Genomic DNA, 288358 nt, shown 5'->3' with positions numbered 1-288358 from the left:
TGTTTCTTCCCCAGCCAGCTGACAACTCGTTCTGGAATCTTCTCATTTGTGTCTACTGGCCTCCCAAATATCTCTGCCATCTGCACCTACCCTCCATCCTCCCCATCACCACCATGGTTTAGGTTATCGCAGGCCACTTGGACCAGGACAAACTCCTCCTAACTTGTCTCTCCGACTGAGTGCTCCCTGAGAAACCTCTCGGATCAGCACCGACGGGTCTCATCCTTCTCTTAAAAGCCTTTGGGGATTTGTACCCACCTGGCACAGGTTCTCTTGGCAAACACAGCTCTGCTCCGTTTCCTGGCCACCTTCTTGGCTGCTTCCTCCCTGGTCTTCTGAACAAGATGTTGTTTTTTCAAATGTAGTTATTCATTCCTCTGGGTATTTGTGAATTTTCCTGCTTCCCTCAGTGCCCCCCAACCCTTATCCGGTGCCCCACCACCTACCACCCGCTGAGAGAGGCCAACTTCCTCTGGGCTCAACTGAAATGTTACCGCCGGAGAAGGCTTTATGTCCCCCCACCTCCCCTGGATGCTTTCATGGTGTCAGGACAATCTTAAAATTCTTTCTACATCGAGCCATAATGTTTTTAACCTTGGGCATGGTGCACGAGAGATGCTTGGTACATACTTGCCAACTTAAACCACAGGGAACAAATGATACAATCTGCAGCACATCTGACTCCGTACAGTAAAAAGGTCTGTTTATACTGGCCTTTGTTTTAGGTTGGGTTCCAATCACGCTGGTTGGTATTAGATTTCTGATTCTCATTTTTCCTAGGAGGAAGTTCGAAGGCAACATCTTTTATCCTAAGTGTTGCGTCCCTTACAGTTTCTCCTTTACTCCTGCCATCGTTTTTTGTTTTCTGCAGAAATAAAATAATTTCCATCCTCCCTGAGACCCCTGCTCTGGGATTAGCAAGGTGTTCAGTCATTTTATCGTGTAATATCTGGGTATAAAGCAGATCACATACTCTTGGCAGGTCCTGCTTTGTGAGAAAATATTTATTCCATTTAAGCGCTGGATCCCCGTTATTATTTGCTGGCTGCGTTTTAATATTGTGCTATTTCCCCCTATTGCTTTCGATGGGGAAGGAAGCGTCAAAGGTCTCGGATACTGCCACCTTGTGGTGAAGCGGCGCAACAGCCAGTTCTTTGCGGAAAGTAGGTTATTTCTAAGGGAGAGGATCTGCCTCTTGCCCAGCCCCCTGTACGCTCCAAGGAGGGGCCATATGAGGACACAGCAAGGTGGTGGCCGCTTGCAAGACAGGAAGAGGGCTGTCACCAGACGCTGACCCCGCCGGCACGCTGATCTCCGACTTCCCAGCCTCCAAAACTGTGAGCCATAAACGTCTGCCGTTGAAGCCCCTCCCTGTGTGTGGTATTTTCTTGCAGCGGCCAGAGAAGACTAACACAGTGGTGTAGTTTGATCTTCTGTGACTCGCAAACATTCAGGGAATTTAAATAACGTTTATTTGTTGTTGAAGTTAATATTATTATTTTTTATTTTTATATATTACGTATATTTTAACACTTAAGCATATTTACTGTAGTTTAAGGAAGCTCAGGCATGTCTGCTGGGAGTGGGTCTCATGAAAATCGGGTGAGGGGTGGAGTCTGAGTGGGGTGGGTGCATTCAGTGACAACAAGCGAAGACAGAGGCATTGACTAGAGGTGCTCGTGAGAGCTCTGGGAAGGCACAAGAAGTCACAGAGAGGGTTCTGTGCTCCCACAGACCTTAGAGACGGGATTTGAGTTGATTTTACAGAAATCCCTGCACACCCAGCTATTACCGGGGTTACTAATAACATCCTAAGTTACAGATTCCCAAGTAACAGGCTGGATAGACCCTCTGGAAACTTCAGGATTTTGTGTTCAGGTGAAAAAAAATCATGGAAGTGTCTTCCAGGATGTTGTTTTTATGTAGCTTTTTTTTTTTTCCTCTGTCTGAACAGGATACAGTTTATATGGTACTTTACAAAAAAAGTAATGTAAGGCATTTGTGTTCCTATTATTAAGTAGAATAATGAGAATTAATAAGAACCAGCTTGAGCCTAAGTAACTTCTGCTGCGGAAAATTCTGACATATTTGGGCAGCTCACAATGATGGGGTGGGGTGGGGGGGTATTGCATGAGGTGCTGAGGAGCTTTGTGGAGAAGTCATTCTGCTAGAAGCAGAAACAGAATGGTGGAGGAAACTGGTGGGAATCCTGGCCTTTGTAACAAAGCCCCAGGCAGTGGAGGGGAGGGCTGACTTGGAAACCAATATGGCACCCATATCTGGGCTTTGATTTCTGGCTTGACATTATTGTCTCATACCCAAGAAATCTTGAGAGAGGGTGTGAGGGAGAAATGCTGTAAGTTAAGAGTTGGGGGAATTGGGGCGCCTGGGTGGCTCAGTGGGTTAAAGCCTCTGCCTTCAGCTCAGGTCATGATCCCAGGGTCCTGGGATCGAGCCCCGTGTCGGGATCTCTGCTCGGCAGGGATCCTGCTTCCCTTCCTCTCTCTCCGCCTGCCTCTCTGCCTACTTGTGATTTCTGTCTAAGAAATAAATAAATAAAATCTTAAAAAAAAAAAAGATTTGGGAGAATTGTTTTCACTAACACTCTGAGATAACACCTAGGGAGTACTGCTTTGCTCAACTACCAGAGAAATGCAAAAGGAGGGAGAAACCTTTGCCCTCCACATCCATGCAAAATGGCCCTGAAAGGGTAGTTAAGAACAAGAATCCAGAGTTCAATAGTTGTGGCTTCACATCCATGTGCTGCCACTGGTTAGTGCATGATCCTGGGTAATTTACTTCAGCTCTTAGAGCCTAGCCTCCTCGCCAATAAAATGTGGATAATCAGAGTTTCTGGTCATCATGTTGTAAGGGTTAGTACACGACTGCAGTGCCAGGAACGTGATGAGCGAGCAATTGTGTTAGCCGCTCGGAGAGGCTCTGGCACCTGGAAGGGTGTAGGGCTTTCATGTGGATGCCTCTTGTGGAAGTTAGTGCCTAGGGTGACAAGGGAGAGTGATAGAGGAGAGGAGCCTGGTGGTGGCAAAAGTCCTGGGGAAGTGACTAGAGTCACTGGGACCAGGCAGAGGCCATTGTCATAGCGTCCTCATTCTCACGGAACCTCAGTAGCTGTAGCCATGCTGCGTGATGAGGCAGACCTTGAGGCCTCCTTACCCACAACCTTACGCCTTCTTCCTTGTTTAATAAGACTACTGTCAGGATTAAGTGAGTACGTAGGATGTTTGGGGGGTATACCAGGCACTTACTAAGTGTTCAATACAAGTTACCCATTAAAATTTTTTAAAAAGATTTTTATTTATTTGAAAGAGAGGGAGAGGAAGAGAGAGCGAGAGAGCGAGAGCACAAACAAGCTGGGGGAGCAGCAGGCAGAAGGAGAAGCTGAGCAGGGAGCCCAGTGTGGGGCTCAATCCCAGAACTTGGGATCATGACCTGAGCTGAAGACAGATGCTTCACTGACTGAGATACACAGGCATTCCTAGTTACCCATTTTTAATGACATCCATCCCCATTTTTTGGAGTGACCGTTGTAAGCCATTCCAGAGAATCCATACCTCTGGTTACTGTGATTGACTAAAAAATGAACAAGTAACTCAATTAGAGGACTTTGCTTTGAAGCATGCTGCCAAACACCTTGTGACCTCAAGTGGAGAGTTGCCTGAGAATGAAGGTAGAGCTGAAAAACAAAGGGAGGAGCTGTCTTGATCACATTATTTGAGACCTGGTTACAGCCTTACCTGAAACCCAGATCTTTTGAGCCCTATAAGGAAATCAATTTCTGTTTTTACAAACTAGTTTGAACACAGTTTGGTATTACTTGTAGTAAGGAATCTTCATTGATGAACACTATCTACTGAAGATTAAAGAGACAAATATAACACAGATTCGGACCTCAAAGAATTTAGTCTAATATTGTAACTAATATTACACTTTACAGTCTGCTGTAGATTAAAACCTTATTGAATTAATAAGCTTGTACATGCAGCCAGTTTGACTTTGAGTTATATGATGTTGAAAGAGCATAGTATAAGGAATGAACAAAGTCTCACTTTACATCTGGTTTGCTGAATATTTCCAGGCATTCGGCAGCATCAGGCTTCCTGGTTCCCTTTTGCTTGAGTGGAGCCCTGGGGTTAGCACCAGCCAATGAGTTGTGAGTAGAAGCAGTTGCAGGCGCTTGGAGCTGAAGCATTAAATTATAGGTTTGAGACCACTTAGAGCTCTTTCCATAGGGACTGACAAAGGTCCGGATGCAGACTCTTCCATCAGCCTGGGTCCCTGAGCAGTATGGGGAACACAGACCCACAACCCCACAAGTGTCATGTGGCAAGAACAGAAATAATGGTCTGTGGATCTGAACCGCTGAAATTTGGGGGTCATTTGTGGCTGCCACACAACCAGCCTCTGAAGTGATAAGACAGTCTTGAGGAAGCCTTCATCCCTTCCGATGTGCCTGCTCTGTGCCTTTCTTTTCAAGGCATACCCAACAAGTAATGAAATGATGTTATCTTTAAATTATGCTTTCTCTGTTTCAAATTGTACATCTCCTCTTTGTGATCTTCTTTGACCTACAAATTGTGAGGAAGGGTCAAAAAAAGTTCTCACCACTTTTTACATGTGAAAAAAAAAAAAAAAGGAGTTTCCTTGTTTCCAATAATGGATGAGACCCTCTTGAGCTCTGGTCACACAGGGTAGAAGGTTGGGAGAGAGAAGAGAGGGTAGGATAGAAAGAATTTTATTTGCAAGTAAATTCTAAGTGTTTCTGGTTAAAACATTCTCTCTTACTTTCCAGCAGTTCATTTTGGTAAATGCTCAGTCACTCAGCATTCACTACCACCCCTCACCCCCTTTCTCCCAAAGATGGAGTCTGGTGGGGAGAGGGACTTACGTGCCTTTGTGGCTCTGGGAAAGGAGGTCTTGGATCTGTGGGTGGAAGGTGACTTGGGTATTCTCTGGGTAGTTTGGGATGGTTTCTAAGTCACTTGCACTGGTGGCCCTGAGGTGCAACTGGTGAATGTGGGATTTGTTTTCTTTCTCTTTCTCTCACACAGGCATGCTGCACGCCCTCTCTCCTGCCTCTGGTGGGGCTGCCCACTCTTACGCTCCATGTGGCTCTGCCACTTTACCTCTTGACCTTGAAGTTCAGCTGGGGCCCTGTGGTTAACTCCTGACCTCCTTGCACGGATTGCAGAGACTTCTGGGTCCATTCCCCACCGGGGGTAGGGCAGGACCGAGGGGGTGCAGGAGTGCACACTTTGGCTATTCTCTAACTATGCGAAATCACCAGTCTAATCTGTGTGGCTGTCCCTTGTTGGGGCGTGGCCGAGACACCAGGAATGTCTTCAAACTATCTCCCCTTCAATTTTGAAATCCTGGACGTAGAAGCCAGTGGTGCACACATTTCTAATTGCTTACCTTACCTAATTCCCTTACCTCATTTTCTTTTGTCTCCTGGGTCAGAAAGAGAGCCATCTCCTCTCTGTCCGTTGGGACTCCCCCTTTTTCATATCTTAAGTACTCTCCTTACCTTCCTTCGAAAAACTCAGTGTTCACATTATCAGGTCTGGTTCTTGATATGTGAATGGACACTTAGGAAATTGATACTATATATCTCGATAAAGGATGATGTTCAAACTACTATCTTGAAAATTATGTTTTCATATTCAAACACTGAATACCTAATGTACATTCTTTATCTTTGCATTACTGTTGTAAGAGTCCTCATCCCACTTGTCCCTCTACTTCTTGGCCAAGACAAAAGGATGCCTTTGGCTGGTGGAAAAGAAGGTCATGCACAAAGAAGGAAATGCAGAGATGAAGGCATGCTAATATTAAGACTACCTCTGCCATTATTGTAATGTTTTTAAGGAAAGGGTCATATTTCACTTCTCTCTATACTTCCTCCTGGTGTCTAGCACATAGTGGGTGCACAGGTGAGCTGACCAACTTGTCCCAGTTACTTGGGACTTTTAGTTTTCACACTGAAAGTCCCATAACCAAGGAACCTCTTGTCTTTGGCAAACCAGGACAGTGGGTCACCCCTCTGTATACATTCCATTATTTATTGCTGAAGGGAACATGGTGATTTCCTTGGTATGAAATGGTTCTCCTCATCATAATCATTAATCTCAGGAGTAAGTGATACCATATTTGAATTTTCAAACATGTTTCAACTGTAACTTCTGAATTCCATAACAGTGGTTTTGCTCAGACAACACATAATTGACTCATACGGTCTCACTTCAATCAACACATGATTATCCCTCACAAAGGAAGAGTAAACAGAGCCCAGATTCTTGCATTTGCTAATTGTTTATTCCAGCCCTTCGGTCTTTGGTTGTAACAACTGCTGGATTTCAGAGGACTGGGAAAATGGTTGCCTGCAGTATAAAAGTAAAAGAAAGAAGCATCCACTCTTTTAATAAAAATCTATTATCTTGTATTGATGGTTTCAAACTGCAAGTCATTGCATCCTGTGAGAAATACAAGGACAAAGGAATGAGGGAATTTCATGAATAATTTGTAATAGTTGGACATCCTCGCCATGGCGCTTGACTCTCGTGAAGGCAGGGGCCTGGGACTCAGGCGACGGGAAATCTCCTCCTGGTTGTGCCACTGGTTGTGAGGCTATGACTCAAGTCTCTGGTCCGCTAAAGAGTAAAAGAATAGAAAACTCCTCACTAGGGCTAAGGTGTGGGGATTAATCATGTCATCCAAGATTGTGACTTATCATGGCCGTTGAGGCCTTTATGAAGGTGCCTCCCTGGGTCACCCCTGCAGTCTTTTTCCAAGGCGAGGCACACTTGTTCTTCCTCCTGCCTGCTCCATCGCCTTCCTCTGGAGCGATGCCTGGCCAGTGGCCAAATCTGTCTTATACTCTGCTGCCTTTGGACACACGCTCTACCCATCTGCGGTCAACTGGCTCCTCTCCATGTTGTCAGCCTTCACTTCCCTGGAGGACCTATGACATTTTCTTGCTGTTATCTTCTGTGACTGTAACCAGTCAGCTTGGTAATAAATATTCCTTTGCCTTGTTTTTCCTTTTGGTGTCCCTTCCAACTTAGGGACCTCACAGGAATGAGTGGGAGGCAGGATTGGAGCCTTCCTGGATATTGGCCTAAGGATCCCAGCCTTAAGCCCAATGTACCTGACTCATAGCAATTCTCTCTTTTTTAAAATTAATTTTTTACTATGTATGTAAATGTCCATGTAAGCCATTTTAAGTGTGCAACTCAATGGCATTAATTAAATTGCATTCACAATGTTATTCAATCATCACCACTAATTCAAAACTTTCTTATTCCCCCAAACACTCTACCACTATTAAACCCCCATGAGATAGTAGCTAAAAAAAAAAAAAAAAAAGAAAAAAAAGGCATTTTTTCACTGTATTCTACACTGCGTGAAATCCACTGGACTGATTAATTTTACATATCCACCTGCCCGAGTCACGGGGTGCTCAGGTTATTTGACGAAATGTGATTTCTGGGTGTGTCTGTCGGGGAGTTTCTGGATTAAATTAGCATCTGAATCCGTGGCTCCAGTAACACAAACTGGCCTCCTCAGTGTGGGTGGGTATCATCCAATCTGTTGAGGGCCTGAATAGAAGACAAATGCAGAGGTAGAAGGAATTCAGTCTTTCCTGCCTGGCTGCTTGAACTGGGACACCTATCGCCTCCTGCCATTGGTGTTCCCGGTTCTCTCTTCAGGCTTGGACCGAATGAACACTAGCTTTTCTGGGCTCTCTGCAGGTGGCAGACGGGGGTGGGGGGGGCTTCTCAGCCTCCATAATTGCATGAGCCCATTCCTTATAATCAATCGCTTTCTATGTGTACATTCTGCTGGTGTTGTTTCTCTGGAAAACGCTGACTTAATGCAACAGCTCTAGGCCCTGAGAGTCTGGGGAGGAAAGGAGGCCAGACGAGGCCTGTCTGGTCACGTTTTACCTTCTCCATCATATTTTCAGGTTCTTCATGGCAGAAACCTCTCTCTAGTTTTAGTTAACAAGAATTAAGTAAACGGGAACAAGCCACATTCCCCCTACATTTGGCTTTTATTAGAATAAGGCAAGCGCCAAGAAAATAAGTAGATATGCTAATTGTTTGCACGGCTCTTCTCACTTTATCCAAGTTTCTTCCTCACCGGCTTAATTTTAAGTGAATTCAGCACAGTGCAGAATAGATGTTTAATTCACATATTGACACGGACGGTCCTCGCAATATTGTCAGATAAACAAGTCGGTGTGAATATTCCGGAAAAGGGACGCCTCAGACCCAGATCAGCCCGCGAAAAGGTGGGAGCTGGCTGGGAGTCAGGAGGACCTGTCTGTTGTCAGCATGGAACCCTGTTTGGGGCCCAGCACCAGCTCCAGCTTCCGTTCTCCTATGACCTGGAGCAGGAGTAATAGACAATCTTACCCCTTGCGGGGTTGTCGTGAATTCGACTATGATAACACAGGTAAAATCACTTCATAAACTTTGGTCGGGAAGCACTTTCCCAAATAACACCTACATTTTCCCACTGCTGTCTGGGTCATAAAGGAATGGTACAGGGTTCACGGGACAGCTCCACTGACTAGCCTCTGACCCCCTTCTTTTATGGAAGTTGATCAAGTTTCCAAGTTTCATAAAACCCTGTGCACTATCTTGTCGTTTTTATTTCCCTCGCTAATCTGCTGAAATATTTCCCTTAACTCAAAAAGCAATGCATAAACAATGAATCTTGGAACACTGAAAAAATAAAATAAAGTAAAAAAAAAAGCAATACAGTTGTGTCATTGGTACCCATTTTTTAAAGTTTGGTGGCAAAACATAAACATCTTGTCTTCACGTATATACACCATGTGTTTTAACACTTGGGTTTTGCATGCACTGTTGATATCTGCTTCAACAGTTCAGTTCTGGAAAAAAAAAATCACTTCATAAACTTTGAAGCTATTCAAGTTTGTTGTTGTTAACAGACTGTAAAATATTTAGGTTTTCCTCCATGTACATGAATTCAGGATTCAGTGATTTCTGAACGGATACCTACACATGTATCCGTAAACCATTACGACCCATAAACTCTTTTCAACTACATCCTTTGCTAACTTCAGATCAACTTTCCTGGCAATAAGTAGTCCTACTACTATTAAATTTAAATATTGAAGAAGTATTTAATTCTTTATTCCTTTCTATTCTTTCATAAAGCAATGTAAAGGGGGGCTTGGGTTGCTCAGTCAGTTGAGCATCTGACTCTTGATTTCAGCTCAGATCATGATCTCAGGGTCATGAGATTGAGCCCAGCATAGGGCTCTGCACTAGGCAAAGAGCCTGCTTAAGCTTCTCTCTCTCTCTTCCTCTGACTCCCCCCGCCAAACATGCTCTCTCTCTCTAAAATAAAAAATAAATAAATCTTAAAAAAAAAAAAAAAAGCAATGTGCAGATGCTTCTTATCATCCTGTAATAAACTTGAAATTTTGGTACTTGTCTTCCTATGTATCTTCAAATTAGGAGGATAGCTGAAGGGAAAAAGGTAAGTTTTGGGATCAGACAGACCTGAGAGATTTCCAGCTCCACTACTGCTCTAGAAATGATCTGTTGGCGCCCCCCCCCCCCCCTGCCCAGCAACAGCCCCACCCTTCTCTTTGTCCTTTCCTGTATTGAGGGGTTGGAAGACTGAGAACTCTATTTCTGTCATTTGCCCACCAGCAGGGTTTCTGTGTGGTTTGCATTCTTCCAGTGAAATCCATGAGCATGAGACACAGAAGGAAGGGACATGGAAGCCATTTTCATTTTGCTGGTAGCAGTTTTTGTAAGTGTGAAATTCTCTACAGTGGTTTCTCAGGTTCCCCAGCAATTGTTTCCACGTTGGGGCTTTGGAAAAAGAATGACCTTGACAGTGTCTTCCTGCATTGTCCTCATCTTTGGATGGAAATCTTTATTCCCCAGCTGCAACGGCAACCTGAAAGCTAGTGACGGGTAGGTCCCTCCATTAGTCCCCCAACTTTCACTACTTGGGTCGTACAGTTTTGTATTAGGATTCACACTCTTAATCCTTTTCAGTTTAAAACGCTTAGACCGTTTTCAGTTTGTCTGACCAACCCCTAACTGATACCACTACTGACCTGCTTTGAGACCTTGGGCAAGATATTATACCAATTTGAACCTCTGTTCCCTTATCTGTGAAAAGGGCATAACCACTCATGGCACTCCTGCAAGGATAAACAAGTCAGGCATGTAAAGTTCCCAATGCAAAGTAGGGGCTCGGTAATGTTGCCATCCAGTTTCCCCCATCTCTCGTGATTCTAGAGATTTCTTTTCTTTGTTCTTTTAGTCCCAGGATCCTTTCACTTTTTCTCTTTAATTGATTAAAAATCTAGGTGCTTTGGGGTAAGCTCCTGCTCTCTGCCATTTTTTGTTTGGATTTGGTGCTGCCACCAGTCCCAGTGCTTTCCTTTCTAGCCCAGATTCATCACCTACCTGATTTCTGCCAGAATTTTTAAGATTGCTAGCTGGTGAAGATGTCCAGAGAGGGTCCATCAGCACTTTCCTCATGCACATCCCTCAAAGTCATTTTTAACTCCGTGTGATTCATTCATCTTGTTCCTAAATGTAGCAAGCAAGCTCCTGGCCAAAGAAAAAGTCTTCCAAGAAGAACGTGGTCTTTTTATAATTCCTCCTCTACTTATAGGAACCCACCTGCTGTGATGCTTGCCTTTGAATTTGAAAAGGCTGAGGAACCAGCCCTCTTGGCCTGAGGGGTGGAGTGGATGGCTCAGGTGAGAGGACCTGGTGGTCCCAGATCTGCTTCAGAGGTCTGAGAGATTTAGCCTGGGAACCACCTCTCCCGGGTCTTATTTTCCTCCCTCTTAAAATTGGTAGATCAAACCACAAAGTTTGATATTCCCAGCTCTGACATTCACTGAATGAGCAGTGGCCTTGCCTCTCCTGGGTTCCCTTCTGTGTCCAATATCATGATATCTGTTGTTTCTCCCAGATAGACATTGCTCTTCCTGTCTTTCCTCCTGTCCTCATAGGAATCCCTCTAATGCAGATGGGATGGCTCCTGCAAAGATTGTTCCCTCAATACCCAAGCCTGGATGGACAGACCCATTCTGTGGCATCTTGCTGTGTTAGCATGAAAGATTTCAATTGAATTCATTTCTATAATCATTTACTGAGTGCTGGTTATGTGCCATGTACAAGGCTCTGTGATGAGGCTGCGAAGAGTGTTCATTAGTAAGTAGAGACAGACAGGCAGTGCTATCCACACTGTCTGATGACCGGCCGTCACAAGGCCCTGACTTGCCAACACAAAGGTCCATCTAATCAGAACTCCTAACCAGTGCATGTGGATTGGCTACCGGCTCTTTCAAGGGATGAGGAAAGTGTCATGTGGTAAATGCTCTTAGTGAGGGGAGTGTAGGCGTCCCACTCATGTTCTGGGAGGAGCCATCATGGAGAGTGTCTGGGGGAAAAGAGCATGGGAGTTGAGTCTTGAAAGATGAGGGAGGGTTGGACAGTGGGAGTCCAGAGAGGAAAGGTCATGAGCAAAGGCAAGAAAGGAAGAGAGTGTGGGGTGTGAAGGCACTGCTGGTGCATGGAATTTAAGGACAGAGGCTGTGTGAGTTGAGCCTGCTGAGAAGAGACAGGCCCCAGTTGGCCAGGTCCTTAAATTAGAGGGATGTGAAATTAAGTCAGTATAGCACAGGGTGAGGAGATCTCAAGAGCAACATTGCCCCTATTGGGTGGCTAGTTCTGAGATTTACCAGTCATGTGAACTTAGGTAGTGAAAATTAAATTAGTAGACTTGAAGAAGACTTGGAAAAATGCCCGGAATATAATAAGTTCCCAGTGCATCCTGGTCTTACATTTCACTGATTCCAAGATGTACATTTTTCTTCTCTAGCAAAACCTCTCTAAACATTGGATGCAACTTATGGTGAATGGTTTTATAATCACTGTCAACCAGGCAGCGGACATCAAGAGGTTATCTTAGCCTCTGTGTATGTGAACTTGGACATAGCCGTGCATGGTGTTCTGACTTCAGCTGCACCATGTGCATTGTCCATGTGATGGGTGTTGAATTTAGTTACCATGTAAAATGTATCTAAAAGAATACACTATGATTTGGTATTGGATTGAAAAGTCATTGTATCTGCAGGAAGGGACGGAAACAGAGTGGCAGGAGCTAGGTTTTAAATTGGTGAAGCAAATATTCATTGGTGGAGTAACAATTTGATATTTAAGTGCAAAACAAGAACCAGTCGCCTTTGATAGGGCCTAAGGAAGGATACAATTGTTACTGTGTTATGTTTTGTTACCACAACGTATGTAAAAGAATAGCCTGTCAAACACCTAGCATGGCAACTAATGGCAACGGAAATTTCCAAATTCCTCAAAACAGAGGAAAAACATTTCAAAGCAATGGGATGCAGGTGTGATTATCTCATCCCATAGGACTCTGTGTCATAGTTTATGTGGCAGATAGTTTCTCTTTTTAGGGGTAAACAAGGAATGGCCCAAGTTCTAGCTGATGGCAGATTGTATTAGATGAAATACAGTGTTCTTTGTTGTTATTATTAGGGTTTTTTCTGTAGTTGGTAAGAAGCCATTCAGGATAGGGATGATGTCAGATTCCTGTCTTAAGAAAAGGACTTACTCATCAGTTCCCTGTCTGTGATATGAAGGGACTGGATTAGGTTCTCTGAGGCACCATTCTCCTCTAAGAATCTCAGTGTCTGTTAAATCCCAATGCCAGGGGTTAGGGTTGGAGCTGTCACCTTCCTGCTCCCACACAGAGCTCATGAGGCTCCTGTGTTGGACAGGATCGTGTGACTCCCTTTTTGGATGTGATCGTCGGACACCTATTACTGTTAATGGGAAGGCACTAGTTCGTTTATCCACTGGAGGACACCGCCATGGGGCAGAGAATTAGCAGATGGAGTGGTAGGCATTGATTTTTAGCTCCTTGAAAGCCAGGACAGACAGATATGGTCCCTTGGTGAAAGATGCTGGACATTTGCCTCAGTTGAAAGGGCCATTAGCAGATTAGTATCCTCCAATTAAAGCAGGAATTTGAGAATAAATGGCTTTCTTTAGGGAGGGGCCAAAAGAGGTTATGTTAACTCCATCGACCCCAGGATTTTGAGTGAGCTGAGGTCCATCTGGAGAGGAAGCTTCTTCATACCCAAGAGGTCAAGACATGGATTCCAGTCAGCGCGGATCCTGCCACATGCTACCTGACTGATCTTGGCCCAGTCTCCCAGCCCCTCTGAGAACCAGTTTCCTCATTTATTCAATGAGATCAATGACACCTGATGTACAAGGGCTGCTGTACAACAAATGTAGTTTACTCAGCAGATTGGCTGAGACATACCGGATAATCTATACATAATTCATTCCCTTCTGCTTCTCCATTTTCTGTCAAGTTTCATTTTCCTTTCCATTATTTTGCCTGGAATTAGAATGAATGTAAAAGCAAAAGGGTCCAGAATGTATTAAGACTTATGCACATCAATAATAAAAACCCAAACATTGCAATTAAACATGGGTGAGAGTCTCAAACAGCTGAATGGACAATCCGTGCATGAAGTGATGCTCCATGTCAGTGATGATGAGATACTTCTGTGTTCCAGCAGAAGGGCTAAAATTAGAAAGAGTGTCAATATCAAGTGTTGGAGAGGAAGTGGAGTCAATAGAACTCTCCGACTTTGCTGGTGGGAGTTAAAGATGGTACAAATACTCCAAAAATTTTTTTGGCAGTTTCTCATAGAGTTAAACATACATTTGCCATATGACAGCAAATCCAATTCAGAAATTATGATCACTTCTTCTTCTTTTATTGCACAATTGAAGATTCATAGAGTGATGAACTGAAATATAGTTTATGGTTATTAAAATTGATCATTACATGTTTCTGTTTTAAGAATCGTGTGTTCTATGGGATAAATTCCCAAAAGTTGGGTTGTACACAAAGGCCCTCAAAATCTGTGTCCTGCCTATGTCCCTATCCCTATCTCCCTGGTCCTCTGTGCCTGATTCTTGAACTATATGGAAATGCAGATCTCTTTCCCCCAAAGATGTTCTTTCTTATGCATATCTTTGCACACTGTGTCATCTGTCTGCAATGTGCTCCTTGACTCCGCCATCTTGGCCCCAGGCTGGTGAATTTTTCATAATTCTTCAAGACCCATATTGAAAATTGGTGGAGCCTCCCTGGATTCTCTCAGGCAGAGGTAGTTCATTCTTTTCTCCTCTGTGCTGTCATGAACCTCTGTCAAGGCACCATGCTACACCACTTGTTTAAATTTCTTTGCCAGTTGACAGGGACCCTCCAAGTTGGCGGTTGGCATCACTAGCATCTGTACAATGTCTGTCTCATAATATAAATCCTATCGTGGCAGTCCTCTGCATTAGCTTTTTCTGTGTCTTTCACAACAAAAGCTAACTCCATCCCATGGTATATGTAACCCTGTATCTGACCTCATCTCATCCTACCCTCCTTAGCTCAGCAGGCCCCCTGAGCCTTCTTCCAGCTCCTTGTATACCAAACTCTTCCTGCTGCACATGCTTCTTACATCTGGTCTACTGTGTGGAGTTGGTAGGATGCTCTGGCAAACTCTCAGCAAATAAACATTTCAAGCTTTGGGTCTCAGTCTATGTGTGTTCCCCTTAGAGTGACTTTCCTTGGTCACACAATCTGAGGACCCCCATGACTCTTGCATAGCATCCCGTGTTTTCATTTTGTAGCCCTCTGCTACATTTCTTTTATCTGCTTTACTAGTTTACTGTCTCTTCCGTGTTGTAGCCTGTAAGTTCCATGAAGGTAGTATGTGTCTCTGCTTTGGTCCCTGTGGCAGACCAAAGAGAATACAGCAAGTGCCTGGTGCAAGTCAGGAATCCCCAAGTACAGACTGACCACATGCAGTGCCCATTAGGTGAATCAGTGAATGATTAAATTGATGATTTCAATTTAAGAATGATAGTTTGATGGTATTATTTCAGCTGTTGATATTACAGGATCAGAATACTTTGTGCTCCAAGTATGATAACTTTATTATATTTTTACATTATAAAAACAATCCATGCTGTTTTGACAGGTCAAGTAAAAGAAGAAAGACATTTAGAAAGTTAATAATTTTCCCCTTTCCTTCCTACAGTCCCTTTCCTTCAGACTAACCATCGGTCACAGTTTGTGTGTGTGTGGAGGGGTATTCTTCCAGATTTTTACATGCACACATGTGTTTCTTCTTTTACGTGTGTGTGCATGTGTAAATTTACATATACTTATATATGCAGTTTTTCTTTTTTAAATGAAATATTGGATGATATTTTACACATTACTCTGTAACTTGCTTTTTCCACTTGATAATTTTTATCCACTTAATAACATACCACGGACAATTCCTCCAGTTCAACACATACACTTGCCCTTATTTTTAAGAGCTACATAATAGGGGCGCCTGGGTGGCTCAGTCGATTGAACATTTGCCTTCGGCTCAGGTCATGATCCTGGGGTCCTGGGATCAAGCCCCATGTCAGGCTCCCTGCTCAGTGGCTCAGTGGGGAGTCTGCTTTTCCCTCTCCCTCTGCCTGACATTCTGCCTACTTGTGCTCTTGACCTCCCTCTGTCAAATAAATAAATTATGTATCTATATATATCTATATATCTATATCTATATATATCTCCATATATATGTTGCTACATAATATTTCATGGCATGGATCTTCAACCAATTCCCTATAAATGAGTATTTAAGTTGTTCCCAGCGCTTTGCCATTACAAATAACCGTATGGTAAATATCCCTATGTATATTCATCCTCATACCCCAGATTCTCTCAAGATAATGCAAATGCTAGAGAGAAAGCACTTGTGTTCTTTTACTTTTTAAAAGGTTTACTTATTTGTCTTAGAGAGAGGAGGGAGGGGAAGAGGGAGAGGGAGAGCCCAAGTAGGCAGAACTCCCCACTGAGTGTAGAGCCTGACGCAGGGCTGGATCCCACTACCTGAGATCACGACCTGAGCTGAAACCAAGAGCTGGAGGCTTAACCAACTGCACCACCCAGGTGCCCTACATTTTTATTCCTAAATAGATGCTACCAGACTGTTTTCTAGAAAAGAAGTGTATACTTCTACAGCATCATAGAAGTGGGTTCATTTTCCTCTATACTAAACAAGATCGGATGTTCTCATTTTAAAAAATGGCTTCCAATCTTCTGTTATTTGCTGATGAGGCTTGAAGGGACGTCATCATTTTTCTGGAGTCCTGAGGCCTGGAAACTGGAAGACAAATTCCCTTGCCCGTCTGACGTTAGGGATGGAAAACAAGCCCAGAGAGAGTGGAGATGCCGGTTCCCTCTGTAGTATTGATTGCCCACTCAGTATTGACTCAGTACAATTTTCTGAGCATTACGTAGACTTTTCCCCTAAACAAGTGCAGTCTGGTCAGGGAGCATATGGACATTTGACAGGAAATGCTTACATGTGGATGTCCAGCGTAACGTGATGTTGTGTCAAGGGATGTTGTGGTATCAAATTTTCACTGACCTCTTCACTTAATAGCATTAAGCAGGGGGTGGGGGGGACTTGTGAGTTGCATCTGAACTGGAGAAGAACAGATGTTAGGGGAGGAATGGAGTTCTAAAAATCAAAATTGATGGAGCAAAGGATAAATTGCTCTTGTCAATGGGAATTCTCCTCCTACGGTCTTTGAAGATACCCCAGGTGTTTTTCATGCCTCAATGACCAACTATTTCTAGTTCCGTCCTTTTAAAATGGGTCTTGCATGGACTGCTTCCCTAAACTGAAAATGATGATGGCAGCACTTTTGCAAAGTGTCAGGGACTTTTGGAGAAGGCTCTAGAGAGACAAATTCTGAACTTTTGCTTTCTACAGATTTGTAATTTAGAGTAGAGCTAGCTAGCTCCTCCACAGAGGCCTGGCTGTTGTGAGCACGAGGGAGAAGGGAACTTAGGATCACTTAGAAAGCTATCTCTCATACTTAAATTTTTCTATGAGTATCATAATTTTTGCCTTACTGATTATTTTCCTCTAATCAATCATTTAAACCAATTCCTTATTAAATCTGTCCTTTTCACAAGAATGATATGTTTGGGGGCACCTGGGTGGCTCAGTGGGTTAAAGCCGCTGCCTTCGGCTCAGGTCATGATCCCAGCGTCCTGGGATCGAGCCCCGCATCGGGCTCTCTGCTCAGCGGGGAGCCTGCTTCCCCCTTCTCTCTCTGCCTGCCTCTCTGCCTACTTGTGATCTGTCCGTCAAATAAATAAATAAAATCTTAAAAAAAAAAGAATGATATGTTTGAAATTCTGTCTTTGAAGTAATGTATATAGATTTTCTGCCTTTCCTCTCCCCCAAGTGCATGGATACGATAGCTCTCATATATATAGGAAACCAAACAAGTATTCAAGAGCAAAAGAAAACTAAAGATACTTTTAGGCATGCTAAGCATAAAAGAAGTTACGTATCGTACATATTTGTGGAAAGAATACAAGAATACAAGATGATACAAAAATAAAAATGAACATGGAAGGAAGACATTTCAAGAAGAAACCATGAAGGAAGAAATTGGTGAAATATGTAAGTGACTAACCATTTAGAGTAGAATCTACCCATATATATGCACACTTTTTTGTATTGAAATAAAATGATGGAAGTAAAATTTTGGAAATGAGATGAGAATGGGGCAGTTTTTTTTTTCATTAAATTTTTTTAAAATTCCAGTGTAATTAACATGCAGTGTTATATTTGTTTCCTGTGTACAATATAGTGATTCAACACTTCCACATAACACCCAGTGCTCATCATGACAAGTCCCCTCCTTAACCCCCATCACCTATTTCTGATCCCACTGCCTTTTGGTAACCACAAGTTTCTTCTCTCTATTTAAGTCTGTTTTTTGTCTCTTTTTCCTTTGTTCATTTGTTTTCTTTCTTAAATTCCACATATAAGTGAAATCACATGGTATTTGTCTTTCTCCGACTGACTTATTTTGTTTAGCATACATAATACCCTCCAGACCCATCCATATTGTTGCAAATGGCAGGATTTCAATCTTTTTAAAAAAATTTTATTTATTTTTTTGACACAGAGAGAGAGATCACAAGTAGGCAGAGAGAGAGGGGGAAGCAGGCTCCCTGCTGATCAGAGAGCCTGATGTGGGGCTCGATCCCAGGACCCTGAGATCATGGCCCGAGCTGAAGGCAGAGGTTTTAACACACTGAGCCACCCAGGCACCCCCCTTTCATTCTTTTTTTAATGGCTGCGTAATATTCCATGTATATGTATATATAACCAGGGAATGGGGCAATTCTAATGATTTAGCACATGCCAAGTTTTTTGTCCTATAGGAAGTAGGAGTCAGATATTCAATAAATTTGGACTTTCAGAGAAATATAAAAGAATATTAAATGATTAGATCAAGATTAATAAATATGTTAATATTTAAGCATTACTAGAGATAAAAAGAAACATTGCGTGTGACAATTGATTTGAATAGTATGCTCAATATTTTGTAATGTATATGTATAATTGTCACATCACTATGTGGTAGCCCAGAAACCAATATAGTATTGTGTGTCAGTTACACTTCAACAAAAATAAATAAATAGTGTACTCAGTTCTTTGTTTTCCCTTTGCAAGTGATCTTGCTGGTCCTCCCGTCAAGAGGAGTCTCTTTCTTTAGTCCTTGAATCTGAGCTAGTTTGACCCAGAGAATGTTCTGGAAATAATACTGGGCCAGGTTTGAGCATGGGTCTTTTTTTTTTTTTTTTGAGAGAACGAGAGAGAGAGAGAGAGAGTGTGTGTGTATGCACGAGTGGAGTGGGGAGGGGCAAAGGGAAAGGGAGAGAGAGAGAGAGAATCCTAAGCAGGCTCCATGCCTTGTGTGGATCCCAACAAGGGGCTCAATCTCACGACCCTCAGATCATGACCTGAACCAAAACCAAGAGTTGGACACTTAACTGACTGAGCTACCTAGGCACCCATGAGCATAGGTCTTAAGAGGTCTTTGTGATTCCGGAACCCTGGCAGTGCCATGTGAACAAGCCAGAGCTAACCTACTGGGTGATAAGAGACCCAGTTACATTTGTTGTCACTGCCAACAGCCATCTGACATGATGTGTGTGACCAAGGAGGCCAACCTAGAGCAGTCATCTCCCTATCAACCCACCATCTGACCATGAAGTATGAGCATTCCCAGCTGAGGTTAGTAGAGCCTGACCCAAGTCAACTTCCCGGCTGACCCAGAGAGCAATAATACATATTTACACTTTTAAACTATTGAGTTTTTAACTAGTTTGTTAAATAGCAAGGCTAATGGATATACTATATGCAAAACAGTAGAAATATTCTCAAAAAAGACATAATGAACATGAATTTATGTTGACCTTGCAATACAACCCAAAAACATGTAAAGCTAAAATCAATGCAGTTATAAGAAGAATTGATTTATCCTATGCTATTCAGAGGAGATTTTAATGTATTTATTTCAGAAAACTGTAGGTTACAGAGCTACCAACTCATTGACGAAAGAGAATTTTGAAAACCTGAGAATAAGTTTGAAATTATATATATTCCTGCATCTAACAAATGGAGAATGTAGACTTTTTTTTCAAACACACAAAGGACATTTGAAAATGCTGACCACATATTAAACCATTAAGAAAGTTGTTTGTTTGGGGCACCTGGGTGGCTCAGTGGGTTAGGGCCTCTGCCTTTGGCTCAGGTCATGATCCCGGGGTCCTGGGATCGAGCCCCGCATCAGGCTCCCTGCTGAGCGGAGAGCCTGCTTCCCTTCCTCTCTCTGGCTGCGTCTCTGCCTACCTGTGATCTCTGTCTGTCAAATAAACAAATAAAATCTTTAAAAAAAAAAAAAGAAAGTTGTTTTTTTTTTTTTTTCCCTACAGTTTGGCAATTGTGGCATTGCTGCTATGAACATTGGGATACATATGGCCCGTCTTTTCAATACATCTGTATCTCTGGGGTAAATGCCCAGTAGTGCAATTGCAGGGTCTTGTGGAGCATAAGGAATAACATGAAGGACATTAGCGCTGGGCTGCTTCTCAAATACCTCATATCCGAGAGATCATATGATAAATGTTTTTCTCTGATTGACTTATTTCGCTTAGCATAATATCATCTAGTTCCATTCATGTCATTGCAAATGGCAAGATTTCAGTTTTTTGATGGCTGTATGTTATTCCAGTGTGTGTGTGTGTGTGTGTGTGTGTGTGTGTGTGTATCTCACATCTTCTTTATCCATTCATCTGTTGATGGACATCTAGGCTCTTCCATAGTTTGGCTATTGTGGACATTGCTGCTATGAACATTTGGGTGCATGTGTTTCTTCCGATCACTATGTTTGTAGCATTAAGAAAGTTTTAACAAAATCCAAAGATGTCATAAAGACCATATTACAGTCCAAAATGCAATTAAATTAGAAAATTATAAATAAAATGTAATTTGTAAAAATATACATGCAATTAAACTGAATTTAGTCTAAAAAACACTGTTCATGAAATTGCCTTAAAATAAGCCACACAAGAATTACAAGAACATTTGGCATGAAATGGTAAGACTTTGCTACATATTAGTATGTGTGAGATGCAGTTAAATAGTACTCAAGAGTAAATTTATAGATTTAATTGTGTTTATTTAAAAAGCCAGGGACATGTGAACGATATCTCAGTTAAAAGAAAAAAAAAAACCTAGAGAGAACATAAATCACAAATCACAAAGAATGAAGTCACAGTGAGAGTTAGAAGATTAACAAAAAGGCAGAATCATACGTGAGAAGTCTGCAGACATGAAAACTCTCATTACAGAGATAAGGGATATCACTATGTTTAATAAAAAGCTTATTATTGAGGGAAATGAAATAACTCTGAACTTTTATGCACCCAATAACGTGGCTTTAAATGATATAAAGCAAATAATTGGAAAAAAATGTAAGAGGTAACCAACAAATCCCCCATTATCAGTTATTTGCATTTTTTTCTGGAGGTCAAACCAATGTGGCAATGTGAGAAACAGAAATGGTATCTAAGTTTTGGAGATAAAAAGACACATTTATTTTATTTGCAATGATATGATCCCTTACAAAGAAAATGAAACCAAGTCTGCAGACAAATTATAAAAATAAATTAGATAGTTTGAAACAACAAAGAAACAATATAAATTAAGTTAAATTTCAAAAGTCAATGGTGTTCCTACATGCTAGCAAAAAGCCAGTTAGAAACTGACTAGATAAGCAGAGAAAGTCAATTATCATATGGTTTCACTTACTTGTGGAACATAAGGAATAGCATGGAGGACATTAGGAGAAGGAAGGGAAAAATGAAGGGGGGAAATCAGAGAGGGAGATGAACCATGAGAGACTGTGGACTCCGAGAAACAAACCGAGGGTTTTAGAGGAAGTAGGGTGGGAGGATGTGTTGGCCTGGTGATGGGTATTAAGGAGGGCACATATTGCATGGAGCACTGGGTGTTATACTCAAACAATGAATCTTGGAACACTACATCAAAAACTAATGATGTGCTGTATGCTGATGAACATAACATAAAAGAAAACACACACACATGGGATGCAGATACAAGGGAATACTACTCAGCCATCGAAAAGAATGAAATCTTGCCATTTGCAATAACGTGGATGGAACTGATGAGTATTATGCTAAGTGAAATAAGTCAGTCATAGAAAAACAAATACTGTATGATTTCACTCATGTGGAATTTAAGAAACAAAATAGAGGAACATAGGGGAAGGGAAGGAAAAATAAAATAAGATAAAAACAGAGAGTGATGGGCACCTGGGTTGCTCAGTGGGTTAAAGCCTCTGCCTTTAGCTCGGGTCATGATCCCGGGGTCCTGGGATCGAGCCCCGCATCAGGCTCTCTGCTCAAAAGAATGCTTTAAGCTTAAAAAAAAAAAACCCACAAAAAAACAGAGAGGGAGACAAATCATAAGAGACTCTTAACTATACAGAACAGACTGAGGGTTGCCAGAGGGGAAGTTAGTAGGGAGAAGGAATAATTGGGTGATGGGAATTAAGGAGAGCACTTGAACTAATGAGCACTGGGTATTGTATGAAACTTATCAATCATTAAATTCTACCTCTGAAACTAATAACAACAAAAAAGAAACTGACTAGAAAATAGAATATGTAATGGAACATAGAAAAAAATCAGATTTGTAATTATAGCATGAAGGTTTTAGAATAAATTAATGAATGATATGGAAATCTTTCACTGATAAAGTTATAAAATATTGTGCAAATATTATATTAACATATGTCTCTAAAGCAACTTTAATAAAAATCCCCAAGATAATTTTTATTTTTAGATTGAAATTAATATATTATATAACTCTTTGAGGAAGAAAAATATGGAATCAGAAATTGTACTCTCTCTTTGTGTAGAAAATTAGCTTTAGTTAAAGGAGAACTGTAAAAACAAACCTTTGGTCATGAAACTAATTTATTGCATTCTGGACTGTTGAATGTTCTAGTCTCTGTTGTTTTTTAATCCTAAACTAATAAGCAAAAAAATTTTTTTTGGTAAAAGATACCTAATGAGATTGAAGCAAAGATCTCAAATAAGATTAAATGTGACTAAACTCTGTTATCTTTAATAAGTTAAGGATTTCTCTGGAAAATAAACACAGTACAGAGTGTCTAAAAATCTTGGCGACATAAGGAAAATAGTACATTTGTTGAACTATTCTCAGATTGATAATTAGATTCATTGCTTTATATGTAGAGATATAAAATAGCCGGTATCAGCTGAAGGCTGATAACAAATAAATTGAACATATGATTGGAAGAATGTAATGAATATACTATTTAAAAATTAATTTATTTTGGGACACCTGAATGGCTCAGTAGGTTAGGTGTCTGATTCTTGATCTCGGCTCAGGTCTTAATCTCAGGAACATGAGTTCAAGCTCTGTTTTGGGCTCCACACTGGGTATGGATCTTACTTAAAAAAAAAAAAGAGAGAGAAATAAATAAATGTATTTCATGTTCCTTAATTTTTCAGACATGCTGTAAATGTCATAACAGGATGAAGAGACTAGAAACAAATTTACACACAAAAATGAGCACTTGATATATGATGGAGATGACAGTGGGAAGAGGACTATTTAATAAGTGTTTAAAATGTAGAGTTGTTGGAATTAGCTTGTCCGAAGGAAAAAATGGATTCCTTCTTTGCACTATTTATAGAAAACAAATTCCAGAAGGTTTGAAACTCTCAATGTATAAAAGCAAAATTTTTATAACTTGAAAAGCAGACATAGGAGAATAAGTTTTAGATTCAGTGTGGTATCTAGTAAGTGAGGGCTAGGCTCTTTTGAGATTACAAATAAAATATCTGATGATGGTGGTCTAAAGCAAGTGGTCTAAAACAAGTATTTCTTACTCATACTACAGTACAACTGGGTGTTCGTGAGAAGCCTTCCAGTGGGTGATCCAGGATATTTTTTGTCTATTGGCTCCATCATACCCATCATACCTCTGGCTTTTCTGCATCTACCTTACTGATGAAAGAAGAACGAGCATGGGGAATTACACAGGAGGTTTTAGAGGCCAGGCCTGGAAGTGAGACACCACCCTTCTACCAGCACCACACTAGCCAATGACAGAGGTGGGATATCTGGAAAAGAGAACATGAGTTCTGGTCAATGGTTAGCCAGACTGTCCCAAGGAGAGAATATTTTCTTAAATAAGATACAAAAATCTGGAATTATAAATGAAACCTTTGAGATGTTTGACTATGTCAAAAGTTAAAGTTCTTAATGGGAAAGGCAATGTCTGCAAAATTAAGATTAAGCTAAGACTGGAAGAAGCAACATATATTATAGACTTGGTAGTCAGGGTAAGTACATACACACATTCTCCTTTTTTGTTTTTGAAAATTAAAAAAATTCGAGTATAGTTGACACACAATGTTACATTAATTTCAGGTATACAACATAGTGATTCAACATCTTTATGTTATGTCATGCTCACAAGTGTAGCTGCCACCTGTCACCACACAATGCTATTACAGTATCATTGACTATAGTCCCTATGCTGTACGTCTTATGTCCATGATTTATTCATTCCAAAACTGGAAGCTTGTATCTTCTACTCTCCTTCGACCATTTTGCCCATTCCCCACCTCCTGTCCCTCTGGCAACCATCGGTTTATTCTCTGTATTTATAGGTCTAATTCTGCTTTTTTATTTGTTTATTTATTCATTTTTTAGATTCACACTTACTCATTTTCTAGATTTGCATTTGAGTGAAATCATATGGTATTTGTCTTTCTCTGACTCGTTTCCCTTAGCCTAACACTCTCTAGGTCCCCCCATGTTGTTTCATTCTTTTTTATGGCTGGCTGGATGTGTGTCTATACATATATATACATATTCCACATGTGCTTTATCCATATAAATGTGTGTGTGTAATACATGTATACATATACACACACCACGTTTCTTTATACATTCATCTACTGATGGACACTTATATTGCTTCCATATCTTGGTTATTGTAATAATGTTGCAGTAAACATAAGGATGCATGTATCTTTTTTTTTTAAAGATTTTATTTATTTATTTAACAGAGAGAGAGATCACAAGTAGGCAGAGAGGCAGGTAGAGAAAGAGGGGAAAGCAGGCTCCCTGCTGAGCAGAGAGCCTGATGCGGGGCTCAATCCCAGGACCCTGAGATCATGACCTGAGCCGAAGGCAGAGGTTTAACCCACTGAGCCACCCAGGTGCCCTGTATGTATCTTTTTGAATTAGTGTTTCTGTTTTCTTTGGATGAATATCCAGTACTGGAATTGTTGGATCATGTGATATGTCTTTTTAAAATTTTTTTTTGAGTAATTTTTTAAATTTATTTGACAGAGAGAGAGGGAGAGAGAGAGCATGTGCACATGAGTAGGGGCAGAGGGAGAGGGAGAAGCAGGCTCCCCGCTGAGCAAGGAGCAAGGAGCCTGACGTGGGACTCGATCCCAGGACCCTGGGATCACGACCTGAGCCAAAGGCAGCCGATTAACTGACTGAGCCACCCAGGCATCCCTATTTTTAATTTTTTGAGGAAGCTCCCTACCACCTTCCACAGTGACTGTACAAATTTACATTCCCACAAACAGTGCTTAAGAATTCCTTTTTCTCCACATTCTCACTAACACTTTTTACTTCTTATCTTTTTTATTTTAGCCATTCTGACAGGGGTGAAGTGATGTTTCATTGTGGTTTTGATTTGCATTTCCCTGATGATTAATGATGTTGAGCATCTTTTCATGCATCTGTTTGACATCTGGATGTCTGCTTTGGAAAAATCTCTCTCTAGGTCCTCTGCTTATTTTTTAATGATATTGTTTGTTGTTTTGATGTCAAGTGGTATGAGTTCTTTATATATTTTGGGTATTAATCCCTTATCAGATATATTTTTGTGAATATATTCTATTCAATAAGTTGTCTTTTTCTTTTGTTGCTGTTTCCTTCGCTGTGCAGAAGCTTTTTATTTTGATGATGTTCCAATAGTTTACTTTTGTTGTTTTCGTTACCTCAGGAGACGTATCTAGAAAAATGTTGCTACAACTGATGTCAGAGAAATTATTGCCTGTGCTTTCTTCTAGGAATTTTGTGTTTGCAGGTCTCAACATTTAGATCTTTAACCCTTTTTAAGTTTACATTTGTGTACACATACACACACATTCTTTGAGTCAACAATATATAGGCAACATAGTAGAAACATGTACATAATCGAATCATAGGCACTCCAGAATTTGTATTCATATATAAATATGAGACAAGATGTTCACCTTTACCAGAAAATCACAGAGATTCAAATTAAACAACAAAATAAGACACCATTTCACACCCATAAGCTTGGCAAAATTTTAAAAATTCTGAAAATACTAAGTTTTGCCCAAGGTGGGAGGAAGCAAAAAGTTTCATGTATTGCTGGTGGGATTGTAAATTGCAACCACCACCTTGGAAAACAGTTTGATAATGTCTAGAAAAACTGAGTATGTGCACATCCTAGAGAATATACTTTGCATTTCCAACTATATCCTTAATGAATGGTTCACATATAGTTACAAGGAAAGTTACATAAGGGTAGTTGTTGAAGCAAAGTTATTAATGGCACCAATCTAGAAACAATCTATTTGTCCATCAGTGGGTAAGTGGAGAAAGGAGTACATATATTCATAGTAGTTAGAATGAATAAAATAGATTTATATGTATGGATATATTTTAATAATGTTGAGTAAAATAAGGTTACAGAGGAAGTAATATAATGTATTATTTACATAAATTAGGAAAACAAACTACTTATATAAATTTATGGATTGATCTTGTCGCAGAATTATGTCTGTATAGACTGAAAGGTCCCACATGAAATTCATGATAGTGGGTACTTTGGGGGAAGAAGGATAAAGAATTAGAATAGGGAGGGTGACATAAGGGGTTTTGACTTATTTGCATATTTTTACATCTTTTTTTTTTAGAAGAGTAAAGAAACTGGAAGTAAGCCCAATATAATTTTTTAATTATGGGTGCTTATTATAATAGTCATTGTATTTTTGTGTATTTCAACATTTTAACTTGCAAAAAGAAATCCTCGCCTCACCCCCATTTACCATATGCCTCACCAGTGGTATTATTTGGTTTTAACACTGAAATCATTTGCTTGCTTAGAGAAAACAATAAATGGGGTGTGTTCATGAAACATTAATAAACCATTGTATAGTCATGTCTTAAACAGTACTCTGTTGGTAAGTCGTGACCAAAGGCCTTATCCTGACCAAAGAAGACAAGAGGAGGAAATTAAGGGATATTTTAACAAGTAAATGTGTGATATCTGAGCAAAACAAAATTCCAAATTAGCATGATAGCAGAATACATTAGACCTGAAGAGCATAAAGCCATGGCTGCAGTTTTCTTGATCTGCTAGGAAGAAAGGGCTCTGTTGGCGTTGGAGTCAAAGCGAAGTTGACTGGAAGCTCTCCACTCTGCCTCCCCAAGTACCAGGCAGACGGGGGACTTTTGGAGTATGGAAACCCTGCTGTAGCAGTCAGGGTTCAAGTATATCCAACAAACCACTTCAGTGATTTTGATTAGAAAAGGATTTGATGGGGGTGCCTGGGTGGCTCAGTCGGTTAAGCCGCTGCCTTCAGCTCAGGTCATGATCCCAGGGTTCTGGGATCAAGTCCCACATCCGGCTCCTTGCTCAGAGGGGAGCCTGCTTCTTCATCTGCCTCTGCCTGCCACTCTGCCTGCTTGTGTGTTCTCTCTTACTCTCTCTCTCTCTCTCAACAAATAAATAAATTCTTTAAAAAAAAAAAAGAAAAGAAAAGGATTTGATGCAAGGAATTACTGCTTAAAGAATTTTTGCTAGTGCTAGAGGAGCTGGCTCTGAGCTGGGTCTCCAGAATGACCCCCAGAAAAATAGTGAAGAAGTGGCCTGGTAAGGGAATAATTACATCCGGCTGGATCTGCGTGCTGGGTGTCTTAATTTGGCCTTCTGGAAAGCAGAATCTGAGATTAAACTGGTGGTTTACTTGGAAGGTTATTCCAGAAAACTAGGATGAGGGACCAGGGAGAGCAAAACAGAGAAGGGAAAGCCAGTAGTGTACATTTGTGGGTAGGTTACCACTGTGGTCACCTGGGGTACTTCTCTGGGGACCCTAAAAGGAAACAAGCAGAAAGTACTTGGTATTATCCCTCCTAAGGTGAGAAGCTGGGGCATTTACTCATGGCATGTGTTCCCTATTGGTTGAGGGTGGGCCCCCAGGATGTGAACACCTTATAACTGGTGGGTTGCATCTTTATGGGCTGAGCAAACTTCCATGACTTTGGATGAAGTGTTGAGGCAGAGAAATAGAGATATGCCATGCTGGGGGCTTGAGGTGGGATAAGGGCAGCATGCAGAGAACTGTCCACAAAAGTCATGCTAAACCCAGCTAGGCTGAGGGGATGTGGCATGGGGCACACAAAATGGCTGCTACTACTACTTTGGGATATCAGTGTCTCTTTCTCAACACTTGGTTCCAAACTCTTACTCTACCTAGATCTTCTACTGGTCTTGAGCTAGAGATTAGTAAGACACTGTTGCCACTACTGGCTCAGAGCTGTGCCATCCCCTCTAGATCAGCACCAGCAAGACGATGCCTTCCCCACTGCCTTCTCTTTCCCCCATGAACTTGGTTCTGGACTTGTGTCCTGAGTTACCTCCAGAACCTTTGTGGCAAGGGAGTCTGAGAAAGGTGATGCTCAGATTTCCAGCTGCTGGAGTACCAGAAGTGACCTTAGAAAGTTGAGACAGAGGTTGAGTCAGTTGGGCTTATCGTATCTGCTTCACATAGCTGACCTGAAGAGGCTTCCCTCCCAGTTCCCTTGCTTCATGACTTTGGTTGGGCAGCATTGTCTTTGAAGCTATCCCTGCACACCAGGCTCTTCTCCATGTCCAGCTCAATGAAAGAAGGAGAGAGCATCAACCTTCAGGGACTATACTGGCAACTTGTTCAACACGTAGTGTCCCTCAATTTGTTCTCTCAGCTCTTATCACAATAATTTAAAAAAATATTGATTTACTATCTCTGTGTTAGACCTGAGGTCTATGCAGGTAGAAGCCATGCCCCTGACTTGCTCACTCCTGTTCCTAGTGCCTAGCACACACCTGGCACTGACATGTATGCACTCAATACATATTATTTATACACATGAACAGAAAAAAATGAACACTAGGGGAGATGTTTCCCTTATCTGTATATGGACATTTCATCAACATATAAGGAATAAAACCTGTATTTAACATTGCTTTTGAAAATGAGGATAGTAAAAGAAGGGTCTGGTCTAAAGTGGCTGAATCATTTCACTGAGGGAATGTGATATTTTTGGCTCCTGCTATTAACTAAGGGCTGCTATTTTTCCAGTCCCAGGCTGGAACAGACATTAACGAGCCAGGCAGGTGGTCACAGACAGTATTTGAGAAGAAAAAGCAATGTGACAGTCTCCTACTCTGACTGGTCTGGGGAACCTAAAAAATGTTTTGTGATGCAAGAAAATATCAAGAAAGAAGGAATGCTCTTGTTTATGAGATTTTACTGAGAGAAAACATCAAAATAATTGGATTTAAAGGAAAAAAATGACCTTTGAAATTGAGAGGCTTATTTTACTAGATCCCCTCTAAGTTCTACTCCAGTTTCAATCTAGCTGACTCTGAATAGCTACAGACCTCCTTCAGTATTAGGATGGGGCCATGGTTATGTAATACTAGCTACCATTATTTGAGCTGTTTCCAGGAACTATTTTAGACATCTTCTCTTTTCTAATCCTTGGAATAGGTCTACATGGCCAGTGTCATTGATATCCTCATTTTATAAAGAAAAACACTGAGGCTTGGAAAGGTTCATGACTTGCCCAATGTCACATAGCTAGCAAGTGAGGATTTCCAATTCAGGTTAACCTGACTCCAGAGCTCATGCCCTTAGTCACCGCATAGTGGGGAGAAGAGCCCCAGACTGCAGGGCTAGCAGACCTGGGTTCAAATTTAGAGTTTTCTCTTTCTTTACTGGTTGTGTGGCTAAAAATGACTGAGCTTCAATTGCCCAGCAGTAAAATGTAGACAACATCTTTCTTGCAGACAATGAATGTAGAACACCTAGTACACAGCAGGTATTCAATCTATAGCACTGCCTCTTTGGGAAGACCACTAGGCTAGACAGTGAAAAGATAGACTGGGATCTGGGGTGAGAACTTATGAAGAAGCACTAGGGAGGGAACACCCACTTGTCTGCTGATTCTCAACAGGTAGGCTGTGAGCTTTTTACCTTTTATGTACTCTTGCCTCCCCCAAATTTGCAAGCGGTGGTCATGCATTTGGAGCGTGGGGCTAATTTCAAGGTGCTTCTTTAACCATTCATCCACTGATGGACATTTAGATTTTCCTATCTTGTTTACTATGAATAATCCTGCAATAAACATGTGAGTCAGATATCTTTTCCATATCTTGTTTTCATTTCCTTTGGATATAAACCCAGAAATGGAATTGCTGGATTATACAATAGCTTATTTGTATTTTTTGAGGAAACACCATATTGTTTTCCATAGTGGCTGCACCAACTTACATTTCCATCAACAGTGAGCAAGGTGTCCCTTTTTCCCACTCCCTTGCCAAGACTTACCTCTTGTCTTCTTGATGACAGCCATTCTAATAGGTATAATGTGATATCTCATGGTAGTTTTTATTTGCATTTTCCTGATGATAAGTGATGAGCACCTTTTCATGTGAATTGTTTTAATTCATTTTACTTTTTTTATTATTTTATTTTTATTTTAACTAAGGGCACTATAAATTCTAAAGCTCTCTCTACTAATTATTGTTACTACTAGGAAGTGAATATAAAATATGTCACATAATCATGATGATGGAATCTTGAATTCCTTCCTTCATCATTGCCCTATGAAGCCTACTTCGTAGTACCTGGCACACAGAGGGTCCTCAGAAATATATGATCAACTAATCTGAAAGGATGAAGCCAGACACTCTCATTTTACAGATGGGGGAGGGCCAGAAATTAACTTTTTCAGTCATCTTAGAACATCACTGTAATTTTTTTCTGAACTTCTCTCACATCCAGAGACCTACGAGGTCTTTGATTTTTTTTTTTTTTTAAATTTAATTGACAGAGAGAAATCAGAGCTAGGCAGAGAGGCAGACAGAGAGAGGGGGGGAAGCAGGCTCCCTGCTGAGCAGAGAGCCCGATGTGGGGCTCGATCCCAGGACCCCGAGATCATGACCTGAGCCGAAGGCAGAGGCTTAAACCACTGAGCCACCCAGGTGCCCCAGGTCTTTGATTTTTAACTGCATGCATCGAGGCTGGGAGGTGAGGAGGGTGGAGAAATGGCAGAAGTTCTTATCGTTGGCAATCCAGAGTCAGAGCAGCACATTTGTAGGCCTGGGACCTTGGTTTTATTGGTTCATCCAGGTGGAACCAGATCCAGGGCCTGCTCCACACCACCCAGATGGCCAAGAGCCTGATAGGTGGACCAGTGTGTCCATGTGTAATGTCCTCAGTGACTGGAGCGTTGGCACAACGAGTGCTCATGGAAGACTTCCGCTTGGAGAAATGTCATATGCAGAGACCAAACCACTGATCAGAAGGCTGTTTAGGAGATGTGAAATTGAACACACAGAGAGATTTATGAAGGCCACGTGCACCAGGCCATTGACTTCTCTTTTTGCTTTAGGGACATTTTTATTCATCTGTCCATTTATTTATTCATCTCATATCTTTTGACCCTGCTCTGTGCTAGGAACTGTGAATAACAGAATGAATATGTTTCTACGCCAAGGTTTCATTTACTGGGGAAGATGGACAAAGAAAGAAACAGCACGTTTGGGTCCCCTTGGTCCTAAGATGCTATTGAATTAACACATACTGTTAATCCAGTTACTCTAGTTTATGAGGACAAAAGAAACACTGTATTAAATGCACAAGTGCTTTTAAGACACATCCCAATTTTAGAAACATTTCAATATGGAAGAATTTGTGGATCTTAGAATTGGGGATACAGCATTCTTGCTGGAGCATGTGACATGTGCTAAGATGAAATTATGAACCCCAATAAGGAAGATGGGAGGGGATTCCATCCTAGGAGAGTATTCCTCATGAACACTAGGGATGATCCCACATGGTGACCATTTACATTCATGCTTGTATGACCTCTGTCTAAAGGCTCGGACTCTTATCCTGGGAGACAGTGCTGGGGAAACACAGACACTTTCCCTCCATGGCCTCTTTCTAACATCCAGAATCTAACTTCAGAAACAAGCTAGGGCATAACTTAAATGGTCACTTCAGCACGTGCTAGGCAGGCCGGGCAGCTCTCTGTAAGTATTTCAATCTCTACCTTGATACCAGCTCTGGGAGTTCGAGCAGGTCTGAGGAGGAGAAAGATGACTACCCCGGAGTTCTGCTGTGAGGTACATGCAGCACACGGTCTGTTTTAAGACCCAGTAAATGTTTCTCCCATGACCCTCTGTCATGTGCTTATCAGTGTGCTGGTTCTCTTATTAGCTCCTCCCAGTAAGCCACGAGAAATTCTTCTCACTCTGCTCTGAGTTGCTTACCACGCTTTGGAAGCAGGGTGTGGATCCCACTGAAATACCAACATGCCGAGAACCCTCTGTTCAAGTCTGGCCCATGACACTTCCCTCCTCGTCCTATCAGCCACAATGACTCATGAGGGAGAAGCAGAACTTATTTTGATGCCTCAGTGCTGAGATCGAGCCCCATAGAGCAATGATCTGAGAGAGATCCTCGTTCTCTGATGCTCTTGGGAGCACAGCAGCCGTGTTCTCTAGGAAAGGTAGAGACCAAAGAATCTTAGAATCCTAGGGGTGGAAGGGACTTCAAGGACCCTCTGTTAGATCTCCGTTCCATGAAGGAGACCAGCCAGGGAGTTGCCATGTTTGGATCTTTCTGATTTGGAGAGTTCCTTGCTCATAAAGCTTAATTGGGTCATCTGGTCAGAATCTCTCAAGGCTACATCAGTGCCAGATGGATCACATTCTTTTCAGGAGCTTGGGGTTTATTTTAGTTCATTCAGGCTCCTATAAAAAAATACCATAGACTGAGTGGCTTATAAACAACAGAAATTTATTTCTCACAGTTCTGGAGGCTGAAAGTCTAAGATAAGGTGATGGCAGGTTCAGTATCTGGTGATAGCCACTTCCTGGTTCAACAATGGCTATCTTCCACATGTGTCCTCACATGGTGAAAGTGATGAGGGAGCTCTCTGGGGGTTCCTTTTATAAGGACACTGATTCCATTCATGAGAGCCCCACCCTCATGACCTAATTACCTCCTAAAGGCTGCATCTCTTAATACTATGCCTTGGGGGACTAAGATTCCAATACAAATTTTGTGGGGGGCCCAAAGGTTCAGTCCATTGCAGGGTGCCCTTCCAAGATTACCTGGTTGTTGGCTGAATACAGTTCCTTGCAGCTATAGGACTGAGGTCCCTGCTTCCGTGCTGGCTGTCAGCCTGGGTCTGATCTCAGATCCTAGAAGCTGCCCTAATTCCCTGCCATACGACCCTCTCATGACATGGCTGCTCACTTCTTCAAGGTGGCAGGAGAACCTCTTGCTCCTGTTTGCTAAGATGGAGTCTTACATAATGAAATGTAATCATGGGAGTGACTATGCCGTCACTTTTGCTGCACTCTGTTGGCTCTACGCAAGTCACAGATTCCACCTGCACTCCAGGAGGGGGGAGTCTGCAAGGACAGGACTAACTGAGGGTCACCTTAATGTGATCATGGATACATGATCAAGGTTTTAATTTTTTTAATAGCAAAGACTCTGGAATATTGTATTTCAAAACAGAGTCTGTTGAGTAGAGCTGAGTTTCAAACATCTGAGTTAACCTATTTTAATTCCAGAAAGCCATGTGGCTATCAAGATAGAGTTCATAGATATGAGTGGAGAACAAGTAAGAGTCAAGACCGATGGGCAAGAAGAAGCTGATGACTTGATAATTTTCTCAGATAGCTTCTTGTGTTCCTGACTGTATCAGGTATCCAATGATGGATAACAAATTCCCCTAAACCACGTGACTTAAAATACCCACAAATTACTGTTGCTCATGAGTCTGTGCTTTAGCTGGATAGTTCTGGTTTCAGAGGCTTTCCCATCTGTCTGCCATCAGCTGAAGGTCATCTGGCAGCTCTGCTTCCGGACATTGGCTGGTGTTCCTTGGCCCTCCTCTACATGGTTTTCCATCCTCGAGTGGGCTAGTATGCACCTGTTCACAAAGCAGTTACAGATTTCCCAAAGGATAGCGAAGGTGTGCAGGGGTTCTTGAAGCCTAACCTTGGAACTGGGAGCCCATTGCTTTCACCACATTCCATTGGCCTAAGCACATCACAAGGCTAGCCCAGACAAAAAGGTCTGAGAAACCGAGCCCCTTCTTTTGATGGGAGGATTTGCAAAGTGACATCAGCAAGTGGACAGATACAGGGAGGAGTAAAGAACATTAGTAAATATCTGCTGTTGATAGTTGAGGTTGGCTGACTTTCAGGACACTGGGGCAGGAAGGAAAGTTTGATAATTGAAAAAAATAGTTATGAAACACCTCATTACATAATGTGTTATCACACTTTTCTTACACGTTTTTCTAAATCCCTAGGACCATTCTGGGAAGGGCAGTGAGACATAGAGGCCGGTTTCACCTGGCCAACCTGACATGATGGCCTTTACAGGAAGACTGTGATGAGGGGATTAACCTCCAGGACACAAATGCTCATCAAGGTCTGGGAGCAGGTACAGGCTGGGGCCGGAGGGGAGAGGAGAAAGGTTTTCAAGTTGTTTGCAAGTTGGGACAGCAGAGCTGGACAAGATCTAGAGATTCAAACTTGGGGTTGGAAAATAGGTAAGATGACATTTGAATAAGTTGAGGACTGAATTTTTGTAAATTCCAAGCAACCACCATATTGTTTTTCCTGTAAGGGGCTTGCAGCATTTTGCTGTGCTGGGGACACCTGCTGAGGTTCCAGTGGGATAACTTGGCAATGAGTCAGTAAGACATTTCAGTACTTTTAAAAGGTGTATTACATTCTTTTCATAGTGCCTGGCCCATAGCAACTCTCAATAAGTGATAGCTATTATGTTGTTATTACTATTTTCTGCTTAGGTACAATTCTGCATATTGGATGCTTTTGGTTTTCATCACTCTCCTCACCAAGATGCTCCGTCCCCATGAGAACTGCTGTCAGTCAGGTGAGTGGAGACTCAGCTTGAGAAAGCAGCTGGGAGGGGGTGGAATGGAGGTGGTAGAGTAAGACACAATCTGTATCCTTCCTAAAAATGGCTCTCATGGGAGAAAATTACTAATCACTGCCATTATTCTGCATCTGGTGTTAATTATTCCAGGTAAATGACACTATAAATGGAATGTTAAGTCCTTAAATTAGAGAGTTTAGGCTAGGGTGAGGGAGTTGTTAATTTTATTAGTCATTATTCAGGGCATTGAAAAGAGCAAACATTTTGATGTTAAAGGAAATCGCTAACTTTGAAGGGTTATAAGGTTGTTCTTTTGCATACCCCTGCCCTATGTTTAGAAATAGTTGTGCCCTTGCGGGTTTTTATGAGTGGTTTGCTCTAATATGAGAAGGGTAAGATAAGAGGAAGGAAGGTAAGTAACATGGATGAACACATTTACATGGACTATTGCAGTAGCCCTCCACCCATATGCTACCACTTCACTCCTGTCCAACCTAGTCTGTATATGGTAGCCAGATCGGTCCTCTTAAAATCAGATGTTGACACTTCTCATTGAAAGCAAATTTCCATTACAACGAATAAAAGCCCAATCCTTACTTAGGACTTCAGAGCCTGGTCTGCTAGTACTCCTATCTTCAAATGCTTCATTTGCCTGTCTTCTCTTGGTTTACTAAGCTTGACCCAAATTGGTCTCCTTTTAGCTTTGTTTCTGCACCTGTAATCCTCCTTCTCATACCTGCCTTCTTCATATTCTTTAGTCCTCAGTTTATATCATCTTCTTAGAGGGATTTTCCCTGTGCACCATTTTCAAAGTAGAACCTCTTTGTTATTTTGAATCTTACCCACAGTGCGTTTCCCTCTCCCAAATAGAAAGGAATGCTACAATGGGTAATTATTTTAATTGTTAAATTGTACAGTGTCTCTCTATCCCACTAGACTTTATGTTCCATTTTGGAAGAAATGATGTTTGTCTTATTATTGCCTAGCAACAGGAACCCCATAGCCAGACTGTCTGGGTTCAAATCCCAGTACTCCCCATTACTAGCTGTGCACCTGATCTTGGAGCAAGTTACACAACCTCCCGATTGCTTTAATTTCCTCATTTGTAAAGTGGAGACATAGAACCTGGCCTGACCTTTGAAAGAACCTGAATTAGCATTCATTGAAAATAATCATAATTAAAATATCATAGGAAAGAAATAAACAAGTATTTATTATAAAGTTTTTTAAATGTAGGTAAGGGATGAGTGGGTGTTCAGAAGGGAAGTCTTTTAGGTTACAAAATCCCTGAGCATAAAACAGGAGGCCTCTATGGGGAATACAAAGACAAGTGTTGAGTCATTATCCTTATCACTGGCTGACAGACACAAGTAACAGGTGCGGTACCTATTTTTAAGCATATTGAGACCTCAGTCAGGTGGCTTGATTATTTATTTTTATCTATCTATCATCTATCTATCTATCTATCTATCTAACAGAAAACATTTTTTTCATGGATTTTTATAAGCTAAATACTGTTGCAGCTGTTAAATAAATATACTTCTTGTCCTAGAGCTGTTGAGTGTGGATGTGTCGAGGAGAAACTGGTACATTTGGATGAGTGGTGCAGTGGGGGTCTGAGCCCTGTCTCGGAACACCGAGGATGGAGGGATGAACCCTGCTGAGGATGAGAACTGCCAAGGAGCTGGATTTCCAGGATGGTAGGAATCCACTGCCTCTCATTCCATGACTGGATTCCTCCAGCTGCTGGGAGTGTTGGTTGCTGAGGATGGTGTCAGTGTCCTTCTCTGGGGACCATCTATGGCCTCATCCTCATTTCCCCCCCCGCTCCCATCCCAGGGAAGCTTGCATCCAGTGATATCAATATGATGAAGGCTGGGGTCCCTCTCCTCCATTTAGGGCAACTTCGAAGGACCATCCTAATTCCAGGCTGCAGGGCAAGCAGCTCAGTGATTTGGGTCATATAATCCGACAGCCCTTAAGGTATGGGGAGTATTTGCACGAGAAGACTCTGTGAAGAGTTTATGGGAAGCCACAGTAGGACAATCACAATGTAAAGCTTTGGAGTAAGATTATGTCATCTACAGCAGAGAACCACATGCTGTTCAAAAAGCGTAATCTGACTCTTGATGACTTGAGAGAGCAAGTGACCCCTGTGGTCGGGATCTCTAAACACATAGAGCCCAGGGTTACAGGCATGGGAAGGAAAAATGCCCCCGAGGATCGCTGAGAATGATGCAATCATGCCCTTCCCTACTTCTACCCCTGCACTGCTGGCCCCCTGGATCCTAACTACTGGGACCACATACTATATAATGATTGTTGATTTATGGTGTAACCTGGAGACCGGCACTCACTTCTTAGAAGGCTTTTCCCCAAACTGGTGCTTCCTTTGTACCTTCAACATGCCATTTCATTTATCTGTTAGGATGTAAGATTCTGGGTGGGATGGCATGGGAAATGAGCAGTGGGTCCCATCGTCTTGTGTCCACTGATACCCTTCCTTTTCTGTAGAGTGGGTACCCTGGTCCATGTTGATGTTATGAAGAATTTTATGTTAGTGGATCAATTCTTTTATAAGCTCTTAGACTGTGGTGCTGTCCTACATCTGATGGGTGAGAAAAACACATAGCCAGGGAAATGGGATTCCATCTTAAGCATCAGTATTGTACTTGGCAAATAGTCAGCACTTGGTAAATGTTAACTACACTGATACTTTTAAAAATATATATATATTTTTAAAGATTTTATTTATTTATTTATTTATTTGACAGACAGAGATCACAAGGAGGTGGAGAGAGAGGGGGGGAAGCAGGCTCGTGCTGAGCAGAGAGCCCTATGTGGGGCTCAATCCCAGGACCCTGGAATCATGACCTGAGTCAAAGGCAGAGGCTTAATCCACGGAGCCATGCAGGTGCCCCATAGCTACACTGATACTTTATCCATCATAGGTAGCTGTCAAAATGGTAATTTGCCCTGAAGTAGGTAGAATTGATTGAATCTATCTATCCTCCCTGTGGGGTGGCTGTTAATAAATGTCTTTGTTGAGATCTTCAAACAGACAAAAACGGATAATTTAATGGTGAAGTCAATGGTTTAAATTTGCCCACTGTATTTCCAACATAAGAGACAGAGTGCTCCTGCATGAAGAGCAGCTCCAGATATGAACCTGTTTTCCTTTCTCTGGTCCAGAGTGTTAGAGAGGGGCTGGACTGATCAAAATGGGGATGATACAAAGATAACATTTAGTCAAGGGGACTTATGGTCACTAAATTAATTTAAATGCTTCAGGATCCACAAATTCTTATTCAGAGTCCAAGCTATTTGGCAAATATATGAATCCATTAATGAAAAACTTCCAGGATATATACAGATCTATATAGATATATACCTATCTATCTATGTCTATATCTATACATATTTTTTTTTACTTTGAACATGTTTAGAGAGTGTCTGTGAGGAACTTAACATGAAAAGAGTCAGTGACCTGAGGGGGTTGACCTACCTGGAGTCTCTGTCTGTTGTTGGAATGGCTTTTAGCTTTCATTGGTCCTGTGAAACAAACAAAAAAATTGACCATGTCTAAGAATATGGAAAGTTAGGGCAATGCTTTGTCAGTTACAAAGGAAGCATTTTGTACTTGAGAACTATGAGAAATAAATAAATCATTTGTTTTCTGTCATTTTAACAGCACCTTGCCCTCCGTTTTCTTCCCTTGAATAACCTCAACCTAATCCTATTGTTTTTGTTGCCAGAATCAGCACTAATGTTGGACTGGGCTTTTTAACCCATCCTATAAGATCAGAGGACATGAGGTTGGAAGAGAAACCACCCTCGTCTGCACTCTTAATTTTGCAGTGAAGGAAATTGAGTCCAGAACAGGTTAGCTGGTGGCCCAAATCTATGCATGAGTTGGCCAAGGGACTGGGATCTGAATAGGATGATAGTCTCATCTTGTCACGTGCTTTCTGCTGCATCAGTGCTACTGTTCCTGTTCTAGAAGAATGGAAGGAGAGACGAGCAGGGACTGAAAGGAAGAGGTGATGGTGGAAACCACCCAAAAGGTCAGGTCCTTGTTCTGGTCATACTTGCACACGACTCCCTAGTTGATGCATCAGTGCTCCATTTTGGGGGTGCAGTCAGTCACTAGGCCATCTCAGAGGGACAGTCTGTTGGCATGTCTTAATTAAGATCCCTTGACAAGAATCAAGATAATGTTATTAATAACTAGCTAATATTTTTGGAATACTGAATACGAGCCAGCTGTCTACAAACTGTACCCCTTAATCCTTCATGATAGCTTTATGAGGCGAGTGTTCTGATGATCCCATGGACGGGTAAGAAACTGAGGCACAGAAGTGACTAATTGCCCAAGGTCGCCCCAGTGAAAAATAACAGAGCTGAGATACAAGTTCTGCCCCGTTGTCCCTGGGACTTTACGGAGGTTCACATTGTCACTGGTGCCAATCAGGAACTGAAGGGACATAGGGACAGTGAGTACACCCCTGTGTCACAATGTCCCTGTGTCACAATGTCCGCCCCAGACACAACTGCCAGCATAAACATCTGCCCTAGAAACACAGTGTGGTGTTAAGGGACACTCCACCGGCCCTGCCTTCTTTTGCTTTCTATTTTTGATAACGAAAAACATGCACTTTTAAAGACAACTAAACACGCCGTGGGATAATTAATTCACTGTTAGATTTTTTTTAAAAAGCAAAAACAAAACAAAAAAGGAAACTGGAGTTTTAAGACATTACTAAGACAATTGGGGAGATTTAAATATGGATTGTGTATTAGATAACACGATTAGATCTATGTTAAATTTCTCGAGCATGTTAACTGTGCCGTGGTTATGCTCCGGATCTCAGGAGTTAGAAGAACTTTGAAGTAAAGGGCCACAATGGCTGGCCCTAATTGGAGAATCTAACTGAAGGGTATAGAGGTGTTGATCATATTCTTCTTTCAATTTATTTGTACAACAGAATATTTTTCAAAATGAAAAATGGAAAAAAAAACCCCACTTTTTATAGTTGTCACAAAAGTAAAAAAAGTTTGTTGTAGAAAATTCAGAACTCTTGTGAAGAAAAATAATTAACAGAAACATATAATCCTGTTACCTAAAGCACTGGTTTTCAAAATTCAAAACTTCTCCTCGCAGATAGAAATAGATGCTACGTGATGACCCCGTACTGCTCATGTTGTGTATTTGTGTTTGTGGGACTCAAACAAAAGTGTGACAAAATTATACCTGTTCTCCCTGTTTGCACTGCTGTCCACATTTCCACTCGATTTCCTTAAAAAATGCTTGATTTGCAAACCCGCTAGGTAGTTTAAGACACATGATCCAGGATGAACGGCTGTTAGCTGGAAAGAGTCTGGACTCCAGCTTTCCCCTCCGCAAACTTCCCCTTCTCTGTTCTTTTATCTGAGGACTTCCTGAACTTCCTAGGCTAATTTAGGACAGACACCGTTTGCCTTTCCAAATCTCCAGGGATTTTTTTGACTTCATGATGCCCGGAGGCAATGTGTCTCTGGTGGGCTTGGCTGCCCTCCAGCGAAAGAACCTTTATCAAATCTTACAGAAACTATGTCCCCTCCAGATGGCAAGCTCTTCCCTCCCCTCCCCTTCCTGCCAGCATCACCAAAACAGCACAGGGCTCATTACAGGCTGGAGGAAGCTTAGCAGGAAAAACCAGAGAAACGAGCCAGCATCATCCCCTCTTCTCTTTAGATATATTTGCCCCTATGGATCCAATTTGGTGATTTCCAAGGAACTTGGACAGTCTGAGCCCGAAAGCTGGGCCAGCATGTTTCTTGCTTCTTGATGCCCTGGTACGGCTTGAGCCATAGAGTGTCCTCGAAATATGCAGGGTCAAAAGGTGGACTAGAACAGCAAGATTCCACAGATGCTCCATGGCAAACGCGGGGAGGGTGACTAATCCCAGCTTTCTGGACACGTCTAAAGGTAGCCCAAGCGCTGAGGAGGGTGTCCTCCTCCCTTCCTCCCTTCCCTCCCCCCTTCCCCCCGTTCCTCCTTTCCCCCTCCCTCCCTCCCTTCCTTTCTTCCTTCCTATCTTCCTCTCTCTTTCTTTTCCTTCCTTCCTTCCTGTTTCTTTCTTTCTTTTTTTCTTTCTCTTTCTTTCTTTCTTTCTTTCTTTCTTTCTTTCTTTCTTTCGTTTTCTTTCTTTCTTTCTGTTTTTCCTTCTTTCTCCCTCCCTCCCTCTCTCCCACCCTCCCTCCCTTCCTTCCTTATTTCCTCTTCTCCCTCCCTCTTTCTCTTTTCCTTCCTTCCTTCCTTCCTTCCTTCCTTTTTTCCTTCCTTCCTCTCTTTCTTTTTTCTTTCTTCCTGTCTTTCTTTTAGAACATAGCTTGACTTCCTGTATTCTCTCACTGTGGCAACCATCCCATTCAATTATCATTACTCGCCTTTTCTGCTAATGTGTAGGTTTGGGGAAAGGAGGGATGCTGTGAATGGCCCCCTGCCCCATATTCTGAATACCTAACACAGATTCAAGTCATTTGTCAAATGAAAAAATGAATGGGTCTTGGATGTAGTGACACATTTTCAAGGATATATAAAGAAACACAGGCCACCAGGGAGATTTCGCAGCACCAGCTAGTAGAACAAAGGGGAGAGAAGTGCTAACTAAACGTTGCTGGCCGGGAGGTCCTCAAGCAGAGTGCTCAGGATGATCCTTTCCCTTTCCATTTGTAGGCCCCTCTGTGTTTGCTCAACAGGAACATTTTGATGGGCACAAACTTTCAGAAGTGAGCACCGGTCATGTTCCCAGCTTTCTCCATCACAACCCTGACTCTAGTCCCAAACTCTGGTCTTTACATAGACATGGCAAGAATTGGTTGATGTTGTGGAATAAACTATATTGTCGTGGTTAATTGATGCTTTAGGCAAGAGAGTGTACGTGCACGCGCGCACACACACACACACACTCAACAGAAAGACAAATGATGCATCTCTATATCTTCTTCAAGGGACTTTGAGCCCTTCCAGTTGTGGTGGCTTGAAGAGACGGGGAAATCCTCTTGGCCAAAAACAAGTATGAAACTGACAAAAATCATCAAACGGTCCACTTCAGGGCTCCGAAAACCAACCATAGACAGACAAGAAATTGAAAAGTTTATTTTTAACAGCTTTATTGAGATGTCATTTACTTATCATAAAGTTAACCTGTTTAAAGTCTTGGATGTAATAATTGGTTTTGGCACGTGGATGGAATTGTACAAGAGAAATGTTGATTTTGAAAGCCTGTACACTTGGCAAAGAGGGTGTGAGTCGGTGGCCTTCCCACCTGGAGCTGCCCCCTGGGCTCCTCCAGTTTGGGGCTGGCCTCAAACACCCACAGCTCTGCTGAAACAGGGGCCATGTGTGTTGCGACAGTGGCTGAACACCTGCCCTGTGCCGAGGGACAGCTGCAGACGTAAATGGAGGAGGAAACCGCACCATTATTTTATGAGCCACAAAGAAGGAAAACAAAACCCCGTTAATGAAACCTGACATTGATTGCATGATGCGTCTGGATTTCAGAGATGTTAAAGTGTGGATCGTGGAATGGGTGGAACTGGGTATGGAATCACGGTCCAGAACACGGAAGGGGCAGAGCAGCCTGACTCTGGGTTATCTGCAGGACAGACCAGTGGAGATGTTGCACAAGTGGTCCAAAGCTCAGAAGGCAACCTCAAGTCTGGATACAGAGTTGGTGTGTCACCTAGAGGGGGTGTTTTGAACCATAGGTGAGGCTAGGACAAGCCAGGGGAATGTGGGGAGCAGGGTCTAACACTAACCATTACTGCCACTCCCACCCCCAGCATCCTGCAAATTGGGACAACCAAAAATTTCTGTAGATGCTGCCAACTGTCCCTGAGGGGTAAATTTGCCCCTACCCCATTCTTTTTGAGAACTACTGGGGTAGAGGGAGACAAGAAGGAAGAAGAATGAGCCCCGGGGTATGCTAATGTATAAGAGAAACCTACGTAGTGGACACACAGAGACTGAGAAGGAACTTGGTGTTGATTAAAAAATGACATGCTGAGTTTGTTTGTTTTCTGTGTTTTCATTTCACCTGGCATGGGTTTTCTGGCCTTACAGTGAACAAGCGGTGCTGCATTTCAGTTGGTGGTCTGGAGCCTGACTTCCAGGTGCCACTTCCCAAGCTCGACCACCCATGGCTACATGGCCCTAACCACTGTCCAGCTGCATGGCCTTGACTACTCAGCATTGCATGGCCTTGACCACTGTCTAGTCGCATGGTCATGACCCCCCGCGGCTGCATAACCTAGACCACTGTCCAGTCGCATGGTTGTGACCACCCATGGCCACCCACGGGAAGACCATTACGATGTGATCATACAAATGAATGTACTATTAGCCATTGTAAAAATGGCTATGAAGGAAACCTACTTCTGATACCCTTGAAAATCCCCATTAATCCTCGGTTCCATGAATAACCTATATTTACATGACTTCGTGACTCTCAGGGATGACTTATTGATATGGTGCCTCTGTCAGTGAATTTCAGAGGATGCATGTCATGCGTAGGAGGGAAGGTTTGGAGATAGAGTGCCCCACTTATGAACCTTATGACCTTGGCTGAGCTCCTCAGTCTTACCTGGGATAAGCCTAAACAGGGATATAATAGCATACAATCCATATAATAGGATTGTTGAGAGGCATAGATGAGACAACTGAAGAGATGTGCTCAGACCAGAGCCAAGAATGTAGTCTGTATCCAGTAAATGCTGTGCAACTCGAAGGGTCTTAGAGCACATTGCTAAGGACTGGGGTCGGGAGTGGGTGGCAGGCAGGGGAAAACCTAGATAATAGGCATGAGATAGAACTTCTCAGCAGAGCCATTTGACCAGGCTCCTCATACAGACAGTGAATCAGGGCAGAGTGTTCGACACAAGAGAATAAGAGAACACGATGGGCTTGGAGCCAGGGAGGAGAAGCTATCAAGACGTTGCAGGCAGGCTGGGTGGAGCTATGTGCAGCAAGAGTATCAAGGTGACTTTGCAGCGGGGAGGAGACAAGGAAGGACCAGTCAGCTTGCAGAGAACCAGCAGTGAGGCCGTGAGACAACGAGGGTGGACAGCTCCAGCCAGAGGTATATGTGGGCAAGGAGTGATCCAGATTCAGTGGCTTAAGGAGATGGTGCCTATAGGGATAGGGAAAGGAGGACACATTTCAGAGAGAGCTAGTAGGTGAGAATGGGGCCTAAGGAGTTTGGAGATAAGAAGTCTGGAGAGGCACAGCATCAGCAACGATGGTGTTCAGTCAGGGTTAATGCCCGGGGCAAGGCAAGTGTAAGGGTGGGAGCTGTTACTTTGACTGATCATGGAAATCATGCAAAGGGCAAGCACACGATGATAGGAGGAGGCAGCCGGACTGGGAGCACCTGGAGGGGCCAAAAGGGCCAGCAGCCCTGGAACAGGAGAGAGGGTGAGCTCGGGGGGCTGGGTCTAGGACTGAGGCTGTTTCAGCATGGGAAGGGACCTGGAGGAAACAAAGACTCAACCAGCTTTGGGGTCAGCTCCTAGCACAATCCCACCTTATGCTCGGTGCTCAAAAAAAGCTGGCAATGGAATGAAGAAACCATAGACGGACTAGGTAACAGAGGTCTTGCTTTTCTCACTTTATAGATGATCAGATACACTTAGTGTTTTGCTCAAGGTCGCAGGGCAAGAAAGTGGCAGGGCCAAGACTCAAACTCAGGTCTCCAGGGTCCTGGCCTGGGGCTCTTTCCTTTGAGCACATTGTGGTTCCCTTAGGGTTTGTTGTCTGGCCCCTGAGTCAAAGACAACCTCCCATCCTCCTGATAGACTACGGGAAGGCAAAACAGTGCTGGGTCAAAGGGGTTCTCAGCTCTAATTCCACTTTTCCATGTACAAGGTGTGTGGTCTGGGCAAAAATGTTTTCCTCAAAATCTTGTCACGTCCTCTGTCCAATGGGAATGATTCCACCTTCATGTAGCAGGAGCTGGAAGCCAGCTGGAATGCAAACCCTGTGAGGGCAGGGACTTTGCCCACTGCTCTGTGTCCCTCACCAGCGCCTAGAACAGTGCCTGGTCCTTGCTGTAGTCAGCCTTAGTTGAGCGCCCCACACTTTAGGCGCTTGTTCCCAAATTCGACCACAAGATGGCAGCAAAGGAAAGCGGGTCCCAAGGACAAGGCCCTGGCAGTTTCAAGGGCCTCTCAGACTTCTAGGCTGCTGGTCTCCCAGATTAGGAAAGGGAGGGCTCTCACTGCTCCATGAGCTCCCCTGACCTGGGGGCCGTGCAGAGCCTAATCACTACGCTGTCTGAAGCGGGCTGGTGCTGCTCACATGTGAAAGGTCATCTTTCTGACCTTGGTCTTGTGGAGCCTTCAACGGGAGCTTGTGTTTTAACCGGTCCCACAGGGGCGTTGGGGGCAGGGACGAGATCAGACTGGGATTGTGGGCTAGATGCCCCCATGAGGAATGTCATCGCGGCTTATATGGATTGATTACGGATCTTTACACCATCATCTCATTTGGAGTCAGGTGTCACTATTATGGTCGTGTCCTTCAGGTTTCAACTCAAGTATTTGTTCCTCCATGGTGACTCCCCTCATTTAAAGTAGCCCCCGCTTTCTACCTCACTTCTTCAAGGCGCTCACCTATATCAGGTGCAATTTTGTTTTTACTTTCTAAGTTGCTGTTGTGTGTCTGTGGTTCTCAACTCACGAGGACTTTAGGAAAGAGTCAGTCATGATTCTCATGGTATTTCCAGAGGTAGAGTGGCTCCTGGCGCACGTAGAAGTGCCCAGACGAGAACCAGTGAGTGTGGCTCGTGGTCTCCAGTGTGTGGCCATCACTCGTGATCGTGACATCCTGCACTTTCCGGTGGGCGCATGGATCCCATCGTTCTCTGGGCATTCATTTGTCTCTTGTTCAGCTCCCCAGGGGTTTGCAAGCTCAGGGAGGGAAGGCCACCCCTATATAACTCAGGTCCCTGACTCTGGTTTCTTGCAGAGTGCCTGGCACATGACATGACCAAAACACATTTGGGGGCTGAATTTGGCAAGGACTTGTTAAGGCACACATGGTCAAGGTTGGGTCTGGGATGATCTTACATTTTCTCTCCTTCCTTCCTTCCTTCCTTCCCTCTTTCTATTCCTTCTTACACTTTTCTCTCCTTCCTTCCTTCCTTCCTTCCTTCCTTCCTTCCTTCCTTCCCTCTTTCTATTCCTTCCCTCCTTCCTTTCTTTTCCATTTTTTAAAACAAATTAGTATAGTTGACACACAATGTTACATTAGTTTCAGATGTACAACTTAGAGGTTTGATAAGTTTATTCATTATGTTATGCTCAGCACAAGTGTGGCTACCATCTGTCTGGTTACATCACTACTAAATATCATTGATGGTATTCCCTGTGATGTACCTTTTATTCCCATGAATTATTCATTCCATAACTGAAAGCCTGTATCTTCCACTCCCTTTCCTTTTTACACCCCTCTCCTTCCCCCCCGGCAACCATAAGTTTGTTCTCTATATTTATAAGATCTGCTTCTGCTTTTTGTTTTATTCATTCCTTTTTTTTTATTCCACTTATGAATGGAATCATACGGTATTTGTCTCTCTCAGTCTGACTTATTTTACTTAGCTTAATATGTTCTAGGTCCATCCATGTTGTCTCAAATGGCAGGATATCATCCTTTTTTATGACTGTATAATAGTCCATTGTGTATACACACCAGTTTTCCTTATCAGTGTGTCTATTTATGAACACTTGGGTTGTTTCCATATTTTGGTTATTGCAAGTAATGTTACAATGAACAAAAGCCTACCCTTCATTTTCTGTCCAGGGATGATCCCCGCACACCTGGAGAGGTTCTGGGAACCAGAAGAGGATCCATCTGCCAGTCTTCATGGGAAATTCACCTCTGGACCAGTTTGCTCTCCTTCTGGCTCAGGAGCTAAGCAGCTGGGCGTGGCTACTGGTGGCTTTCTACACAGGATCACGTTGAACTGACATACGACTCTCATGAGAGAGGGACAGCTAGTCCCTTTCTACATATGGGAAACTGAGGCTTGGAAATATTAAGTAACTGTCCCAAACATTGCCGCTTGGAAGAGGTGAAGGCAGCCTTTGAACCTGGGACTCCATTGCCTCTGAGTGCAGATGTGAGACGAGGCGAAAAAGATAAACAGAAGAATTCTGACTTCTGCTCATTCTCTCTTTCTTGGCTCCTTTTACTGTGTCTCTTCACCTTACCTCAATCCTATTATCTGCAATTTTGGTCTCCAAAGAGGATTCAGATCTTCTTGTCTCTCAAGCATTTTCATCAAGATCCCGCACTCCCTGTAATTGGTAGTTACGTGCACACTTGAAATAGCCTTCCTTCTCCCCTGCCTGCTCCCTGTCTGTCCCCTTTTTCTGTGCTGGGCAGGAGTGCTCTGCCAGCTCCCAGCCTCCTCAGGGACTGGATTCAGGTGCCCCAGGCTTTCCTGTTCCCTGCTGATCCCCTGGCCCCTCCCCTCAGGGAGCTTAACCTTGGGTGGCCCAGGCCGGCCTCCCTTCCTGCCTGTGGCTCTGCAGCTAGCGGCATTTCCTCTGCGGCTCTGGAGGTGTGCCAAGCGGACCCCATGCTGCTCTCTGCAGTCTCCCTGCCCAGCCCTCACACAACGGGTGGAGAAAAAGAAATGAAATTGCGGCCAGCCGAGAGCGAATTTAATGAGCAGGGGAAAGACTGCAGTCTGAGACTGAGCTAAATGGGGCTGTGGGATCTTAAAGCAACAAAGAAAATGAACAGCCTGAGCACAGCGAAGGGTAACAGAACCCAGAAGCCCTGGGCTGTGGCCAGGGCCCATATTGAACATGCAAGGTTGCCTCTGAAGGAGATGCTGGCCTGGGCTCTGACCGAGGACAGGGACTGGGGGCTCCAAGTCCAGGGTGGGGTGGGTTATCTACATTCCTTCCTCAGCTCCCCTGCTCTCGCGCCCAGAATGCCTCCTTGGAAGACTTTTTGGATCCATATGTCATCCATATGGTTGGAAGACTGTCACGGATGGTGTGGAACACTCTGCCTGTCTTCCCCATCCGCTAGCTCTCCCTGTTCCCAAGAGGAAAGAAGGGTCGCCATTTGGAAGAGTTCAGGATGCCCATTGGGCAATGACTGACTAGTTGCAGAGTGGCATCCATAATGCAGGAGCTTATTCTCTAGTCTTTTCTGAGACTTTCTGTCCCATTCCATGTGGCAAATTTGGTCAACTGAACCAGGACCCGCCCCTAAGCCCCTTCCAGCTTGAGATCTGGCTGTCTCTTTCTTCCATCGTTCTGCCCTACTCTGCTGGTCCCCACGTTTCCACTGTTTGGAGAAACAGGAGGCTAGGTGCTAAAGCTGCCAGCACACCCCAACTTTACCCGGAGAGCAGTCCTCTGGGGTCACTGCCGGCTGGGCCAGCGGCTAAGAAAGCAGTACTGTGACTCTCCTGCTGCTATGATGTGTGTGTGTGTGTGTGTGTGTGTGTGTGTGCATGCATGTTGACAAAGACTTTCCTTGACGACAATTTCTTAGGGCTCCTCTGAGCCCTCTTCTCAACTGGGACTCAACCTCGACCGTTGGTGTCTGTCCTGTCCTTGCTGCATCTGCACAGAGAAGGGTTAGCAAGACTCCTGCTAAGTCATCGCTCTCATCCTTGATACCTGATCGGGTTCCTCCATTCCACACTTGTGTCTATATCCTCAGCCGGCCTTTGGCAAGAACACTTTTATGTCAGCTTTGCAGAGACCCTCCTGCCCAACCTTCCCCCCCGCCAGCCCTTCACATCCCTTGGTTGTAAATCCTCACCTGTCTTGTCCTGTTTGGAGTGGAGTCCCGTCTCTCTATCTCCCTATTGCAATAGTCCTGAATAAAGCCTTCCTTACCATTTTAATACATGTCAGAATAATTTTCCTTTCATAGTGTGTGTGTGTGCGTGTGTTAAGTCTGCGTAGACAGTTTTCTCAGCTTATCCTTGGGGAGGAAGGGGAAAAGGGAAAGACAGGATTAGGGCACCTCTGGGTCCTCTGCTCTAAGAGCATCATTTTGAAATTTGAATATATTCAAATAATTCTAACAGGTCACACTGATCCGTACAGCGCAAGTTCCACAAAGGTGGGAGCTGTAGGTTTTGTTTGCCATCGCGTCCTCACTACCTAGAAGAGAATGAATACTAATTTGAAGAGAGAATAACTATATGTCCAAGGGCCAACGCCAAGGGTGGAGTGCCAGCTGGGCGGGGGGGGGGGGTCCATGGTGTTTTTGCAGGTGGGACAATACGGGGTACTGTCAGGCATGGGGTGACCTGAGCATAAATTGGACGTGGTCCTCCTTCCTGGCAGTTACAGTCTAGTGGGAGAAAGTCAACAATGAAACAAGCAATGATGCAAAGTCTGGCAATGTTGTATAGGCAAAGGACAGCAAGATTGGAAGCCCACATGGCTACAGCTAACCCAGTGTAGCAGGGTAGACGAGGAGGGTGCCCCAGAGGAATTAACTTCTAGGATAAATCCTGGACCCAGCATCAGCCGCCCAGGGAAAGGAGTAAGTACAGAGAAAGCAGGGAGTGATCCTAGCAGTTTGGAGGGAATGGAGTGGTTTGTCTTCCTGGGGCATGGAAGGAGGGTTTGAATTGAGAGATGGCTGGAGAGGGGTCTGGGACCAGGTCCGGAAGGGCTTTCTGGAGAGTTTGGGCTATATCCTCTGAGCAGGCATACCTGGATCCTATTCATTTACATGTTCTCTCCTGTGTTCATTTAGTGGTTTGCTCGTTCTTTTATTCATTCATTCATTCATTCAACAAATGAGGTTGAGGACCTCCCATGGCTAGCCACTGCATTAGCCACAGTGTTAGGAGCAAGAATGTGACATGGTCCTAGTCTCAAGGAATTCATATCTGATGTGGAACCTTGAGGTGCCATCAATTAGTTATTTGGGCTCTGCACCTCCAATGTATCCATTCCTATATGAGGTCTGGATGCTATTGGCCTTGATGTTGGCCAAGGTACTGTTTTCAGTGGTTGGATTCTCTATAAGCGATTGATTCCTTCTATTTAAGCAAGGGAGACTCAGAACATTACATTTTAAGCTATTAATATGAACTATGATCTCATCTGTAATTAGCAGATGGGGAAGTCACAGACAATTAGCAGTAAAGCGTGAGAGCATATACACCTGGGCTGAGAGGCAGTGGGATGAGTTGCAGTGCACACTGGAGAGCTGGAGAGGACAGGCCTGCTGGGCTGGTTGTCGGTGTTAACTTGGCACCACTGTCACCCTCTTCTAAGGTCTTCTCTGCATCACAGAGAAACCAGGGGCTGCACCCCAAAATTGCCTTCCCCATGCAGTTCTGGGCTATTGTTTACTAAGATGCACAGTGTTTGAGGGATTTGGGGTCTGCTCCAGGAAAATAAGTGATCACAAAGTGGTAATAGTTTGCACAGGCTTTGTATGAGCAACATGTGGATAAGTTTGCAATACTTATATAAGTTCACCTGGCCCCAAAGTCCACACGCTTAACCACTAGATGACATAGTTTTACTGGCTTCCAAGAAGGTAGGCTTAAAGTCAAACAGTTATTATGGGAGGAGAAACTAGCCTATTCACTGCAGGTTCTTAATCAGGAATAATTCTGTGTGTGTGTGTGTGTGTGTGTGTGTAGTTGTGTTGGTAAGGGAAGCAGAGGGAGGAAGGAGAAGGGGAAGGGAGGTTAGAGAACTAGTTGGATGGGTCACAGCTGAGCTGGGATTCAGGGAGGTGCTCTCAGGGCCACAGGCAAAAAGAAGCTAGAGGAATGGAAGAGAGGCACCTTCACAGACGATTTGACTAGAAGCTCATGGAGCATCCAGGTGGTGGTGCCTGGAACCACTTGGATGTCTGATTTCCCAGTTCAGGAGAGAGCTCTGGGCTTACTATCTAGGTTTGAGAATCATCAGCAGAGGTATGGATGATGTCACGGGACGTTTATGATGGATCTGGGTAGAGTGGAAGGGAAGAAGGCAGCTTAGGCTCAGGAAGTCAGACAACTGCTCTAAGAAGCTTGACTGAGGTCGGAGAGGTCAAAGTAACACCAGCAGGGGTGGGCTGTGGCTGTGAATAGCAAGGGAGACCAGTGGTCCACAGGGAGGGAGTAGTGGGCTGGGTCAAAATCTCCACCAGGGTCAAGCATCATGACTGTATTTCCAGCTTGGACCTTTCCTCTGAACTCCATTCACACAACCGGTGGACAGAGACATCTCAGCTGCTCCTGTCTGGGAGCAAACCTGTGCCCCCCCCCTCCTCTCTACCCAAACTTGATTCCTCTTTCGTCCTCTGTATCTCAGCACCCCTTCTAGTTCCCTAGGCCTCAAACCTTGGGAATCACTCTGGCCTCTTCTCCTCCATAGCTTGCATCCAATCTATCATAAATATCATGAGCTCAGTGCTAATACATCCAGATATACCCAGAATCTGACCACTTCTCACCCCCACAGCTACCAGCCTGGTGCAGGCACATTAATGGCTCACAGTTATTGTACTGGTCTCCTGACTCGTCACTCTGCTTCCACCCTTGTCCCTAAGCTGTATCACAACACGGAGGACAAACGCTACCTCAAAAGCTTAACCCCAAACATGTGGCTCCTTTGCCCCAAATCCTTCACTGGCAGCCCATCTCATTTGGAGGAACGTCCTTAGAGCTGAGGAGGCTAGATGGTATGGGCAAGTGAGGCAGTCTCTTTCTGACCCGGCTGCTGAGGGATTTGTTTCAAACCTCAGGATTTGCCCAGTTGCCTGCCTTCTTACCCATGCCTTCACCAAATACAATTGAACAATCCCAAGTACAGGTCTTCTGAACAAAAGAGATGTATTATTTTCAATCAAGACGATATTTATTTCAACGGGAACGTGGGAAGTGTCAGGGGAGATAAGTCCCCCTTTGTGAGGTCTTCTATAGACAGTGGGGATTTCCCTTGTTAAGTCCACATACTCATCAAAGACCACCCTGCAGCCCCCAAGTGCCACCAAGAGAGGGCACTTCTCTCAGAGACTGGTGCCCAAGGGAAGGTGTTCCAAAGGGTCCATAACTTGGGCAACTTCAACAGTTTCTTTTTGGGTTAGTTGGTCATTTCTGCAGAATAGCAAGCTGTCACTCAAAAGATACTGTTCGTTGTATGCTCGTTGCTTCTGGCATATAATTGAACTGCCCCTCCAGTTGTTAGTAATCTCTACCCACTGGGGATGGTGAAGGTGGCTCATGGTGGGACTTGAGGTGTTAAGGAAAGATGGGAGGTTGGCTGCTGGCCTTTGTAATAATCACCAGTTTGATAAAGTTGTGTAGGAGGGAAGGAGTTAAGACGAGTGACAAGAACTGCTTTCCAAGGAACAGCATTTCCTTATTTTTCTCATATTGCTGAAATGTTTCTTTGGATTGAGAACTAGAACCACTCTCCTGGTTATAGAGGAAGCATGAGTGTGTTGGACCAGTCCTTTGAAGTGGCAGGTGCCCTGTGTGTGTATGTGTCTTGCGGGGTGGTGCAGGGATACTCATCCTTGGACACAGGCCTTGCAGAGTTCCTCCGTGAGGGGGCTGGGTGGAGCTCTGAAGGGATATATAGGAAGGTTCAGTATGGATTGTTCTGCTAGGTTCTTTCTAAAAATCTGTGCAAAAAGAGAAACACCACCCCAATGGAATAGCTTGGGAACTTCCAGTCCTTTGGATTATAAGGAGAATTTGGTACACACCATAATGAATTGAAAATTTTATTGTACATCTAGCTGGGATCAGCATTCTTCCCCTGAAGGGAACAGTTTTTTGGAAAATACTTTAAGTACCTTGGAGCTAAGAACTTTGGAGGTGAGATAGTTGACTGGAGCTCAAACAAATGAATTAAAAATGACTTGTCAGGGCGGGCTCCTGGCCCGTACTCTGACCTCATCTCACACACACTCGCTCTCCCTAACTCTGCTTCAGTTCCAGGCCTCATATGCCCTGCCACAGGGCCCTAGAACCTGTTCCTCTATTGAGGAGTGAGGAAGGGCAGAGAAGGGAAGAGAAGGGCGAGCAAATAGGGTGATGAGGGAAGTCTGGGTGGATGGGAAGTGCACTGGGAGGGATGGTTAAAAGGCTCTTTAAGAAGGAGGATACTTAAGGGGCACCTGGGTGGCTCAGTGGGTTAAGGCCTCTGCCTTCGGCTCAGGTCATGATCCCAGGGTTCTGGGATCGAGCCCCATGTCGGGCTCTCTGCTCAGCAGGGAACCTGCTTCCTCCTCTCTCTCTGCCTGCCTCTCTTCCTACTTGTGATCTCTGCCTGTCAAAATAATTAAATAAAAATTTGAAAAAAAAAAAGAAGGAGGATACTTAATATTTCTTTTGAAGTTAATTTTTATTTCAGGAGTGTTAACCACTCCTTTGTCTTCTCTCTCTAAATTTTCAGCCTATTGTATGCATGGATGCTTTGTGCAGGTTGTGTGTGTGAGTGTATGTATGTGTGTGGGGAAGTGTATATGCATGTGAGTGTGTATGCAAGTGTATGTGCATGTGTTTAGTAAGTGTATGTGTACACAAGTGGGTGGATGTTAGTATAAGTACATATGAATGTGTGTGGAAATGTATGTGCATGCAAGTGTGTGTGTATGGAGATGTATGTGCATGTGCTGAAGTGTATGTGCATATGAGTGTACATGGGTGTGTGTGTGTGGAAGTGAGTGGGTATATGGGTGTATGGGTGTGTGAGCATATATGCATGTGAGTGTGTGTTAGGTGTATATGCATGTGTGTGTGTATGTGGAAGTGTACGTGCATGTTAGTGTGTGTGGGTGTAGAAGTGTATAGGCATGTGAGAGTGCGGGTGTGTGCAAGTGTATGTGTATATGCATGTGTGTAAGTGTGCATGCCTATAAGTGGGTGGTTGTGAATGTGTGAGTATATGTGCACATGTGTGGGAGTGTATGTGCATGTGAGTGTGTATGGGTGTGTATGGAAGTGTTATGTGTATGTACGTGTGCCTGCATGTGCATGTTTACACAAACCGAGGAGGGGCCAAGTTTCGGGTTGGGTCCCAATGGCGTGGAGCAGAGATGGACTGTGGGACAGTGGGCACCAGAAGTAGGGTTATGACGATCGTTGTGGGGGCTGGAAGTAGGGTTATGATGAGAGTTGTGGGGGCTACAGTCACCGTGGGCCTCCAGGGGACTTCGAGCCAACCTCATTTAGGCTCACGGGGTAGGGAGAACCTATAGTGACAGGGTGGCCTTATTTATAGTGAGCAAATGAGAGGAGGTCAGAGTGCTCACGTGGAGTCAAAGGACATGATACTGGGGTCTGGTTCTCTGCACTGGCTCTATTTCAACTTCTGCTTGTTGAATCTTGGCCAAACGTGTCTCCCCACTTTGGGCTTTCATTTACCTATGTGTGAAATCAAGTCTTTGGACCACGTATGATCTTTAAGCTGTTTCCAGTTTTAATGCTGTATTTTTAAGTTTTTTAAAAATTTATTTTTATTAATTTTCATGAGCCCTGGATTGCTGGAACATTGAGATAATAAAATTTCTCCCCGAGAGTTGTCATGAAGACCAACTGAAATCATTTTTGGAAATGGACTTTACAAACTGTAAAGCACTCTGAAAATGGTTCTCATTACCATTATTGTTACAATCATGTCAAGATAGGAGTCAGTGTATTACGAAAGAACCATATTTGAAATTATTTCCAAACAGAAGCTGATTGCACTTGAGTCAAGCTGTCTGTTTTTATAAAAGGAAAAGACAGGGGCATGGCGTTGACTCAGATCGCTCATCAGAATGGGGACGCGGAATGACGATATTATCTTCCTGGGGCCAGAGGGGCAGGATGGCGGCGGGAGGTGTGTGGCTGACATGCAATTAATAATTCAGATTGGCACAGGGCACTGTTCTGCAGGGAACCCTGCCCCCCGGTAACTCATCAATAAAATATTGGGTTCAGTTGTTTGGAGCCCACAGCTCATCTGAGAGCAATGTTCTCACTTGGAAATGCTGGTTGGCACAGGAAGCAGAGTGTCAGAAAAGCCTGTGGGTCTGGAATAAAAATGTCAGGGGAGGAAATGAGTCTCCAGCACCCCTTCTCTCACTGCATCCAAAAGGGCAGCCTTGAAATCTGGGTCAGCAGTGGGGACTGCGTCGCTGGGAAAATTCTGCGTTGGGGCAGGGGAACGCCACACACCCTGTCGAGCCGACCCCCTCAGTGAGGTGTCCACCTCTATCCTGGGAGTGGTCCAGACCCTCTGGCTCAGGGTGCAATCTCCAAAGGTCCAGTGAAATCCTTTGCATGCCTTCAAGGCAATCCACATTCTTTACTTTTGCTGAATTATCCATTTTTTCATGATTAAAGTCACATATTTTCCTTAAAGCAAATTTTATAAATGTGGACAAATAACCAAGACTTAAGGATAAAGGTAAAGGACAGATGCCCATTATTTCAGAAAAGCCGTCGTGTGTAATAATAGCAACAAGCTGTGCTGGGCGGGGCAGAGAGCCAGGCTGCTGGAGGAGACGCGTTGTCACGTGTCGTCCACACGGCAGCCTTGTGAGGCGTTGTGAGGCGTTGAGGACCATCGTTTATCGACACTTCAAATTCCACAGTGCTCTAAAAACTGATGTTTGTTTTATGACGAATTTGGGGGCAAAACACGCCCTGCAGTGAGTCCTATTTACAGACTCTAGTTAGGCTACTTGGTGTGAATATTCGTGTATTGTGAGAACATTTTTACTAACAGATTTAATTACTGAGCACTGCCTCAGACCCCTCTGGGGATGTTCCCTAGTACATGATATTTTAACCATGGTTCTCAAATCTAAAAACTTCAGAATTCTAAATCACAGCGGCTTCTGTGACTATCCCCATGCTGCAGGGAAGAATCTGTGGTATCCACAGTTGATGCTGCTGACCCAACACCTTATCACTGACAGGTGGGGGATTCGAACCTCAGTCTGCGCACCTGGAGGAACGGAGCTTGGAGCTCTCATCGCAGTGTGCTGGGGCCTTTTCCACATCACGCCCCACCGAGAGAATGAGAAGCTGTCTGACCTCTTGGGGGACAGGGAGGCTGATTAGGATGAGGGCAGTGGTGCTGGGCTGTCCTGCCTGCTGCTCTACCAGACTTCTGCCCTGGTCCACCTGTCCTCTCAGCCTTCAGGCTGTTGGGAGAGAGTCTGCTCACACTTTCAACTCTCATTCAATGAATATTATGTAGCTACCAAAGGGCTGGGTAGTGATGCTTCAGGGCAGAACCCTGGAACGAGAGCTCCTGGGCTTGAATGCTATTGCCCCTATTTTCCAGCTTTAAGACCTTACCAGGGAAGCTGCTCAGACCTCTGAGCCTCAGTTTCTTCATCTGTGAAATGGGGATGATAACACACTGCTAACTTCCAACCGAGAGCAGCTATGCTCACGTGGTCCCTAAGAAGAAGGGAAGCAGTAGAGTTGGTGTGGAGCATTTCTGAGCTCCCGACCATCCACCTGACTTTATGAGAGGGCAGAATGGGAGGCAATAAGTTCTCAGATCCAGCCCTTGGAGGAATGCCTTACCTCTTCTCTAAGTAGGGCTGTGCTCATCTCACAGGAAGCCGTGCATCGTTCACACAGGCTGAAAAACGTGGTTGGGGGGCAACTGGGATCAGCACCTAGAAGATGTCAAGACTGTCAAGAATACAGAGCTATTGAGAAAGCCCCTCTCTTGGGCTTGAACACATGGAAATTAAGCAGTCCCTAGTCTGTGTTTCTCTTTGTATTTCACTGTTTGGGGCACGGTTCCCTCTGCCAGAGTTTACACTTGGCATTAACAAGATCAAACCTAAAACTGTCACAAGCAGAATCCAGTGGGGGACACATGAGGTTGAAGCCCCTGGTGGGACTATTATGCCGGTTTGTTTCTGAGTTATACCAGGTTTCTAGAAATCATATGACATTTGAAGTTCTTTTAATAAATGAGATCAACAGACCAAGAAGTAGGCAAAGAGAAAACATTATCTCTAATACCAGGAAGACCGCCTTTCTTCGCCGCCCCTCTAGCCTTATACAAGACCCAAGAAGTGGCGTGCTTCTTAGTCAGTCAACCACAGGCCAGCTTCCTGGCTCTGTCTCTTACTCTTTACCCTTTATGGGAAGACTGAGTACCTACCAGTACCACAGAATGGGCTGACTCAGGGGCAGGGACTCAGTGATTTGGGGCTGTATAGGAGCAGAGGCCAGAAGCCAACCTGGTAGGGTTCTTGATGATCAAATGAAGATATTTGGCACCATCTTGCCCCATTGCTCCTCTGTTTGATAGAGTCTGGACGGAGCCACACCTTCCAGACTCAGGATGTGGTCTCCATCACCTTCATCTTTTTCATTTCAGACCCTGTCATCACTGAGCCAGGGACAGGTTCTGGGTGAAGTTTGACAGCAGCAGCCCCACCATCACCCCTAAATTGGCAGCACGACACGGGAGCTGGCCCAATGCCTCCTACCTTGGTTTCTGCCCAGTTATCTTGCTTAGAACCACATTCTGCTTCTAGTCCAGGGACTCTGTCCTAAGTCCTAGCCCAGGGTTTAGGGACAATGTCTGTGCTTAGTATACTCCCTCCTTGGGGCTGAATCCATCTCCCCACAGCCTGTCTGCTTCCTGGGACCTCTTCTGAAGATGGCCCGTTGATTCCAGAAGCTACCCTGTGCTGTGGATCAGACCAAAGCTTGATGGCCCACACGAGGTTTCATCTGTCTTTGGGGTGTCAGAGCCTGATGACCATCTCTGAGGCTGGACTCATTGCTGGGACGCTGCTGAGTCTCCAGCCAACCTGAACTCAGCTTCCCCGCCTCTTTCCTGTGAGTCCAAGTCTCAGCACGCTCTGAGATTGACTTTGTTTAAATGTCCTCAGCAGCCTGCACTGAAAAACCCTGGAGGGTTTCTCTTCATCTGAGGAGGTAATAATGAAGCCCGGTGTTTGGGAGGCTTTATATTTGACAAAGGCTTTCACTTGACACCCTCTTCTCACTTCATTGGGACCTCGAGTGTTTCTTTGATACATGTATAGTTTCTGAGACCAAAGGCCATTCCAAACATGGCTCAGTGTTCAAGCCCCCGTCCCCACCCCTGTGTTTTGGGCTTCTCTGGATACGATAGTCTCTCTTCTACTGGGCCCGGGGTGGGCGGTGCTCTTACCTGAGATACACCAGGTAGGTATTTCCTTGACAGAGTGTCCCCTGAGCTAAGTTTCTTCTAAGTGGCCAGCTGTTAAGAGTCAAGAATTTAGAGAATGGTTGGGATTTCATACTTTTCCTTCCATTACTTCAACCTTGTACTTTCTTCCAACACAGAACTTACCAGAATAGCTCAGGATTTGCAAAGGTGGACTTAGAGAAGTGTAGATTTTTATGGAACAGATAATGCGTCTCACTACATTTCGTTTTCCTTTGCATAGTAGACACAGGAAGAATCCTTTCCCTAACCTCCCCTGTAGTGAGTGGGGCCAGTGACTGAACTCCAGCCAATGACAGAGCAAGAATGTGCCACTTCTGGGGAGGGGGGGCGGCTAAGACCTTCTGAGCCACACCCCTTTCTTCCTGTCTTCTCTTCAGCTGGCTGGATGTCAAGGATCAAGCAGAGTGCTCTACGTCCCCAGGAACAGGAGGTTAAGTCCTGAAATCATGGCATGGAGGTACCCCCCTACTACCACCACACGTTCAATGTGTGATGGATGTGAATGAGAGAAATCTGTGTTTTAGCCACTAAAGTGAGAGTTTTCTTTGATAGCAAAATGTTGACTGATCAATAGAATTCTGATCCTAGTCTGGCAACTAACCATGTGACCTAGGAAAGATCCTTTAATTTTCTGAGCTCTCTTGTCTGCCGAAAGCTTTCCCGGGAGTCTTTGCGGTCAGGGGAGAAGAGCATAGGGTGTAATCTTCTCAGGAGAGGGTATAACCTGCCTGCAACTGCTTCCCCACCCATGACTTTGTCACTGTTCCTCCAACAGGTCTCATGGGCTTGATCCCACTTCTCTGCCTTTCTGAGTCTTTCTGACTCCTTCACTTTTCCCCAGGGTGCTCCTTTCCCACCATTTAAAGTGAATCTTCAACATGAAGGCCTCGAGGAAGTCTTCCTTGTGGATTCCAGCTCAATAGCCTCCCTGACCCCCAATTCTTTTTCCTTACTGTCCTACCTGATTTTCTTTATTGTCTCTACCCCTATCTGGAGGTAGATCATTATAAGAGTATGGTCTATTATCCCCACCCTGAACGCTAGCTCTATGAGGGTAAGACTTATGCCAGGATTTCTCTGGAGTTTAGGAAAACAGAGGCACATTGTAGGCGCTCAGTATATGCTGGCTGAAGGGACGTACAAAGTACTGCGGGGATTACATGAGGTCATTATGGAAAGAGTTGGGCATTGGGCCCTGCACACTGCAGGAGCTCAATAAAAGGCAGGTGTGTCAAATGTCTGATTACAAGTCCCTCTTTCACACTCAACTGTGAACCTCTCAACGTCAGGGACTGGGCTTTATTTATCTGTGCTTCCCAAAGAACCTTGTACATAAGAGGTGGTCAGTAAAGTTCTGTGATGGAAGAGAAACTCAACTCCTATCTTCAGGTTAGTGTAGCCAAAGACTAATGAAACCATCCTTGTTTTAAAAAAAATTAAACCTTTTTATTAGTATATTTATTTTATATATAAAAGAAATACAAAAAAAGAAACACAAAGAAAATGCTTTTATGGCAAATCAGACTTGTCGGTGCCTTCAGCTTGGGCTCCAGGCTCTGGCCCACTGGGTGTCAACAAAGTCCGCCGGTTGTAATGACCCTTGATAATCCCCGTGTTGTTGTTCTCGTTGAGCAGCTGCTTCTGCCTCTGCCTGTTGAGAGACTGGACAAGGCCCAGGACGACTGCGGCCAAGGAGTACTGCCCAGGCAGTCTTCTTGGGGGCAAGATGAATGGATTGGGTTGGACTCTTCCCAGCAGAAAGTACGTTTTAATTTTTCCTTCCTGTTCACTGATGCCCTTCACATAGATCTCCCCTCGGTAGTCAAAGGCAAAGCCCTGGTCCTTCAGGATGAGATAGGTCTCCTCAGGGACTTGGATCCTGCCGCTGACCCCTGTGCTGTCCATTCGACTTGCCAGGTTCACAGTTTTGCCCCAAATGTCATACTGTGGTTTCTTAGCGCCTATAACGCCAGCTACCACGGAGCCATGGCTGATGCCTGCAGGTGACCAAAGGAATGAGAGATGAGAGAAGAGGGACATCTCTGAGATGGCTGCACCCCTGCTTGGGACAGTGAGCAGTGAGGGGGTCGTCCCTGCGGATACATCGTAGGGCCCGGATCCTGCCTCAGTCACTCATTACATATATGGCCAGTGTCCATTCTTTAGCCTATGTGGACTTCACTTTTCCCATCTACAATGTAGAAGATGAATTGAGATTATAGAAGCAAGGCCTTAGCATGGTGCCTGACAACCAAGGAGGACTCAAGAAGAAACTGTTACGGGGCACCTGGGTGGCTCAGTGGGTTAAGCCTCTGCCTTTGGCTCAGGTCATGATCTCAGGGTCTTGGGATAAAGCCCCATAATGGGCTCTCTGCTCTGCAGGGAGCTGGCTTCCCCCTCTCTCTCTGCCTGCCTCTCTGCTGATCTCTTTCTCTCTGTCAAGTAAATAAATCTTTAAAAAATAAAAAGAAGAAACTGTTATTATTCTCACATGGACAATGACTTATTTCAGCTGCTGGGACAGACAGAGCACTGGACCATGAGTCAGGATGTTGGGTGTCCTCCAGCCCCTGCTACTACAGAGCTCTGAGAGCTTGGGTAGGCATTTTCCTTCTCTGTCTGCTTTCAGGTCCTGAGATTCATTCCCTTGGTTCATGGCAAAAGCCTCCCAACTGGCTTCCCCATCCCCTGTCTTGTCTTCCTGCAGACCGTCCTCCATACCACTGCTGAAGGCCATCTGACCAAGCTCCAGCCCACTTGAACACCTGCCATGGCTCCTTTGGCCTATAGGATGATGCCCACCCATGCACCTTGGAATCACAGCCAAGGGCCTCTTGAATCTGGCTCTTGCCTGCTTTGTCAGCCTCCTTCACTACCACTCTCCCCTTCCCCTTCACCTCCTCACCCTTCACCTTGCCTTGTACCCACCCCAAAGTGCTGGATTTGCCCTCACCTACCAGCCCTCATGCACCTCTGTGCCTTTGTCCCTGCTGATCTCCTGGCTTGGCCTGTCATATCTGCCCAATCCCATGGTTAATTTGGCAAATGTCTTTGAAGACAGTTTCAATGACTCCTCTTTTATGCAACATGGGCTTCTTCTAGGAATGATAGCATTTCACTAATCATGTTGGTGGGCATGTCTGTCTCCTTCTAGTAGACTTAGAATTTCTCATGTATTCTACCAAACTGACTAGACACCTGCTCGGGACCAACACTATTCCAGGCATGGGGGATATGGTGGAAAGGAAAAGAGACATAGCCCCAGCCCTCATGGAGCTTCCCTTCTACTGGGGAGAGACAGAAACAAACAAACAAAAAAGTAATTTATCAATGAATCATAAATGCTGTAAAGAAAAACCAGTTGGGTTAGGGGGAGAGAGGAGAGGGGACATTCTGGGAGAGGGTAGTGAGGAAAAGCCTTTCTGAGTGGACATCTGAAGACAGTGACAGGACTAGCCATGCAGATATCTGGGTTAGATCATTCCAGGCAGAGGGAAGAGCAAACCCCTCCCTGCCCTACACAAAATCAGATAGAAGTGACTAAGAAATTGGGGACACAGACCTTTTGGACCACATGGGAACTACAGTGACGGAGATCTCTCTATGATTTGCAGACCACCTAACAGGCATTACCCCGTCTGATTCTGCGTTACTACTGTGAGGTGGGGGTAAATAATATCATGCCCAGCTTTCACACTAGAAAACTGACATTCAGAGGGTTCGAATGGCTTGCCCAATGTCGTAGAACCAGCCTCAGTGGTCCCCAAATACAAACTGAGATGCCCAGGGAAGCTATGAAAATGATCTTCTAACCCCTGAACGATGCCAGAACTCTGAATTTCACACCAAGGGTCAGCCCTGACCCCAGCGACATCTCCTGCTTTGTTCAAGGTTGATGTTCTGCTTTTTCAGTCCTCGTTCAAGTGTGTAGTCAATGATTTCAGAAAGGACACATAGGGTCGATGGAACATGTGGGAACAAGCCCCGAGCATCCCAGCCATAGATCCGAAACATAAAACAGAACTTCTTTTTATTTTGGTGAACAAAGGTGCGTGGCATTTGCTAGCTCTGACAAGTCAGATGTTGGCATTTCTTGACCCTTGTTTCTTGAAAGCTACTCAGGGAAAGCTAAGTCAGTCGGATGGTATGCTGGCCAGAGGACATCTAAAATCTGAACACTACAGCAAAGGCTGTGTTAGCCTGGAGCCTGGCAGGCAGAATGTCATTGATCTGTCCCGATGTCTTGGAGCCCCTTCCCGAGTGGCCATTTGGCTGTGTGATCATAAGCTATTACTCTCCTTCTCCGGGCCTGAACTGACCCACTATGAAATGAGGATGTGGACTAGAGCTGGGGTGTTTACACTGTGCTGGAGGAGGCCTTCTAGAATCAGCAGGGATGTTGAAGACATTGATGAGTTATACACATCATAAAGGGTCACTAGTCACATTGCTATGATTTCCATTGCACTGTTGCATTACTCCTGGATGTCTCTAAGCTCAAGGAAGTGTGAGCTGTGTGACCCAGGGAAGAGCTAAAAGGTTTTCTGTCTGTCCCTGAGCAATACAGCATCTGACAAACTTAGGAGTCAAATCCTGCTTTTGTTTCAGGGCATTATCCAGAAGGACTGGAGAGCAGCACACTGACCAACAGCAGCAGATGACATGAAGTCATAACGAAAGGACAGATGACTCATCTCTCTCCCTCAGCAGGGCCTTGTGTGGGTAGGGTACTGCACAAGTAACTTGCAGGAAAGGTAACTTGTAGTGTTTGCTGTGTGTTTCTGTACACAGGCCACCATTGTTCCCTGGCTTCTGGCATCCTGAGTGACAAGAAGGCCGGACTGGCCTGAGCTGATGCTGTCCCTGTCCTTGGCAGGGTCACACCGAGCCTGCTGCATTTTGCAGGAGAAAGCTACCCACGGCCCAGGGCATGGGAGGTTCCAATGGAGCCAGGCCAGCCAGCTTTACGGGACCCCACTCACCACACCTCCAGCGGCTACTCACCAATCCGGAGTTCGAAATTGTTGAAGGAATGCTTGTTGATCTCCTGTATGCTTTCAGTCAGGGCGAGGGAGAAGTCGGCCAGGGCGCACAAATGCCCCCACTTGTCTTCACATTGCTGGAGCAGAGGGGAGGGAGGAATTCATTCACTGTGGCGAACATGAACCTTTCTGCAGCAGGGGCCTGTCCTATGTCCTAACCCACCTGTGTGCCCCTGAGATGGAGATAACCAGGTATGTGAGCCTCTGTACACTCGAGTCGGCAGCATCCCCGAAACGCAGAATGACGGGAGATTTGCTGAAGCGAATGTAATATGCCTGGCTCTTCATATTCCTTGCCCCACACCTACACTTGTTGGGTTGACGTGCCATGCATTCCTGAGTACACTTATAGGGTGTGTGTGTGTGTGTGTGTGTGTGTGTGTGTTTAAGTGTTAGGAAATCTGTATATTTCCTTTGAAGCACTCACACCATCTGTTTAAGGGATGTTTCATATAGACCTTTGCTCACAGAACTCCTGAGGGAAGAGCAGAGTAAGCCTCAGGGCCTCTCTGAACCTCAATCTCCTCATCTATAAAATGGGGATTTGCACACATGCCCTGACTGCCTCCCAGGGATTGCATGAGATTGCGTATTTGAAAGCACTTTGTGCTCCTCCAGAGCAGAGCCTAGCAGAGCAGAGCAGAGCAGAGCAAAGCAGATCGACTCATTTCAGTGGTGGGCCAGGTAGTAAATATTTTAGACTTTGTCACGGTTGCTCAATGCCGCCATGTGAGCTTGAAAGGAGCCAAAGATAAACTATGTATATATGGGTATGGCTGTGTTTCAATAAAGTTTTATTGACAAAAATAAATGGTGGGTCAGATCTGGCATGCAGGCTGTACTTTGTGGACCCTGCTATAAAGCTCCACACATGTGCATCCAGTGACTAGTGTGAGTGTCTTCCCAGGTAAGTGCTCATGGAATGCTTCTAGGTTTTTAGTTGGAAAGCAAGTGAAGGAAGGATGAGAAGAAGAAATGAGGATTCCTTCTTCCTAGTAACGTAGACTCCTATCCATGTAGGCTTTTGCGTGGGAGCATTACATAGTCTCAGGTCTCATCTACTAGCGCTGGAAGGTAGATGTTAGTGTTCCTACTTGACGCTGGTGCCCGGCCCACAGTCAGCCCTCAACAGAGTGGGAGATACTATTAATATTCTTACATACCATAAGAATAAGAAAATAGGCTGGCATCAGGGGTTTGGTAATATCCACGACTAACTCATACTCAGGGTGATTTCGTGGCCCTGATTTTGTTCATCAAGTCAACAACAAGGTTCAGAATGGAGCCTAGAGGTTTCTCAGTCGTAAAGAAGCATTGTTTCATCTAGTAGACCCCACTGCCCGTGGGAGCAAATGTACGTCACACAACTAGAATATCCCGTTCATCAGAGTCTCTCCCCACCAGCCCTCCTGCAGCCTGGTGACAGTGGCCTCACTGCCTTCACCGGCATGACCACAGTGAGGCATCTGCCATGCAGTGTGGCTGAGAGTAAGGAGTTTCTTTACCTGTTTTTCGGGGGACAGGCCTGACACGGCCATGTAGGTGCTGCCAATGGTCTTAATCTTTTCAATGTCTTGGAACCGGTCTTCGCCAAGCAGCTAAAATAGATCCAGGCAATGATGTTAGTCCTGGTGTTTATTCTTCCAGAAGACGCGGGTGCTTTCCTGAAACAGGCCCCCGGCTCACAATGAGGACTACCTGTGCCTGGTTTAGCATCCTTGAGACAGCTACTTTTCTCTCTGAGAAGCATGCCTTAAGGCAGTCAACATATGTTTACTGAGCACCTGCTAAGTGCCAGGCGTCACAATGGGTGTGCCCAGATACTTTTTAAGGAGTATATCTGTTTCAATGAATCTTTAAAATATATGGTTATTTTATTGGTTCAAAAAAGAAATCACAAATGTTCCCCGATCCACCAACAAATCTTTTTGGCTGTACCTTCAACATGTATTTGGAATCTTAACACTTGCTGTCAGCATCCTGGTCTGAGCCATTGTTGGCTTATACCTGGTTGTTGTACGACCATGACCTACCTGCTCCCTCCCTCACCCCCACACTCCCACGCCAGCAGCCAGAGTGATCCCACTCCATAGCAAGTCAGATCATGTCCCCAGTCCATGCAAAACCCTCCTGTGGCTTCCCATTCTACTCTCCCCAACAGATGTCCATGTCCTAATCCTTGGAACCCGAGGATATGTTACCTTCCATGGCAGAAAAGACTTTGTAGATGTGATGAAGTTAATGATTCTGAGATAAGGAGATTCCCTAGATTAGCTGGGTGTGCCCCCAAGTAATCATGAGCATCCTTATAAGCGAAAGGAGGAGGCAGGAAAGTTAGAGAAAGCAATGTGGGGGCAGAAGCAGAAGTCAGAGGTGTGACTGCCGGCTCTACAGATGGAGGAAGGAGCCACAAGGCAAGGAACGCAGGTGGCCTTTAGAAGCTGCAATGACATGGATTCTCCCTTGAGCCTCCAGAAGGAACACAGCCCTGCTGACACTTTGATTTAACCTGTGAGATCCATTTTGGACTTCTGACCTCTAAACTGCAACATAATACATTTCTGTTGTTTCAAGTCACTAAATTGGTGGTGATTTGTTACAGCAATGGTAGTGACTAATACAGCAACTATCCATTGAGCTTCTGCGATATCTCATGAATAAGATGGGAGGTTCCAGCCATCCATCAGAGGGCTGACAGCCCAGGCAGGGGTGGGGACCACATGTTAAAGAAATAATTGCACAAAATGTGCCCCAGTTCAATTCTAGTAAAGTGCATGATGGAAATATACCGGGTGTAGGAACGGGGAGAATGGAGCATTTTGATAACATCTGGAGGCCTTGCTGAGCAAATGATCTCTAGCTTCACTTTTAAGAGTGAGGAAGGAAGGGTCGTTTAGTGTGTGTGCATGGTTTTGTATGCTGGGAAACAAGCATGGAAAGGATTGGAAGGAGCATCGGGACAGAGGGGACAAGACAAATGATGGCTGGAGGTTGGGGAAAATGCACAGTAGGTTCAAAGAAGCAAGAAGAGGGCTGTGGTTATTTTTCCCATCTTAAGAAAAGTCCTTGTGGACACCACATTTCTTTTGCTATAAAAATACTCAAAGAGTTGTCTCTCCTCACTGCCTCCAACTTCTTCCCTGTTCTTTTCTAAATCCACTCTAGACTGGCATCCCGAGTCCCCACTTGACAGTGACATTGCTCTTGTCCGGACTTGTGACACTTTTCCCATTGATTGACCACTGGCCTCACCCTGCTTGGCCCACTGGCAGGATCTGACAATGGACAGTGACATCTTTCCCAAACACATGGTTTCTGTCCACTCATGGGTTTTCTTCCATGTCACTGGCAATTCCTCAGTCCCCTTTGCTAGTTCCTTCTTTTTTTTTTATTTTTTATTTTTTTTTTAAAGATTTTATTTATTTATTTGACAGAGAGAGATCACAGTAGACAGAGAGGCAGGCAGAGAGAGAGAGAAGGAAGCGGGCTCCCTGCCGAGCAGAGTGCCCGATGCGGGACTCGATCCCAGGACCCTGAGACCATGACCTGAGCCGAAGGCAGCGGCTTAACCCACTGAGCCACCCAGGCGCCCTGCTAGTTCCTTCTTATCTTCCTTAACTCATGGTGTCGGTGGTCCCAAAGCTCAGGCCTCATACCTCTTCTCTTTTTCATTTTAACTCACCTGGGGTGCCTGGGTGGCTCAGTCAGTTAAGCGGCCAATTCTTGATTTCTGCTCAGGTCACGATCTAAGAGTCATGGGATTGAGCCCTGTGTCCTGCTCCATGTTCAGTGGGGAGTCTGATTAAGATTCTCTCTCTCCCTCTCCCTCTATTCCTCCCTTTATTCCATAAATTAAAAAAAAAAAAACTTAAAAAAATGACTTACTCCCTTGTGATCTCTTTGCTGAAGATTTCTAAATGTATGTGTTTTCCCTTGACCATCAGACTCTTTCTGCACAAAGTTGCTCAGTGACATCCCCGTCACAGGCCTCAGAGGCATCACTAGCCTGCCATTCCCAAAACTATACCCTTGGTCCTCTCTACCCACCTGCCATCTTGAGTAACGGTGTCTCCACTTTTCTGACTGTTCTGGATAAAAACATCATAACTGTAAGGGCCTACTGCCAGAGGGAGCCATTTTGTGTTTATGCAGTGAACTTAGATTGACCCTGCCCCTCCCAGAGGAACTTACTTGCAAAGCCCAGATACAAGGGCGGGTCAGGCCAGGTGGAGACATCCAATCAGTGGGGCACGCGTATATCTAGTAGGGTAAATTGAAATTCAATTGGCCACCTGTGTGTGACCTAGCATGACTGTGCAGTTTTCTCTGTGTTTTGCAGTCTCATTGGCCACCTGTGTATAGCCAGGCTCAACCACCTCTATAAAAGTTAGTCTGTGAGGCTGGGAGGGGTCACCTCTTTGTAAGAGATGGCCCTGGCCGGTTAGTTTGATTCTCGATGCTTGGCACGAAATAAAGCTTTGCTTGATCTTCGCTTTGTATCAGTCTTATTCCTTTGATTATGGACCCAACAATAACCCACATCCAATCCTTCAGGAAATCCTTAGCTCACCTTCAAAGATATCCAGATTCTGACTGTTTCTCACTATCTGCCCCATGCAGGTCACACATCCATGAAGCAGCCCTGGGTGGAGGATGTAGGTTCAAAACTCAAACCTCCCTGGCTCCCAGGGCTAAGCTCTAACCTCCGATTCCCCTATGTTGGTAGGGATTTAGATACAACTTTTGGTTTTCTCTGTCTCCCTTTAAGCCTATAATATGCTCAGGGGCTCATGCCACAGGTGGGTCAGACAAAGAAGATGAGATGGGTTTTCTACACACGACTTGCTACAGGCGTCCTCTCAAAATTAATCTGGAGCTAAGAAAATGAGAAAAATTCCAGCCGGAGAGAAATTCTTCTGGGAAACAAGGAAAACACTGGCAGGTGCTTTTGTGATTTGGTTTGGGGGGTGTGTGTGTGTATGTGTGTGTGTGCATGTGTATAGCCTGATTCACAGCTGAGGCATGCTTTGTGTATTATTTTTGTTTCTTGAGTGAACGTGAAGCCACTGTTCTGCTCTGGTGAAGGTTCCGCCAACTGCACCCAGGAAGGGAAGTGGCTGGAGCAGCCTGCACGTCCTTAGCCTGGGATCACATCTGACATTCACCCTTGCACACGACCAAGCAGGTTTGGTCTCTTAGCAGCCCTGTGGCTGTTCAAATATTAGCTTGGGGATCTTGGCATATCTTCGGTTGTCCCTCTCCCTCCCTCTGCCTCCTTATAATTGCCTTTCCCCAGCTTCCTACAGGGAAGGGGGACTCTTCTTTCCTCTTCTTTTGGAATGACTTGGCCATGGGCCAATTTCAGGCTCAGACAAAGCTGCCTCCTCCTCAGAAGTCAATCAGAAGGCAGCAAGAGGCTTCATTATCTCAACAAATGTCCCTGCAGCAAATGTATCTGCCATATAGCTAAAAGCATCTGGGGACATAACATGGTTCCTAATCAACCCCCTTATTAATTCACTCATCTGCATGGAGCACTGAGATGTGGGAGCAGGGGCCATGGGGCAAGGAGGCCCAGCATGGGGTTATTTCAAACCCAGTCTTGGAGCATGCAGTCCATGCAATGTTCTGCTTTCCTCTGAGACAAGAAAGAGTGTCACATGCTCTCAGATTCCTGTGGTACTTTTATCAGCAAGAAGAGCAACGTCATTACTAAAGTCAGCGTCGGGGCATCTGGCTGGAGCTTAGCCAGGGCAGAATGCGGAGAAGTAAGACGGCCAAGAGCAAGAAGAGGGCAGTACTGATGCTGAGGATGGTCTCTCTTGACACAAAGGAAGAAGGCATGTCTGGGTACCCCAAGGACCCATGTGGGGAATGTTTCTGCTGACCGCGTGCTCTTCCCTCTTCCTCCTCTGCCCCTTCCCTTCTACTTCTTCCCCTTTCCTCCCCTTCTTTCCTTTTAAAAAATGTTTTAATTTAAAATTCAATTAGTTAACATATACTGTGTTATAATTAGTTAACATATACTGCATTAACATATACTGTGATTCATTAATTGCATATAACACCCAGTACTCATTATATCACATGCCCTCCTTCATGCCCCTCACCCAGTTACCCAATCCTCCCACTCCCCTCCCCTCCAACAACCCTGTTTGTTTCCTAGAGTTAAGAGTCTCTATGGTTTGTCCCCCTCTCTGATTTCGTCTTATTTTATTTTTTCTTCCCTTCCTTTATGTTCATCTGTTTTGTTTTTTAAATTCCACATATGAGTGAAGTCATACGGTATTTATTGTTCTCTGACATACTTTACTTAGTGTTATGCTAAGTTTCATCTATATCCTTGCAAATGGCAAGAGTCCATCCTTTTTGATGGCTAAGTAATATCCCATTGTGTATGTGTATATATGGATATACACATATGTATATGTATATAGGTGTGTATATATATATATGTATACATATCCATATCCATATATATATAGGTGTGTGTGTGTGTGTGTGTGTGTGTGTGTGTGTATATATATATATATTTTTTTTTTTCATCAGTCAATGGACACTTGGATTCTTTCCATAGTTTGGCTATTGTGGTGGACATTGTTACTATAAACATTGGGGTGCAGGTGCCCCTTTGAATAACTATGCTTGTATCTTTTGGACAAATACCTATTAGTGTAATTGCTATGTCGTAGGGCAGATCTGTTTTTAGCTTTTTGTGGAAACTCCATATTGTCTTCCAGAATTGCTGCACCGGTTTGCATTCCCACTAGCAGTGTAAGAGGGTTCCCCTTTCTCCACATCCTCCCTAACAACTTCTTTTCGATTCTCCCTCTCATCTCTGCCCTCTTCTCTTCTCTCACTTCCCTCCAGTTCCTCCCCTTCTCCTCCTCCTGGTCTAAAACCCAGCTCCAGGACCAATCTTCCCTCTCCTAGCCAATCCAACTTCCCTCTGCAAAAACCCACCTCTGCCACTAAGGGTGCTGTCTTATTTTTGTAAGACACCAGGTGTCTACAAATTGGGGCACAGAGAGGAAAATTTAGTTCGTATTTATTTATTATAATTTAAAAACATGCTCTTGAGTACTTTTGGGGGATGAAGGGCTATAGAGTTTAAAATAAAACAGCCTCATGGCTCAATCTTCAGCCATTTTTTTAAAAAAATGCAGCTATATTGTTATTAGTTTTTATTTAAAGATATGTTTTGGATTACACTAGTTTATCTTCACCTTGCTAATTTCTAGCTTGTTTATGTCCCCTATTAATTAACTGATTGATTGATTGATTGATTTATCCCTTTAGCAAATACTTAGTAAGTATCTGTTATGAACATCTTCTATGTTCTAGGCACAGTGCTAGTCCATGAGGACTTAACAGGTTACATTAGAGTATAATTTCTATCTTTAGGAGTGTATGGCCTGGCACAAAGAGATGGAATAAAGGTACTATTATCATGGAATCACCCTCCACTCTCCACAATGCAAGGCGTTCTGTATGAGTACACTTAACCGCTGACTTCCCGAGTAAAGGTGATTCAGTCTTCTTGTTCCTCACCAGACTGTGAGGCTAGGGAAACAAGGAGTGACCATGTCTTATTTATCTTGATCCCCACTTCCATCCCTAGAACAACTAAAATGATCACTGTTGCCTTTTTGACTACAGAACTAGAACCATAAATGCCAGTTAATGGTTAAAAACCAAAACAGTATGGTGGACCTGGGTTCAAATGTTGGCAGCACTACTTAGTGGTGGCAAAAGCCTGGGATCTCTTTGTGTCCCAGAGCCTCAGTGTTGCTTCTTTATAAAACGAAAGCTAATAATTCCTACCATGTGGGTTTTGTTGACGGATAAGTAACAACTGAATGCTATATATTGAAATTGTTTTGCATTTGTGGCAACACATGGTAAACACCTATACTAATAAGGTGGGTCTCTTTCCCAGAACTTAGTGGCTAGTGCGGGCTGCAGATCTGTACACTGAAGGGTTTCAGGCTCCATGATGGAAAGTTTCAGAGTATAAGTTTTTCATGGAAATAGGAGTGACAACATTTATGTGGCTAGAAAGGAGATTAGAAGAGGTGTCAGCATTAGAGAAGATATTTGAAAGGAGTGTTCAGTATTAGGTTTTCTGCTGGCCATGATATTGAGGGAGACAGGACAGAGTATGGTAAGGATGGCATAATTTGGAGTAGAAAGAGCAGAGTGTGGAATAGCCAGGTGGGCATAATGGCTTGTAAGCAGCTGGATGGTGGGTAGGGGGCCAGCTGGCATGCAGTGGGAAGAAAGGCCAGAGAGCGTACAGGGATAGCAAGCGCAAAGCCTCAGGTGACCTTATGAGGAGTTGACAAATGGAGCCACTGACAGGCTTTAGGTTTAAGGGATGTGAAAAGATAGTCATGTTTTTGGTGATGGCTGAGGTAAGGTGCAGGCAGGGGCAGCTAGGGAATGCTGCAGTCATCCAGGGGAGAAGTAAGATGGCCAAGAGCAAGAAGAGGGCAGTACTGATGCTGATGAAGGGGTGGACCTTCCTCCATCAAGACGGAACCCACAGAATTCAGTAGCTAAATGGAACATGGGGATCAAGGGAGAGGACATTGAATGATGTAACAAATGCTCTTGGTGCTCCATCCACATCTCCAGTATGGGGTCATTCTCAAGAATGCCATGAGGTCTGGCTGCTGACAATGCACTGCTGCACCCTTTTTTGGAGAACTGCCTTGAGCCATTGAGAACCCCCTCGCTGGGAATGCCTGGGAAGTGAGGCAACTTTCTCCACTAAGGGGCAACCGACAACCAATGGCTGACAAACATAGGTGTACACTTGGCCCCCTTGCCTCAGTGTGAAACAACCCTGTGGTGTCACTTATGCTGCAGAGCTCCCCAGGGATCAGGCTAGGAGGCTAGACCTCCGTCAGATCCCATCTTTGCATGGACTCTTCCTTAGCATTTTCTCGATGAATCACTTCCCTTCTCAGGCCTGGGCAAATGGATAGACAATGGTGCCCTACTTGAAGCTAGAAGATGGGGGTGGCAGAGGATCACTCCTGCCAAATCTGTTCATGTAAATACAGTGCAGTATAAGTATATCCCCCTATGTCATGTGTTCTTTACACTCATGGAGCCTAAAAGGAGAAAGCACTATCTGGAACATGTGCATACTTGTATTTTGGTCTTTGACCAAATGTGAATTGATGGTTTTAACTCTGGCACTTTGAGGAGATGGAGAAATGTCCCCATCAGTCCCAAGTCTCTGTGATGCCAGTGTCTGCGTAGCAGTGGCCTCCAATCAAGTGCTGGTTTTGCCATTTGATGGTGGTTTGCCATTAGGTTGGATTGCCCTGCCTCGCTGAGACTTCTGATCTCGACCCCCCAGATGGAAAAACAATGGTGTTTATCTCACATGATACTTAAATTAGATAATACATGTTTGTGTTCACACTACAGCCTGTGGTTCTGTGAGTACAAGCTATTGCCACAGCGAACGTGATGCTAGGACAACAGTGATGCCCACTGGGGACTGTAGGTTTCTGAGGCTTTGATTTACCTCATCGAAGTCAGCAATGATTTCATTCAGCAGGCGCAGACACTCCACTCCTTGGTTATTCATTTCAGTCTGAGAGTAAAAGTCTGCAAACCCCGGGATGGAGGCAAACATCACCCCGACGGCATCATAGGATTGAGAGTACAGCTCCTGCATGGGGAGACACACAGAGGGAGCCAGAAACGGTCATCAGAGGTGAGGTTCTGTGGTGATGCTCCCCCATGAGCATGTGCACTTGCACCCATGTATAGGTGTCCATGGAGAGGACAGAGAATGAGGCTCTGACACCATCATGTCAATACTGTAGCCACATGTCCTGGGGCCATTGACAATTCATGGTCTCCAGCCTTGGCTGGGCCCCGCGTTCTGACTGCAGATTCTTTGTCCTTGGTCAGTTTCCTTCTCTGTTCTCCTAGCAATGAGTTCAAACCCTCACCATTGTCCCTAACTTCACTCCCCACTCAATTCCTTTCAAGAAATGATCTCATCTCTTACCTCTGTGGCAAAAACTAGGGCTCTTGGTGGTGACCCAGCTCTGTTCCAATACTCATACTTGTGTCTATGTTCATATTTATTTTCATTCCTTCTGCTTTCGTTGCAGACAGTGCATTTTCCTTCTGCTGAAGGTCAGCGTTCCTACCGGATGTCTTGGCAGTTCCTGCTTCTAACTTCTTCAGCGACTTCCTCCTGCTGTGATCTTTTTCTTTATTCCTTCTCTTCCCCCACCTCTTTCTCCTCCACACCCCTCCCCCCTTCAAATGTCCCCTATATGACATTTAGGGGACATCTGTGCAAACTTCCCAAGCGAGTTTCCTCCATTGCCTCTCCCCACCCTGGCCGTGTTCACTCACACGTCACGCTGAGATGAAGTGACTCTGGAGTGGGTTAAACTGCCAGCCAAAGTGGAAAAAAAAATCACTACACGGGTATCGTTTCATGTCTTCTGGGACACCTGTGCAGGCCAGTGTGGTCATCCCTCGCAAGACCACGAGTCTCTTGACTTTCCTTGTTTCAGTGATGCCACGTTTGTGTTCCTTATGTTGGGCTCCTTCAGAGATGCCTTTTGGGGCTTACCTTCCATCTGAAATGTTGATGATGGCTGTGGTTCTGTCCTTGACCCACAGCCAGGGCCAGAGTTCACACACTTACCCGGGCCATCTCGTGTGCTCTTAACCTTTCTCCAACATTCAGGCGGGACAGCCTCTGAACTCCTGTCTTCAAGTCAGCTCCCATTCTTGGGCTTCCAGCTGCTGGGCCCCAAGCTGGGTTGTCTTCGTACTCCTCAAGCTATAAATGCCACACCCAAACGCATCTCCTCTCTGCCTAAACCTGCCCCCTCATGCTCTCAGTGGGTGGCACCAGTGTCTCTGAGTCATCAAGGTTAGAGATGCTTAGAGATGCTTTGACACCTTCTTCCCCATCATGTCCAGATTCAATAAATGGCCATCTTCTGCTGGCTTTCTTTTTGTCTCAGATATTTTTTCTGCCCCTCCTGCCCAATGGCTACCCATCTTCCTCCCCACACTGGGTTCCCTGCCTTGTCTTGTCCCATCCCAAAGCGTGTTTCCCATGGTGGCCGCAGTGCTCTTTTAAAGACAGAATATCGACCATGCCTCTCCCATTCTTAAAACCTGCCAGTGGCCCACAGCTACCCTCAGGATGAAGCTCAAACACCATGCCCTAGCCTCCACCTTTCTCTTCAGCCTCATTGCCTGTGATTCCCTGCATTGGACCTCGTGTTCCAGAAACAGCGAAGCATTGTACTCCTGTGTATTCACCGTAGTAGATGCTGCAGGTTTCTTGACTGACAGCTTCTCTCCCCCAAGTCCTGCTGTGGGCTCTTGCGTAGCTTTGCATGGAGATTTTCTCTGACCACTAGAGGGCACTCTGCCCCCGTGAACAGCGGGCTCACCGCTCCAGGAATTTAATGTCCCTGGGCAGGTGCTCTCAGCCCGTGACTGATGGCAATTGCCTTATGGTCTCAGCTCCTTCACTCCTTGGGCCAGGCAGCTGTGAGGTATGCTTTTGACTTGTCCTGAATTCCCAGTGGGATTGAGCTCCAGTCCCCCACAGAGGTAACTAGTCTGGTAGCGCCTCATTTAGCCCTTCTCTTGCTTCTCACTGTCCTGCCTGCCTGGGCTTCCTGGAACCACCTCCAAGTGAAATACTTTCACTCAAATCCTTGTCTCAGGGTCTGCTTTTGGAAGTGAGCACGCGTGCGCGTACACACACACACACACACACACACACCCCTCACACTTGAATGCTTTGATTCCGACCATCTGTCTCTTCATTTAGTGTGAATTCTATGAGGCAAAGACCCCATGCCATTCATCCTAGTGCACTCTAATCACCCAGTTCATATTTTCTGGAGGCCTGCGCTATCATGCGTGCTGTCTCTTGCATCTGGTGCAAGGAAAATGCTCTAACCTGTTGAAATTAATGCCTCCCTGGTCTTTGCAGAAAACAATAAAGTTAACCAAGTGCTCTCATATGAATTCAATGATTTAATCCTTGCAATGATCCTGTGAAATAGGCACTGATTCTTATTGCCACTTTACGGATAAGGAAAATGTGTGTGTGTGTGTGTGTGTGTGAGAGAGAGAGAGAGAGAGAGAGAGAGAGAGAGAGAGAGAGATTGAGGAGTTAAACTGTTGTTTTGTTCTAGATCATACCATTAGCAGTGGAAGAGTTAGGGTTGGAAGACCTCAAGGACCCTCCCCACTCTGCACACTTGGGCTCTTCTCCTCTGGCTTTCATGCCCTTGGTCTGAGAAAGATGGTGTCCCTGATTCAAGATCAATCAGTCTTGGGCTTCATGCGTGGATGAATCTGAGTGAATACTTTCACGAGTCCTTGTCCAAAAGAGCACAGGCTGGTGGTGACTGGCTGCACTGAGTTGGGCTGGGAAGGGTGTGAGGAGAGCAGATTGTGGCCAAGGAGCTGAGCCATGGCACCTGGCTTTCTAAGGGGTGTCCATTCACCTTGGCCTTGAGCAAAGGAGTGATACCCCAGAAGGAGAGATACCCCAGAAGGAGACTTACTCTCTGTTGTATCTGACTCCTCCAACTGGCTGTGATTTGGAACACAAAAAATCCATTTGTTACATATCGTGTTAATTTGTTCAGGCTACCATCACAAAGTGCCACAGACTGGGTGGCTTAAACCCAGAAATTGATTCTCTCACTGTTCTAGATGCTACAAAGTCTAAGATCAAGGGTCAGCAGGGCTGTTTTTTCCTGCAGGCTCTCTCCTTAACTTGGAGATGCCGTCTTCTTCCCATGTCCTCACATGGTCTCCCCTCTGCCTGTGTGTCCTAATCTTCTTTTACAAAGACACAGTCAGGGCGGATTAGGGCCCTGCCCTAATGGCCTCATTGGAACATAATCACCTCTTTAAAAATCCTATCTCTAAATACAGTTGCATTCAGAGGTACTGGGGGTTAGGACTTCGACATATGAATCGTGGGAGACACAGTTCAGCCCATAACACTCATTATTTCTATTTTCTGTTTAAAACAGAGAGAAAATAGAAAACCCTACCAGCGCCTTCTGAAATCCAGTCCATAATGACCCAGTGGGCCAGCTTGCCTCCCACTTCTGCCTGGTGATCTATAAATGCCACTGTGATATAAAGGCGGGTCTCCAGGGGTTTCTCATCAATCATTTATCTGCCTGAGTGTTCTCACAAATCCTAGCTTCTCCCAGCCTCTTCTTGGTTTTTCTTCTCAGCTTCTGCTGACAATCAGAATGTTCCGATTGCTTATATAACACAAATAATGCTAATAATGTCAGCTACATCTATGGGGAGCTTCCTGTGTGACAAGCCTTACACAGAAGGCTGCACACACATCACCGTGTTGAGTGCTCACAATCCCAGGACTTAGATATAGTTAAGATCCTGGTGTACTTGAAGGGAAACTGAGGCACATAGCCGTAGGTCATTTACCCAAGACCCGCGGTTAAGAGACAGAGGTGGAATTCACCCCCTGCCCAGGCAGTCTGACTCCAGAGCGATGCTGCCACTGCTGCTATTAATGTTAATAAGTAGACACCAGGACCCCAACCACCACCAACAATAACAACCACCACCCCAATAACAATATTAATAATCAGGGTAATGCCTAGGAATAAATATCACTGGGGCTGGAAGCTGGATCTGGTAAGTCCTTCTGAATGGATGGTTGATTTGACATGCGGTGTTGGGATTCCCAGAGCATAAACTTCAAGACCTAGGACCTGAGTTCAGATCTTGACTTTGTTGTATCCTATTGGAGTGGGGTGGGAGGAGGCTCAGTCCTCTCTGTCCGATGCTAACTGGTGAAGAAAGTGGCTATAAGGAACCAAATCTAGGGCAGTGGACTTTCAAGTGCACCAGGTGGCCTTTCTATACTGAACCCAACTTGCACTGGGCTGCATTGAGCACTTCATGTGTTCTCCCCTGATTGAATTCTCACATTGACTCAGCAAGGTCTGTATTATTTCCTATGAATCAGATGTGGAACTCAGAGAGGCTGGGTAAGCTGCCCTAGGTCACACAGCTAGTTAATAACAGAGATGGAATTTGTGTGCACACAAAGGAGGTGAGGGGTTGGGGGGGGCATGGAAGAGTGCCAGCCACCTGCCTACACCTTTAAAGACAATCCCATTGTTCAACACTCCCCAGTCAACCACTTTGAGAATGCCATCTGTTTCTTGCTATTTTGGGCTCAAAGAACATCAGAGCACTGTAAACTGGGGAGGGATTGATGAATATAGAAAAGCTATTATTGTTCTATCGTCTTCTGGTCTGGGCTTCATAGAGGATTTTGAGCGTATGCACAGTCCCTGTTCTGCCCAGATATCAGGATGAAGACTCAGTCGGTTCTTGGCTCAGGGCACCTAGGCCTGCCTGGTTCCAGGTCCTCGGTTTCTTATACTGAGTTAAGCCACCTCGCTGCTGGGGAGGAACAATGTCTGAGGCCAGTTGACTTTATTAGTAGCCTCAGGTTTCTGTGAGAACATCACTGCCTTGGAGAGACCCTCCAGTGTCAACCCCACCTCCTTCACCTACTCTGTTTTCTTACTCAGCTTATTCTGTCTGCCAAGGACTAATCACTACTGGGCACTATCCTGTATAGTTTTTCACGTTCATGTCTATCTGTCCCTGAAAATGCATGCTCCATATAGGCAAGGAATTTTCTTTTTCTTTGTTCACTGTTTGATCCCCAGGATCTAGAACAACACCTGGTACATGGTTTCCCTGAATAAATACATGCTGAGTGAATGAGTGACTGAGTGTATGAGACAGTGGGTGGGGGATTGGGATTGCAAAGGAACAAAAAGATAATCATGGCTCACCTTTATCAAAAACAATAGCAACAACTCAGTGTGCTCCTAAAATGGGCCAAGCACCATTTAGATGCTTTATGCATAATTACTCATGGAAACATTGTAGCAATTGGACCAAGTTGCAAAAGACTGTTACTTTGTAGGTGAGGAAAGTGAGGTCCAGAGGGATTCATCCCTTGCTCAGTTCCAGAGGTAGTGGGAAGAGGAGATGGGATTGAATCGAGGGCATCAGGCTTTTGAGAACACCACACTGCCTTTCTATACTGAACCCACTGCACCAGGCTGTGCTGGGCCCTTAATATGTTCTTTCTCAATTGAGTTCTCACACTAACATCAGCAAGATTCTCACACTGAAGTCATGAGGAATTATTTCCTCACGAATCTGATGAAGAAAAAAATGGATTCAGAGAGGTTGGGTAAGCTACCATAGGTCACACAGCTGGTGAGTGACAGAGACGGAATGTGTGCTGTACGCACTTTGCCGCACCCAGGACACCTGCCCTCATTAGTGTCCATTCTGCAGGTCGTCAAAAAGCTATAAAGAACAAGTGGGCTTCCTGGAATTCAGCAATAACCTACTCAACACTGATGACCCAGCCCAGGGGGCCTCATCTGTGAGAAATTCCCTGTCCTGGGTTGGTGAGCACTAATCTAAGCCAAAAGTCCAGCAGACTAGCAGAAGCTGCCAGAACCTTTGTGGGGGTACTTAGCCAGGACCAACCGGACAGTGTGTCCCAGGGGGCAAGGCTCTGTCCACCACCCTGTGTTCAGATGATTTGAGTCAGTGTTTGTCACTGCTGCCCCTTCTCTCTCGCTCATGCCCTAACAGCAACGTGGGACAAAACGTGAGACTTAGCTCTGCAGTTGCACAGACGTGGGTGTGAATTCAAGCTCAGTACTCACCACCTCTGTGTTCTCACTTCTCAGATCCTCACTTTCTTCTACAAAATGGGGATTATCATTCTTACCCCTGAGCAGTGCTATGGCTGCAAACTCACAATGTCCAGACCCCAGCCTTGCAGAAGTTCATATCGTAGCTCCAATTTGTAGCAAAAAGAGGAGCTAAGGAGGCCTCTCACAAGAACAAAACAGGATGTCGGGAGTTCCCGCAGGTTACAGCATTCCTGTCTCTGCCTGTGTCACTCCTTCTCATGTTACTCTGTCTGTCTGTCTGTCTGTCTCTCTCTCTCACACACATACACATGTACACACTGGTCTTGCCAACCCCCAGAGGCATGGTAGGGGCAGTGCAGCACAGAGGCAAGGAATCCTCGTGGCTGGATTTGACTCACAACATCGCTTACGTACAGGAAGGCACATCACAGCCCTCTCTGGGGGTCTGAGTCCTCGTCAATAATATAGGGTGATGAACTCTCCTCTTAAGACTGTAGCTAGAACGAAAGATCATTTACTTCAACGGCCTATCTCAGTACCTGGCATGCAGCAGGTGTTCTGTAAATGGTTATTTATAGGGTGAGCATTCTCTAGGCCATGTCAAAACTTTGTGGTTAAGCCTGGTCAACTGTGAACTATTTAAGTATTTAAAACCTCAAATACGAATCTCAGACCTGTGCCCCTGAAATAATACATTATATGTTAACAAAAAAATAAAACCTCAAATAAGCATGGCAAGACATTGGAATTGAACATGTCTTCTATGATTAAGGCTGAACCTGTCATTTATTTTGCTCAGTGGAGGTTCGGCCTGAACCACAGCTGGTGACCTCAGCATCTCTGGGCGGTTTCTTTCCTTTCAGGATAAAGCCAGTATATTCTTGCTCTTCCCCCCTGGTCCCAGATATTGCATTGTTTGGGTGTTTTAATCGAAAAGCAGCTTTCTTTTCATTTCTCTTCCAGCTTTTCCTCCGAGGCCTCCAGGGTTTCACCTGCTCCTTCTGGTGGTCATGGTGAGTGCACAGCAATAGTCTCTTTGCTTTCTTTGATTCGTCAAGAAGTTCTTGCAACAAAGCCCTGATCTTAGGGAGCCTTGAGCAAAGCAGGCCTGAAGCTAATTCCAGAGAACTCCATCTGTCGAGGAGGGTGGGTGGTGCTTGGTTGTGCATCCAGGAGACCTCCAGTGTCCCGGTGCATCAAGATTGTTCAAGCAGCAGCTTATTCATCACCTTTACTTCTCTTCCACTGATCTTGCTGTGGTGGCTTGGGTAGGAAATGGACCCTGGGGGGAGGGGCTCTCTCCTAGTTCTACCCTCAGGCAAGGTTCACAAACCCAAATGTCTTCAGCGGATCAGCAGGTAACGCCAATGGTAACATCTTACCCACAGAGCAAGAAGACACTGGAGAGCCGACTCCATGGAAACACATAAAGACGTGCATAAATGTATGTGAAGCTCAAATTTCAATCCATTCTCATGATGGAGCCTGCATGAAGTCCATCTTACGGATGAGGTACCCGAGGCTGGAGAGACCCTGCGTAGACTTCACGGTGCTGGGCAGTCTGGGTGGCCTGGCACTCTGGGGTAGCCTGGTCTCCGTTCTCGGGTGCTCATGCAAGGGCAGTGGGATTCTCCCAGAACTCCGGACCAGTGTGTCCAACTGCACCCCTCCCACCACCACTGTTCTTTCCAGCTAGACAAGCCTGGGCTCACCTCATTGTCTCGGTCTTTCTCCAGGAAGTGGCGGGCCACGTGGCTGGGTAGAATGTTCCGGAGCATGTTCTCATTGTGTTCCCTCAGCTCCTTCATCTCATTGATCTCCTCTTTGGCCTGTACTCGCCAAAGGAAGTCAAGGCGGGCTGTGTACTCCAGCTGCCGTGTGTGAGAGAGAAAGAGAAGGAACGGGTGAGCTCCTGTGGTATAGGCTCAGGCACACAGGGTAGGAGGGGGGAGAATGCCTCTGTGGAACCCTTCACCAACAAAACAGAGCCTGAGCTGAACATGCTGGGGGCATTTTGCCCGACGCCAAGAGAATGGAGGGTGATTTGACTCCATGGGGCTGTGGACCTTCCTGTCCTACCATTAAGACGTCTATAATTTTGTGATTGTGTGACTCTCTGGGGATGACTGTGTCGTCTCGTAGATTATAGGTGTGTTGAGTTCAGGAGTCCTTTCACCTGTTCAATGATCTCCTTACCATGGAGCACCATGGCAGGCACAAGGGAGGTGCTCTGTCAGTATGTGTGGACTCCACAAGTAAATTCCGATAATAAAGCCGGCCAACACGTAGATGGTGGTTGCTATGTACCAGCAACATTTATTGTCTATTCGAAACAATAAACATCCATTCATTTCCTTCATCACACAACAACCCTGATAGGGAGGTATCATTCTCAACCCTTATCTTATAGATGAGAAAATCAAAGCAAGTAGCGTTGAGTGACTTGACCAAAATTGCACACTAGTGAGTGGGGAAGCCAGGGCAGGAACGAACTCCAGAGTCTGAGCTCTTCATCACGAGGCAAGAAGAAGAAGTGAATGAGAGGATCACGGATTCTAAGTTGAGAGACAGATGTGGCTTAGGGTCCCGGGCCCACATTCAAACGTTGTAACCCAGACTCGTGACTTCATCACAGATTCTTTATCTCTACAACTGGGATGAACACCCATGAGCACATGGGACTGGAAGGAGAATTATTTAGGGGGTTACAGAGAAGGCACGTGGCTCACAGTAGGTCCTCAATGCACATTATTAGCTTCCCCATGTCTTAGTTTACCTGCACTGGAGAACAGACAGCTTCCTTTTAAAGGATCTCCTAAACCATATTTACCACAGTTTGGGGATACCATTATTTCCAACTCTTTTTTTTTTTAAAAGAATTTATTCATTTAGGGGCGCCTGGGTGGCTCAGTGGGTTAAAGCCTCTGTCTTCGGCTCAGATCATGATCCCAGGGTCCTGGGATCGAGCCCTCCATCAGGCTCTCTGCTCAGCAGGGAGCCTGCTTCCTCCTCTCTCTCTCTGCCTGCCTCTCTGCCTACTTGTGATCTCTGTCTGACTTGTGATCTGTCTGTGAAATAAATAGATAAAATCTTAAAAAATATTTTATTCATTTATTTGTCAGAGACAGAGAGAGAGAGAGAGAGCACAAGCAGAGGGAGGGGCAGAGAGAGAAGCAGGCTCCCCGCTGAGCAAGGAGCCTGATGCGGGGCTTAATCTCAGGACTCTGGGATCATGACCTGAACCTAAGGCAGACTCTTAACTGACTGAACCACCCAGGCGTCCCTATTTCCAAGTCTTTTTAACTGATGAAATGGACAATATGTTGCGCGGCCAAACACATGATGAGATGCCCTGAATTCAAGGGTTTAAAACACTCAGTTAGTTTCTTTCCTTTGTCTTACATGAAACTCTCAGTGGGTGGTGAAAATATGGAAAGGCAGAGGCACAAGATTACCCCTTCAGTGGAATCTGTAATAGCAAAAGCTGGAAACAACCCAGGTGTTCATTTTGTTGGCTGAAGAAACTATTATGTATGGCTACAAGGAAGAAAAAAAAAGGAAAACTGTTTATACTTTGATGAACTAGTCTCCGAGGTAGAGAAAAGCATGTAGAATATTCCACCTTTGATCTATAAAAGGATTGTCTATGTCATGGATGGAACTGGAGGGGATTATGCTAAGTAACAGAAGTCAGTCAGAGAAAGACAAATACCATATAATTTCAGTCATATGTGGAGTTTAAGAAACAAGACAGGTGAAAGTATGGGAAGAGAAGGAAAAATAAAATAAGATGAAAATATATAGAGAGGCAAACTTTAAGAGATGCTAGACTATAGGAAATAAACTGAGGGTTGCTGGAGGGAAGGTGGGTCAAGGGGATGAGGTAACTGGGGGATGGGCATGAAGAATGATGTAATGAGCACTGGGTGTTATATACAACTAATGTATCTCTAAATTCTACCCCCGAAACTAATAATACACTATATGTTAATGAAATTGAATTTAAATAAATAGTTAAAAAATAGAAAAGGGGGCATCGACTTCTCTCTCTGTCCACATGTATATATTTTCTTTATTTATTGAAAAATAGAAGAATAAAAGGTCAAACCAAAAACTCATCACCGAAGAGATGAGGAAGGGAGGGAATAGAGTGGAGAAATAGGGATAGAATTTAAAATTTTAAAATTAAATCTTGGGGGTGCCTGGGTGGCTCAGTGGGTTAAGCCTCTGCCTTCAGCTCAGGTCATGATCTCAGGGTCCTGGGATCGAGCCCCACATCGGGCTCTCTGCTCAGCGGGGAGCCTGCTTCCCCCTCTCTCTCTGCCTGCCTCTCTGCTTACTTGTGATCTCTCTCTCTATCAAATAAATAAATTTAAAAAAATCTTTAAAAAATTAAATCTTGTTTTATAAACTTGGCTGTTGAATTGTGGAAACATTTTACGTAAGTATAAAACTAAACAGATGTTTAAAAAAAACTCGGTAAAAAAAAAAACCAAACAGACAGAAGACCAACAAATGAATCTATGCATATAACCACACCAAGGGGAGATATTCCAAATGTCTTTAACACAATAATTGGATGACCCATTTGTAGGAGGAAATATTCTGAGGATAAAAAGAACTCAGAAAGAATCTCAAAACCATTTACAGCAATTGTATTGTTGGTGGTAGTATCTATCATTACTCTTAGACTCCTGGATGTGAATTTCAGGATAGAGCAAATAGGTAATTGTATTGGTGTCACTGAGACCTGGTATTTCTGGGAAGGGAAAAAGGAGATGCGTATCTAAAATTGATGGGTCTAAGCCAAAAGTCAATAAGTACCACTACGAACTCATGGTATGTACATATTTCCTACCTTGGCCACTGACAAAAAAGCCTAGAAATAATGAAAATCTAGTAGTAGCAGACACTCCCAGTGTCTAGATTGTGGTTTCAAAACATCAGTTCTTACAAAAATGACCTCACACTCTTCCAGAAATGGCCGAAGTTTAAGGCAGGAAACGTATGAGCCCGGACCACTTTTTCACATCAGAAAGTAAAAACATCCCCAGAGATGATGGGGGTTGTGTGAACAGGCTCCCATGTGTCAAAGATGTGACAAATCAAGCTTTAATAAGGATAGTGATTGCAATGGATTGAAACACAGGGACTATGGCAGCATGCATCAGTTCACAATGACACTTAAGACACACAACCGCATTGATCATCTCTGGATGGTGCTTGGGGACAGACTGACTGGGAAACTTACAGGGAAAGCAGTTACAGGAAAAGAATTAAGCATTTAGCCATCAGGGAGATTCAAATCAAAACCACATTGAGATACCACCTTACACCAGTTAGAATGGCCAAAATTAGCAAGACAGGAAACAACGTGTGTTGGAGAGGATGTGGAGAAAGGGGAACCCTCTTACACTGTTGGTGGGAATGCAAACTGGTGCAGCCACTTTGGAGAACAGTGTGGAGATTCCTCAGGAAATTAAAAACAGATATTCCCTATGACCCTGCAATTGCACTGCTGGGTATCTACCCCAAAGATACAGATGTAGTGAAAAGAAGGGCCATCTGTACCCCAATGTTTATAGCAGCAATGGCCACAGTCGCCAAACTGTGGAAAGAACCAAGATGCCCTTCAACGGATGAATGGATAAGGAAGATGTGGTCCATATACACTATGGAGTATTATGCCTCCATCAGAAAGGACGAATACCCAACTTTTGTAGCAACATGGACAGGACTGGAAGAGATTATGCTGAGTGAAATAAGTCAAACAGAGAAAGTCAAGTATCATATGGTTTCACTTATTGGTGGAGCATAACAAATAATATAGAGGACAAGGGTAGATGGAGAGGAGAAGGGAGTTGAGGGAAATTGGAAGGGGAGGTGAACCATGAGAGACTATGGACTCTGAAAAACAACCTGAGGGTTTTGAAGGGGCGGGGTGGGAGGGTGGGGGAACCAGGTGGTGGGTATTAGGGAGGGTACAGATTGCATGGAGCACTGGGTGTGGTGAAAAAACAATGAATACTGTTACGCTGAAAAGAAATAAAAAATTTAATTAAAAAAAAAAAGAATTAAGCATTTATCCTGCCTTTGCCTTATGAGCTGTACCTGGAGGAGTAAGCTCTTCTTCAAACTGTATTCTGGCTAATGACTTATGGACTATGGATAGAATTGAGCTATTACCACCTATAAAATTAACGAATAGAGGCTATTCTTATCAATAGCTAGCTGCTAATAGAAAAAAAAAAGATAAGCAGATATTACATGGCTGTTAAAAGTAACTCACAAAACCAGCCAACAACGTATTTTTTTTTTTTCACCAAGTTTCTAAACCTAACTACCAATACAGGAAAAACAATGGGCAGAGGAATCTGTTAAAAGCCCCGAGAGATGCAATCAACAAAGTCTAAACTGGGAAGCATTATAGAAGTCGGACGACTCTCACAGAATGTTGCCAGAAAGAAAAGATGGAGAGTAATCTTATAAATTAACAGACTTAAGAATATCAGCCAATGGCAATACATGGATTTTATTTATATATTTGTGACCCAAATCACATAAACAAACTTAAAAATATAATTATGAGCCAATTAAGAAACTGAAACAGTGCCTAGAGGCTTGACAATGTTAAAGAGACACTATTTTCTTTTTAAAAGTGTCTAATAGCATTGTGATTAGGTTAAAATTCTCTATCTTGATTGGATGCATACTGAAGCATTTGCAGATGAAATGACAGGACATCTGGAATTTGCTTCAAAATAATTGGGAAGGAGTGATGAGCAAAATGAATAGGGAGGTAGGTGAGAAAAGACACAAGAGTGAATGATTGTTGAAGTTATGAGACTACTATGCACTTCATAAACTTTTATATATGTTTGAGATTTTCCATAAGATCAAAAATGATTAGAGGCAGTGGGTTGCTGAAGAGAATGCTGGTCTTGCCCATTTTGCTGTGTGAACTTGGGAAAGTCATTCCACTTCTTGTGTTTTGGTTGCCCTTCTAAAAAAAATAAGGGTAATAGTCTCCATGATGTCTAGTTCAAGAGGTACAGGTTATTATATGGATCTATTACATGGACCAAATTACATGATGCATGCAAAAAAATCCTGAAATGTCTAAATTATAGATTTATAAGGTACTACTGCAACGTAAGGCAGCAGGGGATAAGATCAGATCAAGGCTGTGCGTTAGCTTTTTTCCTTCCAGATTCAAGAGCATTGAATTTTAATTTGTCAAGTTTCAGGACAGTATTTTCTTATTCAAATGAAATGTTTTGTTATCTTCCTTAAAAGTACATGCTTGGTTGAAGTAGGAGATCATTTTTTATGTGTTTTCTATTGAGAACCTTTCATCGGGTTGAATTCAGCTCGGAAACACAGGTAGGGAAATCTGGAGTCCTGCAGTCGATTTCAGCCAGGATTTTCCAGCTACAAGTTAAGAATGCACTTTGCATGTCAGCCAGGCAATGGCTGGTCACTGCATTGAAGGCGTGTCCATACGGAGACTCTAATTTGAGGACAGCTCTGACTCTTGCCAAAACAAATCTCATGCAGGCAGGCATCGTCTATTATTTAATCTCTGGGGGAGGAAAGTAGGCCCTTCCAGTTTGCAAAAGATCCAGTGTACTGTGCACCTACTATGTGCACGGTGCTTGGCATACAAAGATGATTGCTCTCAGCTCAGTGGTGAAGGGAGAAGAATGAAAGACAGAGGAACGTGTTAAGGAAAGAGCATTTCAGCACAGTGGTTAGAGCAGGCGTGGAAGGCACACAGAAGCTTTGAAAGTGAAAATCTTCACATTTGCTCAAGAACCGGCAATGGATTTGGAAGTGTAATCTCTTTCTTGATTTTCACCAGACTATTAGGGAACTGGCTCTATGAGAAGGGTACCAAGGGAACCAACACATGTTGTTCAGAAGTTCGTGCCAGGCTCTCAGCACAGAGTGAGAGTTAACACTGGCCCAGCTCTTGCCCTGGGCCAGGCCCTGTTCTCAGCACTTCCTCTGCTGAAGCTCATCCAGTCACATGACTCAACAAGGTGGGTATTTTGTTATTCCAATTTCACAGGTGAAGAAATGGGGTCGTCACACTAAGGCAAAGTCAACTGCCCAAGGGCTCACAAGCAGAGACTGGCTCTGAACTCAGGACATTCTGACGCCAAGCTATGACTTAACCCCTGCGTTACACGTACTTGACCTCATGTAGCCATTCTCCAACTCCTCGTAGAGAACTTGTATCCTTCTCATTTTGTAGGTAAAGATGGGGCAGCTCTGGGGGCTTGAGTTTCTCAATATCACCCATCCTTCCAGTGACATTGCTGAGACTCAAATTTAAGACCATTTGGTTCCAAGGGCACCTGGGTGGCTTAGTCGGTTAAGCATCTGACTCTTGATTTCACCTCAGGTCATGATCTCAGGGTCATGAGATCGAGCCCTACGTCAGGCTCCATGCTGGATGTAGAGCCTGCTTGAAATTCTCTCTCTCCCTCTCCCTGCACCATGCTCCCCATTCCCTCTCTTAGTCTCTTGCTAAGTAAGTAAAGAAATAAATAAATATAAAAAGAATGAGAAGAAAAAGAATATTTGGTTCCAGTGCTTGGGTGTTTCCTTCTACACTATGTAGTCTTGGTGTCTCTCTTTATCTGACCCAGAAGTAAGAGGAGACCTCATTAATCTCTGTCCCCATGTGCAGAGGTGGCTTCCTCTCCTATAAACAGAGCCCCTGAAGTGAAGCCCACTCCTCAGGGTTGCCAGTGAACCAGGTGAGGTGGCAGGCACCTGACTGCTCTCTCTCTCCAATGTTTAGAACTTTCACCTGCCTTGGGGGAGGAGGAAGGGATGGCATAGCACTTCCACATGTGTACAAGATGAAATTTCCCAAGTGTTCAGTTACATAACTTCCTCTGTCCCTCTGGAGATATCTCATTACACACGCTCCCACCGGGCTGCTGCTGTGTACCAGGCATCCATGGGCATTATCCAACCTTTAAAAAAAAATGAGGGCCCCTGAGTCACAAAAAGAGAAACTGGTGGAAGCAGGGAGCAGACCCCAGAAGTAGACAGACTTGGTTCAGAGAACCAGGAGCCTGACACAGAAGTGATGCAAGTGAGGCAGAAAGGCCCCTCTCATAAAGAGAGGCAGGGGCACATGGTGGGGAGAGAATAGACCTAGAAGCTTTGGATTCCTGTTTTTACCTGGTGTTTCTTGTTGGCTTTATGACCTCGGTGACTTGGGACCAGATGCATAAAAATACTTTCCCCGTTTATCTCAGAGACCTGTTTTCAAAGTAAAGCATTCATACCTTATGATTTTTGAAAACCTATTCTATGTGCAAGCACTGGGATTAGTATATTACAATTATGTTCTCATCCAATCTTATAAGGACCCTATGACCTAAGACTGTTACTAGCATACCCGTTTTATAGGCAAGAAAATTGAGACTCCGAAAGTTAAGTGAATTGCTGAAGGTCACATAGCCACTAAGTGGCAGAGTTGGGTTGTGAGTACTTCTCCCCCACTACAAAGCCAATTAACCTGTAACTGCTACCATTATGGGATGTGATTATGTAATTTTAGAGCCTTTTGAAAGTTAAAAAGAAGAAGGGGACATATCAGATGTCACTTAAGTACTTGGATCCTCCCTATGCACAAATATACCCTTACTTTACAAATAATCTTAGGTTGTCTCTTTCCCAGGACAAATGGAGCACAGAACAAATTAAATCAGAATGTTAAAAGGGTATTGGGGAAGGGACATTGCCAGGGCACAAAATAATTCCTTAAGCGGACAGAGGAGAAAGGAACATCCTTCCTTCCTATTGTGGAATGAGCTCTCTCACTCTGAACTTGCTCTCAGTTATCTTGGGGGGTTGCTCATTCATAAGTTTCAAACCTGGGGGATGGGGGGGGAATGTTTTTCTGTAGGATCGCCTTGTCTGATTTCATCTTCATAGCCTTCTTATGGATTGCTGTTTGCATGTCAGACTAAGGGGTTTTCCTCTGTAACCAGAAGCCATTAAGACATGGAAGATATGACCCCAGCTCTAACAGAGAGCTAGAAATACCTAAATACAGGAATTCTGGAAATGGCTAGTATTTGACTTTGCCTTATTATTTTGCCATGAATTCAGCTCAAATTTAAAACCAAATCAAAGTCACACTGCAAGATTGAGTGCCTGGGACCATTGTGTTGGTACGTGAACTTGTTTCTTTCTCTAGTCTAGAGAAGTGGAAAGGGTGGAGAAAAATCTGGGTTTGAATCAGGTTGTCCCCCACGACTAGATGAGTAGCGTGACTTTCTTCATCTGCAAAACAGACTGCGAAGAATTACCAATCCGGGTTGTTGGGAGGATGATACCAGATAATAGAGGCACAGAGCTAGAACTTGATACACACTAACACTTCCCCCTCGTCAAGTCTTTTCTTTATACTTGTCTTTCTCCCCCTTGGCTACATGTTGCCATCCTCCTTGTTACACATAACTTCGTATGCATTTCTAGGTTCTTGGGGATTGGGGCTGTTTCAGGGTTTCTCAGGGTTGATTACCTCCCTGTTTCCATGGTGATTTCTCAGCGCTATGTTTCTATTTCTGCTCTAGCTGAGTCTTCTGTTTTGTGTTTCTCCTCTTCTGGTTACTTTTTTTGAAGTGGATGTAGACCAAAGAAAGATGGACCGGGATCCAGGGCAGGGCAGGGAAGCTGGCAGGGGCTGGTTCCACCAGGGAGAGAAAATCTCCCCGGCTGATGAACACCACAGCAGTCATGGTCTGAGTCTGCATGGATATGCCCTACTGACCACAGCAGGTAAGCCACCTGGGGCGAAGTCTGGTATTGCGCTCCCATGCGGAATAAATTCTTGCCCCAATGACTCTTAAAGTCCTTGGACAGTCTGAACCCCACATAGCAGGTCTTCTGGGAGACTAGAACCTTTGAGGTCAGGGATGGGGTTTTAGATGGAGCCTGCCACAGTGCCCAACCCAGATGCTGGCAGAGTTGTGGTTCATAGGGAGTTGGCACTGAGATGCTTTAGGCCCTTTATCTGCTTGGACAAGTAAGGAATGACACACTTCCTATACTTTCATAAGGCAGTGTGCAAAACGGTGTACATGATAATCTCAGACAATTCTCCAAAACGGACGCATCCAGGCGTTACTGTCCTATTTCACACCGGAGGAAGACGTCTAAGTTCAGGGAGACGAGCGACTTGCTTAAGGCCACAAATGGAGCGTCAGAGGCTAGACTAGGACCCTGGCTCTGCTGATTATCACACCTGCATGATTCCCTAGCCCAGCACACAACTTCTCCAGGAATGACTCCATGCAGGCAATAATGGAAATAGGAGAGATCCCGGTTTGCCTCAGGCAGAAATGGTAAGTTTTTATTTGTTTGTTTGTTTTTCATAACAATGATCTCTTTGAAAGAGATATACCTGAAAGGCATTAAAACATCCTGGCTTGCCAAATCATCTTCTCCAGTTTAGCTTTTTTAAGGTGGTCTTTACTAGGAACCAATTCACTAAGAATCACCACTTCCTGCAAGCAGCTGATGGGTCATTCACTGCAAGGAAGAGCAGAGGACTCATAGGTCGGTTCCAGGGCAATGGGAAATGCCAGGTAGCAGAGGGGAGTTTGAGCAAAATGTTGGATTACCTGCTGTCCATGGTAGAACACAGCAAGGAGGAACATGGCCATCAGCAGCAGTGATGCCTCCTTGGTCCCCAGGAAATCTCTGTTGGAAGAAGAAAGGAAAGGTGACAAGAAGAAAGGCAAGGTTACAACCATCGAGGGACCCCAATGAGACTCATTAGCAGACCAGGTTCAGAAAGAAGCTGGGTAAACAGAAAGGAGGGACTATTTCTTGAGCACCCACTAGGCGATAGGGGCTGCTGTCCAAAGGTTTCCACCTAGGCTAATTCAGAAATCAGTTGATTCTCCAGGGTATGAGGTCACTTTTGTCACACCTGGTGGACGAATCTAGAGTCTAACATCTCAACAATGCACTCACATCGATAAAAATGTTTTCCCTTTGCAGAACACTTCCAGACTTCAAAGAGCTTTGAAACTTTCTCATCACAAAAATCCACATGAAGACCAGGATGCCTCCTTTTTCTTTAGATGTCATTCTATTTCAGAGATAGGTACATGGTGCTGACGGTGTGGCTATGTCTGTTTCAGCTGCTTTCACTTAGGTTCTTAAATTGATTCAATGATTTGGACACTATTTTAATTCTTTCTAGGTTTAAAATTTTTATATTAATTCTATGAGTCAGGCACTGTTATAATCCCCATTTTATTTCTTGTATCTTTTAATAAGACCTTTGTTCCCTGTGCGTCATCTCCTCCTGGACTGACACCCCTCAACCCCTACCAAATGCTCCATTCATAGTCCTTGTTGGGGCACATGCTGAGGGGTCAATGGTCTGGCGTGTCCTGGGCTCTCCCCGAGATCAAGCGGGAAGGCAGCTGAAGATGGGTAAGCCTATACTTAAACACTGATATGACTTTCAGTCATCCAAGGAATTCAGAAGTTCCAGGGAGACCCTTGTTCGGTTCTGAACGTTTTCTTTCTTTCATTTCAGCGCAGCACAAAGCCTTTCTCAGGACAAGCTAAGCCAGGAGGCAAAGGGTTTGGAAGAAGCAACATTGGACTTTGAATATGGACACGAGCAATCTGTGGAAATCAACAGTCCTCTTGACAGGCTTCTAGGGACTAATGAAGAAAACTCAGAATAAAATGTTTTAGACAAATTATCTGTAGGGACATTGGGACTTGCTTTCCATTACCTCCTGTTCTTCCCCCACCTTTTCTCCATCTTGGGAGATGCCGCCATCACCCACTCACCCTGATGCTTGAGTCAAATACAAAACAAACCTAGGAGTCAGCCCTCGCCACCCCAATATGTAAATCCTGTCTGCTCTCCCACCCAAATATATCCCCTGTCCCTCCACTCTCTCCATCTCTACCTCTAACACCTGAGGGCAGCCACCACGGCTTTCTGTAGCCCCCCACATTGCCCTCCAACATCTATTTCCGACATGCTTTCCGGAATATTCTGTGTCACTAAAACCAGATCACATCACTCTCTGTTTTACTGCCTCCCAACCAAAAGCACACATATACTCACTAGTGACTTATTAACTCTGATGAGGCTTAAAGACACAAGGTGCCATCAAAGAGGAAATGCAGCGAGTAGGTGGGGAGGATAGAGTGGACGCTGACATGGTCACACCCAGGTGGTCTCGAACCTTCCCTTTTCTCTCCTCACTGGAGGTGAGCAGAAGCACTGGGCTCAGGAAATGGGGGCACAAACCCTGCTGCCAAGACAGGCATCTCATCTAGCTTTATGTCGAAGACCCTCCCAGCTGATCCAGAGTGGACCCAGTCCAGATCTGCAGGTAGAACAAGAACTCAGGAACAGAAATGTGCTTTCTCTTGGGGAGCTCTTGCGCATACGGGAACCCAAGGGGACCAGGATGTCTATGGGCTGGCACAAGATTCCAATTTGTGAATTCCTAGTTCCATCTGCTTTTCCTTGGAGATAAGATGCTAATAATAGATGATACTCATTATTGGGTCTGTCGTCTACAGCCCCAGCAAAGCACATAATTACTGAGCACTACAGCATGCCAGGCACATGCTGGGATATAGAAAATGAAGAAGGCACATTGTCTTTGTCCACAAAACAGTCCAGGAAAAGAGAGAACCAAACAGATAGATAAGTTCATTACACAATACACTCCATTGTAAAAATACATCCTTGTTGCCATGGGAATACATGGGAAGAGAAAGTAACCCAGGATGGATGTTCCGGGAACATAGGAGCTGAGTCTTCGAAGACGGTAGACTTCAGGAGGAAAGGATAGGATGGGCTCTGTAGGTATGCGGCATGTATCTTACTTAGCTAGCTGGTTGAAACCTGCGGGTGCTTGCTCTTGCTCCTGGTGGGGATGCTTGAAACAAAGCCCTCCTCACACAGCTTCATGTGAATGGGAGACATCCTGCATTTAACTCCTCCTGAGTGTGCCCTCCCGGAATGCTTGCTCTCCCAGGCACTTTTGACATCCTTCTCTTTGTGATGTAGAAGACTTTTGGAAGGCCAGCAATGTGTCGCTTGCAACACACTTTCAAGGGAAAACACCCATACCTCTGGAAAGCAGGGCTGACCAAAAGTAAAGAGCTGGCTAGATCAGAAGAAAAAGGATGAGAAAATTACTGTGAATGGTTTCCTAGTCTTTAAACTCTATTTCACCTGGAAATATTATAGCTGGAGTCAAGATTGCAAAGTATGCATGGAAAGTCAGCCAGGCCAAGGAACATCCAAAAAGAACTGTGATTTGAGTTTAGAAGGAATTTCTTTTTTCTTGGTAGCTTCTGTGATTCTTTGAAGATCTTCCAAGAGAATCAAATGACCAAAATGTGAATGAAGTTCTAACACTTTGCTTGATATTGGGTGGCACAGATGTAAAACCAGGGGCATTTTGAATTAATTTATTTATAGTAATAAAATCATGGAATTAATACAACCATCTCCCTATGCTAATAGAAAGGCACATAATTAAGTAAAAACACATGTAGAATGATGCTGATTCTTGAGGGCTGTAACAGTCTTTAGAGAGCATCTTATCTGATGTCTCATAAAAATTAATGTTTAATTTGAGCGTTACTCATTACAGAAGTATTTATGTTAATTGTGGTAAATTTGGAAGCTAATACAAATTCACAAATAAGAAAATAAAAATTGTCCTTATGCCTACCACCCAGAGAAAACAATTATTAATATTTTGGAGCCAACTAGGGACGCCTGGGTGGTGCAGTCAGCTGAGGGTCCGACTCTGGATTTTGGCTCAGGTCATGATCTCAGGATCCTGTGATCCAGCCTCGCATTAGGTTCTGGACAAAGAGGGAGTCTGCTTGAGGATTTCCCTCAGTCTCCCTGTGTCCCTCCCCTATGTTGTCCTCTCATCCTATTTCTCTCTCTCTAAAATAAATAAATAAATCTTTAAAAAAAATATTTTGGGGCCTGCTAAATGTCCCTTCCTTTTCCTCCACGCAAAAATATGTTTATACATTTAGGACTGTATGGTTCATATTATTTTTGAAACCTACTTCTGTACTTAGTACATATTATGAAAATAATTCCATGTAATTAAATATTTTACAATGCAAGTTGGGTGGGTCCATTCTATTCCATACTATACGTATAGTAGATAATGTAATACTCCTTGCATGGCTTCTATTTTGTACATTTAAAATCAAGGACCAGGGAGAAGCTACTTGCCCCAGTTCACACAGCTGATTCCTATCAGAGCCAGGATGCGGTTTCACATCTTAAGCACCAAGTTCAGAGCTCTGGTCATTTGTGCATCTGATGCCAAGTTCTTAGTTTAGCTATTACTCCCATTTCCCCTTTTGAATCTCAAAATGAGCCAGCCAGTTTGAATGATGCTTTATTCTGTCCCCACGCTAATGACTACATTTGCTAAGTGTTGATCATATGCCGTGTCTGTAATAACACTATGTATAGGTGATGGTCTTTGGAGCTGCAGGAGGAAAGACTGGAGGAGTCATGGGGCCAGACTGGGAGACATGTGGAGTCCTTAAGAAGCAGACTGAATTTTAGCTTCTTAGAGGTGATAAAGAGCCCCTTAAGGGATTTTTTAAAGATTTGTTTATTTTTAGAGAAAAAGAGAGAATGAATGGGGGTGGGGTGTGGGAGGGAGAGGCAGAGGAAGAGACAGAATCCCAAGCAGACTCCTAGCTGAGTTCAGAGACTGATGCAGGGCTTGATCTCACGACCCTGAGATCATGATCTGAGACAAAATCAAGAGTTGGAAGCTCAACCGACCAAGTAACCCAAGTGTCTTGGAGCCCCTTCTGGGTTTTAAGAAGGATAATGAATTGACCAGATGTTTCTGATGGTTTTGAGAGGGATGCGTCAAGAGTGGAGGCTGGGAGATCAGTTAGGTGACAGCAGCCCAGAGATGAGAATGAGGATCTTTCTAGGACAGCAGCATTATGGCATGGAGGATGCATGTGGGATAATAATTGTTAGTATCAATCAAGTGCTTGCTCTGTTCCAGGCCTTATGCTAACTTTCCATGATCACATTTTATCTCTTGGATACTCCTACAACATAGGACGGGTTGTTACTCTCCCTTGACATATAAGAAAAGCCGTGCTCAGAGGGATTGTCACTTTTTATGAATTCCCTTGGGATCACACAGCTGGCCAATGGCAGTGCTGGGGTTTGAACCTAAGTGCCTTAACTCCTAAACCTGTACTCAGACCTGTTGTGATAGAGCACTTCCTTACAAGGCATACTGAGATAGATGAGTCTCCAGGGATTGATAAGATACTGGGGGAGAGGGTGCCCCTCCTGTTTTGGACTCAGAGTCATCTGCTGAGGTAGGGAGTTGTCATGGAAGGCCTCCTGAACAGAGTGGGAGATGCTGGTCTGAAGTATTTGGGACCATCTGGCTGGAGATGCAGCCAGGCCACCCGTGGAAGGTTCTTCACACTCTGCATTACAGGTGTACCTAACCCCCAGGTACAACCAGCAGAGTGCCGCTGAACCAAGGTGAGCTCCTGAAGTGTTGGCTAACCCCTGACTGCACGAGCAGGCTCTGGCTGCCAATGGGACGCGCAGTGGCCGCTGATCTGCTGATCTGTAACTCAGTGAACGAGAAGGTTGAAAGAGCTCTTCTGATCCTTATTAGTTTAGTTCCATGGATAGCAAAGTGTGAGTCAATAGAAGACTCGCCAATAACTGACCTTGAATCAGGAAGAAGCTGAGAAAAATACTCTGACCTCGCGGCAGTGAGCTTGGGATTGGATTCACGTTCACAGCCCTACTTACAATTTCACTACAAGCTCTTCCCGAAGGCCTTGGAACAGAATTCAGAACTAATAAACCTCTCTCCTAAGAAGGGGGGAGGGGCTAGGAATGCACCGCTACGGATCTCCTGCTGTGTACCAGGCACATCAGAGCCTCACGTGGCCCCGGGATAGAGGACAGTTATTTCATTTCACTGACAGGCAAACTGAGGGCCAGAGCTGGTTGGTTTAATTTTATTCTTACCACAAATGCGGCTTATTTTGTTCCTACATCACTTCCCCCTCTGTTTGGCCATGGCCACACCTACTGCCACTATCTATTTTACCTAATTTGAAATGGTTTTGACTTTCTTTGAACCCTGGGCATATCGTGAGAGATTCTTCAGCTTGACTTAGAAGAAGTGTGTGCCGTAGCGACAAGGGTGGACTTCGAAGCCAGGACAACCCCGTTTGACCCCAGATCTGTTCGTTACTAGCCATGGGCACCAGGGAAGCTGTTTAGCCTTTCCGAGCCCATGTTCTTCGGATGGTTATTATGAGGATCAAGCAAGGTCATGTACATAAAGTGTCTGACACATAAAAAAAAATTAGCATCTAGAATTTACAAAGAACCCTCACAAATCCAGTAAGAAAAAGGCAAGGAGCCTAACAGAACAGCAGCCAAAGCATAGGACCTGACAGTTCACTTAAAAGTAAATCCAAATGGTTAATAAACAAACAAAAATGCACAAACTTGCTCATGATCAAGGAAGTACTGATGGGAAAAATGAGACAAAATCCATACCCAAGAGTTTGACAAGAATTTTAAAAGTCTAACAAGGGTGGGGGTGGGAACAAGGAGCCACAAGACCATTGCTTGTAAGAGGAGAATTGTGAGAAAGACAATGAGGTGACCAGATGGCTCTGATGGCTTTGAGAGGGGTGCATCCAGAGTGGAGAGCAGTTTGGCAATACTGTACAAAGTGGGAATTAGAAACACCTCACAATCCAGCGAGTGTGCTTTTAGAGATAAGTTCCAGGAGACGTTTTCGATAATGGTCACTGAAGCATTTTTTAAGTATGGAAAACTACTAACAGCCTGAATATCTATTAATAGGTCAAATGATAAATATATTTTGATACATTCATATTATGTAATTGGAACATATTACCGCTGCTGATTGTGAAAGCAGTCTGCAGAATTACATCTGTAGCCATCAAACTAGATGCATCAAAGAAATGCAGTACTGCACGACACCAAAACAATTTTATAAGCAATTTATAATATAGACATCACTAAATGTATATTAAAAAACATGGATGGAAAGGATATACAGTAAGTGCATTAGAAGTTGGCTGTTAGGAGGAGGGAATAATGTTGGGGACGAGAGACCATCTGAATATCATAGCAAAATAGCATAGCAAAATATCTGAAATACTTTACCCTTTTAAAATGCAGAAGTAAGGGCACCTGGGTGGCATAGTTAGTTAAACCTCTGACTCTTGATTTTGGCTCAGGTTGTGATCCCAGGGTGATGGGATAGAGCCCCGCATTGGGCTCAATGCTCAGCACGGAATCTGCTGGAGATTCTTTCTCTCCCTCTGCCCCTCCCACTCTTGTGCTCTTTCTCTCTCTAAAATAAATAAATAAATCTTCAAAAAATCTTTAAGTCTTTAAAAAATGAAGAAGTAAATATGACTCATTATTAACGTTATTCCCAGGGTTTGGTTCATAGATGTTGATATAATTATTATCCAGCACCTTTTCTGAGGCTTTTTGGACAATCTTTGCCTCATATTTTTCTCATTTGGTGGGCCCCTTGCTATGGTCTCAGTTAGCGCTAAGCTTCCTACACCTGAGGCCACTGCCTATGCCACTGCTGGCTCAGGTGAAGCTCCGTGTTGCAGGAGTGGGGTCTGGCTTCCCCATGGGGCTGTGTGAGGGACCATGGGCTGTCACCAGGAAGGTCATCTGGAGACTGAGCTGTGACTCAAGAGAGACAGGAAAGGGATAGATCCAGGAAAGAAATTTCTCTCCCTTTCTGTGTCTGAGCCACCTTTCCTTACTTCACTGCCCATCCAGAGACATTTCAACTGAGTGGTTCCTTTCTTTTTCTTTTTCTTTCTTTTTTATTTTTAAAGACTTTATTTATTTATTTGAGAAAGTGAAAGAGCACAAGCAGGGGGAATTGCAGGCAGAGGCAGAAGGAGAAGCAGGCTCCCTGCTGAGCAGGGAGCCCCATGTGGGACTTGATCCCAGGACCCCAGGATCATGACCTGAGCTGAAGACAGACGCTTCACTAACTGAGCTACCCAGGTATCCCTGAGTGGCTGCTTTCAATCTTCTCATGACCCATGTGGCCACAAAATACCATGTCAGCTTATGCTTGTCTCCAGACCTCTTCTCCCTCTCTTTCACTGCGCTGGAGTTGTGCTGGCCCCTCCGCCTTATTTCCAGTTCTGTTGCGAGAAATCTAGGGTGAGACATTATTTTTTGTACTTTTCTGTATTTCACAAATAATCCAGGGCAAGGAGCATAGTAAGCGTTCAATGCTACTATTAATATTGTCAAAGCCAAATTATAATCAGACCTCATGCATCTCAGAGCTGTTAAATTGGAAGGAATCATAAATTATTAGGTTTGGAGGAAGGAGACTGGAGCTACTCTTTAGTTACTACTCAGTCCTAACTTTACAACTGAAAACAAGGGATTTTGCCTAGACTTGTAAGCCAGAGAGCTCCTGAGCTGAGAAATAGAAGTCAATATCCAATGGTCCTCAAGTTTTGGTGATGCCACCTCAATCATCTTCCCCAAGGCTCCATTTCCAACTGGGAGTTGAGCCCTTTTCGAGCATGTGATGGTGAGGACTTACTCTCCACTGTGATTCAGGTTGTCGTAGCGCAGAAAGAGGCCCGCATAGATGGTCTCGGTCAGCAGAGCGTAGATGGCGATCATAATGAGCAGCACAGCCAGCTTCAGGACAGAGTTCAGGCGGAGGAAAACTGCACAAGTCACCATGGCAAGCACCCCGGTGAAGACGAAGTACTGGAAACAGAGAGAGGGGAGGTGGTCAGAATCCAACAGAGTGTGGGAGGGCCAGTCCCCTCAGCACAGATGCCAGTGGGTCTCCTGACGCAGATGGCAGCTGAGCACCTCCATTTGGAGACCTCAGGCTGCCTCAAGTTCAACAGGCCTCCAGTAGAACTCACGGCTTCCTTACCACCTCCTGAGGCTCTGTTCCCTGGCCTTTGGGGACCATTTATGCCAGTCCTAAGCCAAAGAACCCTCGGTCTTTTCTTTGCTGCCTTTCTCTTCCCCACACTCCACAGCCAGGCCACCCCACGTCTGCAGCCTCCACTTCCTTCAGGGAGCTCACACCCAGGCAGCCCTCCTCCCCCGAGCATTTTCTGCTCTGGTTCCCGAACAGTTTCTGGCAGCTCTGTCCGCTGGCAGCCCGCAACCCCCACTGAACACACATTGTCTTTTTCTCTCCAGAATTTCTAAAACACAGACCTCATCATGCCTCGCCTCAGCTTGAAGGACTTTCATGGCCCACCAGTCCCTCAAACTCGAGTGGGAAGCTCCCAAGGCCAGCACAGATCAGATTTCCCTTCATTTTCTAAACCCAACGTATGCTTCAGCCTCCCTATCTACCTGCACCTCCCATGGCTGTTTCCCAGCTCTCCTGGGCGTCCAAGCTCTGCATCTCATGGTTCAGAGTCATCCATGTGACTAAGCCTCCATTCTCTGACGAGCATCTTCTCCTCTGAGAAGCCTTAGTGCTCATTTCCAGGTGCCCTGGAAGCTGGCTTTTTCCTCCATAGCACCACCCACATCCAGAATAAGATTCATCTCCTTGTATAAGAAGTAGCTGTTCAAAAGGCCAGTCTGGTGCCATTCAAGCTGGAAATCTGGCACAGGCCCCGCAGCTCAGTCTTCCCAGCCATAGTTCAGCCCTTTGTAGGATGGTGCCCAGCCTCTTATCCTGCCCACTGTAGCATTATGAATGGCAGGTTTGGATTCTGACTCTCCAGTGGGAAAAAAGATAAAAGTCACATTATTAAGACCCACGTGGTTCTCTTGTAATTTTCAAAATAACTGGCCAAGATGGGAATCATAATTCCCACTTTACCGGTGAAGAGACTGAGGCTCACAGAGATCACGTGAATTGTTCCAATTCTCACAACTGGAAAATGGCACCTAGGACCCTTGGAAGCAATCTGTCCATGTACGTGTGACTGCAGTGGGCACATTGAGCTTGATAATCCCTAAAATCCACTCTAGCCCTCTTATGCGTGGCTCTTTGTAGCAATTGGATGTCTCCTTTCCCCTATTACAGTAAGAGTTTCTGGATGGGCAGAAGAGACCATAAGAACTTCTAGACATCTCCAAGTGACTATGGAAGACACGTTTATTGAGTTCCTAAGTCAAACTGACTCATTAATATACATTTTCAACAGCGATATCAACAAATGTGAATAGCACCTTGATGAGACCCCACTGAGCATGAACAAGACTTTATTGTGCATGTCGTAGACTTGGAAATGAATAAGGCTGTGTCCCTATCCCTAAAGACCCCTGTGTCTGGGACACCCTTCACTTTTATCTTTCTTTCTTAGTAAATCCAATCGTGTCCATGTCTGAAATGGATGATGAGCTTTCTTCAACTCTCCTTTAAGATCTTCCCTTGGCAAGATTTTCAGGTGACTCATCTTGATACCCTGAAGCCATCATTTTAACAGATATAGGAGAGTTGGGTAGACCTGAAGCATCTTGTTTCATTGTTACCTGCATCATAATGAAGGGTTGTGCATGGTTTTGTCAATGCAAATTACAAATTGTGTATTAAATTAAAGCTGTCAAAATGATTATGCTCTTGAGCAAAAGTTAATGAAGGCACAACAGTTAAGTTTAAGAAGTGTGATAAGGACTTACTATGTGGCTGTTGCAATCAAGGCATGTTGCTAGGCACTGGGAATTCCAAGGTGAGAGATGGCCTGGACCACATCCAGCGGTCTAAGATGTAAAGCCAATATGAAGAGACCAACACCAATGTGCTGGATGTTCTCTGCCAGCAATATGAACCTTATGGTGATGCTGTAAACCACAGGAAATCAGCAGCATAAGGACCCTGGGTAGATAACACCAGGAGCTTTTCCTCTGTCTCTTCTCTAGCTTGAATGAATAGTGGGAGTGGGACCAGGGAATGGAGAGGAACAGGAAGCAACTGAAGTATTATAACTTTGAAAAACCTCTCTTTCAGCTGCATCTGGACCCATAAATTGAATGTTTCCTACAACTTGGGAGGATGCTGGGCCCAACACAATGACTAAATTTCTTTCAAACAACCAATAGTCTCTGTGTTCTTTTAAGTTATCCAAGGAACTCAGATGCCCCACAGCTTCTAGAGTGCCCCCTGAATGGGTCCTAGGCATTAGAGTTTCACAGGTATGGCAGGGCAGAGATAGGAGGCAAAGCCACGTTGCAAAAACTTTTGTATGTGCTGCTGAGAAGTGTGCACTTTATTCTGCAAGGAGCCACAGGTGGGTTTCAAGTTTGTAATGGATTCAACAGGTCAGTGGTCTAGGAATGAACTGGGGGGTAGATAAGTACAGGAGGGATTATTAAGTCGTGGAGAAAAAGTGAAGATTTAATGACAAGTTTGGGGACAAACCCAATGGATGGGGCAAGAAACATGTGTAACTTTACATGAAGGTGGGGAGAGGGAGGAGTCGGAGCTGGTGGTAAGCATTCCAGCAGGGATTAATCTATTAACTAAGAGAAAAAACCAACTACAGAATGAGGGTGGGGAAAAGGAATGCATTCAGCTTTAGGGTTCTCAAGCTTCAGGAATGGAGGATGATCCAGAAAAGACAACTGAGGGCAACCACAAGTGTGAGGCTGAGGCTCGGAAGAGAGATGGGTCCGGAGACATGTTTGACATGGTTCACCTGACCCCACAGTGTGGAGATTGTCCAAGAAGAACATGAAAAGTAAAGACAGAAGATACAGAGACTAATGTGTAGAGTCTCTCATGTTTGAGGGGCTGTGGGAGAAAAGAAATAAGAACATTCATTAGGGATTATTGAGGGTACGAGAGGACAATGAGGAGACAAGTGTGAAAAAATAGGAAGCCCCCCCCCAAAATAAAAATCTCCATAGACAAAGATTTTCAGAGGAGCATTTCAAAGGCAATGCATAGAAAATGTTTTCAAAATAACTTAATGCCAAAAAGCAGGATATAAAATTTTATAGGCACTATAATCACAACAATGCAAAGTATGGACATATAGAACATGGCTTTGGTGTGGATAATTTCCATCTGTAAAGTCCTTTAATCTGATCATAACACCAAATACCAAATGAGGCAGGGACAAATGTACTGTTCTGCCATGAGTCCCTCTATTCCTGAGAAGTCTGCATCCCGTATCATCATGGGGTTCTCTATGTCTTCCTAGGTTTTAAATGATGAAACATAGTCCCACCAGGGTATGTATGAGAAATGGTAGGGACTGGTCAGTTTCTAGCAATTTTTAATAGAGAACACAGACATTTTAAGGGGATAAGAGACCTAATCATGATATGGCAGTTTTGACCAGGAAAATAAAAGATTGACTGCCCCAGTGAGTGCCAGCGCCTTGGTGCCCAAGTTAGGAAAAAAGAGGTGAGAGGCATTTCAGTAGTGAGGTTGACATGTGGGTAGGAGAAGAGGGACAGACACTGAGGATGTGTAGGTGGGAGGCAGCCCAGGTCCTCACACTAGATGAACACCCGGTAACGTGAGGGGATCAATGGGAATGGCAATGCCTGCGCATTGGGGTAAGTTGGTGGGAGGTGGAAGTAGTGATCACAACCAAACATTTGCTGGGCATGAATTCTGTGCAAGGTACTTTATGAGTGGCTTCCTATGCCTCCACTTACTTCACTCTTGAAATGATCCAAGGACAGGTACTATTCTTACAGTCATTTTACAGAAGAGGGAAGCATATAGAACACATTTCTCCTTCTGAATAATTGAGATTTTCTTCTGTCAGGTAATACATTGACTTGGGAAATGACAAATAAAGCAAAATCTTCTAAGTCTGTACTGAAAAAAAGTTGGACTCCCATGCCATGGCAAAGGATTCAGAGGATAGCTGGGGATTGTGTTTGCATGAAAAAAGTATTTTGCCCAAATTCTACAATTGTTGAATGAGGACCTACTGGGGATCAAGAACTGTGCCAGGCTGGAAGGCACTGTTCTAAGGTCAGGACACTGTCACAAAGTATCATAAATGATCTTGGCAATAGGTACACATTCTCCTCCTGGAAGAGGAGGAAGCAGAAGGATATTACACCATGGTAACATGAAGAAGGACTTGAACTCAGCCCCACACAAGTCATGCATGCTGGGCTGTCAGCCCCCCTTTGGTTGCTGCCAGATCCCATGGCATTATAAATTCACAGAAGAAAGAGGAAAGACGACTGACAATTTTCAGAAGTCACGGTTCTTCAAGGAAAGAATGCAAACTTTCTGATTCACACAGAACCTGGTTTTCGATGATAACTCTTGGTTCCATCAGCGCAGTGAAGTACATATGGACCAAAGACAGAGGCTTCTCTGCTTCATCCTGAGCCTCCCCTTTCCACACAGTCCAGGAGTGACAGTGTCGGGACCCGAGGGTGACCACGGGTGCAGGTGAGATGAATAACCTGACATTCCTCGCTCTTTACTGGATTGTGTGAGGCAGGGGAGAGGGGCATTTTGTTTAGGCTGGATGCTCTGCTATAATCTGACTATGCTTTGTCTTCTTCTAGATCCTCGTTTTGATGACTGGCCTCTTCCCCCCCCCCCCCCATACTAGAGGAAGAATGGTGAATGTTCTCTTGGTTATTATAGTTGTTAGCTTACATCTGTCGAAATTGCATTTAAAGTCCACAAGTAGATGTGGGTGTTTATATCTGACTTGGGTTGAGGGGAGATAAACTATTCTAGATATTTCCTAGAAGCAACTACATTCACAGTTGACACTCTAACCTCATAATCCTTCCTGGAAAGACATACCTGTATTAATGATGTGTACAAATAATGACTATGCCAGGAAAGCTGTGAAGCAAAACATAATAAAAAAAACACCTACACAGTATCTATATCTTATGGAAAGGCGTTACAATACAATATTTTTAAAAGTAGGATCATGCTTATCTTGGTGGTGCTTATTAGACGATTCAACACAGACACTTGCAAGATTATGTCCTTGTCTTGGCTGTGCTTCTTTGATGACTGAACTCAGATCTTTGTAAATCATCATCAGAGTCCATTTTTGAAAAACATCAAAGATGCAGTCTGTGTTTGATTCCTGAACAGCGATGTCCAGCCAGATCATGCATCTCAGTGACTTTCAAAAATTAAATGTTCTTCCAGAGGACGGCAATTTGACATTGTGAAACATGTATCTAAGAAGTATACGCTGTCAGCTAAGAATGAGCAGCAGAGAGGAACATGGTGACACTGTGGGAATTAAGTGTGTGCCCTTCAAGGCCACTCCCTCAGCATGGGCAACAAGTACAGGGTCTTGAAGGATCTGGCTCCCTGAGAATGATGCAATGCAAGGTGGTCACCATCTCAGAAACAATTGGTGAGGCCAGAAGAGTGAGATTATGAAAGGGAAACACGGTACGAAAATATGGCCTGTTCAAGTGTTTAGTCTGGACACATGATCATGTAGATAATCTCATGTTTGGAGCAGAGATTCGTGTGCATTTAAGAAATTTGTAACGTCCCTATCTTCCTTAAATTCAGATCTCTACTTGGGCAGGCACTATTTTTCCCTAGTTGCCGAAGGCTTTAAGAAAGAAACTAACATTTAATGAATGTTTTATTGATGTCATCTCTCTTTGTCATCCCAACAATCTTATGAGATAGGTATTATTAATAATTCCATTATAAGGGTGAGTGGGTGGCTCAGTTAAGCAACTGACTCTTAATCTCAACTTAGATCTTGATCTCAAGGTCATGAGTTGAAGCCCCACATTAGGCTCCACAAAACAAAACAAAACAAAACAACAATAACAACAAATAATCCCATTATATAGCTGAAAAAACCAAGGCTCAGAGAAGTTAAGTGACTTGTTCAAGGCTTCAAAGCAAGTAAATGGCAGAAGAAGAGTCCTCCTCCCTCACTCGAGGTCACCACGCAACCTCTATCACCCACACTTATTCTGTTTCCCATGTTCTGCTAATGTCCTTAAAGACTTGAAACCTAAGCTTCGGCATGATGGAGTCTGTTGGTTTTTAGATCACCCTTTGCCTGCATAGCTTTTGGGCTCTTTGTGGGGAAAGGCAATTCCAAAAACTGATTATCATTTGGAAAAAAACACATCAATATTCTTGATATATTTAGCCATAACATCTAATTGGTTCTGTGCAGAAACAAAATGAGCTCCTATAACAGCCCTCTGTTCAACTGGAAAAAATTCTGAATTTCCTGCAAAGCCATTTGATACTCCTTCTTCATTTGAATGTTTTGGTGGGGCTATTGCTGCGGGAACACGGGAAAACCTAATTTTATCCTGAATAGCAGCTGGGGATTTCTGACCACCCTCAATAAAGTTTCCTCCAAAACCACTTGGGGTTCAGACTCCCACCTGAGGAATTCACCAGAGAACTGAAGGCACTAGTTTTTATCGTCACTTTTGGGGTTTAAAAAATATGCCTATTTCCTTGATCACATATTCTCTTTTCTTTTAATTGTTTTTCTTCTTCTTTCTGCCTCCTTCTTGCTTTTTCTCCACCTTGTCTTCCTCTTTCCATACCGCCCACCTTTCTTCTCTCATCTTCATCACGAAAGCTAATATTTAATGAGCAAAAACACAGATAATGACACCCTTATGGGAGATCAGCTTTCAGGGACACTTCAAAACATTAGCAACCTCTAACTGCTCCTGCAAATACAGTTGACTATTTATTCAAACGTGCCAGCACATTTATAGGGACTCGCATAATAAAGGGGCTCAGCTCTAAAATGAAGGTCTTCCTACTGAGCCTGCTGAGAACCCCTCGCAAGTGTTTGAGATAATGACACTCTGGGTTTGTGCATGTGCTCTGCACTCGTTTTTGCAAACCCATGTCTCTTCCCTCCCCTAGACGATTTCTCACATCAAAGTTGGAATGCGGCCTTCTTCACTGTCATTTACTGTATCTTCATCCACTTTGAGTAATAGGCAAGCTCCAGTTCAAGACTAAATTATACCTGATACCATATATTAAAACAGCCTCTTATGCTTACATCACATCATCCATGTTTATATGATATGTTTATGTCACAGGCTTCGGACTGAGTCCTCTTTCTCATGGGGTGAGGTAGAGAGGTCAGGTACACAGATGAGGAAGCCACAGCTCAGAGAGATGAAGGGATTTGGGGTCACGCATGTGTGAGTGCTGGGAGGCATTGTGTGTGAATTAAGTCTTTTACAAGGTCTGAATATCTAATTCCTTCTCGTTTGGCGGACAAATCTCTAGGTGGGGAGGCACGTATATCAAGATGGGAACTGGTCCGTCAAATCAGGCCGTCGGTGGTAGATGGTGATGGAAAGAGTTCAGATTCCTATCAATTTGGCCAGTGGGATTCCTGCTTCTGGGGGGATTGCCAAAAGTTGGCGAACTCTGTAAAGGGTCAGCTAGTAAATATTTTGGCTCCGTGGGCCCCACACCATCTCTTGCAGCTACTCAACTCTGCCAACTGTACTATCAGAGTAGCCACAGACAGGGCACCTGGGGGGTTCAGTCAGTTGAGCGGCCAGTTCTTGATTTCGGCTCAGGTCATGATCTTGGGGTCCTGGGGTTGAGCTCCCATTATGCTCCATGCTCAGTGTGGAATCTACTTGAGGACTCTTTTTCCCTCTCCTTCTGCTCCTCCCCATGCTCGTGTGTGCTCTCTTTCTCTCTCTCTAATTAAAAAAATAAATCTTCACCCCAAAAAAGTAGCTATAGACAATTGGTACTAAGTGGGTGTGGCTAAGCTCCAATAAAACTTTACTTACAAAACAGGTGGCAGGCAGAATTTGGCTGGAGGTCACAGTTTGCTCACCCTTGAGCAAGATGATCCTTTGGTTGTGGGAGGAAAGTATTGAAACTCTTATTTAATTTACCTCATCTGCAAACATTTCTATGTTTTGAATATGTTCCACAATGTACACAATATACTAGCACAGTGATAGAGGAATGTAACTTAGAGATAAATGTGTATCAGTGGTGCAGGCTCAAAACCTTCTTATAGGAAATCATAAATACATCATGGCTGACGTTTAATGAGAAGCTACTTTGTGCTAGATGCTACTCTGGACACTTTACATGGATTACTGCATTTAATCCTCATAACTACCCTTGAGGAAGGTACTACTTTCCTTCTTGTTTTATAGATAAGGAAACTGAGGCACAGAGATGATGTTATGTGATCAAAAAGCCACTTTCTTAGGACTGGCAAACCCATGAACGCTGTGGTCCTGAGTTTGGGAGTTTAGATTTGGGGTCAAGTATATGTACTGTTCTAGAGTGATGTGGAAGTCCAGATGAATAGCTCATGAACACCAACTCCATGTCAGATGATACGTTGGAGCTACACATCAGCAAACTCATCTAGGTATGCACCATGACAATATGATATTCCCTAACTCCACAAAAGCCATGAGAAGAAGATATTATTTCTCCTACTTTATAGATAAGGAAGCTCAGGTTCAGGGAGAAGAAGAGCTGACTCAAGATTCCATTGCTAGCAGGTAAAGGGGCTCAGCCGGGATTGAAATCCAGCTTTACCTAGCTCTCCATAGTTGATGGATGGCCAGCTCACTGCATCTGGGGACACTCCTCATGCCCTCCAACCTGAGACATTCTCAGGGAGCTGGTGTCCCACAGAGTCCACAAAGTCTATGCTCTCTCAGTTGAGGTCCCCCAACAAGAGCTAGTTCCATCTTGCCCTGGACTTCCTTAAGAAAAGCTTAGTTCCTCCCTAGGAATGGAGGACCGAGCCTGGATGCAGAAGCACAAGATCAAGAACAAGCCAGATAGGGTTTGAATTGCAGTTCCAAGTCTTGACCACTGAATTAAGAAGAGAAGGACAGAAAGAAAGAAGGAAGGAAAAAAGTGAGGGAGGATGGCAGGCAGGCAGGAGTGGTGCGGAGTGGCACTGAGCAAGTTACTCTCTGGGCCTCTGTTGCATTATCTAGGGAATGGAGATGACAACCGTCTGGAGTATTGAATGATGCCATGTGTACCAAATAGGTGCTCTACACCTTATACAGGGCAGGAGGCCTTCTCTCCTTTTCAGAACATTTCTCACACTGATTCTGGGGCCTAGGTGAGACAACACAGAGCCTTTTCCTCACCCAGGCGGTGGAGGAGTCTTAGAGAACAAGGGTCTACCTGGGTCCCTGGGGTGTGAGGTTGGCTGGGGTCTGCTGGGACAACCCAGCTGTCCTCTCTCCTGACCCCGAATTTCTGCCCCTGAATGTAAAGTTCTGGGCTATCGCTAACACAGCCTAAGACGGTCCTTTGCCCAGTACCATAGGCCCAGGGCAAACCTCTGGTTCTGTGGCCAAGGGAGGGTGAGACTTACATAATGATGGTGGGTCTCTGCTGAGACACCTCCTGACCCTGTGGTGCTGTTTTTTGTTTTACATTTGGTTGTGGTTTTCTGTGTTTGTGACTTTTTAGCCTTTTTCTTTCTATTTCTCCCACTCCTTTCCTCTTTTCCTCCCTTCCCTCCTTCCTTCCTTCTCTTCCTCCTTCCCTCTTTCCTTCTCTCTTCACCCTTCCTTTCCTTCCTCCTCCCCTTCCTCCCTCCTTCCCCCTCTTCCTTCCTCCCTTCCTCCCTTCCGTCTTTCCTTCTCCTCTCCCTCCCCTTCCCTTCCTTCTTTCCTCCTTCCCCCCTACCTCTCTTCCTCCCTTCCCTCCTTCTTGAATGCAGCAAAAGCCATTTGAGCCATAACTCTGCCCTCGACTGGGAACAACAGCACATGCTGCTCTAGGGTTTAGAGATGAGAAGGGGAAATGAATGGGGGAGAGGGAAGGGGAAGAGGAATGTGGACAGAGGTACAGGTGAAGAAGGAAGAAAGGAAGAGGAAGAAGAAGGGAGAATCAGGAAAGGCTGGAGGTAAGGGCAGGAAAAAGGCAGGGGAGAGAGGGAAAGGCAGAGAAGGGGAAGGAGGAAGAGGAGGAACAGGAGGAGGAGGAGACAGAAGAAGAAAGCAGGCCTCTGGAACGCTTTCTGAAACCCTTTGGGCAGTTGTGCTTGTGTGGAGCCGGCGGAGGTACCTAGCCCAAGCCTTGCCAAGGGGAGCTCGAGAATAAATACCTCTGGGTAGGAGCAGATATCTGTAAACACAGCTGAGGAATTGAAAGTCAGGTTCTTCAAGGGTATCGACTTGTCAAAATCACACCACAGCTGCGGATTAAAAAAAAAGAAGAAGAAGAAGAAGAACAACGACAACAACAAAAAACAAAACAAAACAAAACACAGGAACAACAAAGTCAGTGTGAGTGCTGGGAACAAAGCAGTGTGCCTTCACTGCCGAGCCTAGGCAGAAGCCTGGGCAGACCAGGCCCTAAAGGGGGCTTCATTCCAGAATGGAGGGGCCAGCTGGGATCTCCTCTTCCATTTTAAAGAAGGTACTGGCTCAGAAAAAGCTTTTGTAAGCCAGCCTGGAAGCCAGGATAAGACAGCTCTGCTTGCCCCGTCACATAGGGCCAATGGAGAGTGCCTGCGGGGCTCTGAAGAGAGCCAGATGGCAGGAGAAAAGGTCTAGGGTATGCTTGCAACCTGTCTCTTATCAACAGCTGGGAGGATTCCAGGGATCTGAGGGGGGCACGTTCTGCAGAAAGACTCTTAGCATGGGACAGGGGGTGGGAGGACATTCCCTAGGCCAGAAACTGCTGCAGACTTTGCGGTGCTCAGGAAAGAGGAGCTACCATTGGCTGAATGCCTCCTCTGTGCCAGACACTTTGGACAGAAAAGCCTCACAACCACCTTGTGATGTAGCTATTATTTTTATCCCCATTTTACAATAAAAATATATGAAACTCTGAGAAGTAAAGTAACTTGTCTAGGATCACCTAGCTGGTAAGCGGTACAGCTGAGATTTGATGGCAGGTCTATCTGACTCCAAAGCCTCTGAACTTCCTGCCGGACCTCCGTGGCATGGATGGCCCAGATGTAACTTTGACCTCGAGTCACTGAATTTATTTCCAAATCCTGCACCCCAGAAATACCTGATTTGTCAAGACTTGAGATCCTGGCTACGCCTCCGTAGGCCATGATCAATGTTCCTAAGCACTTCCATTTCAATTGCAATAATCTATAAAATATTCATTAGGTGGAGACTTAAGTTAGGTTAGGATTTTCCTTTTTCTTTATCCTATAGAATCCTTTCCTACAAGGCCAACCACAGAGTTTGGGCAACATAGCTCTAAGTAATTACTGGGCCATTCTGGACAACAAATTTCAGGCAGTATAAGCCTCTGACTCACAGGCTGACAACTGACAAGCTGACAAGTTTGAGTCCCTAAACACGTGGAGACCCTCCCTCAGGCCCCAAGGGCACACTGATGGGTTCAACCACAAGACGGATGCCTCCATTAGCCTCTCTCAACATGCCAAGTTCAAAACCTGGAAGGAGACAGATCACTCTTAGAATCTAGAGTAACTAAGCCATGGACAACACAGACTGTTTGTATGTACACAGAAAATGCTGTCACTATCATGTTAACATTTTAGAGAGAAAATGAAATCATTAAAACATGGATCACCAATTAAAAACAATGATAAATATGGCAGCTGGAGAGTCATCTGAGTTCAATGTGTCACATCCAATGTGAACTCTTAGAAAGTCATAGGCAAGATCTCAAGCTTCCTGAAGCGCATTTCCCTTACCCATTGCATGGGAACCGTAATACCTACCTGTAGCACATAGTAGGTGTTCAAGAAATGATGGTTCTTTTATTTCCACCCCCCTACCCCCACTTCCAGAGATAAAATTTAGCATTTGAGGATGAGCATGAGTCGTGGAGTCAGACAGACCTTATTAGCAAGTTATTTCATGTCTCTGAGCCTCAGTTTCCTTCGCCATAAAGTGGGGATAAGGAGACTTACCTCACGGGGTTTATGTGAGGATTTAATAAGAAAAACACGTACAGCTTCTCCTTCAGTGCATGGCACATAGCAGGTAGATACTTAAAGGGAACTCTGATTCACGATTATAGTTGGTTGGCCACTGACAATACAGAAACTTCAGGACGTTTACGCTCCCTTGGAGCAGATAATCTCCCCCACTGGGAAGAGACAATTTGCCACCAGTAAAATGCACAGCTCTGACAGTAGCTGCATTTCTGTTCTCTGTCCCTAAGCTTAGGGCTGCACCAGGCACTTGAAGGTAAGTGGTACCAAGAAAGGCAATGCAAGAAGCTACAGGCTCCATAAACCCTTCATTCTTGCCTGCGCATGAGAAGCCAGAGGGTTGGTGGGTTTGGAATGCTTACGATATTCAAGATGGCGCCCAGGAAGTTAATCAAGATGGATGCAAAGATGATGACGTTCCGGGCCAAATAGGTCTCATTAATCCAACAGCAAGTTTTCCGGAGGATGAGGGGCAAACACTTATAATCCTCTGCCGTGGTGATGAGGACGAGAGCCGAGTGCAGCATAATCAGGATGGAAAACTGGATGGCCATTGGCATCACCCTGCAGGGAAACCCAGAATGTTGGGTCACATGGCATCATTCATGACTGCCCTTCCCCACCCCTGGAACCCAATAATTCTCTAAAGCTCTGTTTGTTCAAGAAAAATCAGCAGGAGACCTTTTCTTAATTATATCCATCCCTAGAATATTTTATCAAGAAACTTTGAAATGACCATCAAATTTCACTTTATTTATTGTTCCTGTCCACCCCCCCCCTTTTTTTGGCTTCCTATATCATTATCTTTCTCACTAGGCAACTGCTGCGAAGGCAACATACCACTGGAATTTTATCTCAATATCCCCACTGTGGGAGGGACCCACATGCCCTTTCTCCTTTGAGGGGGCTTTTATGAAACACTTTACCTCTTGGTCTACTCTGATGCCAAGATCTGAATTTGGCACCTGTTTCAAATCGCTCAGTTTGGTTAGTGATTATCAAGATTTGCAGGGAATATACCATGTGCCATTTGAGATGGGTAAAGGGGCAATTTGAGTTGTAGGTAAGGAGAACTCATCCTTGCCCAAGGCTTCAACATCTCTCCCAAGTACACATCTTGAGCTTCAAGGTCTCACCAAAGCTCTGTCCCATGGTAGCCCCTGTCTATGAACATTTCTGTTGGGTGTCAGGTTGTTTCCAGCAACTTGGTGATCTCAAAGCCCATCTCTGGAGGCATCTTTGACTGCTTCCTCTCCTTACCAACCAACCTCTCAGCAGGCATACTTCTCCTTGGGAATTCATCCCTCATTCTCTGTTCTCTGTTCAGCCATTTGTGTCTCACTTCTCTACCTTTCTTTCACCAGCCAACTGTTGCACATTGAAGGGTACCTGTGGCTCCTCCATCTCTATGGTGAAGTCCATCCATTTGGCTTCAGCATCTTCCAGTGGTCGATGCTCAATCAACATACACTTATGAATGAACGATTGGAGAATATGCTATGATCTATAAAAGGGTTTGAGCAACCATCATTTAGAAGACAGGAAAAGGAATCAAGGGAGGCTTCACAAAAGAGGTACCATTTGGGTCAGGACTTGGAGGTTGAAGAGAGTGTTTTAGGGAAGGAAAAAGCGAGGAGCAGGAGAGTGAGAGTGAGCCGCAAGTTTAGAACTTCCACTAACCCAGGCGGCAAGGCTGTGGGGCTGGAGAGTGCGGGGCTCTCATACATGCTGTGTAGAAAGTTCTGCATGGAGGCAATACACAGATATCCCAAATGCTTTTTTCAGGAAGGACACGGTCGTATCTGTGTATCTGAAGGACAACCGTGGTAGGAGGTGAAGGATGGAGTGAAGAGAAGAGAAAGAGTTTGGCAGAGGTTTAGATAGTTGGGGCCCAAGTTACCAAGGGAAGGACATAAGGTAGCAGCACGGATAACTGGGAGGTTCAGGGAAAGACACAGCATTATTCTTAGTAAATGTTTTCTGTATGTGTGTGGAGGTGTGTGGCAGAGTGACATCATTAAGGGTGACATTCATGTTTTTACCATCTGAACTGGTAAATGCAGGAAGAGAAGCTGGACCATAGAGTATAAGGATGATGAATTTGATTTGGGACCAGTTGAATTTCTGGTGCTTGTGGATCATCCATCTAGAGACATGCAGAGAGCTAGGCAGTTGGAGGGATGGTTGTGGAGTGTTCTGGGTCTGGAGTGAACAGGTGCTGGTTGAAGATCTGAGAAGGGAGGAGCTTGCCCAAGGAGGTTAAGAAGTAAGGGCACCACAGATGAAACTACAGAAGTTGATGGGCTGGAAGGAGAGAAAGCAGCAAAAGGGATTTAGGAAATGTAGTCCAATGAGCAGGAGAGAAGGAGTGCATGGCATCAGGACAGCCAGGAGGTAAGACATTTGCAAGGGTGGGGCTGGGTAACTAAGACTGGCAAATCCCTTTGCATGTTCACGCATCAGAAAGGCTGGAAATTCACTCTCTCCACAGTCCCAGCTTTTATTGTTGAAGGTTTTATATTTCCTTTTAAAAAAAAAAATGCTTGCACAGTTTTGGTTTTATAGATCACCTTGACAGGAAGTCTCTGTAGGAGTTCTAGATAAGAACAGAAGGTCTGTGCAGCAGTGGGTTCCCAGAGGGCTCTGGGCAGATAGGAAACTTCCCCCCAGACAGGCTGGAAAGACACTCTTGGAACAGCACACCATTATTGTGGGGCACCCAGGGGAGGCAAATGAAGGAGGATCGCTTTTGTCAGACAGTCCCTGGAGAAAAGGGGCCAATTTCTAGGCTTATGCCTCTCAATACTGTGAGGCAGCCCCCAGGAATACGAATGCTTTCAAAGTGTGAGGCAGAAGCAAAGCTGGCAAAGAAGATGTTGAGAGTCACTCAGCAGGAGCCTCAGACTCTTCTGTGGCCCCCCACTGCCAGCCACATAGTCTGCGGACCTCCATGGACCTCCATGGTGATGTGCAGGGCCACAGGGGCTGCTCTGGGCTCCCCCTCTAGCTGCTCTGCCCTCCACGGGCAACACTCAGGCATGTGCCCTGTGCTTCTCCTTCTGTGCTCTCTCCTGGGGTAATGTCTCGTTCATCCTTCAAGGCTATTTTTCCCTGGGTTCTCCCATGACATCTGCTATAGAGCTGAGCACACAGACAATGCTCAATATATGCTCATTGACTTATACTTTTTGTGGGGAAAGAAGATGTTCCTCCTCCCCTCACCAGCCTTCATAGGGAAAGAGATTCTTAGTCGCCCTCCAGCCCCTCCTGCCTCCAGGAGGAGTCTGCCACCTATCTGGAATGTCCAGGGGACCTGGTTCTTCCTGGAAGGCAGGGCCAGTGTTAAAGCTCAATGTTTATGTGAAGTTCAGCTGCTGGCCCTCCTGTCCTGTAGATCCACTAAGATGGTTGGGAAGCCAGAGCCAGGACCTTCTCTGTAAGAAGACTGGCCATCCTCTCATGAGTGACGAAGCTCAGGTGTCCCCAGGAAGTACCAACAGGCAACTGCCCAGATTTTCTTCATTCCTTTGGCACTGGGGGTGAGGGGTCTTTCTCAGTATTGCAGCAGCGAGACCCACACTGGCGTGGGAAGCGGAGTAGGGGACACAATCAGAGATCCAGGAGATTCAGAATGGACACCATTCTGAAAACTTATGGTATTTACCATAAGTTTTGCACAGGCAAAGCAAGCATTTGCTTGGCAATTTACCAAACTGACCCTTTGTTGCCCATTTTAGCTATTGTGCTTCTGGGTCAACTTCTAGTGGGGTGTTTTTGTATGCTGGAGGGCTGTGTGTGGGACTAGCACCCAGAACCACCTTTGCTCCTAACACCATTTTAAGTGATGAGCACTTATTTCTGGGTTTACTGAAAAAGGAAAGGGAGAAGCTATGGGCTGAGGGCTTGTGTTTCCTCAAATTTGGATATTGAATTGTAATGCACAATGTGGTGGTATTTGGAGGTGGGGCATTGGGGAGGCAATGAGGTCAGGAGGGTGGAGCCCTCATGAATGGGGCCAGTACCCTCATTAGAGAGGTCTCCGCCACCCCCAAGAGCTCCCTGGCCCTGTCCTCCATATGAGGACACATGTAAAAGCTGGGCAGAGACGGTTCTCACTGGACACTGAATGTGCCAGTGCCTCGATCTTGGACTTCCAGCCTCCAGAACTGTGAGAAGCACGTGAGCTGTTTGTAAGTCTGCAGTCTGTAGTATTTTCTAACAGCAGCCTGAAGGAGCTAAGGCAGGAGGTAAAAGGCGGGCATGTGGGTCAGTGAGTGGCAAGAGCGAACAAAACCCTAGGTGTGTAAACCCATAGCTCCAAAACTTAACCAGTGGTACAGCCTTGGGCAAGGTAACTAACTCTTCTGAGTTGATTATTTTTAATCTGCAAAACCAGAATCGTTAAGCCCACCTTTTAAGAAGGCTCTGAGGTTAAAATAATAAGGCAGTATGCTTAGCACGTAAGATGAACTCAAAGAAACATTAATTCTCTATTCACAGTGGAATCCAGAAAACCAAATGCATTTCCAAAATTGATGGGAAGAGTATTAATTACAAGATGCAAGGTGCTGGCACTGCCTATAAAATTCCTCTAAGAATCTCTGCAGCAGCTCCTCCACGCTCATCTCCTTCTGCACACATAAACATTGTAGCAACCAATTATAGTTTTTTAATCTAATTATAGAGATACTCAAGCATCCAGGGATTCCGAATTTGCTTTGCATTGTTGGTGTCCATAAGAGGCAAGGAAACCTCTCATTTCTGAAAATGAGTCTGAAAGAAATGACAAGGGATTTGCAAACAGCTCTCTCCAAATCATTTCTAGACATTAAGTTCTAATTGCTCTCCACAGCCCGTCTTTAAATCAGAGTCTGGGTTGGTATCACGACTGGGTGTTTGCTGGGGAAGTGGGTTATCAATGGGGATTAGTGAACAGCCTCTTGCAGCTTGGGGTGCAATAGGAAACAGAAAGTCGGCTCATACCCAAAGATGACATTTATACCACCTTTCAGAATCTGCAAAGAGCCCGAGTCCAACATCTGAGCCCCATAGCAACCCTGAGAGGTAGGTATTCTTAGCCACTTCAACAGATGAAAATACTACGGCTCAGGAAAGGGAAGGGAACCAGAATCTATCAAAATGGATATGGTTCTTTTAATTCTTATAGCAACGTTGGGAAATGGGCATTATTATTCCCATTTTACAGATGAGAAAATCAAGGCTACAGAGAGGTCAAGTATGTACATACAATTAGTGAGATGCATAGAAAGTAATAAGACCCAGGGCCCCTTTCTTCTTTTTTTTTTCCTAGCCTCACTCTCTTGCTTGCATATTTTCTCTTTCCCCTTCTTTCCTTCCTTCTTCCGCACCTTCCTCTCTGTCCTCTATCCCCTCATCACCGTGCTTGCAGACTGAGCTATATGTGTTCTATAATCACAAAAGATATTTTCTGTTCTTTCCTCAGTTTACCCCTCTGGGAGAGGAACATCTGCGTGCACGAGGAAATTAGAGCAAAGAGCAGAGCAAGCACTCTCTGTGCCAAGGTCCATTACACTTTGCTTTGGGGGCTGGGAGTCAGCTGTGGTCATATGAGCAGAGCCTGCCTCATCTGCTAAAAATTCCGTGACGGAAGAAATGCCAGTGAAAGGCACCTGCCATCTGTTTAGTCGCAAAGAATCAATCAGACACAAAATGAGTTGGAGAGGAAACAAGCACACATTAATGAAAGCTTGTGCGGTATCTGGGGCAAAGTGGCACCTCAGTCCCCACAACATGTGGCCTATCTGGTCAGAGATCAGCTTGGGATGTTTTCTTCATTGCCCGTTTTTTCTCTTCAATTGTGCAAGTGAGTTTGGGGTTCTGGCTGGTATTTCAGCCCACCAGCTGCAGCCGGGGGAGCCGGGTCTCTTCCCCTGAAGCCAGGAATCAAGCAGCAGGGCTGGCTCACCTTCCCTGTTCAAGGCCTTTGGGAGGGGAGTCTTCCCAGGCTGTGAGGAGTGCCACACTCCCTTCCTCTTTGGCACAGTGACCTTTTCTATCCCAGGGCTAGTCTAGACCCTCAGCTCGGCCTGGGCTCCTCTCTGTTTCCCATTCCCCATAACCCAGTCCGTCTCCGCCTTAACTATCTAGCAAATTCTTCCTCACTGGTCCACGCCCCACCACCTCCATGGCCACCACCACTATCTTGTCCCTACCAGTTCTCACCCCAGAGTTTTGCACCTGCCTTCTACTGGTCTTCCCAACTATAGGCCCTTCCACCTTTCCATTTTCTATGTTAGTATGATCCTTTAAACACAAAATCAACCCCATCACTGCTTCAGTCAAAAGTTTCGATAATATCTTGCCAACCAGTCATAATTCCTCAGCAAGGCTTACAAAACCCTCACCTCCAGACACTCACTTTCCAGTCTCCCCGCCCCCTCCATGTTACCCGTCTCCTGTGACCTGACAAGTCCTTCAGGAGGGGGTTAAGATGTCACTGTCATCTCCTCTGGGAAGACTGCCTTGATCTGTTTTCCTCGCCTCACTCCTACACACCCTCTTCCACCATATACTTGCCCGATCTTCAGAGTCTTTGTACCATATTCTAGCTGTTCAGCTAATTGCCTTTCCCCCAGTTATACTGTGAGCTTTATGATGTTAGGGATCAGGACTGTGTACCTCCAGTGTCCAGCACAAAGAGTCACATAAAGGACATCTGTTGGGAATCCAGGAGTCAGGAGGGAGCATGCACCAGATGGGGCCCTTCTTGGCCCCTAACTCTCAATTGGCAGGAGTCAAGAGGGGAGTCCAGGAAGTTTGGGTGAATCTGACAAGACCCTGCCATCACTCACAGCTCAACACCCTGAGACCATCCCTGAGACCCGAGGGCCCAAATAGTTCTTGGGGAGTCAGGATACTCAGCCTCTTATGGCACTCCCTGGTACCTTTCCTGATTCATTCATTCATTGCAATAGCAAATACAGATCTGCGTGCATGGTATATACGTTATCTATATGCAGAGTACAGGTATATCTACATATATATCTCTATAAGGCATACAAGTAGCTACATAGATGGCATCCACATCTAGACATACACATATATTTTGATTATTTCTTTGACTCCTACCACTAGATTATAAGATCCATGAGAGCACTTTTTTTTTTTTTTTGTCTTTTTTGTTCACTGATAGATTCCCAGCATCTAACACAGGTCTGATTCATAATAGGCATTCAATTTAGCAGAGGTACACAGTCTTTCCTCCTCTCTCTCACTGAAGACTTTAAATTGTAAAATGAAGCATAAACACAGGAAACCACACCAAAGTATAGCTTAATTAGCTATTACAACATGCCTGTCTTTGTAATGACTACTGAGTTCACAAAACAGAACTTTGTTGGGCCCTCTGAAAGCCCACCCCCAGGCTCCATTACAACCCTCTCACCTACTCCTTTCCTTTATAGTTTTATCATCTATATTTAGACACTATAACTTAGTTGGGCCCATTTTTAATATTAAATTTGTTTTATCTTTTAACTCTTTCAAAAAATCTGCAGGTTCTCTCTTTATCCCTTTATTTTCTTCACAATGTCTTTATTGAAGAATATGTGCCCTTGACCTATAGCATTTCCCCCTGCCTGGATTTTACTTTTGCAGACTCATTCAACATCCTTTATCCTCCATGATTCCTACAGATTGGAAGCTGGATTCAAAGGGCTGAGCCAACTTAGGTTTAATCCTTTTGGTAAGACTATAGACATGTTCTGTTCTTCTCCCATCAGGAGACATGGCTGTCTCTCCTTTTGTGTTAATAATGTCCTCTGATGCTCAATTCCTAGATCCATTAACTCATTGGGATGTTGGAAAATGCCAATATTTTACTTACACAGTTTCTTTAAAAAATATTAGGATGAATAATTTTATGATGTTTCACTCACCTACTATTTGGTGAGATCATGGTACACTTCATGCAGGAAGGAGAGAAAACATCTTCCTACCTACCTACCTTCCTTCCTTCCTTCTTTTCTTTTTTACTTGTTTCCAAGATAACCCATCAATTCTCTATCATCCATTCAACTTTTAAAAATGTCATTATAAACTCATAAAGTTAAAAATATTTTCTGGGTTTTCATTGAATGTTTTAACAATTACCCATACTGAAGCTCAAGTTATTCCATCTTGGTACAATGGGAACTTCTTCAGTGTGGCTTCCGAGTCCTTTAGACATGGCGAACCAACTTGATAGCTTCCTTATTTTCTAGTAGGACAAGATATTCCAGGCTCGTCTTGCATATTTCCTGTCCCAGCCCTGGAATCATACATATCTCCAAAAATTTTTTTACATAAAAACTGGAATATTATTTCAACAGCACAGTCTAGCCCTCTGTTAGGCTCATAGATACTGGGTTGGACATTCTTGATAGGATTTTCTGTATTCATATCTTCAATCCAGGATACCACTTTCAATTTTAGTTGTCATATCTCCTTAGGCTCTACTCACTGTGATGGATTTCTTAGACTTCCTTTGCTTTGAATGACCTTGACAGTTGTGAGGAGTACTGACCAGGTGTATTGTAGAATGTTTTTCAGCTGGAATTTGTCTTTTTCTTTCTCTATGATTAAGTTATGGGTTTTTGAGAGGAAGACCACAGAGGTTATGTGCCACTCTCATTCAACATGACTTATCACTGTTGTGTTAATGTTCATCAGCTGACTGGGAGCGTTTGTCTTGTTTCTCCAGGCTTTCCCTCCGTCCATACTATACTCTTCAGAAGGAAGTTCCGTTCAGCATAGCCACACGACCCCACAGGAATGGGGAGTTAAATTCTACCATTGAGGACAGAGTACCTACATAAATTATTTGGGATTTTTCTGAATAGGAGATTTCTCTATTCTTAATTAATTTATTCATTCAATGTTTATTTCTATCCACCAACAGATATTTATTTTATATCTTATATTTTGGGTTATGGCCCAATTCTATTTGATTTATCTTCTTACTCAAGGTGTTCCATCTCTGGTTCCTGGGAGCTCTTTCAGTTAACTCCTGTGTCCCTTTGACATTCTCCCACCATTGTGTGTTTGTGTGTGTGTGTGTGTGTGTGTGTGTGTGTGTGTATGTGTGCATATTTTAATATTTCCTATTTTCTGGCCCTCATTGTTAATAGGTATGTGGTGGTATAGTGTCATTATTTTAATTTGCATTTCTGTGGTGGAAAATGAGATTGAGCATCTTCTTATATGCTCTTTTGATATTTGTGTATCTACTTCAGAGAAGTGTCTGTTCAGATCTTTTGCCTATTTTTAATATTGGGTTGTTTGTTTTGTTATTGTTGAGTTTTAAGAGTTCTTTGTGTATCTTGGATACAAGTTCTTTATCAGATACGTGAGTTAAAAATGTTTCTTCTAATCTGTGACTTGAGCTTTCATTCTCTGAACAGTGTTTTTCGCACAGCAGAAATTTTAATTTTAATTAAGTCCAACTTTTCAATTTTTTCTTTCATGGGTCATGATTTTGGCATTATATCTAAAAACTCACAACCAAATGCAAGATCATAGATTTCTCCTATGTTCTCTTCTAGAAATTTTATAATTTTGAATTTAGGTATACAAACTATTTCCAGTGATTTTTGTGAAAAAATGTAAGATTTGTGTATAGATATTTTTTGGTTTTCGTATGGACATCCAATTTTTCTAGTGCCATTTGTTGAAAAAATATCTTTTCTCCATTGAATTGACTCTGTGCCTTGTCACAAACCAGTTCATTATTATGTATATTAGTGAGTCTATTTCTGGGCTCGCTCTTCTGTTGAACTATATTCTATTCTTTCTTCAATATCACATGCTCTTGATTAATATAGCTTTATATTATCTTAAAATTAAGTAGTGTGAATACTCTAGGGTTTTTTTTTTTTTTGGTATTTTATTGGTTATGCTACAGCCTTTGTGTTCTCATAGAAACTTCAGGATCAGTTTGTTGATATCTACAAACTAGCTTGCTGGGATTTTGAATGATACTGAATTGAATCTATAGATGAAGTTGGGAGGAACTGACATCTTAGTAATATCAAGTCTTTCAATCCATGAACATAGAATTTATTTACATCTTATTTTTACGTATTCCACTGTTTTTTTTTTTTTTTTTAGTTTTATGTATACAGATCCTGTACATATGTTGTTAGATCTATACCTAAGTATTTAATTTTTGGTGATTTAAAAATAGTTAACTTTAAATGCTAATTTTTAATTGGTAGTATATGAAAAAGCAATTGACTTTTTTTCACTTTTTTAAAAGATTTTATTTATTTGAGATGGAGAGAAAGAGAGAGGGAGCGCAAGCAGGGGGAGGCAGAGGGAGAAGCAGACTGCAGGCTCAGTTCCGAGTCCAATGCAAGGCTCAATCCCAAGACCTTGAGATCCTGATCTGAGCAGAAATCGAGTTGGATGTTTAACCAACTGAGCTACTCAGGTGCCCCTGTTAAAGCACCTACAATATTTCAGACAAATATTTTTTTGAAAAATGAATGCTCAACAAAATTGTAGTTATTGCTTCTACATATATTTATAAGCAGAAGGAAATGAAAATATGAATATGTTAAGAGTGATAGTTCACATAAGTATTAAAGATATAAATTTTGATCTCTATACTTTTCTTGCTAACTTCTCTGTAATGGGCATTACTAATTTTTTTTTTTTTTTTTTTGGTATCAACATGGGTGAGACTGGAGGAGATTATGCTGAGTGAAATAAGTCAAGTAGAGAGAGTCAATTATCATATGGTTTCACTTACTTGTGGAGCATAAGGAAGAACATGGAGGACATTGGGAGAAGCAATTGACTTTTGTATATTGACTTTGTATACTGTGAGCTTGCTACACTTGCTCATTAGTTTTAGGAGTTTTTGGATTTTCTACATAGACAGTCATGTCATTTGCAGATACACCTAGTTTTATTTCTTCCTTTCCCATATGTATACTTTTTTTTCCTTTTTGATGTCTTATTTTACTAGCAAGGATGTGTAACATGATGTTCAGTAATTGTAGTGAGATAATACATTCTTATCTTGTTTCTGATATTCAGGGGAAATGTTCTTGTCTATCCACCACTAAGGATGATGCCAGCATTGGGTTCTTTGTAGATTGTGTTTATCAAGTTAAGGAAATTCTCTTCTATTCCTGGTTTTCTGAGAGTTTATACTTTAAATGGGCATTGGATTTTATCAAATACTTTTTCTGTGTCAATTGATGTGATTATATGGTTTTTCTTCTTTAACTTGTTAATGGGGGGGATTACCCTGTTTGATTTTCAATTGTTGAATAAGTCTTAACTATCTGGAATATATTCTGTTTGGTTACAGTGTATAATTATTTTCATACATTATTGGATTTGATTTGCTAATATTTTATTGAGATTTTTTGTGTCTCTGTTTATGAAAGATATTGGTCTGTAGTTGTCCTTTAAGTAGTTTTTTCTTTAAGTAGTAATTTTCTTTTCCTTAAAGATTGACTTTATTCAGTCTTTACTGAATTTTGGTATTAGGGTAATTCTGACCTCATTAAAATGAGTTAGGAACCGTTCATTCCACTTCTAATTTCTGGAAGAGGTTGTGTAGAATTGGTATTAATTTTTTCTCTAAATCTTTGGTAGAATTCACCAGTGAAACCATATAGATCTAGTATTTTATTTTTTTAGTCAGTTTTTAAATCACTGACTCCATTTCTTAATCGATATAGAGCTCTTCATGTTAACCTTTTCTTCTTGTGTAGATCTGGGTAGTTTGTGTCTTATTCAACAACTTAGTCTATTTCATCTCATTCGTTAAGTTTATGGGCATATATTCTTTTTTTATCGTTTTAATGTCTGTGAGATCAGTAGTTCTTTCACTTGTGATATTGGTAATTTGTGTATGTGTCACTCTCTCTGCTTCTCTCTTCTGTTTACTTGGCCAGGGATTATTGATTTTATTGATCTTTTCAAAGAACTTGATTTCAGTTTTATTGATTTTTCTATTATTTTCCTGTTTCTAAATTCATTGATTTCTGCCCTAATTTATACGATTTCTTATCCTCTACTTGTTTTGGGTTTAGATTCCTTTTCTTTCTCTGGTTTCCGAAGGTAGAACTTAGATTATTGATTTTTCTCTTGTAATATATACATTGATTACTGTAAATTTCCCTCTAAACACTGCTTTTATTGCATCTTACACATTTTGATACATTGTATTTTTATTTTCACTTAAGTGAAAATATTTTGAAATTTCTCTTGAGATTTCTTTGTTGGCCCATGTGTTATTTAATCTTCATGTATTTTGACACTCTCTTCATAGGTAGATACAAGAAATAACATACATATTGTTATGTCTTCTTTGAGAATTGAGTTTTTTTTTTTGTCATGATGTAATGTCCTCTTCACCGCTGATAATTTTCCTTGTTCTGAGTCTACTCTGATGGAAATTAGTATGATTACTACAGCTTTCTTTTGATTAGTGTTAGCAGAGCATATCTTTCTCCATCCCTTTACTTTAAACACATTTGAGTTTTTATGTTTAAAGTAGATTCGTAAATGCTTTGATCTGTTTTTTTCCCCACTTATTTTTTTTTTCTTTGCATTTAGTTTGAGAATTTCTTGACCTATATTCAAGCTTCCTGATTCTTTCTTTGGCCTTGTTGAGTCTACTAATGAACTCATTCATTATTTCCGTTGCAGTGTTTTTATTTCTAGCATTTACTTTTGATTCTTTCTTAGAGTTTCTCTCTACTTCTATTGCCCATCTGTTCTTGCATAGTGTCTAATTTTTCCATTAGAATACTTAATATATTGTGCTTGCTTCAGCAGCACATATACTAAAATTGGAACGATACAGAGAAGATTAGCACGGCCTCTGTGCAAGGATGATGGGCAAATTTGTGAAGAACACTTAATACACTAAAAATAGTCATTTTAAATTCTGTTTCTGATCATTTCAGCATCTTTGTTATCCCTGAGTCTGATTCTAATGATTGCTTTGTCTCTTATTTCCTTTAGGCATACTTTGTAATTTTTTGTTGAAAACCAGTCACATTATATCAGGTTCAAGAAACTGAGGCAAATTAATCTTTACTGTAAGGATTTAAGTAAATCTCCCTTGGAGTTGGGCTACATTTAGTGTTTTCAGTAGCTATATAAGTACAAGTGACTTTAAATTCCTCATGTTCTGGTTTTTGTCTCCCCTCTTGAACTGGGCTCCCATGAGAACTCCTCCTCAGAAAGAGTCTGTATCTAGCAGTTCTTTCAGCTATAGTCCACCATTACTTTTCTGGATTCTTGTCAGTGCTGTGGGAAGGTGTGGGGAAGGGAGCTCTGCCTTTTACTCTTCTTTTTGATTAAAAAAAATTCTTTTTACCTTCTATTCCTCTTAAGGCATTATTTGCTGTGTTTATGTGCTCTATATTCCCTCTTCTTAGGTCTTCATTTCTGAAATGTATCTTTATTCTCATTTTTATTTCCTTCCTGAGCTTTCTTGTTGAATTTCTGTTTTTCTACTTCTGGTTTAGGTTGTTATATCATGTCTTGAACCACATGAAGTGCTTCAATTCTTTTGAGGTAGTGGGTTATAGATTTGATACATGTTATAGACCTGTCTTTTGGAATGTTTTCATCAACTGTAAGGAAATCGACCTAACTTCCCCCGCTTCCATTTTTCTGATAATAATTTGGTATCGTATTGCCACCAATATGATTTGTTGCTCATTTTTGTGTCAGATTAATTTTACTGAACTTCTAGAAATGGGTGCGGCTTAGGAGAGTTTATTTTTCACCTCTATGGAGCTCTCTCTTTAGTTGCTTTCATGTGGTGTTCAAAAGCGTGATGGCTACATTCTCTTTCCACTTTTACAACGACCCTGGTATTTCTTCTTCACTATAGTCTTTACTGTGAGTCCTCTTGATTTCCCTCACACAGATCCTTCCAAGGTGCTGTCCTGGGAGGGAGATGGGGTGGTTGTTCTGGTGGATTCCCAGCATGTGGCCGTTCCAGCCTTTCAGGACTTCCTGTGGGTCTTTGCACTCACTGGATGCTGGATTAGGCAAACCCCTCCCCTTTCCATCTGCTTCCTCAATTTGCCCTGTGGTACTTCCCAGTGATTATCTATTGGCTATACTGGGGCTTTTTTGTTCACAGACATGACAGATGCCTACTTGCTTGTTTCTGTTTCCACCCACATGGATGCTGATGTCACACAATCCTGGGGCTGTTGAGAGACTGTCACTACCCACTTCCATTTGGGAACTTATGGGGCTATCATCTCATCTGTTTTTGTTGTAAATACAGTCCATGAAGTGTTTGGTTTTGCTATCTAGCTGTTTAGATATGTGGGAGTTTTGAGAGGTTCTGAAATGCACCACCTTAGGTCACCGTCTCCATGGAGTCCCTTTCTCTTTCCTAGTATCCTTGCTAATCCAGAGAATGTCAAGCATGGTCATTCTCAGAGTGTTACTTAGCTTGAACACCTTTCATCATTGCAGATACTGAGCCTGTGTTAGCTCACTCCTTCTTCATCTGTGGTGTCCACCATATCATATCCTCACACAAACGCTTTACTCTAGACTCTCCCAAGTGTCCACTACTCTACAAACACAAGGTTTCGCACACCCCTGTGCCTTTGCCAGGGCTGATTTATAAACTGGGAATGCCTTTCCACTTACTCTTCCTATCTCATCCTGCTTAGCTCCAAATACTACCTTTTCTGCAAACTCTTCTTTAATCCATCTGGTCAAAAGGAACTTCTGATTTTGCTACAGAGTTGGTAGGTAGTTAAAAGCACAGACTCTGTCTCGGGGTTCAATTCCCAGCTCAGCCATTATAGAGATATGTGACCTTGGATAAGTCCTCATCTACAAAATGGGAATCAGAGTGTTCTCTCACAGGAAGAGCATAAAGCTTGGCCCATGGACAACCCAGAACTAAGTTCAAATGCTGGTCTGGCACTGACGGCCCGTTCAATATAAGTCTGTGTCTGATAGAATGTCAAGAGCCCAGACTCCGGAGGGAGACTTCCTGGGTTTGAATGTAGGTTGTAACTTTTCAATGGTAAGACCTGTTACAAATCATTTCATGACTCTAGGTCTCAATGCTCTCCTCTTTAAATGAGGGCATTAGTAGTACCTACCTCATAGGGTTGCCATGAGGATTTAATGAGTTACTGCATGGAAAGTATTTGGAACAGTTTCTGGCCACATATAGGTTTTTGTGCTATTATTAAAGGGCCAATTTTGCTGGCCCAGGAAGCTTTGGTGCTGTATCTATGAACAACAAAGAGGTGATTAATGGAGACACAAGACTGCGGTGGCAGAGGCTCTAATACTTACTTGCTGCATTCAAAGGTGCAGTGTCAAATAAGAGTGGGGCCTATTTTGATTTTGGTTGTTGTTTTTATTAAGATCATGAAAAAGACTCATTGCAGAGCAATGAGATGATGCAGAGTAAGACAACCAGGATAGACACTGATATTATCAAATGATTTGGTGTGGATCCTGGGTCCCCTTATTTTAAATTCTGATCCCTTGGGAAAGTCAGCTGGCTGGCTCCAGGTGAGGGACCATCAACTCACAAAGACATTTCACCTGAAAACTTAGTCCTTTCATATTTACCTTGAAGAAGGAAGCAAACTTTGTATCGCTGTGATAAATAGAAGAACGATAAACGCACAGACCAAGTTTGACTTGAAGACTTCATCCCTCATTTGAGAATACTGTAATTAAAAAAAGAAGAAGAAGAAGAAGAAAGAGAATAAATTACTTCACAGCAAAGCTGCACTTCTGGAAGAGTTGAGTTTTCCCAGTGTTTGGAGTTGAGGGAAAGCAACAAGAAGAAACAAAGCATTAAAATATCTTTTTTTTTTTTTTAAAGGAGGAATCTGTATCTTAATTAACCCTTTGCAGAGCATTATCTCCATCCCTCCCTCCAACCTTCCAGTGAGAGCCCAGGACTGAATCTAGTTGTCTTCCCAGCAAAAAGGAAAGGGAGGGGACTCTGTGCAAGCTTCTCCAGCTCTCCTCCCTCTGAACTAGCATCACTTAAACAAAACAGAAGAGCACACGGCCATATAGGTCACAAATCAAATTCACATGGACTTTCTTCATGAGTAAACTTAAGTCATTGAAGGGTCTTGCTCTATTTCTTGTTAGGTGGGGGATACAGGGAAAGGTTTCCCTGGAGTCTCCCTGCCTCCTTTTTAATGAAAACTATTAAAAAATAAGATCACAGAATCTTAGAAGAGAGAGCAGCCTAAGAGAATTCCAGTGAGTGCAAAGCCCTTTCATTTCACACAGAGAAACCCAACTGATCGTCCAACGTGTTCCATGCCCTTTTCTTGTCTGCTCCAGGCAACCCTGGGTAATGGTACTAACTTTATTTTGATTATCCAGTGAGCTCAGTGATTTCACTCTCGAGCCTTAAAAACTTCTGGAAGGTCAACACTGAATAGGCACTTGCCTTAGTCCCGTCTAATTTCCTGAAACCATGTGGGAGTCACTAAATGAAGAAGAGTCCAATTCCTTCAGAAGGAAGAAAGGATTTTTAAAACTGAAGAAGACCTTAATATCAGCCTTCCTCAAGCCCCTCGTTTTCCCTCAATGCCCCAGAGGCCAAACCACTTGCCATAGATCACTCAGCATGCAGACCATTTTTAGGGCAGGGGAGCAGAAAGCTAAGCCTGGCTTTGGAACTTTGTATTCCCTGACTTGAAATTCACAGTTACTTTATAAAGGAAACAAGTAAATGGAACTCTGGCAACACTGCAGGCTTGTCCCCAGTACTGTGAGAAGGTTTGGGTCATGTCAATGAAATACTAAAATCAGTCCAATTTGTTGTTGGTGTGGTAGTCACAATCAACAGTTACATGATTTTTATTCTCTTGCCTACTTCTTGGTGTGGTCTGGGTTTTAGACTGCATGGACTCTTCAGTGTCCTGGCTGAGATGTGGGGGAATGGCCATGTCCCGTGGCCAGCGAGCTCCACAGTGGGGAGCATAACATTGTTCAGAGAGTACACTTTCATTGCTGCTTCAGGGCAATGCTTTTTCTGTTCCTCAGGACTGAGGGTCTGTCTGCTTGCTGACCACCTGCTCAGTATCTGGAGGGGAAACTGGACTGCTCCCCTGAAACATCACGATAAGCCACCCCCATTCCCGATAAAACTACAGAAAACCCGTATTACCAAGAGCACTACCTAAGGACAGGGCACAATCAGAGAGAGGCATATACATACCAGCTTAGAAATCAGCATGTTAGCCACAAAGCAGTTAAGTCAAGGAAAGATACATGCCTGAATTTCTTTTAACGACTAATTGTACAAAATCTAATGATTCTTTGTTAGCTGACTGATGAATGTCAAACGAGCTTGGTTATATAGATTTGGTTATGAGATTTTTAAAACAACGATAATTTTTAGTTTGTCGAATCCCTGTCTTCCTCATTTTCTGCATCTTTATCTTCCCCACTACGGCAAGCTATCATGGTAGCTTGGAGTTGTATTGGAAGGTGACCTTCAGAAATCCTTTCCATGACATTCCTGACGTCTATTCAAACACCTGCTGATTATCATCAGATGCCTTTCTCTGCTTTGTTGAGGCAAGTGGGTTTCTTTCTGCTGGGTGGGGGCAGCAATCCTAGGGGGATCATTGCCCTTGACTTGGATACTCCTGGTGTCTGAGAACTCACCCCTTTGCAAAGGGTTCCTTTCCATGTTGGGTCCATTTTTACTGTGAGGAAGTCTTTCCTGTAGATCAAAAGCCTGAGTCTCTGCCTCCTTTCCTTCCCTGAATGCTTCTCAGTGATGACCTTAAAAATGTCACATAGTCACTACTCGTCCAGCCTAAAGTTGCACATGGCTTTAGGTTTTTCACTTGCCTCCATTGGCAGGCTGGAAAGACTTCTGGCTCCAGATTGTCCACTCTGTCAGTGGCTCGCTGTGACTGAAGCCAGTTTCTTTGAACTTCCCTTTTCTGATCTGTCATATGGGGGCATGAATACAATTCATAGGTTCCCAATGCTATTATCTTATTTGTGCTAGGATTGAATAATAAATTCTATTATTCATGCCTGAACTCCAGTGCCAACACTGTCACAAGGAAGAGCCTTATAATATTGGGAAGCTGATGTCAATCGAATATAAAATACTGGGTTTCAGAACAGAGTGCATTGTTACTTTGGAAGCACAAAGGAGAAGAGAACTATGGAAAGAACATTCCTAATTGGCTCGGGATGATAGGGTACTGACATTGGGTGGTGATTCATTTCACTTCCTCTTGACTTGTGAAGGTCTGAACACTCGGGCTCGCAGCTATAATAAGTTACATGTACGTTCTCTTCTGCCATTGTTAGAGCTCTCTCCTGCTCACCTCATGTCTGTTCTGTCCTCACTTGGCCTCACTTATCCTTTTAAGTCTTAGTGGTGAGCAAAATGAACTAACCTAGAGCTAGACTACCTGGATTTGAACCTTAGCTCCAACACCTATTATCTATGGAACGAGTCCTGGACAAGTTGACTAAGCATTGTATGCCACAGTTTGCTCACCAAGAAAATAAGGATAATGATAGGAACTATCTCATTATGGTTGCTGGGAGAATGAAAGAGTTAATATACGTAAAATGCCGGGGCAGGTTCTTAGGGCATAGGGCAACCTCATACAGGTGTTTCCTGTAATCAATTAATTATACTTAGTGTATTTCTATGCTTGTTACTTTTCCAAAGCCTGCTTTTCAACCTCAGTGTTGCCTTCTAGAATGCTGTCTTCCATTGCTCTGTGCAAAATGGTACCTTGTACTCAGTAGGGTCCCCTAGAGTGTGGCTGACTATTTGGTCCATCATGTTAGAAAGGATTCTTTCAATGTGTGTGTGGGTTTTGTTTGTTTGTTTGTTTGTTTTGTTTGGTCTTAGGAAAAGACCCTGCCTTTATTCCTTCCCCTGCCTCCTAAAAGATCTTCCACCAGCAGGTGGAATTCTCCAGTTCTCCAGAGACCTTTAGGAAAGGTGTCATTGGAAATGACTACTGGGCCTTTATAATTCACTGACCCTTGGTCTTCAAGAGAATATATATATATATACACACACACACACACACACACACACACACACACGTACATATATATACACATATATGTACATATATGAATATATATACATATATATGAATATATGTACATATATATGTGCATGTATATGTGTGTGTGTGTGTGTGTGTGTGTATATATATATATATATTTTTTTTTTTTTCAGATGAGAAAAACTTGAGAATCAGATATGGAGAAAGAGTTTGCCAAGGTCAGTTAGGGGATTGGTGACCAAGTTCAGATAATAAGCTACACCTCTTAGCTCTCAATGGTGTGTTCACTCTGTTGGACCACTGTCTGAGAGCAAAAAAAGCCTGGAGCCAGTACCTGAGCCAACTATACTGGGATTAATGCCAATTAAAAGAGTATGCCACTTGGAACAAGTTACAAGTGCTTTCTTTGAGATCTTAGATTAGAGTTTGATTATTATTATTTTTTTAATCCATAGGGCTCTGGTTGACTCAGGAAATGGTCAAAATCTTGTAATGTATTTGAATAATAATAACTAATGCCTGGTGTAAGGTAAGCACCATGCCATGCGCTTTACGTGAACAATCTCTTTTAATTAATACAACAATGCTTTGAGGAAGATTATGTTTATCATATCCCCATTTTGCAGATAATGAAACCGAGGATTAGCGTAATTGAGTAACTCAACTAGAACTTCACAGATTATAAGTAGGAAATCCAGAGTTTAAGCCCTGGAGTGTCATGTGTCATTGGCTGTACTATCTGCTGCTATGTTGATGTTTTCAAGGCATGGTTATCTTCTTCATAGGGTGCTGTATAACATGTTTTGCTATATTTCAGTGATGTGGCTCATGATACAAAGAAAGGGAATGTGTTAAAAATTTGAGTTTATGTAAATCATGGTTAGAATGAGAGTAAATCATGATCTGGGCCAAGCATGGCCCTTAGAAACACCCTATGGATGAGTTTAACAAACTGACACTTCTGAATTTTCATGACTGATGGATGGATCACCAGCACAAAGCAATACAAAGGAAAGAGCCCTTTTCTCAAGGCCTGCAAGCGTGAACCACTAGCAGGGAAGAAAGGAAAAGGCACAGTGGGCTTTATTTAAGAGTAACAGAATAAGAACCACAACCTCCAAGTGATTAAAACGTTGTTTTAAAAATAAAACTTTCCTACTTGTTTGACCAGGTTGAGACATGGGGTCCCTTCCAAGGAATTGGGGGCAGGAAGAACATGTGTTTCATTTTGTACATGTCTGGGGGTGTTGCCCTGCCTTCTCTTGAAAGGCATCTTCAGAAATGACATCAGAGCCACGAGGCTTTGGGGTTCCTAGATCTGTCACAAGGAAGCATGCCACCCGAGTTTGGTCACACAGGACAAGGTTATTCTAGAATCTTCATCCAAGAAGTTGTGACCAAGGAAGCTAGCTTTCAGAGGTGATGAACAGAGCTTCCAATATTCTGTTTCTCTGTCTGAGTCAGGCCTGGAAAACCTTCCTATATGTGTGGGAGGAAAATTACCCTTTTCTCCTAGATTGGCCACTTCAACCATGAGCTAAAGAGTACTGATGAAATTCTTGCATCTCTGTAAGATGTAAAGAATAGTTCTAACCAAAGCAGTAACCTCGTTAATTGTCCAAACTACAGCCATTGTGTCTTTTCACTCAATTGTGTATGTGAGATCACACAATTTTATAAAAGGGGTGGATTGTATTTGTCACCTTGGTCCAATGCTTACTCATGCCAATTTTACTCAGTAAAATCCCTCAGAAAGGAGCTATTAACTCCTGCCTGAAGATTTCCAGTGATGGGGGAAATCAGTCCCTCAATTGAGAACCCATTCCATCTTCGGATAAATCTAATTGGGAAAAAGATCGCTTTCTAGTACATGTCTCATTAGAATAAATTAATATGTTTGTTAAGTTAAAGAAGAATCTCAGCCGGGATGATCTGCTCATTTTGCATGAGTGAATGAAGGAATTTAACTTCTGTTGTTAAGCTCATGCATTAGGTAGCATGACAATGGCTAGAGCACCCTTAATTGATCATTTGAGGAAAAGGCACAATTGCAATAAAAGAGGGAAGGACTCATTTTCAATAATTTCATTTTTTTTGAAATTGATTATTTTCCCTATCTTGGTGTCTAGTGTCTAACCAAATCAGTAATAAGTCTATGAGTGACAGATGTATCTGAGGAACGTCTCACAGTCATACTTCTTCCCAAGTAACCCGACCTTTGAACAAAAGTAAATTTCCACATCTTTAGTAAACTCATAAGGTATCATGTGAACACATATCTAAGATGGACAGCTTCAGAAGACGGAGGCCGGGAGGATGCTTTACCAGGCATGACAAAAGTTCCTTAAGGACAATACAATATCAATAATGTGTTATGATATTAATGTTATGGTCTTCCTATGTAAGGAGGTTGACTGACATATGAGCATTCCAAGCAGGACTTTACAAAGCTTCCCACCCAAATCTTCTAGCTCACCCTTTCTCAAATCTCTCATCCTTGGGAGGACACTCTTCTTTTCTTTACTGACCCAGTTCCCCAAGCCACAATAAGCCCAAAGGAGTGGTAACTACTCCTGTGTTCCTTGCCTAGAAGCCACTGGTTGTAGGTGTTGGTGAGGTCTACACATGAGACATTAAGATTGCGCTAAGGACTGAGCCAATATCCTTTGGGTTGAAATCATCATAATTCTACCATTCTACACGGCACTTACAGATGAAACTGTTACTTTTGACTGTGAAAATACTGGCTTTGTGGGACTAAAGTTAGCTAATTGGTCTCATAAAAAGAGACAAGTGAAATGACCCTTGATATCATTTGATTGCCTAGAGGGTGTTAGAAATAACAGTAATTTTACAGGGTAATATCACAAATATAAAGGAGCCTCACAAAGCTACTGTTTGAATAAGGGATGGATTCTCTTGCTAAGCTTCTTTGAAATCTCTTCTTCCCACCTGAAGGAGGTGGCCTAAACAGTGTCGCAGTTTTGGGCCTTACAAGAATAAAACTCAAAAGCAACCCATGACCACAACAGAATAATTCTTTTAAAACACTACAACAAAAACTTACAGTGTACTATATGCTGGCTATTATGCTAAGCATAATAATAAAAAAAGTAAAAAAACAAAAATAATTTTAAATATAAGATCATGAAAATGATCAGGAAGGGTCTGATTTGGAAAAACAAGAAAAAAAGACCTGAGACTACTTGGTTCAGGCTCCAGATTCCTATATCTCTGCACCTAAATAAGAAATGGAAATAACAAATTCTGCACACATTCCAGAAAAAAAAATGCATGCATGTTTCTTCATTCCCTAATTCCAGAGTCCAACACCTGAATCCATTAGAAAATGTATTCATCTGGCTAGCTTTCTTGGCTTTGCCACAAGTCCTCCTTAATGATGTCATTCCACTTGTCATTACTGCAACAGGAGTGGGTGGGAAAAAAAGAAAGAGAAATGTCGAAGTTTATGATGCATTTTTCCAGAACTTGTTCAAGCTCCTACTGAAATTGATTTCTTTATGAAGTCTAGAGGAAAACTGAGAGAAATTCTGGACGCAGATAAGAACCACCTGTACTCAGCCAAAGGATTCTCTAAAGGCTCCCTTGTGTAACAAGTCCTTGTTTTTATGTGGTTGGTGACAGAAAAAAGAGTAACGTCAAATGAATGTTTTGAAAGGACTCAGCAACAGACTTGGTTCATTGCAAGTACTGTCTATGACAAGTATTATTATTTTTACCTAAAAAGTGGGCAAGAGCTGATGGCTGACTTGGGTGTGAAGAGGAAGCTCACACACGTCTGTCTGATGTGCCTCTGGCCTTTGAGGTGGCTCTTGTCCGGTTTGCCTGTTCTCTCAAACCAACTGGCTCACCTAGCTCTGTCCTCGACAACTCACACCACCAAGCTTACTGTCTTGTTACACAACTCAGGGGTAACTCGAGATCTCAGTGTGCCCACCCCCACAGCCCTAAGACAGAGTCTCATGTGCCTGTTTAGTCACTTACTTGGTTTTCACAGGCACATGGACAGTGAGAGTGATGGGATTCTCCTTGTCGTATCTGGGTGCTGCCAGGAACATGTGACAGATTGTGTGTGCATGTACATGTATATGTGTGTACCTGTTTCTCTGTGTGTAATGTATGCATGTGTACCTGTCTGCATGCACCCACAAGTGTGTACATGTATGCACATGTGCCTATGCATGCACAAAGGTGTGTGCATGTATGTACCATACCAGTTTATGCATGTACACATGTGTGTATGTGCATGTGTCTGCAAACCTGCAGCGTGCACATTTGTGCATGTGTGTACATGTACGCACACACATGTCTGTGCATATGTGTGCCCATGCATGCATGCATTGTACATGTTTCAGTGTGCATGTATGTGCACATATATACATGAGTGTCCATGTGTGCATATGTACATGCCTGTGCATGGGTATGTGTACATTTATGCATGTATACATACCTCTGCTTTTGCATGGGCACACTCACGTAGGCACTGCATGTGTTTGTGCACGTGCATGTGTCTACACGCATGCCTGTGTATATGTGCATGTGCATGGATGTGTGTGTCCATGTGTGCATGTCTGTGCACGGGTGTGTATACATGTGTGCATGTGTATGTGTCTGTGCACGTGCATGCGTCTACACACATGCAACATATACATGTCTGTGTATGTGCGTGTATACATGTGTGCATGTGTATGTGTCTGTGCACGTGCATGTGTCTACATACATGCAATATGTACATGTCTGTGTATGTGCGTGAGTGTGTGTGGGGTTGAGAGAAACAAAGGTTGAGAGAAAATTTCGTGGTTTAATTTTGCTTTTTTCCCTGCCTCCAAGGTATTTGCCACACTCATAGCTATATCATCCCTCTGGCACACTCCATCAGCCTCATCCTCAACACAATTCCAAACTATATGAAAAGCAGACACCTTGAAAATAATAAGCTCTTGCAAAGTGTGGTAGAAAAAAATCCAAGTTTTGGGTAAAAGAGTTAGATTTGAATCCCTGCTCTGCTATCTTCTATATGTTTGAGCCTTGAGAAAGTTACTCCAACCCTCTGAGCCTCCCTTGTTTATCAAACAATAATACCTACATGAAATGACTGCTGTAAAAATTAAATGAGGTATCAAATATAAAATGCTTATGGTAGGGCCTGATAGAGTAGCAAGTGATCAACAAATGTCAGTGTCTTTGCAACGCTGTTGACTTGAGGCACTCCATGTGAGTTATCTGCCTTTCATCTGCACAGCAGCCTTGTGGGGATGGGAAGTTCAATGACTTGCCTGAGATCACAAGCTGGAATGTAAGTTTGAAGGGAGTGGAAGCCACGTCTTTCTGTCTTCTGACAGCACCTGCCCTATGTATGTCTGAAGCAGTCAGTGTGCAGCAAATGCTCTGCGCTGGGCTGGAGGGACTTCCCAGGGATCATGAGCATGGACAAAAGGACAGTTATTGCAGGAGCATAAAGACACCTACCTGTGAAATCTAAAATCCTAAGCTGGCTTGGTCTCCTAGGAAGAAAGGCATGGCCTTTGGGGATGATCAAACACCAAATGTCCTTAAAGAGAGCCAATCTTTCTCATCTTATTTGGAAGATGGTGATAATAGAGAATTTGGAATAATAAAATCATTTAGAGAAAAGACAACTGAATGACTCTTACATATATACATACATCCCAGGGGGCCACAGTGGCTGCTGCTTCTGCTCTGACTGGGAGGCAGGGCCAGGAAGGCCTCCTGCAGTGGGCTGTCGGAGTGTACTTGGCTAGTATGCACCATAACGTTCTTATGTGATTACGTATTTGCGAAGGCTGTGACCCTGGTATACAAGCCACAGGAACACTGTTTCTTCCCACCATTTTTAATGAAGTCATTTCTTTATGGGAGCTCTATACGTCTGAGATTTATGTTAAGTGAGGGTTTAGCCTGGCCCAGATGTGGACAGACGTAGGATCAATCACATGTAAGGGAAAAGAATAATTATTGCCTTTATTCAAATATCTATTCCGTGAGTATTATGTCAACTGAATTTCACAAAAACCCAGTGAAGGGGCAGGTATTATGATCATTATCCTCTCAGTGAGATCACCTTGTTCTGTGTCACTCAGTAGTTGGTAGGAACTGGATTCAAGTATGTCTGCCCAGTAATCAAGTGTATGTTCTTTCTCTGTTTTTTAACAAAGATTGGGCACTTTTGAGATCAAGGAGATGCATGAATGTCCACCTGCATGATGGAAGGCTCTCAACGTGTCAGCACCCACTCACGACCCATAAATTCATTAACCATTCTTTGCACCCACTTTTATTTCTAAAGTGGGATTTGAACCAAGGTCAGCTTGACTCTAGAATCTGAGCTCCTAGGAACACTGTGAGCCTTATGGAGACATTCCCTGAGGCCATATTGGCATCCAGTGTGGATCTAGGACCTTCTGATATGATCTGATCTCTGACGGTGTTTGTCAAGTAACAACCCCAAATCCTAATGTACAGCCAAGGACAGAGAATGTTGGCTACCAACTTGGGACAAAGGAATCCTAGAATCCTAGCTCCCCCTGGAACATCAGAATATTGGGGACAGAGTGATGGGTGGGTACCTGTATTTTTAACAAGATCCCCAAGTGTCATTCTACTTGAAAAAATATCAGTCTGGGACAAAGAGGCTTTTTATCCTTAAAATTTTCACAATCACATAAGGAGGCTTTTTCTCAACAGAAAACATTTTGAAATTTAGCTAAAGGATGCCAGCATTGAAAAAAAGAGAAGGAAATCTGGTCATCATTGATATGGTTTGATTTCAGTACTTAGCCTCTTAAAATGCTCACATCAAAAGCATAAATTCCCACAAACCAGTTCTGAAGTATATATTAAACATAGCCCAATCTTCCTCGTGATGAGGAAGTTGACCCGTTTGGAAATGGCGATACTGTTTTCAAAAACTCAGCTTATCAAAGTCCATCCAAGTATGTGTCCCTATGTTATTGAACTCTCTTCAGGAACTACAGGTATTGGGCTGGTTTATTTGACCTGGAAACATCCATAAGTAATTGTCATTAATTGCCTTTGCCCTCCTAAGCTTCACAAATAATAAATATATGAAAAGTCTTGTTCTAAAAGAGAAATGAGGATCAGAGGCTGATAAACACCCCTTTCCTGTAAGTGTTGTGGGATCAAGTCTCTCCCTATATACATAAGGAATACTCACACACCAATAACACTGAGGTAAGTACCACAATGAAGGACGACAATTAAGACAAATGTGCAAACCACAAAAGGAGAAACAGAAAGACCAAAACATAAAAACATCTACAGATACACTTTCAACCTCAAGAACAATTAAAAAAAAAAATGAAAAGGAGACGCTGTTTCTTATCCAAGTGGCCAATTTAAAAGTATAGGCACAATTGTGAGAGCAATTTTGGAACGCACATCAAGTATTTTTAAATGTACATTCTCTTGTAGCCATTTTTAGGATATTATTCCTAAGGAAAGAATTAAGCATGGGTGTATGATTTAACTAAGACAATAGTTACTGCAATGCAGTTTATAATTTACAACAGTGAAAAACTGAGAAAAAAAGCCCCAAATGGTTAAAACATGCAACGAAGTAGTATGTAGTTACAATTTATTTTGTAACTGCATATTTAATAATATGGGAAAAAGCTCAAGCAAAGAGTGCTTAACACTGTATCACAAATCATTATGTACAAAATGGTCCCATTCTAATTAAAAAATTGGACAGATAAGCATAAAGAATTACAAGCATGAAGGTGTAGGGAGACAGATGCCAAAATGTTCACAGTGGTTATCCTGGCTTGTAAAGTCGCAGGATATGTCACTTTCTTCTTTTTGTCTTATGTGACGGGCATAAACTTTTTAGTGAAAATGCATTCATTTTTCTGGTAAGAAAAAGTCACATGTAAGAAAAGGGAAAAAAATCCAATATGATTGTCAGTATTGACAAATATACCATGTTTCTACATCCCTTTTACCATAATTCTAATTTTTTATTTGTCCCTGAGATCTGTAAGCTGTCTCAGGAAGTATTTAGCTTGAGGCTAAAGAAGGACAGAGGATTTTTCTGTGAAATTTGGGAGGACCTGGAGGAGACCTTTAATGACTGGATTATATCCCCCCACCCCACCCAGAGGTCTGCTCAGAAAGTCCTCATGGGGATGCTGGGAACTAGAGATGTTAAGAACCATGAATTCTAATCTGGTTAAGGACCAAGCCCGGGCTCATGTTTCCTGTTATCCACACCAGTGAAGTTTGAAAGTGAAGGGAGGTACGACTAATAATCACATTGAAAGAATCAATGTCTTGGGGCACCCGGGTGGCTCAGTCATGTCTGCCTTCACTCAGGTTATGATCCCAGGGTCCTGGGATGGAGCTCTATGTCTGGCTCCCTGCTCAGTGGGGAGCGTCTCCCTCTGCCTCTGTCCCTTCTCCCCTGCTTGGGCTCTCTCAAATAAACAAAATCTTAAAAAAAAAAAAAAAGAAAAGAAGTGTCTTGGAAAAACCAGGACATATGGTCACCATGGTCATGGGGAATTCAGGGACACATGGCATCGATTGCTGAAAGATGCCAGGGGCTGTTAGACTCTCCACAGATGCAGAAACAGAAGACCAGAGAGGGGAGAGAGGGAGGAGGACCAGAGAGGGACACGAACACATGCTGCACAATTTTGGTGATGCCACGAGTCATGAACACGCTGCTTAACTCAAACGATTCCTCTATGTGTGTACATGTGTGATAGTGCAAGTGTGTGAGAAAGTGTGAGTGTGCAAGTGTGTGAGTGTGCAAGCGTGTGTGCGTGTGAGTGCGTGTGTACCACCATGAAATGACATGGAAGGACGTGAGCAGAACTTCACAGTCTTCTCTCCTGAAGCTCCACTGCTAAGAGTCATATCAACACTGACTCATGCCTTTTGGCTCTTAGAGTTCTAAAAATATCCTGAGACCAGCTTACCCATAGTCAAGACAGTCTCCTCTAAACTGCTCCTTAGCCTGTGTCTTCATTCATTTAACAGGTATTTGTGCAACACCACGAGGTAATAAAGGTCCTATTTCACAGAACACTGTTTGTAGAGGTGCCCATTTTTATAAGCGAATGTGATCAGGAAATGTCTGAATGACATCTTGAAGACGTTTTATGTTCTCTAACTCACTACAAAGGTGGAGAGGGAAAAAAAAAATCCCTTGTTCACACATCTTCTTATTGTTCAAACAGAATGAAGCCTTTTCTTCCCCACAAAATTCCAATGGTAAAAATCAATGTTTCCCTTTCCTGTTTTCCCTTCAGAAAACATGTTTTTAGGGTGCAAACTTGCTCCGAAGAAGCATGGTAGGGCAGTGGGAGGAAAGAGCTCTTTGGAGTCACAGACGCTGTATGTATTACAACAATCCTATGATGCACAATCCCCCCCCCCTCCCCTCCCACTTTTAAGCATCTCTGAAACCAGGATGCATCTTATTCTCCATGGAGTGGTAAAGCCTTGAGTTCTTTCAGAGACGTTTGTGATTGCTTCTGCTGGTCAGCAGGGGGCAGTATCAACCCGGACCACTTCACATTCAATTCCCTGCCTTTTTTAAAGACCACATTCAGTGTGTGAAATCAGGCGGCAAAGCTATGTGGATTCCATTTTGGAGCTTAAACTCTTGGAGAGCATTTTATTTTTTTTTTCCTAACCAGTCCCAGGGGATGGGTGTGAGGGTGGGATTTTTTTCTGTCCATCCTTACCTCCAGGGTAAGCCCAGCTTACTGGGAGGAGTTCCTTCCAGACTCCCCATACTGGGTTTTTCTTTCTTAGTGCTCCATAGAAAATGGGGCATTTCACGGATGATGATACCTTAGAGTCAACAAAATACGGCAGCCAGATTTTGAGGATCTATGACCTCTATTTAACCTCTAGACGCTAGTTTTCTTTTTTGTTAGCAGGATAGTAATGTTTCTCTGAGGATGCCGTAAACTGATACACATAAACACCAGGCACAGTGTAGACGAACATTATTCTCCAGTTCTAGAACTTTATGGCCTTGAAGACACCTGGCCCCTGCCTCCCATCCCATCCAAAGTTCAAAGAGGAGTGAATGAGGATAGCACAGGATGGCCTGGGAGAGAACAAGCCCCAGGGCTCTCAGCGGAGGCAGTGTGGTGAACAGACCAGGCAGCAGCTGGGGGCTCCCAGAAGGTTCAGATCGAAGTCCCTCTACTGACCGGTGGAGTTTGGGTGGGCCACGAATCATTTCTCTGTGTCTCCACTTCCTCAAGTGTAAGGTGAGGCTCCTAAGAACACTTACTTCACGATGTCATTGTAAGTGAATTTGTGCTAACAGCTTAGAAGAGTGCTTGGTATTTGGTAAACACCTAATGGTTATTACTTATTATACATTCTCTGCTTGACAGCAGTGCAGCCCCTAGAGAGACTTTCAGAATGAGATTCAATGAGGAGTGTCTCTGTGACAGGAGGGGAGAGAACGTTTTCTGATGTGCCCCACTGTCCTTACTGGGGGGAACCCATGAAAGGCAGAGACAGCACTGGATAGCGCAAGGCTGGACAGTCAGTGGGCAAATCCCCACATGTCATTTCAGGATGCTACCTTTGCTTCTTCTGGAAGAACCTCTCCTGGACCTAGAAATCAAACTCAGACACACTATGGCTCCTCCTGCCCCCACATCCACTCCTGCTCCAACACCAGGTCCCCCAGATGAGATGCAGTTGCTATTGAATAAAACACATTAAAATTATCTACAGTCTGCAGGGTCAGGTCATTAGTGAAGCAAGTACTTCTTTAGCAAGAATGAACAAAAGGGTTTTGTACAGCTCTGGACCCAGGTATTTACCCAGGCTGACTGAGGATTCTCTGCTAGACCACCCAGCTCTTCCTAACTCCTTCAATGTGGGAACCGGGATATAAACTGCATTTAATTTGGACTTCAAGCCCCTTAAATATATTACTAATAAGAAAAGCCTACTTTTTATTTGGGGAGAGGGTATTGAGTGAGACAAAATGTTTCTTCTTTTTGTTAGTACACAGATACAATCCATTTCAAATTGTGAACTAGAGGGAAAGATATTAATTTTGAAGTTTGCAACCTTTAGTTAGTTAATAACAGAAACTCACTGGGAATGGTGTATGTGCACAGAAGTGTGAATTCTCCAAATCGAGGAAAGCAGAATGTCCCAGGAAGCTGAGCAAAGTAACAAAAAAATTGCTCACTGGAGCTTTGCAGAGTATTGAATCAAACTCCTAAAATTGGCTTGCAAATTCCCTGCGGTTTTTGCCTGAGGCTCCTGCAGAGGCCAGGCACCTCCTGTGCTCAGTCAAGGAAGGTCTGTCAGCTTCCATCAGTGCAGAGAAGCAGCCCAGTTAAGCAGGGACAGTGCCTGCCTCCCCACAACCCTTTACGGTTTAGAGCTAGGGTCGGGGAGATGCATGGGAAAAGATTATTATCAGTATGGTGATGGCTGCCATTTTTGAACACTTTTAACCTAATCAAGGCGTTGCCTGGAGCCTCTCATAATAGCCCAAGTAGGAGGCACATCCTTGATCCTCATTGTGCATTGAGGAACTCGTGCTCAGAGAGGCTACCTCACTTACTGAAGGTCACATGGCAAGGAAGTGGTGGAGATGAAATTCCAACCCAATGCTGAACCTACCACCCATCGCCTTTCCACTATGCCTACATCAGGGGGCCTCTGAGCCAGCAGACAACTAGGAAAATGGGAGAAGGGTTATCTGTAATCTAAGAAAGGCAGTCCTTATCACTAATGCTTGTGTCCGGTTATTGGGTATTCTCATACATTATGTGACAAGGGTTACAACTGACATGAGTTCTCCTAAAAGCAAAAGCAAGTGAGTGCTAATGTCCCTTAGGGTTAAAAGTCTCAAAGTCGAGGAAACTCCTCTGTTCTTTTAGTTATCTTCTCCATAAAAAGCAAAGCTGAGGCCCTCTTTCTCTAACCAGCATCACCGTTCATGGTCTTCAGTCTACTCATGATTTGCAGAGAGAAAAAGAAAAGACAGTACCGAACCAAAGCAAACCAATGACAAACACACCACCACCAGGAGCCCAGCCCCTGGGCTCTCTCTCTGGTCCCACGAACATTTATGACAAGTAACTTCAGAAAAAGAGCCACTATGGAGACCCAGCTCTACCTTGTGCTCCAGGCTGGAGTCTTTAAACATCAGTGAGAATGGCTTGATATGCTCTCTTCTCAATTTATCGCCACTCCGCAAGTCGATGGTATGTTCTATTCTCTTGTTAATTTCCTCAGGCCCAGACTGGACATGCAAAGCTTGTGCAAGATGGTTTGGAAGTAGATTTATTGAATTTCTTGTTAGGGCAGCCAGAGTCTAGGGGGAAAGCACATGCAAACACGATAAACCTGCTAGTCCCCTTTGGATTAAAAAGAAATGCAATGTTTTTAGATCAGGTTGCATTGCAAACAGTAATAGCACTCCATGCATGCAGTTGTATTCAGTGAAACCTACAAAAGTTGATCAATCAGCATTCGCTTCAGAGAAACACAAAAGATCACATTAGGAGGGACACTTGCCTTTCCTCTAGGTAGGCGCACTGAATTCCTTTGGTTCAGGTATTTAAAGAGTTGCTGGCTTGGAGATGTTAACCAAGATCCTTTCTCTAACCAGGCACATGGCTGGTATGAGAGAAAGAGAACCACCAGAAATAACAGAAATTAAAATAGCTAGAAAGCCCACAGAAAGGATCATCTCTCACTGAGCAGAGTCCACACTTTCATGTGGTCTTTCCTTTAATGGTGGTGGAGAGACTGGGAGACCCAGGGCTTGCATTTTTTTAAATTTTTGGCATTCCTCGTGGACAAAGAGCCAAACGTGCCAGGATCTCCTCCTTAAATTAGAAGATTGTTAGATTTTGCACAGATATGTTTTTTCCTCCATCGATCATTATATATCTATATATTGATATAGATATATGTGCTTCATTCCTTTTAGGCAAAAAAATGCAAGCAGCGGCAGCCTCTCACCATTTCCCAGGGGTTAAACAGCAGGAGGTGGGGAAAGGCGTGGCCATCCTGGTTGGTCACAGGGACGCAGCAACAGCACTGGCTTGTGAAGATCCACCAGGTGTGACATGGAGGTCTCTGTCTCCTGCTGTTTCAGCTGCAGGTAATAACACCAACTGGCTGGACTGAGCCAAATGCGATGCTTGCTCACAGCTCCAATTTAAGACAACTGCTTTGACAAACTAGTGGGAGTCGGAGCCGAAGGGATATGGGGACCGGGATGCTGATCTCCTCCTCCAGGAGATTTCCTGGGGGAAAAGTCTAGGATAAGGTGCATTTGTAGAGTCAGGAAGCAAAAACTCCCTTCCTCTCTGTACACGCTCACCTCATCTGCTTTTCTTTGTAGCCTCCCACCCTGGTCACACTTAGCCCACAGACTAGACTGGGATCAGGTGACAGAGGCATTAAATGACAGCCTGTTGGAGCTGACAGAGCACCTGGGATGCCCTCTTGCCCGAACCCTTCATGTATCCTTGAGCCTCAGAGACATGTGCTCAAGAGTCATCAGCTTGTCTACAGTTGGGTCAGATCCTCTGACTCCAGAGCCAGTAGTCAGGGGCTTTGAGCTCATAGAGAACTTCTAGCCCATTCCATAAGGGTTCTTCCTCTGGCACTGTTAGACTCTTCATTTTAACTTTCATGTGGATATTTAAGGTAACCTGAATTCAAGGTCTCTAAGAAATTCCATAGTAGGGCTTCATCACCAGTAGAATTTACTGAAACCCATTCTCCAGCCCCAGGATAAAGGATGGAGTTGCATGTGCCAACACAAGAAAGTAAGGTACATGCTTGTAGGACACTGAAGCAGTTAATCTCAGCTCTGAATACCAAGGAGGCTATTGCAGAGAAAAAGATAGATGTTAGAGGGAGGAATGGCAGGATGAGAGGTGAGGAGGAGAGCTGGAGTAGGAGAAGGAAGCAGGGACCAATGTTCCAGAAAATTGAACAGCAGGAACCATGCAGGGCCAGAGGGCTTGAGACCCTGGGACTAAATGCTGTTACAACAGCATCTCGGAAGGCAAAGGCATCTGCACTGTCAGCCACACTGTGCACCCCCACTGGTTTCTTGGGCAGAAATTCTTCCCACATAGTTTGGAAAATGACAAGATTTAGTTCTCCATCTTGGAGAGGAGGAGGGAAAATGCCCATGCTGCTGTTGTCTGGGGAGGCACTTTTACCCTCTGGCTTTGAGATGCCAAGATGCTCCCCACCCACCCCCCCAGCTGGTCCAACAACTGGATGTGGAATTCGCTAAATATTGGCTTAGTACCTTCATCATTGGGTATTTCTTTCTCTCCCTCTCATTTTTATTTTCCTCACTTTTCCTTCCTGGAACAAAACTGATCCGAACTACTCTCCCCGTCCCTTAGGCCTTCACTGGCTCTTGAACCTCTGTGTTTCACAGAGAAGGGGAATTTCAAAATGCTTTGGGGACTGATTTATATAAATTACAACAGCAGCCACCAGTGCCATGGCATCTCTCTGATGTGACCACCACTTCATAAAATAAAGGACTTTTTTTTTTTTCAACAAGAATGCTATACTCTTGGAAAAAAAGAACAGTCCTTTACATTGGATGCATTTAAACTAATGGATAACTCTGTGCATTTTTTTCTTATGTTGATCGGGACTGGTGAACATGTCACGAGAGATCAACTCTGGTCTATAAGCAGTCCTTTCAAAAACCAGAAATACATGTTGCTCCCTGGTTGCCTGTATCATTGGCCACTTCTGAAGGCAGAGACCAGTTGAGTCACCTGTCAGAGCTTTCCAACCCCCCACAAAATTCTACCAGCTTTGTGCCTCCTTCAAATAAAAGAGAAGTCTGGAAGCACCTCTCTCTTTTTCATCATGGCTCCCAGATTATAGTTCAGAGCTGGGAATGAGCCCTTGTATCAACATGTCTCTGGTGCTGTGCTGGAGGATTCTTTTCTTCTCCAGACAATTATTTTTATTCTTTGCAGTTATACCCCTAGAATTTCTTCGCAGCAGTCAGTGTTCAGTGGACCCTTTCCTGATTGTTCACTTTGTCAATGACATAGGACCATCATACCTGCTGTTTGACCAGCAATTTCTCTGGTACCCACCTCACAGCTTCAGGGTGTATAGGCTCGCGGGAAGACCAGCATTAACTCAAGAAATCAAGCAAACTGGAATTAGGGAAGGAAACCATCTGCTTTCACTCAACCCCTCATGCACCACTATAAAGCATGACTGGCTTTGGAGGTGACTGTGGTTTGAGATGATCTGGTATACCTCTCCTCCTCCATTAGTGATGACCACTAAGATTTGACCAAGTGGGATATGGTTGCCAACACCAAAAATCCATATGCTGATACTTCATGGGGATTCATTTGTAATAGTACTGGGGAAATGAGTAATGGGTCTCATTTGCAGATTTAGAGTCATTATGGAACCAGTTGTTTTTAATAGAATATGCCTTTTTCTCTTTTTGAGATTGACAGCTGCAGTGGGAGCAAGATTCGGATCATATTAAAAAATAGCATAAGCTTTCAAACAGGATTCCAACTGCAATTGACCTCCTAAATGTCGAGATTGTTCTTTTATGTAAACAACTTAAGCAGTTGGCTAGGAATAGGAAAACAAACGGATGAAATGGAAGGAAATGGAAAATGCCTGAGAATAACACACATACACACACACACGAATACATATATCTGAATATATGTTTCAACGTATAACTGAAATACATATTATGCTTATATACAATCCTAAGTGTGTAGTATGCTCATTTATTTACCTTAGCTGCTATTTCCAGATATTTGGGAGGTCCACTTGGAGCAACAATGTTGGGAAACATCAAAGGTTGCTACTGGTCTGGCTTCTCATATCTGAGCCACTTCACAAAAAGGCACTGCAGCCCTGAGATTTATCCTAGCTGAGATCCATGCTCTCCTAGTACATTTCAATGACTTCTTTACTCATAGGTACTTAGGACAGATCAAAGCCCAGATAAGAACCAGAGCCCCTTCTCCCAAGTTTCTGAACATAGGGTCTGCCTGAGAATCTGGGTGTTCGGGTGAAAATCAGCATCACAAATCCCAGGTGTGTTTTTGTAAACTGCATCAGAATGGCAGGGGGTCGGGAGGACAAGCCATAGATCCTCTTAAACTCACAGTCGTTTTGGCCCATGACTTTTCTTTGGGAATTGTCTTATATGACATACAGAGTGAAAATCTATTTTTTTCTACTGTCCTCTCATTTCATGGATGGCCACAAACTTTGGTATTCCTTCATCAGGTTGTGGCAGCAAATACATCCTTCCCAGTAAGATTTCTGGCTGAGGTGTATGCTCCAGAAACATCAAGTTGAGTCAGAAATATTGCAGCTCTTATGGATCACATACTCCAATTGCAAAACGCCCTCTAAAGCATCCTTGGAGATACTGCAAATCCAATGATGTAGTTGTGATATAGTTGTAATGTTGGCATCTGGGGAGGTCATCACTAATTCTCCTAGTTAACTCCTGTCCAAAAAACTTGTTTAAAGAACAAGTTTTTTGAAAGAAGGAATGAAGGAATGAAGGGATGCTTCTTTACAAAATGGTTCTGTGGACCAATCTGTTTAGGAAATATGGATCCATTATGGTTCATTGCCATTGTAGCCACTAAGGACATGTTTTGTTGAGAGACTCACAATACGCGTTACTGAACTGAAGGTAATGATAAGTTCTGTGGAAATGAGATTTTAAAACTTTGCATTTTTCAAACTTAGAACACAAAATGCTTTTTGGCTCGAATCACCTCTGCATGTTCCATGAAATACCATTTGGGAAACATTGGTCTGAAGTTCTTCCCTGTTTTTGTTCACAACATCACCTGGGGTCCTGCCTCTGATTACTGAGTAAGATTCTATTAACTTCTTTCCACATGTCTGCCTTCTAGTGTATAGAATCAGACCTAATGCAAATGACATGTGACCTTGTGTTGAAGCCTAGACACCTGCCATAAGATGACCTACTAAACAATTACTTAGCCCATTCTAGTTTATGCCTTTGAACATGGAGCATCTAAGTTGCATGCCCTACCACTGTTTTAAAAACCAATCAGACATCACCTTCTCCAGAAAACCTGCTTGAGCCTGTACTTATTCTCAGCACAGTGGTCACTGTGGTGTATGGGGGTTGCCTAACTCTGTATTTATCTGTTCCTCTAGGCTATGATCCCCTTGAGAGTCAGGCACTGTGTTTTATCTATAACTGAATCTCGAGCATCTGGAACAGTTGGTAGGTTCTTAATAAGTATGTGTGGAGTGAATGCATGCCTACATGCATGAATGAGTGGTATAAGGTTGAGAGACTATATAGAGCATTAATAAGGGCATTGTTTCCAAACTCTTGCTACCAAAAGTTCTGTTATTTTTTTCTTATTCTCTCCCAAGTGGACCCCAATTGGGAAAGATTCTGTTTAGCAAACTGTACTTATTAAATGAAATGTGGTTTCTTTTTCTACCATTCTATCAAATGCCTAGTATTTGATGAGCAGGAGGTAAAAGTCATTAGGACATGGTTGAATATAATTCCAGCCAAGAGCAAGATCATTGAAATGCAGCCTTATGATGCTTGTCAACATGAGGGTTTTTGTTTGTTTGTTTGTTTATTTTAAGATTTTATCTATTCATTTGGCAGAGGCAGAAAGGCAGGCAGAGAGAGAGGAAGGGAAGCAGGCTCCCCGCTGAGCAGAGAGCCCAACTCGGGGCTCCATTCTAGGACCCTGGGATCATGACCTGAGCCAAAGGCAGAGGCTTTAATCCACTGAGCCACCCAGGCGCCCCTCAACATGAGGTTTTATCCAGGTTTTTGGAATTCAGAGAATGCACCACCCCCTTACTATCTCGCAGTGCTGGCCACTGAGGCACCAGAGGTCACCAATGACGAAGACCAAAGCCTGGATTCACGTAAGCTGGAGTGTTTGCCACAGGACAGCCTGAAGTGAGGTTGAAGTCATCATTGAGAGTGCCTCTGGGAGGTGGACATGGCAGTCCTGAGACTGGGCTGCAGGCGCTTGTGACTGAGGCCCTGCAGTATGGGCCAGTTTGTTGCTGATCTGGGAAAGACCCAGAAAAAATGCCAAGTCCAGCAGGCTCTGCGCCTTCCCCTCTTGTGCTGAGAGGCTTTATCTTTTCCCAAGACCTTACTTGCTTCCAGGCTCAGGCTGGAGCCTGCACTCAGAAGCAAGTAGGGCCGAGACTTCCTCAGCCAACTCCTGCTTCACCCCTGCATTGCCTCCCTGGCAGCATCTCCCTGTGCCTGCCCTTGAGGTCTCTCCAGCTGTATGTCAAACTTGCCGCCTGTGCAGTTTGAGTTGTGCAAAAGGCAAAGGTTTCTGCCTCACTCGGTTCCAACCCCACTGCCTGGGTCCTACAACCAGCCAAACGTGAGAAGAAATGGCCAGGGACAAACACTAAGCCTGAATAAGAGCACCCAGCTGCACGTATTAGGGCTATTTTTTTTTCTGTGTTTATTAAAACCCTGACCCCAACCCCAGAAGAGAAAGCACCTGCCTTTTCAAAAAAGAAAGTTTTTTTTTTTTTTTTTTTTCCTCTAAGCTCACTTCTTAGGAAAGTTTGAGGTGATCTAATCCAGAATGATTTGCATTCAGGGCTTCGGGGGAAATGTTTGTTGTGTTTGAAAGAGACACAACTTTTTCCCCTTCAATCTAGGGATAGTGGAACAGAGGTTTCCCTGGAATGTGGTACTTATTGTTTTCCTGGTAAGGAGGCTCTAAGTGGCATCTTGGTAAGTACTGAGTTGGAGGACCCTTGGGAAAATATCCCTATGGGGCTTCCTGGAACCCACTGCTAACACTTCTTCCTTCTTAGAGGAACATTAGTGTTAGCAAACTGGGAATAGGAAATAAGTATTATAAATGTGAGTTGCTGATAAATGACTCATGTTTGGTGTTTTAAGAAGTCTATCTGTCTTAGATTTTGTTCAGACTTTTCTCTGAACCATCCTCCCTAAATGAGGTTATGCAGTGTTAGTCAAGATTGTTGTAACTTTTCCCATCTGTACTGAGAGAAAATGAAAAATCACATTCAGATTACATGCCCGGCAGTGCTTTGGTTAGGGATAACACTTAACTTCTCTTTTATATTTGGGATATTTATATCACTATAATCTGTCCTCCAAACAAAGCCAACTAATGGCCAATGAGATATTCTTGCAGGAGAGGTCTATGTAGTATCGTTATGGGGAAAGAGTTCAGTAATTTTTCATAGATTCCTAGCTTCTGCTTGAAGAACTGAAATAACAAAGGGGCAGAATTCTGTTTGCTGAAATAATAGTCCAGAAGTTTCCAGTCAGGCTGTGCTGAATTCCAGCAACCGTGTGGAACTTGGTTCCTAAACCTCAATCATGAGCACGCAGATGTGGGTCTGGAGCCCAGACGATCTGGACAATCATTCCTTTCCAGGTTTGGGCTGAACTGAAAGCTTGCGAATATTGTCTGGATCATACATTTGATGAGGAACTAACATTGTATGAAATTCTTTCATTGGCCTTTGTCACTTTGTGTCTTGAAATCTATAATTAAGAGACTTAAACAATGATGTGGGAGGTCCCCCTACTTCTGGTAGATCCCACAAGAAGAATTTTCTAGCTACTTATATGAAGCCCGCAGCCTCACTCTTGACCTGTCAATGAATATTGATAAACCAGATCATTAAGACAGTTTCTTCATTTGGGGGTTTAGGTCTTAGACATGCTAAGCTCTCTTCCCAGTATGCTTTGTCTGACACTTAATGCTTTGATTCTTGCCTCAGTTTATCTTACCAGAGGCTCATGGTCTTGGACACTTACTGGTTTTGGTTCTCTTTGGATGAGGTGTGGGCAAATGGTCAGCTGTGGCTGAACTTCCAGACCAACCACAAATCCAGCTGACGGGGCAGAGCTTTCAGGGTAAGAGTGCTCAGGGTCCACAGAGGGAATCACAGGCATCCCAGATTTTGTCCCTAGACCTCAGAGCCAGGTTGACCGAGGACAAGCGATGTCTGACTCAGATTCTGTCCTGCCTGAGAAGCTTGTCTGGCTCTCTTCAGTTGATCCTCTATTAAGCTAATTCAGGATTTCTTACTCTGATAATATCCTTTGAGTTTCTCAGATAGATGCTCATCTCAGGTTGGGAATGTGACTGTGTTTGAGTCACTGAACTTGGGCCATTTTCAATCAAAAAGGTCTCTAAACTTATGTAGAACTGGCTCAAAGAGAACTTGGCACAACCGTTCAGATGGGGTCACTTTGAAGCCACATGATTTGAGGCAAGCTGCCAATTGAAGTTTAACTTTTAAAATATCACATCTGTTGTGATGTGTGGATTATATACATAAACCCCAGCACTGACCTTATCTCAAGGTCAAGCTGGAATGAGTGAGAGGGATGGGGTAAGTCGAGAGAGAGAGGCAGGATTCTTGCTCAGGACATGACTCATGAGTTGGGGAGACTCTGACACATTAATGGTTTGTGTATAGGGCCACAGGGCAGGTGTGGTTCAAAGGACTTGTAGCGCTGTAACAACTGGACCAAAATGTCAACTAGGTTGCGTCTGGAGAGGTAACTGCTACGCACTGACCAAATGACCTTCGGGGTTAGCAAGATGGATACGTAAAGCTCAGGAAATGAATCAACAAACATATCAGGACCTAAGTTACTCTGTGTGTGTGTGTGTGTGTGTGTGTGTGTGTGTGTGTGTGTATGTGTGTACATTTAAGATGTAAATTTTTCAGAACTGTCAATGCCACAGGGGAAAATGAAAGTGTGTGTGGGTTGGGGCAGGTTTGTGTGGGGGAGTGTGTATGTGTGTGTTCTTATAAATTTGAAGAGAATGGAAATATAAGCATTACCAAAATGTTTATCTTTAGTAAGGTTCTGAAGTAACTCTTTTCATGTAGGAATAGGAAATAAGTATTATAAATGCGAGTTGCTGATAAATGACTCATGCTTGGTGTTTTAAAAAGTCTATCTGTCTTAGTTTTTTTTCAGACTCCTTTCTGCAAAGGATTAAGTCTGGTTATTGATGTTTTCCTTAATTTGGCTCCAATGGTGCTACCATTACTGACCTTCAAGAACCCAGCCTCTCTTACTTCTCATCAGGTATGGCAGGACAGAACCCAGAAAAGCAGCTACTCAGGTCATGCTATGTCTTTGAGACTTCCTCTTAAATTCTCTGCCATACACTTTCTTGCTGGAATTGTCTCATTAATTTAGCTTTTCTGGCCCATTATTATTGCCAGTGTTTGTTTTTGAGTTTATCACTCTGAGATATGGAGTCCTGAGTGGATGTTACTCATTTAATGTCTGCAAAGCCCTTATGTGTCATGGTGGGAGATCCTTTTGGGGAATAAAAGTGTCACAGAGTAGGAAAAATGCAATGGTACCTCCTAGAGGTTCCTCATGTGGAATTCACAACAGTAGTTTGGGACCTTGGGATGTAAGAAAACCTTTTAAAAAGTTCCATCAATACCCAAGAATGTACAAGGCAGGGCAATACCTTTATGACCCTAAGTGAAGTAAAAATAAGCACAAGCTTGAATAGCCAAGATGAGCCTGTCAAGGCCACCAGCAATGTCAAGTGTCTGCTCTGGGCTGGAATGAAATAGCTGGAGAATAGTAACCCTCGTCTTCCTGTGCAGAGCTGCAGCCATGGTGGTGGGCTATGTCACACGCTACCCCACTGCTGTAAAAAGTGGGCGTGCACACTCATTCACGTCAAACACAGCTTTGTGTGGTAAAGAAGAACCTTCATACATACATATGCCTTGCACTGGGTAAAAATAATAAGTATCCTTGGTGGCGAAAAGAGGAAAAAATCCAATGTAGTTCAATGAAGAAATTTTACATTGAAGAATCTTATCCCAGTCATTGGTCAAATTAGTGCCAAGGTTAATGTAACTGAGATCCTGGTTCAAGGATATAAAGGAGTCAGGGGGAAAATATCCAGATTTTTGTTCTTTCTTTCAGTACGTATCTCCATATATTTAAAATATCGTACATTAACCTTCTCCTATTTAAGATACCTTGCGTTCATTGTTTCTAGTTCCTCAGGTCACAGTTTTGTGACTCCGTGAACAATGAGTCAGTCCCTGGTGAAAGTCAAGTCTGGCCAGTTTGTTTAGAAAAGTTTCATCCAGGTATTAAGCATTGGGGAAGCACAGGGTGTGTGTTGTATACTAACCAACACACATTTGCAGGCCTGCAATCTTGCGGGAGCCACAAGCTCACCTCTACCTTTCTCTCTCCCACCTTAGGCGAGCTCTGGAACTTCAGAGGAAAGAAGGATGATTAGTCAAAGTAAATGGATTAAATTGCCTACTTAATTCACTCAACACTCCCCGAAGGCTTCAAATCCACTTGCCTGTCTGAAGAGAGTGAAAAACCAGACCCCTCTAATGACTCTCCCTGGCTCAGCTCAGCGGCTATCTTCTGAGTCAGGGCTAAGGAGAGCCTGGGGAGATTCGTTGTCAGAAAAAGCTATGTTACGGGAAGAGTGCAGATGCACTGCGGGGAAATGGACAAAGCCCTCCATGTTCTCTGCCCAAAAAGCCTGCAGATGTCCCGTCCAGGGAACATCAAGACTTAATCTGATGTTAAAATGGTTAAAAATAAATTGCAGATGGGGAAAAATGTGCCTGTGATTTCCTGCATACAACACTGAATATGGACAATTAGATATTTGGCAGGTTATCACAGAAGCAGTAAGGTCTGAGAACACACCTTCTTTCTCTTTAAAACCAATACCCAATATTTCAGGCATCTTGAACGGGAATTTCAGATCAGAGTTACTGGGGTGGGGGCCGGGAGGAAGAAGCAGGTGCTTCTTCTTGAGCAGCAGAAACCCAGGCTGAGATGGTGGCCTTGCCATCCCTCTCCTCCTGGGGCCTTGCTCCCTCACCCTTGGCCTATCTCCTACTTATCTGTGGATCTCAGCTTCAGAGTCTCTTCTTTAGGAAGACCTTCCCCAATTACCCTGGTTCATTTTTCTGTCCTTTTCTAATGCCGTCCTGCTATAAAGATAGCAAGATCACACTGAGCTGTGGACCAGGTGGTGATCCCAGTAACCATGAGGTCTTTGAAAGTCTGCATCTCCTTCCTCATTTCTTTCCCTAACCCCCAGCTCAGTGCCTGGTACCTGGCCTTTACTCAATGAGCAGCTGAATAAAGCATGACTGAATGAGTGAACAAATGAACGTCTTGTTGGGGAGTGACTTGGCTTCATCAGGTGAATGACAGAGGTAAAATGAGATGGAATTTAGAGAGTTCTTCTCGTGGACATCGGTTTGCACAAAAAAGGCACTGCCCAGGACAAGGGGAGATGGAGAGGAGAAGGGAGTTGAGGGAAATTGGAAGGGGAGGTGAACCATGAGAGACTATGGACTCTGAAAAACAACCTGAGGGTTTTGAAGCGGTGGGGGGGGGGTGGGAGGTCGGAGGAACCAGGTGGTGGGTATTAGGGAGGGCATGGATTGCATGGAGCACTGGGTGTGGTGAAAAAATAATCAATACTGTTATGCTGAAAAGAAAAAAAAAAAAGGCACTGCCCATTGAGAGCAGAAACCTAAGTGAAGAAACCAAACCCCAGGGATCCCTACTACTCAACAGAACACAATGACCTTGTTGAAAGCGGGATGCTGAAGGAAGAGGAAGTGTGAAGATGTTTGTAATGATGTTTAGCTTGTATAACCAAAACTCAACTGTCTGGAGTGCTGCGAGAGGGAGTAGATTGCATTGTCTAGTTAGGTAAGATTTTACCTCAAATACCTTTTCAATTTTTTGCTTTAACTTATTGATGAGTTTGATATTGATGTTTTAAGACAGTTCATTGGATGATAATTATGCTAAACTATTCTCCTATATTAGGGTAACCTTAAACAGTAGGAGTCCTCATTACTTCCTGGTGAATTATGTGTTTCTTTGGAGGGTGGGATTCTGAAATGTGGGTAACTTACTGGTACAGCCATGGACTCCCAGCATGCGCTGGGGACTGAGAAATGGAATGGACCAATGCCAGTGCTGAAAGGAAGTGAAGGGATCCTTCAGGCGGACCTGCTCTGGCGTAGTTGAGAACACTGGGAACTGGAGGTGAGAAGTGACTGTCCAAGACCTTAAGGCAGTCAGTGGAACAATTAGGGCTCCAACTTCATTCTCTGGAGTTTCCATTCAGGCCCTTCCCACTCTCATTTGGACAAATTTTGGGTCCTGCAGAGATCTGTCCCAGGATCATGAGACTTACAACCTACAAGACTAATCAGTTTAGTATGAGGAAACTGTGATCCTCAGCATCAGGTCAACATGAGGGTTTTGATCATCAGGGAAACCAGATGAGAATTCTTTCTTTTCTCCCTATGGACACAGAGAGCAGGATCTAAGAAAAGTCCCAGCTGGGATCGATGAAGTCACAATAACCCACTATGGTTTTTTGTTCTGCTTCCTGCCTAGCCAGCTTCACTTCACTCACAAGACATCTCCTTGTCTCCTGGGCTTAACACTCCCCATTGCAAGTGGGACTACAACAAATGGTGGGTTGTCATTTTATCATGAGGCAGACATGGCAGGCTGCCCAGCTTAGGCTTTGCCATGCAAATAGCGATCACATCAGGACACTCATGGGATGAGATGCTACCTAGGACATGAGGACAAGCTGGAGGAAAATCTGGTCATTTCCTGGAGTTTTCACAGAAAATTCCTAAATTTCAGTGGCTACCCATCTTGAGAGGGTGCGCACTTGCGTGTACATGCGTACGCACGTGCGCGCGCGCGCACACACACACACACACACAGAGTTTTGAGACTGACTGACCCAGAAACAAAGTAGAAGGCAGACACCCAGCATCTATCCTCAGGCCACAGAGGGGAGGCAGTTTGCCCTGAAATCAGACATAACTGGGTTTTAATTGCAGCTCTGCTATTACTGGTTACATGTCCTCTAGGGAATTAATTAATCTCTATGAATCACAATTTCCTCATTTGTAAAACAGGCATAGAACACTTACCCTGTAAGTTTGGTACGGAAATTAAATGGAAAGGATAAGAACAACATTCCCAACATGGTACCCGACCCCAGACTCTTGATCTCTGTTAGCGTTAGCGATGCTGTGGATATTTAGCTATACCTCCAGCAATGAAGAGCATTCACGTTCTGCTTTGTCGTGTGGAATACCGAAATGCTACCTAGGATTTCAGTCTTCACAGAGCTGGCACTATTTTCATGGTAACAATGATGATCAAAGTCCGTCTATAGTGTAGAAATGACTAATATAGACAATGAAGTAGAAATGTGTACTTTTCTCCGGGTGGTTCTTCTAAAAAGCCTTGAGGAGTAATAACAAAGCGTCAGGATTGGGATGCCCATCCAGGATGGGTGAATGTGAAAGGGACGGATGGACAGGGCTGAGGATTTCAAAATATCTGAGGACAGACCCCATCACTGAGAGGGGGCTTGCTTCTGAAAGAGCAGGTGCACCTCCCCTGGCCTATCTCTTGTCATAAAAATCAAGTTAAAATTATTAAGGACCTCACACAATACTTTGTACAGTGACATGAAAGCTTCACCCTTTGGTATCCGTTTGTAAATTGTAAGTCTAAGATTCAGTCTCTCCCTGATAAGTCCATTGTTGCCCCCAGAATCCATTCTCCAGAAGGCAGCTGAAGTGATCTCCTGAAAATCTAAATCTGATCATGTCCCTGCCCTGCTTAAAAACTTTCTATCATTTCCCTGGGGATAAAATCTAAAACCAGCAGCCTTTTAGCACTCTGCTCCCGTCTCCTTTAACTTCATCTCATACCCTTTTCTTCCCTGCTTGTGAGGTTCTAGCCATGTGGACCTTATTGCTTTTTCTAACACACCAAACTTTTCCCTACCTCAGGGTCTTTGCACTAGACGTTTTCTCTGTCTGCAAAGCTCTTTTTCTGGTTATTTACATCTATAGTCCTCTCAGCACTCAAACAGAATCTTCAGAGACTCCATAATCCTTCTGCAGTAATTCTGTCCACCTCCTATTCATAGATCTCTACTTCCTTTGTAGAACGTATATGTTTTAGTTCATTGTCTGCATTCCCCATTCTCTCAAAAGGCAGTTTATAGCAGCAATGGCCACGGTCGCCAAACTGTGGAAAGAACCAAGATGCCCTTCAACGGATGAATGGATAAGGAAGATGTGGTCCATATACACTATGGAGTATTATGCCTCCATCAGAAAGGACGAATACCCAACTTTTGTGGCAACATGGACGGGACTGGAAGAGATTATGCTGAGTGAAATAAGTCAAGCAGAGAGAGTCAAGTATCATATGGTTTCACTTATTTGTGGAGCATAACAAATAACATGGAGGACATAGGGAGATGGAGAGGAGAAGGGAGTTGAGGGAAATTGGAAGGGGAGGTGAACCATGAGAGACTATGGACTCTGAAAAACAACCTGAGGGTTTCGAAGGGGCGGGGGGTGGGAGGTTGGGGGAACCAGGTGGTGGGGATTAGGGAGGGCACGGATTGCATGGAGCACTGGGTGTGGTGCAAAAACAATGAATACTGTTATGCTGAAAAGAAATAAAACATTAAAAAAAAAAGGCAAACTCCTGGAAGATAGGGAGCAAGTAAGTCTGCTTACTACTGGATCCCCAGGATCTAGAACACAGAGTGCTTATTAAATAACCAAATGAATAAGAGCTCAAGCCCACAAAAAGATTTTTAGATACAACATGCAACCAACAGGGAAATGTGACCTTTAATCTAAGGACCGTTTTCCTAGGTCTTCAATTCACATCTCATGTTTTGTCTTTACTCCGAGAGAGTCAATGACCATGCTGGTGACTCACACAATAATCTCACCTTAAAGTTTCTGGACGCCCTCCCCTAAATGTCAATATTTTAATTCTTGGTCTATTTCAATGACCTACTTCTGCTATTACAATCTCAACTTTCAATAGTCCACCTGGGATTTAAACTTCTTGCCTTTCCATTTTCTAACTTTCATTCCACCCGTAGGCTCAGAGCATAGGAAGCCTCATTGGTAACTGAGATTTGGGTTCAGGAAGCCGAGACACCAAACCGATGAGCAGATCACCTGTGCCATGTCAAGAGTTAGGGATGCAAAGCGTAAATGCTCAGCATGTCCAAGCACAACCTGGATACCAGAAACCAGAGAACTGAACCAGCAAGTTTAACCCAAATGGATACAGATATAGGGGCAGGGAAGGTGCAGGACGTCAAAATCAAGAGATTATCTAGATTCATAAAGGGTCCAGAGGGAATTCTTAGTGACTTCTCTTGCTGTTCCAAACTGCTGATAGACTCCTGAAATGGGCATTGGGATGGTGAGAGAGATTGCATTGGAGTTATTCTTGGAAATCCAGAACTCTATGGATTTTCGTGATAATCTGGCTTCTTACTTCTCATCAAATCTGTCTCCTACCAGTGATCTTTTTCAATCTAATTCCAATTTGTAATTTTTAGTCTTCATCTTACTGGGTCTCCTGGTTATAGTTGACATCATTGATCACCCCTTCCTTCTCAGAATGATCTGTTCTCTAGGCTTCCATGACATCACATTACCTAATTCTCTCCTGATCATTCGGATTGTTTCCTGTCTGTTTCCATCATGGGATCCTTACTCTCTTTCACCTCCCATCTGGTGCCTCCGAGTATCTGCTCAGTGCCTTCTTATTGGTTTATGTTATATATTCCCTACAGTGATCTGTGCCATTCTCATACTTTCAATGATCATGCAAATCCTGATGACTACCAGATTGCTCTCTTGTGCTGTTCCTTTATGCCAGAGCTTTAAAAGTGTGTGTCCAGTAGCCTTCTGGAGATCTTTCTCTGACCCGTCCCAGGCACCTCAATCTCCACATGTCCCAAACTGACTTCCTAGTGTTTCCCTCCCAGTCTCCTACCATTCCAGTAGGGCCTATTTTAAAGGACAGGTCTATCATTATTGACCCAGTCACTGAAGCAAGAAACCTGGAGGTCAAACTTGACTGGTTCCTCTCCCTTGCCACCTGCTGCTATCATTTCATTCATTAATTCATTCAACAAACTTCAATCAAGCCCTTCTATTTAGCAGGTAGTGTTCTAACCACCCGCTAAACAGTGGGTAAGTGAAATACGTAATTTCTGTCTGCATCATGCATAAAAACCACTGTCTGACTTCATCTCTAAAGTGTCTTTTTCCTCTGTATCCCCTTCTATTTTATTCCTAGCAGTACTTGGCATATAATAGATGCTCAATTAATCTTTATCAAATGAATGACTGAATACATGCTAATGTAACTATCTGAACATCTGTTGTCTGCACAGCACAGATTAGGGCTCAGCATACTGAAGTCATTAACACCATTTCTAAGCACACATTACGAATTAATAGACATCAAAACATCTGGCCAATTTAGCTGGAAACCACCCGCCCCCAGTGAAGCATTAGTGTGTTTTATCTGTGTTATGTAAACACTCAGATGGTCTGGGCTGTCTGTGGAAGTGACTGGGGGTCTAGCAGAGTATGGGTTCAGCCAAACCACTGCTGATCTCTTCCAGATGCACGTCTTATCTCTGAATCACACACCCAATTCACTGACTTCTAGAGCTAAGCCTAAGTACAAACTCTGAGAGCTTGTGGGCATTTCCATTGATTCAGTCATTTCCACTTGGTACTTTGTGAATATCAATACAATTCACTGGCTTGTAGGTCTGATGGCATCAAAATGAATTGATATTATGCACACTGAATATGGCACAGATGGGTTATATCCAGGCAGAACTCAGGCATCACAAGAAATGCATGGTATGGTTAAACACCGAGTTAATAACCTTTGACTGATAATGACATGTCATCCCAACTATTTCATGACACCAGCAAATATCTTTAGAAAATCCTCAAAGATAATATTTCCACTCTTCCTATCCAATTTTGCCAGATGGCTCAATCATGAAATAAAACCAAGCATCTTTACCTTTTTCTTTTTGGTGCTCAAAAATTAGTGGCGAGGTTAGGTACAACTGAGATGAGAAAAATTAGGAGCTTTCCTAATTTCTGCAATCAGCTTAAATAGGAATTTTTTTCAAATGGAAAGAGCAAAAAGGAAAAATAGAAACACTAAAACCAAGAATTTGCAGTTACTGAGGTATCCGGTATGAGGCACACATCTCCTCTCAATAACCAGCATTCAGGCTTGAGCTACAACAAGCAGAGGGAGCAGGGAGGACACTGTTGGCTGGTCATGCATCCACTGCCGCAAGTGCACAAGACCGGTACATCAAACTGTACCACGCATACCAATCAAAGGATGGAAAGAAGTAGACACTGAACTTAGTGATGACTTGCATGGACATATAATTTGGGGGCAAATTAAACACTCACAAAAGACAAGTGAAGACCTAAAGGTAAGACTCTTACAAGGCATGTGGGCTTAGCTGGACCTACACCCTTCCCCACTGGAATCTGATTCATGGATTGTTCATAGCTTCTTCACACAGAACTGGAAAGAAACAGGTTAACTTGGTTTTGGGGCACCCCACATCCATCTTTCAAATGCAGAAGAAAGAGGGAAAGCTTTCTACCATTTTAACTTGCTCCATTTTAAATGCTTTTAAGCAGATAGGTTTGTCTTATCTGCAAGTTGATGAGAAAAATGTAGGTCCATGGATGAGGACAATTAACCCATTTATGCCCTCATAAAGCTGCGGACACTCTTTACACTGCTTTCAGCTTTTGCTTGGCTCAGGAGACTGTCAGAGATTATTTGACAGTCTTATATATTGGCTTCTGTTTCTTTAAAAAGGTGTGGTGGAGTTACACCATGAATTTGCATGAATTTGACTATCTGTACTTAGCGTAAAGGACTAAAAGTAAACTCTTAGGTGAGCAGGTGATTTTGCCCCTGCTCTGGACAAGCACGCTGGAGACAAGAGCATCTCTGAATCCCTCTGGTTTTCTCCCTGATCAACCTCACCTCTCCAGCGCATCTTGGAGTCTGAGCATCTCACTGGATTTAGTGTGATTTTGGGATTTGGAAAAAAAAATTTAAATAATTTGATTATTGATGATTTATACCTATGTATTGACTCTGTAGCCCTATCCTTCATTTAAGATGCAAATCCACACTAAATAGGAATAGAACTATGTTTGTGGGGGCTTTGAAATTGCTGGGTCCTTCTAAAGCGCTTACACTCACCCTTGATCTCACTTGGTGATGCTTTTATATTCCCAGATCAACAGTGCCCTCCTGATTTTAAATTTCAGAGGGTAACTCAGAACTCCTGGCCTGCCAGCTCCCTAAGAAATGGTTCTCATGGACTTGGTCTTCTACTTTTGTTCCTTATTTAATCATGTCAGGTTCTCCAACATGAGAATTTTGTGGGGCGGGGGTGGGGCGGAGATTATAATCCACCTTCACATGATGTTTATTTTCAGCTAGATTTAAGAGAGAGAGAGAGGGAATAGAAAGAAGGGGGGGTGCTGAGAACCCTTTGATATTTCTTGCATTTCCTGAGAATGCATACATAGGTTAATTCTGTCCTGAAGAGAGATGTTTAATCATTTGCAATTACGGTGCTCAGCAGAGAAAAGGTTAAAGATGGATCGGTTTTCTCTGAGGCCTCTGGGCTGGGGGTGCACTGGAGCATGCATTCTTGGCTAACCAGAAGAAGGAAGCCGGGACTTACGTTCTGTTTCCCCACTATGTTATCAAAGGGCAGTTCGGGGCTCCAGGATCCTTCTGTGAATGTCGCCCCACTGTTTCTCCTGTCTGAGGAGCTCACCGATTCCTTGACAATGTCTTCCGGCAATGACAGCAGACTCTCCTCAGGCTGCTTAATCAAGTAGGTTTCTATATTATGCTTTCTCAAGAATTCGTTTCTCTCTTTACCATGACCCTCTTCCACATTATAGTCACCGTTGAGGCAGTCCAGCGTGGCTTTGGAAATGTGAATCCTCCTGTGTGCACAAAGCATAGGTCATTATACATTCCCGAGGTGGCCTGCAAAGGCCATTGCTGTTTGTCATCCTGTGCAAAACCAACAGCAGGGCTACACATGGGTACTGTGAAGACAATACTGTCAAGGACAATATGCACTCCCCTGAAAAAGCAGACAGAATGAAAGAAAACAGAAGTACAGATGTAAATCAATGAGCAGCACATCACTGACTTCACCCCGAGGGACACTGCAGCCTCTGATAAAATCCAGCCTTGCTGGGCCATACCGAAGCACCTCTTTGGGCTTTTCCTGTGACTCTCTGCCTGATCCCAGCAACCTTCAAGAATTGGTGATTTTTCGGTGTTGTTGATTGGATTGCAAAAACAAGCTCCATAAATGTTTCTGAACCCAAACGCAATTATTGTACAAGTCACCATGCAATCATAGCAGTTCTCTTAGCATTTCAGGACTTTTCTCATCATTTTCATTTTCATATATTTGTGCCTGGATTCTTCAACTTTTCTATAATCTTCTTAAAAACAAAGGCAGATCTTACGAGTTCAGGTTTTATGCAAGGAGGGTCCTTTGGGAAAATTATTCTAAGATGTAATTTCTTCTAGAAGATATATATGGCAAAGAGAAGGGAACAGAGCTGTGAACACAGGTAGGCAGGTGGCTGCCTAAGCTCACTCACAGGGTAAGTGACTCATTCCTGCATCATCATTGCATCACAGCTCATGATCCAAGTTTTCTCATTGTTGTTTTTGTTTTAGCAAAACAATAGATGACATCAAGAGCCTTAAGGATCAGACTTGAATTGTGGAAACTTCACATGGTAAATCCTTTGGGGAAGAGTTTTTCTGTCCTCTTAACTGTCTAACTCAATCAGACTATTTATTGTGCTGTATTGTGGTCTGGGTAGATTAGTATGATGATGATGAGCATGGGCTGTTTAGCCAGATTGCTTGGATTGAAATCCTACCATTACCACTTGCTAGCTGAGAGATCTTAGGCAAGCTACTTAAACTTTCAGTAAGACTGTTTTCTCACCATAAATGTGGGAAAATAAAAGTACCTATCTCTTAGGATCATTGTATTCCAAAGTTGATTTGTGTAAAGTAGTCAAGATTATGTTAGTGTGCATGGTACACTGAACATACTATAAAAGAACATGCTTAAATGATTAGGAATATTCACAGAAATGCCACTGTGATATTACTGTTGTCTATTCCATGCCTCCTCAAGGCTTATAGGATACAGCCCGAGCCCTGGAGAAGGCCTCTCTACTCTGGGCTCTACCACTTCAAAGCTCATTCTCTGATGCTCTTCCCTTCCTATAAACTATGTTTTCTCCAGCTAATCAAGTAATTGGCATTTCTTTAACGTCAAGGTACAATTTCATGCCTATTAAACTCAGAACAAGCCATGCTCTCTGCCTAGAATGCTCACCCCACATTTTCTACAGGACATTCTCCGACTCCCCAATTCAGCTCAAAGTCATTTCCCTTAGGCTGAGTTTATTGCTCCTCTGAATGAATGGATGGATGAATAAGGGAGATGCTTCATATTTTGCTTGGCTTTTGTAATCATAGAGGAAGTATATCCAAGGAAACAATAAAATTTTTTAAAAGGAGCATTTCCAAATGCATTTTACTTTTTAGTACTATCTCTATCTCCCTATTACCCTTTTTACCCATCCTGCTAAGCTCCTGCTTACAGAGAATAACTCACTGCAAAGGACACAGAAAAAATTTGTAAAATGCATTTTTGTAAAAAATGCATTTCTGGCCATTTAACATGCATTCTCTATGTTTTCAAAACAAGTATCATCATACATAGTCATTGATTTCAAAGGCAAGGCAAGATATTAAAAATAAAGACATGCGAAACATGTTTTGAGCTTCCTTGAGACATGTGAGAAATGTGTGTAAGTGCAAATTATTCTGTGATGAATTTTGTTAACACCTGGGAACTCAGTCATGTTAACCTAAGGAAGTAGAAAAGTCATTGACCTTCATGAAATGGATGCTCCAGTCTTCTTTCTCAGATCAAGTTTAGAGCTGGGGGCTAGAAAGTTGTCTTTTTCTCCCAGGCAAAACAATACTCTTGGAAGGGTTTTCTTAAGTCCGATGGCTGATTTTCTCTTAAAGTAATTAAGTTAAATACCAATCTCATTTGATATTTTATCTGGATTCTACATTTTATTATTCTGCTGTCAGTGCTCAGGGAGACTAATATTTGCATATACTAAATCAATATTATGTTTTCCGCAGTGGAAGACATCCTCACTTTTATTTATTGCTGATTGTTCTGCTGAAGTTCTAATCAATATACACTTAAATGTTTTGATAGGAACCGGGCTTCAGATGTTCATTTTCATCTTTACTAGTGCCTTGAGCTTGGGAGTGAAGCATGTGCAGTTGACAGTGTGGTAATTACATTTCCCCCTAAAGAAATGAATCCGTCCTCAGACAATATTCTTATATATGGAATGTCAGGTCAACATCTTCTGGTAATTTCAAATGCCAGTATATAATAATAACTGTTATGATAGGAAATAGGATGTAACAATTGGGTGACACTTATTTTGCATAAATGTTATTTTTTAGCCAAAGGTATTACTAGATAGTTTGGTTCTGTGGATCATCTCATATAATTTCCATTCTTCCCAACAACTCTCAGGGATAGGCATTTCTTCACCTCCTTTTGCAGATGGTGAGATTGACCCAGAGATAATGAGTAAATAACTGGCCTGGGGTTCTATCAGTGGCAGATGATGGTACAGGATTGAGACAAGGACTTGCATTTTCAGAGTCTTCTCAAGACCCTACAGCTGTATCATATGGCCACCATGACAGCCACGACCGTAGTGACTATGTCCTGTGCACAGGACAAGGGACTTTATATGCATTATCTCACTTAACAAAAGCTCGGGAACAGTGGTCCTCAAAGTGTGGTACCAAGGCCAACAGCATCAATATCACCTGCGACCTTATAAGGAAGGCCTATTCTGAGATCCTCTCCAGACATATGGATCAGAAACCCTGAGGGTGAGGCCCAATTACCTATGGTTTCACAAGCCCTCGGGTGATTCAGATGCATGCCAAAATTTGAGAATCTCTGATTGTTTGGGGACACGTGGCTAGGGAAAGGATTTTCATCTAATTCTGCATGACCTCAGGGTCGAGGTACTAACCTTGCATATGCCATAGTGGCATAGTGGTCAGTACCTCTCTCTTCTGTTCTAGGCATCGTGCTAGCCCCAGGAACACAGTGAGGTCCCGGAGAGTCAAAATAGGAAGATAGCCATGAGCAAGCTGGATACATTAGAGAGTATAGTGAATTAACAGCGATGCACAGTGAGGCACTTACAAGCTGTTTTTTTTTTGGGGGGGGGTCAATTTTTTTTAATTAAAGTTTTTATTTATTTTCAGCGTAACAGTATTCATTGTTTTTTCACCACACCCAGTGCTCCATGCAATCTGTGCCCTCCCTAATACCCACCACCTGGTTCCCCCAACCTCCCACCCCCCGCCCCTTCAAAGCCCTCAGGTTGTTTTTCAGAGTCCATAGTCTCTCATGGTTCACCTCCCCTTCCAATTTCCCTCAACTCCCTTCTCCTCTCCATCTACCCTTGTCCTCTATATTATTTGTTATGCTCCACAAGTAAGTGAAACCATATGATACTTGACTCTCTCTGTTTGACTTATTTCACTCAGCATAATCTCTTCCAGTCCCGTCCATGTTGCTACAAAAGTTGGGTATTCGTCCTTTCTGATGCAAGCTGTTTTTATGTGACATCTTTAATTTCTTTGAGCTTCAGGTTCCTTACGAACATAAGGAAGCTAAGACGGGTACACCTGCTTCAGTGCTCTTTGCTTTACTGCACTTTGCAGATATTCCATCTTTTCCAGTTGAAGGTCTGGGGTGACCCTCCATTGAAACAATTCATCAGCCTCATTTCTCCAACAGCATCTCCTCAAGTCAGGTCTCTGTGTCACATTTTGGTAATTCTCGCGATATTTCAATCAGTTTCGTCGTGACTGGATTTGTGATGCTGATCTGTGATCACTGATTAGGACTTGCTGAAAGCTCTGATGATGGTTTACATTTTTTAGCAATAAAATATTTTAAAACTAAGGAATGTACTTTTTTTTTAAAGACATAATGGTACTGCACACTAAGAGACTATAGTAGAGTGCAAACATAGCTTTGATAGGCACTAGAAAACCAAAATATTCATTTGACTCATTTTATTCAATATTAGCTTTATTGTGGTGGCCTGGAACTGAACCCACAATATCTCTAAGGTATGTCTGTATTTACTATGTGGAGTGTCATTAGATCAAATGATGTAACATATTGATGGTAGTTAGCTGACTTGTGAGTGTGTGGCAGGTACCCAATACAGGTTTGGAATTGGGAGCTAATTCTTACTGAAAGGGAAAGTAAACTGGGTTTATTCCTACATGCCTTGATGGACAGGAAGAGGAAGTAGACATTTGAAAAGTAAATAAAACCCAGCTATTTCAGGGTGCCTGGGTGGCTCAGTGGGTTAAAGCCTCTGCCTTCGGCTCAGGTCATGATCTCAGGGTCCTGGGATCGAGCCCCACATCAGGCTCTCTGCTCAGCAGGGAGCCTGCTTCCCCCTCTCTCTCTGCCTGCCTCTCTGCCTACTTGTGATCTCTCTCCCTCTGTCAAATAAATACATAAAATCTTTAAAAAAAAACCCAGCTATTTTAAACCATGGAGAATTTGGAGACGTGTCTTGGCTTACTGCATTTCTGCACAGAGGCACGTCCTAGGCCTCAGCAGACCTAAGTAATGTACATAAGACTGAATACTTTGTAAGTACTATCTTCTTGGAAGCCAAGTTTTTGAGGTCAGTAGCATTCTCAGCTCAATTTTACAGTGAAGAAACCAGGCAAGGGATTCAGAAACTTACCCTAGCCTCTATCACTGGTAAGTAGTAATTCCACCATTCAAATACCTCATCAGATTTAAACTCAGTCATTCTTGTATTCCTTGGTGTGGTGGAGGACATTAAGTACACTGGCCTCCAGAAGTCAAAGCATTATGTCACACACCCTCAAAGCTGTGTTCTTAGGTTTGCAAAGGGAATTTACTGAGCATATGGCAACTCTTCATGCAACAACACATTTAAGACAGAGAACATAGGTGGATTAGGTGTCTGGTTTGTTGGAATATAACAGGCAGTTATTTGTAGGAAAATCCAGAGAATGTAAGGACTTAAGAAACCCAGTGGTGACATGTTAGGCTTATCTTATTCTAAGTCTGCATGGCAAGGCGTGGTGACCATTAAAGACAGTGACGCCTCCTTTAAAAGGATGGCAGTGTGCCTGCGGACATCACTGCATGGTTTACAAAGTGCTTCACACCCACTGCCCAACATAGCCTCAGACAAAATCTCTGAGGTGGACTGTGCCCATTTGGCAGATGGGAAAAACCCTCATGCAGAAGGGGCATAAAATCACAAGGTATGATATCATTATTACCACCTCTCTTTTTGTAGTGAGGAAAGTGAGACTCAGAGAAGTTAAGTATTGACCTCAGGTCATACAGACATCACAACAAAACCCAAGTCTGTGCTAAAATCACATGCAAGGTGCTAAACATGCTTTACATGACTTGCTAAGGTAATAGAGCTTAGTATGGGGCAGAGTGGAAATCCTAGTTTCTCTGATACCACCTTCTACAGTTTATTTCCCAGGATACAATGTTACCTGATATTAAATATAATTAGCAAGGAATGACAGCAGACTCCAGAGAACTCTGTGACTCCATAGGTAGGGTTGGGGATGAGGCATGGGGAAAGGAATATGCATACATGCTCTGTCTGTCTTAGCTTTCTGTCTGCCCCTTGGTCTGTCTATCTACCTATATCATCTATCTACCTTCTATTATTTATCATCTGTTATAGAGAGAGTATATGCAAGAACTCAGTACAACTTACTGGTTCACATGTACCCAAAATCTTATTAGGCCCAGTCTGCATAAGCAGAATCTCACTACAACTTTTAAGGGTTCAGTGAACCCTTCCAGGCCACTGGTACCACTAGAGAGTCTATACTGATTGGTCTTGCCAGCCAAATTCAGAGAGCTGAGTTTTCAAGGTAGGTAAGGTCATACAGAAGGTCAGGAGGTCTCAACCCTGACTGCCCATGAGAATTGCTTTAAGAAGTTATGGACTCTGCATAGATTCTGCTTTATATGAACTGGCACAGGTCTGGACACCATTGGCTTCAAAACATTCCTCTGCTGATTCCAATAGAGGTCAAGTCTGGAAACCAATGTTTTGCAGGGCTGGGTTCTGAATACCTGCCTGCTGTCCCACCATCCTCACTGCCTGTGATGAATTTCACCAGACTTTTGAGGCCAATATTTGTATGATGTTTTAATGTCCTGTATCCTCCCAAACAACTGCTTCTATAGACAGATGCCTCTGAATCCTGCACACAGGAAACCAACCATCACAAAGTGAGCAAATGACAAGGGTTAAACTAGAAGAGGGCTTTGCTTTGACTTACCCGGGGATTCCTCCAGATTCAAGTTTGTTCGCGATGTCCACATCCCAGGACCAGACATCAAACTGCCACTTCCGCAGGCCCAGCACTCCACACAGAACTGAGCCTGAGTGGATTCCAATCCGCATGTCCACATCATGCTTCGTCCTTGACCTCACATACCTGTTGACACAGGAGAATGGAGACACATGCATAAGGCGAGAGTGGGTACTCTTGGCTTTGGTAGCGGTCCCATTCTTCCCAACTCCATAAGTTCAACTCCATCCTGTTTATATGCAACCTCTTCCATGAAGCCTTCTTAGATTTTTCTGGTAATGGGAAAAAAATTTCTTACTCTCCTGAACTCCCCTACTCTTCTATTTGAAATTTTAAGTGCTCTTATCACCCTTCTCCCCAATCCTGCTCATGCTATACAACCTGTCTCAGAGAATGGCATCATTTCTCTCCCCACTAGCGCATAAACCTGGGATCTACTATAGATTCAGCCCTCCATGGTATATACCATTTCCAAGCCAAGTATCTTCATTTTCACTCTGTTTCCTTCTCTCTCCACCAACACTCCAGTTCTGCAGGCCTCAGTCCAGAGTCCCTGCCCTAATCTGAACTTCTTCCAGCTCATGCTCTGCCAATTTATCATAAACACAAATGTGACATAGTTACTCCATCACTCCCTCATTGAAGACTCCTTGCTGACCTCCTACCCGGAGGGCAGTGGACTTGTGGAACAGAGTGCTCGTGTTCCAGGGCTGAATGGGTTCATCCTTGGCATGAAGGAAGAAAATGTTAGACCCTCCCTTTATAGCTCTTTAAAAACCTTTACCTAAATTTGATATATGGGTTCCTCAAATTGACTTCACAGGGTCCATGCCAGATTGTAAGCGGGGAGGAAGTCTCTCGAGGAAAGAAAGGACTTCTACTGTTGGAAGGTTTCTGCAGGCACCCACAACATTTCTTCACTTTCAAGGCAGTTCAAACAATTTTAGTTTGAGTTAAATGATGTCATTTTCATAGAAAGAAATTCAAATGGTAGAATATAATATGGTCAACCCTTGAAACCACACCTGGAACCTCACGCCTTGCCATTAGCTGGGCTTAAAAACATGACCTCCATGCCCTGCCCACCTCCAGCCTTTATTTGAGAGACTAAATGAGTGAATGATTCCATGTACAAAATGGAATCTTTGTCTTCAGTGCTCCTCACAAGTGGGAAGATAACACAAAGTTAGTTAAATAAGGAAGTAAAACTGTAGTGGGTTGAAAATATAAAAATATTGAAATAGACCAGACACTAGGAAGGCAGTCATGAGAGGGTGTTTTTGGCTAAACAAAGAGTTCTTGTCCCTGGTGAAGATTCCATTTTCTGGGCCAATGTTTTAACTTTAACTTTTACATTAAAATTACATAGTATCCTTCATTCTCCAGTGAAGCTGATGGTAGAAGGCATGTGGAAAACCTGAACAAGTCAAGAGGAAGGACAGCCTCCAGCAGTTGAAAGGAGCACTTCAGCTCTGACACAGTCACCCAGTGAGTGTGTGGGGGGAAGGTTGTTGGGAGAGGTCATCTGCGATGTTGGCCGGCTGGGTCAAGTACTACAATACCAAGCACGTGACAGGATTGCACTTTTCTGTATATTTCATGTGGTTTTTTTTTTTTTTTTTTTTTTTTTTTTTGGCCAACAAAATGTGAACAGAAGTGACATGAGTAATTTGCTTCTGGGCAGAAACTTTAAGAGCCTGAGCAATCACACACTCTCCTTTTTCCCCTTCCTTCTATGTTAATTGTCACTCAAGGACACTTGGGAGGAAACTTCAAAACTGGGGTTCTTGAATGAGGATGATGTCTAGTGGTACATTGCCATTCCCCCCAACCCTACCACAGGGACAGAAAATGTGAGTGAAAAATAAATCTTTGCTGTTTTAAGCCACTGAGATTTGGGGGGATGTTTGTTACTTTAGCAGAACCAGGACCATGCTGACTGGTACAATCATCAGTCCCAATCTACCTTCTTCCCATTGCCCCTACAGTGTAGGGCTTAATGTGGACTCTAGCACCAAACTACCTGAATTTTTATCTTGTTCTGCCACTGCCTAGCTGTAAGACCTTGGGCAAATTACTTAGCTTCCATCCATAAAATGGGAATAATAATAGCACTGTTAGGATTCAGTGATTGGATGAATGTAGAGTTGAGAAAGTGTCTGGCACAGGCAAAGGATGACTTGGTTGCTCATCACATATAAGGGAACTGCAGCCCAGAAGCAAAATGAAATAAAACTCGTCACATAGCTGGTAAGTGGGATTCTAGGACCAAAGTGGGGCTGTTGAGTCTTTACCCCCTCACCTCCGTTTCAACATAGGTACCGTCTATGGCATGTGATTCTGGGCAAATGGCTTGGTCTGACCCCGAGTTTCAAGAGCTATAAAATAAAACTCTAGCAGATTGCTTCATTCACGGAGAGTTTGTGAGCCCCAAAGGAGGTAATGGATGTTAAAATGCTCTGCCAACTAATTGTGAGGGACTATTGAACAGCACACTGTGCTCCTGCCATTAGGTAATTAACATGATACAGGGAATGCATTGGAACCTCTTAATGAAAAGGCATTTAGATTTTTTTAAATTTTCTTCTACAAGACAAACATCATAATAAGACAAAATTTCCTTATTGCACTTTTTTCCCCCCTTTCTTTTTGTTATGTCTGGGATTTGATCTAAATGAAAGGTAGGAATAAACAATGTAAAGTAATGAATAATCTGCAGGTACCACTCCTCCTTGGAAAGATGACCCCGTGGTTGCACCGAACTACAAACACACACCATGTGTTTCAAGATCAGCTCTTGAGGGGAGGACCTGTGAATGTCCTTGAAGCTAAAATGAAGGAATTTTGCTCTGCCTTACAAGTCTTGTTCATTTCTGCCAACGCAGAGCCCCAGGGATGCTTTGCTGTGCCTCATCAGCCACAAATAAAGAGAATATGGCTAGAGATCCTTGCATTGTACCCTCTCTCTCCTCCTCACAAACTCTGAGTCTCTGGAAGGCAGGGGTACTTACTATCTTTGATTTCCACTTTCCCAGACTGTAGCACAGCGCTGAGCACATAGGTATAGCCAGTGCTCAAAGGTATTTACTGAATTAATGGACAAGGCTCAAAGGCTTTTTTGCTCTATGGCTCCATGTTGTCCCAGGATGCTTCTGAGAATCCCAGGAAACCACAGGGGTATCTTTGAACCTGCCGCATCTTTCCCCTTCAAATAAGGCAGCTTTGCTCTCATCTGTTTCTCATGGCAGGGTTCCAGCTAAGATTTTTTTAAAGTAAAGAATGCCTTAATTATTATTAGTTTTTGCAGCTGTACGTCAAGCTGGGGACCAAAAACACAACAGTCAACCTGCAAAATAATTGAAGGTGTCATTTTTTTTTTTTCCATTAGCACCATTAAAGAGGAGAGTGCTTGGTATATGGTAAAACATGAAAACCCCAGGAATTTGTCTTTTGATTTCAATGCTTCAAACGGTTCTTTTTTAGCCAATTAATCAATCTGTAGAAGGTGCTGGAGGAATGAAAGGAAGCATAATCTAGTAGCCATCACTGATCTGTTAATCAGAGTCTCTCTATGTTAAATGAATGGATGAATAAAAAGACCAACTTCAGGGGCACCTAGGTGGTTCAGTCAGTTAAGCGTCTGACTCTTGATTTCAGTTCAGATCATGATCTCAGGGTCGTGAGATCGAGCCCCACGTGGGGCTCTCCCCTGAGTGTGGAGCCTGCTTAAGATTCTCTCTCACCTTCTCCCTCTGCCCAAACCCCCTCCACACACACACCCTGTGCTGTCTCTCTCTCTCTTAGAAAAAAAAAAAAAGCAAGAGAGAGAGAGAGAGAGAGAGAGAGACCAGCTTCAGCACTGGAGCAGTTGGTACTGTAGGAGGAAGGATACACAATTCCTCCACTTTGGGGCAGAAACCAGAGTTCCAGTGTTGGCTCTATCCCTTACTATCTGTGGGAGCTAGAACAAACACATATATTAATTCCTCCGTCTCCTCTGCCAGTGGGAATGATATCAGCTCCTCAATGCAAATCACTCTCAAAACCACCGAAGTGCAGAGTGTGCATTGAAGCAGGCCAAGATGTGAAGTTAGGCTTCTCCACTTGCTGACAGTGGCCCTTGGACTGGGTGCATGAGGCCCTAAGTCCTACTCTCTCAGGTACAATGGGAAAGAGAACTGGTCCCTTGCAGAACTGTTAGGATGCTTTATAAACTCATATATACAAAGCACTTAACCTGGTATATACAATCATGCAAAAATAATAACAAGTACTAATTTTTGTCAGTAATAACAAATTTTAACTACACATGTTGCATCGGATAGAAAATTATAAACTGATCACACAAACTTTTCCTGCTTAAACTGTGCCTACATTCTCTCTATTTACAACAAAACCCATTTCATATACCAGGTAGGCAGTTCCTAGGCATACATTGGCTCCAAAAGGACAAACCAATTTATAATTTAATAAAAACTTGGGTCTTCCTTAGCTACCTGGAAGAAACAGTGCCCTTGAACATTCTGGAAAAAAGGAGAGGAGACAGAGTTAGTTATGGAATCATCTACGATCACTGTGTCATGCCTTATCTTTAAAATAACCCTGCATATTATTACCACCTACACCTTTCCCAAATGAAGAAATGGAGTCTCAAATATTTCCTTTCTTTAGGCCACACAGCTACAGGTGAAACAGCTGGAATTTCACCCCAGATGTGTGAGCCTAATCCCAACAAGCCATATTCAGAGGTATATGGACCACTGGGGGCTGATTTGGTTCCACTCTATAGGTCCACGACGGTCTCTACCAATTAATTCCAAAGGCATCAGAATTCTTAAAATGTTCAAAAGCCACCATGGCTTATCCTAGCCTAGAAGTTCAGTTTCACAAAGTCCTTCCTTTTGGTGGCCACAGTGATTCTGAGAGGTAGATAACCATAAGGATTATAAGTTTCCATTTTACAGATGTGGGAATTGAGGCTCCAAGAGAATTCAGGTGAGTCTATTACCTTTTCTTTTCTTTTTTTTAAGATTTTATTTATTTATATGAGAGAGAGTGAGAGAGACAGAGAGAGAGCATGAGAGGGGGCAGGAGCAGAGGGAGAAGCAGACTCCCGCTGAGCAGGGAGCCCAATGCAAGGCTCCATCCCAGGACTCCGGGATCATGACCTGAGCTGAAGGCAGATGCTTAACAGACTGAGCCACTCAGGCACACATTCTATTACTTTTTCTGTGTCAGGCCTTTTATGTTCATGATCTCATTGCATCCTCAGAACTATCCAATGCCACTTGAGTTCATTCACTTGTTCATTCATTCAATAAGCATCTCTTGAAGACCTCTGCAGATATAAGCAGTGAACCAAATGTACAAGTCAGGAAGTCAGTGTCCATATTCACAGAGCTCCATGAGGAGGGTTTACTACACTACACAGTTAAGAAAGCATGAGCAAGAGAGAGGCTAAGTCATCCAGCCAAGGTCATTAAGTCATGGCCCCCATTGGTCCTCACTGTGCCAGGCTCCAAGCTGAGGGCTCTCCAGACACTTACTTGGCTGGGGCCTGCACTCCCTTTAGCATTAGACAGCTGTGTTCTGTGGAAAATAATGTAAAGACACAATGTTGCATTCCTGGTCCAAAACAGTGTGGACCTAGTGAGAGGAGCAATCTGCCCATCCATTTTCCATAACAGAGCTTTACACTCTTCTCTTTTTTTTGGTAAAATAGATTTTTAAAAAAACCGAGGTTGCCCAGATATGTGTGTGTGTGTGTGTGTGTGTGTGTGTGTGTGAGTGGTCCATAAAGCATACTTCTTTAAACTCATACTGTCTTCTTGTGCCATTGAATATTAATGTAAACCATGATTCTTCACGGTTTTCTATTCTCCTATTTTGTAGTATGCCAAAACTTATCTAAATATTTTTGTGCATTTGCACCTTTAGATAGTACAGTGAACTGGCTTAAGGTCTTTCCCTGCCACTGACAAGCTGTATGTCACTGCTCAGAATTTACTTATCCCGTCAAAGCTTCAGGTTCCTTCTCTGAAGAGTGGGATAAGTAATAGTAGTACCCTCACAGGGTTTAGGTGAGATGAATCAGAAACTTTAGTCTAATGGCTGACACAGGGTGAGCCTTCACTTAAAAATAGCTTTATCAACTATTATTACTAGATAGATTCAATTTTCATCATTATAAATAATGTTGCAAAAAAAAAATCCTGTCTAGGGACTGAGGACCACTCTGACTGCTGTATCTTTAAGAGGAGAGGGGACTTTATGGATCTTATTGTGAATGGCATTTCAGAACAACATAAGAAAGGGGGGTCTTCTGGGGACAGGATGAGACAAACAGTGATTTCTGGGGGAGGGAAAAAGGAGGAAAGAAGGAAGGAAAGAAATAAGAAGGGAAGGAGGAAGAGAGAGAGGGAGCAAGGGAAGGAGGGAGGGAGGGAAGGAGGGAGGACATTGAGGAGTGAAGAAACAGAGCAAAAAAGAAGTACAAAAAAGAGAGAGAGAAAGAGCAGGAGACACCAAGAGGGGGCTTGGGCATTCTTGCCTCAAATGAAGGCAGCAGAATCTCCTGTTTCATTCCTTGTCCTGCTGTGTTGCTAGGTTGCTTGGCAGGGCAAGGATTGAGATCTTTGCTCCAATTAACCGTCGGGGACCAGCCTGTCACTGCTTGGCATTCTGGTGTCATTCCATGACTTTTTTACAACTGCACCGAAAAGACCAGGCCTGCAATTTTCATTAAGATTCACCAAGGACGCCTTTTGAGATCATTAATAAAGATCCTGCCTGTAACGGCCCACCTTAACTCCTCTCAGCTATCAAACCTCCCCAGAATAGACCCAAGGCATGTGAAGAGGAGCCACCTGCAGCCACTTCTCAATCTATTTAATGGAACTATTATCTAAGCCGATTTTAATTAATTTAATTTTATGAACAGACATGCATGAGATGGTATTAAATACTACATTAGAAATAAAGTTACACTCAATCACTTTTTTTTTTTTTGCCATTCGTCTAGTTTACATCATGTTTCTAAAATCAAGTATTTTGGGGGTACCTGGGTGGCTCAGTGGGTTAAAGCCTCTGCCTTCGCCTCAGGTCGTGATCCCAGGGTCCTGGGATTGAGCCCTGAATTGGGCTTTCTGCTCAGCAGGGAGCCTGCTTCCCTCCCCCTCTCTCTCTCTCTGCCTGCCTCTCTGCCTACCTGTGATCTCTGTCTGTCAAATAAATAAATGAAATCTTTTAAAAAATAAAATCAAGTATTTTTGATGGAATGGATTTACTATGAGGCTTACTTAAAGCTTATTATCTTGTTACTCTCAGATGTTTACTGACTTTTTTGTCGCTCTCAATATTGGTTCTGCTAATTTTTCAGGGATGTATGGAGAATCTTCTCAGCTGTGTGTTGAGCCTTCGGCTATTGACGGCAGACTTGGGGCCATCAGAAGCAAAAAAACAATCGTAGAAACCTGGTGCTGAGAGGCAGGGCACCATGACTGTTGAGGCAAATGGCTTTGGATTCAGACGGCTCCCGATGGGTGTTCCTTGTTCTGCCACGGAGTAGTTGTGTCCTCTTGCGCAATTAGACTAACTCTGTAAGCTCCAGGTTCCTCCTTGGTAAAGGAGAGGCCAACTTTCAGAGCTTCAGTTAGTCAGGATGAACCCAGGAAGCTGTGCTTGTTGCTAACGGCTGGCGTGGACTATCCTGGACTATTCTGATTAGTAGGTACTTTGGCCACACTTGTTCCATATTTTGCTTACCACCCCTGCCTACCTCTTAGAATGGCTGTGAGGACTTAATGAGAGGATACACGTAAATCCTTGTCTCAGTGCTTGGCAAGTAGCATAGCAGGCGTTCAGGAAACGCTAGCTATTATCATTATTTTACTGGAATGAAATAGAAACCATGAAAAAGGAACAAGCTTCTATGACTTAACTGAGCCCAATATCCCAGTGTCCAAACTCAGCCCTAAGTATGAGATTCTTAGGGCTGATGAACCATGAGAGACTATAGACTCTGAAAAACAATCTGAGGGTTTTGAAGGGGCGGGGGGGGGGTGGGAGGTTGGGGGACCCAGGTGGTGGGTATTATGGAGGGCATGTATTGCATGGAGCACTGGGTGTGGTGCATAAACAATGAATTCTGTTACGCCGCAAAGAAATTAATGAAAAAAAAAGTATGAGATTCTATTAAATACTTGTATGGTCATCATGTACCTGCCATCTATTTGAATTTTCAAAAAAGTACTCTGAAGTTTGGATCTTATGATCCCCATTTAAAGAAGAGGCCACATAGGCTCGAAGAAATGATGTCACACTTGTCTCTAGCGGCACACCTAAGAACAAGAAGCAGAAACCAGGTGAGATCTGCTGACTGCAGGCCAGGGGCTCCCTCCATGCACACCTTTTGCACATTCCCCAGAAGTCATCGTTCAGGGTACACAGCCATGTCAGCAAGATCTAGCAATGAACTCTCTCTTCAGTAAAATGGAATCCTGCCCAAAATTCTTAGAACATCGTCAACTGATATATAAGATCACCGTACCGACAAATGTTTTCTTTAACTTTAATGTCCATGTATTGTTTCTTTTTTTTTTTTAAAGATTTTGTTTATTCATTTGACAGACAGAGATCACAAGTAGGCAGAGAGGCAGGCAGAGAGAGAGGAAGGGAAGCAGGCTTCCTGCTGAGCAGAGAGCCCAACATAGGGCTCGATCCCAGGACCCTGAGATCATGACCTGAGTCGAAGGCAGAGGCTTTAACCCACTGAGCCACCCAGGCACCCCCCATGTATTGTTTCTTAAAGAGGCTCCCAGGCTCTCGGGTTGGAGGGAATATTATCACCTTCCCTCTTCTGCTCCACAGCTCCTGCTATATTCAGGGCCTGATTTCTCTTCCCTGAATTGCTACAAAAATATCTTCCAACCAGCTCTCTTCCTTCAGCATCAGCCTCCTCTCCTCTAGAGTCAACTGGAGAGAGAGTTAGTTATGTTCACAGTTACCTTCTTCATGCCCCAGCTGGGAAATGACACCTCCCTACTTTAAGTCTTAGTGGGTCCCCATGGCCCGAGGGATAAAGCCACAGTTGTCTCACAAGGTCATCATCGAACTGTGCGTTAACCCCACTGTCTGAATTTAGAATTGTGATCACAAAGACCTGCTTGAAATGGTTAATATACACACACTTGCACAAATATACACATGTGTACACACATGCCTACACATGGGTAAGCACACACGCATGCACACACACACACTCATGCACTCACGGCCACGTTCCACACATCTGTGCATACACACGCCACACATACACATATACACATAATTACCACATTTATATACATGCACACATGCATACGCATTTATACACACACACAGCTTCTGCCATCCTTAACAGCAAGGATGTCATATTCTTTATGCATCTGTTTCCAGGAAAACACCTCTGTTTCTCAGGCAAAAAGACTACTGTAGAGATACCTCTGAAGACAAAATGCAGGGAAACTACTTCTGTCACGCTTATTCTTCTGTCTGCCTTGACTCTTGCTCACTTGTGAATCCTGCTGGTGCTCTAAGTGGTGGCAGGTGACCTCGGGGTCAGCTTGGCACCTGTCCTCACCTGTCTACGATTGCAGGAGGACCTCCATCTAATGTTCAGACTCATTTGTGACTGAGGCACAGGGTCCTATTGAGTGCTGACTTGACATTTGTGCCAAAATTGTAAATCCCACCCAACGAAGAAACCGCTGGAGCTCCTGAGATCTAGAGACCCCCAATCCAGATGCCATCTCACCAACAAAACACTAGCCCCTCACTGCCAGTCTGCACTCTGGGCACCAGTGTAGGACCCTAACTCTTTGAGGAAATGCCAAAAAAAAAGAACAAGGAGAGACCCTGACAAAGTGGGGATAATGCCTCAAATAGGGACCCATCTCTGATCACAAATATTCAGGACAGCCATCCAGTCTGGGCATACCCGTCAAGAAATGGCTTATTTTCATTATGTGACAACACACATAGTGTCATGTTATGTATGGTTCCAGACTTCATGGCTTCTCTTAAGTTTCCCAGTTGGAACAAGTGTCTTTGGGCCTGAAGAAGAAAATCACGTCTTGTGTAAGTGATGGTTAAGACTGTGATAAAGCTATGTGAATGGGATTCTTTTCCGCACGCATTCAGGTAGAAATACTCTTTGCCAATCCTTCCGCAGGCTGCAACACTTGACTGTAAGGGTGGGAGCTCTAGAGTCTGAGCCCATTGTAACTGAAGTTGCCTCGCTCCAGAGTTCTTATGTATTCCTCTGCATCGTGTTTTGTTGTTAACTGGAAGAATTAATGCTGGACCTCCAGTCACCTACGTTATAATTAAGGAGTGTTTGAGTATTAATAGACTCTGATTCATGCAGTTAAAAAATATCCTACTGAACTGTCTTATTCTCAGAGAATAAAAGCAGCCCTTAAGCAACGGATGAGAAAAAGTCCTTGAGTCATTTCAACCTAACCACGTCTCACCTCTCACTGACCTACTCTAGAACTTGAGACAGGAGCCCTTTAATTAGATAAAATGGTCAGGAGGAATAAGGTACCCTCTGGAGAGTTAAATGAAAATGTCCTAAGCATCTTAAGCATTTTGATAATCATTGTTCTTTTCTTCTGCAATATCATCTCTGCAGCATTTCTTCTAAGCCCAAGATACAAACTCCTATGGAAAGTCTGTGGATGAACGGATAAAGAAGATGTGGTGTCTATATACACACATATATATATAATGGAATATTAACCAGCTTTAAAAAAGAAGGAAATCCTTGTACACACACACACACACACACACACACACACACAATGGAATATTAATTAGCTTTTAAAATAAGGAAATCCCACCATTTGCTTCAACAAAGATGATCCTGGAGTGCATTATGCTAAATGACAGAAGCCAGACAAAGAAAGACAAATACTGTGTATGTGAAATCTAAGAAAACCCAAAACCAAAACCCAAAAAGTCACATTCATAGAAACAAAATAGAAGGGTGGTTGCCAGGGTTAGGCGGAGCAGGGGAAATAAGGTGATATTGGTTGAAGGGTACAAACTTTTCATTATAAGTAAGTTCTGAATCTGATGTATAGAATGGTGATTATAGTTAATAATGCTATGCTTAAAATTTGCCAGAAGAGTAGATCTTAAATGCTCTCTCCAAAAAAAGAGAAAAAGATTGCTATGTGAGGCAATGGATGTGTTAATTGACTATATAATTTTTCTACAATGTATCCATATATCGAATCATCATACTGCACTTTAAATACATACTTTTTTTGTCAATTATATTGCCATAAAAATAAAAAATATTAAAAAGAAAGCCTGTGACAAGTTTTGCTACTTAAACTTGATTTTGATGTGGTTGATCAAAAATCACAGATTTTCAGAACTGGCAGAGACTTCAGAGCTGGCCCAATTTCATCATTTTACAGACAGCAAATCCAAGTCATCTCCCTAATGGACACCCACGGGCAAGAGAAAGACGCTCTGTGACCTGTTTATCACTGTACTTTCAGGGACTAGTATGGCAGCATCTAACACTTGGTAGAGCTCCGCAGATTTTTTTGTTATTGTTGATCTACATACCAATTGGTTGGTAGAATGAAGTTCACACACCTAATTAGCTGTAGAAGGTAAATAAGACAGCAAGCTTTCTGGGTGTCAGGCCCATTGTCTCCCTTGAAGCTAGTTAACATATTACAATTCATCCCAGTTTTTAAGGCAAGACTCACAAGTGTCCAAATTAACAGCTAAGAAGTGTCTGCAGTCTTTTCCATATACCTAGAGGGAACTCTGGGTTGGAATTTATGGGCTCCTTTCTCCACAATTCTTAGAAGTGAGAACTTCTGCATTTCTGTCAGAAAGGAGGCATGTCCTATCTCTTTCTCCACCTCTCTACTTGGTCTCAGGGATAGTGATGGTGGGGTTTTCATCATATCCCTCATAGCAAAGCACAATGCCATCTTGACTGGGCCCTGGTGATGTGTTGGTTCCAGAGGTGAGACCCTGAGGGTCTGCCAGGGTAGCATGTCTACCCACCAGGAACGTGACATCTGGCTAAGTCTTGACATGACCAGTATCACATCAATGAAACGAAAGAGCTTCCATCCTTTCCTTAATTAGGGGACTACACAGTCTTTCCTGATGTCAACAGACCTCTGCCCCAAACTCAAATGAAGTCAGGGATCTGTCAGCAAGTTGAAGGAATCAGGCACACTGTGTTGGTCATGGCTACAATTGTTTACATTCCCCCCTGCCCACTCCAGGATTGGTTTTGGAAGCCATCAGGTGATCTGAGCCTTCAGTGGAGGATGTGTGTGGGGTGTACAAGTTGCTCTCCTGCTGGTCTCTAAACCACACTGACACAGCCAAGGATCACAAACATACCTATTAGACCACACAACCAAGGCTGAGTTCCTTGGAAGGTTTTTCCGGCCTCTTAATGGCAGTATTCTTCCCTTATAAGATGAAGGCATAAGCCACAGAGAAGATTTCTGCCCATGTACCCTCTTTACTGTTTTTGCTGTGGTCAGGGAAGGTTGCAGTGCCTGGAGGCTTGATTTGGAGCTTCCTATCTGGATCCTCAAGGGGAGCTCTGACACCACTGAGCTTCTGTCCTAAAGCCACAAGCAGTCTAATTCCAAAATCCTTGACCTCTTGATTAAGCTTCTATTTGCTGGATACACTGACCAAAGCCAAAGGCACTTGTCACGCACTCATGAAACCAACCCTGGTGGTGGCCCTATGATGATTTCCTGTTGGCCTCAGGCTAAAACACAACCCTTACCATGGCTGAGAAGGCCTGTGAGCCCTGCCTGCTCCCAGCCTGCAATCCATCTGTCACCACCTTTTCCTCCCCAGGCTCTACCATCCTGACCCCCCACATGTCCAGCCACACTCTCCACTCCCCCAGGATCTAAGGTTTGCTCACCTTTTATAAAACAGCTGAGAGCCTTCTCCAGCACCCTGGCCCAAAGGAGCTGTTCTTCCTCTATCTCCCACTGCACATCCTGGGCTGGATTTGTCTTAGAACTTACTGTACCATACTGAGTTTTCTCTCACTGCACTGCACTCCCTGAAGGCAATCACCACAGTCAACTTGGTCCTTGCTGTATCCCCACAAGGACACTGGTAATACAAATATGCTGGACAAAGGAAGGTATACCAGGAACGTAATGAAGCTGGCAGGTTCATTGGTTCATATGGGAGAGTTAATGGGCATGCAGTTTTTGTGCCCTAAGTCAAACAAACAAACACATCATCCACCTCAAAAGACAGATTGGGTGGTGTGTCTTCACGCACACTGAAGGCATGGGTATTATGGAGGAGAAGCCAGGTTACCTGATGGTTTTGATCATGCTGAGGCCCATTTCAACGCAGCAGTGGGCGTGGTCCTGGCGGGGCTCAGGAAGCCCTGAAACACAGTAGTAACAGTCCCCCAGGATTTTAATGCGAAGGCAGTGATGCTCCTGGAAGGAACAGGGTGGAGAGGAGAGGACTGAGTCAGCAGACAGGTAAGTGCTTCTGAAAGGCTTGGGAAGGCAGGCAGTGGGGTCAGGCAGCCTCCACCCTGGGCGTGGGGGAACACCTACCTTTGAAATACACTTCTATCATCTTCCTAAGAGATTGGGGGGGTACCCTCCATAAGAGTTTGAAGGGCTCAGAGGTAGAATGGAGTCACAGAAAAACACTGGAGTTTGAGTTCAACAAATACAGGGTTGTATCCCAGCTCTGCCACCTACTAGCCTTCTGATGAACACCCATCGGGTGGGCAGGCCTGGCCAAGAGTGGGCATTTAAAACACATGTTCAGTGTTCCTCTGTGAATCCTGCTCATTAGTGTCTTTTTTTCACAGAACAGATCTCTGAATTAATAGTTTTTAGCAGTCTTAGCTCAAGAAAAAGCAATTAGAAGTACAAATAACCCAGGGATACCTTCTATTTCAACTCTGTTTTAGGCCCTTTCCCAACTCGGGTACTGACACCTTAAGAAGAGGGTCTGACTCTGTCTCACATATCATTTTATTCATGTGTGAGTTCATATGTTTGTTCATTTAAAAAAAATGTCAATAGGGAACTATGATTAAATCAAGCATTGTTCCTGACACAAAATTATTAATAATAACCCCTCTGATGCACCCTATATTAAACAGCATTAACCCTCACAACAACCCTATCAAGTAGGTACAATTTTTATCCTTGTTAAGGTAAAGGTAGTACCTTCAGTACCTCATAGTTATGGAGGATGGCACAGATGTTTGACAGATTCACAGTCTTGAGGATATGATTCTTACTGAGTTTCAAAGAGCAACAAGCACCAGGGAAATGGTGCATTTTCACGCTGGGTGGGAAGAAGTTGGATGATGCAGGTTTTCAAGGAAAGAGACCTTCAGGCAGCATAATGTAGGGACTAAGAGCACTGGCTAAAGAGTCACACTGCACTGGATTAAATCCTACATCCCTACAGCTAACTTAACTTTTGAGCCTCAGTTGCCTCATCGGTAAAATGGTAAAAGAATGGGACCTTGTCTTTGACTGTGAGGATGGTAAGATGAGGTGTGTGGAGGCTTACTATGGGGTCCAGCAGACAGGGTACTACATCAGTGTTGCCCGTCTCTGTGATGAGGAGTGGGACTCTTGACCCAGTTTTCTCACATTTGTCTGTGATCGTGGGCAGATGACTTTCCCTTTTGGCTTCCTTGGTTACATGGATGGAACCGAACGACCTCTGAGATGCATCCCAGATCTGAAGTCCTAAAAGCTTCCAGGGTTTGTGAGTGCAAGGCTCTCCTTGGGGGAGCAGGATCCAAGGACAGAGGAGAGGAGGCACGCACAGAGACACAAGCAGCACAGTGGACACCTTGTCCTACCAACCTATATAGCACCATGCTGGTTTCCTGATCGGATCAGGGGATTCAGTCATTGTGTTTGGGTAACAAATGAATGAAATCATCCTCACAATACAAAACACAAATATCAAACAGAGAAAAGAGAAAGAGAACTGGCACAAGTGCTTTCCCGCCTGGATCAGATTGGCAGGATGTTGCCAACCTTCCCAAATGGGCTCAGATGCAGTCTTCAGAACTCTGATGGCATGCACAGCTGTCCCAAGGTTATTTTGGGGAGCTTGTGGTTCCTGTCTTTTGGCTGCTTTGTTGCAGCTAATTTTGCAAGAGACCTTCTGATGGGGGGTCTGATCAATAAGGGAAGCTCCAGACCTTCAGCTCTGTCTCCTAAGACCCCTAGTATATGGCTGGAACAGTGCCAGAGAGTACTTGGCCTACAGTTCCTGGCATTTTCCAGATCTGTGGCATCTATGGGGCAGTTATAAAAACAAAGCAAAACAAGAAGGCCCAAGGGACTGCTATAAAGTTCAATTTTGTATTTTGCCAAAGAGAAGTATGAAAAATCCATCAACAAACAAACAAAAACCCCAAGTACCATCCACTATCCCCATGACTTTATGAAAAAAAGGGCATTTTTTTAAAGAAAGGGTATTTTTAACACCAAAAAAAAGTAAAAAAGACATTCTTAGAAGAACGTTTTTTGAACTAAATAAAATTATCATAAAAACTCAGTACATTGCAGATAAGTATGTGTATATTTTATCTCAGAGCCACAAATTGAACTTCCTGATATTTGATTATGAAAGAGCAACTGAGAACCAATGATAAAATAAGTCAGATTGAGATTTTGCTGAGAACACTGAGGCTGAGAGGCTCAGCAGGTGCATTCAGTCAACCATACTCTTTGGGGGCAGAAACTGCTCTGAGTGACTCAGGCTAATGGTAGTCTGGAGCACTGAGGGCTGGCACTGGAGAGGGAGGAGGGGAAGGGTAGAGAGGAAATGCTTTAGTCTAAGAATCCAACATCTGGATTCTGGTCATATTTACCAGCTGTTTGACCTTAGCTGAATCACTGACATCACTGAGATGTGAGTTTCAATTGCCCATCTAGGAAATGTGTCAAAGTAACCCACCATGTTCTTAATACATAATAAAGTAAACATGACCATCAGTTAGCAATGGTAGCGATGACCACAGACACCTGGAAACAGCCACCCCAATGTTCAGTGATCTTTCTTCTTTTGAGTCTTGTCATAATAGCCCTGAACAAGGAGGATAGGTGGGATTTACACCTGTCTTTATATATGAAGATTTTCATAGGAGGGATAGGAAATAATGTGAAAAATTTCCTGTGCTACAGATAAGCTGGCTAAAAGTAATGACATGGCAAGATTTTATTCTTTTTTGTGGCTCAGTTATATATATATATCTTCTTTATCCATTCATCAGTTGATGGATACTTAGGCTGTTTCCATAATTTGGCTGTTGTAAGTAATGCCGCTATAAACATTGAGATACATGTATCCTTTTGAATTAGTATTTTTGTATTTTTAGAATAAATACCCAATAGCACTTTTGCTGGATTGTGGGGTAATTATATTTTTAACTTTTTGAGGAAACTCCATACTGTTTTCTAGAGTGGCTGTGCCAGTCTGCATTCCTACCAACAGTGCATGAGGGTTCCCCTTTCTCCACATGCTCACCATCATCTGTTGTTACTTGTGTTGTTGATTTTAGCCATTCATACAAGTGTGAGATGATATCTCATTGTAGTTTTGACTTGCATTTTCCTGATGATGAGTGATGTTTAGCATTTTTTCATGTGTCTGTTGGCCATCTGCATGTCTCCTTTGGAATAATGTCTATTCACATCTTCTGCCCATTTTTTAGTTGGATTATTTGTTTTTTTGAGTGTTGAGTTTTGTAAGTCCTTTATATATTTTGGATACTAATCCTTTAACAAATATTTATTTACAAATATCTCCTTCCATTCTATAGGTTATCTTATGGTTTTGTTGATTTTTCCTCTGTTGTGCAGAAGGCTTTTCTTTTGATAACTGTTGAATGGATAAAGAAGAGGTGGCATGTGCATGCGCACGCACACACACACACACACACACACAGAGGAATATTACACAGAGGAATGAAATCTTGCCACTTGCACAACATGGATGGAACTAGAGAGTGTAATTCTAAGCAAAATAAGTCAGTCAGAGATAGACAAATACCATATTACTTCATTCATGTGGAATTTAAGAAGCAAAACAAATAAGCAAAGGGGAAAAAGAGAGAGGAGAGAAACCAAGAAACAGACTCTTGATTGTAGAGAACAAACTGATGGTTACCAGAGCGGGGGAGGAGGGTGGGGATGGTGATGAAATAGGTGATGTGGATTAAGGAATGCACTTGGGATGAGCACTGGGTGATGTATGGAGTTGCAGAATCACTGTATTGTATACCTGAAATTAATATAACACTGTATGTTAACTAACTGGAATTTAAATAAAAACTTAAAAAAAAAGCATTATGGATTACATGTGATATTCATCAACTCTTAATCAGTGATTTTCCATGAAAACAGATTTAAGAGCATTTTGGAAAAGAAAAGAAGTAATATTTATTGAGCATCTACTATGTGCCAGGAGATGTGTTAACTGCATTCCATTTATCTTGGTGAGTCTTCATGAGCACACTTTGAGTCATGTGCCATTTCACAGATGGCTTAAGTAAGCGAAGGTCACAAAGCAAGTAAGGGACAGAGCTGGAACTTGCACCCGTGTCTGTCTACCTTTGCCGAACTCCACGCTCTTTCTCCAGGAAACTGAAGACATGATGACAGAGTCCAGAATGGTTGCTCTCCTGACAGAACTGTGTTTTGGGCACAAATGGTGTAAAATGGTTTATCATCCTTCTGGAGGAGACACACATAATAGGGTGAATGTGTCTGTGCCCAGGGTCCACTTTTCTTATAAACAAAGGTGAGGCTGGCAGCCTCTGAAAAACTTTGAGCTCAACATAAATGGGGGTTTGTGTGTGTGTGTGTGTGTGTGTGTGTGTGTGTATAAAAATATATACACATGAAAGACCTGTCTGATCCGTCAAGTTCTGTCAATTTGCAGGCACGTTTTTCTGATCAGTTCCTATGAGCTGTCAGATGACTTGACAGTAATATCCAAGCAACTTCTTTTTACCAGAAACTGCTTCAGGAAGTTTATATTAAGGAAGCAGGTTGCTTTGAAAAAAGATACTGAAAAAGAAAAATAAAGTAGGGTGAGGGTCTTCTTGCAAATTTTATTGAGTGAGTCTTAATATAATCCTTTTCTTCCCATCTCAATGGCTGTGATATAGTATAACAATTTTGGAAGTTTATGAAATCATGTTGATCATAGATGATAATGAAATAATAAGAGCACCAAATTATCAAAGACGGTTATATTGTTGAGGAGGGACAGGATTACAGGGGTGTACACTTTCTGCATTTTCTATACTTTTGATGTTTGAATTTTACATAATGAGTAATTATGGCTTTAGTAATCAGAAAAAAGTCAATAAAAAGTGAAAGGCTGTGGGACGCCAGTTGAGCATCTGCCTTCTGCTCAGGTCATGATTCCATGACCAGTCTGGGACCTGGCTTCTTGCTCAGCAGGGAGCCTGCTTCTCCCTCTGCCCCTCCCCCACTTTTGCTCTTTCTTGATCTCTCTCTGACAAATAAATAAAATAAAATCTTTAAAAAAAAGAAAGATTCTCAGAACAAAAACATGTATTTTTTAAAAAGCTGTGTTAGAAACCATAACAATTTTATGAGTCTATTTAATTGTAATTACACAAGTGACAGGAATATATTGTCCTAGTAGATAAATCCCCCTGGGCAGTCCCTCCTCCTCAGACACAAGGCCGCCTGGAAGCCTGGCTCCCTTCCCCACCTCAGAGGCTGCTTTGCATCCAAATGTACCTTACGTGTTTATATATATGTACTATTTTTCATATGCTGCAGTCATATTCTAAACATCTATATTACATATGTTATATAACATAAACATATAAACATATTATATGCTTATGGATCTGAGACATGCTTTTTTCAGGCAAAACAGGTCTTGAATTTCTATGTCAGTACAAAAATGGCTAGCTCATTCTTTTTAATCTGTTTATTCACTTTCCATAGTGCTGGATTTATTCCTTCCTGCAATAATTTAGGTTGCTTCCAGTTTGTCAGCAATGTAAAATAAGGTTTAAGATGCAATCATGTCAACTGTGTAACAGTAAATATGTTCTTTGTTTTACAGTTTTAAAGCCTTCATAATAGTATGCAAATTCTTCATTCCTAATTCCAATGGGGGAGGGGTAGGCAGAGATTATTTAAAAAAAAAAAAAGATCAAAGACAGAAAGCTACAAAATTTGCCAAGGGCACTATCAAGGGTCAAAAAACAAAAACAGGGGCGCCTGGGCGGTTCAGTCGGTTAAGCATCTGCCTTAGGCTCAGGTCATGATCCTGGGGTACTGGGATTGAATCCCATATCGGTCCACTTGCTCAGCGGGGAATCTGCGTCTCTCTCTCTCTCTCTCTCTCCCCCTTCCCCCACTCATGCTCACGCTCTCTCTCTCAAGTAAACAAATAAAATCTTAAAAAAAGAAAAAGAAAACAAACAAACAAAAGCTCTATTCTGAGCAGCCTGAACCACAAGGGCTCTCAGGAGTTCAATCAAACTAAAAGGAATTTTTAGAGGAAGCTTTGAAGTTTCCTGCATTTCAATAATGCAGTAGAGAAACAGGTACAGTGTGTGAAATTCACATGCAAGATGAATTCTCTCTGATATGCAACGTAAACAAAATCTACAGCGAAAAATCATGGTGAGGCAGAGAGAGAATCTTTATAAAGCCACAGAATTTTGATGCTAAAAAAATGCAAAAAGGGCCCGCTCTAAAACCCTTTTATACAGAAGCAGAGTTTAACCCTGTTGGTTAAGTGGTCCACCGCTGGGGGCAAACAACCCTGAAAGTAGGTTTTCTCATTCCCAGGTGAGTGGAATTGTTCTCCTTGGTAGCGTTTGTCAAACTCGTCCAGGGAGGTCCCTGAGAGCAGTAGATACTGATGCACCCGGGGTGGGGGTCAGAGCTACGGAGCACTAACGGGTGCTGAGTACTTATTTGGAGACATACTCTAGGTTAAGAGACATTTCATGTGTTTTGTTTTGTCTTTTTTTCCCACTCATTTATCTCTGTTGCAATTCTGATAGAAAACACAGACACATAGAGAGATTTGCACAGGTACAACATTCAAGTCCAGCCCACACCTGAAGTCCCATGAGTCTAACTCTTCAAGCACCCGCAAGGGTAGCAACACATCTGCCAATGTCTTCTGTTCTGTCTCCTGAAATGCCTGTGGCATTGCTGGGGGTCACGAGGGAGCACTTGTGGGACTTGTGGGTGTCCCAATCAGTTAACTGTCTGCCCTTTGCACAGGTCAGGATCCCAGAGTCCTGGGATCGAGCCCTGAGTTAGGCTCCCTGATCAGCGGGGAGCCTGCTTCTTCCTCTCACTCTCCTCCTGTGCTCTTGATCTCTCTCAAATGAATGAATAAAATCTTAAAAAAAAAAAAAAATCAAACACCTGACCCAGTTGTCCAGAATCACAGATATACCCACCTACCAGTGGTTCTAGGAAGATTACTTCTTTGAGCCTCAGTCACTCATTCTGTAAAATGGGAACAATAAGTTCCATAGGTCTGTTGTGAGAACTGAATTGGGGTTCCAGGGCAAAGACCCATAACAGTAAGTAACATACACCAGGCAGTTGATGAACATTTAATAGTCTTATCAAATTAATAATAATTTTACTTCATCATGGATCTGTACTTAATTTTTTTTTCTCCAAAAAGTTTATCTTAAAATTTCAGTAAGACTCATCCCGAAGATGGATGATAGCTTCTTGCACCCCCTGGGGACCAACAGGCTGTGTACCCTGTCTCCCTCCTCCCCCCACACCATGTGTAAGGTGACCAGGGAGAAAGCTCGGTTACAGGGGTTACCAGACAAAGTTCACATCCCTTAAAAGTTGCACCATGCCCTCCAAATGTACTTCTGCTTCCTCTCCAAGCTCCTTTCTCACTACAGTTTCCTTGCACTTGATGTTCTAGTAATCTTTAGCTTCTTTTTTTTTTTTTTTTAAGATTTTATTTATTTATTTGAGAGAGAGAGAGCGCAGGTGCATGTGCAAAGGCAGGGAGAGAAGGAGAAGCAGACTCCCAGCTAAGCAGAGAGCCTGATGTAAGGCTCCATCCCAGGACCCTGAGATCATGACCTGAGCCGAAGGCAGAAAGTTAACTGACTGAGCCACCCAGGAGCCCCAATCTTTAGCTTCTTAGAGCTCTTCAAACAAGCAGCATGTTCTTGAATGTTCACAATTTCCTATGTGTACACCACAGCTCAGCCTAGAAGGTATTTCTGTTTGTTCTCTTTGGTCTAATCTGATAGCAGGAAAGCTTCTGCTCTTCCTCAAGACCCAGCCTGCACACAGCTACCAAATCACCACTATGCTCCGCCCGCACCCCCACCACCCAAGCACTGGCTGCTCCTTCCTTCCTCCCCCAGGACGTCTGCACCTGTTATTGCCCGAACACACTGCCGTGCATTTCCTATGGATCTGCTCTCCCTTTATTAGATGTGAGGTTCCTGAGGTCCGGGATGGGTTTTGTCTTGCCAGAGTCTTGCACGGTACCTAGCAATAAATGTTAGTTGAACAACCTGGGTTAGATTTTACTTAGCAACCCTGTCCCGGGGTCAGTGGAGTTTATCATGACACTAAAAATTGACCCTGATCACATGTGTTGGTTCTCACTGGAGAACCATTTTTGCTCATCTTAGGTCTTTGAGCAGAAATAGTCAGAACCATAATATGAAGTAGAATAACTATTGTAACTGGCACCAAGCCCCCAGAGGTAAAACAGTAAAAGAAATGGGATACGTTCTTCCCCACCTTCAAATTCCCAGTCCTTCGGGTAAACCCAACCCTTCTCCTTGGGAGGGGGCGGGGGGGGCAGTAAGGAGGGGGCTTGGTTTTCCCCTCCTCCTCTGCCAGTTCAAGCCTCTTATTTACAGCTGTCCAGTAGCTACAGGTTACAAGGCAAGTTCCTTGGCAAGTCCTTGGCCATCTCCCTAACCTCATCTCCATCCCTCCCTACCTTTACCTGCTCCTCTCGCAAAGCTGAATCTCTTCTGGTTTTCCCACACATACAAGGTAGCATCTTGATCTTCTCTCTACCTTGGTATAAAATGACCTTCCCTGCTAGGGGTGCCTGGGTGGTACAGTTGGTTAAGCATCCAATTCTTGGTTTCAGCTCAGGTTGTGATATCATGGTTCTGGGATCGAGCCCTATGTCAGGCTCTGCACTTAGCCTGGAGTCTGCTTGAGATTCTCTCCCTCTGCTCCTCCTGCTCATGCTCTCAAATAAATAAAGAGATCTTTAAAAAAATGACTGTCCCTGTCTTCTTCACTTTGCTAATTGGTGTATAATTTATAAATAATAAATTTTTTATAAGTAATAAATATTTATAATTTATAAATAATAAGCTGGTGATTTTGATGAAATGTACAGTCCTGCTCACTTGTGGAGAGCTACATCACTCCCCAACTCACTGCACCCATGGTTCTGTGCAATCAATCCGCTCCATCTACCTCCAACGCACGGCCACCATTTGTCTCTTTTTTGCCCTTATAATTTTGCCTTTTCTAGAATGTCTTATAAATGAAATAATAAAGTATCTAGGCTTTTTGGTCTGTCTTCTTTCACCTGGCATATTGCTTTGGAGAGTCCCTGATATTGCTGTGTGTCTCAGTGGTTTACTCCTTTTTGTTGCTGAATACTATTCCATTGTATCGTTTTCCCATTTTTGAGACTCAGTCTAAGAATCACTTTATTTGGAAAGTCTTCTTTGATGCAAGGATTATTGCAGAGTTTACCTTCCTACAACATCCCAGACTTAACCCTCATCATAAACAAAACACATTGTGTATTGATCATTTATTGATGTGTCTCTGGCTAGACTTAATTCCAGGAAGGACAAAGTGTGTTTTTGTTATTCCCACACTCACGACACATAGCACAGTGCACAAAACCGAGCAGGTACTCAGATGCAAATCTGAATGGCTCTCCTTGGAGGCAGGCAGCCTTAAATTCAGACATTTGGATGCTCTGAAAAATGAACTCCCACTTGATGTGGTTGCACGGGATTCTCTCGAGAGCCCAGTGAAGTTGGCACTGATAGAAACACACTTTAAAGAAGAAAATTAAGGCATGCCTGTTTGGACCTAAAGCCCACTCTGAAACACAGCGTGACAATGATGTTCTTCTGCAACCTGCATGCTTTAGGACTAGGAATCTGTGTTTTGAGAGCAAATGTCCATCTCCTTTAGCCTGTTCTCTCGAGCCAGCTGAAAAATAAAGATAGTGTCCTATCGGCTAAAAACAAAGCTGTTAGGTTAGGCCAAACAAAATGGTGGTCCAGTGGATTACTGGCTCTTAAGCACAGGCTAATTCGTTTCAGATGGCTGGAGTTGGCTGGGAAGCTGCAGGCAGCCATCACTGCCCGAACCAAACTGAGGCTGCAGCTGGGTGGCACCTGGCCACACGAAGGGGGATGTGATGGGGGGAGGGGCCAGAAAACAGATAAAAAAGGCTTTGGCTTAACTGTCACTCAACCAGCTATCACTCAATTGGGAAAATTAACCTGACAAACCTCCCATCCGAGATCTGTAAATAACTAACATTGCTCCCTAGAAGGTGCGGGGCTTGGGGGTCCATGCCAGGGAAAAGGAAGCAGGACAGGAGATATTGGTGAGGAGCCTGAGTTCTCCTCTCCCTAATTTCACATGCAGTCCCTCACTCCCACAAAAGACTAGAAGGGAATTAAATTCAACTCACATGAGCCAGGCGATCAAATCTGGCAAAGAGCTCGTTGAGCATCCGGACCAGCTCCTGGGCAGACAAGGTCGTGGAGAGGTTGGTAAATCCTTTAACATCTGCAAAAAGAATACTAGACAACAGGGGAGGGGTGGGGTGGGGAGAGAGCATATTAGTATTTTGCTCCATCCTGGAAGACATCAACACCATCCAAATAACTCAACCGTGGTCTGAGATTCTAGCTCTCCCTGCCATGAGAGTCAGGAGGAACGTGTCAGTATTTAACAAACATCTCAGCAGACAGAGTCCACCCAGGGGTTCAGGAAGGACAAAGGGGCAAAGGAAAGCCTTTCTTCCTGTGCAGGACCATGGAGTGTGGGCAATGCAAACAACGCCAAAGGGAATTTGTCACTATGAACAGATCAGTTTGTTGTGGAAAGCAAAATGAAGCTTTATGAATTTCCTATTTTCACAATGAACAACAATGCAGATGACGTGAACACAGTTTGAAATTAAACAGGGGAACAAAGAATTAAAAAAAAAAACTCATTCTCTCCAGCAAATGACATACCTAAAATTGCAAGCAAATAGAAGGTGGCATTTTTCAAAAGTTATGGGACTAGGGAGCAGAGCTGAGAGACCTCAGGCAGAATAGTTCATGGCCTAAAACTCTCACATTGACTAAGGATTTAAGAGAGGTCAGGTCATAGCTCTGCATATGTTTGGCATAAGGGAAGGGGGTAGTGCTTGAAAGCCTTCTGAAAGCAAAGCACCGTATGAGCACTGCTTTAGTTCGTCCACCCAGTGAGTATGTGAGGATGCCACTCCACCATGAAGATGAGCAAACTGGGGCTCAGAGAGGCAAGGAGACTTGCCTAATAGTCCCCACATAGCACATGGCAGAGTTGGGGTTGTCCACTTAAACTGTAGGGCAGTGCTCCATCCCACCTCACTGCACCAGCTCAGGGACCCAGGCAATAGTAGAGGCCCCTCTGTGTGGAGCAAAAGGAAGCCTCGTGCCCTGTTGGTATGAATGCAAACTGGTGTAGCCATTGTGGAAAACAGTAAGGAGTCCTCAAAAAATTAAATGATCCAGTAATTTCACAACTTGGTATTTACCCAAAGAACAGGAAAACATTAATTTGAAAAAACATAGACCCTTATGTTTATTGCAGTATAATTTACAATAGCCAAATTATAGAAGCAGCCCAAGTGTCCATCATTGGATGATTGGATAAAGAAGATGTGGTGTATATATGCAATAGGACATTATTCAGCCCTTAAAAAGAGTAAAATCTTGCCATTCGCAATGACATGGTTGGAGCTGGAAAGTATAATGCTAAGTGAAATTTGTCAGTTAGAGAAAGACCAATACCATATGATCTCACTCATACGTTGAATTTAAGAAACAAACGAAAAATGAGCAAAGGGGAAAAAGGGAGAAAGACAAACCAAGAAACAGACTCTTAACCTTAGAGAACAAACTGGTGGTCACCAGAGGGCAGGTGGGTGGGGGATGGGTGAAATAGGTGAAGGGGATTAAGAGCACATTTACTGTGATGAGCGCTGAGTCATGTATAGAATTGTTGAATCACTATATTGTATGCCCGAAACTAATATAACACTGTGTGTTAACTATATTGGAATTAAAATTAAAAAAAAGAAGAACATAAAAAGCAGCAGAAGCACTTTTCATGTTGTATCATCTTTGAAGTTAGGATACCATCTTAGCATGTGTAAATTTTTTGTTTTTATTTTTCTTAGTGTTGCATAAAATAATGGTTGAGTCTTACAATCAATGTAACTTAGATTTAATGCGATAGGTTAATTAGCCAGAAGACATTGTAGATTGTATGTTGACTTACACTGGTTACCAACCTCAGTATTCGGTGGTTCTTAAATTTATCTCCATTACAAACTCTTTTAAGAATCTGATAGAGGCTATGAATTCTCTCTCTTGAAAATGCACAAGTATTCACAATTTTACACTTCATTTCAAGGAATTTGCACCTTCCCTGAAACCCATTTATGGACTGATTAGAAATCCTTCAGCCCTGATTAAAAAAAAAATGATGACGACAACTATTGCTTGAATTAATTATGTAATGCCTCCATTATTTAAGCAAATATTTGCACATCTACCATGTGTCTAGCTACACATTGCACTAGGAAGTTTGATTAAATGATTAAAAAAGATACAGTGTGTGTCCTCAAGATGCTCACAGTGTAGGGACTGAGGTTGGCCAGACAAGGAGAAAGACAGAAACAACACAGGAGACGAATACAGCAGCCCCCTCCTTATCCAGGAATGGTGGGGTAGGGGAGGAAGATCCATTCTAACACTCCCAGGGGATTCCTGAACCTGCAGATAGTACTGAACTCTATAGAGACTGTTTTTCCCCCTTCATACATGCATATGACAGAGTTTAATTTCTAAGTTAGGCACAGCAAGAGATTAACAACAATAGTAATTAAATAGAACAAAATTTGTATTTTGTAAATAGAACAAAAATTGTAGCAATATACTGTAAAAAAAGTTATGTGACTGTGGTCTCTCTCTGAAAACATCTGTACCCACTGTTCTTGTGTTGAGAGATGATAAAATGCCCACGTAATCAGATGAAGCGAGAGGGGAATGACGGAAGGACACAGGCACTGCCCTCTAGTGTGAGGCTACTGTTTACTTTCCGACATTGAGTCAGAGGAGGGTCATCTATCTGCTTCTGGACTGCCGTGAACTGTGGGAAACTGAAACCATGGATAACAGGGGGACCATTGTACTCTGATAGAAGGACACACTGGGGGATGACCAGTCACAGAGGATCAAGAGTTTCCTGATGCAGCAAAGTCTCAGCTGAGTTTTGAAGGACCTATGTGACCAGATAGATGGGAAAGTGAGTAGAATGGGAGGTCTGAGCAGAGCAATGGGCACCTGTTAGGGTCTGGGAGAAGTGGGGCAAATGTACCGCAGATCTGCAAGAATTCAAGGGTAGCTGGTCAGAGGGTAACACTGAGTAACAGGGTAGAGAAAAGAAGAAGGGAGAGAAAGAGTGTGTGTTAGAGATGTGAGGCAGGTGTTGGAAATGAGCGGGTAAGCCAGGTTCAAGAATACAGACTTTGTCCTGAAAGTGATGGAAAGCCAGTGAAGGGGTGTAAGCATGGACCCGATGCCTTTAGATTTCTAGTGTATACAATTTCCCCTGGGCAAGTCACTCCATGGTCACAGTCCTGTACAGGGTTCCGATGGCACAACATCTGCCCAGTACATAGGACCAAATGCATAAGATTTGAGTCCAGACAGCTAAGAGTTCAGAGCCCAGCTCACCACTTATGAATACCAGGACTTCGGGTAACTTTCTGAACTTCTCTAAGCCTTTGATTTGTGAGCCAGAGATAATTCTAGTACCTGCCTTGTTTGTGGATAACAAGTGCTTATTAGCACAGTTCCTGGCACAGTAGGTTCTCCGTAAGTGTGTTAGCTCTTTTTATTATTTCACAAAAATGTACTGGAATTGAATGATTGCATTTGAGAGATAATGAGAGAAGAGAGGTATCAGAGGAGAAAGTATGACCAGTAATTAGATCTTCTGTTACCTGCGGCTGAAAGGATTCCTGACTGTTGACACAAGTGGGAATAAGAGGAGCAGCAGTATTTACAGAGTATCTCCTGTGCATTGTCCTAAGTCCAGAAGGGGTAGCTTGTTGGTTCCTCATAGCAATCCCTGAGGTAGGACCTACTGTGACCATCTCCATTTTACAGATAAGGACACTGGGACCTGAGTAACTTGCCCACGGACACGAAAAGCTAGGATTTGAACCAGGCAGCCTGGCTTTGGAATCTGTACCCTTTATCACTCTGGTATGCTACGTTTGAAGTAAGGATGGTCTTTGTCATGGCAGGTGGAAGTAGAAGGGCCCATAGATCATATAGTCCGACTCACTCAATAGATCCATTCATCCAAAACTATTAATATCTACCTGTCTATTCTAAGAACAGTTCTTTCATTCATTCAATGGCTAATTAATGGAATGCCTACTTGGGCCAAGTGGTAGAATGACAGTGGTGAGCAGATAGAACCATCACAGCCCTTACGGGGCATGCAACTTACCGAAAGTAGAAATGGATTTGCAGAGACCAAAGGTCAAAAAAGTTTCAGATATGCTCAGTGATCCAATATCATCAAATTTCTTGTGGTCTCTTGAACACACGGTACTTCATGCAATGGTGTCCGAACAAGTGGTGAGCTCCAGGTCAGATCTCTTGACTCTAGGTATGTACTTGGAACTTCCCATAGTAATCATCTTAGAGTGTTTTCATTTTAGCATGTATTGAAGATGCCATGTTAATTTTCAAATCTAATTTGCTTATATAAGTTGTTTCTTTGGCTAAAAATAAGTGTTATTACCTAATAGTCCCTCTGCAAATAAAGAGACTTCAAGAAAGCTTTAGCGCAGTTCTAAAGAATCGTTAGGAACATGGGTTCTGGGTAGACACTTCTTAACTGTGTGCCCTTGGGAAGTTTATTTAACCTCTCTGAGCTTCCATTTTCTTAGTAATAAAGAAGAGATCACTGAAGCGACTCTGCATCATTACCTACAAGTGGATAACTTCTAAATCATAACATAGTTCTCGATAAGTGGAGGGTATATAACTCTTTGGGGAAATTTCTGGGAATCAGAGAGTGTTTAATAGATTGCTATGTAGACAGGTGTCTCTAGCCAACAGGTTCTCTGGGCCCATTCAGTTGCATTATGCTTGTACATGAAACTCTGCTCTACATGGCCAATGTGGGGGTCTCACATGTGGACAGGGTTTCTGGAAAGAACAGCCAGCCCAGAAAGCAGGTAGAAGTAAGCCTCTAAAATTGAGTAAGCCTCTAAAATTGAGGGTTTTCTGATCCCTGATGAAGGTTCTACTGTCTACTCTAACTGTCTACTCTATCACTGAGAGAGGTAAAGACAAATCTGCCTCCTGAGTAGATCCAAAAAATGTGCACCAGCAAATGTGCCAATGTACATGGTGTGGACTGGGCAAGAGGAAGGGGAAGGGAGCTTTGGGAGGGACGCTAACATCCCCCAAATCCATGTCCCCCATCACTAGGAAAGACCACTGAGCTGGGGACTCTGTCCTCCTCTCATGGATAGGGCCATGCAGTCATGGTCTTATCAATGGAATCTGAACAGAAGTGACCCATGTCATCTCTGGGCCAAGGTGGTGAAGAAGCAGGTGTGCCTTTTCTACACTTTTTCCTCCAGGAGCTGAATGCCAAAAACTCTGAGGCTCAGGCAAGGGCATGGATATAAAACTCAGAGACTTTTGTCCCCGAGTCACTGGCCAACCAGGAGCATCAGCAGTGAGCCGTTGTGTGAAAAGAATGTTATTGAATTTAAATCAATGGAATTGAAAAGTGATTTGTTATAGCAGACAGTATTACCCTGAATAATGTAAGTGCCTTAAATATACGGGATAAAATAAATAAGAGAAATAAATAAGAGAAATAAATAGAATGGGGCTGGGGTGGGAGGGACCAAAGGCCCAAAAGGCTTCCAGTGAAACATCAAGTGGCCAAGTGGGTCTCCAGAGAGAATCTAGGGAAGTCTCAGATGCACAGAGCTGAAATCAACATGAGAATCCAAATTGTTTATTGCAAACAGTGCAGTTTTTGGATTAAGAATATGAGGCCCCAAAAGATGAAATGACGCAGCCAAAGTCTAGCAGCAGATGTGGCTCAGAGAATGTGTTCTGGAATGAGAAACCTAACCCACTGGCTTCCAGTCCCCCGGGTCAGGAAGGGCCCCGTACATGCCTCACCATACCCTGTACCGATACATGTATATATATACATACATGTATATATATACACAACAGGAGGCCAAGAATTGTAGGAATTGTAACTGAGAGTCAGATGCTTATAGCAGACCGTTTTTTAGGGAAGGGTCACCAAACAACAAACAATAAAAGCAACAGAGAAGAAAGAATGAACTAGGGGGGTTGTCCTGAAGAGACAGACACAGGATTGGAAATAATTGAAAATATGTTCCCTCCTAAGGCAGTTGTGCTCTGGAGGCTAGCGAACAGGGCAGAGCAGCCGGTCTGGTTCTCATTTCTGGTCTTATTTTAGCAACTAACAGCCTTGCAGTGGGCTGGAGGGGCTCCACTGCCCCTCCCAGAGGTCAACTTCCCAAAATCAGAGGGAGCTGTGGGCATCCTGCTGCCATCCACCACCCCCTGCCCACCACCTCTGTGATGGCTAGAGAGGCCCAATGTGGCAGCAGTTATCTGCAGACTCTTCTCCTGCTAGGAACGGCTTCTTTGACGCAGGGTGAGGTCGCTGAGAAATGCAGGGCAGCAAACCTAATTCTAATTTAGTTCAGTGTGCACTTCTGCAAGAGGGTCTGTCTCAAGATTAAGAACTCTGTTTAATGGTTTAAAACAAATGGGTGAGGTGGGGAAGAGAGAAGTCACTTCAGTTGTTCTTGACTAAGGGAAGCACTGAAAATGGATTGATGCATAAAGAAAGCCAAACATGTCATTTATTGAACTTAAGGCTCCTAAGTGTGTTGGTGTGGGTGTATAGTCTTTTTTTTTTTTTTGGGTGTATAGTCTTATTTGTTTTTTTTCCTTTATTTTCTTTATTAAGGGTAATTATTCCTCCCCTACCATCGCTTTCTTTATGGTGACAGGCACTTTCATAATATTCTTTTCATATATACATATATATATATATATATACACATATACATATATACATATATATGTACATATATATAATGATAGTCATTAATATCAGATAATAATAATCATATATACAGAATTAATGTTATATGTTATATAGAGATACAGATATAGACAGATAGATCTCACTTTCAGCCTTCACTTGTACTAATCCCTTGGTTTAGGATTCCTTTTCTTTTATATTTTTCACTAAGCTGACTCAATTTTCAATAAGGTAAATAAGAATCATCTCTTTTAGGAAGGTTTCCCTTATTTTCTCACCCTGACCCCCTTCCTCACTCTAGGTCTTCTTCTTTTTATGATCTATTTGTACCCTTTGCTTACTTTACCAGAGGTGGAGATGAACCACGAGAGACTGCGGACTCTGAGAAACAAACTGAGGGTTTTGGAGGGGAGGGAGTTGGGGGGATGGGTGAGCCTGGTGGTGGATATTAAGGAGGGCATGTATTGCGTGGAGCACTGGGTGTGGTACATAAACAATGAGTCTTGGAACACTGCATCAAAAACTAATGATGTATTTTATGGTGATTAATCTAACACAATAAAAAAATAAATAAAAATAGAATCCCACGCTGTATTATAATTACAGATACTTCCTATTGTCTACAACTGGTCTTAATGAGTTCCCATTATCAATGGGACCAATTCGTGGATCTGGGGAGTATCTTTTATGGGAGTGGCTATTTGACAAAAAGGCTACTTTACAAACCCAGGCATCTTAACCAGCGTAGCTCTATTTTTGGACAAAACTCTGATAATGACCTCTACGGATACTCCTGCTGGGTTAGAACCATGCTTTCTGCTGGACTTCCTTTCAAATGAGTGTCCCAGCATGCCAGCTGAATGCCCAGAGAGGCTGGTAAGAAGGAAAAGTTGTTCTTCCCTCTGACCAAAGTCAGGAAGAAAGGAACCAAGAAGGTACATTGGTCAGTTTTAGAACTGTTTAACATATAAATTTTCCCCCTACGTTTGGGAATTTTCACCCTATAATATTTAGTGGAAGGGAGATATAATTCTACTGTACAAGCTGAAATGTCAGATATCTGTTTTCCAGGCACTTTTAAAAAAATGTTCTTAGTTTATTAATCCTCTCATGAAAAATCTGCACTTCTGGTGAGTGACTGGGCTAAGCCAATCAGCCACATCTGCCCCAGGCTTCAACTTACAGTGCAAAGAGGCAGGGGGAGCAGGGGGTTGGGGCAGGGCAGAGGCAGCCACATCCAGGTCCTGGGGGACTGCAGGAGGAATCCAAGAGGTGACAACTGTGGTGGGGAAGGCTACAGAGTTGGTGGCACAAGCAGTGGATTCTGCAGAAACAGTGAAGGCATGATCCTCACTGGCCTAGGGTTCTGCTGTGATTCTGGCCCATCTGCTGTGCCCGCCTCCCCATCCTTCCCCAATTATTCTGTGAGCCACTACTCAGCCTTTCTATAGACTTTTTCTTTTTTTTTTTAAATTTTATTTTATTTTTTCAGTGTTCCAAGATTCATTATTTATGCAGCACGCCCAGTGCTCCACACAATACAGGCTTCTTTTAAATCAACCAGGGTTAGCTTGTTTTACTTATAATTAGGAGACATGTCTGAAGCCACCTACAATATTCCAATGCTCTACTGTATGCTTACCCCTATTCTGTGCTTCGTATATATCTTCACTCCTATCATCTGCACCAACCCCTGCAAGGTGGTTAATAAAATGCCATTTTACAGGGAAGGGTCCGGAGATTCAGCTATGTATATTGTCCAAGGTCACACACAAGGAAGAAGTAGAATTGGAATTTTAAATCTGGTCTGCCTGATCAAGGAACCCCCACCTCTGATTTTTTAGTACATACCATATTTTCCAGGGCAGTTCTGGGCAGAGAGGGCAATGATGGATGAATGGGTAGAAGGGTGGGTGGGTGCAAGGATGGGTGGATGGATGGATGAGTGGGTGGATAGATAATTCATTGGATGGGTTGCTGGATGGATGGATGAGTGGGTGGGCAGATGGTTAGATGGGTGGATGACTGGGTGGGTGGGTATTTGGGTGGATGGGTAGGTGGATGGTTGGATGGGTGGGTAGGTGGGTAGTTGGGTGCAAGCATGGATAGATGAATGGGTGAGTAGGTTGGGTGGATGGGTGGATGGGGGGGTGGGTAGTTGGGTCGATGGGTAGATGGATGGATGGATGGTTGGGCAAAAATATGTTTACAAAATAAAAATCAGCTGTAATCAAAAAAAAATCAGCTGTAATCATTTTTATATTGGTTTGAAGAAAGTTGTAAGGGATATAAGGAGAAGAGCTATGTGATCACTCCTGAGGTCCCAGATCACATCTGGGAATTATTTTTTTCAATCATAATGTAAAAGGTTTTTGTTTTTCCACTTGAAATATAAAGGCAAGGCAAGCCAATATAATTACATTTCCCTGACATTCTCCTTGAGCCTTAATTTGGAAAGGTATTCTGTGATGAATAATCACTGGTTAATGAATTAATCAACCAAATGTAGAAAGGCTTTGACATTCAGGCAGACAGAAGTCATGACAGTCAGATGGGAGCATCCAGAAGCACACCCAGATCACACACGGAGTTGGGGAGAGGGTGCCGTGGTTCCTACCTGACGTTCTCATAACGGTGGATGTAGATCCGATGGAACTGGTGCTGCAAGTGCTCATCTTCAACATTGGTCATGTCATTGATCATTTCCAGGACGACAAAGCGGGGAAGCACAGACAGCACAAGCCGTTCCTGGAACAAAGCAATGCAGAGGGACAGGCTTGTTAAGGCTGACCAGCAAGTCTGAGATGGGGGGGTGTGCGCCACATAGAAGTCTTGGGGCTCTTGGCCGACTTTCTTGAGGAATTGCTAACTTCATGCCATTCTTTTTTTTTTTTTTTAAGATTTTATTTATTTATTTGACAGAGAGAGAGAGATATCACAAGTAGGCAGAGGTGGGGGGAAGCAGGCTCCCCGTTGAGTAGGGAGCCCAACACGGGGCTCAATCTCAGGACCCTGAGATCATGACCTGAGCTGAAGGCAGAGGTTTAACCCACTGAGCCACCCAGGCGCCCCACTTCATGCCATTCTTGAACACAACCAATATCTACCAAGTGTGTGTTATGTACTGGGCACCATGTAGGATGTTGGGTAGATAGTGGTGATCCAAATGGATGGCGGCCCTACTATGGGGAGCTTACATGCTAACAGGGATACAAGCATTCAGTAATACCCACTCAAATGTACCCATACACATTCACAAAATGTGACAAGTGCCAGACAAGAACAGGTCATGATCAGAGCATGACATGATTCAAACCAGGATAGAAAGGACCTTTGGGATGGACTGATGCTTACTCTGATAGCAGAAAGCTTAGAATGAGCCAGCTCTGTATAGTGCAAGAAGGAGAGAGTACAGGGAGAGGAGGAAATCGTTTATCACCTTATTCTCTGATGGGACTTTTGGGGGGGTAGTTAGGAAGGCCCTGGTTTTGGGGGGTGGTAATCAGGGTTTGGACCCTGTCTCCATCATGAACAATCACAGCATTAGGTGAGCTTGGTCATCTCTGTGCCTTAGTTTCCTAATTTGGCAAATACAAATAAAATCGTCTGCTCCCCAGGGTTGCTGTGAACATTCTATGAAATAAAACCTGTGATGGGCCTGGTGTGAACTCCCACCCTCCTCTCTGCTCTCCTTGAATCTGCTCCCATGCAAAAGGCTTTATCAGTGAAGTGCCCCAGGAGCTTCATATGATGAGGCGTCTCCTCTCCTGAAAGCTGCCTCATTGTGAGACTGAGAAACGTGGTTCTTGAAAATGACCCTGCATCACGTCCATTTTGTCCTCATTAGCACTATTTGCCAGTTTCCCTGGTATCCATGGCCCTGCTCGTGCATTGTTGCTGGATGGGAGTAGGTGCTAATCACAGCTTTGCGGGGAACTCAGTGCCTGAAAATAGTAGGTGCTCAATAAATGCTTCTTAAACAAACAATGGACAAAGAGATGGCAGCGATTGTGCCCAGCGCATGACTGGATTCCCTACTGTGGCCAGCAGAGTCTGTGCAGATGAAAGATGGTGAGGGATTCAGGAGATTATCTTATGCTGATGCTTGTCCTGGGAGAGGAAAAGGCAGGCATCCCATGTAGGCAGCACTTCTGGGCTTACAAACAGCAGTGACTCTTAACGGCTTTGGGAAGAACACACCGCTCCCCTAGACTCTTGCGAATGGAGAGACATCTCACTGACCTGTCTCTACGGCAGGCAAAGTGAAGGTGTAAGCCCTGGTAAGAGACCTACTCTGGGGTTATAGACAGTGTCTTCTTTTTACTGACTGCTCACACTGTAGCACACCAAATGCTTTGTACCCACTGTTTGATCAAAACCTCGTATTAATTGTAGGAGGCAGTAAGTTACAATGTTCATCCCATTTTACATATTAGGATCCTGAGATCCAAAGAGTGCATGTGAAATCCAGCAGTCCAAAGTCATGCACTTGGCAAATGCTTGGTGAAAACTCACACCATGCCTGTGGTCCCCCTCCCACTCCTCCACTGGAACTTGGATCATAATTCAGCCATTTATTCATTCAGTTACCATGTTAAGAGGAAGATGCCATGTGACAGGTGCAGTGCTGGGTGTGGAGAATCAGTAGGAAACCAAAAACCAACACGGCACTTGCCTCTGGAGAGCCAGTGTTCTAGAGCTAATAAACAGACCCTGGAAGAGTGGTGAAGAGGAGTTGGTGGCTGCTTTAGCTGAACAGTCAGTGAAGGACCCTATGTGGTGACTGGAGTGGGGATCTGAAGGGCAGGAGAAGCAGTCCTGTAGAACACTAGAGAGGGTGCCACAGCCACAGGGGGACGGACACAGCAAGTACTGAGGTTATGGGATACAGTCTCTTTGGAAATTCACTCATTCATTCACTCCACACATGTTTACTGAGATTCTGCTGTAGACCAATCTGTTAGCTGCTATGAATACAGGACTGAACAAAGAGATGTGATCCTGAATTCCCTGGGGGGTTACAGGCTCTGTCTCAGAGATGACAGGCTCAAGAAGTCCCTCACTAGCAGTGTGGACAGAGAACCCAGTGACTTGGGGCAGACTGTTCCATAAGCCACAGATAAGGTCCTAGGAGCCTTGCAAGAACCACAAAGGTAAAGGAAGAAAGGCTGGGCTTCTGCTCAGGCTATCTTCAAGACTCAGAGCCAGGCACAGAGCAAGTGAGGAGAACTCGGATCTGCAGAGCCTAAATATTTGGTGGCAAGTCTCAGGAAGAAGGCATATGCTCACCCCTGGTCCAGAGGCTGGCCACCTGAGTGTTCTAAAACAGGCAGTTTTTCAGATAAGCCATGTGTTCCTCCAATTGTCCTGGACCTGCCCCTGGGATGCCTTCTCCAATTGCTCTGCTGAAGTGACACTTCCATGAAGTACCCCTTAATCCTTTGCCATACTGACCTACTGGTTTCTGCCCTGATGGTAACCTCCACCAACCTCTGATCCAGTTCCCGTACTGCTTGAATGCAGGAACAGTTCTCTTGGATGACCTCCACTTACCAATGCTCTGGATAACCTGACTCAGTGCGTCCAGTCCCTCCCTCACACCTGTCAGCTGGGCACTTATGGGGCTGAAAGTCCCCAGCTCATAAGGAGCTTTCTAAATGCCCACAGCTTCTATTCCGCACCAGCCCCATGCTGGCCAGGAGCCCGTGGGCTTGCTCCCAAATGCAATTATGTCGGTTTATTTGTGAGTGCCCTCACTCTAATTAGATATTAAAATTTTTAAACAAGTAGGAATGAGTGTTGCTGTTTATATGAAAATTGAATCGAATGCTTTGGGAAAGCTTGGTAATGCTGACTAACCAAAACATCACCACTGAATTAAGATGTGGATGAGGTGGCCATGAACATTTGTGGGAAAAATGATAAAAATTCCAAAGTCACTCTGATAATGTTGCAAGTACTTTTAAATTCCTGCTCCATTTTTAAGGAACTAGAAGTCTTGGCTGGTGCACAATTAGCTATGGTCTCAATAAGAAACAATACATCAAAGCTAAAAATAAATGCCCTGGCCTTATTTTAAAAGACCAGATAATACATTTACTATTTCATGTTTAAGTCATAAATAAAATGTTCAAGTATAATTTTTCAGTAGTTCCCCATTTTCACCTGCTCATCCAATGAATCAAGCAACCGCGTAACCTGATAACTTCCACTGTAGGGGTTTTACAATTCTTGTTTGGATGGCTGTCACCCTCCCTAGACTGTGAAACCTTGAGAGCTAAAGCGGCGTCCTGTCCACCTCCAGAACCCAACACAGGCTTAGGAAGGAAGGGGTGGCCATATTTATTTGGATTTCTCTGGTGGCAGATTGATACCCAACTCAACATAGCTTCAGAAAACTCAGACTTTGTCCTAAGGATACTGCAGTGTCTCATTGAAGCTAAGGGCAAAACTGAGGCTGAGTCTTGGGAACAAAAGGAACTTGCCCTTGAACTTGGATTTCTCCTTCTGCAAGTTAGCAAGAAGGCTCTCCCACTTCTCCTTTACTGAAAGCTCTTATGCCTTTTATCTTTGTATGCCTTGTATCTTATGCCCTCTTTCTTTGGCTATTTTGAGGAGGTTCTTGCTCAGTTCAAGACTCACCATGTGTGCATAAGGAGTCTAGTTGGGTCAAACATCCAGTCTTGCCTAAGGCTCATGGTCAGGTGCAGGGGCACAATAAAGAGTGTGGTCATCACCGAAGTGACTATTCAGAGTGGGGGGCGGGTGGGTACAGAGGGGAGAGAGTAAGTCTTAACCAAATGGGGACATGTCAGAAAACAAAGATGCGCAAAACAGTAGCCAGTGCACGTTTGTGGAAGGAACAGATGAGTAAAAGATAAGTCGCTGTCCCTAAAAGGGGTCCAGCTTTGACCACCGGGGTGGAGAGCAGGGAACCTACAGAGAAGTTCAGTAAGCAGAAGCAGCTGTGCAGGCTGACAGTCACGTGAATTGCCCCAGAGGTAGGCTCTGGCTTTGAACCTTAACTCGGCCCGTCCTTAACTCTGTGACTTGGGGGACCACATCATTTAGCTTCTCTGTAGCATCAGTTTCTCCATCTGTAACCTGGAGCTGATCATAACTACATGTCTTTGACAGGGCTGAAGGATGAAGGGAGTTCGTATTGGTAAAAGAATTAGATGGTGTCTAGCATGCTGTAACCACATCCCAAATGTTGATGAAATTCCCTGGCAAGCATGCTCTATTTTAAGCATTGTTTTAGAACTCGAATTGTACATGGGTGCAAGTGTTTTAGCTTTTAAAGTAAGAATGTTACACAGGAAGTATGGGGAGGATGAACAGGCAGAATATAAAAAGGCCATCATGCTGCATAGTGAAAAGCTTCAGTCACACTTGTAAAAATGAAAATTCTTCCATTTTTATTACCAAAATCTTGACTGGCAGTTGAGTTTGTATCTGAAAGGGAATTATGGAACTGTCATCCGGAACTGTTAGTGTTTCTGAAAGCTAAGCATGACCCCAACCATGCAAAAGGTGTTGTTGAACTGGCTCCTACAAGCATAGTCCATACATGCTCCTCAGGCTTATTCAGAATAGTAAGGGGGCTGACAGTCCGGATAATGTCCGTGTCTACTTGGTGGGGGTCTAAGACCACCAGGAACTTTAGTTCTGCCCAGAAATGCTAAGACCAAAAGTTTTGGAGTCAGGCAAGCTTGAGTTAAGTCCTGACTGAGCTCAACACCTAGTGACCATGATAACCTATATGACCCCGTTGTGGCTCCGTTTCTTCATCTATAAGATGGGAGCAATACTGTCTGCCTCCCAGGATTGTGGTTCACCCTCAGGCCCTTTTCATAGATGCTGGCATACAGTAGATGCCTATTAAATAGCAGTTGTCATCAGGGATGCTTTAATTCATTCTGGTGGCTGGTTCACAGATGATAGTTTGTATTACTCTATGGTCTATAGTCTACAATATGGAACAGAACTTAAAGGATGAGTAATAAAATTCAGATTTCAGGGAACTTTTTCTTCCTTTTCTCTCTTAGAGGAGTTAAGATTTTCCCAGTTCCCTTCATTTAGTAGTTGCCAGACAAAGCTCTTTCTTCATTCTTTGATTTGTTTAAGCATTGCTGAATGCCTACTGTATACTGGGAGACCCCAACATACAAGGCCAACCTTCACAGACTCTGCCTTCACAGACCAGGGCTCAGATCCTGTAACTCAGCTATATGTCCCTAGCAAGTGACTTAACTTCTCCAAACCTATTATTCTCATGTGCAAAATGATAACAGTAGCTCCCTTCTGGGGTTATCCTCAGGACCTAGTGAGATACATTTGATCAACATGCTTAGCATCCATGCTATGCCCTGGGAGTGGGGGGAGGAAGTGGGGAGTGGTCCGTGCTAGGTACAGGCAATAATGGGGTCCTGGTCTGTGGAGAATTTAAAACACTAAAACTTGCTTTGCTTTTTACTATTATCACCATTCACTGACTATTTGAAACAATGCAGTGACAAAATACTCCTCTCCACTCCCAGGATAATGTTAATCAAATAAAAAGGAAGGCACTTTTTTGCCTGGTAATAAAACAACAAACCAAAGGCAATATGACACTCGGGCGCGATGCCGAGTTCTCCTGAAAGGAATTTAGTCGAATGTGAGGGATAAAGAGCACATTTGCTGTATGCAGAAGACATTAGGTGCCCAATCTGCTGCCAAGCATCCCCTCTTGAAAAATACTTCTTTTAAGCACTTCTTATGGCTTGAGGATTTCAGTCCTTTTAGAGAGTGCCGAAAGGTTCTTTCACATAAGGTTTGTCACTTTTCTCCGACACAGAAAAGTATTGCGCCATTTTCAATAAAGAGACATTGATATATCGGTCAGAAATCACAATTGGAAGATCTGAATTTGAGTCTTTTTCTGGCACACGTTTACTCACTGTCTGATCTTGGACCAGCTCCTTCATCTCTCTGAATCTGTTTTCTGAGGTGCAAAGGCAGTATTGAACTTCGTTCTGCCTACTTTGCGGAGGGGCTTTATTGAGGGTGAGACATTCCGGGTGGATATTATCATGTCTTAAAAAATAAGGGTTCCCCAGTTAGAGTTAGAGAAGATCATTCAGACAACAAGCAAAGACGAAGGGGATGGATAGCAGATGGCAAGTTTGTGGGTGAGTTCACCACGGTTGAAGGTTCTCTGTGTGAAGGACTGGTCAGAACTGAGACTTGAGAATTCCCCTGAAAGTAGTTTGGAATGGTCCTTGTATCCTAAGGCAAGGAATTTAGTCTTCAGCTAATAGGGAAATAGGGAGCCAGCAATTTTTTAAGTCAGGGAGGAGAAGGGAGGTGACATCATTATTTATGTGACTCTAGAGAACAGATTGCAAGGCTAGAGGACAGACAGAGAATATGTGACATAGTTGTTGCCATGTCTCCAGCAAGAAGAGCAGATCTGAATGTGGGCCAGTGCAGCAGGCAAAGAGAAGGGTTAGACTGGAGAGACAAAGGGAAGGTACTGTGATTGTATATGGGCTGGAAAATTAAATTCCCCAAGGGATGAAACAGTACAAAACAGAGGGAAAATGGTGTGTATATATGTATATAAACATATATATGCAAAGATAAATATATATACAAATTATATACTAAATTATAAATATATGTAAACATAGAGAGAGACAGATACAGATATAGATTGGTCAACTGATTGAAAGACAGATACCCTACTTTTACAGTAGCCTAAGAACCCAAAGTGTTCCATCTTCTCTATTTCACTGTGATCATTTCAGTGATGCCCAGCAATGTTGGTGGACCTACTGAACAACACAGAGCACTGGAGTTATACAGTCTCTGTACACTGCAGTGGAAATGAAGATGCAGTGCTAGCAGGGACTGCTTACCTGCCGCCAGGGCTCAAGGAAGAGTGTGGACAATTTCCTTAGTACGAATCCCTCAAAATCTTAACTACTCCAGAGCAGCACCCTGACTGTCTGTTACATAGCATGCACCAAAAGGAATTTGCTTGACAAAGGGCCGCTTCTGGTTTTCAAAACTCCTCATTTGGGGCTTGGCAAGGGAGAGCATGGTAAAGAAAGGGCTGTGTATCTTTCTCTAATCCGAGAAAGACTAGGCTCAGAGCTCTCTGCCTCTTCCTTCAGCATCTGCTGATCCCCAGTTCCCAAAACACTCAGCATACTGAGTAGCTCCCACTGCTCTGCTGAAGAACTGGCATCCACGGGATGGGAGAACCTGGATTTTGAGGTGGAGGGACTTCTGTACAGCTTGTCCTTCTTCTACTAGTTGTGTGATTAACACAGCTGCATCTCTCTCTCTCTCTTTTTTTTAAAAGATTTTATTTATTTATTTGACAGAGAGAGAGATCAAAAGTAGGCAGAGAGAGGAAGGGAAGCAGGCTCCCTGCTGAGCAGAGAGCCCAATGCAATGCGGGGCTCAATTCCAGGACCCTGAGATCAAGGACCTGAGCTGAAGGCAGAGGCTTCAGCTGAGCCACCCAGGCACCCCTGCATCTCTTGATATTGGGGTGATAACACCCATCTTGGGGAGTGTTGAATGAATGAGATAAACTGTATAATACCTAATACATAGAGGGACTCCATGAAAGCCACTTCAGTTTTTCCTTCCAGAGTTGCTGAACATGTAAGTCTGAATTCCACCTGGATAGTGCATATTATGGTATACAGTAGGATCTCAGTAAATGCTTACTATATATCTCTTGTTTGTTGCTGTGCTAACAGATGGCCATTGTCATGCTAATTATTCCATACTAGTAATAAGCTACTGGTCACAGAGTCAGCTATGTCCTTTGCATTCAATACTCCCATTTAGGTTGTTTAGAATTAAAAGTGTTGGTCTCAGTGAGAGGGCACTTCTTACAACTGAGTTAAGTGGATAAAATAGAGACTGGTCATGATATTCATGCACATCCTCAGAGAAACCCATGTTAACCTGTACTAAAGAAATTCCAGCTCTGTCTTTTTCCATTTCTACCTTCCTATGGTCATAAATCTGAAAAGGGGTTCCTTTTAATATTATTCATCCATTTATTTAAGTAATCAGTTGTTATTTATTTTTCAAGGTCTTTCTTACTCAAAATGACACAATTTAATGAAAAAATGTTGCTACTCTCACTGAACTTCAGACAAGTACATAAAGATAGTAGGATCGTCAATACAATAATGGATGGAAGTGCAGTGGCAGTGTGAATCCCATTAAGGACATCTTGACACAGTCAGGGAAGTCTTCCCGGAAGAGGTGGTACTTGAGCTGAGTTTTGGTTCCGAGTGGAGGAAACTGTAAGAGCGAAGCCATGATGAGGTAAAAGTTGATATATTTATAGCACTTTAAAGAGTTTGATGTGGAGAAGATAAGGGTCTGGTCTTAAAGGCACTTCTGTGCTAGGCTAAGAAACAGTAACTTCATCTTGAAAGCTAACGGGAGCCCATGAAGGATCTTTTTCTTATTTGTATTGAAGTGTAATTCACATAGAGGAACACGTTCATATCCTAGATGGACAGCTGTATGAGTTTTCACAAACTGAACACACTTGCATAAACAGAGCCCAGACTTGGAAGCAGAACATGACATCACCCCAAAAGCCCTTTGTGTCCCCAACAAGTCACTACTCCTTCCAGAATTAGGGAGCACATTAACAGAGGTAATGCCTAAGGAAGAGCGCAATCATATCCCCAAAGTATAATTCTGTCCACCACTACCGCCACCACCAACACCAACTCTTATTGATTACTACCATGTGTCATTCTCTGTAGACGAATCATCTCCTTTTGTCCTCATGGCAGCTCATAAAGATGATACTTCTAGTATCCCTGCTTTAGAGTTGGAGAAACTGAGGCACACAGAGACTAGAGAACTGTGCCAAAGGCACAGAACACGTACATGGCAGCACCTGGATGCAAATCCGGGTGTCTCGATCCATTTGTAAGTGAGTTCTATTCACCAGGATTATGGATTATGCATTATGGAGCCTGACTTGGGGTTCATTCTTTCCTTGGGTGCAGTGGACCACCTGGGGCTCCCTCTTCTGTCACAAGCTTTTCCACATCTTTGTATAATCTATTGTGGAATATCACCCGCTACTCACTTATGCATCTGATGAACTGGTATGTGGCAAGCAGGTGCTAAGGAAGGAGTGGGTGGTGAGCTCTTGCTTTGCACTTAATTGGGCAAAACAAGAGATGCCCTTCTCTTCTGCCTTCTCTGTGCTTGTGGTCTATTTGGCTGGGAGAGTGAAAAGGGCTCCAATAAAATATTAACAGCATTACAGTTAACATCAGCACGGGCACCACCCAGTTTTTGCATGTTCCAAAGAGATGCCAGGATAACAGATGTGAAAGATGAAATGCTTTGAACTATTGGAGTCAGAACTCCCAGTGCCATAGACCAGTTTTTCCTGTTCTTGAGCTTCGTATAACGGAATCACATAGTATGTTCCCTTATGTGTCTGGTTTCTATCACTCTACATCTAGGAAGACTGCGTCACTTGTGGGTCTCATGTTTCTTGACTTTCTGGCAGCCACTGAAGTGAGGTGTCCACTACTACTTCTTGAGACACTTTTTGGTTCTGGTCTGTGAATCTGCTCTTTTGATTTTTTGTTGTTGTTGGCATGGTTTTCATTTTATTATTATTATTATTTTACCTTTTAAACATCTTTGCTGATTGTTTCACGTCTATTTACCCCTTTAAATGTTGGGGAACTCCAGAGTTCAGTACTGCAGCTTCTTCCTTTCTTTATTTACACTACCTTCCTGGATTAACTCTTCTAGAACATGGCTTTCTACATCGTATATAAGTTAACGCACTCCATAGACTGTATTTCAACCCTAACCTCTCTGCTGGACTCTAAGCTCTATAGTTGGGTGCCCACTTGACAGCTCCATTGGGACGAACAACAGTAATCTACATTCACATGTCCCAGATACATGCTTTGGCCATTTCCCATTTCTCAATCCAATAAATACCATCCTTTAGCCACATGAAACTTTCTGCTCCTTTACGAACTTGTTCCCATCTTAAGGTCTTTGCATTAGGTATTCCTTCTTCTTGGAATGTTCTTCCCCCAGTTTCTTGCTGGTTTGCCTTTTCCAACAGGTCTCAGTTCATCTGACCCTTAGTCTGGAGGAGCATTCCAGGTTCTTGTAACCTAGTCAGTTCCCATAGTCATAGGATTCATCACGATGAATAATTTCATGGTTATTCCTTTCTTCATTTGCTCACTGCTTATCTCCTCTCATCTCCCCATAAGTCCATGAGAACAAGTATCTTAGTGGTATCCCGAGAACCTGGAGCGGTGTCTGGGACATAGGGGGCACTCGATAAATGCCAGCTGACTTACTTCATGAATGACTCACACCACATCTTTCAGAGATACTCAGGCTGGGGAATGGTGATGGATTGGAGGAGGACAAGAGGGAAACAGACAGGTGAGTTTAGAACAAATGAGAAGACAGTCCTTAGTGAGAGACCATAAAAGGTTGGTGCCTTCATGACAGTCCTCTCAAGAGTGTCTGGGATCCCTGAGAATAAACATTTGAGAGCAGTTGATCCTCATGTAATTGTGTATTAATGGGCATATTCAATTGCCTAGAACATTCCCTTCTTCAACATTTTAGGAGAGCAGAAATTTCAGTGTATATAGGTCAATAGAGGTCTCTTATGGTTTTTCATCATGTGCTTTGCTAAACTTTATGTTCCTTCTGTCAATAGGTCTGGGATCAATTTGCCACACACACACACACACACACACTGAATGATCAAAACTTAAGACTTTGATTCCTTTGGCTTTTCAGGACAAAACAACTTGCAAGTTTTATAACAATGAAACCAGAAATAAGGCAACATTAAAAATAAAACTTAAAAAGTCCAAAACATCTATTTTGGGATGCTTTCCCAAGCCTGAAAATTGACATTTCTTAAATACATCAATGGAACCAAAACACTTTGATACTGTCTCAGGGTCCATTCATATTATTAAACCTGTTTTGTCGTCAGAGGTGAACACGCTATGTTCATTTAAAATGAAAAATGTTTCCTCTGGGGGGCATTTAGGAAACCACAGGAATGAGGCCCCATATTTACCAGCCTGGCTCTTCATGCTGCCTGGGAGAAGAAAGAGATTTTGCTATGATGTAACACAGATGAGGTTTGAGTTCATTTTCTAGCTGAGTGATCTTGCTTGAGTGTCAGTTTCTTTATCTGGGAAATAGGAAAGATATAGACCCCTCCACGGTCCTCTGAAGGTCTCACGTGGAAGAGACACTAGAGTAGCTGATGGACGGTGGGGGTTCAACCAAGGCTGAGGCCAGCTCTGTCTCTTTTCCTTCCCCCACATTCCTTCCCTTCTACGCTTTAGTCTTCCAAAACGGACCAGAAAAAAAAAAAGTTTTTCATTAGATACGTAAACATCTAATACTAGCTATTATATCTAATATAAATAATATAATATTAGACCATCCACATTCAACACGTGCCTTTTTAGATAAGCTGCAATGATCTACAACATTTTCTCACTTTCGATAAGCCCTATAAGTGGGGAGAAAAATGAGGGATATGGTTTTTGTCCAGTATTCTGCAGAGCTTCTGTGCAGGAGAATCATGGTCAGTCCAAACTTACTAAACATGGCAGATTGTGTGCATAATAATTACCCTCAGGTAGGACCCTCTCACGTTGATTCTTGGCATGGTTGCGCCACTTGTTTTGACCAATGGGAAGAAGCGGAGGTGAGCAATGTGTTTGTTCACTGGGGCTTGTATTACCTCTTGCAATGCTTGGAACCCTGAGACCACCATGTGAGTGTCCCTGCACTCCCTACTGAAGGATGAGAGGCCACATGATAGAGAATTGGATGCCTTGGTCTCTGGTCTGCCACATGGCTGGATGTGTGAGGGAGGCTGACCTAGATCACCTGAGAGCCATCAGTCCCATGAGGTGACTGGAGACACTCACCAAAGCCCAGAAGGACTCCCTAGCCAACCCACAGAACCGGAAGCTAAATAATGGTGATTATTTTAAGCCATTACATGTTGAGATCATTATAAAGCAAAAGATAACTAATACTCCAAGTTAACAGAGATGAAGGAAAAGGAGTTTGATTAGGATGACTAATGACTAAGAAAGGGACTGACATCTGAGCACCTCTGTGTGGCAGTTTTCACACAATTTATTTCATTTGATCTTTACAGCTAACCCACAGAGCAAAGCCTATATTGGAGCCAAGAAAAGCAAGACAGATATTATATATTGTCCAAGGACATACAACAAAGTAGGGATTATTACCCTGTTTTATAGATGAGTTTACTGGCTCAGAAGTGAAAACATTTGCCCAAGAAACTAATTGTAAATAGCAGAACTGGACTAAAAAAATTAAGTTTGGCACAAGAGCCAGGGTTCTTTTGAATACTCTTGATGAGGTAGGTACAGCACAAGCTTCCAAAGCTGCCCCTCTGTCTGTAAATGAAGCTAACACCCTGTCCACCAAAGCACCATTCATGTGACTGCTTCTTTGTCCTTCAGTGGGCTGTCCCCCTCCCCTGCTTCCTGTGCTTTGGAGTCAAGAGTGGTAGCCACCATCTCAGAGAGGGGACGGATGGTCTGATCCCAGGATGCTTCTCCATGGGGTCCCGGATCCTGAGGCATCAGAATTATGTACAAGCCATAGGCTCCAGTGAGAGAGACTAAATTTAGAGTCTGCTGGAATGGACATACAAGGAGTGTGGTGGGCATGGTGGGAGTGGTGACCTAGCCCTCCACGCTCTTCCCGCCACATGCAAATAGTGCAGCATCTTAAAAATTGGACTTTGTGACACATTTGTGAGACTTCAATCAATGTAGTAGATCCTACACAGCGTTGAAAATGAAATAAATAAAAATAGAAAACATCAGAATGATTTCCTGGGAATTTTCTCTGTATTAAATGTGACTTCATGGGCATTTTCTGTTTTAAGTATATGCTACTAGATCCTCAAGTAAAATGAACTTCTTACTAGCAGTTTCTGTCCAAAGAATGAGTAGGCCCTGAGTATCCCCTTTCTGAATTAAAGGGCCTGGAAAGTTAATTCCTGCATTTCCCCAAATCCTGCAGCTCTGGAGAGGATCTGGATTTTGCCAATTAGATGCAAGATCTAGAACACAGAGGTGAGACAGAGGCTGTTTTTCAGCTGCTTCTGCTTTTTGTCACTGGCAATCATGGTCATGGAGATATTGGAATTTTCGATAACATCATTCTAGTGTCTAGTCACAAGATCTGTGCTGGTCCAGAAGGCGGCCACCATCTGTGTTTTGCCAGGGCAGACCCAGAAGGTGGTGTGGCTCTGGAGCTAACAGCTGTGGCAGGGGTGGTTTCCCGACCTCTGCTCTTCACCACAACTGGGAAACTGGTCCACCAGGTGAGAGACCTACCAGGTCTAGGAGAGGAACATGTCCTGAGAGAGGATTTAACCCTCCTCCAAGGCCGATGGATATGAAAAGTCCTCATGTGTGACCACAGCAGGAGGTGCAACAGGAAGGCGCTTTATAATGTCATCAATACGCAGCAATCTTTTCTAAAATTCTTCAGGCCAGGAGAAATTACATACACCCTGCAAATCCTCCTGACTACATTTTTGCAAATGTCATACCACATATCTCTCCTGTTTCATTACATATCCCCTAAACATGCATATTTGGCACTGTTTAACTATTAATTTGATTTCCTTTGATAAACTTCAATTTTATTTCCTCGGAGTGTGTTCTTGGGAGCTGAATTGGACTCTGGTCCCAGAGAACACACAGCCTGTGGGGAATCCAAGATGTGGGATTTGTGATGACTCAACTCAATAAGCTCTGTCATGGAAACAAGAAGGGCACACTTTGGACCCTGAATCATGACATGGGGGAGGGGAAAGCGGGGACCTGTGGTGCCTGTTCCTCAGTCACACCACATTCATTTCAAGTAAGCCTCACCATAGTCAGTGAGATACATTGGAAACTGGAGTACATCAAGGTACATTTTCTATGGAAGTTTACAGAAAAGGAAAAGTTTAACAGAAAAGGAAATTGAGTTACATCAAGGTACATTTTCTATGGAAGTTTACACAGCTACTGAGGTTCAAAGTTGGGATTCAAACCCAGGTGTGTCTGACTGCACCATCCACACAGCAATGAAGTTGTCCATAAATACTGTAGGGATTTTCCCAGAAATAAATTTCTGGTTGAAATTCCAGCAAAGGAAAAATCAAAAGTCACAGATAGACTTGCGTTTGGAGCACTCTCTGCTATATTTCTCTTGATTCTGATAAGTTCCTGACCAACCATGGTCAGGTCTGATAAATTCCATGACCAATCATTTTGACCAACCATCAAAATCTGTTATCACAGCATCCTCATTGGTGATGAGGAGCAATGTTACAAAAGCTACCAAGTATTGCTCCAATTTTCTAAACAGACACCTCTTTTGGACAACTGCAGATCTTGGTGTGGAAAAGACTTCCACATTGTAAATTTTTTTCCCCTGTAACTATTTGACAGACCTGGCAGAACATAGTATTCATGCCTGGAACAGTAAACCACTTGGGTGTTTACGAGGGAAAGGCTTAGGTCCTAAAAGTATAGTGGGGGGAGAGGATATTCCACCCACTCCATGGGGTCAAGGACAGTGGCCCAATCCAGGTTTGTGGGTCATTAGACTTAAATACTTTGGAGGGATCCTCTTCAAGAAAAATATTGCAAGGGGTCCTGGGTGGCTTAATCCATTAGGTGTCTGCCTTTGGCTCAGGTCATGTTCCCATGGCCCTGGGATCCACTATCCAATATAGCAGAGAGTGCTCCAAACGCAAGTCTATCTGTGACTTCCATTAGAATCCCTGCTCAGAGGGGAGACTTCTTCTCCCTCTGCCATTCCCCCTGCTTGTTCTCTCTCACTCTCTCTCTCTCAAATAAATAAATAATTAAATACATACATACATACAGTCTTTAAAAAAAATCACAAAAAATCAGTACATGCAGGCTAGGGCCTTTTAGAGGGCCTTGGAAGGACCTTTTAAGTGAAAGGTCCTGAAGCTTAAATTTCATTAAGAGGGAACCCATGGAATGGGAGAAGCAAATGACAGTACAGACAAAGGGCTGATATCCACGATCTATAAAGAACTCCCCAAAATCAACACTCAAAAACAGATAATCACGTCAAAAAATGGACAGAAAACATGAACACTTCTCCAAAGAAGACATACAAATAGCTAACAGACACATTAAAAAATGTTCATCATCATTAACCATCAGGGAGATTCAAATCAAAACCACATTGAGATACCACCTTATACCTGTTAGAATGGCCAGAATTAATAAGACAGTAAACAATAAGTTTTGGAGAGGATGCGGAGAAAGGGGAACCCTCTTACACTGTTGGTGAGAATGCAAGTTGGTGCAGCTACTTTGGAAAACAGTGTGGAGACGCCTTAAGAAATTAAAAATAGAGCTAACCTATGACCCTGCAATTGCACTACTGGGTATTTACCCCAAAGATACAGATGTAGTGAAAAGAAGGGCCATCTGTATCCCAATGTTCATAGCAGCAATGGCCACAATCACCAAACTGCGGAAAGAGCCAAAATGCCCTTCAACAGACGAATGGGTAAAGAAGATATGGTCCATATATGCAATGGAATATTATGTCTCCATCAGAAAGGATGAATACCCAACTTTTGTATCAACATGGAGGGGCTGGAGGAGATTATGCTAAGTGAAATAAGTCAAGCAGAGAGAGTCAATTACCATACAGTTTCACTTACTTGTGGAGCATAAGGAATAACATGGAGGACATTAGGAAAAGGAAAGGAAAAGTGAATTAGGGGAAATCGGAGGGGGAGATGAAGAATGAGAGACTGTGGACACTGAGAAACAAACTGAAGGTTTTGGAGGGGAGAGGGGTGGGCGGTTAGGTGGGCCTGGTGATGTGTATTAAGGAGGGCACGTATTGCATGGAGCACTGGGTATGGCGCCTAAACAATGAATCTTGGAATACTGAAAAAATAAAATTAAATTAAAAAAATAAACAATGAATCTTGGAACACTGAAAAAATAAAATTAAATTAAAAAAAAGCATAAATGTCATCATAGCAAGCAAACAATCTTTCATGTTGAATAACCAAATTTCTATTATTATAAATGTTGAAAGGTGCCTACACCTTGGAGCACCACCCTGCCCATCCTGTGGCTGCATGAGGACAGATACAACCAATAATTATTGCCCACTGCAAGTGATATGCAAGTGATATGCAGCTGAGACACTTGCCTATAACTATGCCACAGTTCATGCTTCCTAGGCTATGCAAACACTGTTTCCAACACAGTGAATTCTTTTTTTCTTCTTTTCCCAGAAAACGGTCTTTCATCCCATAAACATCTTTTGAAGTTTGGGAGATATGATGTAGAACAAGACTAATAAGTTACCAAATTACATCATAATTGGGAGACCTACAATAACCAAGTGAGCATATATATTCACAATGTAATTTCAGATAATTTTAAGTTCCACAGAGAAAATAAACCTGGGTGATGTGAGAGGATAGACCTGATCTGGGTAGCATGGAGAGAGTCCACATCACTCAGGGAAGGCAACCTACCTAAGGATTTATTTGTACCAAAGCCCGAATGATGGGACTCCAACACAGAGAGTTCTTGGTTTCTAATTCAATTGTTATGTTTCTGGGATCTATTTAATTATTAATTTACAACAGTTTTACACTCATCCATGGACATTTTTTTAAACATTGCCTTTATGATCTATCTTGATATTGAACAGAGCTTTTCACATTTATCCAGAACATCATATATGTGATCGTAATTGGAGTAACTCTAATTGAGAGGTTAAAAGATTAGTTAAAACTTAAAGAAGGAGCTTCTTTTTTTTTTTTTAAAGATTTCATTTATTTATTTGACAGAGAGATCACAAGTAGGTAGAGAGGCAGGCAGAGAGAGAGAGAGAGAGGAGGAACAGGCTTCCTTTTGAGCAGAGAGCCCGATGTGGGACTCGATCCCAGGACCCTGAGATCATGACCTGAGCCGAAGGCAGAGGCTTAACCCACTGAGCCACCCAGGCACCCAAGAAGGAGCTTCTTGCATGCAGCCTTATCAAGAGATTGTATATCCTCCTCAAAGACAACATTTAAAAAATGAAGAACTAGTCACTTACATCTGAAATGTGGTTTTAGTTAAAAACTTATCTTCATGTGTACTAGCTCAGTTAAGGTTCACAAGAATCCAGTGAGGTAGGAATTATTTTTTAGGGATTTATTTGAGAGAGAGAGGGAGAGAGAGAGAGAATACATAGGTGAGGGGCAGAGGGACAGGGACAGGGAGACAACCAGACTCCCTGCTGAGCGTGGAACCAGGCACAGGCTCCATCCCAGGGCGCCAAGATCATGATCTGAGCCAAAATCAAGAGTTGGCCGCTGAACAGACTGAATCACCCAGGAACCCCAGGTATGAATTGTTAAAAGGATTTTACAGGTGAAGAAATGAAGGCTCAGAGAAGTAATCAACTTGAGGCAACCTATGTATTAATGCAGGATCCAAACTGCATTTCCCGCTTCTGTTGCATCTCAGAAAGCATGGCTGTCGATGCCTGAGCTCCAAAAAAGAAACTAAGTCAAAGGCTGGAGGCCACAGCAGGGGCAGTGTGGCTGGTGGGCCCTCAGCTGCTACCTCCACAAACTGCCTGGAGAAATTAGAATTTCTGGAGAATTAGAATTAGAATTACAAATTCAGATCAGGTGTGGGCATGTGGTCTCTCTGACCCCCTCCTCCAAGCCTATAAAACAAACTGGCTGTTGAGCTGAGTTTTTACTTTTACCCCCGTGTTTAATTATGAGCTTATGCCAATTTGCTGCTCATGGAAGAAAAAAAAAAAACAATTAAACCTTCCTCATTTATATTTCAAAAAACAGAAATTACCATCATCAGTAAGGTTGCATTACATGAAACTCTCACTCATTAGCTCCCTTGAACTCAGGGCAAACATAAGCTACCCTTTCATCATAAAGTGTAATTCGATTGCCTGCCTTTGATTTCCCCATCTTTTCACACTGCCAGCATTTCAGTGTGTCTCTCCCTCTACTTACTTAAAATCAGTTCAGCCTGGGGTAGTCCAAAGATTTCATTTTCTGTACAATGTATTACTTTATAATTAAAACAAATGCTTCAAAAGAGTAACCAATACAGTGACAACCCCTCTGCTGACAACAGATCTTATCTGACATTTAGACTGTAGGTCAAGCTCTGTCCATGATTCATCTCATTTCAACCTCACAACAACTCATGAGGCATCCACACAGTAAGACACATTTCCTACTGAGGCTTAGAAAAGTCTAGTAGTTGTCCCAAGGGCATGGAGCAAGTAAGTGGCAGTCCCCGGGTACAAATCCAGGCATCTTGATTTATTAGTGAGTGAGTTCTATCCACCAGGCTCTGTGTGGGTGCAATGGACCACATGGGGCTGACTCCTGTCACAGCTTTTCCACCTGTTATTATAATCTATTGTGGAATATCATCTGCTATTCATTCACACATGCGCTGAGCAAAGCAAGGGATGACCTTCACTTCTGCCCTCACTGTGCTTGCAGTCTACGTGACTCAAGAGACTGAAAATGACTGCAATGAAATATTAATGGCATTACGACAAAAGTTGGTACAGGGCACTACCTGCCTCTTGTGTGTTTCAAAGAGAGATCCGAATAATAGATGTAAAAAATGAAATTCTTTGAGCTGTTGGAGAGTCAAGAGGTGTAAGATGAAGTATTTACATTCCAGTGATTAATAGAAGAGATGGCTTCCACTGAGTTAAATTGTAGACTCTTGGACAATGGGAAAAAGAGGAACCGATGGAGAAGAAAACTGAGCAGGAACACCCTCTGTTATAAACGAAATCCTCTGAAGGTTTTACCATCAAAGTGATTAAGGAGGAAAAGGAAATTACTCCTCAATATTTATCAATAGTACTCATATTTGGGGAAGGGGCTTCATGGGAAATGCTCCTTAATTCAGTCATTATTAATTCGGTCATTATTTGGTACAGTGTCTCTAAGAGTTTAATGCCAGGTTAAAAATTAGGGGGGGAAAAAGTCTTCCATTGATCAAGCAACTTGGATTCTAGTGAAGAGATATAAGGCGTGCCACATATAACTAAAAGCTGGAAGTGCCAAGCTTACCAAACTCTAGATAATTAGGAGAAATTCTATCTAAAAAATCTCATTTTATTCCTGGCATCTAACTCAGGGTTTGGTCTATATTCCCTAATGCACTAACCTGAATAGGGATAATACACATGTTACCATTAGGAGAGCTCTGAGCAAGGCTCTCAGAAAGAGCCAATTAATGTGGAATTTTAATTGGATTTTGATGATTTAGCTGAGTCCTAAATAAGGAAGTCAACCAAACGTACTGAATGACCCCTGGATCAATCTGTGGTTAAAGCCCGTTAGGAATCAAACTCAGTAGATCAAAGCTGTTCTGGGAGGAAGACCACACTCCTTGGAAGATGACCTTCTGAGGTCATTATCAGTTTGTTGCACATGGTGGTCAGGTAGGTATGAAGCTGGAGCCTTTAGAATAGTTGGGAGGACCCAGGATGCTTTTGCTGTGAGAAAAGCAAAGGGAATTTGCTGAAAACCCAATACTATCCTTGGCCTGGCCAGGCTCTCCCATTGGCAGCAAAAGTCTTCATGGAGCTTTCATTGGAAACTGGCAGCTCCACAGTTTACGAGGTCTCCTTCTCTAAGTAGAAGGTGGACTCACTGTGTTGTTCAAGAAGGGTCACCTACATATGTAAAGAGCATCATAATACAGCACTCAACACACAGTAAATGCTATATAAGGATTAGTTGTTGTTAATTCTATCCAGGTAATATTTAAGGTGAAGAGAGAGGGTAAGAAGTGGACTGGATTCTAAAGGCAATGGAAATGGACACGGGATTCCTAATCATCACAAAATTAAATGGCTTAACAGCAGCAATTTATTCTCTCACAGTTCTGGAGGTCAGAAGTCTGGCATCAAGGTGTAGGCAGGTTAGTTCCTTCCAGGAGCTCTCAGGGAGAGACTCATACCACTCTCCTAGCTTCTGCTGGCTACCAGCGGTCCTTGGAGTTCCTTGGCTTGTGCATCTCTCCAATCTCAAGTCCAAATAGAGTCCTAGATCTGTCAATCCCAGTCTCCACCTCCTTCTGTACTTGGTGCTTGCCCCAGGGGTCTCTCCTCTCTGTGTCTCTTCTTGCCTTGAGACCAGAGTTCTCAGCCTGTCTCAACTTTGTAAGCTCTGCCCTCTAATCAAGGGTGATTTCAATATTTTTAAAAGATCAATTTGGATTGTTTTGATTTTTTAAAAATAAATTTTTTAAAATGTCATTGCATTACAGTAGAACTCCACTTGACCAATTGATGGAGGCTTCCAACATGCTAAATGGTCATAGCTATCTGGCCCCTGGCCATCCACCACCCATGTCTTCCCCCCCAGTTATGTCCTGTCTCTATGAATAGGCAGTAGTGTTTGTTCCCAAATCTGTTTATATGAGTCGTACTTGCCATTGCTATCACCAAATAAAATATAGTGCAAACAACAAAATATAAGCATGAAAAGAAAGCAAGTGTTTGTTTCTATGAAAAATAAAGGGAACACTTTGTAAATACTTAGTTTCTTTCCAAAATATTGCTCTCAAACTAGGTATGGGCAAGACATTTGCAATTAGAAACAAATGCAATTCTAGAATGGTTCTGTACTCAGACTGCTCTGAAATATTCTTAAATTATTTGTCCCCTTTTATGGTCAATCCATTTTGGCTGCAGTTTATGCAAAATAGAGCATGCAGAATTCCCATCAATGGACCTCTACTCAAATCCAGCTGAAATAAGTTATTCTAGGCAGAATCATTTTTTAAAAACACTTATTTTATTTTTCCCCTGCTCTATTCTCCTACTGCTTTTGAGATGTACCTTCAACTATACCCAGGCAACAGAGCATGCTCTCCCTTTCAGCATTTTATAGCTGGGCTGTATTGGGTTTCCAATTCCATTTTCTTTAGTCAAAATTCCCTGAACAGGTTTAAGAGATAAAAGGGGCTCATTTGGCTCGCTGGCTGCTCCTCAGCTTCTCGGGGCTGGGATCAAAGGTATTAAGGGCAGTGATGGTGATTGATTCCTTCCATCTGAAGTGCCTTTGGAAATGTTAATTGTATGCAGATGAGTGCAGGGTGATGGCCTCTCTTTGAAGAGGGAGATTATTTAAAATCTGTGCTGCCTAGGGATGGCAAATATGAATAAGAACACAAACTGCAAGAAGAAAAGCTACAGTTACTAGAATCAGAGTGTGTTCTGCTATGAAGTTCAGCATATGACTCAGGTGGTCCAATAGTTCAAGGACCAACTGTGACATCCAACTTTCACCCATATGCTTGATTTTCTCACAGAAACCTTGTGATAGATGGATTATTATTTTTGATAGATGAAAGATCCAAAATTCAGAGAGTTTAACCGATACACCCAAGGTCACCCAAATATGGAGCTGGAACTAGCAATCAAATCCAAGTTTGTTCTACAGAGCTCACACTCTTTCCACCACGACAAAAAATGCAAATAATGTACTGGAAAGATCACAAAGAACAAGGGAGCCAGATGGAATGCAAGAGTTGGTGTTCCACCCACAGGGGGTAAACACAGACCCTTGAGTGAAGTCAGCTCTTCCAGGAGGGTCAAAGCCATTAACACTAGGTGTCTATTCACTGCTCAGCATCTTCCTGGCACTTCAAGGGAATCATGGTGCTAATCAAGACACTAGGCAAAGTGTAAAAAAAAAAAAAAAAGATGCTAACTAAAAATCTCTGAATGCCGGTCATAGCTCATGACTGGAAAGAGCAGAGGGAGCTTCCTAGAGGGGACATCTGAGCGTCCACTTCCGAGAGGGGGTGTCAGTGAGATTTTCATAGACAGAGACCTAACATTTGTAGAGTTCTTCGCAGTTGAAATAACACTTTTCAAGCATTATGTCTTTGTCTCTCAGAACACCCCCATGGGTTGGGGCAGGAATTATCGTTTCTAATTGAGAGAGGGGAAAGCTCATACACAAAGTGGTTCAACAACTTGCTCAGTCACATCATGGAAATGGGAGGAGCATCAAGGACAGCCCTGTCCAGTGGAAACATCATGTGAGCCACATTTCAAAATCCCTAGTGCACACATTTTAAAAAGTGGAAAGGAACAGATGAAACTCACATCAATAGTGTATTCTATTTAATCAAACATAACCCAAATATTATTTTGATGTGTAATCGATATGTAACCAATAGTTAAAAGCTATTAAGGAGACAGTTTGTATTCCTTTTGTTTTTGGTATTTTCTTCAAACTCTGGTGTGCATTTTATGCTCATAGCATGTCTCAGTTTAGATGAAGTATATTTTAGGTGCTCAATAGCCGCATGTGGCTGGTGGTTAACATATTGTGCAGGGCAGTTTTCTGTTTTTCTCCTTGTCTTTCTAGCTCTACTAAACTGTCTCGCATGTGCAGAGAGTGAGGGAGAGCAGCAGGGCATCGGATGCAAAGGGAGCAACAGGGTCCCAGCAAGACGCAACTGGTACCTCAAAAAGGGTAAGAGAAGAGATGTTAATAAAGAGTTAAGGAATCCAACAGTGGATGGTAAAACATCTGAAGGCTAGAAAGAGTCAATCTACAAATACTCATGGAACCCAACAAATCCTGTAGCTGGAGGAGAGGGGGTCTGAGAGAAGCTGTGGTCCTTGGTAGAGAAATGCAGCCATTGTCATCCCATAGTTTGGCCAGTATGATGGGGAGATAACACCATTGACCTCGTTGCCCTTCCATCTTCTAGTCTTCATTCTATACTTCCCATTGGTCAAACCCAATCAGAAGCTAGAAGGTAATGATCTTGTTGATACATTCATAAATGTTAGCCTGGGGGCACTGAGAAAGCAGAGAAGGGTAGAGGCCAGATGTGGAGGGTGAGCAGGGGATATCCAGCAAAAAAATCCAGCACAGAAATGTGGGGCATGTGTGCTGGTCTGGGTGGAGTTTAAGAATGGAGTTAGTAAGTAAAACAATTGAAAATCAGGCTGGGTCAGGTAGTGGATGGGCTATGATGTTGGATAAATGAGATTGGATTGTATTCTGTGGGTAGTAGCAATCCATGGTTGGCTTTACTGTGCAGTCTTATGTAATCAAAATGGGGGAAAAGGGGTGCCTAGGTGGCTTAGCCAGTAAAACATCTGCCCTCAGCCTGGGTCTTTATCCGAGGTAATGAGATGGAACCCTGCGTAGGGCTCCCTATTCAGCAGGAAGTCTGCTTTTCCCTCTTCCCCTCCCTCTTGCTTGTGTGCTCCTTCTCTCTCTCTCAAATAAATAAAATCTTTTTTAAAAAAGGGGGCACTAAGATGATGATCCTGACAAACGTTACACTGGAGTAGAGTTCTGAGATGTGAATTAGTCATGTGTCTCACTGCTTAGAAGGACCAGCTGAGAAATAGACACTGGAGGTATACAGAAATCGTAATAGATACTGGTCTTACTGGCAAAGGGAGGGGGACCATGGCTGCAAAGTGAGTGAACATGGGGTTCTATGCCTTCTTTCTGTACTGGCTACAGTTCTCTGGCCAGAGAGAAAGCAGCTGGGCCACTGGGGTTCACTGACTTGGTGGGCTAACTGTAGGGAGGAGAATAGCCTGCAGGGGTGGGCTTCCTGCTAGAGACAAGGACCCACATTGTCACCCCACAAAGGGACATTACACAGGATTCCTGCTCTCTGCAAGATGGGCAGGGACAAGAATAGATGGAGAGAAAACTGTGGGTCATGCTTCATTCATTTCCATGAAGTGTCTTATGGTTGCAGTATCTTTGATTTTATAGATCATAAAGAAAATGCAAAGACAACTTCTTTCTCAAGAGGAACCTCAGGGTGGAGTGACTGTAGGTGGCTAGACAAGTTCACATCAGTTGGAAACTGGTTAGCACCCATTAGAAAGCTAACCAGTGTTAGAGGACTTAAACAGGGTTAGAAAAAGAAATACAGGGACAGTTAGTACATATATGGTGGAGACAGCATCAACATGAATTGGTGCCACAGTTGATGTGGAAGGATCAGGTCAAACAACTGTGTCATGTCAGAAGTACATTCTGGTGGGGGGGATGAGAGGATCCTGAACAGGCTGAGCCAGTGGCACCATGGGGACATGCAGATGACGCTGCCCAGCAGGATACTGATGATGAGCATGTGGAGCTTGGAAAAGATGATGTTAGGATATTGACATGGAACAATCTGGAAGTGATGGTTGAAGTCATGATAAATCACCACAAGAGAGACAAGAGACAAAATGGTGATTCAATGGTTATTTATTTATTTATTTATTTTTATTTTTTATTTTTTAAAAGATTTTATTTATTTGACAGAGAGAGAGAGAGAGATCACAAGCAGGCAGAGAGGCAGGCAGAGAGAGAGGAAAGGAAGTAGGCTCCCTGCCAAGCAGAGAGCCCGATGAGGGGCTCGATCCCAGGACCCGGAGATCATGACCTAAGCCAAAGAGGCTTTAGCCCACTGAGCCACCCAGGCAGCCCTCAATGGTTATTTAAATAAAATTAAAATTTAAGAATCAATTGCTCAATCACACTAATCACACTGTACATGTTGCACAGTGGTCTTATGTGGCTGGTGGTTTCTGAATGACACAGCTCTAAAATTTTCCTGTCATTACAGGAACTGGACAACAGAGTTGCAGAGCATTATATATTGGGGGAAGGTGGGTGACTGGAATAACATTTCACTTTTTTATCCCCCAAATACCTGAGGGAAATGAAAGTGAAACCATGAAAAAAAAAATGAAATGATGCATGGAGTTAGAGATAGAGATACAGAAACTTGCAGGAGTCAGACAATTAAGAAGGTGCCTCAAAGTGAGATTTACTTTCTAAAATTTGAGGCACAATTCTGTTGAGGCTGAAGTCATTTATGTGAAAGAATTATGGAAGGAGAAGCTGGATGAGATCCAGAAGATGGAGTTGTTAACTTTAAAAGAGAGGTTGGACTCCTGGTTTTGGAGGATGAAGACTCTGGAAAACATAACACAAGAGGAGAGGATTTCCCAGGTCTATTTATTCACAAGCATTTTTTCATGAAAGACTACTGGGAAATGACAATGATAACACTTATGATTATGTTCATTGTCTCTGCTTTTCTTCCCAGCTTGAGCGTCTCCCATTCTGGATCCAGAGTTATTGTGAAGCACACAAATGGAGTGTATCTTCAATCTCCAATGAGTTTACAGTGTAGAAGGTAAAAATAAAGCAAGAGCATAGCAGAATGTAGAAAGAGATTAATGCCAGAAAGAAATATATGTGCGTGTGTGTGCACACACACACACACACACTCTCTCTCTCTCTCTCTCTCTCTCAATGGAGGTCACATTGGGGAGAACAGAGAGGGTCTTTGCAGAGGAGGTGACAATTGAACTGAACATTTAAGAATAGATGAAGTTTAGGGGTGAAAGGAATGTTGGACCAGGTAGGGAGAAGGGCAGAAGCAAAGCCATGAATGTAAAAATTTAATAAGAATGTTTAGGAGACCAAGAATATTACAGTATATGCTGGGAAACAGTTACAATGAAATACATTAATAACAGATAAGGAGCATAGCTGATGGTACATAGGTAGTCTTGAATGCAAGAGATGGAAAACAGTGGAAAAATGGCTTGATGATGGGAGATTTAAGAGGTTTTTTTTGGAAAATAATAAGAAGACAGCAAAATTGGAGCAGAAAATCCAAATATTTTGAGATTCTGCCATTTTCAGGTCAACCTTAGATGAATGAATGAATGAATGAATGAACAAATGAACAAATGACCAGGGGCTGCCTTACTTAGTTACCTGTAACTTTAAAAACAATTCTCTAGATTCTGTAGGATACAAATATGAATCAAACTAACTCAGAACTCAGTGAAAACTAAACTTTCTCAGCCAAACTGTTGTCCTAACAATTAGTTTACACCAATGTTGTCTAACGAAGATGTCTAAGTTAAACAGAATTGCTTTAAAACAGCTAAAACATCTGCTGCATTTAATGATACTCTTCCTGCTGCTGCAACATATGGCACCATCAGAAACTTTATTCCAGTGCTCCCAGAGCTTCTGAGACACCTCGAAATTCCATGATTACCATAAGCAGGTTTCGGTAATTCTCAAACTAATAGAAAAACAATTAATTTATTTTAATATTTTAAATAAACATGGCCATTAGATCATTTGAGAGGAGAAGCGGGATTACAGTAACTACAATAATTAGAATTCAGCTCCCCAAAGATAGATGTTCTAAGATTCAGCTTCTAGATGGAAAATTCCCCTAATAGGTCTGTGTAAGATATGTGCTCAGGTTGTGCCAGTATATCCTGAATTGGATAAGAGTCCTCCTCCCACCATTCTTCATGGGGGTCACAAGGAGCACAAGTCCCTTTCCTTTTATATAGGAGAATTATTGCAATATAACCCTCATGTAGGTAGATGTAAGGCCAGGAGCTGAAGTTTGAATTCAATATAAATGAGTTAAATAGACATTAATCGAAAGATCTTATATTCCAGCTATTGTGCTGGATAAATGCCAAGAGAATCAGATGAATTGGACAAAGAAAATGCCTTTAAGCAGTCTGTGCTGGCCGTGGAGGACAGAGAGACACTCAGGCTAGTAAACGTCATAAAGCATGACAAGCTCTATAACAGAGTTAACTTTAAGGCATTCTGGAAGCAGGAGCAATGGATTTCCATACAACTTGGAAAGATGAAAAGCAAGCCTCGTGGAGGAAGGGATGCTGGTGCAGAATTTTCAGGGCGAAGACATTAGGAAGAAGGTGGACTTTCCAGACCAAGAAAACCCCAGAGCACAGAGCTATTGAACAGCAGTTCAGGGAGCTGATGGTCATATGGTATTGCAAGAGTGGAGAGGGAGTGGAGAAGAATCTGGGGGGAGACAATGGGGAAGTGAAGGTGGAGGGCCTGTTGGGTCATGTGTGGAGGTTTAGATTTTATCTGGGAGGAAATGTGGGCACTGAAGGGTTTTCTTGCAGGCAAGAGTGACATTAATGTCATTATCATCACAGCATCCTCTTTCATATAGCTTGAATACATCATCTGCCTTGGGCTAAGAAGTGTTCATCTTTATCCCTCACTACAGCCTTGGAGGAAGGCAGAATCATCATGCTTACCTTACAACCACAAAGTCAAGGTCTCCTGAGGGAGTAGTTTACCTACATTACCACAGCCAGGAAGCACAGAAAATAGGATTGGAATCCAGATCTTCCAGACTCTGAAGGTTTGACTCTTAACACCTATCCTATACTGCCTCTGAACCAGACCAGGATTTTGGAAAGAACAGACTGGAGGGAGAGAAGCTGGAAACCAAGAGACCAGCTAGGTGTTTAGTATGTGCTATGCTGGTAACAACTGGGAATAAAACCATATGTATAAGCAACAGAATATACGTTCTTCTCTAGTGCACATGGAACATTCTCCAGAATAGACCATATCCTGGGTCATAAATCAGGTCTCAACCGGTATCAAAAGATTGAGATCATTCCCTGCATATTTACAGACCACAATGCTATGCAGCTAGAACTCAATCACAAGAGGAAATTTGGAAAGAACGCAAATATATGGAGACTAAACAGCATCCTTCTAAATAATGAATGGGTCAACCAGGAAATTAAAGAAGAGTTGAAAAAATTCATGGAAACAAATGATAATGAAAACACAATGGTTCAAAATCTGTGGGACACAAAAAAGGCAGTCCTGAGAGGAAAATATATAGCAGTACAAGCCTTTCTCAAGAAACAAGAAAGGTCTCAAATACACAACCTAACCCTACACCTAAAGGAGCTGGAGAGAGAACAACAAAGAAAGCCTAAACCCAGCAGGAGAAGAGAAATCATAAAGATCAGAGCAGAAATCAATGAAATAGAAACTAAAAAAAAACAATAGAACAAATCAACAAAACTAGGAGCTGGTTCTTTGAAAGAATTAATAAGATTGACAACCCCCTGGCCAGACTTATCAAAAAGAAAAGAGAAAGGATGCAAATAAATAAAATCACGAATGAAAGAGGAAAGATCACAACCAACACCAAAGAAATACAAACAATTATAAGAACATACTACGAGCAACACTACGCCAACAAATTTGACAACCTGGAAGAAATGGATACATTTCTAGAGACATATAAACTACCACAACTGAACCAGGAAGAAATAGAAAACCTGAACAGACCCATAACCAGTAAGGAGATTGAAACAGTCATCAAAAATCTCCAAACAAACAAAAGTCCAGGACCAGACGGCTTCCCAGGGGAATTCTACCAAACATTTAAAGAAGAATTAATTCCTATTCTCCTGAAACTGTTCCAAAAAAATAGAAATGGAAGGAAAACTTCCAAACTCATTTTATGAGGCCAGCATCACCTTGATCCCAAAATCAGACAAGGATCCCACCAAAAAAGAGAATTACAGACCAATATCCTTGATGAACACAGATGCGAAAATTCTCACCAAAATACTGGCCAATAGGACCCAACAGTACATTAAAAGGATTATTCACCACAACCAAGTGGGATTTATTCCAGGGCTGCAAGGTTGGTTCAACATCCGCAAATCCATCAATGTGATACAATACATTAATAAAAGAAAGAGTAAGAACCATATGATACTCTCAATAGATGCTGAAAAAGCATTTGACAAAGTGCAGCATCCCTTCCTGATTAAAACTCTTCAAAGTGGAGGGATAGAAGGCACATACCTCAATATTATCAAAGCCATCTATGAAAAACCCACCGCAAATATCATTTGCAATGGAGAAAAACTGAAAGCTTTTCCGCTAAGGTCAGGAACACGGCAAGGATGTCCGTTATCACCACTGCTGTTCAACATAGTACTAGAAGTCCTAGCCTCAGCAATCAGACAACAAAAAGAAATTAAAGGCATCCAAATTGACAAAGAAGTCAAACTATCACTCTTTGCAGATGATATGATACTATATGTGGAAAACCCAAAAGGCTCCACTCCAAAACTGCTAGAACTTGTACAGGAATTCAGTAAAGTGTCAGGATAGAAAGTCAATGCACAGAAATCAGTTGCATTTCTTTACACTAACAACAAGACAGAAGAAAGAGAAATTGAGGAGTCAGTCCCATTTACAATTGCACCCAAAACCATAAGATACCTAGGAATAAATCTAACCAAAGAGGCAAAGGATCTATACTCAGAAAACTATAAAGTCCTCATGAAAGAAATTGAGGAAGACACAAAGAAATGGAAAAATATTCCATGCTCATGGATTGGAAGAACAAATATTGTGAAAATGTCTATGCTACCTAAAGCGATCTACACATTTAATGCAATCCCTATCAAAATCCCATCCATTTTTTTTAAAGAAATAGAACAAATAATCCTAAAATTTATATGGAACCAGAAAAGACCTCGAATAGCCAAAGGAATACTGAAAAAGAAAGCCAAAGTAGGTAGCATCACAATTCCAGACTTCAAGCTCTATTACAAAGCTGTCATCATCAAGACAGTATTGTACTGGCACAAAAAAAGACATATAGATCAATGGAACAGAATAGAGAGCCCAGAAATAGACTCTCAACTCTATGGTCAACTAATCTTCGACAAAGCAGGAAGGAATGTCCAATGGAAAAAAAGACAGCCTCTTCAACAAATGGTGCTGGGAAAATTGGACAGCCACATGCAGAAAAATGAAATTGGACTATTTCCTTACACCACACACGAAAATAGATTCAAAATGGATGAAGGACCTCAATGTGAGAAAGGAATCCATCAAAATCCTTGAGGAGAATGCAGGCAGCAACCTCTCTGACCTCAACCGCAGCAACTTCTTCCTAAGAACATCGCCAAAGGCAACAGAAGCAAGGGCAAAAATGAACTATTGGGATTTCATCAAGATCAAAAGCTTTTGCACAGCAAAGGAAACAGTCAACAAAACCAAAAGACAACTGACAGAATGGGAGAAGATATTTGCAAACGACATATCAGATAAAGGGCTAGTATCCAAAATCTATAAAGAGCTTAGCAAACTCAACCACCCAAAGAACAAATAATCCAATCAAGAAATGGGCAGAGGACATGAACAGACATTTATGCAAAGAAGACATCCAGATGGCCAACAGACACATGAAAAAATGCTCCACATCACTCGGCATCAGGGGAATACAAATCAAAACCCCAATGAGATACCACCTCACACCAGTCAGAATGGCTAAAATTAACAAGTCAAGAAATGACAGATGCTGGCATGGATGCGGAGAGAGGGGAACCCTCCTTCACTGCTGGTGGGAATGCAAGCTGGTGCAACCACTCTGGAAAACAGTGTGGCGGTTCCTCAAAAAACTGAAAATAGAGCTACCCTATGACCCAGCAATTGCACTACTGGGTATATATCCTAAAGATACAAACGTGGAGCTCCGAAGGGGCATGTGCATCCGAATGTTTATAGCAGCAATGTCCACAATAGCCAAACTGTGGAAAGAACCTAGATGTCTATCAACAGATGAAAGGATAAAGAAGAAGTGGTATATATATACAATGGAATACTATGCAGCCTTCAAAAGAAATGAAATCTCGCCATTTGCAACGACATGGATGGAACTAGGGGGTATCATGCTTAGTGAAATAAGTCAATCGGAGAAAGACAACTATCATATGATCTCTTTGATATGAGGAAGTGGAGATGCAATGTGGGGGGGTTGGGGGGGTTAGGAAAAGAAAAAATGAAAGAAGATGGGATTGGGAGGGAGACAAACCATAAAAGACTCAATCTCAAAAAACAGACTGAGGTTTGCTGGGGGGAGAGGAGTCGGGAAAGGGTGGTGGGGATATGGACATTGGGGAGGGTATGTGCTATGATGAGTGCTGTGAAATGTGTAAACCTGGCGATTCACAGACCTGTACCCCTGGGGATAAAAATACATTATATGTTTATTAAAAAAAAAAGAAGTAGCTTCTGGAGGGCAAGTTAAAAACAACAACAACAACAACAAAACAACAACAAAAAAACCCATATATATAGGCAATGCCCTTGCCTCCCTAAAAGAAAGAGCCAATATGTGCTCAATCTCTTGATGTCTATCTAAATGAAACATGTCAACATTCGGACCGATTCAGTAGTTTCTGCCTGGCATTGTGCCAGGGGCTGTGGGAGGGAAAGATGTTGAGAGCCACCTTCAAGTGTAGTTTGAAGAAACCTGCCTGCTTGCTCTCGATAGTAGACCCACACATGCAACCTCAAGTTATCCCAGGAAAACGCCTCTTTCCTGGATCTCAAACATCTCATCATGCTTTCAGACCTGCTAAGCAAGAGGGCTCATGTGCCATTTAGCCTCTAGCTACTGCTTGGCAAATTTCTTTGGAAAAATTATTGGTAACCACTACTAAATATTGACCATCTCAGTAATTTTTTAAAAGATCTTTTATTTGTTAATTTGACAGGCAGAGATCACGAGAGAGGGGGGGAAACAGGCTCCCCGCCGAGCAGAAAGCCCGATGTGGGGCTTGATCCCAGGACCCTGGGACCATGACCCGAGCCGAAGGCAGAGGCTTTAACCCACTGAGCCACCCAGGCACCCTGGCAATCTCAGTAATTTTATAATCATTTACTCCATGCTGCTTTTCAGGCATTTCTGGTAGTCTATATAGAGGAATGAGCCACGGGTCTCTCTTAAGGGGTCAGTTACCCTAACAGAGTAACAGGCATGCAATGATTGAGGTCCAGTGCCCTATGGCAGAAAGGAGATGGGCAATAGATTTTCTTCATTTTGGTATCCCCAGCAGTGAGCTATGTCAGTGCATATTAACACTCAATAAATATATACTGAATGGAAAAATGAGTGCAGTGGTATGCCACTGAAGAATGAACATAACTTTGCTAGGGGGCATCGATAACACATATTTTCCCATGTTGCTATCCTTCATTATTTCATATATATCATACCATTAGTGTGTTTGCTAATTCTTTCTTCCCTTTCTTCCAATAGTTAAAGTTCTACTCATCCTCCAGGCCTACTCCAGAGTGCAGACTGAGACTGACTTATCTCTGTAACCCCGCCATGAATGGATGAATGGAACGATGAGCAAATAGAGGAATGATGGGAGAAGTCATCATGGGAGTGCTCATAACTGTCCCAACAAACTCTGTTCTCCCTTCTTTTGGGATGTTTGTGTAGTAGACACTTACGTGTCAATCTTCACTGCTTCTCTGCTGAGCTAAATCCTACTCACACGTCAACTGAGGCATCATTTCTTTTAGGTAGGCTCCCATCAGACTGCTTCTAAGGTTTGACCCATGCATTATTGCCAGAGGCATCTGTGTAACCATCCCTTTCCATACCTGGTAAACTCTGGAAGACCAGGAACTAACTGCTAGTCACTGTTAAGTTCCCAGTGTCCAGCAAAGTTCATGGCACATAAGAGGTCCTCAAATAAATTAATTCACGATTAAATAAAATTAGTCATGTAAGTATTTCCTTTGCATCCTAACATGAGATAAAGCCAGCTCTTGAAAAAGCCCACAAAACTTGAATGTTTCTGTGAAATAAGACCTCTTGATTCTGTATTTTATAAATACAAAAAAAAAATGCAGTTTAGTCTCCTCTGGGAAAATTTCTCAAGGAAAAAGGATCTGCTGTCCCTTAGGCCCTTACAGTGTCTCCTTTGCATGGTACAGAATTTCTAAAAGTTATGGTATTATAATTAGCTCTTATAAGAGGTAAGTGGGGGTGGATTTGTTAATAACATATGATATTTTAACAGATATGGAACCTAATGTTGAGCTCTGGCTGCTGGAAACCAAAGGCAAACCACCATCCTGATTTCCCTCCAAATGAGTAACTTTCACTTGGGGTTTCAAGTAAGACAAGCCAATCTCTAATGTGTTCTCATGGGAGTCCTCCCAGGATTGAGCTCTGTTGGATGACTCATAGAAATCATTCTGCACAATCATGCTGATAGAAACTCTCCATTGAGCTACAAGAGCACTGCACACAGTACTTCTCATTAAGGTGTCTCTTCAGGAAGGGTATTATTATTCCCATGCTACAGATGGAGAAACTGAAGCCCAGAACATGCTTGAGCTCACTAAGACAGTAACTAATTTAGCAAAGATGTCAAATCCTGAGCAGTCCATTGGAAAGCCTTCTCTGCCTATCTACCACTGAGGAAGTTCTCAGAGACAACGGAGACCTGAAGCAAAGACCACATGTCAATGGAGAGGAACTTTAGCTTTGAATGATACAGAGCCAACTATCTTACCTACTGCCTCTGGGAGCAGGGGCTGGTCAATATACCAGAAATACATTATTATAATGGTGAGCACAAGGTTATAACAACCTATAGCTTATTTTGCTGAATATTTAGAACAAAGAATATTCCACCAAAAGACAGTCTTCTCTTTTAATGAGGTTGACTTATAAACTTTTTAAAAGATTTTATTATTGAGAGAGGGAGAGAGAGAGGAGGGGAAGCACAGAGGGAGAGGGAGAGAGAAACCCTCAAGTGGACTCTGTGCTGAGCATGGAGCCCAATGCTGGGCTTGATCTCTCTACCCTGAGCTCATAACCTGAGCTGACGCCGAAGAGTTGGTCACTCAACCAACTGGGTCACTGAAGCACCCCTGACTTTTAATCTTGTATTGATTTATGCACATTATCTCACTTGAGGGAAACACAAAACTGTAAAGAAAGATCTTGCCGCATGTATGGATGAAGAACCAGGACAGAGAGCTAACTGGCTTTGGTGACCCAACCAGGAGGTAAGATGGGTGTGGAGGAACTCTAGTCATTGTTCCCTACATTGAGCTGCCACTTGTTCTCCCCTCTGATATTCTTTCCTTATTCCTTCCATCAACTTAAAGAAATTAAGCTTATAAAGGATGGAGGAAGGTCTCTCTATCATGTGGAATGACTACATCACAGTGACTCCAAGACATTCAACTTGAAGGACGGGATGAAGAAAAGTCTTATGGGTATGATACAGCAATCATTTTCAGGACCTCCAGTGTTTCATAAACACTAAATAAAAGCCTAAGCTTCCCAGACATGTCACCCACAACTGTCATTCTCTTTGCATTAGGGCATCAAGAACAGTCAAATAAATTATTAATACAGCAGTATTCTCTGAATCGGCACATGTCCCATGGAAAGAATGACGTGCCGGTCTGGCAACTGCTCTGTTTTGCAGAGGAACACAACATTTCGTCCTGGGAGATACTCATGTTGATTGCACAAGGTGATTTCAAGTTATTTTCCTAAATGATTTTACAGGATTATTCAGGACAACTATAATAAATCTATTTTAGTGTAGCATAATTGTTGTAGACATTAAATTTGAAATTTCCTAGCTCTGATTCCTGTGAAGTCCATGTAGGATCTGGAAATTCAATAGTTTCCTCTGTGTCCCTGGCAATGACATATGGCAGTGGGACTTGAGTTTCAGCCAGTTGCACCTACCTCTCTGCCTCATTCATGATCACACAGATCTTGCTTCACTCACTTCAAAGATCCATGTTTTACTGATGATTTGATCAAATTAAGATGAAGATAATGTGGTACTTTTTGGTAAATTCTCAAACTATTATTGTATGAAGCTTAATATAACAAGTGATTATCCAGGGGTACCTGGGTGGCTCAGTTGTTAAGCATCTGCCTTCAGCTCAGGTCATGATCCCAGGGTCCTAGGATCGAGTCCCACATTGGGCTTGCTGCTCACTAGGAAGCCTGCTGCTCCCTCTTCCACCCTGTCTTGCTTGTGTTCCCTCTCTTGCTGTCTCTTTCTCTGTCAAATAAATGAGTCAAATGAATGAATAAAATCTTTAAAAATAAGGGGTATCCATTTTTAAGAGAGCCTTGGATGATAGAAATAATATATCTGTTGAACATAGAATTCCCAAGAGCATATACATTTAGGAGATTATATGTTGATGCCATAACCAATTTTCCATATATTCCTATTATTCTTTTTTGAAAACTGCCTTCAGAGGCAAAGATAAGCATGAATTTTGAATATCATATGAATAATTTTCATGGGGCAAATCTTTATTTATTTATTTCTGAAAGCTGATTTCATTTTGGGGAAACATATAATTTGGGGCCAAGGCTATTTTTAAAATTCTTACAACATCTTATGTTGTAACATCTTATGTCCAAGAAACTTCATTTAAGTCTCTTCAAACTGAAAACCCATGACCTTTGATCCAACCCAAATTGTTTTCCCTACTGCATCCCCTGTCCTAGGATTGGTATCATGTTCCACAATTTTTTTTATGTTCTATAATCTCTTCTGAAAATCAGGATGATATATTAGGAACTACACATGTACAAGATTCTTCCATAAACTTACTATAATCTGGTATGTAATGAAAATATTTATTTCAAGTAACTGTTCACAGTTTCAAAAAAGAAGGGTCAAAAATGAGACTGTTAACGGCTTTTAGGAACCATGGCCTTGTTCAGAAACACAGATGTCAGTCAAAGTGTCAGAAAAGCACTTGATGACAAATCATTTTATTTATTGTAAACAACATTTAATTGAATGTGGCAAACAAGACCAGCCTGCTTTGAGCTATAAGTTTAACATAGCTATTTTAGACTCTGGAATCCATGACACAAACTTGAAGAAAACACTTGAAGTCAGGATGTGTTTGGGGAGGAGAAACGCTCCATGTAACTCAGACATTAGGCCTTTCCAATTGGTACCTGTCTTTGGTTTTCCGTCTCCAGACGTAGCCTGGCCTCCACACACCTCCGCGTCTCCAGGAAGGCTTGGCGCTGGGCCCGGTCTGACAGGTAACTGATGAAGATTCCAGCTGTGTTCATACACATGAATAACACTGCCTGGGCCACAACCTAAAACACATTTGCAAACATAGGCTGGTCAGATGATTAAAGCAAGAGCTGTTTGGAGACGAAAAGGGAAACATAAAGAAAGATTTCCAAAGTAAATCTTAAGATAATAATCCAAACATTTAGTACTAGGTTAAAAGAACCATTTGGGTCTTGGGTGAAATCTCGTCCCCTCAGAGAGGCCTCCCTTGACCTTCCCAACCAATTTCAAGCTTCTCCTACTGCAAGTGTGGATTTGAGCTTGAATCGGAAACTTGAGGTTAGATAGGAGCACTTCTCTCTTTCTCACTCTGCCTCCCGTTTCCCCCTTCATTAGCTGAAGTTTTTAGCCTCCTGGATGGTTAGAGAAGCAGGTCAGAAGAAGGGAAAGGGACTCATAAGAAATAGCTAATAGTACTACTATTATATCTAGTAGCCCTTAAAGCTTTTTTACCAATGATATAAAGGTAAACATACTAGCAATGAACACAAAGAAAGTCTTAGAGAAATAGAAACCATGCACACAATATGGAAATTCTAGAAGTGGAAAACACAGCACTGAAAATTAAAACAGTCACTGGAGGATAGTAATAGCATAATGTAGATGACAGAAGAAAAAATCCAATAAACTTAAAGATAAATCAATAAACCAAGAATAACCTTGAAAGCAGCCAGAGAAAATGTTACAGACAGAGGACATGTTCTCCAGTTATGATAATGATTTTCATGGTAAATAAAAAAGAAAGACATTTCTAAAACACACTGAAATGAGGGGCATCTGGATGGTTCAGTCGGTTGAGCATCTGACTCTTGATTTCAGCTTAGGTCATGATCTCGGGGTTGTGAGACTGAGTACCACATCAGGCTCACACTCAGTGTGGAGTCTGCTTGAGATTCTCTCTTTCCCTTTCCCTTTGCCCCTCATCCTGCTCATACTTTCTAAGTAAATAATAAGCTTAAAAATAATAAAATGCACTGTAAAGAAAAGTTTGCAAGTCAAAACAAAATAAAGCTTGTTTTGGTGTGTAAATTCTATATGAAAGGGAACTGAAGGAAAAAAAATTACTGGTGAAAAATAAGGTCACTATATAATGATAAGAGCTTTAATTCACCAGAAAGATCTAAAAATTATGAACTTGAGCACATTTTAGCAACATAGCTCAGAATACACAGTGCAAAGTGTGACATTAAGTCTGTGGCATTATTTACGAGTCTATCATCACAGTGATCTATTTTTTACACAATGTTCAGCAGTTAATAGATCAAACAGATTTTAAAAATCAGCAAAGACAGAGATAATTTCAATAGCTCATACAACTAACAAACTTGAAATGGAACACAGTAGCCAGCAACTAGATGGTACAAATTCTTTGAAGGCACACATTGAATATTTATAAATAGGATTTTATGATAAAACCTGAAGGTAGCCTCAGCAAATTTCAAAGAACTAGTGTCATATAACTATAGTCAATTACTACAGGAGAAACAATTTACAAAGAAATTTAAAAAGATAACTAAGACAACATCATATGTTTGGAAATTAAAAATATTTCTAAATAACTCATGGATCTAAGAATATATTAAAATGGAAAATATGAATAGTTAAAGAATAATATGAAAATACTACGGAACAAACTTTAGTAGTCCTTACAGAGGAATGTATAGTAATAAATGCTTTATTTTTTTTTAAAAAAAGGCTGAAAATCAAAGTGCTAGCCATTCAACTTAAGGATTTAGCAAAAAACAAAAAAAACAAAAGGCAGAATAGATCCAAAGTATGAAAAAGGAAAAAATAATAAACAGGAGCAAAGTAAATAAAAAACAAATACACAAGAAAGACAAATATATCAATAAAGTCAAAAGTTCATTTTTTGAAAAGACTAAAAAAGGATAACAATTCTTATAAGCTTAATTTAAAAGAAAGAGAGAGAGAGAGAGAGAGAGAGAGAGAAGGTCCAAATAGGCAAGATTAAGAATAGGAAATGGGACAAAGATATTGCAGAAATTAATAGGTAATAAGAATATGTTATGAAGTTTAAAGCTATAAAAAATCTGAGATGGAATTGTACTTCTCAAAATACATCTTTACCAGAACTGACTCAAGGAAAAGGAGAAAAAGTCAATAAATAGAACCATAATTAAAAATATTTTCAAAAGGAAATCAATGGGCCCAGATGCATTCATTGGAGCACTTTATAAATAATTGTGGAAGAAAGAATTTAAATATTTCACGTCTCTTCCAGAGAACAGAAAATTGCAAACTCAGTTTATAAGGCTGACATAACCTTGATACCAAAACCAATATGGCTGGTGGGTAAAGGTGAGTAACTGGTAGATCTCATTCATGAGCAGGGAGAGAAATGCCTACACATGATATTAGCAAATCAAATCCATCAACGTATAGAAAAAATAATTCAAGTTGACAAGAGGGAATTTCCCCTAGAAATTCAATAATGGTTTAACATTACCAACTCAACTAATGTAATTCACATTTATAGCTTTAGAAAAACATATAGTCATTCCACTGACATGAAACAGCATTGATGAAATCCAGTATATTTTCATTAAAGAAACCTCCTGAGATTAAAAATAAACTTTTTAAATCATTATGTAGAATATGTACAGAAACAAAACAAAAGATACATAAAGCAAACATCCTGCTCAATGGAAAAATGTCAAGAGCATTTGCTTAAAGATCAGAATAGCCGTTACCATCAAATGTATTCAACACCATTCTTGAATTCTAGCCATCTCAATAGGACAAACACAAAAACAAAATAAAAGTGATAAAGTTTGGAAAGGAAGAAATATACTTTCATTATTTGCAGATGATTATCCATGTGGAATATCCAGAAAATCTCCACAGAAAAATGACTAAAATTAATAATAATTTAGCAAAGATGCTGGATATAAAATGTCAATCGCATTTCTGTGCACCCATAACAAACAGAAAGAAATGAATTTAGTGAAGAAAATAATGGAATTTAATTTAAAATAAATAAGACCTAGGTAGATGGAAGGTTATATACCATGTTATGGATGGGGAAGAATTGTTATAGTAAAGTTCTCAAATCTCAGTAGGTATTTTTACCCCCTGTAGGATTTAGATGATTCTAAAATTTATATGGAAGATCAAAGGGTCAAAAATACACAAGATATTTTTAAAGAACAAAATAGAAAGAGTTGCGGTACCAGATACTGAGACTTATTATAATTTTTTAGCAATCAAAGCATCATGGTATTGATGTAGGTATCCAAAAATTGCCCAGTGGATGTCAATAGAGAACCCAGAAACACAAAGGCACAAAGTTGGGCACCACAGGTCTAAGGAGAAAAGAGGGATTTTTCAACAAAGGGTGTCAGGACAGTTTGTTACCCATTTAGAAAATAAAGTAAAGTAACCCGCTGCCTAATACCACCCATGGAAACACACTGCAGATGGATTAAAGTCTTCCCTATAAAAGGCAAAAATATTAAATTTTGTAAGACAGTCTAGAGGATAATTTTTATTACCTTGATGGATATTTTACAATAAACCACAGGAGCACCTGGATGGCTCAGTCAGTTAAAGGTCTGCCTTTGGCTCAGGTCATGATCTTGGGGTCCTGGGATCAAGCCCCAAGTTGGGTTCCCTGCTCAGCAGGAACTATGCTTCTCCCTCTCCCACTCCCCCCCACTCAGGCACTCTCTCAATCTCTCCCTTTCTCTCTCTTAAATAACTAAAAATCTTTAAAAAATAAAAAATAAAATAAAACACAAAGAATACAAACCAGAAAGAATAGATGTGAATATTTGATTAAATTAAAATGAAGTCTATAGATTAAAAAAAAACCACAAATAAAGCAGAAGGAGAAGAATTACACATAAACTAAGAAAAGATATTTGTGATGCTTATAACCAGCAAAGAATTAATTTTAGCTTATATGAACTTGTGCACATGTATAAAAAAAATAAACAATCCTATAGAAAACAAGGACAAAAGATAAGCAGATATTTCAAAGACAAGAAAAGACCAATATGAAACTGAGTGCAAAAATCTAGAAACTGTAAGGTAAAGCTCACACCCATTCCACACCTACAAGGTTGGCTGTAAAAAGAAAAAAAAAGTACAGTGGAGCATCACCAAATTGGCAAGGATGCCAGTGGGAATGTGAAATGACACAACTACTTTGACTTTACATATTACTGTTTAATTTGCACCACACCAGAACTTCACTTTTTCACTCTACAGACACCTTTGTATGTGTGGCCTGGAGACACATCCAGAAATGTCCAGAATAGCATTCTTCATAAGGGCTTGAAACTGGAAATAATCTGGATGTCCACCAATAGTGGAATGGGTACATATTCTGTGATGAACTAAAACAATGAAATACTACTCAGCATTGAAAATACATAAACTATCACTGCATGCATCCAAATGGATAAGTACAGAAAATAATAATATTTTAAAAAGCATAATCCAGTGACATAGAGTTAAAATCAATAAAACCAGACAATATATTGTTTATGGACACATGAGATAGCATCTGATGGCATTTTTTCCTAACCCATCAAATTGTCAATGATCAAAAATTTTGGTGACACACTCCTCTGGCTAGGTTGTGTGGTAAAGTCATTTCATGCCTAGTTGTTGAAGATATGAATTTTGCAATGCTTATCGAAGTTGACAATATTCATGCTTATCAGCCCAGTGATTCCACTTTAATGCGCTTATAAATACAACCACCAGGTGCAAGCACCAAAGGATAACACAGCATCGTTTGCATGTAATTAGAAAGAAACTAAATGCCCAAGAACAGAAGATTTAAATTATAAGGCCATACAACTGAATCATATGAAGATAAAATCAAGTTTATTTTCTGCATGGGTACTGAACATTCTAGTACATACTGCTGGGTGAAGAGAAAGATCGAAGGTCTAACATTTGTTCTCATTTTTATATGCACGGACTCCTTCAGTAGGGCAGTGGATAATTCTGGAGACAGAAACTGAAGTCTGGTTTATAATATCTACCTTTCATATATATTTTTTTAATTAAATTTTTTATTTATTTTCAGCGTAACAGTATTCATTGTTTTTTCACCACACCCAGTGCTCCATGCAATCTGTGCCCTCCCCAATACCCACCACCTGGCTCCCCCAACCTCCCACCCCCCCCCGCCCCTTCAAAACTCTCAGGTTGTTTTTCAGAGTCCATAGTCTCTCATGGTTCACCTCCCCTTCCAATTTCCAACTCCCTTCTCCTCTCCATCTACCCTTGTCCTCTATATTATTTGTTATGCTCCACAAATAAGTGAAACCATATGATACTTGGCTCTCTCTACCTTTCATATTTTGAATATGTGCAAGTAGTACCTATCTCAGTGCATGGATTTTTAAAATTTGATAAATGGGTGTGGTGCAAAAACAATGAATACTGTTACGCTGAAAAGAAATAAAAAATTTAAAAAAATTTATTGCTAAAAAGGAAAAAAAGTGCAAACTCCTCATCATGACAATAAAGCCGGCTTGATCATCTTCAAGGTTGTTTCATACCATTTCTCCCCTTACTCATTTTGTTCCAACAAACCTGGTTTAGTTTCTGTTCTTCCAGTAAGCCTGTCCCACCTCTGGGCCATTGTTAATATTGTTCCCTTTGCCTGAGACACACTTCCCCATATTTCTTGCCTTGCTGATTCCTCTTCCTTTGTTCTTAATTTTATTAGAGTTTTTTTTTTTTTTTTCAAAGAGATGCTCCCTGATCACTATATCAAGGTAGGAGTTCCCTTCTATTCTTCGTTCCTGCACACTGTGCACTTATCACAGATTGTAATTGTGTATTTATTTGCTTGGTTGGTTGTTTGACGCCTGTCATGTTGGATTATTAGTTCTAATAATGCAAGAATGGTGCTTGTTTTAGACATTGATTGACACCTAGTACCTAGCAGAGTGGATGTGCTTAGCACAATACCTGTTAAGTGCTCAGCAACCACTAAGTACAAGGTATTTGCTGAATGGATAAACAGCTTTCTTATGTACCACTAATCATCATTTACAAGTTATGATGAAACAATGTTCTTATTCACAATAGCAATGATAATGGAAAACATCAAAGAATATCCTTGATAACAATAATAGCAAATGTGTGAGAGCTGGGTGGGTGGGTGGGGACTAAATTATGCAGTGCTACAGAGGATAAAGGAGGGAGGCATCTCTGGTAAAGGGATGTTAACTATTATTAACTATGTAAATAGTATCCAAATAACTTCATAACTGCAATATTTTACCGCCAAGTGGAAGCCAATGTAGCTGGTTGAGAACCTGATTCTTGGGTTTGATTCACATAATGATCTCAGGGTCATGAGATCAAGCGCCAAATCAGGCTTGAGCTCAGAGGGGAGTCTGCTTGAGATTTTCTTTCTCCCACTCCCTCTGCTCCATGCTCCTGTGCCCTCTCTGCCTATGAAATGAATAAATAAATCATTTTAAAAAACAATACATGAGTTAGAATACTAAAAACATTTTCACAAAAGGGATTTAGTAGTGGAGAGCATGGGGGCTTGCCCAGCCAAAAGGTAATACAAAGCATCGTGCTTTGGTAAGTAAAATTCTGTGACAGTGGAGAAAATCTCAACTAAAAAATTAATAGAATAAAATGGAGTACACCACCCAGAAACAGACAAGAGAGAGGATGAGTTTTTATTATGATACATATAGCTCAACAATTCAGTGGGAAAAATAGTTGTCAGTAAAGGGATTTGTGGACTATTGGTCAACTACTAGAGAAAAAAGATGGCTGGTCGCCTCATGCTATGTATGCATACAGATGTCATTGGGTTAGAGTTACATGTGGAAAATGAGCCACTAAGCACAAAAGCATGACCCAAATCTCAAATTAAAGATAACTAAATTTTTAAATTAAAACAACCTGATTATTATCAATGAAGTAGAAAGCAAATTGGCAACATTTTGCAAAGTTTTACTCATTTCTTTTGACCCTCTGACCCAACTTTTGGTTGTCTATTTAAGGAAATAATCTGGTCTAGGACCAGAAACTTCTGTTAAGGAATTTTCACTGCAGCTTTCTTATGAGAAGAAAAAGAAAATTGCATATTTTTATCAGTAGGGAAATGGCTGAATGCATTAGAGGTATGCATCCACAAAAGAACATAAAATCACAGGAAAATATTAAATGGCATGAGACAATATGTATGATACTTTAAGTAAAGTGTAATTTTACTCTAATCCAAAACTTTTAAGATTAAATTTAAATTAAGTTTAATCTTAAAAGTTTTCAATTTAAAGCTGTATTAAAACACAAACCTATAAATCCAGTGTAATCCTCATGCTTAAAATGAAAGGAAATATATATGTGTACACATGTATAAAAGGAAATGCATGTATATGTTTGCGTGTGTATGCTCATGCTTATGTGTAAATGTGTCTGTATATCTGTGTGCACTGAATGAGGACAAACTCACTTGTGAAGATCTAACAAAATGGCGCCAGGGAAATAAAAGTGGAGGAGAGACAATGGTGCAGAGGTGCTGGAGAACAGAGCCCAGAAGCACACACTCTTATACAGACTTGATTCTTAGTCAGTAACTGACTTCCCAAAAATCTTTACTGCTGCATTTTAGCATCAGCTAAGTGCTCCCCCCCAACCCTACATTGTTCAGCTATCGTTCCTTTTTGTAACTAAATTTTATGAAGGAAATACTATTCCACTGTGGCAACTGCAGATCTGTGGCTCCTTGGGGGAGCGGCAGGTATTGTGATGACTCTTTTGGATTGGTCATATTCTGTAATCATCCAAACTACCCAATTCTGCCTAGGTCCCCGTGAGACCCCTCTGTAACCCAACTCTGCCCTGGAGCTGACATGCTCAGTGTGAGATGCATAAGAAGCACTTGTTGACCAATGCTCTATTTTTCTACATTTATAGATCTGTAAACTGCCATAGATAAGACTTCCAAACCCCTCAGTCCTATTAATTAATGTAACCCTACAAAATTATTTATGGAGCAAGTTCTACATCAGGTATAGTTTCATAAACTGGCAGTGTGCAAAGCAGATAAAGACCTGGTCTCCCTTTAGTGGTGGGAGACAGACAATCGACAAAGACACCAAAGAATATTTAATAAGTGGTGATGTGTGTGATAAATGCTATGATGAGAAATATAGCAGCATAAGCAGGATAGAAAGTGATGATGAGGGGTGGGACTACTCATTTATGGGGAGTTCAGAGATGTCCTCTCTGATACGAAGACCTTTGAGCAAAAACCTGAAAGAAGTGAGTTCATGAGTCATGAGGACATTTGGGAAGAACATTCCAGGTAGAGGGAATAGAAAGTGTAGAGGCTCTGCAGCAGGAGAAAGAAGACACACACTCCGCCCAGCATGAAGCCCACTGAGGTTGCAGCAGAGAGGGGTGCATGAGGATGGAGACAAGTTTAGGAGGTGAGCTCTGAAGGGAACAAAGGGTCAGACCTGGTAGGGATGCAGGTATGTCCCTCGTTTTAAGAGTTCATGTTATGCCACTTTGCTTTTACGAAAGACCTACATTAGCACCTGTTTTTTTCACCTGAAAGAAATATAAAGAGGATTTTTCCTTTAACATAAGTAAAAATAGTGTCCAGTATGGGTATGTTATGGAAGCCACAGGCACCCTGAGCAGGGAGATTGGCAACGTCCATCTCCTTCCCAGATACCACACAGCATCAGCGGCATTTGCCAGAGCTCTGTGTCTGGGAGCACCTGTCCTTTATCTCAACTTACTGTGTGCATCCGTTAGCCACACATGCCCTAAGTAGATCAGAAAAGCCTAAGAGGTGATTTTTGGATCTGAGAATGCTCAAAAAATTTTCCATATAAGTCATTGTGAATTGCTTCTTGGCTGTACACCATTTTCAGCCTATGAGAAGTTTCACAGGAGCACCCTACTTTTAGAAAGCAGGGGAAACTGCATTGTCTTTTCTCTCTGTGAGACAAGAAGGCGCTGGAGAGTTCTGAGATCTGGGTACTCGGATGGATAACCCATCTCCCATGTTGTGAAAGTCATACTGGTTGCTGGAAACAGAAGAGACTGCAGGAAGGGCAAGGCCAGAGTCAAGGAGACAAGTTAGAGGCCTCTTACAAAAGTCCCATTGGAGTGAGAGTTTGGCTCAGGGTGGCAATCATGAAAGTATTGTGATAAGGCTGGACCATGAATATGTTCTTCAATGGAAGAGACAGCCCAGTTTACAGATTTGTTTTGTATGGAATATCAGAAAAAGAATGGAGACCAAATGACCTCCAGACATGCCATCACTGTGACTGCACAGGAGAGGCACCTGGGGTCTTACAAAGATGCTGGTCCTGCAGACCTGTTCATCCAGAACAAGACGAGTTCCTCCCCACCTCCCCCTACAAACTCCCCCATCCCCTGGCTTGGAAGGGTTCTCTGTGGACCTTGGGTGCCTCCTTCCACCCCGGGATGGTGACCATGTGTGGACACTGCTGTTTGAGGCCAGGGGCCTCAGAGTTGGAAGGGCTCCCAAAGTTGGCTACATCATTTGATACAGGATTCCCATTTTGTTACTGAAGAAAGATCTATGGCTAATCATTGCCAAGTAGCCAGATTGGAGATGGGGAAAGAGGACCTGGTCCCTGGGGGCCTCACAATCATAAAGATTTCTGGTACCACAGGAGGAAGCACTGCGTTTTGTCTGTGGCTTACTATGTACAGGAAACATCACCATGGTCTGCAGCCCAGGCAGCTGATGCCTAGAGGAGGCCTGCTTTATAAAGAACAGGGGAAAGAGCAGTGTCTAGGTGGCTCAGTTGATTAAGCACATGCCTTGGGCTCAGGTAATAATCCAAGGGTCCTGGGATCAAGCCCCTCATAGGGCTCCCTCCTCAGCAAGGAGCCTGCTTCTCCCTCTCCCTCTGCCTGCAGCTCCCCTTGCTTATGCTCCCCCTCTCTCTCTCAAATAAATAAATAAAATCTTAAAAAAAAAGAACAGGGAAAAACCCTCCTTCCACTTGTTTCTGGGTCTCCAGAAGCATCCACTCAAGTGTCAAGTGCTGTTGTATTTGGAAAGATCAGTTCTGGAAAAGTGATTCTGTCCCTGGAGATAGTTTTATTTCTAAAATTTAGGAAAAAAATGAAGGAGAGATGTGTCATCGTCCTTTAAGGATTGATTTGTATTTGGATCATTTCCAATATTTTAATGGAAACCAGAAATTTAAAAGGTGTTACCCTGTAGCTTAATTTATACGAAATGCTGAAAACTAATATTTAAAGGATTTCCACCTTGATTTGTCCTTTGCATTAATGGTGCATCATAAATTTTGGAGGATATGGAGGCTGAAATTGGGAATCGACCTAATAGCAAGTATAACTTACTTTTTTGAGTTCATATTAAGCACAGTGTATCTTACAAAGTAATTTTCATATATGCTCTTCCATAATCTCAATGGGGAAGGAAGTACTGTTATGTCCAGTGAGGAGGCTGAAGTTCAGAAAGGTTAAGGAACTTGTCTAAGGTTAAACAGCCCTCCTGGAGGTAGGGCAGGGAACTGAATGCAGGAAGTCTGACTTTGCAGGATCCAAGCAAGGGTTGGCTAGGACCTGAAGGAGACCTTGGATATTCAAAACAAATGGAGCCCTTTCAGGAGACTAGGGTAGAATTTAGCAACAAATACTGCACCACAAATGAGGCAGGTTGTATGTTTTGCCACATAGTGGGCACAAGTGAATGATGCAGGTAGAGGCCTGGTATCTGCAGGTGAGTGAGCCTGGCTGACGAGGGTCTGGCTTCCTTCTCTAGTTGATACCTACCATTTAGTGAACACCTAGTATACGCGAGGAATCATCCTAAGCACCTGGCAGGTTTTCATTCATGTGTGAGCCAGGTGTCTGCCTTCTTAGCTCTTTTCCTGACAAAGATATTCTTAGCCACCAGTTACTTCTGTCCATAAATCTTAAATCCAGGGCTCTGAGAGTAACTTGCCCAAAGGCAAACAGCTTAGGAGATTTAGGAGCTGTGAGCAGCCCCAGGGTCTTTAACTACCAACGCCTGTGCTCTCGGCAAGCTGTGTGTGTTTTTACAAGTCTTTCTTACAATTGGAGAAGTGCCCCGGTGTTTGGGCCTCTCTGCTTTAGGACTGGGGCCTGTCCTCACAGGCATTGAAGGTTGCACCCTGGACAGAAGGAGAGGCTACAGAGTGGGAAGCATGAACACAGGGGCCAATGATGAAAATAATACTTCAGAATCCCCAGGGGCATTCAGGTTTGATGGAAGGGGTCCTGACAAGTGAGTGAAGCAGCTATCCACCAGAGGCTTTTGCACCTGCCTGTACTGGAGCTTCTGCAGCCAGAGACTTGGGTTTGCAGCCCTTATCTTCACCACTTACTAGACGTATGATATTGGGAAAGTCACCTTTTGCCTTTTTGAGCCTCAAGCTTCTCATCTGAATAATGGGAATAAAACTGCCTCATAGAAGTAATGTGTATGTATACATATCTGTATCTATCTATCTATCTATCTATCTATCTATATGAAAGCACCTAACAGATAGCAGACATGCAATAAATGTTCTCTATATATTAAATATGAGGCCATCTTTTTTTTCCAAATATTGTTCTATGGTGTAACACAATTTTTTTTTTTCTGAATAAATGATGTCTTACAGATTTTCTTCCTCCAGGTTAAGAAACACCACAGAGGACCACAAAATATTAAAATCTTTTGTAGTTATGCTACTTTATGAAGAATGTTTATTTCTCCTTATTTACTCTCAGAGAAGACAGTGGAGGTGGGGTTTAGGAAACTAACTCCGGAGTCAGAGTGGGCCTTAAATCACCACGTACCCCCAGGGTGACCAATGCAAACTGTTCCCCTCACTAAGGGCCAGATACTAAATAGCTCAGTTTGCTCTCCTGTGTAGAGCTCAGCAGTTCAGCCCAGTGGTTAAGGATCTTGGCTCCCAGTAATGCCACTTCCTTGTTGTATGATCTTGACCCAGTTAGTTAATTTCTCTGGCCCTCCAGTTTCCTCACCTATAAAATAGGAATACTTTCCTAGAAATATCTTTGGACAATTGATGACAAGCAAGTAACAAAGGGCCTCTAGCACAGTAATTACTCAGTGAGTATTGACTGTGTTTGTGGTGGTGGTCATTACTCCTTTGTTGTCTTTTATGTCACAGTGGTGACTCAGTGAGGGTCTGAAGGAGTAGGCAAACAGGTCTTTGTTTCAGAAAGATCACCCATGACGAGGCATGTGGAATGCATGCATCCAGGTTAAACTCCATCTGTGAGGCTTTGGTGAAGAATGGCACGGAGGAAGGATTAGCTGAGTTCCCAGCAGTGGCTGAGCAAATGGGAGAGACAGTACCACCAACATCTTCTGCCAGGGTCGTGGGCTCTCCTACAGCTGCTAGCCCATGACCACGCTTCCTGCCTGTCCTTTATAAATAGTACACACTGAACTGGAAAAATAAATCATGAGGGGAACGGAATGAAGTTTGAAAAAAAGAAGTAACAGAGCCATCAGGTAGTAAACTTAAGTGAACATCTAGGAAAAAGATTTAAAAAATGAGTCCTTCTGAACTCAGATGGCAAACCGTAAGAAGTCGCACAGACTGATGAAAAACTTACCTGTAAAAACCTGACTTCCACAACTGGTGTCCTGAGAAATGACAACGTAATGAGGGGACAATGCAGTCTTTTCAGAAAACCACAAAACAGGATTTTGAAGAAAAAAAAAGTAAAACAATAAAAGAACAGAGATAGAAGACTTTTCTCACGTTGTTAAACTGTGACCTAAGGATGAAGTTAAAATTGAAAAGGCTAACCACAGGATGGACTGGAAGTAAGGAAAAATAAGTGGTTGAACCCCTTAAAACTGGACAAAGCACAAAATGATGGAAGTTAATTATTTCTTAAATAGGAGAAACATACCAGGTGGCAGCCCAAATTTTAAAGATAAATCATGCTAATAATGCAAAGCAGGTAAGATATTAACATGTTACAATGTCTACTCCACTGTCTTCAAAGAGATGAACAAAACAAGTAGCCCTAATTGTTCCAAGAGTGTTTTGCAGGCTGACGTCACTTTGCCACTTAAAATCTCCTGTCCACCTCTTATTAAGGGGATTTTAGGAGAACTTCTGTTTCCATGCCCCTATTGTGTACCAGACACTGTCCTTTGGCCTTCAAAAGTGCCATTTTATAGACAATTCAGTAGCAATCCTACTTGGTCTTATTAGCCCCATTTTACAGAAATCTGAGGCTCAGAGAAGTTAAGTAATTACTTGTGGTCACAGAGATTGGAAGGGGTACCAGGGTAGCCAACTGTCCTGGCTTGCCTGGGACACAGAACCTAATTTTCAAATATGGAGAGTCCTGGGAAAAGCAGGAGGAGTTTTCATCCATGTTCTTCTTCACAGTGCACAAACTACAGGCCAAACAAATCAGTCCAGTACCTGTTTTTGTAGTGCCGGTGAGCTAAGAGAGCTTTTCACCTTTTTTAAAGAAATAATGAAAGAAGGGCACCTGGGTGGCTCAGTGGGTTAAAGCCTCTGCCTTTGGCTCAGGTCATGATCCCAGGGTCCTGGGATTGAGCCCCGCATCAGGCTCTCTGCTTCACAGGGAGCCTGCTTCTTCCCCTCCCCTCTCTCTGTCTACTTGTGATCTCTGTCTGTCAAATAAATAAAATATTTTTAAAAAATGAAGTAATGAAAGAAGAAGGAGGGGAAGGATAAGGAGGTGGAGAGAGAGGAGGATTTCATTGTGTGGTTCACAAAACCTGAATTATTTAACCATTTATTGTCTGGTCCTTTTTTTTTAAAAGATTATATTTATTTACTTATTAGAGATAGAGACAGAGTGCACACAAGCAGGGGAGGGGCAGAGGGAGAGGAGGAGAATCTCAAACAGATGGCCTACTGAGTGCAGAGGCCAACATAGGGCTTGATCCCAGGACCCCAAGCTCATGACTGGAGTTGAAGTCAAGAGTCAAACACTAAACCGACTGAGCCACTCAGGTGCCCCTATTGTTTGATCCTTTGCAGAAAATTTTTGCTGAGCCCTGCCTCCCCCATCATTCTGGGGTAATTTCAGGGAAAGGTGAGTCCTTTTGGTCTTCATGGTTGTCTCAGGGTAACAGCTTATGTGTGTGAGTACATGTGCATGTGCGAGTGTGGGAGGTAGAAGGTGAAGGTGGGATGGGTCTTGGGTGACATTGGCTCACCAACCTGTCAGTGGTCGAAAACATAAAAAATGGGGAATTTACTAGAGTACATGTTTTCTGGTTTCTAGACCAGTCTTCTCCGTGAAGTAGAAGGGAATCTACAGAGGGTGTTTCCACATTGTCACAATTCCTGGTGGCGTACTGAGCAAATCACTTCCTTTGCAAGTGGTGGCCAATGTTGCAAAAAAGGAAAGGTGCTTCAGAAGATACAAATCACCATAACCAATTTTCTCACAACCCTGTTTAGATCTCCATGAGAAATGTCAGAACTCATGTTTTCTGAAATACCTGTGATAATTCCCCAGAAAGACATGGGGGAGTGCCAAAGCCGGATGACAACACTCCCATGGAGGCATTTTTTTTTTCAAAGAGAAGATTTTCATTTTTGATGAAACTGATCTTTCAAAATCATTCATGACTCTTGTTTGCAACAAGCATCGAACACTTTCTGATTACCAGACCAAAGAAGGGAAGAGAAAGGTATCCTATCTAACACAGATAAAGGCCAAGATGAGAAGTCCTATCTGGCAAACAGTAGGTGCATGATAGTGAGTGAATGTACAAACAGTAGAAAACATGAAATATTTCATGCGGAAATATCTCTATTGAATTGATGGCCTGGTTAACTCTTTCCTCCAAAAAAGAATGAGTATTACTGAATTAACTTCTCATAAATAGTAATGACTCATGGAGAAAATCATAGGCCCATGTCTATGCTGCATCAGGATCACATTCATACAAAACCAACAAGTACCAGACCTCCCAGCTTCCCCACACTATTATGAAGGTGAAGAAGGCAGGTCCTAACCTGAGAACAGTGGGTCTCAAATGGGAGATTTTGTGCAGTTGGAGGTTTTCAGCGATGTCTGGAGATATTTTAGAATGTCCCATCTGGAGGGGACACTACTGGTATTTGGTGATGGGGGCTAGCGGTGCTGCTAAACATCTTAACTCTATACAGCACAGCCTCCCTGCCCTAACCCTATTCAACAATAAACAGTGCTGAGGGGAAGAAACCCTTCCTGGGAGTCCTGCAGTCACCAGTACACAGTAGGTGCTCAGTAAATTACTGCTGTATAAGTGGGAGGTGCACAGCTTCATTTTCAAAACCTGCTTTGCTCACAAAACACAGGGATTCTCTTTCAAGTATCTCCACATTTGTAACCTTGTTATGTGGATTTCTTTTCTTTGTGTAGCTAATCTTGAGCTATCTACTGACTGGAGCACTGGGGGGTATAAAAATAACAGATAATATCCTTGCCCACAAGGAGCTCAGGCCTGGCAGGGAAGAGAGAGGATGAGATGTGTGATTCTCACACAGGGTGTCAGGTGTCAGGACAAAGACACGCCAAAGGCAACTGACGGCTGTCATGACAACACCTGACATCATTAATTAATAAACAGTATTGAGCACCAGCTATGGCATAGGCAATGCTTTCAACACTGTGTCTGTAACAACTCATTTAATTCACACAGTAATCCAATGAAGTGGGTGCTATGATTATTATTAGGTGACCTTATAATAATTATTCAAATAAGACATTTTGACAGTGAAGGGAATCATTCAATGATCCTGGGATCAGAGGCATGAACCTCAACCACTCTAGGAAAACAGGGATGCATGGCTTCCTGATCCCCACTTACAGATGGGGAAACTTAGTCAAGGGCAATTTAAGGAGCTCACTTCCACTTACCCCTCTGTAAATGGGAGGGCCAGGCTTGGAATCCAGCCAGTCAGCCTTCAGAGCCTGCTCTTTTAAGCACTAACAACATTATGCTGTAAAGACGGTGCATAATAGTGGAGTCTAATAGAGAGTAGGAGACCCAGGAAGGCTCTCTGGAGGAGGCGGCCTTTAAGCTGAAGCTTGAATAATGCATAGGAGTTGGATAAGTCAAGAACGCAGAAAGGGGTATTGAAACAGCAGTATGTGGAAGGGCCTAGTGGCAAGAATAAGCAGGGATCATTTAGGAAGCTGAAAAGTGCCCAGAATTGCTGGAGGGTAGGGCTATAAGCTTCGAGTAGCTGGATATGGGGAGTGGGAACAGTGGAGGCATCTGCTACTGAAGGGCTTCATGCAACAGGGCCATTATACATTAAGGCTTCATCTTAGAGGTGCCTGGGTGTTGCAGTCAGTTAAGCAACTGACTCTTGGTTTCAGCTCAGGTCATGATCTCAGGGTCGTGCAATCAAGAGTTGCATCAGGCTCTGCGCTCAGTGCGCGTCTGCTTAAGATTCTCCCTCCATCTCTCCTGCTGTTCCTGCTCTCTCTCAAATAAATAAATAAATTTTCATCTTAATCCTCCAAAGTAGAACTTTTACCATTTTATACAAATAAGGAAATAGGCTTAGCCCCGCTTCTACCCCAAAGCCTACATATGGCAGGAGAGCTGGGCGTATGTCTGATGTCAAAATCCATTCCATGTCACTACATCTACTCCTTTGACTGCAGAACACTTGGCCCTCTGAATTTTAGGAGTCTGCAGCACTTCCTCGAGCATCCCAGCTAGAGATGGCATCATCGAGGAACTGTTAAGGGCATCACTGCTAATGGTTTTCATGACAGGAGGAAATGTTTCTTCTAGGGGCCTAGGCACAATGCCCACTTAGCTGGCATTTTATAAGGAAAACCAAGAGCCAGATCTGGAAAAGTTTTGTCCAATGTGCATGGAGCACTGGAGCAAGGTTCTCTATTTGACCCTGAGTTCCACAAGGTGAGACATTAGAACAGTGGAATTTTCACATAGGTGCATCTAGTTTGTGTGTATTTGTTACAAGTTGTGGGTGAAAAAGAGGGAGGAAGGGAGAGAGAAGGAAGAGAAGAAAAGGGGACAGAAATTAAAGGATAAAGCACTCTAAATGGCTTGCAAATGTTGTTCTCTCATGAGCACTTATGACCTGGCATGAGGTGATGAGTCTCTACAGTCTGTTTCAGGCCTGTGGACTCCAGCAGCATGCCCACCTGACTGGACTGGGTGTGTACGAGGCTTACAGTTCCTTCTTTTTCACACAGCATGGTCCCAAAACACCTACAGCTTCACTTGGAGCTTGCTTATACCAGGGGAGAACCTGGCTGTGTTGGGTTCTGGAAATGAAACACACATTTACTAACTCTTCTGGCATTGCAGGGATTTTATTTTACAGCAGGATTTCTGACTAAGTTGTTAGCCTTCAAACCTCACCCCAGCGTAAGCTGTGACTCCAGCATGGGGTAGGCTCCACACAAGTAGCAACGGGGCCAATTACAACACGGTACAGAGAAATGGAGGCGTTAACCAAAGAAGCAGCTGCAGGAAAAGCCAAGATCTTGATTCACACAACCCCTGGCAGAGTAGTTGGTGATGGCAGGGGCATCATAAGTGTTTTTAGAATAAAGAAATGAATTCATGACCCATGCACTGCTGCCAGTCATAAGAGAACCAGGAGTACTTTCTGGAAAGGTTCCTCATGCATGGGCATTTGCCACACTGCATAGGAAATGAAGTCTATAAATATTCCCTGGCAGGCGATCAGCTATGGTTTGAAGACCCACGTGGACACTGATTTTCTTCTCTTCCCTCCTCACCCAGGGCCTGTCAGGCAGCACATCAAAAGTGCTTTGTGGATGTGGCTGGAAGGAGGCAAAAGTCCTGCTTGGCTGAGACTGAGGTGATCCCCACCCCCTCCCAGTCAGGTCACTGAGGAAATGCCACATCCTCCCTCTCTTTGTTCATGACACCCAGGGCAGGGAAGAGCTGGGAATTCTGCTTCAGCTGCTCTCAAGTGTTTATTCTTCCCAGGCGAGCTGTACAAATCTAGAAATGGAGGGGACAGTGTGAGCCTAGAGTAGTTTTGTTAGAGCTTTGGGGATAAATGTGTTGGGGAGAACCCGGCTCGATGGGTCTCACGTCAGACCAATGGACCTCCTTTATGGCAGAGAGGTATGAGACGGGACAGGGCATAAGGCTGCAGGGCCCAGTGACTGCAACATTTAACCACTCCCAGAAGCGGATCCCATGAGAGAATGAGGGAGTTCCCTGGTGCCATCTTGTAGTCAACACCCTCCAAGGATGGGATGTCACTCTCTAGGATCCAATGGCCATTTTCCATCAAAGGCCACATATGGTGCTGTGCTTCAGTAGGAAGGACGCATGAGTCTGGGAAAAAAAGGGGTTTCCAGCTTTAGTTGCCATCACTCCTGGTCATGGACCTGGGGAGCCAGTGATTACAGAGTCTGAATCTTGGGTTCTATAACTTTGGAGTTCCAGCTTTCCCTAGGCTGAGCATGTCTGCCAGGTGAGGCAGCAAGAGTCCCACTGAATTATAACATATGGCATGTTGGGTTCCTCATGCCAAGTGGCCATTAGACAGGAAGAGTCACCATCCAGGTAGGAGTTACGCCCTGGCCTGAGAAAGGCATGGTTAGAATATGCATGATGCCACCAGGTAAATGACCAATACCAGCAGAGGTACTAGCTGAGGGAGAGGAGAATCTAGAACAAAGCAGAGAAGAGGGAGATAATGTACATCAGTAGGGGTTCCTAGACCACCTAAAGCAGTACGGACTACAATTTAACCCATTAGCTGCCTTCCTTTAGCTTTCTCCAAGAAAGGCCCCCCAGGATCACAGAAGAGCTCTCAGAACTTCAGTGATGAATTAAGTCCTAGAGGCACAAGGGGTGGATGGTGGTGGGACCAGATCCCCCTCGGGAATGGAGGATGCATCTTTCCATGGTAACTGTGGGCAGACAGCCCTCAGCTGACCACTGCCCTGGCAGATCAACTAGCCGAAGAGGACCTTCTCACCAAGGTCATGCCCAGGACTGATCACCTGGAAGGACACCTGGAGTACACTTATAATTCCAACTCTGAGATCTCAGAAGGACCATTCCAGCCTCAGAACTCCCCACTGCAGCGACAGGTCTCCCTGGAAATTCCATCACAGCTCACCTTGTCCATTTGCCTACTTCTGCCTCCACATCTTCTCGGTCCATGGGTGCTCATCCCAAAACCATCCCCTAATAAACTTCTTACCCATTAACCTCTTTCCCAGAGTCTGCTTCTTGGAGGATCGAACCTGTAACAGCCAGAAAGTGTAAATTGCCCTTTCTAATGTTGTCAGCCTCTAGTATTTGTGGAATGGGTGATTAACTAATGAATACAATTAGTTTGTACCATCCAGACCATCAGATGGATGATGATGATGATGATGACTATCTAGTAGGTAGTTTCCCCTTTTTTCATTCCTTTTATAAATATTTCCTGAGTCCCAAGTAGGATCTAGGCACTGCTCTAGATTCCAGTGACAAATAAGATAACTAATGTACCTTCCCTGTGAGGCATCCTGTGGAGACCTTAATTTAGATCAAGTGGTGCAGAGAAAGCCTCTCTGGAGATGAAATATTTCCATGAAACTTGAGGAATGAGGAAGAGTCAGTCAAGGAAAGAGCCAGGGAATACCTATTGCGGACACAGTGATGAGGAAGAGGGGGACCTTATTTAAGGTCTAATCTTATTTCCTCTGATGCTCTTGGGTTGACCCACTCTTAGATCATGGTGAAAACCACCAGACTTCCACAAAAAAGGATCTTTCTACCTATAGGTCTCTGCCCCAAGACCCCCTTTCCCTGCAATGATTTCACAAATCAGAATTACCTTTCCTTCCTTAGACATTTCCCCCATTTCTCCTTCTCACTACACAGCAGATGGTGGTGTCAAGAAGGTGGTGGTAGCAGTTCCTAAGGAAGTTGGTGGTGTGAGCATGAGGATGTGTTGTGTAATGTGATGGTTACTATGGCAATTTTTATTGGGTAATTGGGTTTGAAGAAACATTTTGATTCATCATTAGTTACTGAGCTAAAAACAGCATCTTACCAAGAGCTTGTTTTCTCTTAAAATGCATCTGTTTTGGAGGGTTAATAAAGTACAGTTACACGTACCAAAAATCAGAGCATTTTTCCCAAGTCGTCCATATCTCGATCTGGACTTCTCAAAAGAAGGCCAAATTACCTTCTGCTTTACTTTACCCTCCCCCCAAAGTATTTATTGTTACAAATGAACATCACATTGACCAAAGAAAGTAGAAAGAAAATAGTTTATTATGTCCAAATTGAGTAGCCTAATTCATAAGGAAAGTGACTTTACAATCTTCACAATGTTTCTCAACTGTCTTATTTTATGGAGTTGGGGGACAAAGAAGTCTTGCAGAATTCCTTTTCTCTGAGGAGTACAGACCAGAGAATGGTTTAAAAAGGATTATCTGAGGGCAACCATTCCTCGACATCTGCAGGAGGGAATAAACACGAGTGAATATATGTATCAACAAGGCTTTCGTTTGTCCTTGTTTTGTCAAGTGAACTCATTTAATGTCTGAATCAAATAAAATGTTCTTCCAAAATTTAACACATGGTGGTTATGAGTAAGTGCCACGTGGTTTGGCCAATATGGATGAGGTATAGACCTCGTGACACAGTAGGAAATACAAGTATCAGGGAAGCCAGGAATGTACAATGTCTTATGTCTTCAGCCCATGGTGACGACTAGCTCCCACCATGCTGTGTGCCATTTTCTCATAAACATGCTTATTTTAACTTTGAAACCTCATTCTGCCACTGAACGCAGCAAAGCCGATTTTACTGATTTAAAGAAGTGGGATCGTTCCAGGATTGTTACAGAAGACAAGGATTTCCCATTTGGAAATGCCCCGTTGTGGCACCTGCTACACTTACCTGGCAGAGCACAGGTCTGCTTCTGGGATTTGAATCCCAGCTCAGCCTCTTACTAGTTGTGGGAAGGGGAGGCATTTATCGAACCTCTCTAAGCCTCAGACTACTCACCTTAAAAGGGGATAACTGTACCTACTTCACAGGTTGTTGTGACTGAAAGAGGTAATTACACAGAGCACTTGACATAGGAGGGTTCCGCTCCCATTAGCTGCTCCTACCTATAGCGATTTCTTTCCCCTTCTCATCAAGCCCATAAGTTCCTCTAATGAGGGATTATGTGCCATGCCTAATTCTTTTGGACTTCATAGCTATCGTGACAATGTCACTCATTTGGCAAACTGGGATGCTCTGGAGAGTGAGAGAAGACAGGCATCTATCTGGAGTGTCCTGGGCACGTTATGATGTGCGGTCATCCTACCCATGGCACACACCGCTGGATGAGGCGGAGGCCAAGTATATAAATCCTCAGACTATATTCCTGGGCAGCTGCTGAATGAAGAGCAGTCACTTCAGTTGATAGAATACATCCAAGGAATCTCTGGGTGTGTGCCAATAAACAACATAGACTAGATCTCTCCCTCATGATATGGGGACATAGACAATAAACAAAAATGTACAAAATGACAGCACTTCCTGCTCTTTGGCAAAAAAATGCTATGGAGAGAATTAAAGGTGATGAAGGGGAGAAAGAAATGACCCCTTATTTTATATAAGGTACTTCTGATAGGTTGTATTTGAACAAAGACTCAAAAAGGTAAGCAAACCACCCAGCTATCCAAAGGAATAATGTCAAGTGTATCTTCCACGATCAAGAATATTCACAGTAATGCCTTGATACACAGAAAAGGTAAAAATAAAGGATGATAGGTAAGATCAAAGTTACCCAGTGCTGTAGAGACTAAAAACTCATTTCAGATATGCCTAATGTCTTCTCTATAATTTTGGCTATCGGATCTCTAACAATTCATCATCTGTATCTTTATCCAGATATTGCCAAAACAAAACAACAGGTGAATTCATTAATTCTCTCCCAGTTGCTTGGTGCTTTATAAACACTATGTCCAGAAGTTAGCATGGAGAAGACAACCACTTTTCAGGTGAGAAATCTGTAGCTCACAGAGGTGAAAAACTTTCCGTGCACTCAGTTAGGGACCTGGGACTGGTTCTGAAATGCCAATCCGAGTCGTTTGTTTTCCAATGTCTGGCCTCCTTTATCAAGACTCTGCTTCTGGGGCACCTGGGTGGCTCAGTGGGTTAAAGCCTCTGCCTTCGGCTCAGGCCATGATCCCAGGGTCCTGGGATGGAGCTCTGCATTGGGCTCTCTGCTCAGCGGGGAGCCTGCTTCTCCCTCTCTCTCTGCCTGCCTCTCTGTCTACTTGTGATCTCTGTCTGTCAAATGAATAAATAAAATCTTTAAAAAAAAAAGACTCTGCTTCTAATACTAACACATAGATGAGAAGCCTGTGGCCATGAGAGAATGACAGCAGCTATCAAGACGCAGTTTTTGCGGGAAATCTGTCCCTTCATTCACCCTTCCCAAGTGCTCCTACGTGCCAGGAACCCTTCTAGACTCCAGGGATTCACTGATGGAAAATGGATACAATTTTCTATCTGTGTGTCTGCCTTGCTGACAGAGGTAAACAATAAAACTCAGTAAATTGTTTGGGGGCAGTAGAAGGTAAAAAGTGATTTTAAAGAAAAAGGTGGGACAATGTAACAGGGAGAGAGAGGTAGGGTTGGGGACATGGCGTGAGAGGGAGATTACTCATGAGAAGCTCCGGAGCAGATGCTGAGACAAAGGTGGCTTTCCTTCCAGAAGTTGGAGAAGGAGAGGAGAGATCATGGAGCAATCTGGGTGAAGGACCCCCCGGGCAGGAGGAACACCAGTGGTAGGGCCAGGAAGGTGCGTTCAGAGAAATTCTAACAGGTGAGGTTGGAGCAGAGTGAACAAAGGAGAGAGGGGGAGGAGACAGGGCAGAAGATGGAGGGACACCAGTGTGACCCAGCGTGAAATGGGGATTCATGCTAGGTTGGGAGCAGAAGAGGGGTGCCTTGATGACATACTCGGTTCAGAGGTTATCCTCCAAAAAGCTCTTGGCCCATATGCTGGAACTGGCAGAGTACAAAATGGCATGTTGCTGCCTCTTGAACTCCTCCTAAAACTTCTTTAGGTCCAGGAGTTGCTGCCCCGCCCCCATCCAGAATACTGGATAAAGGACACCTGCTTTGATCTGAAGGGGCCCTCAGTGGCCTTGAACATCCCTTGCCACTTGGAATGCCAATGATTCTAAAGGGAAAGCAGGTAAAAATCCAAGCCGGATGAGCAGAGGCATTCAGATTAGAATTCCTTGCTCCCACCCAGAATCCTTCAGTGGATAATTGTCTTGGCTTTTGAATTTAAGTACAAAAAATATGTTTGCATAACCACTCTTTATGATCTAGGAGGCGAAATGCCTGGAAACCAGGGAGCAGCAAGTGCTGGTTTCAAGGAAGAGACACCTCCAGTCCTGGTGTCTGTGAGGGGTCGGCCACCAGGGGTCGCTGCTCTCACCTCTACCCACCAAGTGGATGCGATCCCACTGCTCAGGCGGGCATGGCGCTGGAGCCTATTGGCAGTCACAGCCCGTGACCAGTTAATTCCCTTTGCCCGTCAGAGTTTTAGAAATGGCATCAGAGAAGTATGACATGCAAGAGGAAAAAAAAAAAAAACAGTAGGAAGTGAATTAAAAGATGAACAACCAAGGATTGTAGTCTGCCCAGGGTTTGGATATTAAGAAATATTTCAGGCCTGAGCTTCCTCGACCAATAGGCATCGGGGCTAGAAACTGGCCTTATATGACCAAGTTATTATACCATCGGGTACATTAACTATCAGAAAACGTTATTTATTATTTTTTTATTATGTTAAGATAGTCACCTTACAGTACATCATTAGTTTTTGATGTAGTGTTCCATGATTCATTGTTTGCGTATAACACCCAGTGATCCATGCAATCCAGGCCCTCCTAATACCCATCACTGGGTTAACCCATCCCCCACTCCTCCCTTCTAAAACGCTCAGTTTGTTTCTTGGAGTCCGCGGTCTCTTCGTGGTTCATCGAAATCTCCAATTTCCCCCAATTCACTTTTCCTTTCCTTCTCCTAATGTCCTCCCTGTTATTCCTTATGTTCCACAAATAAGTGAAACCATATAATAATTGACTTTCTCTGCTTGACTTATTTCACTCAGCATAATCTCCTCCAGTAAGTATCAGAAAACTTTAAAATATAAATTGTATTACAAATGCCAAGTATATATTTTTGGTAGGAGTACTCTGAGTGGATCACTTGGAGTAAGTGTTGGTTCAAGTGAAAGAAGTGGGCTTCAAAATACATGTTCTCCTTCAATATTTAATCAAAATAGTGACTCAGTGCTAGTTTCAATACTATCTCCTTTAGCTATTATTATGTTTTAAAGGTCAAAGAGAACACTCAAAGATAGAGAAGTGGTTTTCTCTTTCTTTTTCTTTTGGTAAAATACACCACCTTGGAGCAGTGATGTTTACATTACACATATTCTTCCAGCTTTCAAAGGATTTGGAAATATCTATTAGAAATATCAAAGGCAGGGGCACATGGGTGGCTCAGTTGGTCGAGTGTCCGACTCTTGATTTCAGCTCAGGTCATGATCTCAGGATCCTGAGATCAGGCTTCACGCTCAGTTGGTTTGAGATTCTCCCTCTCCCTTTGTCCCTCTCAACTGCTCATGTGCTCTGTCCCCACCCCACCCCTCAAATAAATGAATAAATCTTTTTAAAAAATCACAGGCTTGCATTTTCATAAATCAGGCTATTTGTAAGGGCTTTGACCTGATCCTACTCCAAACCTTTTCAGTTAGGTCACAATATTCTCCCCAGTAGCTGTTTCTCCATTCGTAATCACTGTGGAGCACCAGCTCTGTGCAAGGCATTGTTCTAGCAGCTGTAGATTTGGCAGTTAATCAGAGAATCAAGGTCTCTGCCCTCATGGTTTACCCTGCAGCCTGCATAATTAACAGATGATACTTACAGGCTTCATGCTGTTACAAGATGTTACCCGCATCACCTCTGTGAAAGTTCACACCTCCCTTATGAGATATATACCATAACTAGTCCCATTCTGCAGATGAAGGCACTGAGGCTTATGGAGGTTGAGTAACTTGCTGGCTCAGAAGCTAATCCAAATGCAAGCACTCGGGCTCCAGAGAGTGTGTTCTCACTCACTTGGCCAAAACACTGTCTTCTATTTGAAACAAAATACTTGAGAGTATGTTTCCTGAAGATTAAGATCTAGTGAAGGGCAGAAATGTGGGCATCTCATCTTCTCACAGTGGAGGTCTAATTTAATCACCACATCTCTTGAGGTTATCTCCATATACTACCCTCGAATTTCATTTGTTTTTTTTTTTTTTTAAGATTTCATTTATTTACTTATTTGAAACAGAGAGAGAGAGAGAGAGAAACAGAAGGACACAAGTGGGGAGGAGCATCAGAGGGAGAGGGAGTGGGAGAAGCAGGCTCCCAGCTGAGCAGGGAGACCAACACAGGGATTGGTCCACACCCCGAGGATAATGACCTGAGCTGAATGCAGACACTTAACCAAATGAACAACCCAGGCGCCCCCTAATCTTGAATTTCAAATTCACCCACCACCTCCATGATGAAATCTTCCTTAGTCAGAATTAATGACACTTGCTTTCTAGCTTAAAATACTCTGGAAATGTTAGGGACTCTTGTGAGGATGATGAAAAGGGAATAGAAAGGGGACAGAGGCAGTGATGAAACCAATGGTAATGCTGATAGTCATAAAAATGATAATGTGTGCTATCTTAGGCAGCACTGACCTTTTGCAATACACAATTATGGCAGCTGCCTAGATCATATCTATAGAAAACATTATTTTCCATAAGTAGGGTTGTCACATAAGGCGAAGAGCTCCTTTGGATGAGACAGAGTTCACATCATTGGGGTATTCAAGCAGAATTGGGATTAAAAATTTGTAAGAAATTTATAGATTAAATAGGTTAATATGTTCTTTACTCCTCCCAGACCCTTTTCCAAAATCGAGAAGATAAATGAACAGTGGCATGACTCAAAAATCCTCCTCAGTAGTCCATCTATCTATCTGACCCAATCTTAGTGTCAATTTCCTCTTCATGAAGTCCTTTGAATGTATTTGATTAAGCCACCCATAAAGAGATCCATCATAAGAAAAAAGCAATAAGGTAAGAGTAATTGTGTTTTATCAAATTGTTGTTTGCCTCTTTAATGATACCAAATATTTAAAGATTGTGGAAGCCACAAGTATTTTTACCAGAACATAGACTATTAAAAGAAAAGCATCACCGTGGCATCACAATTTTGTGTAGGATCACTGGAGTTACAATTTGGCAGATTCAGTAGGTCATCATCTCCTGGTAGGATTCCTGTTATCTTCCGGTGCTAAAAATATTTTAAACTACAAACTTTAGCCTCAACTAAGGTTTAAGCCATAGAGAAATGAGCCAGAAGTCCAACGGAAGCACTAATCCCAACCCGGGTCCAAACCAGCATCATTTCACCTTCTTGGATGGTTGAAATCCATTGTTAGACATCCTCTAGAGAAACCAGAAGTACCAGCCCCGGCCATTCCCATTCATTTATTCATATATATATATATATATATATATATATATATATACTTTTTAGAAAATCTTTTTTACTTTCATTGTTGATAAATGGTATTGGTGAATTTCTTTTTTTTTTAATTCTTAAATACATATTTATCAAACATGGGATGTTGAGAATATTCTGGTGGACAAGCAAACCTGACTCATTCCCATTTTCATCACAGTTACTATCTGGTAGGAAAGACAGACTTGGAGAGAGACTCTCTCTCTCTCACACACACACACACACACACACACAGAGAAAGAGAGAGACAGAGAGAGAGAGAGTGGGAGGTGTTTTCTAAGAAAATATGAGGGAATTTGAAAACTTTATTAAGTGGTGACCTAAGAGAGGGCAGAGGAAGCTTCCCTGAGAAAGGCTCTCTGAGCTGAGAAAGAGGGAAGAGCACCGCAGGCAAAGGAGGAACAGAAACTCAGACAGCTCAAAGGCAGCAAAAGACAGGGGTCTTTCAAGGAATTGAATGAAGGTCATGTGACTTAAAGAAGGACAAGGGGAAGAATGGCAGATCTACGGGTGGGTCACTGAGGGAATTCTGCCTTTGTTTTAAGAGCAATGGAAGCTACTGACATTTACTGAAGGATTCTAAGCCATCATCATATGGACTGGAAAATGTTGAAAGCAGAGGCAGGAAGGCTGTTGTGATTCAGATGAGGAACAGTGTCTCCTGCACCAAAGTGGAAGGAACATAGACAAAATGCATGGCCTTGAGGGTATTCCAGAGGCAAACTTGTCAAGAACTTGCAGTAGACTGGCCATAGGGACTGACAGAGAGAGAAGTGCTGGGGTGCCTTTGGGCTTTCTGGCTCAGGCAGCAGCAAGGATGGACACCAGACCCCTACCTTCCCTGAGGTGGAGATCCACAAAGAGGACAAGGACAGGAGAGATGCTAGATGTAAATACCCAGCACTCCTTTATGAGACTGAGGTTTCTGGGACTTCTCTCCTTTTTGGAGTCCAATTATTCTACATCTAACCAATTATTTATAACATTGAGCCACAGAGTCATAAGCTTCAAACTAGAAGGGATCTCAAATATCGTTTAGCTCAACCCCTTTCCCTTTGCCCTAAACCCCTGAAGATGGGCAGCTGGCCTCTGCAGGGCACCTCCAGTGATGACTTTTTAATCTCACAAGGCCTTGTGCAATTTCAAAGAGCTATAAATAGGAAAACATTGGTGTCTTCCCTTAGGAAATAGTCCCTTGTGTCTCCTACAGCCATAATTATTGCCTGCCATTTACTCAACTCCTATAAATTATATATCAGATGACACAACATGGGATCTGCGTCTTTCCATTCCCCAAATCTGAACTACAGAGCAAAAAAAAAAAAAATCACAAAATTAAAATGGGTCTCTTGTCTTAGACGATCAGATCATCAAGTGTAAGAGTTGCAATGTTATCTTGAAGAGCAGACATTAATTTATTGGCTGATATACCATGAATATATCTCGTAGCCAGTATTGATTTGGATGCTGTAATGGAGAACAAAGACAACAGTGGATTAAACACACTTGGAGTCCATTTCATGTCACATAAAAAAATACCTAAGGATGAGTAGTCTACGGGTGGCATAATGACCTCAGAGCATTGGTAGTGTCCTAGGATTCTGATTTCTTTGTGGTCCACAATCCTACTCTGTGGCTTGCATCCTCAACAGCTCCTCATGATCCAAGATGGCTGGTGAAGGTGCCATCATATCTGTTCACCAGGCAGTAAGATGGCTAAAGGAGGTGGGGTGGGCAAAAAAAAAGCAGTCCTCCCAGATGAATCAGGCATCTTTTCAAAACTTTCCAAAATCCTCCAATAATGAGTACCTCTATTTTATTGGCTACCCTTAGGTACAAAGGAGGTATGTCTGTGTGCATGCATACACACTACACGTATACATACACACACTCCCGCCAACTTCCCCCCATATATAAATGCACATTATATACATTACCTCCCAAGATAAAAATGTGGCTCTACATACAGGGAAGAAAGGACAATGCATATTGCAACCACCCAGCAGTCTCTAAACAGCACTATGCAGAAACCTGCCCCAGATAGAAAGATAATATCCTCAAATGGCTTATCATTTTAAAGCATGTGAAACAATATAAGGTAACTCAAAATCACACGGGTAACTAGGTCTAGATTACTCTCCAGAAGATATTTAGTTTTGCTAGAAGGGACTTGGGTAAAAAGGGCTTGGTCTGCATATTTTAATAAATTGTGTAATGATCCTCTGCTTTTCCTTCTGGTGTAGCCACTAATCCAGTCTTGAAGACAAATGGTGAACTGTGAAGTCATCAAAACTTTAAGTTCTTCTGTCTTAGTTTCCTCTCTAAAAGTTAGTTCTACTTTGGGCACATAAGGTGTGCACAGAAGACCAGGTAAGGAAGTGTACCATTTCTCATATCTTTATAGTTTCAGGGTATGAAACCCATTGCAGGTGCTTGTAGAGACCATGCTGGAGGCAACCAGGTATCAATTGATAAAGTTTTCTTTCTTGCCTTCTTGCCCTGAAAATACAAATGGTTTGAGGATAGGAAATGGATCTTATTTGAAATTGTAGTCTTCAAGTTCAGCACATGGCAGACAGCTGAATGAAAGAAACACACTCTATTACATGTGAGTATACATTTACTTCAATGGCAGCACGTTTACTTCAATGTGCAGAGGTGTGGTGGTGGGAGTCAGCAGGAACCCATGTATGGTTAGAAACAAACAAACTTGAAGCTGAATCCTCACTTGGCCACACACATTCTGAATGACTTCAGTGAAATTAACCTCTGAACTTCAATTTCTTCAATCGAAGTGGAGGTTACAATTCTACTACAGTGCAGGGATACCCTTAGGAGTGGATAGGTTGTGTGTGAAACCATATAATGGCTCTGCCTTTTGAAACATCTAAGTTAAGTTCTCAAAAGTCAGAGGCCTGGAAGAGGTCTTCTAAAGGACTGGTCCTCAGATGGTGTTGGGGGGCAATCTTGGTGGTGCCTTACCTGGTGGGACAGAACAATGCAGGAAGGAGACAGAAAGAATGGAACTCCCTCCCCAACAATGCCATGGCTCTTCCCTTATTTTCATGTTTTATTGCTTAGTCTAGTTTGAAAAAGGGATTCCAGCTATTCTAAAATTCTTTTTTGTCCTAATTGTTGGAGGTAACTTGATGTTTACTATTTTTCCTACTAATTTTATTGATAATCGATTCATTCTGCTGTCATTTAATGGTTGTTTAATATTGGAATAGGTTCACAGTTTGAATCCTGTCTGTGTGCATGAAAAAGTAGTTTATTAACTAGGTTTTAAAATGGTCTTCTCAGCCTTTTTTTACTTTCAAATTACCTTGAACCAAGGTCTTTTTGCAGGATATCAAATGAGCATTTGTTTCCCCCTTCCATAAAATTAGGAAGGACTTTCCATAAAAGAAGTGTGAGTATGGTTATCTGTAGGGAGACACAGCAGCAACAAGGGGAAGATGGCTTCTCTTCTTTATAACAATGCTCTAAATACACGGCAATAGGGTGATCTCTAATGACTGGTGGTTTTGTTCACGAAAGGAACATAGGAGTAGCAGTGGGTAGCCTGAAAGTTAGTGGACACCCCCTCATCTTGGGTGCAGTTTTGCTCCCAATTATTGCTCCTAGTTTTTGCAATGATCATTACTGATGGAAGTAGCAGGGCCTTCCCATTTCACCCACCATTCAGGCAGCTAACCTGCAGCTGCTGTCCTGTGATGGGCAGAGCTCCACACCAACCCCAGAGCAAGACAGTCTGCTGCCTGTGACTACAGCAAGCAAACCCGTCTGTGTTACAGAAGTAATACTACTACTACCCAGTGCTTGGGGACTATTGTTTCTCTGTTCATGACCTTTCATATTCTCCAGCTCCCCTCATATGGAAAAACACTGAAATTCTTGACAAGAGGAATCTCATTCTCATCTTGTTACTGATGAAGTGAATAATGGGACAGCAAGATTAAGTGAATTCCTCCGGGCCCCAGTGTCTATTTCCTGGGGTCTACAGACAAAGAAGAGGAAGCCACAAAAGCCAGACCCTCCAGTTTGTGGATACTCGGGCTGCTAAGTGCCCAGTTCAATTGCTTCTGGATAATACCAACATAAAATGGCTTGTTGATCACAGCGGACATTCCCATTTTGCAAAAGCCAGATAGGCAATTCTGACAAGCACCACAAAGTCACTAATTAAATATTCAAAAGAAACAATTGTCTGTCAATTAAATATCTCCATCACTATTCCCTTTGAAACAAATCGAATTGCTAAATGACATGCAATTTTACAACTCATGGTGTCAATGTAATTAAACCATGAGGAGAAATTAAATATTAAATACCACCTAATAAGTAATTCTCTCAATGTGCTAAATCATTATTCATCATAGTCCTCTTCCTTCTCAGAGGTCACAGACCTCGGCAAGCTATGTTTTCTATAAGAATTGCCATTATCTGGTCTTGGGAGCCAAACAAACCAGAAAAGCGTACAAATCCCCACATTCGCATTTACTGTAACTTGCGGGAATAAAAATTTTACAGTTGTGAGGAACCTCAAAAATCATTTCATGGTGACAAACTTAGAGCTGTGAGGAATTCATTCTGAGGCCGAGACAGGTGGAGTGGTCTGCACAAAGTTTCACCACCACACCACGCCAAAAACACACAGTTTTACATTGGATGTAAAATCTGAGGTCAGTCTTTTGACCATGGTTACATCAATCAATACAATGTGTGGTCCCCTGGGTCCATGCAGCAAGAACATTGTTATAAGCATTGCTACCATTTGGAATACAAATTTCGTTTTTCCTCTTCTTTATTACTTTTAACTCCTTGCCTTTGAAACTAGCAGTGCTAATTGAGATAAAGTAGCCTTAATAGACCATCAAATCCAGGGGTAGCTTTGAAATGAGACAGATGTGGCTGAGAATCCCCTATTAGCTCTATGAGCAAAAGGGAAATGATGTAATACTCTGAGCTCATCATCTTTCGCGACGAGAAGGGAAGCAGCCATACTCATGCTAAGGCAATGGTTCAGGCACTTATTTGGGAAGCCTCTGCTGTGAGCTTGCCTTGGAATGTGCCAATGTCTAGCCCAGGAATATACACGAGGATGGAACCCATCCTCAGAGAGCACATGTTTTAGTAGTAGAAACAAATAAAGACGCCATAGTTCCAATTTTACCCACCAACTCCCATTCCCCTTTCGGGTCTTTATCAGGAATAATTTCCCAAGTCAGAAACCAGGGCCAGGAGAGGCTGAGCCAAGCTAGATGCGTAAGATTCACTATGTCACAGGTTTGGCTCCTGACAGCAAGTGTGTCTTTAAACTGTACCATGGATGCCTTCCTAGCCTCATCCTAGTCATAGCCTGGCACCAAACATGTCACCTGGCTTAAAAGTACTTAACTCAGTTTGAAATGAGTCACATGCTTAGGTCATTATTTGATGGATGGCTGGCTTTCACTCTAGATTAGAACCCATTTAGCAGGACCATGTGTTCTTGTCCTCACCACTCTACCCCACTGCTTGCATCCCCCCACCCCACACACAGTGGTACTCCATACATATCTGTCAGAGGAGGGACTAAATAGAAGTAAGAACTGATAAATGATGGGAGGGGGTGTAAAGAGAATGAGGAGAGCCCAGACCCAGTGACCTAAGCCCACCAGTGGAGTGTCAGGGAAACCATTGCAGAAAAGATGGGGTCTGTGCCAAATTCCAAAGTGTTTCTCCCCAAACTAGATCTACACACTGGCAGCATACAGCAAGAACCTGGGCACTCACTGGAAATGCATACTCTTGGGACCCCCTCCCTAATTCCAAAGGATGTACCAAGACCTCCAGGTGATTTCTATGCATACTGAAATTTGCAAGCATTGGTCTGCCTTACACAGGTGTTTAGAAAGGTAAAGCCCAGGAAAGGACCCCTCGGGGCAGAGGACTCCACGGAAAAGGTGGTCAGTTTTAAAAATTAAGTTGCAATAAAAAATAAAATGTATTGTGTAATTCTATGAACCAGCCCAGATCTAACTATTCTAAATATTCCAAATATTCCCCATCTCCTTTATCTCCTCAACAAGCTTCTGGGCTAGTGTTATTATAATTCCTACTTACAGCTGAAGAAAGTGAGGTGCAGAAAGATTAAGCGTCTTAAGTTACCAATGGCAATCAACCCTCATCTTACCCTGGGCTCACACTCAAGTTGTCTCCTGTGATTTGGGTGGGTCTGGCTCATGGCAGCCTTCAATACATGTACTTCCCCCATTGAAAGAGTCATGCCAAATTCCATAGCATCTGTCCACCCCTTCTCCCTTAAATACCTCATCTGAGCTCCGATTCTCAAACAAACAAGCACACGTAATTCTCTGATGAAACAAATGACATTTGTTTTTAAGCTGGCACATGTCTTGGAGGAGGGCCACAGGGGAAGTTTCCTCAGCTGGTGACCCCTGGGTAAGTACTGGCAGACAGGAAAGGGACAAGATGACAGAGGAGCTTCCCCAGAGAGCAGACACAGGGGTAAGCCTGCACAAGGTGTCAGGAAACTGGGGATGGGTTCAACTGTGGAACTTACCCTCAGGCACGAGGGGTGAGACTACTTGAGTTTGTTAGGCCTACTCTCTGGTGGGTGGAGGGGTAGCTTGGAGGAGCACAGGGAATGACATATATGGGTGATCATGGGGGCTTCCCTGGAACAACGAGGAGGAGGAGGATGGAGAGCTGTAGACAGATCCCAGTAATGGAAGACAGTACCATTAGGAATTCACACAGGAGTTGGGTGGGAGTCTGATGATTTTCGATTTGTTGAGATTGAGCTGCCTGTGAGACCCTTAACTGGAGGTTCCCAGAAGGTCACTAGATGGCCTGGTCTTAAAGTTAGCTGCGAAAACTGGGCTAGAGATACAGGCTTAGGAGTAAGCAGCACCTAGATCCATGGTCAGTAATGGAGGGAGGGAGGGATTGTGCAGGGGAATTCGTGGAGTGAGGTGATGAGGAGATACATGGAATGGAAATTTAAGGAGCCCCAACACCGACGAAGAGAATTGAAATCTGAGAAGGAAGAGAACATAAACCACACTAGATTGTGTCATAGAGACACAACCATGACTCAGGTACAACCTCTGCCTTAGAGAAGATCATGGCCCAGCTGGTGACCAATGACAGTAGCACATGGCAGGACAGATGGGCAGGGAAAGGGTGATGGGGTCAGAAGAGTCAGAATACCTAACTTGGTCTGGGGTCCTGGGAACCCTTCATGACCCTGAAGTTTCTCTTTGCTACTTACAAAACTCTTTTAGGCATAAAGATACTTGTGGCTGGGCACCTGGGTGGCTCAGTGGGTTAAAGCGTCTGCCTTCATCTCAGGTCATGATCCCAGGGTCCTGGGATCAAGCCCCGCGTTGGGCTCTCTGCTCAGTGGGGAGCCTGCTTCCCTTCCTCTCTCTCTGCCTGCCTCTCTGCCTACTTGTGGTCTCTGTCCGTCAAATAAATAAATAAAAATCTTAAAAAAAAAAAAAAAAGATACTTGTGACTGAAGAAGCCAAGGCCATTTGGCCAAAGTCGCTGGAAAAAAATCATGGTAAAAATAGGATGAGAATTTGTTTTAAGGAAATGTACTTACAAGTTTTTAAAAATATCTCTAACTGTCCATTGGCAGAGCTCAGAGTTGGTCTCTGGCTGAAATGGTGTGGCAGAACCCCAAGGACTGCTTATGATGCCATTATTCGCTTGGTAAAAGGCAAGACCTGTATCTGTCTCTTAAATAGAGAAGGAGGGGGACTATGTTCATTGGAAACTCACCGTTGGGGCCATGAACACATCTTCCAATGTGCTTCCCACCACCAATAGGTGAGGAAAGTTCACCCAAATAATGAGGGGAGTTTGACTTTGAACTTAAAAGAAAACAAGCTTGCTGTTCTTGATTTTGACTTTGTTTCTTGAACTAATTGACAGTATAAAGAGGAATCAAGTGGGATAATGCCAAAAATGGAAGAATTAACTCATAACCTTTTTGGGAACTTCAAGAAGACTGCTTTTTTTTTTAAGATTTTATTTATTCATTTGACAGACAGAGATCACAAGTAGGCAGAGAGGCAGACAGAGAGAGAGAAAGGGAAGCAGGCTCCCTGCTGAGCAGAAAGCCCGATTCGATTCGGGGCTCAATCCCAGGACCCTGGGATCATGACCTGAGCTGAAGGCAGTGGCTTTAACCCACTAAGCCACCCAGGCGCCCTGAGAAGACTGTTTTAACTGCATTGGGTTCCAGTATCTAAAATCAGTCTTGATCTAAGCAATGATCTATATACCATGCTCAGAAAAGTTAACCAGTTTTGTAAAATTCTCTCCCCTTAAAATGAGGCAGATCTGCCCCGCTGGTGTAGAGTGTCAGAAATGAGGTCTGAAAGTGGGAGAGCCTCTTGCCCATAGCTGTACCAGTATGAAGCCAGGTGAACATTGACTAGAGACCAGAAGTCAGGCCAAAGGAGCCATCTGGGGTGTGCTCAAGAACACTTGAGCAAGGTGTTGATGTTGGGATTCAGAGCCAAGGTACTGAAGAACCAAGAAGGAAGTGAATGAGGTGAACCTTGTGTTAGGACTCTTATTTTTTGAGATGGGCCTGACCCATTTAAAATTTTCACGAATGGACAGCACTTAATGGATATTCTAGGTGTCTAACTCCCCCAACTCTTTCTCCTTTTTCTTTCTTTTTTGACTTAAATGATCTAGATGATCACTTGGGATTTTCCTTCATGTTGTCTACTATAACTTTTTAAACACACATGTAACAAAAACTCAGTTAGGGGCTTCCAGCGTAAAGCACTTCAGAAGGAGGTAACTTTTTGATGGGTTTTCTTGTTTCTCACTGACCTCCTCTTCTGAGTTCTGTCTTACTTTTTAGAGAAACTAATTTCTCTTCTCTCAGTGATTACTCATTCCCTGCTGATAACTCTGTGATTCAGGGGGTGGGCAGGGGAAAGGAGGGAGTCATGTAGCATTCATTCATTCCATTCGTTTAAAAGTACTGTGCTCAGAACTGTTTCATGGGCCAAGTGCTCTGCTACATGCTAGGAACACAGAGGTAAGACACTGCCCTTGACCTCAAGGGGCTCCCAGGGAATGTTATGACATTGCTCTGACAGGGGACAAAGGCAGGGTGTACAATGTACGAAGGAGAGGTTATTGATCTTTGCCTAAGCACCTGGTCTGCCTACCTGTGGGTGGTGATAAGTTTCCTGGAGCTCCCAAGTTTTTAGCTGGGGTCGCTGTAAACACAGACCAACTGGGCATGCCCAGAGCTGCAGACGAGCCTGACCCTTGCCAGCATGAAGCAGACACTCCCTCCTGCCACATCGTCCAGTCCAGGCTTGGGATGTATTCAGTTTGTGGTAAGAAACTACTTAAATAATCGATCCTTTAGCCCTTTCTTGGGTCCCCGTAAACTCTCTTCACTAAGATGGAACATCCATACCCATCCACAACCCATCTAGACTCTGACCTTTCCTTTCACACAACTCCTAAAAGAAACTCACCACACCTTTGATTTTCATGCTTTAGAGGTCTTCAGGAAAAAAAAAAAAGCCAGAGACTTGTATCTATATAAAATATTTACAGAATGCAGTGTTCTAGATGTGTATTTTCTAAAAGATTTATTTTTTTATTTGAGATAGGTAAAGAGAAAGAGAGAGAGCAGGGGAGAGGAAAAAGGAGAATCTTTCAGGCAGACTCTCCATTGAGCAATGAGCCTGAGGCAGGACTTGATCTCACCACCCATGAGATCATGACCTGAGCTGAAACCAAGAGCTGGATGATTAACTGGCTGAGCCACCCAGATGTCCCTCCAGATGTGTTTTAAGAACCAAGTACAAACCTCCCTACCTCTGCACCCAGAGTCACAAACTCCCTCCCAAATTCCATTCAAGTATTACCCTCATTATAGCAACAGCCTTGACTGTCCAGAACACAGCTATGTCCCAGAACCTAGAACCCAACGGGAAGTCTACAAATATTTGTTGAACAACTTACCTATTCAATCCTCATTCTCCCCTTCTTCCTATGCAATCCTGAGTTTTTGAGATGCAGTAAAATCTCATCTATTTTTGCCACCCTCTCTTACCCGTGGAGTGGCTATGTGTCAGTATTCTGGTTCCAGAAATGTAAGCAGATGTTATTGGGCAGGGATCCCAGAAGAGCTCCTAAAAGGGCAACCTATTCAGCTGGCAAATGTTCGTTGACCATCTTAACCTTCTGCCTTTGCCCTCTCCTTTTTCCTGCCTGCAAAGAGGCCATGATGGCTTGGAGAAGAACACCCAGTGGCTTTCAACTTACCTTAAGGAAAAGTCCTTCTGGTATGGAATCTACTTTAGGCCATCCCAGATGGGTTGTTGTACAAATTTCCTTTGAAGAATCCCCATGACAGGGAGGTCATCACTTCAAAAAGCAGCCCCCCCTCCCCAGGCAGGTCTGTTTGTTATAAAATCTTGGCTTTAGATGAACCCAAATCTCTCACACTATAGTGACCATCAGTTGATCTTTATTCTGTCCCAGGGGAGACACATAAAATAATGAGTCTCTCTTCACTGTGAGAGCACCCCAGATAGCTGAGAACACCCACCCTACCTCTTCTACATCCTATATCCCTAGGCTTCTGATGGTTCTTCCTTTTTACTTGGTCTTGTTCTGTAAATTGTTTATGCTGCGTCTCATCTTCCCATGTTCTAAGTCAGAGAAATACATATATTTTGATTATGCACCCCGTAATCCTCGGTCATCCCTGTTTTATAAGCAATCGTGCGTATTCAGCACATAATCGTAAAAAGAAAAAAAAAAAAGAAGATTTTGAAGTGGTTTCCTCCAGTCAGCTGGAAAGCTAGCTGACACAGGATAAGATGTGTTGTTTACCCAAGGAAACGGTGACAGTTCTTGTTTCATGTGAAAATTTCATACCGGTAAACACTCTACATCGAGAGGGCAGCTTTTAAAATTTCCCCCTAAAAAACCCCATAAATGTGATTTGATTTCCCATCTAGCTCATGTCCCTCACCATGTAGAATTTTATCATTTCCTGATTTGGGGGAATTTTGTGGCTCAAAGACATTATGGCATAGGGGTGCTTGGGTGGCTCAGTGGGTTAAGCCTCTGCGTTCAGCTCAGGTCATGATCTCAGGGTCCTGGGATCGAGCCCTGCATTGGGCTCTCTGCTCAGCAGGGAGCCTGGTTCCCCCTCTCTCTCTGCCTACTGCTCTGCCTACTTGTGATTTCTCTCTCTGTCAAATAAGTAAATAAAATCTTTAAAAAAAGATTATGGCATAAAAGGCAGGACGATGTGGGACAGAAGGGGAAGAAACTCCCAGGAGGCAAGGAACGTGTAAGATATTGCACCTATGAAAATACATGATCTTTCGGTTGAAATTCAAATATCAAATCACAGATATCCAAGAAACAAGGACTGGCAGGTTTATCTGACAATGCACTGAGTTATAACCCCAGTTCATTGGTTGGGGAGGTGGTCTCACGGTTGCATTTACAGATAGCATAGCTTTTATTCCTACCAGCCTGTGGCCTGGCCTCCCTCGGAATGTCTGGCACCTCAGTGGTTAATTAATCTACCTTGCTCTTTCTGTACCCTGCAGGGCTGACGGTGACATCTTGCAGTGAGAAGAGCTGGCTTCCAAGAGCTGCTTAACTGACCTGACTCCTTAAAATAGGCTTTCATAAACAAAACGCACATGATATAATTTGAGTGTGTAAGTCCAATTACATTTCCTGGGAAAGCATAGGGCCGATGGTCGGGGTGTCCACTGCTCTGCTGTGGCTGGCTGGGTGAGGTGGCATTCCTACACTCAGGCCCTGAGAAAAGCCAGGCACGAAATTACGTCCAGGAGCCATCCTCTTGCTTAACAAGGTTCAAACCTATGTAGAGATCTGCCGACCTTCAGTTTCTGTTACCTTGATTTCCAGCCCAGAGTAAACAAAGAACACGCTTCAAAATCCATACGTCAGGTGAACTAATAAGTTGTCCAACTGAAGATTCTGGACCTGCTGGTTTCTCGAAGGGTTACTATTGTGCCCACTTGTGGGGAAGAGGAAAGGTTTGAGAGGAATATTGCAAGTGTCTCTTATGTTCTGAAAATAAACCCATGTAGGATCAACTAAAAGAGATACACTTGTGAAATGAATAAATTAGCATCCCAAGAAATATTTAGACAACAGTGAAATGTCACGGCAGCATGATTGTAGTAGTATCCTCTGATTACACGTTACCAGCAGCACTGAACGTGGGATAAGCTTTTTCTTTTCAGTCTTTCCTTTTTATACTTGGTTTCACTTATTTTTGATGAGCTCTTACAATGCCATCAATCATCAAGGTGTAAATATGACTAATGCATTTGGCCTACTTAGCATGACATTGCAGCAGCTGCACCAGAAGGAAAAGTCCTCCCAGCCTTCCCGGTTATGATCTAATTATGCTCTGACCCACTGATACCAGTCAGGTGACATTACCGGATATGAAGGAAAACAAACTCATCATTCAATCTTGCAGCGCACACAACTTACAGTCATTTTACAACTGTCTCTAAATACAGAGGCACCAAGCCTATTTGCAACTCTAGGGCCAAGGTGTACAGGACAGGGCTGAAGGGATTTAACTGGTCACTCCATCAGTCATTAAAAATATCCTTTGCAAAGTCTACATCTCAATCACCAAAAAAGGGGGGGGGAGGAAGAGATTGAAGGAGGAAAGGAAGGGTTGGGGGAGGGAGGACTAGAACCAAAAAGGACAGTCTCTGGGCGTTTTTCACAAGAAAGAAAAAGTAATATTTCCATTTCCTTGCATTCAGAGGAAACTCTTGGGAATGGTGACAGTCAAATCTCATTTTGAAACACATTTTCTGAGATATGCCGGGGACACTGCAATTAGTTTTTTAAGCCTATATGAATTTGCTGAAGGAAAATGTACAGAAACAGATGTATTTGGAGTTTTTAAAAAATGCACACCATAACTAGCAAGGTGCATTAAATAGAAGCCTAGTTACACTCATTTAATGGATATTTTGTGTTTTGAAGTAAGCACTTACCTTGATACTAACCACCAAATTGGGGTGATTTAAATTATGTGCCATTTGGTGTATGTGCATTAAGTAGTCCTACAATTCCTTTGATTTGATTTGAGTTAGCATATTTAGACAAAGAACACAGAATATACACTTATGTTTAAATTTTACAAATGAGGGGAGAGATATTGATGATTCTATTATACTGACTCTATGTTTACTGTGAAGCCAATCCTTCATGTAAATAATCAGAAATACATTCTTTATATGTTTTAAAGATTTATTTATTTTGAGGGAGAGAGTGAGAGCATGTGCGTGAACACCCAGTGGGAGAGGCAGAGGGAGAAGGAGAGAGAGAGAGAGAATCTCAAGCAGACTGCCCCCCGCTGAATAAGGAGCCACTGTGGGGCTAGAGCTCACAACCTTGAGACCATGACCTGAGCGGAGATCAACAGTCGGGCACTCAACCAACGGAGCTACCCAGGCTCCCCTAAATTAGCAGGAATGCATTCGAAAGCATGTACAAAGGCCGCATCTCACCTGACCCCCACCAGCTCGTATCATTAACCACTATATTACCCAGTACAAAATGAATTTTCTCCCAAAGGATTTTTTAAAGGCCAAATTAAGCTAAAAGTCCCTCATTATTAGTTAAATTTAATGATCATGATTTAATTAGTACTTTTTCTGGCTCTAGCCTCTATTGTTTGGTGGGACTTGTGTAAGACAGTAAAGAAAATGCTGCATGGAAATTCAGATCTGACAACATGACCTTGAGCACTACCTAACCTGGATTTGCATACCTGGCTGTTTTTGCTTCTAGAGTTATCTTGGAGAAATCACCTTTACTCTGACACTTCTGCTTATCAGCCTCACCAAGAGGTACAGAAGACTAATTAGCCACAAGCTTTAACATTTCAGAATCCCCAAGGGGAAATATAATGCAGCTATCTTTCTGGTTCAATATTGCTGCCTCTCAGTTTTCCAATAACTAAATGATCTTCACCATTTTATCACTAATGAGCTGAAGAATGAGAACAAGATGAGTTTCAAATGTTAGGTAGTTCACATTACCATCACCGGCAATTAAGATAGAGTAAAATGCAAATTACAGCGACAGTTTTTAGGATTTACCTGAGCCACGAAAGAACCCAGCAAATAAGAACTTAGTATTAATTTTATCCGTACATATTCCCTGATTTTGTAATCAGGTTTTAGATGGATAAAGTGAACTGGCAGGATAAACAATTTAAGAGGTGGAGAAAAAAATCCGTGTCATCTCTGGACAAAGGCACTGCTATTGGCCACCTGAATGACGTCCACGAAGCAGATTTAACTTGAGGTAGATGAAGCATCCTGAGGAAGGAATGGCTGCAGCCCTCTTGTTACCTATAACTGAGCTTTGTCAGCATGGATAGGAAAGTAACACTTTGAACTGAGCTCTGAACCTTCTGAAAGTTCCTCATATCTCCAATGCCACTTGGGACCTAGAACATACATGGGTGATCCTATATATCTACCACAGATAATACCCCTTAGTTTGGGTGGGAAGTCTATGAATTAAGTCTAACGGTTCATTGAATGGAGAAAACATAAGCTATCTCTGTGCTGATGGCGAGGAACCTCCTGGGTGGCCCTTTTCCAGTAGTATCTTGTGTCCACAGTGGAAAGCACATGATGATTTAAATGAACACAAGGCCCTGTCTCTTCACATAGGGCATCTGCAGAGATTTGCAGCTTGGTTGTTACCCTGTCAAATCACGGATGTAGTTTCCACCAGGAGGAAAAGAGCAGAAAGAGATTCTCATAGCTTGGGTTAGGCAAGGGAAGGCAAGGGAAGGCAATCATTGACTCATTTGTTACTTTTGAAAATGGCATTTTCAGTAAGTGAAACAGTTGCTGAGGTGTGTTCACTTTACACTCTGATGTAGCTTCTTGCTTCTTGAAAATGCTAAGTTAAATGTGAGCCATTCTCTGATGGGAGTCAAGATAAATGTGGAGAAAGATGATATTCCAGTGTCAACGGCCTTCCCTTGACAAGTTTGTATCCCGCTGAGCAAGATGATGAGCTAGCCACAAAAAGCCTATGCCTAGAAATTCAGACATTTTTCTCTCATGGTTTCCCTTTGGCTTTTCTCATTAAATGTTCACTCGTGTGCTATACTGGGTATTGCCCTCCTGAGTAGTGAAACAGGTACTCCTTAGTCTTGAGTCAATTCAAATGTGGGTTTGGAAAGAAACACTCAGAAGGTTTCTTAAAAATGAATGACTTTGGAGCTAGGATTTGAATCGTGTTCTCACCACTTGTTGGGCTCACCGTCTTTGGGATATCTCTTTAAAGTTCCCAGGAATTTGTTCTTTCTTCTATGAAATGAAAATGAAGGATACCATCTGTTTGACATCATTAGATGTGATAATGTATGTAAAGGCCCTTAGTTACATGTAAAGCATTGGGCCAGTGTGAAGGATTATCATTGTGTCTTGGTTTTGACAAAGGCGTTTATATATAAAATACTGCTTAATGCACATATAAATCACATGTGATTGTGCCCATATAAAGCTTTTACCAGCGCAATGTGAGGGGGCTTGGATATTTTATAAGATTACCTTTGCATTGGACAGTCTTGTTCATTCAGTGTGTGTGTGTGCTGAGTGCCTGCTGGCTGTCTGGCATTTTTCTAGGCGCTGAGGATAAATTGGTAAACACATAGATGTCTATGCCCTTACGTGGTGTTTATGTTCCTGTGGGGATGGGGGTGGGAGAAAAACAGAGCAAATAAAAGCAAATGAGATAGTTTCAGATAGTGAACGTGCTCAGGAGAAAACAGAACAGGCCAAGCACTAGGGAGCGGCATGTAAACGGAGTCCAGAATAATGAGAATGTCTCAGTCATGGAAAGACCTGGGAAAAATCATTTTAAGTGGCAAGCACAAAGGCTAAGTAGTGGGGAAAGAGCTCAGGATCTCTGAAAGTGGAGAAAGGTACTGTGTATTTGAAGCTTGAGAAGAAGAGAAGGAAACATAATTAGAGAAGGAGCACCTTGTTTGTAAGGGGACCAGGTGACCCTGGTAAAGAGTTAGGGTGTTAATCTAATTGCTGTAAGTGGTCATTAGCAGGGCATGCCTTGTATGTTCCCAAACAGGGAAAACTAAAAGGTACTTATTCAAAAATCAGAGATGTTTTAAAAAGCAATTAATTCTTCACGTCACCCACCTGCAAGATCTAAGGAAGAAGTTTGGACCTCTAGAGGGCGCCAAAGGAAAACATTTTGTAGCTTAACCCACAAAGGTCTTTTCAGCACCTGAAGCGAGAGAAGAGCGCTCAGGCTGTTGGCCAGGAGTCTGGTAAAAGCTGACTCCACTGGGAAACCGCAGTTCATCTACAATTTCTACCCATAGAGTCAAATGAGCTTGGTTTGCATGTACCTGGACCTTGGTTTTCAAGTGAAGGACTGTTTATCACGGGATGGGAGTGGGAAGACATTTTGGGGTTATTTTTAATCTTCTCCCATCTGGTAGTATTTGAGTAGAGCATAAAACAAATATGAAGCCAAAATTTACTTTCTGGATTCATTTGGCAAGCAAAGCGTCTCTATACTTAGAACCTTGAAAATATTCATCATTTGCCACTTGGGATGTTGTTATTCTAAATACTATCCCAAACTTACTTGATGAGGTCTCTGTGATGTGTGCTAAGGAAGGTTACCACATGGAAAGCGGTGGGTAATGACCAATGGGATTTTCTGCAAATGAGCAGATACCTATCCTATATCATGAAAACAACTCATAGTGGAAAAAATAAAGGGAAAGAAGGAGGAGAAGGAAAAAGAGGTGGATGAGATGCGGAAGGAGAGTCTGATGATGCGGAGATCCATAAAGAAGAAAATGCAAAAAGAGGGCTTGGAAGAAATTGAGACTTTCAAAGGCTAGCGGGGTTCAGAGCCACGTGTGAAGACTGAGAAACACAGTTCTGAAGACATATTTTACACAATCACAAATTGAGACTTTATCAGATGGAGGTACTAAAGGTTCACGGTAATTTCAAGAAAGCATTCATTACCATCTTATTAAGGCCAAGTTCGACTGGTCAGCCCTTACTCACAGAGGCTCTCATCTCCCCATTTCATGCTTGATGATCACAGCCATGTACTTTATAATACTCTGCTCTACCCAGGGAGACTTCAAAAAGCACTGTAAAAGCAGCCAACCAGATACATAACCTGAGCAAATGGATACAGAGCCATCAGAGAAGAGTGAGAATCCCAAATCCACTAGAAGCCCAGGAGGTCGATGATGGGTAAAGGGCTCTATAGGTGCCAGCGTTCCAGAAACCACGAGCAAATTTCAGAGGTGTTGTACCTGGTTATTCAATGATGTCTTCAAACCCGAACACAAGGAAGAGGAGTTTTTAAGCTTCCAATAGAGCAAAGTGGCTGAGGCTGAGCCTGGAGCAGGAACATGCAAAGCAGGCCCCCATCCAAGCACCTGTGTCAGCCTCCTGTGTGGAAACACTTCAGCTGACATGTTTCTCTCGTTTTTATGGAGAAACCCCCAAATTTAATCTCCTGCTACCTATCAGACATTTGGCAAACAAAGTGTCAGACCATTAATTATCTATTGATTTAAGAATTTCAACAATAATGTCATCCTCCCTCTTCTCCTTCACAGACAATGGGAACTCTGTTCCCAGAAACACATCCCTATTTAACGGGAAAGACAGGAAGACAGGAAGAAAAGAGATTGGAGGTCAGGTTCGACTTAAATATTTCAGACCATCTATATCAAAATGCCCTTTATCAATTAAGCAAAACTTGCATTCTTTGCCAAAGACACTTCCCTCCCACCCTACCAGCCCCAGATGAGGCTGATCTATGCAAAGCACTGGGTTCAGATCCTATAATAAGAGAAGATATCCTCTTAGGACCCCAAGGCAGTAAAGAATTCCCAAATAAAATGCGTATCTTGGAACTGTCTGAAGGACTGGATGATATAACATAGGTAGGGTCCCCACCAGCAATTGCTATGTGTTCAACAAATGCTATTGCCTTCCAGAACTGAGGGTTTGTGGCACAGAGATACACAGAAACCCAACTCTGAATCCCAGAGTCCCTTACAGCTTCCTGCTGTGACTCTTGTGAGTAAAAGCTGTTAAGGAATGGGTCACATTCTAAATCAGGATGCTTCTCCTCCTCTCTAGAGACTACAGACCCTGGGGGACGTGTGCACAGCAGAAAGAAGGCTGTTTCTTAGCTGATTGTCAGAGAAGAATTACTCACAGAAGCAGAAGAGAAGGGCAGGGCTGGAAGAAACTTTAGAGGTCATTTAGTTCCAACTCTAAGATGAGCGAAATACCTTCCCACCAACACCGAGGACCTCCCAAGGAGGAGGCGCTGTGCCAGGCTAGGAGAGGGGCCTCTCGGAAAGGTACTTCTAAATAACCCCGGGGAGTGGGCAGGGGAGGGGGGAGAGCAAGGCAGGCAGGAGTTACCTGGTTGATGGAAATGACAGCTAGCCGAGGGATGACCACCTGCAGGACCACCTGCAGCAGAGAGGTACCCAGGCCGGCCAGGATGGCCCAGGTGAGCGGCAGCGGCAGCATGCTGTAGGTGGCGAACAGTGTGAAGAGAACGTAACCAATGCCATCACCCAGAAGCCCGTAGCCAAGGCCTGCTGCCAAGATCTGGGTGGTCATGGCCACCCAAGTGACCACGCCACTGTACTGCAGGTACGTGTGCGAGGTGGTGTCCTTCCTGACCACCACCAGGGCGCAGATCACCACCTCGATGCCAGTGAAGAAGCCCAGGAGGATGCCCTTGAGAGGGTCCATCGGGGCCGAAGCCAGGCTCAGGTGGAGGACCAACAAGGTGAGTTTGGTCAGCACGTCCAGCACATTCATCACCACCTCGGATTTGCGCCTCTGGCCCAGGAAATAGCGCTGGTAGAGGCGCTCCAGATCCCGGGACTTGAAGGAGTTGCGCAGGGTGGGGAAAATGACCCCTCGGAAGCTGTAGCCCCCGTTGAGGAAGAAATCCGAGTTGCTTGGGGCACAGTCGAGGTGCAGGAAGCCCAGATCACCCCCGCCCCCGCTGCCGCTGCCGCTGCCGCTCCCGCTGCGTTCCGGGAAGACTTTGGTGCCACCGGTACTGTGAGCTCTCTCCCCGGGGCCCAGCGAGTAGAGGGGCAGCGCGGATTCGCCGGACAGCTGCGCCGCGTGATGGTTGGGGCCGCCGCCTGCAGGGTCCGAAGCTTTGCCGGAGCCTCTACTCCCGCTGCCGCCGCCGCTACCCCGGTGCCCGTGAATGAAGCGCTGCTCGGTGATATGCCTCACCGCCGTCTGCCACAGCAGCCGCTGCGGCCGAGAGCCGCTCCCGCCGTCGCCGGCCGGGGGCGTCGGGTGGATGGTGTAGAGTTCCTCGCTGCCGCTTAGGCAGCGCACATCGGAGAGCTCCATGGCGCCGGGCCGCAGGCGGGGAGGCGCAGAACAGGAAGGAGGCAGCTGGAGGGGAAGGGTCCCAAAGACCCCACCGCGGCCTGGCGCGAGCTCGGCGGCGAGCCCTGGTATCCCCGGCCGCCCGGTCGCGCGAGCCTTGAACAGGAGGCCCGCGCGTCAGGTCATAGTGCGCCCCGGGGCAAAGGGCGTCTGGAAGATCGCCGCAGACCCCTGCGTCCTTGCGCGCCGCCCTCCCGACAAACCGCGCAGCTGGGGTGCGCGGGTGCGGTGGCTCTGTGTCCGCAGAAGCCGCGGCTCTTAGAGCCACGCAGCCCCCTTCTCGGGCTCAGGCTTCTCGGCCACTCCTCGGCTCAGCGTCTTGGCGCAGCTTTTGCTCTCCAAGAGGCGCCTGGGCGCCGCGCTCCTTTCTGCTGCGCGCCGGGTGGGTCCTGGCTGCGGCACTGGGCTCGGGACACCCACGACTCGGCGGCTGCAAGAGGACTGGCTGAGGGTAACCCGCTGCGGCTGCGGGTGCGAAGTTAGCCGTTGTGGCTGGAGCAGAGACCTTCGGAGAACTCCATTGCGCCGGGATGGGGAGCGGGGCGGAGCCGGGGGCGGGGGCAAAGAAGGGGGAGGCGTGGGGGACCAGGAGGTGGCGGGGTGCCCCGCGGAAGGTTGAAGAGATGGTATCCTCTGGACTCAAAAGTCACCAGACAGTTAATTTGGAGCAGGGGGTGCGCTGAGGCTCCCTCCTCGGCTCATCCCTGGCTGTCTCCTCTTCCAGCTCGAGGACTGACAGCGCTGCGCTGGCTCTGGCCCGTCGCATCCCCCGGGGGAGGGGGAGGGCGGCAGGGTCCCAGTCGCGGTTAGAAAGCGAGGTCAGCCCTTCCAGTTGTGCTTCCGAGGGGTCGGAGCCCACAGTTCCTAGTCCCTTCACTTCGCTCTTCGGAGTCCATTTGACCCGGAGCTGGGAGGCGGGGGCAGGGAAAAGTGGGGAGGGCTCCCAAGCCAACAGCTCTGAGATCGCTGAGAAGCCACTGGTGCGGATCCCTGACGCTAAGATCCGAAGCTTGGCGGGTGCGGCGCGTGTAAGGTTTGGACGAGGAGGGAGGCCGGAGACCGCGGGGAAGTCGACTGAGACGCCACGGGACCCAGGGACGCGCCTCGTGCCACCCTGGCGCTCTGAAGCGCGCGGCGGGCACCAGGCAGCGGGGAGGAATTTGGAGACCTGTCAGTTCGGTCAGACACCCGCGGGGACTTAAACCCGCCCTCACGCAAGCCACGCCCCCGGAACCGGGTGGGGGTGGTGGCGGGAAGCTGGCACCCAGATCTGTCCAGGACGCCCCAGGTCTTGGAGGTAGCAACACGCACAGGCCGGCGTGGGTGAGGACGACCGCGGGCGCCCCGGCCTCCCCCCGCGCGAGTATCCAGCGCTCCAGCTGGCCGCGCGGGCCGGTTCCTCCGCTATTCTTTTTTAGGCACTGGCTCGGGTCCTCGGCAGGTGCAGAGCCAGGACTCGTAGGCCGCTCTGCCCACGGACTCCTAAAGCCCAGCGCGATGAAACAGAGGGTCTCCTTTCCGTCCTCCCCACCTGGGCATCTTTTGGCATCTATCTGGCTTAAAGCAAGAAGCCGCAATTGTAGAGACGACTTCTAGCAAGAGCATTTGCTACACCAATCCCGAGGACTGGAGGGCTCGTCCTCTGAGTGCCGCGCACTCCAAGTTTCTCCGTGCTTTCAATAGGAGGACAGGGGGAGGACGTGGGGAAAACATTTCCAGCAGCCGGCTCAAGCCCGGGTTTCGCGCCCTCCGGGTTCCGCGCCCTCCGGGTTCCGCGCCCGGCCAAGCGGAAGCGCCCGGTCCGGGTTCGGCAAGTTAAGTGTGGTCGCGGCAGTCCAGAGCCCTGCTGCGGGTGGTGGAACCGCGGTGGCCGCCACGTCTGCTACCGCAACTGCGGCGGCAGCCGGTGGAGCCCGGGCCCTGAGCACAGTCAGCTGATGGCCAATGACGTCAGGCCTTGGGCGCTTTCTCGGCTCCCCGTGGCGTCCAGTGAAAGCCCAGAAGACGGCCTGGCTGCCCCCTCAGCCCTCCAGAATGAGAGATTTCCCCCGCTCTCCGGAGGAGAAACTCCCCTCTCTCTGCGTGCCCTGAGTGGGGAATAGCTTTGAATGGCTCCCTTCCCCAACCACATACTCTATCTATCTCCAGGGTTGTTTGGGTTCACTGTGTCCCAGAAACACGAGATTTAATTCTTTCCTTGTTATTCTTTCTTATTCACACACATGGGTTTCGCTTTAAATCCAGGACTGGTCCACTGCCTTGTACAGAGAATCCCAAGAGAGAAGACAACTGACATTTTCCCCTATCCCTTAACAGTAGATTTCTGGGATGTAATATACACCCTGAAAAATTCCGTTAATACTAGGCCTTCAGAGTTGTAGTTGGCTATCTCTCAAGAGAACAACATTAAATGCTCAATTTTAAACAGAAAGGTCAGTTCTACTTTTAAGGCGGTCTGTGGGTGAGTTAATTTAACTATAAAGATCTCCCACAGTAGCTGTCCCACTCCCAAGGGGCTGGAGGTAAAGGGCAAAGTGCACTCCAAAATTCAGTTTTGAAGTTATCTAGACATTAGTGAAATCAGTCCAGAAAAGAAACACTGCTTGCTTCTCCCTTTCTAAATTGCTTGGACTCACCTGCATCCCCAGGTCTCCTGAAATTCTGGCGGGTAATAAGTGCCTTGACTTGAGGAGGGAGCCGGAAGAGGTCAGAAGGCTAGTGGGGGAGGGAGGCGGGTTCCTGCAGACCCTATGCCAGAATGTGTGCCCAACTGTATCCTCTCTCAGGCATTGCCCCAAGTCATTTGTGCTAATGACCATATTAGTAAACTTGGCAGTGGAAGACACCTCTTTATTTTCTCAATCTTTCTCCTTGGGAGCCTGAGAACTCAGCCTGAATAAATGAGGGGTTGAATGCAGATGGAACTTTCCTATGAAAATCTTCCTCCTGGACATATCCCAGGATGATTTATTCAGCAACAAAGAAGGCATGCCAAGGAGGGGGAGATTGGACCCAATCAGATAAAATGACTCAGGCTGATGAATGAGCATAGCACGCTACAGAAAAAAAAAAAAAAAAAAAACCCCAAAGAATTTAATGAACTCAGGTTGAAACTAATGTATCAGGGAGAAAACGTTGCATCTGGTCAACTGACTCCTCTGAAATTTCCTTTGCTGTTAAGGGATGTTAGAACAGGTTATTTTAAAGGAGAGCACGGAAGACAATTAGATTCAATTCTTCTTTTGGGGGCAACACAGTGACATTCAGTCCCCAAAACATTTTGTTTTCCAATGACAACTTTGGCTTTACACAAATATTGAAAAGTTTTTTGAAAGATGCAAACCACCAAATGATTATCACTTAAAACAAGTTAACATACTGCTTTGAGGCTACAATGGTCCTCTCATCATGCTTTCACTTGTCCCCTGTCTTTTTATTATGAGCCGGTGTCGGCTATGTTCAGGGACAGTACTTCTCAAATTCACTCTCTTTTTGGACATGGAGGATGCCTTCTCTTGGAAAGGCCCCATGTCTTCCTCTCTCCCCCTGCCATTTCCTTCCTTCAAAATACTACTCATCTCATCCTTCAAAGCCTGGGCAATGTCTCTGTGCAAATCCTTTCCTGATATTTCCAGTGAAAATTAAGAACTGCCTTCTGTGAAAGAAGCTTCCAACATGAGAAGGCATTGCTAAAAGGGTCACTCAAAATAAAGTCAGAAGAGTCTCAAGGAAGTAGAGCCTAGGCTTATCCTCTGTTGTAGTTCTCAGAACTTTTGGCATTTGTCAATTGCAGATCCACCACCTCTTGGAACACATCCTCCTATTTTGGACTGAAATAGAGATAATGTAACACCTGTTAGCCAAATATCCAGCCATGTATAGAAAGTCCCTTCAACCTCTGCCAGCACCAATCATAATTCTTTCAAAGCAACTTATATAGGCTTGTGGGTTTTGCCTTTATAAACCTGTACACCACTCTCACATTTCAGGGTACTCATTTGACTCCTGTGGATTCTGTGTCTTATGTATCTCTTGGATGGCAATTCCTAAGACTGCAAATACACATGTTTGGTTGCTTTAGTCTTGTTGTCTTCTTGGTGGACACTTCTCTTTTGTCAGCCGGTCTATTCTGGTACTGCTAGTGTGGCACTTACTGTAGGGACTGGCTCTGTCCCATTTGTTCGCCCAATTGTCTCTCACCTCTCCCCATGAAGCAGTGAACTCATTGAAGGAGAGAACTGATTTTCCTTGGGCCTATAACTTCCAGTTTCTAGCAACTAGAGTATTAACCTTAAACATAAAGCCATGAGTTATTTTACCAGGAGAAAATGGGTTTATTTAGGAATAACAATTTGCGACATGCAAACTATGGAAAAACTGTAGGCCAGTCCAACAAACAAAGGAGAAGAACATTATTTTTTGGAGGAGAAGGAGGAAATTGGGAAGGGTTGTTTTGAAAGCAAGTCCATTGGAGAAAGGCAAGAGTTTAGGGTGATGCTCGTTTCTTATAGGTAAGTTGCTGGGGTAGTGGATTTCTTGAAGATTCAGTGTAGGTCTTTCCAGGTTGTGGGCTTGGAACTGATCATTCTTTCCTGTCGATGAGTTTTCTGTTGGAGCCTATTATTACAATTCTTTCTGTAATTCTGTTTCTTCCTGGTATGGCTCCCCCCTCCAGCCTCCCTACTCAACTTTAGTGAGGTTTCCCTTTATTAATTTTCCCAAGTGTACTTGAAGATAATAAGATTAACAACAATTTATTGAGCACTTGAGATCTTTATGAACATCTTATTTAAGCATCTTAGCAATTCTCTGAATTAAAGAGAATAAAATGTTATTTCCATTTTACTGACTAAGGTACACAGGCTCCATGCAGCTAAGTAACTTGCCTGGGATCTCATGGTTAATAGATAACAAAATTCCAGCAATTAAATTTAGATCATATAATTCTAGCTTTCACATGCTTAATAAAAATGCTGTCACAAGTAGTCAACAAATGTTGACCTAATTTAAATAGGACTGATAGAAATGAAACTGTCAAATACATTTGGACTTTCCAAATGCAAATTAAGTGAGAGATTTCTGAGAAATTCACCCTTTGAGAAGTCTGATAGCATGACCGGAATGGCAGATACAAGTAAGAGAACTAATTCTTGTTTGGGTAGAGGGTCTGTTAGTTTTTTGTGCAGTTCAAGCCACAGACACTATTTTTATGGTTTGTGAAAAAGCAGTTTCTCATTTAACGGATTTAACCAAAATAATTACTTTGGTCTATTTTACTTCCTCTGGGTGGTCCTGGGGGAAACATCCTCTTGTCCTATTAGAAAATAACATTGTTGGCTTTGTGATGCTGATGCATACCACTGGCCTGT

General features: G+C 43.2%; 1 protein-coding gene across 3 annotated transcripts; it reads right to left on the bottom strand.

Annotated features, from left to right (window-relative positions):
• Positions 1-59529: 59529 nt before the first annotated feature.
• ADCY8 (adenylate cyclase 8) lies at positions 59530-282950 on the bottom strand (the record flags this gene model as incomplete). 3 transcript variants are annotated; one of them, XM_080799944.1, is made up of 18 exons in its annotated part: positions 59530-60017; positions 63025-63139; positions 64568-64660; positions 72604-72750; positions 80536-80694; positions 90475-90553; positions 98512-98684; positions 108971-109060; positions 111151-111352; positions 126398-126498; positions 142025-142222; positions 160584-160854; positions 167384-167542; positions 180791-180918; positions 191216-191327; positions 200531-200661; positions 236718-236867; positions 281988-282950. In XM_080799944.1, 18 exons carry the CDS (start codon positions 282948-282950, stop codon positions 59530-59532), a joined length of 3759 nt encoding a protein of 1252 aa, XP_080656070.1. The 3 variants fall into 3 exon arrangements, with proteins under 3 accessions (XP_080656070.1, XP_080656071.1, XP_080656072.1); XM_080799945.1 differs by lacking the exon at positions 108971-109060; XM_080799946.1 differs by lacking the exon at positions 142025-142222.
• Positions 282951-288358: the final 5408 nt, after the last annotated feature.

The sequence above is a fragment of the Martes martes genome, assembly GCF_963455335.1.
Source record: "Martes martes genome assembly, chromosome: 4".
In the NCBI taxonomy this organism is placed as follows: Eukaryota; Metazoa; Chordata; class Mammalia; order Carnivora; family Mustelidae; genus Martes; species Martes martes.
Note: the sequence above shows the minus strand (reverse complement) of the source record. Positions and strands in the feature narration are given on the sequence as shown.